The sequence below is a fragment of the Brachyistius frenatus genome, unplaced genomic scaffold (genome assembly GCF_029030835.1).
Source record: "Brachyistius frenatus isolate BFR_SWC_R1_liver_20210118 unplaced genomic scaffold, ASM2903083v1 Contig_5, whole genome shotgun sequence".
In the NCBI taxonomy this organism is placed as follows: Eukaryota; Metazoa; Chordata; class Actinopteri; family Embiotocidae; genus Brachyistius; species Brachyistius frenatus.
This window is the reverse complement of record NW_027210604.1, coordinates 1190088-1433880: the sequence shown is the minus strand read 5'-3', so window position 1 is coordinate 1433880 and position 243793 is coordinate 1190088. Positions and strand designations below refer to the sequence as shown.

Below are 243793 nucleotides of genomic sequence, written 5' to 3'. Positions count from 1 at the left end.
GCCACTGCAGAGACACATTACATTGTGGAAGATGCTTTGGAATAATTGCTAAATACATCATTGGTTATAACCAATATTTAATCTGAAGTAATATCTATACTTCCGAAAAGTGCAGTTTTAGTTTCTTATTTTCAGCTGCTGCTGTCTCGTAAACAGGCATTTGTACATTAGTTGTGGTGCAAACAAGAAGAACAAAGCCGACCTTAATTTGGTTTGCGATCCCTTTCATGCTGCGCGTGTGTTTGTGATATTAAATTCTGTTTATTAATCGGTTTCCTCTACCAGCAGCCGACTTTAACCTCTACTCCTCATTTTATTTCTTGTTTTTTTTTGGGGGGGGGCATTTCTGCCTCGTTTCCGAGTCAATGGAAGAGAGACCGCAAACAGATGGAAAGACCGGAGTGTGACCACAGATATATACGGTATATTAGAAAAATACACAAAATAATATTCTTATTTTGATGCTATAAACGCTATAATGCTCATTTTAAACCTCAGGACTTATTTATTATCCTTCGTTGATGTTTAATGTTCTCAGCTTTTGGAAACCAGCAGTGATGCAAACAAACAAAAACAACTATTAGCCTGACTCGATTTCACTGAAATGTATCCAGAACTCCAAAGGTTCAAGAGGTGAAGCTGTGCCCCTGCAACCATTCAACTAAAGTTAATCTTGAGATGGTGATGAGGACAATTCCAAAAGTGCCAAGCCTGTATTAGAAATTCACCACCTTTTTACGTGATATTACATATACATTTACAGTTTTTATATCAGAATGAGACCCTTCTTTCTATGAATACTTAATACTGCATAACTGAGGCGCAAGCAGTATTCTCAAAAAAAGAGAACAAGATGTCGTTACCCATTCACTCGTTTATTAATTTACAAATATCGCACGATATACACACGCATGTAAAATGTTTTATCCGAGGTCGGGTCTACAGGCTGTGGGTGATGGTTCTGTTCTTCAGGTTCTGGACGTACTCTTTGGCCTGGTCGAAGCTCGTCTTCTGCTCTACTTTGGGCGGCGAGCCCTCCACCAGCTTGACGAAGAAGTGGCAGTAAACTTTGTCCATGATGCCGAACATCCCCTTGCCGTGGTATCGGATCCGCTTCAGGTACTTCCCTTTGCCGGAGTAGGACTCGGCTGCAGGAGCGGAGACGAGAGGGGGACGGTGTGTGTGTGTGATGAAAAGAGAAGATGAGATCGATAAAGGTCAGAGGAACTCATTTCATATACAGCGGTGGCCTTGAGTAAAAACAGGTCAAAATAACAACGATATAGTTTATGCTTATTTGTAATATGAATTGCTCACTCTGCACGGCAGAGATCTACAGCTTTTAAAAAAATAATAATAAATTAAATACAAAAAATACAAAAAAAGGACCTGTCATTACCTGCTTCCCCTTTTACTAAAGGTCATTTTCCCCACTTTTAAAATTCATTTCTTGCAGTGGCTGACAGCATGTGATGACTAATACCAGATTCCCAAGTAGTTTTAAGGAGGCAAAGGTTTTTCATTTACAAGTTTTAAAAGTCGATGAAGAAACTTCTATAGTTTACATATTTAAGTGATTCTGCGACCTTGAATAGCAGAGCTTTGATTTTTAAAGCAGTTATTAACTCCATTTAAAAGGTTTGCCTGCTTTGTTACGTTACCCGCTTTGTGTTGAGACACACATTAAACAAGTCGTTTGTAACCATCCAACTCGAGGCGTTGTTGTGGTCCTAATGTGCAGCTGTTTACATGGTGAAAGGTTTCAGTGCTGCAGACACTCACCGACATACAGGTTGGATTTGTACTCTACATTGTGATTCTTGACCGCCATCTCTTGAGCTTCAAGAAGAACCTGAAACAAACAAGCAAACCAGTTCGTACATCTGCTTCTTGTACAGATTTTTTTTTTTATGTTTATTTTTTTAAGAGGAGGATAAAGATTAAATGAAGCGTGAGCAAAAAAAAAAAAAAAAAAAAAATCAATGAAAAAAAAAACATGAGTAGTGAAAATCTGAAATCTTTTTTTTTTTTTTTTTTTTTTTTTTCCATACAGGGATTTTGATTTACTTTGATTTACTTTCGAGGGGGTAAAACATGCAGCTACAAACCTCTTTCATGATTTTTGCCCCTTTCTTGTCGTTGAACTCCAGCTGTGCGACGGCCTGGTCAACGCTCATCCCCTGGATCTGCGTGGAGAGACACAAAACAAACGAGATGAAACGAGAAAACAAACATCGCAACTGCAGCACCAGACTCAAGTCGGCTTTGAACACGGCGAGTCAGTAAAACGACGACAGGGGAGGAAAAAAAACCCAGCTGCATTCAGCAGATAAGTTTCACATTAATGAGTATTCACAGGTTTGTACTGATAAACAGTTTGTTATTTTTAATAGTAGAAAAACACTGAATGCCATTTTCTGCCATGCTGATCTGAATTATAACACACAGAGAGGAAGACAACAAGGACATACAGATAAAAGATGCTTTCATCAACTGCGAGTGGTGCAAGTTATGGTTGACTGATGCGATGCAGCCGATATCAGATGCGACGTTGATGTAGGTCTCACCATTTTGGCCAGGTACCACATCTTGTCTTTGCTGTATTTAATCTGCCTCCTGCTGTGATAGATCTCCTGCGGAAAGAAAACGACAACGCGTTCCGACATTTTGCAAAAGACAAAGAGTCGACTCCGACGCCGTGACGGGAGTCGCGAGACGATCGATCTCGCTCGGCATTATTAACGGGCACAAAATTTAAAAACAAAAACTCAACTCACCGCCGGTCTGCGAGCCTCGTCGGGAGTCTGAGGCGGATAAACTCGCTTGTTCCTCCTCTCCCAGTGTTTTGATTCCAGTGAAGTGCCGGTGTGGAGACAGGAGAGCTGCTGAGCGCCGCCAGCAGCAACTTGTAACCTGGAGAGACGTAGAGGGAAAGAGAATAGTTAAAAGATGTGCTCAGACATGCAAAAAAAATAAAATAAATAAAAAATAAATCACTGCATAATCAAAAAGCGCGGGTACATATGTGACCAAAGTTCTCGTACACAAAATATGTTTTCAGTTTTTGGACTTTTTAATATGGGATCATTTCAAGTGTAAAATCCACTGCTTGGCCATCTGATGTGTTATTTTATTTATTTATTATTTTAAGGAAAAAAATTAATGTAACGGAGTACTTTTACACGGATGGTTTTTATTTTTGTATTTTTTAAAAAAAATCTGATTTGTTAATATTTGATTTGTTTTGCTGAATATTCTGTTGAAACATTCTTCACTTTAAAATAAAACGGTGACCGAATTGAAAGTTGATTTGTCCTTCTGCAAAAAAAAAAAAATAAAAAATAAAAGACAGCTTACCTGTGATGTAACACCCCTGATATATTCCTGATGAAAGCGATACCTGAAAACAAGTTTAAAAAAAAAAAAGCACAGGTAGCAGACAATGTTAATGTCATAAAATGGGCAAATTTGTGGATAATAAAGCTTCGTTTTTGTCCTCACCGCGTCCTGCCATCGCCACCGCCATGTTGAATGTTTTTTTTTTACGACACTGCTGTGTTTCGCTTTACGGCAGTCACGTACACGTACATTTATTCTGCACATTTTGTCGTCTTCGCCACCCGTACGTCTCATTAGTTTCGTCGTGATTTATACGCGGTCTTAATAGAAATCCTACAATTTGTTGTTATCAAGTTGTGGATTTAAAAAAAAGGGGAAAAAAAAACAACAAAAAAAACTCGGCGCGGTTTTTTTTACCCTTCTGGCTTCCCGTACTCGAAAACCGGCACGACACCACGCTGCCCGTACGGCCGTTAAGTGTTGTCGCTACGACAGTCCGGGTAACATGTGAGAAGTTTGGATTTGGTTTTCTCACTTTAAAATATCTCTATATCTCTATATTTAAACCGACAGAGGCGCCATGCACGAAAGGTCGCTTCCCGCGTCTCCCAACTGGTACTGCTCGCGCTGCAGTGACGTCAGTAGCAGCGGTTTACTGGGAGTCGGAGCCAAATACATCATCTACTTGATTGACGTGTCCGCGTCCTCCTGCAGGGTCGTAGGTGAGTCTGCTGGCACCGCTGGCCATCACACGCACACACACACACACACACACACACAGCCATTCGTCTTTAAGTGCCTGCAGCCCCCCCCCCCCCCCCAAAAAAAAATTGGTTTTAAACGCAGGTAAAAGTCACGTGTGTGGACCAAATCATTTCAGGTGAGATCCAGTTGAAAAAGAAACCCAATATAACAACATCTGGCTGGGTTCATTTCCTCCCTGAAACACGTGGTGATGCTGAGGTGCACCTATTTTCCTTTCTTCTGCACAAATTCGTCCCACTGATCAGAATGAAGCTTCTTCAGATGGGACATTAGGCCTCTTATTCTTTTTTTTTTTTAATAAAATAGTGGCCGAAATCAATGCAGTCCAGTTGAAGATATTTTGACTCCCGGTATGACTGAATCTCCACAAACACCGGATCCTACAAGTCCTACAATGCACTGCACCATTAGTTATCTTTATACTCTGAAAGTTAATTTATTTTTATTTTTTTTTAATGCAAAATTGACTCCTGTGGTACTCATCAATGACCGGTATCTCTACTAGTAACATCAGAGATGTATACCTCTTTGTGTGTGCGTTTCAGGCGAGCTGGTGGGCCATAAGGACCTGGTGTCGGGCTTTTCCTTCTGTCAGCACGCAGGGCAGAGTCACATCTGCGTCAGCTCCTCCGGTGACGGCAGCATTCGCTTCTGGGACTCGGAAAGCAAAATCCTAATACGGGAGCATGCAGCTCATCAGGTGAGTGTCAACTGCCCGCGGGGCCCGTTTCACGAAAGCAGATTTAAGATATCCAGGATAAGAGAGAAAAGCCAGGCTTGACCGAGCCCGGTCCGTTCATCCCCGCTTCGTGTGTTTCACAATTACCAAGTCCGGCTGATCAGGTGCGGCCAGTTTACGCCAGGTGGGATTAATCCGGATAAGTGCGCGTTCACGTCCGTCTTCAAAAGACCACGAGGTCGATCGCAGATTCACTGATGGAGAAATGTGCTCGCAATCACAGCGAGAATCAGCTTTTAATGAAAACGTACGAGGAGGAAAAGGGACAAAATATGTAAATAAAGAAAACACGGCTGCTTTAATGAAGGAGCTCAACAGGTGTGTCAGACGGCAGTGGGCTGACTCGACGTGTTGTTTCCGTAAAAATCAACATTTACCGAGCACAGATCTGAACTAAAACTGTCATACTTGTATAATTCAAGGAGTTATTGGTAAGAAATCCTCCTTAATGTAGCACATACGCCTGTGGGAAGATAACGAAGATGCGAGATTATTGTTTCGAAGCCAAACGGTGCTTCTAACGGAGCGACAGATACTATTCAAAACACCTGCGCAACTCTATTGTCTGTTTCTAATGACCTCAGTAACTGCACTAAAATATGAGTCAAACCCCAAGTAATAATATAAACAGCAGTCTTTATAAAGCGAAACTTCTATTATTATCTATTTAATAGCAAAAAACCTCCCTTTGACGGGGAATAACTGTAAGAAACTGGTTTCAGATCAGAGTAAACAGACTGAAAGGCACCAGGATGAATTCAAACTGGCTGTTAGTCCGGTCTGGACCGGGCTAGTTTCACCAGAATAAATCTCCATGGTAACTTACGTGCTTTTGTGAAACCGAACCGAGGCTTAATTAAACCAGGATACCTGGAAAATCCCGGCTTCGTCCCTGATTTAGGTTTTGTGGAACAGGCCCATGTTCTGTTATCCCGCCGCAACATAAACACAAGGCATCACGCTGACGCCCCCTGCAGGCGGCTGTCAGCTCTGCAGGGGGTAGGAGGAAAGCAGCTTGTCCGTCGGCTGCACTGTCACACATTTTTGTTTTCACAAATCTGTGCTGTCGTGATGAGATTGTGGACCGTTGACCCGGTCTGGAGAGCGAAAGTGAGCCTGACAGGATATATATATATATATTTTTTTATGCTGCAGGAGGACAAACAGCACAACAGATTTCTGCAGCAGCTCAGTGACTCTCTCTCTCTCTCTCTCTCTCTCTCTCTCTCTCTCTCTCTCTCTCTCTCTCTCTCTCTCTCTCTCTCTCTCTCTCTCTCTCTCAGGGAATTTCAGATCATTTTGCCATGTCAGAGGGCGTGCTGCTCGTTTACGCTCCATTATGTGCTTCAAATTATGCCGTCAGGCGATAATTGTTGTGTGGTTTTAAAGTGAAAAATGAAAAGCCGCAGACTGAGAAAGTGATTTGGTTTGAGATTCAAACCAAAATAATGACAGATCTTTTTTTCAAGTTTTTTTATTTTATATAACACAAATAAAGCGCAAAACAATCAGGCATACTTAATGCATTTAGTCACTGTTTCTAATGCGTCATACCCTAATTTAACGATTACAGGTCAAGATACTCACAATCAGGTGTTTAGGATTTTCTGTGAATGTAGAAAAAGCCATGCAAACGGAAAGAAACCAAACCGTTTCGTCCACGCAGAGCCCCGTCTCGGCGGTGCACTGGTCCCCCGTGGACAAAAACCTGGTGGTGTCGGGCGATGAGAAAGGCGTGGTGGTCTGTCACTGGTACCACACGGGAGACACCGCCAGCTTCTTCCCTGAGCCCAGGACCATCTTCTGCCTCAGCTGCTCGCCGCACATCTGGAACTGTGTGGCTGTCGGGTAAGAAACAACAGAGAACACCGCTGTAAATACATTCCAACCTTATTTATCCAATGTAATGCGGTTGATGAATGCTAAGCATTCAATTGGATTTTACTTGGCGCTTGTAATATAAGTCATCTGTGGTATGTATGTGGTTTTATTGATTTATTGTCAAAACATAAAGAATCTGCAGTTATGGCCAGAGCCTGAATATCAATATTAGGGAGTAAAACAATGGAAAATTTAATCACAAATGATTTTTAAAAACAAAGACAATCATTTCAAATTTACCCAATGCATCTTTTTCAGCATTATATTCTGGATAATGTGTTTTCATATCAGCCATATGTCTGTCAGGCTCAAGTTAAAACCACCCAAAGCCAAACTAATGCTTATTTCTACCTACACTTGTTTTTGTTTTTTGTTTTTTTTTATACTAAACTGTATAAATAAATTCACACCCTCCTCTGATGCACTCTTATAGACATTTTTTTTTTTTTTTTTAAATGAAAATTTGTCCAAATCTGGAAAAAGCAGAAGACATTCAGTCCAACTAAAGCTTTACCATCAATACAGAAGTGGCGTACAGATATCGGTAATAGTGACTGCACTGTCGTACTGCAGCTACAAAGACGGGATGATCGTGCTGATCGACGTGAGCAGGAAAGGCGAGGTGATGCACCGTCTCCGTGGACACGACGACGAGATCCACTCGCTGGCGTGGGCGCCGCTGGCCAATGAGGACGCCCTCCACACCAGACCCGAGGACAGCGAAGGTAGCAGCGTTCAGCCGGCGTCCACGGTTCTGTTGCAGGGAATTCCTCAACGCAGCAGCAGCCGGTTTCTTCCTTAAGTGTTGAATTTTGCACGAATTGAACAAAAGTTTCGTCGGGAATATAAGATGTCGCGTTCACTCCTCAGCAACTAACGGAGTGTCGGCTGGAGAGGAGAAGGGCTGCTATCTCGCGTCTGGGAGCAAAGACCAGACGGTGAGGATCTGGAGCACAGCGAAGGGAAAAGGTGAGGGCAGCCCAGCATTAATCATCAAAAAAAAAGATTAAAAAAAGGTCTTCGGAATCGGCCGGCGCCATATTGGTTCTTCCGTTTTGTAAATCCTCCCCGCGTCCCCTCGCAGGTGTGATGACTCTGAAGCTGCCCTACGTCAAGAGAAGAGGCTCCGCCGTCGACCCCGGAGTCAAAGAGAGACTCTGGCTCAACGTGCACTGGCCGAAGGGACGAGCGACGCAGCTCGTGTCCAGCTGCTTCAGGTACGCACACATCGTCTCAATCGGGGAACATGATAGCAGCTGAGCACACGTCAGCAGTGCTGAATCAATTTTTTTTTTTTTTTATGATGGCATCAGATTGTTCTGTAGTTTCAATCATTTTCCAAAACAAATACACGTTGTTGTTTTGTTTTTTTACATTGTTTTCTTGAATAGCAGATGTTTTCTCCACAGAGACGGAAGCTGATGGTGTTTTTCTGTATTTATGACTCATGACATTGTCTCATTGTTTGCAAAGAGAGTCAATGTAAGATTATTATTATTATTATTATTATTTTTATTATAGAGTTGAAGGAGAGACTGTAATTCCTTTTTAGAGCTTTTTTTTTTTTTTAGCTGGACATTTATTTCTCGAGTGTCTCCTGGAAAAATGTCAACAATAAACAAAACTAAATACATAACGTAACAAAGCTATTAAAATGTATGAAGGACATGTTGTCCATCAGCTCACACTTCGGTTAAAGTTATAGTTTAATCTGTCCATCTGTATTTGTTCCGGGAACTTGCGTTGATAATGATAATAAACACACACACACACACACACACACACACACACACACACACACACACACACACACACACACACACACACACACACACACACACACACACACACACACACACACAGAGGTGCAGAACCAGTTTACCTCGATGTGCTTTAATGAGCTGCGTGCTTGTGTTGTATTTTTTTTGTGCGTGTCCTCAGCGGTGAGTTGGTGATGTGGGACCTGAGCCGGGCCGGGAAGCAGAGGTGGACTCTGTTCGGCACCTCTTCAGACAGTCAGAACCACAGTCGGATCGTCTTCAACATGAGTTCCGTTCAGCTGCCGGACGGCAAAGAGCTGCTCGTCAGCACCTCCATGGACCGAGAGGTGGGTCTCCTCTCTCTGTGGGCCGCCCCGTAACGGAGAGGTTCGGTGTTCCGCTCGGCTTGGAATCACCCGCCGCTCGTTCGAGATTTCTGAGGTTCAGTTACCGAAATTAGGAGCCCGGTCATTCACTGTGGGATATATTTCAAACACAGAACGCCTCTGCTTGGTCAAAAAGGGTATTTTGGTTGAATGACCACATTTTGAATTCATGTTTTTAATTGGCGGTCAAACAAAGCAACCCTGTTGGCAACGCTAAACTCTGCAGAGCAAAACCTTTTGGAATTTGTTTTGTAGATGTCCCATCGATTAGGAGCCCAAAGAAATAGTTTGAGGTTCAATATTACACTTTCATGACTTTTCAGGAGATATGAAGCTCCAGCCAGCAGCCGCTTAGCTTAGCTAAAACAAAGATGACAAATGTTTTGATTTATTAATCTGTATAAAAAAAAAAAACAATGAGTAAAGTTTTGCAAAGCAGTTATATGTTGTATTTGTGTGCTCATGTTTCCAGATGAAGTGCTGGGACCTGGCCTCTCTGGAGTGCTGCTGGACTCTGCCCACCCTCGGCGGCTTCGTCTACGCCCTGACCTTCTCCCCCGTGGGCACCGGGTGTCTGGCGCTGGGCGTCGGCGACAGCATGATCCGGGTGTGGAACACGCTGACCACTCAGAACCAGTACGACACCAGGACCTTCTGGCAGGGCATCAAGTCCAAGGTCACAGCGGTGAGAACGTTTTTCACAGCAAAATGAACTAACTTTGATTTGTTTGGTCGTTTTTCCGAGCATTAATGTGTAGTTAAGCTATAGATATCTAACGGTACGTAACCCGCTATATACCTCCAATTAGATGTCTTCCATATTTAAATCTGTGTCTTATGCTCTTAGTGTTTTGTTCTCAGAGCAGTGGGGTAAAAGACAAAACACACACACACACAAAAAGACACTTTTCTGCTTTTTTAAAGACAAACTTTCTTTGGATTATAATTTCAAACAAAACGTATAAAGATTGTATTCATGAAATAATTTCTGCCTAATGTCTGCATTTTAATAAATTCTCCATCTAAGCTAATGATAAGAACACAAACTCTCCCGTTGGTCACTTGCAGCCAAAGCATTCAGGAGACATTTGTGATTTTGCTGTAACCCGGGCTGTAAGTTAGGTTAGGTTTGGTTTGGTTAGGTTAGGTTAGGTAGTTACTTTATTAATCCCCAAGGGGGAAATTTTTCGCTACAGCAGCATACAGGAAGCAATAAGATAATAATAGAATAATAAAAAGCAATAAAATAGCAGTAAAAAAATTAATTAAAAAAAATTAAATATAAAATACACAGTATATACAGTATATCAGTTTCCACATCGATTAAATTTGACTTTAATCTCCAAACTTCTGTCATGTCTGAGTCCGATGAGAGAGGCTGAAACATATCAGGCATTTAGCTTTTACTCCCCCCAGAAAACTCTCAGATGGCACAAAGGAAGCTCTCCAGATAAAACGCACTGAGCAACTTGTCGTTATTTGCAGCTGGCCTGGCACCCGACAAAAGAAGGATCCTTGTCTTTCGGAACAGATGATGGGAAAGTTGGTATCTACGAAGTCTTTTCAAACAAGTAAGTAATGTTAACTGTTCCAGTGGTGCATCGCTCCACCTTCATGTTTTTAACCTACTGCGTATAACAGCATTTTTTTTAAATCTACTACAGTGTACAGATCTGATGCTGTTCTTTTGTTTTGAGGCTGATTAAACAACCTCTAGTCCACATCAGCTTCTATTTGTTGGTGGTGTTGCACATGAAATTCATAAAATTCACACTCCTCTGCTGCTTGTTTCATGCTGATTGACAGTAGCCAACAAAAGCAGTGAGGAAAAAGTATTATATGCAAACGTGAATCGGTAAATACATGCCTGTTCTATTGTTTTATGAAAAAAAAAATGTTAGACTTCAGAAATACACGGAAGTAATCATAACTTGTGTTTATTTACAAGAAAAATCCTCCTTTAAAATAATGTCAAATATCTTTTTTTTTTTTTTTTAAAGCAAAACAGAAATGATTGTTGAGATTTTTCAGTTGCACTTTGACTTTGGGAACTTTACTGAAAGTCATTAAAGCTAACCTTGTTTTTTTTTCCCCGCTGGGAGCTTTGTGGATTCTTCCCATAATCCCTCAAGACTCCCTGAACTGCATTTTCCCCGCCGCTGGCCACGTCACCTGTCCCTGACGGGGCATTTGTTCTGCTTCATCTCCTCTCAGGCCTCCTCACATATCGAGCTCCTATCACCGGAAAACAGTGTACACATTGGCCTGGGGACCCCCAGTTCCCCCGATGTCATTCGGTAAGTTTCCTAATGAACTCTGAGCAAACTGCTGCTGTTTACTCCGAAACGCTCTGACCCAGCAAAAAAAACAACATCGACAAAAAAAAAAACGTCAACGTCGAAAAAGCAGCGAGTTAGCAAAAAAAAAAAAAAAAAAAAAAAAAAAAAAAGCCCAAACATCTCCGCGCGCCCGTTTTATAATCGACTCCGTAATTGAATGAGCCGAGAAAACACTCACCGCTCACCGCCGCTTCACTTTCAGCAGCTCGCGGGGAAATCAAGACGTAGGAAGTTTAATTCTACCAGCTGGCGGCAGATGACATCTTGATTAGCGCATCGCTCACTCCTTTCCGAAGCCGTAAAAACGTAATTGTTGCCGTGCCAACGATCCGCTGATGGTTTCCTAAACGAACAAAAGGAGCCGCTAATTTGTTTCAACTGCAGCCGTGGCGGCGGTCCAAGCTCTGTTCCCGGAGCTCTGATTGGTTCAGATCGTCACGGTGATTTCCAGTCGGTGTGCAGAGTGAATCGGGACCAGCTGCTTCCTCTGCTTCTCATGACCGTCCCCCCCCCCCCCACCCCTTGTTTCTTCTTTACATTTGAGTCCTCGACATACTTGGTGCTCAAAGTAAGCCGAGCGTTTTAGACCAGCAGCTCCTTTTATACATAACACAGAAGGATGTGAACCGCAGTTGTCATAGATACAGCATCTTTTGCAAGGAGAGGTGTCACTGAGGATCTTTAAAATGTTACATGTTAAAGCGTGTGTGTGTGTGTGTGTGTGTGTGTTTTCCGCTGGATGTCCAGAGTACGACGTGTTCCAAAGGTTCAAGTTACAGTTGTCAGTACAAATTTAGAGGAAGCTTAATTGTGCGTAAATACTCATAAAAAAAAAATCCCTGAAGTGTCAAATCTACTGTTACAGAGCTGCATATACACGCCAGTCAAAGTTAACCAGGATGAGCTTTGTGTGTGTGTGTGTGTGTGTGTGTGTGTGTGTGTGTGTGTGTGTGTGTGTGTGTGTGTGTGTGTGTGTGTGTGTGGCGTTCAGGTGCAGCAGGAGGGAAGCCGACCTACAGCCTGTACAGCTGCGCCGGCGAAGGCGTCATCCTGCAGCACGATCCATCGAAGCTGAGCGGAGAGGCGTCGGACATCGACAAGCTCATCAAAGACACCAACAACATCAAGGTGGGAGGAGTCTTCATGTGGTCATGATGATGGTGATGATGATGTAATCGAACAGGTCATTTAACCTGCAGTCTGCATCGCGTCATTGTAAGTTAAATACATGCTTTTTGGTGTGTGTGAACCACACGGCGTGATATTAAAGCAACAGCACAGAGTCTTTAGAAACCCTTTTGAGGAACCAGAGTCGCATGTCGGCGGCGATAAAAGCCGACAAACGCACCCGGGAAATTCACACGGATCGGTTCACAGCTTCATCGGAAATCTTGGTGAGCCGCTGCCGACGGTTTGTTTCCCGCTTGCTGCTGAATGTGAATCGGGCTGATTTGAATGTGTCATGAAGGTGCGCTTTGCTTCCCAACAGCACAAGCTGTCTCCTCACACCGACCTCAGCTGGAAGCCAGATGGGAAAGTGGTTGCCATCGGCAACGAGGACGGGTGAGTGAAGAGTCGGGGCGTGACCCACGTAATAACACACCGTCAGGCTGTGGTAGTCCTGGAGGAAGAGGAGGAGGAGGATGGGGGGGGGGCAACTGTCCACTGACTGTGGAGTCGGCAGATTAATGGATTTGGTTGTGTGTGAACTGTTGCATCATATTCTGTATTATCGAGGATCCCTGCGCTTCTTCTCTCGCTAATGTCCGACCCGTCGCTCTCCGCCGCAGGTGTATCGACGTGTTTCAGGCCCCCAGTCTGAAGCTGCTGTGCAGCATCCAGCAGCACCACAAGATCATCAACACGCTGCGGTGGCACCACGACCACGGCTCCCCCCCCGAGCTGCACTGTCTGCTGGCCTCGGGCTCCTGCAACGCCGTCGTCTACGTGCACGACCTCCGCTCCGTCATAGGTGGGAGGAGTCCTCCGTTTTATCCACCCAGTTTCCCAACAAACATTATTTATGAGAGCTTAAGATTGTAGTTGGTTGTAAGGATTTTTTTTTTTTTTTTTTTTAGCAAGAATGCTTCAAGTTAGAATAACCTCATTTAGGAGCTGAAGTCAAATCAAATTCAAATTCATCTTAATAAATCCAAGGGGCTTTCTTAACCTCAAAGTTGAAATGATACGAGGTAAGGAGCTAGTTTTTATTTTTTTTTTTAATCCAGAAATAGACTCATCATTTCCTTGCTCTTTTTTTTTTTTTGCCACAGCAGAAAGACTCCGGTAGACTGAGAATCTTACAGAATACCGTTTCTATCTAAAAAAAAACCAACAACAACAAAAACAGCCAAGAATTCAAATGTTAGTTTTGTGACTCGCGGCGTCGTTAAGACGGTCAGAAATGTACGTTTGAGCATAAACGGCTTTTAAAACGTATCTGGATTTTAGAACTCATTAAACGCCAGCAGCTACTGACTTTGACAGAAGTCGTGTTTCATCTGACAAGCAGCTGATTCACTTTTACTTCTCCTACACAAAATGTCGCCGCAACGAACGTAAAGAAAAGCAGAGCGTTCTCGCTCAGCGAGAAAAATCACACCACGTCCGCGATCCCCGGCCGTTACTTCGGGGTCGCGTCTCAGACGTGGAACATTTGCTGGGTTTGGTCGGTGTCGGCATCAGTGTCGTGCTTCTGTGCAGAGGCGCCCCCGGACAGCCCCGCCGTGCTGACGGAGCCGTACCGCAGGTTGTGCGGTCACACGGCTAAAATCACCGGCATGGCCTGGAGTCCACACCACAGCGCCCGGCTGGTCACCGCCTCGTACGACGGCACGGCCCAGGTCAGTGCGTCGGGTTTGTTTTTGAGTTTGGGTTTTGTTGGGAGTTCTTCTTTATGGACGGGATTCACCGGGGTGCGTCTGCTCTGGGCCGGGGGGAGGGAGGGGGCCGGGGACGTTGCTGAACCAGTTTCGGTGCGTTTAGGTGTGGGACGTGCTGGAGGAGGCGGCCGTCTCGAACTACCGAGGCCACGCCGGTTACCTGCTGTGCGTGGACTGGTCGCCCGTCGACCCCGACGTGATCTGGACCGGCGGGAAGGACTTCACCGTGCAGGAGTGGAACATCTCCAAACAGGAGTTCACGAAGCCCCCCAAAGGTGATCCGTCTGTCTCTCGAGAGCACCGTGACACTCCTGCCTTCCGGGTGCAGCCGGGCCGGTGTGTAACGCGTGCTCGTCCTCTCAGGGAAGAAGATGGTGGACCTGAGGGAGAAGAAGAAGACCAACCCCAAGCAGAAGAAGGGCAACAAGAAGGCGACGGGAGGCGGAGGGTCCGCGTCGCCGGAGGCGAACGGAGAGCCGGCTACGGGGGGCGCGAAAGCGGCGACGCGACAGGAGCTGTCCGGGGAAGACGAGAGGGAGGGAGTCGTCGGCGCGACGACGAGCGGCCCGGCGACGAGCGGCCCGGCGACGCCGCCGCCAGGTAGCGGAGCGCAAAGCAGCAGATTTCAGAAGGAGATCCGCTTCCCGTGGTTTCAAGCCATAAAATAGATTTTGTGTTGTTTTTTTCAGCCACTTTTGAGATGCAAAGAAAATCCTCCGCTGCTGTAAAGAGTAAAGAAAAGCCAGACTCCACCGTGCTGAAGAAGAAGAAGCCTCGTTCCATGCTGCCCCTCAGCACCTCCATGGACCACCGGCCCAAAGAGGAGCTGCTGCGGGACTGCATCACTCTGGCGTCCGTCAGACACGACGACGGTGAGACCCGCGAGTCGGCTAAATGTGTTTTCATGTGTAACATTCACGCATTCTTCCATCGGGGGAGGGGGGGGGGGTGGTGATGTAACAGAGTGTCGCTGCTAACGTGACAAGGAATTGTTGTAAAATATGAAGGTTAACTTTCTGAGAACGGAGCAAATCACTTCAAGTCAATAATTTAAGCAAAAATATTGACCAACTGGAGATTTTATTTTGACGTTTCCTGTTTGGCTCATTTATGTCTACACCTCATTTACAAGTAAAACGAGGGCTTATAAGAAAGTGTGTGTGTGTGTGTGTGTGTGTGTGTGCGTGCATGTGCGCGTGCGTGTTCCAGCGCCCCCTGCAGGCTGCGTCCCGGGCCGAGGAGACCACATCCATCTGGGCCTGTTCGCTGACAGACAGGCTCTGTACCACATGTTTGAGGCAGAAGGTGTGTAGTTTTTTTTTTTTTTTTTTTTTCTTGAATCAACACTGTGACAGTAGAAATGTTGTTGTTTTTTTTATTATTATTATTTTATCAGTAGTTAGTGTTCAGCTCCTGGAAGGAGCTTCAGCTGGAGGAGTTTCTTCAGGTGTTCTCCGCGGCGCGGTTAACCCCTGCTGTGTCCGCGTTGCCTTTTCAGAGGAGGGCCACGTGGAGGCGGGCCACTACGACTCGGTCGTGTACCTGCGGCTGTGGAGCGGAGACCTGCAGGGGGCGCTGCAGCTCGCCACGGAGCGAGGGGAGCTGAACGACCACCTGCTCTCCGTCGCTCCCATGGGTAAACCACCCGAATGTGGATGCCCGTTGGAATTTAAACCGGGCTCCGGCACGAAACCAGCTCGACCGGAAAGAGACGAATTTAACGCGAACCTCTTCTGGCTCCCTTTGCTCCCTCTCTCAGCCGGGTTCGAGGCGTGGAGCCGGGCGGCGGAGGCCTTCGTCAAGCAGCTCTGTCTGCAGGAGCAGTACCTGAAGGCAGCGTCCCACCTGCTGTCAATCAACAAAGTGTACGAGGCCGTCGACCTGCTGCGCTCTCACAAGCTCTACAGGTGCTCGTCTTTCTTTTTTTTTTTTTTAATAGACACGCGTGGATTTCCTTCTGAAGGACTTTGCAGCATTTTTTGAAAAAAACAAAAAAAATTAAAAAAACTTCCAACATTTATACTTCAAAGACTGAGTACACGACTTGAAATGTCGCTGAGGGCTTCTGTTTCCAGGTGATGTTTGTTCATGCGTTAACAGAACAGTGTGTGTGTGTGTGTGTGTGTGTGTTTTATGTCAGGGAGGCCATAGCTCTGGTCAAAGCCAGGCTGCCAGCGGACGAACCCGCGCTGAAGGAGCTGTACACCTGTTGGGCCGCCATGCTGGAGAAAGACGGACATTTCTCCGCAGCTGCTAAATGGTGAGAACTGACAGGATCCGGGAAATATTCGTACACAGCTCTGCCTTTTTTTTTTTTCTTTTTTTTTGTCTTCTTCCGTTTCCTTTCCCGGCTAAACCAGCTTTCGGTGTCCCGTCGAAATCTTGTTCATTTGACCCCGTCCCCCAGTCACCTCGCTGCCGGCGCCAGCTTCGACGCGGCCAAAGTGATCGCCAGGAAGAACGACGTGCCGTCGCTGAGGGCGGCGGCCGGCCTCGCCAGGATCTCGGGGGAGGCGGCTCTGGCTCAGTCGCTGGCGCTGCGCTGCGCTAAAGACCTGGCGGCCGCTCAGGACTGGGTCGGAGCGGACGAAGTCCTCGACTCGCAGGACCGCCTGCTGGTCAGTGCACGACTGGGTTTTAAACATCGAAACGGTCGCGGTCGTTCACGCGCGGTCAACAACGGCATAAAAAGACTTGAACCCGGCTGCTTCGACTCCCTCCGCAGGTCCACAGGCTGCACCTCTGCGTCGCCGAGCTGCTGGCCGCGATGCTGCAGGACGTCATCCCCCCGGCTCCCTGCGTCTCCGGTCACCCGTGGGCGCCGCCGGGGAGACGTCGCATCCTGGACCACGCGAGAGACGTTTGGGAGGAGCGGTTCGGCGTTTCCCGCGAGTCGGCGGGACACCGCGGCGTCCGGGCGCTCCTGCAGGAGCTGAAGTCCGCCGAGAGCCCGACGCCCAGCGCCAACATTCCCCTCAGACAGGTGCCGATCCAAATGACCTAAACGGAACCGGAGTCTTTTCTTCAGGGACACCGCCTGAAGACGTGTTTTTTTTTTTTTTTTTTTGTCTTTTGACTCTGTCCGTCCGGTTGTCTCTCCATCTCCAGGTCCTGCTGTACTCTTCCCTCCACCTGACCCGCGCCGTGCTCAGCTGGTTGCTGGACGATGACGGACAGCTGACGAAGGAGCTGTGGCAGGCGGCGGCCTGGCCGAGAGACGCCGGACACTTCTGGGTTTCTGCAGAACTCTGCAGGCTGCTGTTCCCTGACGGTACGTCTGCTTTTCTAATGAAACCGGCTCTTCGGTTTTTTTTTCTTTTTTTTTTACCATTTCCATCTTAAATGCAGTCAGAATAAATAATGTAATGAAATATACAGGCAGTATCTAAGTGTCAAGTGTAAAAGAAAAAAATATATATTTAAAGACCTTGAGGATTTCTGTTGGAGTTGATTTGGTGACACCCTGCGGTGATGGCTGGTGTGATAGTTTGTAATCGAGGAGTTATTTAACTGAACTGAACTTTTGGAGGAAACTGCAACTTAAGAACTCGGATGCCGTTTTTCAAGAAATTGGACCAACGTTTTGTTGAATTTTCTGTTTTATATCACTTCAAAGTGAATATCTTTGGGCTCTGTCCCATTTCTCAGACATCACCTAATTTTTTTTTTTACAACTAAACAACTCATTAATAGCAATAAAATAAAAATGAATCAATAAAGACAATCAATATTTGCACCAATAATATTTTCTGAGCTGTAACTACAGTTATTAAAGCTCCACCTGTATTTATTTCTCTTCCTCTCTTCGTCGGGTCAGGTGACGTCAGTGTCTGTTCCACGAAACACCCCAAAACCCTCCACCCCGCCGAAGAAGAAGCCAAAGCCGCCGCCAGCAGTCTGCAGGCGTTCGTCCATTACCACCGCCTGTACGAACGCTGGTGGAGGAGCTCGGCGGGCGGCCAGCCGACCCAGAACGGACCGTCCCCCCCGGCGGCCGAGGACGAGGCGAAGGACCGGGCGCCGAACGGAGGACCGTCGGGGTCGGGAGGGAGCGTCTGCCCGGTGGCCGGCAGGCTCCACGAGCTGGACTTCGACGCGTCGCTCCTGCTGTCCGAGGCTCACGCTGCCTATCAGCTCACCCACAGGTCCGTGAGGGAGATCCAGGAGCGGCTGGCCACCATGGTGCTGCAGCACAGCCGAGTCCAGGGAGGGCAGCCCGAGCCTGGGGAGAAACGGGACGACGGCCCCTCGGCCACTCCCGCCGCCGGGGAGACGTCGGACAAACGAGACTCGGCCGATGCCGGGAAAAGGTGAGGGCGGTTATTGGTTATCGACTTAGTTGTCCAATTTAAAAATGAGTGATGTTCGAGTTCGGATCATACCGGCACGGCTCACGACTTTCCCTTTAGCCTCAGCACGTTTAGCACGGTCACTGTTAGCATTCAGCCAACTGCATTTCTTCCCCCCTCAGCACTGAGGACCAGGAGACTCTGATGTCTTTGTCCGCCAAGATGACCACGTATCAGAAAGAACTGGCTGACCTGCCCAACACCATCAAGGTACAACTCTCCACACGACAACGCATCGCCCCCCCGGGGGGGGCTTCAAATGACCTCGCGTTGAGGAAAATGATTAGAAGCAAGTTATGCTCAAGAGAACAAACAGTTGTAAATGCGTCCTTTCAGGGGAAAAAAAAAGTTATCATCGTTAGCATCCATCACATTTCATTACCCGAAAGAGATCACATCCAGTTTGAACTAGTCAACCAGATATCAAGTCCGATATTTGGAGAGAATATATATATATATATATTTTTTTAAATCTAGACACCATCGTTTTTCAATCCATTCACCCTCTTTACCTGCACGGATTCAGTGACTTCTCTATTTGTATGTTCAACTGAAATAAGACTCGAGCCTCATCTGGTCGAGTCTCGTCAACAGAAGCCATTGGCGCCACCCGACTACTATGGCCTTGTGTGTTTCAGATGTATCCTCACCCGGATGTTGTTGAATGTAGCCTGGTCCTCCTGCACCTCGGCAAGTCCTCGGCGTCTCCCTCCGGTTCCCTCCAACAAGAGGCCAAAGACCTGCTCCACAAATACGGAACCAGCAGCCCCTCCGTCCTGAAAGCCTCCCGGCGACTCCTCTCCTGAATGGTTTTTTTTTTTTTATATATATATATTTTTTTTTGGTAGACTGAAATAATCACTTCGCCTGTACAGCCGTCGGTCGAATAAAAACAAACAAAAAAACAACAAAAAAAACAACTTTAAACTTCAAAGCGATGCGACGTCCGGTGTCAATTTGATTCGATGTCCAAACGTGCCTGAAGGAGGTTCGACTGATTTCCAGCTGGAGTATCTCGCTCAAAGGGAGGTTCGGGTGACATCTACTGATCGGTGATGAAGACGCTGCGTGTGGCAGGTTGGTGCCACAGTAACATCACATCTCATACTGTATGTTAGATCTGACGAGTGCTGCTGTTAAAATGATCGTTCTGTGGAAGAAAATAGCCTTTTTTTTTAAAAGACATTTTTACTAGAAATTTTAGGTGCGAGGGTAAAAAAAAAAAAAAAAAAAACCCAAAGTTGCCGTCATCCTGGTTAAAGTTTCACCGTCTCCTGCTCCAGTTCTGCTTCATTATTTAAATGTAACTCCGCTGCAGGCTGCCCAGCGTGTTCTGTGTATCATCTCTGTAATCTGTGAGAAATGAAGTTTTTGTAGTGGACAATCAAACGGTGTTATTTGTTCTCTTCGAGCTATTTTGTTAAATTGATCATTTCGTATTCTGCTTCCGTCTCCGTGTGATAATTCGCTGCCGTTTTACAACATTTCAGTTTGAATATCTTCGGTACGACGGATTCGAATTTCACCGGCGGCTCTGGACAACATTTTACCGACGAGACAATTATTTGTCCTCAAATTTCTTTTCTTTTGTCCGACCAACATTTCAAAACAGAAACGGTCAAATTGAAATGTTACAAAACGGGGGGGGGGGGGGGAAACAACATTTGTCACATTTGAGAAACTGAAAAAAAAAAAAAGCCCAATTTGTAAAAATTCTTTCTGCTGGAGTTGCACCTCTACATTGATTTCTTTCAAACCGTCCGCTTTACGTTTTGTGGACGGCTTTCCAGCTTTTCCGGTAAACTTTTCCTTTGAAATGCATCTATACGAACAAAAATCTACAGAAACGAACCCTGTCAACCGTAAATTTTGGCTACTTCGCAAAAGAAAAGATCAAATACTTAAAGGTTACATTGAAAATACAAAACAATTTAATGTACAACTGTTTAAAACAATATCGAATGTAAAAACAACATTGTAAACCTGACCGTGGACAGTTTGGTTTGGTGGGTGAATGTACACAATGACAGTAGTTTGCCCATTGAAACATGCATAACCAAGCACAGTTACACACTTTTGACGCCCGCTGTTAAAAGTTTCTGGAAGTGGAAAAAGAGCTAAAACATTTTTATTTTCATCAAAATTATACATTTTAATTTACAGGCCCTTCCAGCATTAACTTAAAAAAAAAAAAAAAAAAAAAAAAAAAAAAAGAAAGAAAGAAAAAAATCCCTGCAACAAGAGGAGTCCTGCTGATCAGAAGGTAGAATCTGAACTGAAGAGTCTGTCAACGTTTGGTCTAAAATCACAGTATGATACAGGAGCTGGTCCCATGCTGTAAAGGGGGGAGGGAGGGGTCACTAACGCTGTAAAAAAAAAGAAAAGAAAAAAAGACTTGTTTTGTTTTTTTTAAAAGTGTTCTGAATACATGGCCATATACTCGGTAAAAAGCGACTTAAAAGGAAACGAGTGAGCGAGTGAAGGGTCCGCTGTCACTGCGAGTTCATTTTACAAGTCACTCAGGAGGGAGGCTTCAAGAAATGTATTGAGTTTTAAGTCTTGTTCAGGGATCGAGTGTTTGAGGCGGGGGCGGGGGCGGGGGGGGGGGTGTCTGCTGGTTGGGGTTTAAAACAAGTGTGTGTTTCACTTGGAGGAGGTTCGAGTTGCTCGGTCAGTGCTTGTTGTTCGTCTCCTCCTGGCCCGAGCTGGAGATGCCGTTCTGCGGTTGGGTGGAGCCCGAGCCCAGGCCGTACAATCTCCCACAATACTTTGCGTCGTCGATGTTGTCTTCGAAGAATAGCTGAACACGCATACAAAAAAATAAAAAATAATATATATATATACATATACATACACACACGTTTCACTGAGATGAGCAGGACTTCAACTTACTTTTTTTAGTAAGAAAAGTGGACTGAAAATGGAGAGGAGTTTTTTTTTTTGCTCATCCCAAACGACGCATTTTAAAAAGATCAGACTGGTGCACACGAGTGTTAACTGTACCTCTTTCATCCTGAAGAAAGCCATGCCAGTGAGCAGCGAGTCTGATCCGGCCTGGTGTTGCCGCCCGATCCTCTTCAGCTCCAGCTGGTCCGCCACTTCCTGGAGCCCTCCCTGCACAGGTCGCACCATTAAGCCTCGATGTAATTCGATTCGACAAAACGTCGTCGCCGTACAATGAAACGCCGAGCATTCAGGCTACGATACCTTGAGGTTCTTGCAGCTCTTCATTAAGTACTTGACGTCGTAGATTGCTGGGAAAAACAAGTTGAGGATCTGAAAGAAGTCGTGCTCCTCCTCGGGAAGCCGCGCGTCCGTCAGGAGCTTCACCAAGTAGCCGAAGTCGTAGCCGCTGAGGAACAAAGATCAGGAGGGTTGGATACCGCTGAGCTTCAGATGAGCAGTAACAACGGCTTGACGTTGAAGCTATGTTTTCCTAAACGAGGATGTGCTGATATTAATTCTGTGGTTTTTTTAATATGTAGCAATGCAAATGTTTATTAAATACTTTTTTCTTGCAAGAAGGAAAACTAAAGAAAAAAAGTTTCCAAACTGAGGAGCGATGCAACAAACGACGGACCTGTGGAAGGAGAGCCACTTGACGTTTTCACACAGCACCAGACCGGACGTCATGAGGAGCTCGGCGAAGTAGAGCGTCTCGATTCCCTCTTCTTCGTGCTTTTTAAACTGGAGGCCGGAGTTCTGGAGCAGGTCTATGGAGTCTTGTGAGTACATGTCTTCTCTGTGAGGGTGGAGGAGGGAGAGGGGGGGGGGGGGGCAGTGCAATCATGAAGCTTGACCGCCGATAACCGTTTTACGATGAACAGTGTAATTCAACAACAAATGGAAAAATAAATGAGGTTTAAAAGTCTTCCGATATCAAAATACCCGTTTCACGATGTAGTAACAACCTTGCGAAAGGAGCTGAAGCGGAGACGCGGCACGCAAACGTTCAGGTACAAAAGGAACGTCGCGGTTTGTGCTTCGGGTCAAGAGTCCACTCACGTTAGGTTGAACTTGAAGTTGAACTGCCACGTCGTCGTGCCGGGCGGATAGTCGCCGTCCTCGTTCATGAACGTGAGGCCGAGCTGGATGATCTTCAGGAGGTCGACGTTGCACCTCAGCAGCTGGTACTGGTAGTCCACGGTGCTGCGAAACTCGCCTATCGGTCGGACGACCACCCCCGGGAATTCTGTGTCCTGAACATTGACGGCAAAAGAAGTCGTTAAGACCACGGTGATCGGCGCTCGCTTAACATCGAGATGCTTCGGGGGGGGGTGTCTCTTACCATAGCAATGTAATTATAGCTTTGAATAATCTGCCGAATCTTCCTCATTTCTTCCTCCACGTTGCTCGCCCAGACCTCACAGATTATCTGACTGGAATCTGTAAGTGCGGCCGGCATGATGGCGGGTCAGGTGGAGAGCTCGAACCCCGACAATCCTGCAGCGCTCGTGATGGGGGGAGGCGGGAGGGGGGGCGATGAGGGGGCAGTGCAATGAAAAACAGGACAACTCTGGACGAGGACGAAAAGTAGACATTAGAGAATGCATCTAAAACTCAGTATTATTGTTATTATTATAATACTTATTAGCCTTTAACTAGTTACTCCTGAAGCTCTCTTGTACTTTGAACTACGGCGCCTTTAAAATGCATATTGCTTATTTTATATTTGAACTCTTTTTGTGTTTAATCTTATGCATTTTTATCCGTTCTCATGCATCTCATTTCTTTTCTATATATATATATTTTTTTTATATATGTTCCTTTATATCTTGTTCTTTATGTGAAACACTGCGTGCACTTATCTTGCCGCGAAGCACTTTGAGCTGCGTTTCTTGTGTTAAAAAGGTGCTACGCCAGTAAAGTTTAATATTATTTTTGAACCAAACAACGAAAAAGGTGAAAACGTAACAAGTGAGAAGAGATGCAGCGACGGCCATAAAAAAAAAAAAAAAAAACAAAGTCTGAACAGCAGGAGTTTAAAGAAAAGTTGCACTACTGTGATTACTGCAAAACAAAAACAGGACTGATAATAAATAATGAATAAAACCACACGTCCATTACGACCTTGCAAGAGCACAAAGGGCTTTACATGCTTTTTAAACACACTTTAAAATATATATATATATATATATATGTATATATATATACAAACACTGCAGTAAGAACAATTTAACATGTAATGTGCACATCTCTGTGCTTCACTCGGTTGCCAGTTTATTAGGTACACTCTGCAATAACAACACATCCCCGAAGACGTTGAAATAATAATAATAATAATTATTATTATTATTATTAGAAGACGTCAAAACTCCCCGTTTGCTTTATCGCCTTGAGAAAAAAAAAAAAAAAAATTATATATATTTTTCTATATCAAATTAAACCAACTCGTGTTGCCATGACACCGCGACGAACTAACGTTAACTTACTTAAGTGGTTGTTTACAGCGTCGCGCGCGTCGATAACAAAAAGCTCCGTCACCAGGTAGGACAAGTGCACCACGCTGGAAGTTAAAAACTTAGAATAGCTCAGTTGTTGTTGTTGTTGTTTTTAGGAAGAACAGTTTGATTTAATATTTAATAGAAAACTTAACGACGCTGCAAAACGAGGAACTAAAAAAAAAAAAAAAAAAAAGCATTGGCGGCACGCTTAGCACGAATGGCTAACGTTTAGAAGCTAACCTTCCAGTTTGGAAAGCTCGCATCAAAAGAGCAAATAGAAAATTAAACCAGCTCCGCTTTTCTCACGTCTGGGGCTCCTCGCTGCGGATACGCGAGCCTTCAAACGGGCCGCAGTGTTTCCTGTGAAAGGAATAATAGTAATAATTTAAAAAAAAAAGAAGACAGGTTTACCTGATAATTTTCTCGACGTAGCCTGTCGAGCTAGTTGATAGCGCCTCTGTCGTCGTCGTCTCTTCTTCTTCGCTTACTTCCTGCTCCCGCTTCTTTTGTCGGCGGATCTTCAAATGTGCTCACCGCCACCTACCGTTGGAGTTTATAATGACTTTTCTTTTTTTTTTTTTTAATTTTAAATATATATTTATTTGACCTAACAATTTCTGCCACTTAAATAATGAGTTGAATTTATTTTACTGCTCAACTAATTGAAAAATGACATACTTAAAAACTACATTAGATCTATTTTATTTTTGAACTGGAGCTCATTTATATGTAATTTCTTAATTGTTCTACTTCACTACATTTCAGAGGCAAATGTGTTATTTAAATGCTGTTTACTACTTTTACTTAAGTATATAATCTGAATATTTCTTCCATCTTTACTGTTACTATTTTTTTTTTTATTATTATTTTTTTTTTAGAAACGATCCCGGTAAATGCAGTTCACACTGGACCAAGAAACAAACTGAAAAATAAATATAATCGGAGTCCAAGCAAATTGCAAGCAGTAGGAGTTGCTCCCCTTCAACTTCAAGTTTGTCACAGTATGTATCCCAACAACCATATACACACTATGTTCATGTGCAATTTTAATTTCTTCTCGATATCTTACTTTAATGTATTTCTATGCCTTTGTAAAGCACTTTAGTTGCCTTGAGTCTGAATGGTTTTATATTCATAAACGTGCCCTTTTTATAAACACACTAAATAGGACTAAGTCTGTAAATTAAACCCAAAACACGCAAATCACACACACGTCTAATAAAGCACATTTATTCGTAAAACATCTCAAATACCTGACGTACGTGTGATGTATTTGCTCTATATTGCTCCAAAAAAGATAACTTTACATGCCCACAGCACACAGCTGTTAGCATTTCATAATCATCGAGGCAGAAGGAAACTTCTGTCAGATATACACCTGAAGTTAAATTTCACTAAAAAGAAGCAGACATTTACAATCTGCATGTTGGTTTACTTCACTCGTGTGACTTTTGTCACTTGTTGGAAAGGATGAAAAGGTCAGAAGTAGAAAAACGGAAAGAAGCAGTTGGTTTGTGGTACACTGCTGTGCATTGCTATTTATTTATTAGATTGGAACAGGGATGCGACAGAGGATTTTTGCGCAAGGTACCAGCTATTCTAGCAGATAAGATAATAAGGAAGCACGGATGAAAATCTGGGCAGAATAGGAAAGACTGCACAACTAAACAGTTCATTAATTTCACTGTGGAAGTCGAGATCTGAGCTATGTGGATGAGCTGGGCTGATTTGAACGATTCTGGCATCACCGTAACTGGTTTTAAACCATCTTTGTTGCACGTTTGAAGTCTCGGTGGTGTCTGTTCATTTCAGGTCGGTGTCTACCGTTTGAACAAACACACACTGAAGCCCCAACTGCTCCAGGATCAGTAATATGTTAAAAGGCATAGTTTAAGAAATGCATAGAAAACCAAATCTGAAGTATTCTGTGTTTCAGGAAAGATGAATTATCAATTCATCTTAGTTTTTTTTTTTTCTTTGACAAATAACCACTAGTGTTTCTACCCTGCGTGACATTATTGACGCAAGTGTTCTTTGAGGCAGATTTGAACCTTTTTGAGTTAAATCTAACGGTGGATACAAAAAAGAAAAGTCGTGTTCTTGTTCCGAGTCGGAAGAATAACTACGTGTTGCTCCCTGTTCATTATAAATCCATTTGTGCTCCTCTTTCGACTACAGCTGGTAGATCCACATCTTCTTCTTCTGTACTTCTACGAGTCCCTTTACTTTTGCTTTTACAGTTAAAAAAAAAAAAAACCCGGCAACGCACAAAAAAACTTGACACTGTTTTGACACCTTTCTTCTCCCGGAAGTCGATTTCTTCTTGAGCTGAAAACCCAGACAGAGTAAAAGCTTGACGCGGGCGGTTCTCAAAGAAAGCTTTGCAGACGTGTCAGTCCTCCGCTGAGTCCCCAGCGTGGCGGCGGGCAGAGGCGACGACGGCCGCTCACTGCTCTGCGGGTTCAGCTCTACTCTGGATGTGAGAGATCTCCAGTATGGGCATGAGGAGCTGGAAAGCGTCCTGGATGTAAGACGCACTGTTGGACGCCTGCGTGGGATTCAGAAAACGCATCAGCACGCAGTTTGTAAGGTCCGCGAATTCACCCCTGTGGGATACCACGTGAAAAACGTACTAGAAACCCGTCACGTCCAGAATAAAACAACTACACATCCGTAACAAGTATTGTGATAAAACCTGGCATGTTGTGAAGCAGCTTTAATCACACAGTGTGTGTGTGTGTGTGTGTGTGTGTGTGTGTGTGTGTGTGTCTGCGGCGATATGAGACAAACCTCTAAGAAGACGCCTGTTATCAGCGGGTTGAGGACTTCTCCCTTCTCGTTTGCCTGCGTATCAGAACATTCGGATCAAATTACAAGCGGCTGTCAGCGTGATGCAACACGCAGCGACATGAAAACGTTGCAAAGACAAACACGTATATTAAAGTCTGACATGATAGGGAGGTGGGAAAATGGTGGATGGAAACAAAGAGAAGGATGAAGTGAGTTCAGGATGATAAAATGCTTGCAATCTAAATTCATTTCAAATGACATCACTATTTGTGATAATATGTTGTCTCTCTCGCTGAGCGCTCAACCGCAGATATCAGCTCTAGTCAGAGTTACATCAACCTGCTTCTTGTGAAAAACTCAAATTTACAAGCTGAGTTGAAAAAAATTCCGTTTTAAAAGGAACAGTTCGGCATTTTGGACGACCTAAAAACGGAAAAATATGCGACGTGGCGTTTAGGTGAACAAGAGCACTGTAAAGTAAAATAAAATGCTACTTTTAATAGTTCAATTTAGAGTTACATAAAGACGCCTGCAAAAATCCCTTCGGCAAAGGTTTCCGAGTGGATAAACATCACGTATTAATGATCTGTTCCGCTTTCACGTTAAAACCAGGTAAAGAAAAAAAAAAAAAAAACATCTCATTTTGAAACCCTGCTGTCACACAGAACTACGTGGGAGTCATCGGACTCACCCCGGCCGTCGCTAAGCAGGAGGTGAACTTCTTGGAGAGCAGCGAGATTTCTTTACACAGGACGACCGTTAACCTGACGACAGACAACGTGAAAACAACAACAACAACAAAAAATTCCAGTCAGAGCATCTGTGAAAGTGCGAGTTTCAAACACAAAACTCGACGCGCCAACTTACTGCGACAGGCCGCCGGCGTCCGCGCTGCCCTGGGAGAAGAGGACCATCTCGGCCAGTTTGTGGAAAAGCTCGATGGATCGCGCCGTCAGCTCGGCGAGGCTGCTGATAGCTGCAGCGTGAACCTCCTGACAAGATTCAACACAAACACACACACACACACACACACACACACACACACACACACACACGTGCAATTTTGCTTTTTTTTTTTTCTACCACACACTGGCAAATTTCTTTTGTAATGTTAAATACTGATTATGGTTAATATCAACGCACCTCCACAGAGTGTGTTTTCTCTGCGGCCTCCTCGCCCTCTTCTTCCGTCTCTGGTCGGGTCATGACCGTGACGTGGCTGCAGGCGCTCTTACAGGCCTGTCGGAGGTTACAGATCACAAGATATTAACAGATAGCTCATTAATTTAAAAAAAAAAAAAAAAAAGTAAGTACACACCTTTTGGCATCAGAAACGAGTCTTTCCGCCTTTAACTGAAATAACTTCTAGTTTTGCATCATCGTTCACCGTCTTCTGACGTAGGCTTGCTGACATTTTTTTTTTTTGGACCGCTTGCGGGCGAAAATTCCCTCAGTTGCAAGATGTTTGCGGGTTTTCTTGCGTGATTCAAATCTGGATTTTGACCAGGCCGTCCCACAACCCTCCATCTTTTTAAATTATCTTTTTTTTAGCCATGTCTTGGTGGATTTGCTGCTGCGCTTATAATCATTATTCTGCTTCCTATTCCGATCAAAGACAGCGAGTTGCTCTGCCATTATTTATTTTTTTTAGCCATGTCTGGAGGCGGCAAAGCAACACCCAAACCAGCGCGTTTCCACCGCCACGCCTCAAAAGTTGCCACCGGGTTTTTTTTTGTCCTCCAGAAAATAACACCTGAACAAAACAAAAAAAAAACGAGCACAGAGACGTGTCACTCGTACCTTGCTGAGTTTCTCAGCTGTCGCCGACACACTGAGACCCTCCATGGCTTCCGTCAACTCCCGTTCAAACTCTGAGCCATCTTCATCTGGGAAGTTAGAAATTGAGAATCGTTTACTTGAGATGAAGTTCATGGCGCGGCGATTACGCTTAAAACACTCGACGTCACCTTTCTTTTCGTCAACTTCCTCGTCGTCAAACTCCACCAGGGAGAAAGAGTCCTTGATGTGTTCCAGCTCCTCTTTGAGCCGAGTTAACTCGTCCCCTGACAGCGTGGTCAGCACCGACTTCACCTACGACGCACACATTCCACTCGCACGGTGAGACGCGAAAAACCAACGTCTCTCGGCGTGTTTTATTTAACTGCAGCGGGTGTGATATTTGAAACGGGAACCTTAGATTCGCTCTCCCGGGACAGAATCTCCAGAGCTTCGAGGTGCGACAGACCCTGAAATTCATCAAACAGCATCCCGTAGTGAGCGACCACTTTCCTCTCCGAATCCGACGACTCCTTCTCTGCCGTCTGCATCTCCTCTCGCTCCTTCGCCTCCCGCAACACCTGAGAGACACGCGGAGCGACACGTGAGACGGTCGGAGCTGCGGCAAAAGAAAACCAGCCTGGGAAGTGTTAATATTGGTATTCCGTCCTCACGCTTCCCTCGGACCCACCAAGATTACCTTCGTTTTAGCTCGTTTCCTTAGTATATTTGCCCACCTGAGACAGAGTGGAGTTCCTGATCATCAGCCCTTTGGTCTTCCTAAAGCCGGGATCACCTTCGGCTATGACGTCCATCGTCTTCTTCCCGATGAACTCCAGGGCATCCAGACCGCCCGTTATCACCGTCTTGCTCTGCGAGGAAGTTTTGTTTCAGGCGGATAATCGACGCTGTATGGGAAGTGTTCAAATGTTGGCTGAAACCGGTTTGGGAATCGAGCCAAAACACCGATCCCAGAATACCGAGCGTTCGTGTACTTTCTGCTCTTGGACTTTTGTCTTACGGTGCTCTGGACGACGCTACTGAGCGATGACAGCATTCCCATCGCACTTCCCACCGCTGATGATCCCCCTGCCTCCGCTTCGTCCGTTTCACTGCTGCCCTCACCTGCGGGTGAAGAATCCAACGACGTACGCACCGTTACAGGTTTTCCTCAAAAGATATAATTTAAAAAAAAAAAAATAAAAAATAAAAAAAACACGTGACGCTCTTCATATTCACAGCACACCACGTGAGGCCTCACCCTGCTGTTTCTGCTCCTCCTCCGCCCGAGCGGACAGTTCGGTCGGACTGGGGATTCCCAGCGACGTCTCAGCCTTCTCTATCACCTGCGTGAGTCCCTGGCCTGGACAGACGCGAGACGAGAAGCACGCCGAGTGAAGACGTTTTGACGGTGATGAAGACAGGAAAAGGTTACGGCGAAGCTTTGAAACACAAAAACCGGGTGACGGCCGGGTGAGGAGGTGGATACTCACCCACGGTGGCCACAGTCGCCGTTGCTGTGGATAAGATGGATTTGCCCCAGCTGCCCCAGTATCCCCAACCACCCTGAGCCACAGCCGACTCACCGGGTGCCTGCGAGGGGAGGACGGGAGGAGGAGGAGGAGGAGGTAAAGACAAAACTTATCACCAGCGTCGACAGAAACGTCACCTTGTTTAAAAACCTGTTGTCACCACATTAACAACTACGCAACGCGGGATAAAAGGCCCTCGTGGAAGGTGGTCGACCAGACAGGTAGTTTGACTTTCCCGCCCACAGAAGAGTGTGCGCCACCGATTGCGAATCTTCTCTGGTGTGAGCCGTCGTTATGTCATGACTACCTTTGCCGGCTGCTGCTGCTGCTGCTGCTGCTCCTCCTCCTCCTCCACTTTCGGCGCGTCTTCCGCTACGGCCGCGGGTTCGGCCTCCGGTCTCCTCCTGGCCTTCCTCGTCGGGGCCACGTCTGTCGAGTTGTCGGGCGTTTCGCCGGGAGAGGCGTCCTCCGGCGCGGCCTCTGAACCCCCGGCCGCTGCGCGAGAAGCTTCGCTGTCTGACATCTTTTGTCAAATGTCTCAGTTCATGCCTGCAAAATGAAGAAAAGGAAAAAAAAAAACAACAACAACAACAAAAGCTACGAATGCTGAAGGGTTCGGGTAGAGATACACATCTGAGTCTATGTGGAATAGATTGAAGACTTTGATGTCACAACTTCCAAGTGCGCATTTCAACAAATCACAGGCCACTTTTTGCAGCCGTGCAGCGAGAGGTTAAAGGAGTTCCCTTGGTTAAAACAAACAAACAAACAAAAACAAACAAAACAGAAAGAACTGAATACATCACTAATAATAAATAGTTGCATGCAGAAAGTCTTGTGTATATATAAAAAAAAAAAAAAAAAAATCCCCAAAACGAACAAACGAAAAGAAGCTGAATAACCTGCAGATACAGATGGGTAGGTCAAATATGCATTTAAATAATTAGTAATCATTCTGTTATTGTAGTTTTAACGTGTCGTGTCGCTGTATGCGACCTATTGTTATTGTTGCTATAGGAACCAACAGTGACACCGCGTCTTTAATAACTATCGGCCCGAAGGACCGACCGCTGTCTTCCTCCACTGAATGCTGTTTTACTAACTGAACTATTTAATCGGGGAAATAAATCAGCGTCGTTTCCTTCTTTGTTACGAACTTACCGTTGCTCAGCTGTCAAAGTCGTGATGCTAGCAGTTAGTGGTCCGCTATCGGTTTCTTTCCCTAAAATTATGGATAACACCGGTCTATTTTTTTTATTTTTTTTAAAATATTAAATATTAAATATATATTTCGGTTCGCGCCTTCGGTGTCGACACGTTGAATGTCACGTAGTTTTCCAGTAAACACTTTTAAGGATTCAGGTTTCCTGGGCTCGTTTTGTCCATGTCGGATTAGCCACGTCATATAACCGTCCGACAGTCAGCGTCACGGAGCAAGTATGACTTCCGGCACGTTTCTTCAGAATAAAAGTCTTCTGAGTTTATTGAGGTTTAAAAAAAAAAAAAACAATTATGTTTAAAAATATGAATGCTTATATCTCGTAATCTGAATAGGGTGTACATATTAAAGCTCCTATGTTTTTGCTTAATCAACCGCACGCTCGTGAAAAGTTAGGTTATTTTGTTCGATATTACTGCAATTTACGTGAGGGAAAAAAAAAACAAAAAAAAGTTTGGTTTAATTTTGAAATGTAACAGTCCTACTACCGGTCTGTCTCTCGCTTCCGTTAGGTAGCTTGATGAAAAAAAAAAGACAGGACTTCCGGATACGTCAAAATAAAATCATAAAACAATTCCCGTAAAAAAAAAAACGTGGACACAACTGTTTCGAAAAATAAAGATCTTTATTTTTGAACTGAATAGTTAAATGCCATTACAATTTATTCACATCAAAATACAAATACAAATTATTAGTTTAATTATTCACAACGACTTAAATCCAATAGCATAACGTTGTTAAATAATCACATGTATTATAGGATCCAAAAAAAAAATGCATTACATTTCGTTTTGTATTTTAACATCACAATATTTGTTCTTATAAATATGTAAAACGATTGCGTGTCTGTCTTACCATTTTTTTTATTTTAAACAAAAGTCTCTATTTTTTTTTATTTTTTTTTTGTTGCTACGGCACTGTCTTTGTTTGGCCGTTGTTTCGCATGAAGTAGCCTAATAAATAAATAAATGAACAGATATTTGTGTATAACTATAGTGAAGTCCCGTACCTGCCACCGAGAATTGACTGCAAGCCACGCCCACTCCATTCACCTGCACCAGGAAGCGAGCGGGTCAAACGGATTGCGGTTTCTTTCCACAAACGTTTGAAGGTAAATGGTTGAAAGGACATTATTTTTTTGTTTTGTTGATTTGTGGTTTCGGTCGCCTCGTCTTCGACGGTGACTCGTCTGTTCGGTGGTTTAATAATCTTCTTGAAATGAAGAAGTATTTCTTCTTCTTCCAGGGTCAGTTCAGTGCACTCAAATCAGCGTCACCGTAAATGTGCCAGCTGGCTTCACTGTTCTGGCTGGACATCGTGCTGTAACTCAAAGAGCAATTATCTCCATTCATTTTACTAAAACAAAAAAACTTACCACTGCTTTTACAGGGCATCACTTCAGCTAAATAGTGTAAGGCAAGTTTATTTGTAGAGCACATTTCAACAACAAGGCAATTCAGAGTGCTTCGCGTAAAACTATTAAAAGCATAAGGGGAAAAGAAAAGGACATTTAAAAACAATTAATAACATTTAAAAGCAGTCCTTAAAACATTAAACAAGCTAAAAAAAAAAATAGAATAAAAGTTGCAGTAAAATGCAGGAAATGATTTCAACATCCTTGATTCTGGTTCAATTGAAGGCAGCAGCGAATAGAAAAGTCTTCAATCTTGATTTGAAGCAGCTGAGAGCGTCAGCAGAGCTGCAGCTTTCCGGGAGTTTGTTCCAGATATGTGGAGCAGAAAAAAAAAAAAAAAACCGAACGCTGCTTCTCCATGTTTAGTTCTGACTCTGGGGACAGAAAGGAGAGACTCGTCCCAGAAGACCTGACAGGGTCTGGATGGTTCATGAGGTCGCAGCAGATCAGAAATGTATTTTGGCCTGAAACCATTCAGTGCTCTATAAACCAACAGCAGGATTTTTTTTTTTTTTGTAAGAGAAACAAATGTATAATGAAGACAAGTCTGTTAAAAGTCCATGCAGTTAATACGTTATATAGTACTAGTGTAGTTTAATATTTATGATAAGGAGGGAAAAGAAAAGCAGATACAACCTTAAATTTCCAAGACTGAAAATCTTGTTTTTATTATTTGTTTAATTTAAACTCAAGATATCTACATTTAACTGTACATGAATGCATAAAACTGCTCTTAGGATTGATGTCTGTGTGAGAGACTGCAGTAGATACCAAATTATTAAATGTGGAAAGGAGTATGTTTTTGAAGACGCACACACGCACACGCAAAGAAAAGGTAAGTGTTTGCAGTGCTGTGTTGTAACCGGAGCGACGACCGTTGACTCTTCCTGTTTTGCAGGTTTGTCTCGTCTGCATGTGAGCTGCAGCTGGATCTCCTTTCAACATGGGTTCGCCTCAGAAGCGCCGCCTGTCGCACCTGCTCGTCGCCGTTCTGCTGCTCGGAGGCCGCGCGGCTCACGGCGGGCCAGAGGCGGCGTCCCCCGCTCGGCCGGCCGGCGTCCCCTCCGGCGGGGACATCGTGGTGAAGGAGGGAACCGGCGTGCTCATCGAGTGCAACGTGACCGGCGGCCTCGGTGACGTCAAGTGGTACAACTCCAAAGGACTGCTGCTGGGGCGGGACGCAGGTAACCAAGTGCCGAGAAGTTTGTTTGTGAGCCGCATGGAGTTTGTTTGTTTTACTGTATGCGAAGGTCGAGGCAACTAAATAATTGAGAGAATCGAAAGAGGGAGAGAAATGGTGTCGGTGGTCACATAACTTTGCTTAATGAGTGTATATCTGAAGTTTACAACAAACAAAAAAAAAACACATGTCAACACAATGTGTTTGTCCCTTATTTAGTTATTCAATTACCATTACATTTAATTTAGTCCAAAAATAAGTTATACTATGGAAATAAGCTCAGTTTTGTCTTTTCAACTGCTGTCGTTCGCCTCGTCATCCATCTTTACTGTCTTTGCGTTAAGGAATAATACGTCTGAGGCTTTATTTAGTCACTCTTAACATATGTCGTGTGTAATTCAATTTCACCGATCACATCATTTCACACACACCGAACTGCAGCACCGCAACCGTGCTTATCGGGGAGTTGAAAACAACACACCACAAGACAAAAAACAACAACAACAACTATCCTTACAACATCAAACTGCTATTTTGCTATTTTATAAATAGTTTGGTCACACAGTACGTACTTGTACAAGTTTAACTTTACAATTCACGCACTCAATGCTTCAAATGACACAAGAATGTAATTTGAAATCAAAAGTTTTGACAGTGTTCAGCTTTTCGGTGTCAAAAAAAAAAGCTGCTGTCCGTCATTTATGTCATCATCTCTCTCTTTTCCCACTGACCATTATCATTAAACTCCGCCGGGATGCCAGTCAACGCAATAACGACGCAAATCAATTCAGTTTTTATTTGTTTAATCTGATGCACAAACCACTTTCATCTCATCAGGTTGAGGTTTGTGCGAGTGTCCACGGAAGAATTCAAATGACATTAAAGCCAAATTGAAATGTGATGAACACTAACCGGGTCTGTTATCTCGTGTAAATGGATTTGAAGCTGCACAACAAACGGGCTGATTGAGGAGTTGCTGAAGGTTTTCTGCTCCAAACGTAAAAAAAAAAAATTAAAAAAAGAAATCTCCTCCCGTCGCTGAAGTTTTTCGGTGAAACTAAAACTCCGTTGTTGCGCGCGCGCGTTTTCCCCGCAGGCGGAAAGTGGCAGGTTCAAGAGAGGGGCGTCCTGAACATCACCGCGGTCTCCTTCGAGGACCGCGGCCGCTACACCTGCGTGGCCTCCGGCGGCGCCGGCGCGGCGGCCGCGAACCACACGGTCACCCTGCGCGTCGCCCACACCGACAGCGGCCTCGGCCTGTACTACGTCATCGTGTGCCTGGTGACCTTCGCCGTCACCATGATCCTCAACGCGGCGCGCCTGTGCATGGTCGGCAGCCACCTCAAGAAGACGGAGCGCGCCATCAACGACTTCTTCCGCACCGAGGGCGCCGAGAAGCTGCAGAAGGCGCTGGAGGTCGCCAAGCGCATCCCCATCGTCACCTCGGCCAAGACGCTGGAGCTCGCCAAGGTCACGCAGTACAAGACCATGGAGTTCGCCCGGCACATGGAGGAGCTGGCGCGCAGCGTGCCTCTGCCGCCGCGCATCCTCACCTGCCGCGCGTTCGGAGAGGAGGCCGCGGAAGGCGGGGGCCCGGCGGCGTCGGGGAACAGGCAGGTCGTCGGCCCGCCCCGCCCCGACGGGGGGGAGGCGGAGGGGGGAGCGTGTCAGGCACTGCTGTCGAGCGAAAAACAAGCGACCGGCGGCGGCGGCGGCGGCGTTGACGTGAAGGTGTCGGTGCACACAGTCCGCGAGAAGACGGACGGCGAGGAGTCGGAGGCGTGCCTCGATGCGCTCGCGCCGGGCTCAAGAACAAGCGTGTCTTACGAAAGCGACATGTAACCGGACTCGGTGCGAGTCCCACCAGCAGCACACTTCGAAACTGAAATGCGTCAAACTGTAAATTAAAGATTGAGAGAATATTGGATCCGTTGTTACGGTGATTTGGCTCATTTCGTCCTGTTCTTTTTGAATTCTTTCTCCAAATCACGTAAAAAAACAAAAAAAAACTACACACAACAACGATCGCTTTATTTAAAGGTGACATGTTATGTTCACGTCGAATTTTCTTTCCCGCTTGAAACATTTTCTCTCACAAGGAGTCCCACACGTGCACTGACTTTTACTTCTCCAGTGATGTTGAAAGGAAGCGCAGCAGGTCCAACTTTACCATCAGGCACAAATCCTTTGATCCCGCAAAGAATCAGATTCCAATTCAAATCAGGGACTTTGCAGTTCTACGAAACGCGTCTCAGATCCGTCGGCCAGCACGCTGTCCCGCAAAACATTGAAAGATAAACCTGCTAACACTGTGCAAGTTCAAATAAGGACTGCTGAGCTCAGAGTTTGATTTCCTTTCGTCTCTGGAAGATACTCTGTTCTTCCTGTTTGCGTGACGGGTTTCCTTTCAACTTCCCATCCTTTTTGAGTTTTTCTGCACGCAGCCGACGCAGCAGCAGATTTATAGTAAGAGCTCATTATCCTCCTTCACGTGTCATTTGTTTCCTTTGACTGTCAGTCAGCTTCCTCAGAACAAAATGCCCCGATGACACATTTTTTTCATCGTGCTGATTGTTTTGCATGCCGGGGCTTCCTGTCAATCACTTGAAACTCACAGGGGGAAGTGGTGGCAATGGAAGTCATCTCTGTCGCACTTGATTGCCGACTCCGTGTTTGTTTATGCGGGTTTTTGTCAATCAGCACAGCAGTTGATTACATGTTAGTTTTTGTTTCAACAAAAGAAGTGAATATATATATATATTTTTTAAATACTATTACTGGGGAATTTGGAAAAAGTTGTGCACTCAACTGCAATCTACCTGCTACTTTTAGCTTGGAGTTTGCAGCGTAAGTGCAATATCAATATGATTACTTTTACATTTGAGCTCCAAAACATGTCGTCCATGATGGGAAAATGTCTGAAACCTTGTGCTCATAAACATGCAGGTATAATCTGTCTCATTTTGGTGTGTTTACGCCAACACTAGTCTGGATCTGATTTTTTTTTTTTTTTTTTTTTTTTTTATCATAAAGTTGATCTTTTGGATTTAAAGGGACATTTAGCATCCAGACAGTCACTTCTAACAGCATGTCTGTTAGAGTCAGTATGGAAGATTAATAGTGACTCATTTAGTGCAAGTCTGCAATTTATTTTGCTCAGAGTTTTATTTATGTTTCACTCTTTTTACGTATGTATAAAAATATGTATAAATATGAGCGCACACGTACCCAACAGCAGATTTGCTAAAAAGCATTAAAATAGAATTGATGTATTTATTTTATTACAATATAAATGGAAACCAGATGTCAGAAATGTTTAATGATTTCTATGAACTTAATATTTTCAGAGTTTTCAGACCCTAAAAATGTGGTTAGAAGCCAAAAGATGTCGAGAAACATGTCTATTGTGTCTCAGAAGAATATTCAAGGAAACGGCTTTATATAAGCTGTGTAAACTGATGTAGTTGTGAAACTTGGAAAAAATATGGTAATTCCGGTACTATTTTGTAGCTTGCTCTTGTATCTGTACTGTGTGCTTTTCCTGAGGGAAATGGGTTCAAAAGTGATGCTGATGGATGGAAAGCAACTGGGTTTTTTCTGGCCACATTAAAGAAAAACAAATCCTATAACTGACAATAAATAAAGAATCAAAATCTTGCATAGGAAAAAAGTCATACTATAGCATTTTGTCCAAAATAAGAACAAAAAAGTCGCATTGTAGCATGTCGTCCAAAACATGAAAAAAGTCGTACTTTTTGTCGAAAATATGAAATATGAAAAATATAATAAATAAAAATAAATAATAAAATACAATATTTTAAATCAAATAAATAAATAAAATATGAAATATGAAACAAATTCAAACTTTTGATATTACTCGGGGTCATAGTCGAGATTCTCCTGAGTCAAAGTTTTTCGCCAGCTATTACGGATTATTTTTAATGAATATTTTAAATGAGGAAATTTTGATGTCAAAATGTGAAAAAAGTGAACTTTGCCTTCGATTTTCTCAGTAACTGTAAGGTATAAACTCTTGATATAAAGTAGGGTCATAGTCAGGAGGGACTTTAACAGGAATCCTCTCAATGTTTAACGCCACCTATTCAAGATTTTGTTTTATTCATGTTCAAATGACAGACAAAACACTTTTTGACAATAAAAACATTAATTTGCCTTTAAATTCCTATCCACTGTAGTATCTCGTCCAAAACATGGGAAAAAAGTCGTACTACAGCATATTGTCCAAAATAAGAACAAAAAAGTTGCATTATAGCATGAAAGAAGTCATGTCGAAAATATGAAAAAAAGTCAAACTTTTGATATTACTCAGGGTCATAGTCGAGATTCTCCTGAACGGGAATCCAGTCAAAGTTTTTTTTTTTTACCAGCTATTACGGATTATTTTTAATGAATATTTTAAATTAGGAAATTTCAATGTCAAAATGTGAAAAAAGTGAACTTTGCCTTCGATTTTCTCAGTAACTGTGTGCCCTGGTATGTATTTCTGCCCCGACAGGTAACAGTGCTCCCGAGCCACACAGTGGAGCTGTTGGGTTAAAGATGTCTGTATTTTAAGCTCCAAATTCACTGCTGCAGTCTCTGCCTGCAACACTCCTGAATGGGGATGTTGTGCATGAACAGATGTCGACGAAGACTTGATATGAACAGGCTGAGATTTACTGCTGAGAGTCAAATGGTCAGAACTCATGGGTGAAGTGAGTCTTTGAGTCCCATATTTCGCTGTCTCGCATATGGTTTGGAAAGATGTTGTACTTGTTGCTCTCTCTGCCAGTTTAAAGGAACTTAAGACACATTTCTGTACATCTGTGGAAAGCTCGAAAATGCACAGTAATATATACAGTCGATTTTCTATCACTGGATTGTCACTTAATCGAAGAATATAAAAACGGAGTGGAAAAGACTTAAATTGATCCGACTGTATTTATTCAATTTCAAATTTACTTAATATGGTGCTTAGTTCAACTTCAAAATGTGTAAATTATTTAGACATTTTGGGGGATTTCCCTGAGAATTTACAAAGAATGAGCAGAATCATGAATGTTTAAAGCATGTATGCACCCCCTTTACTCTGTGACATCATAACGGTCCAAATCCAGCATGCAGTGATATACCAAATTACATATTTTTTCACCCTCCGGTCCAGTTGGTGGCGGTAACGCTCCTCTTAGCTGTTTTGTTAACCACCAATAAACATCGAAGAAGAAGAAGAAGAATCCGGGTACTTGCGATCTCACGGCGTCTCGCGCGCTTAAACGTGAATTCAGAGAAAAACTAACCGTCGTCGGCAAATGTTTGCACCTGCGCTGCAAAATTTTTCACCAAAAAAAACAAAATACGATGGATAAAATAATGCCAGAGATGACAGATATAGTGAAAATGACCCATTTTGCAGTAAGCTGGAGGTGAGTTTGAAAAAAGTTGTATTGTTTGTCTCAAAGAGAGCTAGTGCAAGTTATTTGTACACGGGTGCAGGGAAGAGGGAAACCTATAATTATTAGAAATGTCGTCATTTTTATACATTCTCCGACCTTCCACTGCCATGGAGATGTCCTTTAATTGTACTGTGTTCTGGACTTGAAGGTCTTGTTGAAGTGTCTCGGTCTGTTTGCTCTCATTGGCCATTGTGGGTTTCAGCTCCATAAGCCCTCCCTCCCTTTCCTCAATAATAAAAATGATTGTAATTTATAATTCAAAATTGGAAAGACTCCGATATAGTCATTAAAATAAGGTCATGTCTATAAACCCCGAAGACGAAAAGATCCTTTCGGCACATGATTGGTTCCCAACTCAGAAACGCCCCCACGATTGTGAGGAGTGGCGCATCAGACAAAAAAAAAAAATTGTCCCTATTTTTTTCTCTAGCTTGAGAGCCAGCTTTAGAGCGTCACAGGTGTCTTATTTTAACCTCTGACGTTTAGAGTCTGGTATTTTCTTGGCAGGGGAAGTGCAGCACCATCTTGCCAGTATCTACACAGCTCTTTAGGACCTTAAAAAAAAAAAAAGGTTAAGTCTGACAAAAGATTCCCAAAATATTTCAAATAAAATCCTAAAAAAAAAAAAAAAAATTCATCCACAACTGTTTAAACATTTGCCTTTTTTTTTTTTCTGGGACTGGCTGCCCCAGCAGATCTGGCCAGATGGATCCAGTTTGATGCAAAAAGAAAGAGATTCTGAAAATGTGTCCCGCACAGGAGGTGTACCGAGAAAAAGCCTTTGCTCTCCAAAAAAAAAAAACCAGTAGTGCTACGATTGAGATGTTTGGCCTCAGTAACGGACGGAATTTTACACAAAACAGTGGGTCTGGCTTCTGAGGTAAAGGATGCGCAAACTTTTACCACCAAAGAAAATGACTTCTATTGTTATTGTTGTGAAGTAAATGACTGAAAAACCCCAATTTTCTTGTGTTGTTCAAGTATACTCCCTTTATCTGTCAGTACTTTTTTTTTCCCATGGACAATTTCCATAGGCTGTACTTAATTATTTCACGTCTTTTTTTTTTTTTTTACATATTTACAAATCACCTTGTTCTTGCATTTTCCATCTTTGTGAGCAAATGTGCACTGGGGATTCATCAAGCTCATCCTGTACAATGGTTTTTTTTGTGTATAATATTTTCCTAGCGCTTAATCTCAGGGAATACAGCTTTCAAGTCTGCCCTACCTGTGAAATATCAGGCTGGCGAGCATCCCAGATGACAATAACCTTGGGCCTCTGTGTTGAATAACTCAAAAAAATCCATCCTTCTTCCTTTTCTTGTCCTCTCTGGAGGCGAGCTTATCTAAATAGAATTGATTGGCCCGACCGATCATTCATCATGCTGAGTCAAAGCAGACGTTTAAAGGAGAGGGGGAGGGGGGGGATTTTAAGGATAGTATATTTCCGGCGGGCTCTGGTGTCAGCGAGGTACACTAAATGAATTGATTGGGCTAAAAAGGATGGACGCTTGTTGTTTTTTTTGGTTTTTTTGTGTGTGTTTTTGAGGAAAAGAAAAGGGAGACAGACTGTAGTGTGCATCTGATTATGCATACTTACATGAGTGAATCATGCTGGTGGGTTCAGAACATTTAGACCTCTCAAAGCTGCTTGTGCACTGAGGGGCGAGCAAAGGCTCAACGCTTTATATCTCTGCTTTACTTTTATCCCAGCAGCTTTAGGAGGCTTGCACGTCTAAATCTATCTCTAATAGGCAATTGTGAGGTGGGCCACGAATGCTTAAAAGATAAGGCTGATTACATGAGTACTGAACTGAGGTCAATGTTGTAGTTCATCCAAAAGGTGTTGGATGGTGCTCAGTAGTGAAAGGTCAGGATTTAAACATTTTCAAGAAGTCATGCTAAAAGTAAATCCAATAGTTTATGTGACTATCGTGTTGACTTATTCCCCTTGACACACTGCTACCACCAGAAGGTGGCGGTAATTCACCTAAAAGCTTTTTTGCCAGCACTATTAAACAACAAAGGGAGGAGAACAGCACATTACTACCAGGCTCTGGTTATGCCAAAACCATTTCATGTTGCACCTAAAACAGACTAATTATAAGATTAAGTACAACCAGTCGAACCGTGAGCCTTAATTTACACTCAAAATAACCAGCATAAAATGAGCAAAACGTAAATTCGGACACGCCCCGGATGTACTTTCGACTGTTAGAATAGAGCGTTTATTCTTGTCATTGCCTTTTCTGTTGCATCTTTTTCACGTCTTTTTCTCCTGCGTGAAAAGCATTTTGTAACTATAAGGTTAGTTTTTATTAGTTATTATTTGGTTTGAATATCCTGAAGTTTATTCTTTACAACATTCAGTCAAAGCAACCTATTAACAGTAAAAGTAGGTTTTAAACTCAAATGTCCTTATGTCCAGATAACCTCCAACAAAAATACGCACACGGGGAGGTTTGAGGCGGGGTCAAAACCTGGCGCTGGAGCCCAGCACACGTTCTAACAAAGGAACAGGTAGCTGACCCGGTTCTCTGCAAGGTCTTGCTGCTACAAATGGTCCAGCTGTCAAGGACTAATGGGAAATAATGGCTGTGGCAACATCCCGGCAGCTCATTGGGGACCGAGGTGAAGGTGTCGGGGTCACATCTTCTGACGGCTCCTTGCATCTTTTGACAGATTCATACCGCACAGAGCTAAAACATCTGCAGGGAAAGTGGCGAGTGACGACGTCAGCCAAACGAAGGTCGTACTGAGAGATTGTGCTCTTGAAGAAGTCAGTCGGACTTATTGTGTGTCCATTAAGCTTTGAGGGAGTTGTCGGTCAGTCTAATGTGGGGATTTGCAACCACTGCACCATAAGACTGTTTTACAGGGGAAATCACTGTGAAAACTTCTGGGTTGGTCCGAGTGGTTATTTCCAAAGCAATTTCCTTCTTTGATGTAAAACCTTGTGGACTTAAGGATAGAACTGAAGGACAATTCACCAATGCTTTATTTTAATGGGCTTTAATTTCCTAATTACTTTCTTGGAAGTTTTGTAAAAAGTAAGAAACTAATACTCAAGTAATTAACTCATTATTCATTTTTCAGTGGAAACTTTATTCTCCATTTATGCAGTTTGTTTTTTCTTATACTTTTGGTTTTCTGGCTTCTTTGGTTTGGTTTTTCCCGGGTTTCTTTTTTACCAGTGTTGCAAATAGGGAAGGAGAACGGGAGGTATGGAAACAGAGGAGGCTGATGGTAATTTGGAAACAGGTGAGCGGAGAGGCGGTAAAGCAGTCGGGAAGAGATGACAATGGGTGATAAACCTCAAAGGCAGGAAACTAAAACGCAAAGACAGGGCACAACTTCAAAATAAAACGCAAAAAGCAGACTTAAAAATAAAATAAAGGAGAGACGGAATACCCAAAGTGTGACTTTAATTTGATTCCTTTGGTTCTAACACATTTTCCGATGATTATTAATGTGTTCTGTGGGGTGTGACAGTCTTTCATTTGAAGCCCCAGGTTTAGAATGTCCTATCATTTGTTTTCCACGCTCTCCCGCTGAGCTGTTAGACACTCACATCATGAAGATAGAAACCCAAACTCATAGTCATTTACAAAGTGCCTAATTTGCTGTGGCTCTTTTTTTTTCTCTTGCACATGCCATGTCCTGATACTTTCAAAGACAAACTTCACAGCGCAGTAGATCAGCTAACAACACTCTGCCCTTGTAGTCATTACGCCGGCTGTAACGGCTGTGTGGGCTTCACTTGGCAGGACAGGTAAATTAGCTGACTCGGCCTTCCCCGTGCCGCACGGCTCGACTTTGTGGCTGTTGGGTTAAAGATTGTTTCTGGGCGCAGACTCGGGCAGATTTATTGAGTGGCAGACACACTATAAATATGCAATAATGAAACTTATGAAATATTTATTGACCATCTTCTTCCACCATCTTTTTCCAGACAGGTGGGATTTGCTCCCGTGTGAAATAAGACTCTGGAACCGACTGCATGACATTACTGTAATGACTGCGAGTTACTATTCAAGCCTCCGTTCAAATGGGAGGATTTTAGCTCTGGTTAAATTTACATAAATCAGTCTTAGCCAAGCCTTCAGAGGCAGTCCCAGGCTACAGAGCATAAATTTAAGGCTTGCCAACACGGGCTCCATATGAGCTGCATGGCAATACCATTCCTTCATATTTAGGTCATGGCAACTGGCAAGTCAATTATACAGTCTGTGCTCAATCTTCAAATACACGACACACTGCAAGCATGTTTACCGTGCATGATTGTGTGTGTAGGCAAACAGAAATTTGCGCTTGTGTTGTCCCACGGTTTGAGCAGGCTTTAAGGAGGCCGTGGAGCAATAAAGTCAGTGAAGTTTTAGGAGTGTTATCGCGTTTTATTGTTTGGTCGCTGAACTGCTGCGTATTGGATTTGAAAATAAACGACGGATGTGGGGTTAAAGTGCTGATTTTCACGTTGGATTTCCGGTTGTTCACATCAATAGTGGATAAACCGTTTAGTGCGTCGAGGCTTTTTTCATACACAGTCCCTTAACTGTAGGGCAATACAACTGGGGAATTAACATACAGACAAGGCAAACAGTGGAACTTTCTCGAGTCTAACTGATCATGTGTTTCACAGCTGCAGACCAGGCTGAAGGCGAAGAGATCCTGTAATATTAATAGATATTTATGAAATTGAGATAATCCTGTAGTACAAGTCTGACAGAGCAACAACAGGAAACATACCAAGTGTCTGCCGATGCCTGCGGGTCAAACAATGACCATAGTCAGTCATTGACTGCAAAAGATCTTACGCTAAATATTTAAACTGATAACTCTGACACTGCAGGCAAAACATCTTTTTCACGCACTGGTCAATTTTGCGATTTTGGGCTATTTTACTTCCATAACATGTCTTCTTTGAGACTAATGGAAAGGGAACATCTGAAATACACATTTAAGAGTTCATTTCACTACACCTTTTTTTGCATCTGTAAATTTCTTAAAGTTAGCATGTATGTGACATAAATCAGGCTGACAATTATGTTTTTACCAATCTTTTTGTAAAAATGAAAACGGAAAAGATGGAAAGTTTGTTGTAAGCAAGTGGTACTGCAGTGGACATATCTGGCTCAGAGTATGAGGAAAAAAAAACCTCCATTTTACAGTACAACTTTAAAATAGAGCCCCATGTGTTTGTATGTACTTTTTGATGGTCTTGCTTTGGAAAATGGTTGACAGTGGCGTAAAATACTGAAATACTCAAGCTAACGGACGATAACACAAGTCTTGCTCTTCCCCCATGAAACATCAATTTTCTGCCAAAGTTTGCTCTAAAGAAAAATTCTAAAACTTTTAAAGAAAGGAGTTGGCTGCTTTCTCCTTTCATGGCAGGACTATTTGAGTGGACTCCTGCAGGAAAAATGGCTGCAGATGAGAAGGATATGAAGGTTCAGTTTTAAAACTGATAACTTATAAAAGAGGGTGTCTTCATGTTACTCAGACAGCTAAAAGAAAGCTGTCTTTTCCTCTTCATACCCACGAGACGTCCTATCATTTTAATGCCTCATTTCTCCACCATCTACAGCCTTGGGTTTATTTCTCTGATGTTCTCATTAAGCTTCCCTGAGTGGCTGCTCTTGTATGACATTGACAATTTATGTAACGTCTTATTTCTTGTCAAACTGTATTGGAAACCTGGGAGTTTCTCTGTTAGTGTCAATTAATTTACAAGGCAGTGGCCCGAATTGATTTACAGGAATCATGTTGAAAAGAACTATTCGCTTGTGTAGCTAAAAACATCAGACAATTTTTCTTCCATATTGCATGTTGGATTGGTGACTGCTAGGATATTACTTTTCTTTGAGATTCTAATCTGACTCAGACCTCCATTGCCTTCCTGAATATGAAAAATCGCACCCTCAAATGGATCTTGGCGAGGATGGAGTGACCATCTCATCCGCTGTTAATGGCTTTGTTTTATCGTTTTCAGCCCTGCAGCCGATCAGCGCCGCAGACAAACGCTGTCAGTGTGTGTGTGTGTGTGTGTGTGTGTGTGTGTGTGTGTGTGTGTGTGTGTGTGTGTGTGTGTGTGTGTGTGTGTGTGTGTGTGTGTGTGTGTTGTTTTTCTCATTTGGCAGCACTTTTAACACTGAGTTTTTCAGGAAGCTTTTATACAAGAAGAAACACCACATGGGAGCAGCAGCTTGTGTAAACAAAATCTTAAGCAAAACCACCCACCCGTAAACAGCAGACAGTTTCACACACACACACACACACACACACACACACACACACACACACACACACACACACACACACACACACACACACACACACACACACACACACACACACACACACACACACACAATTCTTTTGACCTCCACCTCCTATGATACTTCACAAGAAACAAAAAAAACTGTGCTGTAGCTCTCTGGTGTCTTCACACCACAGGTTTAAATATCATTAACAGACGACTGAGCTGCTGAGATAGTAAAACCAATTTGGAGTCTGAGTACGCTTCTTTAATGGAGAGACAATACGTGAGGGCTCAAGCTGTGAAGGCCTGTCTGCTCGTGATAGAGGAGTTCAGCAGTTTTAAAAGAAACACCTATCCACGTGATTTTTAGAAGCGTTTTTAAAAACTCAGCCACTATGTAATGTGTACGCGGAAATTCAGATATAATGACTTCAAAGACCATTTTTACTTTCGATGAAAGGATGATTTTGTGAGAAACGACATGAACGCCCCATTTCAGGTGGCAATAGCAGGTATTTTAGAGTTTTAGTTTCCACTCTGACAATATTCTTTTAATGAATACCTCAAGAAACCACGCGCTCGTTGGTTCAACGCCACCTGAACAAGCTGGTTTTGACAGCACTGAATTTCATTTAGGGCTTCATTTGAAGTCCGAATGCAAAACCTGTTCCCACAGGAAGGCACTTTATGTCCAAATATCATGATAACACCACAAGCGCCTTTCTTGTGTTGTTAAAATGAATTTATAAGTTTGTGGCAAGAGGCTATGGTGTAGCTTTAGTGCTCATTTCCACAGTAGTTGAGGTCTTGATCAAAAATTGACCAAACCAGTCCTTTTGTTTACTTTCGTTTTATACTTAAACTACATTTTGCTGCAAACACTGATGAACTCTTACTGAAGTGGGATTTTTTTATTCAGGATTTTTACTTGTGATGAAGTATTTTTACATCATTGTATTGATATTTTTCCTTGTGGAAAGGATCTGAATACTTCTTCCAGCTTTGATAATGGTTCTCGCATGATAATATTCTCCATTCTCCAAGACATCTTACTGCCAACCTTTTTATTCAGTGTGACTGTCGTACTCTCTCGTAAAGTCAGTGAAAGAACATAAACATGGTGATTTCAACAGCTGTGTCCTATTTGGAAATGATCAAATAAAGTAGGCTTCCCTTTATGTCATGAAGTAAACAGACTTAATAATACAAACAGACTCTGTGGAGAATGTAATTAAATCACAATTTCACCTGATTTGGTACAATATTTACATCTGTTGTTGAAGTAATACTTGCTAAACTAGTCATCAAAACCTACTCAAAGCAAACGGAAAGCATGCCTTCTGGCTGTATGAACAGAACAACTCAATTATTGGAAGGCAACAATGAAACTGAGTCAGGTTCATTCAGACTTTTCTGTCTGGTCCTCCCTCTCCTCTGTCCTCCTGCCTCCCACTCCTTCCCATCCATCGAATCACAGCATGCGACCCAGGCTCAGACGCTTTCCCGCATGGAGTTCGTGCCAAAACTAAATAAATCGTGTCATGTCGTGTTCATGTGGTGAAATCTCATCTAGTTGACCGGCTCTGTCTCCCAACATGACGTCAACTGATTGGTTTGTGAACCACAGTTTTGAAACCTCCAGCCTGGCATTTTTTGTGTTGCTAACTTTGGGGTTTTTTTGGAAGTAGATGTGACCATATTTAGACGAGCTGGGGTGGAGCAAGTGGTGGATCTGACTGAAAACCTAAGGACACTATGCCCACCAACGTAAACAGGAAATCTGACTGCACTTCAGGCATGGGCTAATATGTAATTGATGATGTAATTTTATAAAGACCACCAGAACACAGATCAGGAGTTACTTTAGTTAAAGATACCAAAATGGAAGAAATTTTGTGCCTCCATTATGGAAGTTTGTACTTTCTGAAAGGAAAACTATGGAGACACAGAAACACCCACTATTCAGTTTGTTGTGTTTGATTCTTCTCAGCTACAACTTTGAGGATTCAGGAGAGAAAAGCTTAAACAATTATCAGTGATTTATATTTGTGTGAAAATGTATACTTCAAAAACAAAACAAAAAAACTAATATTCCTTTGCACTTTTGTGGTCATTTACCATTTTAAAAAGTATTTTTCCTTGAGGTGTTGTATTAGTTTTCCTATAAACACTGTAGTTTCCTAATTTAGAAACAAATGTCAATTATTGAACCATTGAAGTGACTCATATTTGTTTTGCTGCAAGATTTAAGATACAAGCGCAGAACCTTTAAATTATAAAAGAACGCCGCAGAATCGTATGTACATGGATCTGTTGATGTGATATGGACATACAGCCTGTCTGTTTTCATGCAGTATTGAAGGCCCTTTTGTCTTTCCGCCTCGTGTCAACATGTGCAGCCAAACTTACCAGACCAGCGCTGTGTTTGCTGCACACTGTGTTTAAAGTGATCCTAATACGGCAAACGCGTCCCCTCCCTCTCTCACCGACTCACATACTGATGTGCTTCATATTGATTTCCTGACCGGCCGGGTTTCCTTCTCTTCCCAGTCTGTGGGCATCCTGAGGAGTCAGTTAATGGTGCGTTACTAACTCTGGCCCAGTCATCCTTTACATGCTGCTCTCACAAGAACCCCTTCACCCTGAATATCCATCACTGCCGGACCGTATGGTTGCAGCAGGCCCGCTCATAACATATTTATGAATGCACTTTGAGGGGAGGTTTGTGTTCTGAATACTGATACGATGTTCACATGGCACTTTTTAAAAAAAATTTTTTATTTATTTATTTTTTATCAGTTTATCAATCCTTTCCTTGTCTGCTTTTTTAAAATTTTGTGTTATCCACAGTGGTGACACCTGGATTGAGATGCAGCCATGACATGTCCCACTGACGCACCAATTGCAAGCTAAATAAGTCTGTCTGTTTCTCTAAAAAGTTGACCTCAGGAGCAGAGAAGTGTTGAAACAAAATTACTAGACTAACATTTTTTGTTGATCATTTGATAATTTAGTTATGTTTTTGGCTAAAGGGATCCGAGCTGGATGAAGCGGATTAAACGTTTTTGGGATTTGTTAGTGCTTTTTGAGTGAAAACAGTATCAGCAAATTCCTGTTTCTGTGCCACAAATGTTATTTTCACAGCTTCTAGTTTTTAATTTTCTGCCTTGGCGAAAAATCTTGTGTGAACCGTGTGAATACAACTTTCTGCTGAAGCTGATTTATTTTGTTCCACAGTTGATTTGCCTTGATTTGGCATTTCAGATCTGTTTTTGCAGTCAAATGAGAACACATGTTGTTTTTGATAGATGCTTACAGTCTGTGAAGGTATCGTCGCTGGCACCAGTGGTCATGACAGCTATTACTTAACTATGTAATAACAGCTGTTTGGTGTTAAGCCTTTGTGGATTTTAGAAGTTTGTGCCTACACTAGCTCCTCCTGTCGACCGGCACGAGTTTATCTACTTGCCACAATAAGTACGGCTGACAGCAGTGACTCCCCTGGAAGGGGCTGTATCTCCCACTACGTTCTGTGGAGCCCCATAAGCTTACAAACAATGGAACTTTTTTTTAAATTTATTTTTTTACAAAATTACGTCCTAGTGTGAAATTCAAATTCAGATAAAACAATATCCATTCTGTTTTTTTTAAAAGAGAACAAGGCAATGTTATTTTCCATCACTGAGCAACAGTGTTGTTGTTCCATGAATCATTTTGAAACCAGGCGTGTTGTGCATTTGCTCCCATGTCAAAAACACCGTTTCATTGTTTCTTTTTGAAGGCAATTCTCCTGTCTTAGCCTTGTTTCTGTTTGGCCAGGCCTATAAAAAGAACAGCCAAGATAGCTCATAGTAAACCGCTTTAACTTTGGGAAATGACGCTCAGGACTTGTACACATACAATTTGAAAAAATGAAGGAAAACCACCAATGACAGGACTGGAGAGAACAATTCTCTTCTGTCACTTTAAGACATTCTTTGTTCTAATACTTCCTTCCTCATGAAAATGGATCTATTCATCATTATGTTGGAATTAAGTGGTTCCTCAAGGAGCCCTTACCTTGTCCACTGTTGTCTAGATGTCAACGCTAATAAAAATGGCAGTAATGAGCTTCTGTGCCCTCCATAGATTTTTTTTGTAACTGCAAATATGTAAACTGAAGCTCTTCATAAATCAAGTATAAAGTCCCCAATAGAGCTTGTGTTTCAAAGGGGTGTGTGTAACCGGCTGATGAAAGGATTACAGGTATGTCTTGTGTGGCTCTGACTTAATCAAAGTGGTTGAATTCTCCTTTGATCAGAACGTGTGGCATTTCATTTTAGATCCACAGCAGATGTGTCAATTTAAACAGAAGTTTGGCCGTGGTGAACGGAACCAGACTCTTAACAAGGACAAAATCTTTTGATGTTACAGTTTGCTTTTATTTAAACAGTCATGGACGTGGGAAACATTTGCACGTTGAAAAATGCCTCTGACAGGCTCTCTGTCACGCCTACCTCTTCTTTACAAGGTGAGACAAGTGTTCTCGGTGTAGCCATTATCCTCCTAGAAATATTTAATTTTGCATGAGCTACAATGCACCACAAGCCTCACATAGAAAACCTGTGTCGACCTTCGTAATCATACAATCAACCTGAAAACCTGAGATGCCTCTGTTAGATGAATGAAAAATGATATAATCAAAATTGTCATTACCTCACCTAGGACTGTCATAAACATGACATTGTACTTGACAGTTAATTGCCTTACAAATAATGGAGATGAATTATTTTTTCTGTAAGCCCAATCATATGTTCATAATACACACACCTCATAAAGAATAAGATACATTTATTGGCATTGAACATTGGAACATATAAATTACACCTTCGACTGCCACCTTTTTGCTGCAAATCTGACAATGACAATAATTGCAATTGGCCAAATTGTAGCAAGACGTGTTGTGTTCAATGCAGCTCACAGTTCACACCCTCTCTGTACCTCAGAAGACACGTTGTAATGTTTAGAGCAAGTCTTTGGGTTAAGCCAGCAGAGTGTTATGACGGGTTCTTGTACAAGGAATTGAGAGTCAGGCTAAGTCAGATAAGACTTGATCTTTCTGATGTTGACAGAATGCCAGATGTTGGACGTAACGTTTGTTGGTCATGAATCAGGATGTCGATTTTCTTACGGACTTTGTTGGTGAGAACAAGGAGAGGTCGAACTCGATACAAGTACTGTGCTGAATAGAAGGACTGGTTGGAATCACCAGATTGAGCTGAGATATGTAACAAGACAGGTTGTCCGGGGGACAAATAGAGCGGAGTATCATCAGCATAGCAATGGAGCATAATAGTCTGCTGAATGATTTCTGAGAGGACATGTGCATGGGTAGAGTCAAGGCCATGTTGGGAAAAAAAAAAGAGGGTTGCAGTAGGGCAGATATTGCTCACGCAGCCTTTTGAATTGTAATTATACTTCTCTGGTGTGCCTCCAGGTGAGTATCCAAGGGGCGTTGCTCAGATGCAGTATGTTACCACAGCAGGGTTTTTTGTATTTGCATTTGGTGTGCTTACGTTTTTTTTTTTTTTTTTTTTTTTTTTTTAACATCTGCTGACTGGCGTTAATTCAACCAATCAGCTTGCAGGACACGCAGGTCTGCATTGGAGGTTGTGGAGATTTGTGAGATGTGCAGCTGAGCACCTCTGCAGGCATCTTTGACCTACAGTTACACGTAACATCCTTCTCCCCGTAGGTCCATGGAAATATATGTATCTTTGGAAAAGCCTTATCTCAGGGTTGAATTTAAGTATCCCATCCACTTCAAGTTCAGAATAAATATCAGCAGAACTGAAATGGCATCTGGAGTATCCCAGGCACTTCAACAGTGAGCAGCACCTGCAGGAAGTCATATGACCCCCAAGCTTTTGTTTGCTTCGGCACCATATGTCGAGAAATACACGCCTTCGCTCCTATGTGTCGCCTTTTCCCATTGCACACGAACGCACAATAAATACATCCACTCCTTATCACATGCATCAGCACACATGTTTCATGGCATTTGTAGAAGCAAAGTAGGACCGTTATGTTTTCATCATCAACACCCAAATCAACAGGAGAGTAAAACAAAGCCAGACGAACACATGGCGCTCAGAACAATGATGGATGGTTGAGAGTGCAGTGCGGTGCAGAGGCAAAGAGACTCCAGAGATCAAGATGACAAAGCTGCAGGTTTTTCCCCACACTGCTTTCCTCCAGATGCCGCATCACAGGCAACCTCTGCCTTTTACAGACATGCCTTTCATCATTAATTAAACCATAACCGTCTCAGCTCTGGAAGATCCATCAGGAAGTCACGGAAGTTTCTCATGGCAGATGCCGGTGTTTGCGATGTGTGATGATGTCACTAGAGGAAGGAAAGGTGCTAGAACATAAGGAGAGAATTTAGATTCCCATGAAATTTGTAGGATGAAGTTTGGGATATGAAGACAGGAGTAATTCATCCTTGAACGACTGTATGTGACATTCACTGTCTTCATCTTTGTAAAAAAAAATTATGAAGTTATTTCAACCATTCAAGGCTTCTTTTCAACTTTTCTTTCACAACGCAGATTTAGTCATAACTTAATGGATTGTAGAAGTCAGCGAAGAAATACTTTTGGCAACTCGTCCATTGAATTTCTCGAAATGAGGTAGTAGACAGCATATGAATTCACCCCAATGGAGTATAGACACTTCTGGTGGTTAAAAATAACTATGGAAACGACCTCTGGCGACTAAAGCAGTTTATTGCTGGAGCTGATGATCATCTGAGGACCCAGATGGATTTGACCTGGACCTGATGAGCTCGTTAAGTTGGACCTAGAGCTGTATCACATTCTGAGGGCTGGCTATTGATTAACACAGGAGGTGATGAAGAAGAAAGCTATAATATGATGAATTAGAAACTTTTAAGTTAGGCTGCATTTCCATTATTTTTATATTTTGAATCAGAAAATAAATAAAGGAAAAATTGGCAATTACAAGTTTACAAAACTTTAGTCAATTTCAGAGCACTTGTCCCATTAACAGTCCAAAATTGATACCATTGAATCATTGAAAGTCTGCGAGCAGTGAATATTTGGCATAAAATATTTACATGGTTATCAAAATTGTTGATTTGATTTTTTGTTGACAACCAGCATACTTTGTTCAAATTAGGATTAATTTACGGCACAAAACAGACAAACTGAAGCAAAGACATGGAAACAAATACTGATGTATTTCAAGCTGCTTTATGGAAACACATTTTTTTTGTCCATTGTGGGCCTCACATCTTTTCCATTATTGAATTCCTCATGTTTTTGTTATTAGTATCATCAGTGTTTTGTTAGTGCACTTATTATTTTAAGGCAATAGTTTATTATTTCCCCAAAAAATAGCAACAGCACTTCTCTGCAGGATTTAAACTATACTGAACTGGCATCTACCTGCTGTTCGGATTTACAGCTTATGTTTACAGTACACAGCTTGTCTACTGGAAGATACAGACTTGGACGTCTGGAGATAGAGAGCCAACAAACTGGAGGCTAAGGTCAGGGCGGCCTAACAGCCTCATACCAGGAACATGATGTGTCAGCCTTGAGGGGCCCAGTATTGGGATTGATGTCAGTCCAGTCCAGATTCAGGTTTCATCAGCGTGCACAGAGAGAGACATTTTGTCCTGTAGAGGTCAAGGCTGAAAAGGTGAGAGGTCCTAATTGGTGTTGAAGTGAAGAGCAAAGTGCTGTGACTCATAATAAAGCATGCCAGATTCAATCACCTCAGTTTCACTGCAACAGGCGGACACTTTATTTTACTTGACTGGTTTTGGTTGATCTCCCACCACACACGCACACGCACACGCACACACGCACTACTGTTTGTTCTTTTTCAAATAAAAAAAGAAATGCTATCCTCACATTGTAATATGTAGAATGATACAGCTAGAAGTGAATCAAATCCTGAATACACACGTACCTTCACAAACAGACTCCATTTGTGTAGTTGAGGAGCTCTGTCCAGTTATAGGAAGGAGCTGTTTGTTGCTGCAGTGGAAGGGCATCATGTAGAACAGCTGCTTCAGGCCTCCGAACAAATTATTACCTGGCTGATCTGACCTGCCGGCTGCTTTGTACTTTACGGTGGTGCTGGAGGGAAACAACTGCGCTGTGCTCTACTTTGTACCAGCTACGCCTCGTTAATAAATTCCTAGAAGACAAGCTCTGTGCAGAAACAGCTCTGACATTGAGTGTCGCATTTATGTTGTTTGAAATAATGCTATTATGACAGCATCATGAATCCTACTAATATGTCACCTGCAAATTTCTGGCTCACGACCCGTTTGCATGCAGGCACTCCAGATTTAAGAGCTAATTTCATTTTGGGCCCGCTCACCAGCAAGATAATTGAGGAATGTTAGCTGCAAATGTTAGTTTGTGTAGCTAAAAATTAGCTAAAAATTTCCCCTCGGGGATTAATAAAGTATATACCTACCTACCTACCTACCTAACATTTGCTAAATTGCTTATCCGTCTCACAAAAATACCCCAAAAGTACCTAAGCTCGTCAAGCAGCATAATCCACTTCTCTGCTTGACCATCTGTGTGCCAGTATGTTCCAAAAAAAAAAAAAAATCTGCCTAATAATTTGAGTGAGCTTTGTTTTCCTGTCATCACTCACTTAGATATTATTACCTTTTTCTGTCTGGGGTAGAGGTTGCTGTGTTGTCAGTTACTAATCAGCAGAGATTGATATATCTATCCTGCTAAAATCGTTGTCTGCTGACAGAAAAGACACACTAGTGGTTGCAAGGAAGGTACCCTTATGGAGTTTTGTTGTAAACAACTTTCTAATTACATTTCACATACATTTGTATGTTTTACCAAAATGCATTGTGTGTGTCCTTTCTTCCACGTGAAAAATGTGCAAAGCTAATCAATACGATATTTTGAAACCTACGTTCTTTCCATCTGTTTTTCCCAGCAACCAGATGTTTGCGTCTTCCCTACCTTTTGCATGTTGCTGTGCTTCTCGGCCCCTTCTTGCATAGTGAGAAAAGTATGTTTGTAAATTGTGATCTGTGAATTTTTGAATAGTCATTAAGAGCGAAAAAAAATGGAATAGTTTTTGCGACCATCTTATTTTCTTATTTAGGTTCTTTTTACTGGTGCCTACTAGTAATTGTTTATTATTTCTGCAGGGTGGCGGCAATGCACCAAAAAGCAGTTTGACAACCATCATTGGACGACAAATTCGAGAAGACGAATGTTTTTCAATCAGTCTTCTGTAAACTGTGTGGCGTTGTGAGATTAGATTGAATCACGTCTTTGAGTAATAATCAAGTAGTTCCCAGTGAATATCGAATACTACTTTTGCTTGAAATGTCTTTTGGCAAAATACACAGCATCCATGTGACGTACCATGAGGTCCCGACAGGGATTGTAATTCCGACTAGAGCAGTGACAAACATGCTGTCATGAAGACCACCTTATGAATCATCGTTACTTTGGTCTAGCTGTTGTTCTGATCAATTCATTGATCTGATTTGTAATGGATTTGTAAAGGTTTCTTGGTGCACTTGTTATTCACTTCTAACCATTATATTACCGGTGTGAAAAAGTTTGATCGTTCCACCTTGTAGTTTGAAAACTTGTGTTTTTCACCCTTCCAGCAGTGATGCTGATTACACTCTGAGGTGAACCGTGAGCCTCGCTGCCGATACAACTCATTTAATAGCACACTCTATGCTTTCATGGCCCCATTTAGATGATTGATTCTGGGGATGTAAACCAACTCAGCTATGCATTCGTGATGAATGGCACTGTGATTTAGTATTCTCTTGTGGAGCCACTTGGCAATCAGTTAGTATAGTAAGTAACACAACGCTTGTAGTCTAATGGTCTTTCTGCCAATGAAAAAGAATACTGAATGTCCAAATACACATCATTTTATTCTATGTTCATGAATACTAAAAATCTGTTTTGTTTTTGCTGTTGGCATCAATTTGGTTTTTATTGTAGATAAGCTTCCTACTCTCTTTTGTATTTTATTAATAGAATGTAATATTTATGGAATATGATATTTCTACAAATAGTATGTTATGCAACATTACATTTGATCTTGAGTGGAGATGTATGTCAAGGCTGGTTGTAACATTGAATACATGTAATAAAAAAGCTCCTCCTGTCAGGTGTATGTGGGTTAAGTGGCTGCATGCTTGAAGGAGATTTCTATAATCTCTTTATTTGATACAAATGTGTTGCAGGATGAACCACAAAACCGCCAGGGGACAATGACATGCATTTTATATCACCACAGTGCACACATGTGCAGGTTGTAATCAAACCATCATTGTGTTGCATGGACTGTCAACATTATTTTTCAAACCAAAACACATCATTCCTTTACGTTAATGGTAAAAGATGGTATCCTTTATTCTTTTTCTCTTGCAGAGGGAAACGGAAACTTGATTCTGGCAGTGCTGGCCAGAGCTTAACTTTTTTTGGCTTGTCTGCCAAGGCTTGATTAGAAAAACAAAATATTTCACTTTGAAGTGATTGCACAGAGACCGGCAGGTAATCAAAAGTAAAAGAAAAACATTTGGACACAATTTTTCATTTGTACTTAATGAGATTGAGTGCTCCTTCGTAACTGAACAGTGGCAGTCAAATGGTAGTGTCAGTTTGATTATGTAGTTTGGCTTTGAGCAATCTATAGGACATATTTAATGCAGCTTTGTTCAAAGGCAAAGATACGTAGATATTTTTGATGTTTTCCCTGTTATTTATTATGTCATATTTGATAAATTGTTTATTTGTGTGCACAAATTATTTTTTATAGAACCAACCTCTGTTTCTGCTGTGGTACAGTATGTGCATGTCTTATAGCGTTCTAAACATTTAAACAGCCCTCACTGTTTTAAAATTACCATCCCATTCCCTTTACAAGGTACTAAGGACATTTCTATGCACATCTTTTTACTTAAATTTAGAAAATTTCTGGAACTAATATTGCTGACTCGAATAAAACTAGAATTATGGCCCGGCGGTAGAATGCCTCCAACAACCAGTCAAGTTGCAGATATTACATTCACAAGAATGGCACAGATGTTAAGTCACAGTGACTTTTGGTCACCAAATTCTAACCAGTTGATCTTTGAGTCCAAATTAACGTTTCTGCCAATGTGAAGAAATGTCCTGTCACTGGTGCAGAGGCATAACAAGGTTCTACAGTTGGCTGAGTTGCAAAAGTTTACACGGGGGTAAAAAAGGCAAAAAAAAAAAGATTAAATACATTTCAAATGACCAGAATCTGTTTCAACTTGTCATTTTGAACTCAGTTTCTGACAGCAATGAGGCATCAATGTAGCCCCCTACAAATTCAGGTCAACACAGGACTTGGTGAATCATTGATGAATCCAGTAGTTTTGCTGGATCATCTTTTGTTCATCACCATAAGGCTCAACATTTTCTTTTTCACATTGGGGATATCAAATAATTGGGCAGCTTTTCATGAAATTTACCAAGCATAGTCATGGTTCTAAGAGAATAAACCTTTCCATTTTGGTAAACGTCATTTGCTTTCCACATGAGTTCATTCATACATTACATTAAGTAATTTGTTCCCTCATCCTAAACCTAGAATCCTGTAGTTTTGCTTTAACACCTCGGGCTGTCACCTTTCTGATTGAATGATTTAGGTATTCCAAACCACATAACTCTGGCATTAATAAAGTGATTATCATTATGCTGATCCTGTAATACCTGTGCTGGTACAAAATCAGAAAACATAGTGAGATCACTGATCCTTGTACGACAAAGCGAACAAGGGCATTCTCAAAGTTATGAGCCAGATTTATTGCTGGTAATTAATGTGACTTTTCAAGCAATCTTTGGCAAGAACACGCAAGGCTCTCTCTATTATCCCAGGGCATTTTCGGGAATATATCAGCATATTAAGTGGTTGACATTACAATTTATTATCAACACTGATTAGCGCCTGCATCTCATAATACATTTGGAAGTCACGAGAGATGCCATTTAACTACAATTTGATGAAAGAGGCAGGGGAAAAAAATAACGAGGGAGCATGCAACATTCACGTAGACCTCTACCAGTAAATTACCTCCTATTTTTTTTCTGAAAGCCTTGTTAGTCACATTTGAGCTTCAGATGCAGGCTTTTAGGTAGCTGTGTGGATTCAGATCAGACCCTTGTGCTACTGAAATGCCTCTCGTCTCAGTGGATTTAGTTTACTTGGAAGTGTGTTGTAGGCACACCGAAAACAAACCTGTATATTTCTAACAAGCTACCCTTTTGAAATATTTGTTTGAAGCTTCTCTGAGGCAAACAAATATTCATTAATATTAACCGGTGGGCTAAACAGTGTTCAAAGCCCAAGGTTGAAAAAAACAAAAAAACATGGTTCAAGTCATAATTTTAACCCAAAGCATTATCTTTCCCTAAATCTAACTAGTGGATTTTTACAAAGCGCACCCGTACCAGCGCTCACAAAAAAAATGCGTAACTCGGGTGCTCATTTTTAACAAGTGATGCAATTTGTAACACTTTCTCAGTAGGGTTATACCTTTCTCCTGCTCCGTGCATGTCATGGTGCTGTGCATCGTTCACATGCAAAAGGAGCAATCTTGGAATTTATTGATCCATCCCACGTATGTCTAAACCTAAACAGGGGCGAAAATCTAGGAAACAATACTTGGGTTGTATTCAAGGCTTGGAACAAATTACTTACAGTATATGGTCACATGGTTTGTAAGACTTTGTAAGATGAAGCCCAGATACTCAATCCCATCTAAAAATATGTGCTGTGGATCAGCTGTCAATGCACCAAATACACAGTATGTGGAGTAGTGTATGTCTCAATGTAAAAATCTATATGCAATGTTAGGATGTTTGTATTGCTACAAGTGCATATGTGCCTTTCTTCACAATCTTTGTTGGATATGTATTTCAGTGGGCTGTGAAAAAACTTAAATGACAAAAATATTTTGTCATTTAAGTTTAAAGAACAAAGAGCTGAATTAATAGCTCGGTCATGAAATCCTTCTCCAAATTGTTAATTTTTCAGGAACACGGTTAAAGCCTGTGCCCTAATTATTTGCCTTTTTGACAGTTGTTCTACATGCAGAAATATTTGTAGAAAATTTGGCAGTGGACATCTCCAATACTCAAATTAAAAGGAAAACCACAGTTTGCTGCCTACAGTTGCAGATTTGAATTAATTTGACTCGGTACTCCAGCATTTTAGATAACAAATTAAACATTGAGCTCAAAATGCTGATTTGATGTTTTGGCACAGATTTCAGCCAACAACCACATGTATTAGTCAGCTGTATTCAGAAGAGTGAAGAGTCGCTAGCATTGAGGGAAGGTAACAGAAGGGTTTAGTGATCCTCAACGCTCTTAACAAGTGTTTGGGAATCATTAACAAAATCTCAAAATTCATTTTCATTTTTTTCCCCCCTTGTATGCCAACAGTGTTACACATCATAGTATTTAGAGTGGAGCATCTGCTGCACAGGCTTCTAGCACAATAACAAAGAGAAGTAAACACAAGATGGCAACAAATAGAAAAATGTAGGGAAGAGGGAGTGTCAGAAGGAGCACAGGACACACTGGGAATGTCATTATGGCAAAGACGGTTTGCTGTAAAGCTGCATCTTGCAAATAAATGGACCATCCAAGACTGCAAAGCTGAGGAGACTGTTTACACAATTCGCTTATGCATGGCTAATGTAATAACACGCAGCAAATATGCAGCCTGAATCAACACTATCATTTCTCACGTTGAGAATTTGCTGAGATTAAAGCTCTTTCCGATAACAAATGGTCCCTGCTTCAAATCGTACAGAATCAATAACTTGAGACGTATGCTGATTTTGTTGCTTTTCCATCTAAATTATCAACCGAGTTTGCCATCTGTGTTCCATTATGCACCGTGAAACCACTGTGATTGCAGTATGAAAAAGATGAAAGAAAGTTAAATCAACACGTGGACATGTGATGTGTTGAATAGAAAGCAGTGCTTCTTGTTCACAAGGGCGTGGAAATTGATTGCAATCGCCTTGCAGCCGGTTGCCGAAACAAAGCTGCCAGTTGCTCGGGGGACCCAAAGCACTTTCTAACATCAGTCAGTGATATACATGCAGATCGGCTTTGATCTAGTAACTCCAGCGATGGCACAAGCCCAGCTACAGTGAAACTACAGAGCTTCACAGACTGTCCATCAAAAAAGAAATGGATGTAATGGATGTGTGCAGCTAGAAGGAAGCCCCCTCATGACCTGATTACAACATTAAACCCCGTATGTTTGAGGCCTAGACTTCATTTGAGATTTGAAGATACATGACAGGGTCATCAATGAATTGCCTGGGGGGTCCGAAGAGTTAGAAGCCCAAAAGCCTCAATATGAAGGGTCTTATTATCGTCATTTTTTTAAGCGCACCATCACCCAACAGCAGCGAACCATTGCTATGAGCGAGAGTCCATCGCTGCTGCTGATAGATTTCTTGTGTTCTGATGATAGACTATGTTTAAAATGGGCCTAGATTCTGGGTCTGAAAAATGAGGCCGATGCGGAAGTGCCTAAAGCGGCAATACCACTGAGTGCCCTCACCAAAAAAAAAAAAAAAAAAAAAATCACGTATAAATTCCCATTTTTAGCACCTGCACCCATGTAGTCAGAGTCACAGCTTGCATCTGGCAATTTGTACCGCTCTTTCCCTCCCCCACGTGAACCATCCGTCTGTCTGTCTGTCTATCTGAAAGCAGCATCATGAGCTCCGGCTTTTTCCAAATCCATTGTAAAGGAGCACTTTATGATCCCACACACACTAATGGAGGGAGAGAGAAAGAGATAGACAGCGACCAATTAGTATCTCTGCGCCAGACTGAAACCCCAGAGAGTCTCGGGTCGTCTCAGGGTTTTCATTATGCAGAAGATCTTGCTCCTTTTGGAACTTGCTACAGATAAATTCAAGAAAACTCAAAATTTAGTCAAGCTCAAAAGGAAAAAATTTTTTTTTTATAATCTATTATTATTCTTTTTCAGGTAGGGAAAAAAAAAATCTTAACCTGTCAATCAATGCCAAGTGCCTGCACAAATAAATTATAGCTTCCCTGGAATTCGTTGAAGTGTTTTTCCCACATTAACATGTGCAATTATTGTTAAACATGCACAAAAAAGGCCAATTAATGGTTTCCGCCGTCACATCTGTGAACAGCTGCAGTCTCGGGGGTGTGCACACACTTTTCATGAATGCAAATTATTATAATTGCAAAATCCCAACAATAAGAAGAGCTTCTTTGGAGTGTTTGGTTGGACAACGTGAAGTAATAGATAAAAAGAAAACTGCGTGTGCAACCGTTAATTCAAGAGCAGTACTAAGGAACTGCAGTACTGTACATATAACTTGCCATTCACGCAGAACACAAACTGAACGTCCACTTTACTTTTCTGGCATCCTGCAATGTTGTCACAATCAAAAATTTTGGGTCACTTGGTGACACCCCAGGATCTGTGTAGATGCTCGTGAACTTGTATCTCACACGGACCTTTGCAGACACGAGGACACACAATTGGCCTTTAGTTATACTGCCTTAGATGACACTACAAAAAAAAAACTCGACAATGGCAGCTGCAGGCTTTCTATGTGATGATATTCAAAGAAAAGATTTATTTATTCGGCATTCTTCTCAGAACTGAATTTTGTTCCTCTCAACTCAACAGCATCCATACTTGAAAAAGGAGAGAAATATAGTAAGTAAACAAAGGAAACGAGGGCTGTTAAGGTGAAAACAAATACAATAAGTCTAGCGCCATGGGGAGCTGCTGCAGAGTACTGATGGGAAATGTCCAGCAGGAAGGACAGAGGGATATCAATGAACTCTAATTGTTTGTATTTGGAAACTTGGAACCAGGCAGTGATGCAGTTAATTCAAATGCTTTCGGTTATTCCCCGTCAGGAGATGATGAAGGCCAATCAATTTTTCTTGTCTGCTTCTAAAAGTAACCTTTCATTCAGCCTCAAATAAAAGCAACAGATTTGTGATACATTATGAGAAAACAACGTAAGTTCTACTGTTAAAAATACGTGCCGTGCTAACACCAGAGAAGCACTGGCATGTTTGTTGATTGTTTCCACATGATTGCAGAGAATAATGTCATGAAAAATAGAAAGCGTGGCAGGTAAACCAGCTGAGCCACAGCTGCTGACGCTGTTCAGATAGAATTGTTGAAAAGGTTAGACGGTTGTTTATCACACACCCACAGTGACTGAAAAAAATAACCCACAATCTTTCACTCACTGCATGTCTCAAAAAATAAAAACAAAACAACAAAAAAATCTTATGTGGTTAAATAATTTGGTTACCATCTAACTAAACTTTTAGGTTTATAAATCAATTTGGTCATTGACTCGGATTCACTGAGAGCATGCATTTACTCTGGAAGCATCCTGCATTACGAAAGCATTCTTGAAAGTTTTTACACTTCTGTTAATGGATTTTTTTTTTTTTTTTTGTGGTTCCAGCCTCCAAATGACAGCAGCTCACTGTGTGTGAGCTCTGAATAGGGAAAAAAGTGTGTTAATTAATGTGTGTACGAGAGAACTGTGCAATTTGTGCAATACAAATTTTGTATATTATACATTTTTAACGGTAATAAGGATTCAACAGCAGGTTATGATGTGTCTATTTTATTGATGAGTAAGAATTGGCTTTAATTATTAAACACTGCAGATTTTACAAAACACATGATGATAGACTGATTGATTTTAAACAAGCCACTATTACAGAAGATTAAAAAAAAAAAAAGAAATAAGTATTTATTTAAAAAATGATTTTAGTACGCAGTCACCAATGGAATTATTTTATTTAACAAATTAACTTTAGCTGTGCTCTGTATTGATTGTCATAGTGGCTGGTTTTCCATTACAGCACTGCTTGTTTCACATTCGTTTCCTCTTAGAAAATAAACATTAGCAGTATCTATACACTATATAGAGTAATTACACTGTTTGCAATATCAATATATTGTATGTATACAATATAATAAATGCAAAACAACCTTTTCACTAGAAGCGTTTGTGACAATAACAACTGTTTACCCAATCCCAATTAACATATATTTTTAATGCAGAAGTTAAGTATTTTTGTGACGTTGCTGTAGTACTGTACAATGGAAAAGTAATTAGCAAAAACCTTTGTTTTCCTCATATGATTCTCTTTTAATCAGCAACTACCTCAGAATTCACGATGTAATCATACGTGTGAAGCCGAAGCCTTTCATGCATGGTTCACGGTCGGTGCATTTCACTCTATGAATGCATGGTTGTCTCAATTCACAGAGTTTTCTATCCTCCCCCTCATCTGTTTGCATGACCAGAAATATATTATATTATTTTCACAGCACTATTACAACAGTCAAGAGGGTTAGAGGTCATGGGAGGGTCAAGGAAAAAGATTGCAGCACCCAAAGGTTGCTTTGTTGTACTTGACGTGGAAATCAATGTGTAGTTCGAGCATATTTCCATCTTCATATCATATTATGGTGATATTCTGTTTCTGAAAAATAACCATGATTTAAAACTAAACTGAAAGCAAGTAGATAAGTGTGACAGACTCGCTTCACTTCATCAGTATACAAAAATACAACAACAACCACACAGTTGTGTCAAACCTGTTGAGCTCTGCTGCTTAATTGCACATATATAATTGACAGATGGCATCTGTAACACAATCCAACATCCTTTAGAAAAATAACACCGCCACTGCCTGTTAACGCCGCTCGAGAGCATTTCATCATCCTCTGAGTTTGTTTTCCAGCTGAGAAGACAAGAGTTCAGCACGAAACAATTCGGCAAAAGTGGTGTAAGAGCTACAAATGAAACATAACTGACACGTGAGCATACAGAGAGACAAGATTCACAACGAAGTAAACGGAAATCCAAATGATCAAAATGAAATGTTGTCTGCTGCAGCTGAGCACGTGTTTCCCTCAGTACTTAAATATTCCCTTATCTTCCTCTTAATTTCATTGTCCCCTTTCTAACTTCCCAGCTGTGCTATTAGATCCCACCCATCGCCTTATCGCATTTTTTAATATTTTTTCTGTCTTCCTGTTCATCCTCAGTTTGCTCAGTACATTTGTATTTCCCATCATTGCAAAATAGTCCTTTTGCACTTTTTTTTCTTTTTTTTTATACTATTTACAAATGATATGGTGTCATTTTCTTTATGCTTTTCTTCATGCAATAGTTTGTGTTCAAGATTTGTTTTTAAAAATATTCATTTTAAATGTGTAAATAAGAGAAAAGTTTATATTTTCTCTGACCAGTCAGTTATCCCAAAAGAAAGAATCTGGGTAACCTAAATAACAAGTACACATCGCCCTACTGTTGAGTGCACACTGTGTTAAGTCTCTTCACTTTTTGCACAAGAAAATATGAACTATATGATGATACTGCTGCTGTATGCTGCAAATTTATTTTAGTCTAATCTTCGGGTCTCAGGTTGAGAGGTTCTAATAGCATACCGCATGACTCATTTAAGGACAAGTGTTGCCAAGAGACCCAAGCTAACTGCTGTACTGCCTTAGTGACTGGGAAATGGTACAAACAGTTTTTTTCCCTCCAATTTTGACAGCAAGCCCACATGTAGCTAACAATTTATAATGTACATAATGACACTTTTTAAAGGTCAGCAACCATTTACTTTAAATTTAGTATTTCAAGCCAAGCTAACTTTTTTCCACTCAGAAAGTTGATGTGGCTGTTGACTTCATATATCCACCTTCAAGTAATTTTGAATCAAATAAATGCCATCAGTAAAGGATTTATGAATGAAACCAATCAATTCAGTCATCTACATCCTTTATTAAATCTTTGATTTGGTTTATTTTCACGTGTTGCTCTGGTTAATTCGTTCACCTAAAGCCTTTCCTTAAAACATGGGAACAATTCAGCTGAAACAAGAGCATGAGTTTTATCTCTTGCGCACTTTTTACCATCTCTAAATATCCGTACAATAAATCACAGCATTGAAATATTTATAACTTCCAGGGAACCATCCATTTTGCACGTTTGGACTATTTTTGTGGGGGTATCTCTGCTCCTAGAGCTATTTTTTTTTCTAGTAAAACTTTAAGGAAATGTGCTATAAAACCAAATAAATTAGTGTTAAAAAAAAAAAAAAGAGGCTAAAAACAAATGCATGTTGTCACATTCCACGTTAGGCTAAAAAAGAAATATGTAGATTTGGTGGACTTGGTTAAACTCTTTAAAGAACAAAAGGCTATCTAAAATGCACTTTGTCCACACCATCCAACATTTCCTAAAATGTTTGGTTTTGAAGGAGTTTAAAGGACCAAAAAGTTTCTCCTCATGACTCTATTGAAACTACTTTCATGCATGATGAAAACCTTTTTTTGGCAGGGGGGCTCTCCTTCTTGCTGAAGCATTCTCTCCTTAAAAACAACTCAATTATTTTTATGTTTTCAGGACTCAAAGGTGACTGAGAAGGTCATACAATATTTCCACGGTAGATGACTTGCTTCTCTTACCTCTCCTCCACACCATATAAAGAAGATGTATATGCTCAGCTAGAAAAAGGATGCTCTTTAGTCTATCTTTTCACCTAACGACCCTACTGATTGTATTTTTCCTCTCACTGAACCTACATCCACACTGTGCTGAGCAGAAAGGCTCGTAGCGGTGAACCCGAAGCCCCCTTCCCTCCCACTCTGTAACCAACCCTTTGCTGTTGAGTATGATACATGCTGGATGTGCTCCAGTGCCCTCTATTTCTCTTCTTTCCACCCCCAATCCTCCTCTTTAACTCTCCCTCTCTCTGCCCCCATGTCCCTCCTCTCCATCTGTTAGTCAGATGAAAAATTGGAGAAACATTGTTCTCACCATTTCCATAACCCGAAATAGTCCTGGCCTACTAAAATGGTCCCATCTTCACCTTCTCCTTGGAATCGAGCCAAGGATATCTCCTTGGGAAAAACAAAACAAAAACCTTTTGTTCTCCAGTTGATGACTTTTTGTGTGTTTAACTTATTGTATGAAAGACGGTGTGCTTAAAAATCAAAAATACATTTCTAATTATTTTCTGCCTGCAAGACTTTCCATCCAAGACCTCTCAATCATGGGTAAAGGGAATTTCACAGTCGATAGTCAATTTACTACAGAAGAAAGTATTTTCTCTGTTTACTTCTGCTACTTTTTTTTTTGGGTGAATCTCAGTAATCCTGCTCTGTTTTCTTGTATATAGGTAACCCAGCCTTGAACCCCCCGGAAGTAAATTTGTTATAAATTCTTTAATACTAAATATAAAATTTCCAACACAGTCCCACATCACAAAGTGTAATTGCACAAAACATAGTTTCACAATATTGGCTATAAAACTGTGAGATGCCTAGTTTTTCTTGGTCTTTTCTTTTTCCAGTCCAGTGATTGGACAGTCCATGTCTCCTGACAGGGCGTCAAATACTGTCGTTTTGGCAAAGCCCGCTGTCGTCTCAGACACACGCGTAAATTAACTTAGGTTTAGGTACCAAAACCACCTAGTTAGGTTTCGGAAAATAATACAGATTGGGTTTAAAGAATCCGTTAATTAGATAAGTAACATTAATTACGTAAGTTTTAAATTGATCTTTGCCGCAGTCTAAAGTCCTGCGTTTGATCTATCCAATCATACCTGACCTCTTCTCCACGTGGACTTTGTCACTCTTTATATTCTGTCACCTGATGTACTTATTTAACAACTCGGTCACTTACATCCATGCTTCTAGACATGTCTGCAGACAGGAAATGTCTGAGAATCAGGCGTCTTCCAGCTGATATTTCTCCCTACATTTGACAAAGAAACTTATACCTTCTTTATCTAATCCTCCCAACTTTTTTCCCCACACGAGCAGGTCTTTATTTGGTGGATTATATACTTGGCTGTACCGGATTTCAGAATATTCAGAGTCATCTCAGAGATGCAACTTTGGCCAAAATACAGACCTAAAATGTTATCAATGTTTTCAGTTAACTGTAACCTTACCGTGATCACATTCATAACAGACAGTTGTTGGATTGTTGTTTATTCATAAACTCTCAAAAACTGAGGAAATCCCTATTAAAAGAAAATAATTTAATGAGCCAGCAAAGCAAAAATAAATGAAGAGAAAGTGCTGGGATGATAATGCCAGCAGCAAAACAGAAACCTCACTTCTTATCACTTCAGCAAAAAGTCTTTGAAAGAAATGTTGGATAAAATCCTCGTGTTTTTGAAAATGCTCAATTTATACATTGTATATATTTTAATACACAAAAAGTGCTCTGTTATAAAAGTAAATTCCGAACACGGACACTCATGCTCACTCTGGCCTTGCACTCATACATATTCACCACTTGTAGCCTTTGTATAGATGGAACAGACCTAATCTTTGCCACATACTGTTGCGTGTGACACAGCATGAAAGATGCATGCGCGACATTTTGGAGAGAGGTTACACCCCACACAGAAAGCACTTTTGTTCTGTTTTGCTCAGACTGGCTAGTTGTTCTTTTTTCTTTCTGTTTTTTTAAAGGTGGTAGATTTGTCTCGGCCGGCCTGCAGAGTTTTAATGTGAAGTGAAGGTCGTCCTATGGGTCCACGACTGAGCCTCGTACTGCTTTAAAAGAATTGAGTTCCATCAGATGGGTTTTACTGTCGAAGGAAGGTTATTCTGTGGTTCCTAAAGAGGTTTGCTGAGTAATGAAGGTCATTCTGTATCCTCTCTATGAAAAGGCACAGAGTTTTATCTCTGAATTGCAAATGGGAATTAAGGTCACCCCGTGGGTCCATAGTAATGTGCTGTAATGTTAAAATGAATTGAGTGTTTTCCCCCCGGACCCAGATCTGTTTGGTGGTTAAATTTAATCTCTCCCTTTGATTATTTTAAATAGAAACTTTCTAAATGGTTCCATATATTTTGCGGCGTGTATATTACAGTGCTAATGTCAGCAGATTGCAGAAAGAAAACTTGAGACTAAGCAGATTTTTAGGTTCATATTGAAATTCAGATGGAAAGGTGTTTAGAAAATATATTATGAGAATCACGTTTCAATGTGATGACTCAGTATATTAAGTCTATTAAACTGGACAAGTTGTAACATAAAGCCCTCATGAACAAAAGAGAACTGATTTTACTATGACGATAACAAACTGATATCCAACGTATTGACTCAGAGAAAAAGGAAAAATTGAATTATAGTAAACACAACAACAACAAACAGCTCATTCTGGCATCTTATTATGGATCTACCAATCAGAGGCAAAGCCCACAATGAAATGAGGAAACTGAATACTCAGCAGTACATTGCTTTTGTGTCCATCAGTTGAATAAACCTCTTTACATGGCAGCTTACAGCAGCCACTTAAACACTGCAATCTGATGACTCTAAAAAGATATGTCCATTCCATTATAGTGGTGACCAAACAAAGATACATGCCCACTCATACATCTCTCCATGAGGGTCCAATTACAGTAATGCTTTCTGGCGTAATGTGCTGCCATTGCCATATTGCAAAATGAAACAATAAAACAAAAATAATGTATTTTTTTGTTGTTGTGTGTGTCTGACAAACAAATCTTTTGCTTGGCTCTGAACCGCCACAGCTCAGCCAAGTACTTGTTGACTGCCAGCGAATCTGTGGATCGAAGGCCAATGTAAACATAAAACTCAGAAAAAGTGAACCCACTAGCTTATAACATTTACAGGCCAGTTTTTTCGTTCCAAAAATATGTAATGAATAATAAACTATTGGACAGATGTAGCCCTTGCCTGCCAGAGTTCGGTGAATTTACTACAAGCCTTGCAGAACTGCTGCTGAACTTTTGCCCAAACCTCTGCGGGGATTTCTTTTTTTTCCCAGATGCCATAAAGTTGATTTGGTGACTGATCTAGCAAACATCTCCAACAGTTTACTTTTTTAACTGGACTGGATGGATTTTATTTTTTATTGTTGAAAATCTAAGACTCAGTCTGGACTCAGGTTTATTCCCTCGCAGCTGTTTTCAATATTGGCAAATACTTCGTCCTTGGATTATGATAAAGGGATGTGTAAATGTTGTCACAGAAGTGTTTGCTGGAAGACAAGTAAACAGATGGACCTTCAAACTCAAGTCTCATTGTAGACTAAAAAAAAGAGGAATTTCACACACTGTGTAATACAGAGCAATGTCAGAAAGAATGACAAAGCAGAAGCATGTCGATGAATTCCAGCCCCACTTAGTGTCCTAGTGCAGCATTATGTCCAGATTCTCGTCTTACAAATGCCTTGAACACAACATAAAATAAGATGGAACCAATTTAGATGTTCAATGTCATAAAAACGGTCTGAAAAAGTGCCATTAAGTAATAATATGAGCTCCTTTATAAGGATAAAACGCATAAGGGTAGAACAGAAATCGCAATTCACTGCTACGTTGTACTTCAATATAGAATAAAGGAAGAAATCAGTAGGCTTATAAACCCAAACAATTAACTGTGATTAATCTGCCTGTGCATCCTGCATGCCTTCTACCACCTCTCTCGATGTACAGCACATTTTCAAACTTTTCAAGTGGCCGACCAAACGCTGTGTAAATCTCACACGTGGTCATGTTTTATTTTTGAGTGTGCTGTTGTAACAGTGAGCTGTATCCATGGCAACAAGAGTCCTCATGTCTCCCACCCATAGGGCACTAATGACCTATCTATACCATATTGTATATGTTACAAAAATGCAGGTTGAAGGCTTGAAAGAAAAGAAGCGCCCTTCATTTGCTAACGTCATGGGAGATGTTCGACAAAGCTGAAGTTAAAAGACAAAAGAATTCTAATCAAACCAAAAGGGCGCGAATATTTAAATGCACTACTTGCAGAAATTTGGTGACTTTGTTGACCTCATTATGCTCCGTAGTGCATCTATGTCAAACAGAGAAGAAGAAATAAACAAACTGTGAGGGAACTTCTTGAAAGGATCATCACGTGCATCACGGGCTTTAATGACCCTTAGAGAAAGTCTGAATGTTAAAGTCACTTAGGCATTCGGACAATGAGCTATGGGAAGAATGTTTAAAGCGACATATTATCGCTCGGAAGTTCAATTAAACTCTTGGAACGTTGATAACAACAAACCCACCTGAATGCAGCATTTCGCCAACAGTTTACATTGAAATGTTCGTCGTGCTAGTAGATGCGCACTCCTGACTGAGAGTGCAGCCATCAGTTGCTGCATGTCACTGCAGATCTATTGCAACAGTATTGATCTGAGCTACAACAAAAGCTGGTGAACAAAGAGGATTATGTTAATGTGTGGGGATAATATATAATATAAGCATGTTGCACCTTCCAATTGGCAACCATTGGTTAGTATTACCTGGATAGCAACGGCTACTTCCATGGTAGCGGCTCACTAAAACAAATCACCATATAAGGGACACATAATTTGAATATTTATGCTTTTTTTTTTACATTTTATATTCAAGGTAAATGGTGTTCCATGGCAAAGTTGGAAGCTGTAAGGCTACGATGTCCAAATTTGTCAGGAGACAAGCAAGTTTGCTAACCGAGCAAACATAACATTTTTAAAAGCATTTTTAATAGCTTCAAATTGTTAAGTCAGAGTTAGTAAATCTCGTTAGTTCTGCATTCAGGGACCCGTAATCACACAAAATGAACTCATTTTTTTCAGTGATCTGGTCTAATTTTTTTTCATGTCAGTGTGCTCCGCTCTCAAAATTAATTATGTTGACTCCTCTGCATGTTGCAGCCTTACATGTATCAAATACACATTTGCATAAATCCAGGACTCTGGAGAGAAGCCTGTTATTTACAGCCTCCATATTGATGCATAATTATATACTCTAAATGCAGTTTTGCTGATGCAACACCGTCCCAATCACTGTCTGTCTATTACCCCTACACTTTTACTTCTTTCTCTCTTTAGTGTTTGTAGGCTGCTCCGCTTGTGTCTCTTTTCTCGCTCTGGCGTCTGCTTTTTACTCTCTAATCTTTCTGTCCAGGACATGCCTTGGTTTGGCTCCATATGGCAGAGAATGGAGGTGGCAGCTGGCCCTTTATCACAGCGCACAACCCAGCCAGGTTTACACACATCAGGAAACACACACATGCGGATACTGTACAGAGCAGCAGCACCTGCAGGCCTTGGCCAGAGGATACATAGTGTGACAAACACATGCAGTATAATATGTACATTGAGACTAACATGCAATAGAACAAAACACACAGGTCTAACAGGGCAAAGTGAAGCATCTATGCACACGCACTTTGTCAGAAATCTGGCACTAAAACCCATAAAAGAAGGTAGACGTGTACACAAAACAGACACAATGGAATTTGAAAATAGTTTAACATTTATTAGTAATTGACAAATCTGTAAAGGGAGTCCGAAACAAATCCAACTGTCATCAGGAATCAAGTCAATCTGAGAGAGCGTACCGGAACAGGAAGTAGGTACAGTACACTTTGACACCAAAAAGATTTCATGGTCAGTTTAAAACCTGCCATCCCATCTTTGTGGACTTCTGTCGCTCTCCTACTCCTCCAACGAAGGTTTCTTTTTTTTGTGTGTGTTTTACTGAAGAGGGCACAGCTGTGGAAGTACGAGTGCCTTTTATGGTTGGCCCATCTGTCATTTTGAGCAGCTCCACGTTGTTCAGTCAAAGTAATGCAGTGCTCTCCAAGTCTCGGTTCGAAGTCGCTTCCTTTGTTTCTTTACAGTCCCTTGAAAATTGCTACTTAAAGACACATATTTAAAAATTACAGCTGGTTTGTGATCATGTGACTAATGGCCGCCCTCTCTGAGCATCTTCTATTCTAAAGATAACAAAAATCAGCCGAAAGCGCTTCTAAAAGTCACTAAAGTTTGCCTGGCAACCACCACAGACTCCGGGAAGTTACTGATTATGTTCACTTTGGACGGAGACAGGCTGGCTGGTTCCCCATTTCCTATGTTTGTGCTGAGCTACGGCAACCGGCTGCTTGCTTTGGCCTTATATTTCAAGGAAAGATATGACATGGTATTGTGTTTCTGCAACGTAGAAGTCATTTTTATTTTAAGAAATATGTACAATGAACCTGAATTATTGTCTCCTTTGCTCACACACTTCTTGACAGCAGGAGAAAGAACATCAAAGATGAACTTTCTTCGTATGCACATCCCCGCTCGTAAAATATTATCTCCAAAGTGTTGGCTCGCCTTCGCAATCAATACCCTCGTGAATCTGCCCCGGTGCAGTCTCAACACATCGGCCGCTCTGTTGTAATGGATGGAGGCCAAAGCTGAATCATCTAGCAGTCTAATTTATTATCAATTACTTGATTTCTGCCTGGTCTCGGTCAGATGCCTTGATATACTGTGGACTGACAGTGAAAGCTCCTTTGTCCGGGCTGTCAATACAGCTCAGCAAGAGGCTAAACTGCCATGAGTTAGGACGGAGGACGCACTGTATCAGAGCAGCTCATTAATCAGGTCCAATAATCTACTGTATTATCAATAAGTTGATTGCCGACTGGCTTGAGAAAAAATCTTTCCTGTGTACTGTGTAATGAATTGGGCGAGCATGTGAGGGGAGAACACAAGTCCATAAGGATCCCATTTGTTCAGGTTTCTGGATTTATGTTTAAATGTAATGTGTCCTACTGAACAGAAAGTGTGTTAAGATCATTTAAAGCTGCCTTAAAGGTACGGTATGTAACATTTTTAGTTTGTAATATTTTTGAAAATTAAGTCAAATTATCTACATGATGTGAAGAAATAGCAGCGTTGACATCTATGTATCGTGTTGCAGAGATGTCTCCTGAACTTATCATGCTAAGCAGCTAGCCCCAGTCGATTCCGTCTTGTAATACCACCCTTGGCCTCAAGGGGCGATCGTGAGTCACTGTAGCATCTGGGCTGCCCTTAGTCTAACATGAGAGGAAGAGGAAATGGTGTATTGTAACCTTTTGTTATAATGACTGAAACGGTAAATGCAATGTCAGCTGGAACTCTGAAGCAGAAGCAAAGCAAGAATTTTGGAGACAGCTCTTGATGAGTAAATTAACTTCTAACATTTCCTTTGAACCAGAAAGTAAAAACCTGTTAATGCTGACGGTGGCTATGTAGGGATACCTTATGAAGGCAGCTAATTATATAACGTCAGAGATGTACTGACCATCTGGCGTACGGGAACAAATCCCATGGAGCCACTGTGTCTCTGTGGACCAGTGGCCGTCCAAAAAGTTTCTGCCGACCCGGTCTGTCTCTTTACGGGTCCTCTCTGTGTGCCTGTCATTTAGGCTGGTTATTCTATTGCTAAAAAGCTGAGCTAAGCATTTTATTTATTTTTTCGTCGATCAGCTCCTGGGCTCATACAATTACATTTTACGATCAGTTTTACAAAAAGCCACTTACTTACTAACTAACGGCAGGGCAGGAAAAAAGTAAAACATAAAAACGAAACTCCAAAAGTCGGACTGAGGGCAGACCGGACGCTACAAAGACTCGCTATCGCCTCAGAAACTCTTATTCTCTTCTCGCATTTTCTTATTTTGTCACTCCATGTTTCATCCATCAAATAAGTCGACTTTCTTGTGATTGTTAGTTTGGCTTTCAGTCTTTCACTTTTTGAGAGTAACTTGTTGGTGTCTCTGAGTCCATTAATTTTAGATTTAAGCGCGCATTTCTGTTTTATGAATATTGATAATTGTGTGTCGTCAGACTTATTTCACAAATATAATAATTTTATTCATAACATAGTCCATGATATCTTACCAGTAAAAATGATTGATGTCAGATAAAAGATTCCCTTCCCTTCCCTTCCCTTCCCTTCCCTTCCCTTCCCTTCCCTTCCCTTCCCTTCCCTTCCCTTCCCTTCCCTTCCCTTCCCTTCCCTTCCCTTCCCTTCCCATCCTAAAAAAACTGGATCTTCATTGTTCAAAGCAGTGGTTTCCCTCAAATGTCACAGCGCAGATGGCACCACTGAAGCGAGAAACTCACTTTAATATGCACCCACACAGATGTATATGGATGGGTACACACCCACGTACGTAGATCTTTTGCCACAGTATAAACACATGTATTCAGATTTACGTTTACATCAGAGGTAAATATAGAGGATTACAAATATACAAAGTATTGTGAAAATGCATGCGTTGATAATATCTCTTAGAGCTGCGAGGAGTCCTGAGTCGGTAGAATGAAACTCCTTTTAGCCTGTTCTCCACTCGCACATGAAAGTTGCCGGAATAAGCAGTTAAAGCAGCGATCTGTAAATCGTTCTTTCTCAATCAATACGGAAACGATCACTTTGCTCATCTTTCATGAAGAAAAAAGTCTCAAGGGAAATAAAGGCAGAAAGAGGAAGACTGGAATGGGAGACTTCCCTTATTCATGAATTCATTCTGACCATATCTCTCCACACTTGAGCAGTTCATATCTCTCCTTAATGTGCTCTCGTGCAGACGACGATCTGGAGCCGGTAAATGCAAAAAAAAAGAGAAGAAGCTGAACATCCACAGTGTGAGCGTCGTTCCCAGGCTCAATCAGAAAGAAAAAGAGGATTTAGGAGAATCTGTAAAGATGACGCGTGCATACTTAAATTGTCATTTCTTTACAAACACAGCGATAGTCACTGGAAAACTGAATTGATTGCAGGTTTGAATTGGATAATTCATTATATTTCAATCAAGCATCAGAAAATCACTTTAAGTAAATAAATATGTCAGCTTAAAAAAGTAATACACCAGTTTTATCACGTCAATGAAGCAGGGAGTTGATCGCAGTTCAGTCTCCTATATATCTATTTTCTAAACGTCTCTCTCCGAGCCTGGAAGCTCGTTGCCGTCACTTTCATCCGCCCAGCGAGGGTTCACGTCACGTACACATCCGTCTGTCATTTAAAACCTCCGCTGCCCTATGTCCCAGCTGTTATGTCAAAAAAACCTGACGGCTGTGAAACAAAAGCAGCCACACACACACACACCAAACACCTGCACTGTAAATCAAAGCCGCTCCAGGTTTTAAAATGAAGTTGGACACTTGTGAATTGAAAGTGCAACAATATGAAAATCTCTCCCAAGCAGCAGTAGAAGAAGCCGAGACACCACGTTAAATATTGCAGACTCACTGTGGGGCAGATACTCTATTTGACCTTTGTTAATCCACAGTGATTTCTCCTGGTTTCCTCACCTGCAGCCAGGACAGGTGATGAATAATGGTTTAATAATTCACCAACAGCTCTGCAGCTTCAAGATCTGGTACTGAAGCAAATGTACAGTCTGTATAAACGGAGTAAAAAGCAAAAGCATTTGTTAGTTTGCAAATTAACTGATTAACACCGAATTGCAAGGAGTCTCAAATGTCCAGCAAGTCAGTTTTCTTATTTGGCTGTAGTCAAGAGCACCCAGTTCCCCAACAAGTCCTCATACGATCATTTAAGTGAATTGTTCCGAGCCTCAAATGTGAACCACGGGAGCGTTTCCGAAATTAGCGTCACCTTTTTGGTTTAGTCACAAAAATACTTGTTTAGGGAAAAATAAGGGTTTGGCTAAAAATGATGACTCAAACTATGGTGTGTGTTAAAGTTCCTAAAGTTATGCAACCTTCATCGTCATGGCAACGGCAAGTGCAGTTTAAAAAAAAAAAAAAAAAAAAAAGCTGTAATGATGGGAAACAGGAAGCGAACCCCCCCAGTTTGTCAAATCATCCACTTATCCGGCTTCCTTCTAGGAAAAACTTCCATTATACTGCGTCAATTCTCCCAAGACGCTACATTGCCGTTATTTGTCCAACAGCTAAAGGTCCCTTTAAAGGACCAGTTTGTAGGATTTGGGAAGATCTTTTGGCAGATAAATGAAATATGATATTACTAATTATGTTTTTATTATATAACATGAATCTTTATGTTTTCATTACCTTAAAATGAGCCCTTCATTTCTACATAGAGAGCGGGTCCTCTGCTATGGAGGGCACCATGTTTCCCCACCATGTTTTTACAGTAGCCCAGAAGGGACAAACCAAACACTGGTCACTGAAGATTCCCTTCTACACTTGAAAGGAGACAGTGAGTGTTCAGTCGGTTGCTGCCTGCAACCTCAATGCCAGATGCCTCCAAATCTACACACAGCTCCTTTTAAAATAGAAGAAGTACAAAGACAAAGTGGGCCAGAATGTTATGGATTAACTGTTGAAGATTTATCTCGGGGATTCTGTGCGAAAAATGTGTTACATATGGAGAAAAGATAAACACACCCAACAAATGACTTAATCTCATCCTGATTTCTGACAAATGGCATCATTTCACATTTCTTAACCACAATCCTCTAATAAGAAAAACAACCATTGCATTTATTTGATAGCTTTTATGTGACGTATTTGTCTTATCTTGATCCAAGCTTGAAAATAAAGCAGCAGGAAAGAACTTTTTTTGTTGCAGTAATGCATTTACAACTTTTTGAAAAGTTGGTTTAAGAATTTGCATTACAGATGGCTGAAAACATAACTGCTGTCCCAGCATTTGGCCCTGTGGACATTGTGAGCGTTGGATGAGGTCCTGCATTATTTGACTTTCATGAATAACAGATAGAAGCTCAAGCTGAAAACACTCGATTCTCTTTGACTTGAAATATCTAGTACGTCTATTCAATTACGAAGACAAGGCATTTGTAGGGAGACTAGAGCAAGAAAGCACTGAAGTGTGCTTGTATGATCTTTTTTCTCATCTTTTTTTTTTATCCCCCCAGTCCGTGCTCTCTCCTACATTTAGACTATATGACTCAGAAGGCTCTTTTTTTTTCTTCTTCTTCTTGGTCTTTTTTTCTAGGCATAAAAAAAAAAAAAAAGAAGCCATAAGACTGGTGTTTGCATATTTTAATAGTAGGAATACATTAGCATGTCTTTGGGTAAAACGGCCTCACTCTAAGGAAATGTTTTTACAATGTAGCTGACATCCTAATCTGTGATGATTTATGTAGGCATCCTAAAGGGGAAGAAACTGACCGCTAAAGATTTCACTCAAACAGCATTTGTTCATTTGTGTGGAGTTTGGGGATCAAAGGTGTATAGATAAAACGCAAAAGTATTAATCCGCCTTCAAGGCGCATTACACTGCTAACGACAATTCTTGGGGATCCGTTTTAGCCCGCCTGCGCTGACTGTCACTCACAGCTTCAGTTTTCCTCGCTGTGAACATGAACTTGGCTCGTATTAGCGTTTGCACAGCCACTCTGAAGGGTGGACCAATCAGCGACAGCTGTCGGTGGTTAACTGCATTTGTCCCGCTCCTCTTTCACTGTGATTGGCCGGCTGCTGACAGCGACAAGTGCTGCGTTAATATTTTTAAACTCTCGCTGACCAGAAAAAAAAAATCGCCGAACGTTCAGCGCTCCATGCAGAAAAAAATGCTGAGCAACTTGTCAGGCTGCTGACGTTCATTAAAACAATTTTTAAAAAAAACACGCTGTACTCAGCAAAAAAACGCTGTGGTGGACACAACCCCTGGTAGTTGCGGCGGTGGCAGTGTCGGCCGGGTTCGGCGCATGCTGATTGGTTAAAGTTAACTGAAGGTCTCCACTGAATTGGATGGAAGGACTGCAAACGGCCAGACTTATATTCACAGGGGAAATTGGGTCTTGTTCGCACCAGGCTAGATCTGTTTACCAAAAAGAAAAGAAAATACCTTACTTAACTGATCATCTAGGTCCCATATTTAAAAAGAAACAAAAAAAAAGTCTACGACAAAGTATAGAGAGCATTACTTCTGCAAATGTATGCTCTGTTTTGGGAAAAAGTCACGGCAATTTCTACTCACTGGGATAAATGTTCAAAACAGTCTGGTCCTTTGTCTGAGGCACTTATTGTCTTTGAAGGTCAACTCACTATAAACCATTATAACTGCTTCCATCTCTCCATCATAGGGAAATTTGCAGTCCTCTAGCAGATAAATTGGCAGCACTATCTGCCAAGCTCATTAAGGCCACTGTTTGCTTAGAAGCTGATGAAAGCATTGAGAGACGGCAGTGGGGGAGAAAATAAGTTAGAAAATGAGTGGAAGCGTGGATGGCTTTGTGTACATGAAGAGAAGGAGGCTTTGTGAGGCTTTGTGTGTTTGGAGTGTGAGGAAATAAACATATTCGGCTGGCGGGGTATGATCATCACTCGGAGAGGTGGATGACGCATCGGGCAGACACAAACAGACGAGATGGAGATGGACAAAGAGCGGCAGAGAGATAGACGGACAAACGGAGAAAGATCAAAGCATCCAGGTCGCGGGTTGGATAATACTGCGCGTTTTTTTACATGGTTGTAATTTAGAAAATTACGATTAGTGGCCGAAGGGGGTTCAATGTTTTAGATAACAAACAACAGAGAGAAACATTAGCTGCAAAGTGACCCGAGGCTCGCGTCGTTGGATGCATATACTTTCACTTTTGTTCCTTAATGGAGGAATTTGGAGGAGTTTGATGTGAATGACATCTCACATCAAACTCGAGGTCCAGTGCTGTCAAAGGTCAAAGGTGACACTCGGGGCCCCCCGCAATGGAAGCGATACTTACAGCGGTGCCTTCACTGTGACGTTAAAAGCAGGAAAATCTCTCAGTGTTACTGGGAACATGTAGTTGTGAGGATGTTTCAGTGAAAAGACACCATTGTAAAAGAAGCATCTGCTTGATGGCAGCATTGATGCTCTTATCTCCCAGCCCGTGCATCACTGTGAGGGATGGAGCAGATCCTAAGACAGTATTCAAAGACCGTAGTTATCGCTGGCAGACAAATTCAAACACGGCAAAGGATGTAGGTACGGTTACTGATTTTTGTTTTAGGACCATCATCTTGAGATTACCTAAATGTTGCTAATATTTAGATTTTTATGATGCTCCCAAAATAACATTTTCATTTAATATTTTAATTGATATGTTTTGTGATAACATTTCAATGTTTTTTTTTTTTAAGTTTCTGATATTAGCTATGTGAGCTTTGGGATGCAAGAAGAAAATTATAGTTAAACTTAAATTGAACTATAAATTTAAGTTCATAGGGAAATAAACTTAAATGTATTTAAATAAACTGAAATAGTAATACAAAAATTGTATTCAATTTTGCCAGCATTTTTTTTTTCTGGCCAGAATTCCGTAATTTCCCCTCTATATTGTAGTTGATATTAAAATTATAGTCTCAAGTATGGCTCATAACATACTGTATGGTAATGTGTTCATGTATATGCTCTATATCGCACACACATAAATATGTAAATAGTACATATTGTAAGCGTTGCATTTGCGAGAGCTCAGCCTTTAATATGGTCAGAAGTGATTCCTAATAACACAAGAAAACCGGTTGGTTATGAACTCATGCTGCCAGTAGCAATGCCGACACGATGCAGACACAGATTTCCTTTAACGGGTTCAATCAGATGGAGAATCATAGCCCAGGAGACAGTTGCATAATTAGCTTCTGCTGCCTTGTTTAAGCTTGTTTGCACTTTTCATTTCTGTCAGTCTCTCATCACCTTCTTTACGAGTCTCATTAACTCCCAGGATGGGCTATAAAAACACAGGAGGGGGAAGTAAAATCTCTTCCTTCATCAAGAACGAGGTGTATTTTTATTTGTAGAGACAGAGAAGGAAACAAAAAACAGAGAGGATTTCTAACAAAGACAACCTGCAGGTACATACATGCATGCTGAGCAGGAAATAAGGGAGTTTATTCCCTTTTGCTCTGTTTTAAAAAAATGATAATAATTGTCAGCAGGATGCAGGAGCATCATCATAAAACCTCTTGATTTACCTACTCCAGCTTCTAACTTTTACATTAAAAACCAAGGACAAAACATAATGAGAAAAAAAGGTATCATTTATTATATTTTTTCATTGCATTTTTGTTAGAGTATTCTTTGGAGAGCAAGAGAAAGGGACAAAAAAAAAAGACTTCTAAAATACACACTAAAGGAAACAACAAATCTGCCTGAGCTTGGCAATTTTGCATCATTAAACAAACAGAGAAACTCATTAAAAATGGCTTGGGGGGGCAAAAGTGACACACTAGAGAGCAACATGAAACCAATAAGGGGCAACAGCAGTTGGTGAAATGGTTACGGTAGACGGTCCACTAGGATAATGGGGCCTATCTATTGTCCCATTGCTGGGATTTTGTCCTTGACGAGCTGCCAGGCGACAACAGAAGTCATTTTGGAAATGTGACCTCCAAGCACGAGCTGTGATACCTCCAAGGAAGGAAGAAGCAGTGAGGGTAAATAAACAGATACAGAGAGAGTTAATGTAATGTAAGAGATAGAAGTTCTGTGAGACCAGAGAAGACAGATTCAAAGAAGACATTGGTACAAGAGCAGCCCTGGGAATGTAGAAAACAAATCTTTCTTCTCTGCCAGTTACACCATTAGTCTGAGGGGATACTTATAGTGCACAATATTTTTTTTTTACATATAGTGCACAGACTCCATTATTGTCAACACGAAAGGATTCCTGCATGGTAACTGTTTGGTTTGGCTTTTTCAAAATGTTATCCGCCAGGCAACTGGACTTTCTCAGGTTCCCTATACCTAGACAGCACTTCATCATCCATCAGCCATCAGCAGGCACCATACATTTTCTGTTAGAAAAATATGAGGAGAACAGTAACACCAACCCATGTTCTTTACATTTCAGTAATAATGCTCTGAGCCACCAGCATTGACAATTCCCCTGCATCGACCTTCAGCAAGATGTCACTGATAACTCTCACGAGGGCGGCCTTTGTTCTGTATTGCTGTTGGAAAGCTGATTGAAATCTCTCCATATTGTTTGTGGTCAAGACTTCCAGTAATTGTTCTGAAACATGTCTTCCTCTGTGGGATGAATCTTCTTCCTACACCTTCCTGAGCTTGCCCACATGATAGATTGCCGCACTGTACAGATTTAGCCAGAAAATCTGAGCAATTATATAGAAAGCATCCGATGAGAATGGTAAAATGGAACCATAAAACAATTCCGCTTCAGTTCCACTCTTCCACTCAGCATACTGGTTATGGCTGATATAATTTTTCTCAGTCTTGCCGTGTGCAACTGTAATTTCTCCTGTGAATTATCACTTCTTGACCTTTCATGGCATTAAGAAAGGGCACTTTCACACATAAATTGTGGATGTAGTGTTCCTTCCAGCTTCTTTATCACGAGTAGAAAGAAAGCAATAGCAGCGTGCGAGTTTCATTATGCCAGATGTTTTTCTAGCCGTATGCGCAATATTAGTGATTAGTGCCTTCTTTTTCTTTCCTTTGAATATGCTTCCCACCAGCAGTTGTATGACATTTCCAATAGAGTCACTGACAGTCATTAAACACGACAGTGTGTGCCGTAAGACATACAAAGATCCAGTAATTATCAACCTGTAGAGCATTCTGCTGACTTGTTTTTTTTAATTTATTTATTTTTTTTTTTTTTTATTAAAAACTCCAAAACTGTTATTTTTTCTCATTCTCACCATATTTGTTTGGCCAGTTTTTACATCATACTTATCATTTGAAAACGATGGATTAGCCAGAAATGCAAAACATTGCATTGCACATTTTTTTTGGAATTAGTTTCCAGGTTAAAAAAAAAATACAAAAAAGGAAAACGAATCGCTACAAACGCCTGACGTGGTGCAGTTGTTGTTTTTTTTTTCTCTCATCAATGTTGAAAACCCAAAGACATTCGAAATGCAGTAGTAAGCCATTGCATAAAACAAGGAAATGCTTCACAAATGAGAAGCTGTGGAACGTTTGGCACCTTTGCTTGAAAACAAACTAACAATTAAATGATTATAGTTGCTGTTCTGTTCAGTCTTGGATCGGGCTCAATATCCTTCTGGAAAGTTTCGCCACCTGTTCCTTTTATTCTTCTGTGAATGTTGTTCTTAAGTTTTGATTTGTTTGTGTAATCTATCCTCCTTATCTATGTCGTTGTGGTAGCGGGGATGACATAGTGTGGCTCAGAAATTTTTTATCCAAAAACACGACACATAAACAGGCAAATACTGTATATGGAACCTCAAAGTTTCTCACAAAGTACACAAACGAGGCTGGAAGATGAGGTAGAAAGATGAGGTAGGCAGGGTCAACGGAGCCGAATAAGAGACAGTGTTTGGATTGCTAGAAAACTTTGGCGAAGTACTCAAAGAAAATCTGACAAATGGTGAGTGGTGAGCCGCTGGTATAGACAGTAAGCAGGGGAACTAATTTGGGAAGTGGCAGGTCAGAAATGACTGCAACACTGTTGAGTAGAACAGACTGGACCCAAAAGGACAACTCAAACAGCGAATAAAAGCAGTAAATCTTTACTGAGGGCACTTCTGTACGAGTACAAACAAAGCAGGCAAGCAAATCCACAGTAGCAGGCTGAGACAAAAATCACAAAGCAGACCAGAGAACATCTGCGCTTAGCACTGATTACAAAAAGCTACTGGCACAGAGGGCAAGGAACATGCATAAGGGGAGGAGAGAGATTTAGACAAAGGGGGAACTAATCAGGGCAGGGCAGGTGATCACAGCGGGATAACACACAAAGGGAGGAAGTCAAGGCAAGAGATGTGAGTTACAAAAATAAAACAAGAAGTGATTGGACTGAAAAATGTCAAAACAAGGAAAACATAACCTTGCAACGTGAGCAGGTTGCGACAATAACCAAAACGTTATCTCATGAATGACTGATATCAGAGTGAATGAATAACTTGATGGGAAACCGTGTCAGTTTTCGTGCCACCCATAGGTGCTTCGATGTCTTTTGAGGATCCATATCCTTTACCCGATACCCGATCCTTCTAATCTGACATATCAGATTGTAACTTTACTATCGTTTTCCTATACCGACGCTTTTCACACACCATCCATTTCATGTCTGTCGTTCTTTCCTGGAAGTACTTTCATGTAATCATCATTGTTCCCATATTAATTTGTGTTTGGCTAAACTGTGTAGACAACCTGGACATACTGTAGAATATCAGGTGAGAAGTAGACATTGTTTTTGTTTTTTTTTTAAGGGTCAAAAGCCAGAAAGGTCATGACCCACAGGTTTTACATAATCAATCAAGCTATTTATCTCAGTCTAAGTAAACTTTGTTTCGAATAGCTGTCTACAGCATAGGTTTTCAGGCTGGACGCTGGGGTGGGTAATCAGATGACTCACCACCTGGAAAAGCAGTTTTTGAGTCCCTTGTATTGATCAACACCGTTATCAAATCCCCACAGATAGCATGCACCGCAGTCTTTTTATTTTACAAGCGGTAGAGAAAGATAGAGAGGGAGAGAAATAATCTTCCTTAATTTCTCCCCAGGTAGAATTTCAGTTTCTCACTTACATAAAAGGTGAGATGGTTTGCTATAGCTGCTGGAGCTGAAATAATTGCCCACATTTATCTGTTTTTGTCTCCTGGAGAACAACGTCTGCAGTAATGCTCAGCTAATCACAGTTTAGCTCGAGTAAAGACAGCGTTGTCACTTCGAAAGCCAGAAACACAACATTGTTTGTGCGTGGCACAAGAGGCAATTTCCATCATTTGAAACAGTGTGTTTTAGAAGGTGTTACACACGCAGCTATTGTAGGAAACTGGCTGTATTGGCACGTTATGACCATGTAAACAGTTTTTGTGTTTTGTATTTTTGCAGTGGCCAGACCACAAAATAATTATTGATTTCTTCCAATGGTCATACACGCCATTGGGAGAGGAGCTTCTGCACACTAATTACACTGTAACACATGTCATACCAATGATTAGCCCCAATGTAATGGATGTTGATATTACCTGATCAGTGATTTTAATCCAGGCCACAGCTCATATTTTTTTTATCACCTCCCCAGTAACAATTTGCCTGCTGATTTTCAGATAACTCGCTTGTTCTCTTGTAATTTAAATCCCATCCGGAGTGAAACTCTGAGTTTTCTTTTTCCACACAAGAAGGTCTTCTTTCCTTCTGCATTTCACTAGCTCAGTGTGAAATTTGGCTTTTGTGTGAAAACGGATGAAGTGGGAAATGCTTTTTGCCAGTGTGATAGACGGAAACACGTTAACACCAAAATACAAGCCTATTTGGGAACCAATATGACAACGGAAGAAAACGCGAAAAAGGATGAGGCATTCGCGTTCATCTCCTCCGGTGCCTTGTTGTCTTCCTGTTCATGGAGGATGATTCATAACTGAATCAAATAAAAAATGACGAGCATGAGAAGTTGCGCAATTTTCCTGTGGAAAGTCTTTTGACAGACCACAGAATTTTGTTAAGTTTGAACTTACATGCAGATGAACAAGTTACATTTCTGGGGCCGACAGGGAAGATTTTATTCCAACCTCCTTCCCCTTAAAGTTAACTTGTTCCTAATGGGGCTTAAGAATCAAACGTCACATTCTCCAACCTCGGAAAAGTTAACTTTATTTTAAAGTACTCTTAAAGTCGTACTCCAATTTCTTTCAGTTTGAGTCCACCTGAAGACAGAAGCACTCTGTTGTTTACTATCCAACTCTTTTTTTTTTTTTTTTTTTTTTTTAAATGGAGGGAATGCAAATTCTCTGCACAAGCTTCTCCACTTTTCTCGGGTGACCTTTGAACGAACTACAGCGGCTTGGATAATAAAAACAATGCATACAAACTGTCAGAAAGTAAACTACTTCATGGTTGCGGATGTAAATAATGGCTCACCACAAGAATAACTGCGAGCTCAAGGTCACGACAGTCAAGAGACCATTTGCGTCCTTGTATCTGCATGTGTGAATACATCAAAAGGTAATGTGTCAAAAATGCTGATGTTTGCGCTGGAAATTGATGGCTTAACTATCAACGGCACAACCAGCGCAGTGCTCACAAGATATCAGGGGACAATGTGTTAATCTTCGGGCATCTTCTATTGTGCTCAGATCTTTTCACTCAGCCTTGAGAGTAGCAATTCAACAACATGTCGGGAAAGGTAATGGTTTGTAATAAGTTCTACATACCACGTTCCCAACTTGTGTATAACACATAACAGACTCTATCTTTATTTGTTTTTATGGACATTTTTCAATGCTTCATCAGCAAATAGGGTATTATTTCCATCCATGACTTAGGCCTAATAAATGTTGCTTTTTGGTCAAAGGTTACCAAGGAAGAAGGCCTGCTGGGAAATGTTAATTTTGTTTGTCCAATGACCTTGCCTCCTGTCATTTCTGATGACTTGCGCTGATGTTGTGACATCTATTTTTTTTTTTTTTTGCAAGACGCTCCTCAGCCAACGGAGAGTTAGCAGCATAGGCTAAATATGCGTATATTTGCGAGTATGCATTTGTGTTTGGTTGTTTTGGGCCAGGGTTGGTGCCCAACAAAAATAATGGCACTGTGGCCAATTACAGCTTTGTTGCTCTGCAGTTTGGGATATTTTTTGCTTTGTTTTGTACTCACATGTAATTGTCCTACAGGCACCAAAGCCTCTCAGTGAGATGAGTGGGCGAACAAACACTGTACGGCCATCAGGTCTAATTCTGTTTACTTGCCAAGTTCAAAAGTGAGTGGCAGTTTTTTGCTTTTTGATTGACATATATTCACTTTTCCAAGTGTAGTTTCAGCCATTTGGCTTCATAGACTGGCTGTCAACTTAGACCAAAGAAAATTGAGACCACCTCTTGACCTCAAGGCTTCCCAATGATACGTTATTGTTTCGAATGGCAGCTGATTTGCCTCTTTCCTTTAACTTCTGACACACACGATGAAGAAAAATCCTCATTTCTAAACCAGTGAAGCATCACTCTAATCTCCTCTAACCCCTCAAATTTGACAGGCATGCATATACAGCGTGGAAAGAGTGAGTGGGGGTTAACTGAAGATTAGCCACATTGTTAAACAGAGTGGACTTGAACCCAAGATGTGTTGGAGTCTTTGGCCCCTGCTAATCCCGCTCTTTCTATTCCTGCTCCGAAAAGGAGAATAGCTCATTCCTCCCTCGTTCTCTCCATCTGTACCAGCCAGAGTTGTGACAATTCAATCTGTTCTGCGTCTTCCTGTATGAATTATGGATGAACCTTGCAACCTCAGAATGTGGTGAGGATTTAGGCTTTATAACCCCTCCTGCTCGTGTCACAGTCTCAGTGTGGATTTTAAAGAGGTTGGAAAAAAATCAAGGTAATTCGGAGAGCATCAAAGCAGAGGAAATGCCAGTATTATTATCCCCTGATGGCAGGTCACTGATTGACTCTTCCTGGCTGAAAGCCATTAGCAGAGCCCATTCAGAGAGGGCTGGGCCATGACTTTCCTGATAAGCAATTACTGGAGCGTCATTCTGTCAATGAACTGAGCTGTGAAATCTGCTGCAACAGGTCAAATAAACAGAAAGATTTCATCAAGACTCTTTCTGGAGGAGCTAAAAAGATAAAATAAGAAAACATATTTTGTAAGACACATTTTAAAGTGCGGATATATGGGAGTTTGAGCATAACCTGTTAATACATTTACATAAATGCACACAATGAATTACAAAAGTTCATTTGAAAAGATCACCTGTATGTACAATGAGTAATAAAAGAAACAATTTTCAGCACTAAAAAAAACAATACTAGGCACTAAACATGGGGGAAATACTGTTTAAATCGCAGCAGTGATCATTGTGGTCCACAACGAAGTACCATGCAGCAATATTATATATTTGTATTCACTTTCTGTAAAATTGCAACAGAAAATTAGGATATATTCAATAAATACGTTTTAAATAGTTTCTTTTATCTTCCATTGCTTTGTTCAATCACCATCTGCAATCTTGCAAAACTTGAATGTAAAAATCAATCTCTGTGTTCAATGTAGAATCATACATTTCCCATGTTGTATATTGTGTGCAAATTATTCAGTTAACATTGCACTTGGCAGTTGACTTCATGGATAAAATGATGCCCAAAATAGACCAAATGTTGTCAGGAACTAAAAAAATGCAGATTCCTTTAAACGCAATCCACGACTATAGAAAGCACGAGATATGCTCCTGACTGTGCTTGTGTATCCTGAAGTGCCTCGTAATTACTTTAAAAACGCTAATCTACCCTCAAGTGAACAGCAGTGCCATCGTGGTGGGCGGAGGGAACGATCTGTCCAGTAAGAAGCCTGTAATTAAATTTTAGTTTACAGCAAACGTAGCAATTTTGTTATTAGGAATTAATACTTTTAGCCGAGTAGTTAAATGTATCGTACCGACACCCCTTGGGGGCCCTTCACATCTGATGGGGCCAAACGACAAAAAAATAATTTCTGAGAAAAGAGGATTTGATATGCCGGTATATCACGTTGAGCAGACCAAAACACGTGGTCATGCAGGTTAATTGTTAAAGAAAGGCCAGAAGAGCATGCTTCGTCCCGGTGGACGTGATCAACGATGAAGTTACTTGCTCAAGGGTGCTGCCGCGGGGCTGCGAGTAATTTGTAATTCAGTGTTAGTCAGACACCTGCTCAGCCTTCTGCCCGCTTTTCAGCTGGATATATCTCTGGTGAAATCTCTCATTATGAGTCCAGACTTCATCGTCAGTAGTGTTAATTAAGTATAAAGTGAGGAGAAAGTGACAATGCATCAGTAATTATATTGTCTGTCTTTGTGTGCAACTGTGGCCTTGAGAATGAAAACAAATCTTTAGAGAGAGAGCGGAAAGAAGGAAGGAGAGGAAGGTTGGCAGGAAATGTAACAGAATTTTCCACATGGAAACATCAATAATTATCTTAGTTACTGTTCAGTTGCATCTTTGCTTTCTGTTGAGGCACATAAGGAAGAAAGTAATACAAAGAGACACTGGGATGAGGAAAGTGAGACCTATTGGAAAGCAGCGTTCAGTAGAAACAAACCCTCTTGTCACTTTTGGTCTGTGGTTTCCCTTACCTTAACAGAAGTCTGGAAGGCTGTGTTTACTGTATGTTTGACCTCACTGCTGGGTTTCTTCAAAATTGTGCTCTGTTGCACCTTTAACCACAAAAAGCAGTCATGTAACAGCCCTGCAATGCACCTGTACATCACAGGTGCACCTGTAGAGGTCAGCAAAATCAAGATTTGTAGCTGTTAAGTTGCACTTTTTTGTTTGTTTTAAGGTGGGAGGTGCTCTGATATAAGAGCAAGTATTGTCACACGTGATCCACTGGATTAACCCACTGATTTGCGTTTTATAAACTGCATCAAGCTTGACAGAGGATCAGGAAACCACAGGAAGATAGCTAATTTAGCCTTTCAAAACAAAAGCCCCAATCCTACCGTAATGGAATCATGACAGTGTTGGAGTGATGCTGAAGGAGTAGAATACTAAACTGGTCAAACTGTAGTACAATACATTTCCTAGTGTCAATCCCTTATGGCCAGAATAATGTTATATAAAAAAAAAAAAAAACTGACAAACAAATAGAAAGATAATATTTAAACACTTTTCAATTCCATAGTGGAGCCAAAGAAGTGGAGATTTAAAAAGATTGAAAGCTTTGCAGAATAAACTAAAAGGTAATTTGGGTTCTTCCAAATTGCAAGGTAGAATTTTTCTGTGTGACTTCCCACAGTGTAAATCCACACTGAGATCACGTTGTGTAATTTGACTGACTTTGCCATCAGCCCAGCCCAACAGTTATCCGTCAACTTCAGATTTAAATATACCTTCTTTCAGTGGTAGACAATTATTCAGATCATTTTCTATAAATAAAAGCATCACTTCAGCAATGTAAAGATTTTCCATTCCAATTATAGTTCTGCATGACAAGTCGTACACCAGTTGTTCAAGTATTCAAGTAACAGTACTGGTTTGACTGGTATTAAACGTCATACGATTATTAATCCTTAAAAGTCTGTGTGTTAGCAGCATGTTACTGTTGTAGCTGCCAAAGGTGGAGCTAGGTTGAACTACTTCATTTACAGTTTTATAGATTTGATGGGTCGTCAGATGATTACTGGGAAATAAAAGAAAGAAATCAAGTTCTGATACAGTCTGTTTTCAGTATTTGGACTTTGGAAATTGGATTATTTGTTGATACAAAAGTTGAGAGTGAATAATTACTATTTGTTGGAGCTGTTAACAACTCAAGACATCTGAAATGTGATCCTGACTACACACCTTAACAATGTGTTGCATTTTGAAAGCTTGTTATGTTATCTATCGGGTCAAATTTTAATCTGGAAAATAACTAAAGCTGTCAAATATGTGTAGTGGAGAAGAAAGTACGATTTTTCCATCTGAAATGTTGTGGAGTGGAAGTGTAAAGTAGCATCAAATGAAAACATTTAAGGAAAGTACAAGTTCCTCAAAATTATACTTGAGTAAATGTACTTTACACCGTTGGCATTTTGAGGCAAGAGATTTTATCTCAACCTGCCAACTTTTATTTTGTATCCTCTTTTATTGTGCAGTGTGCACATTTATGATATCTTCCGAAAGTCAGCATGAATTTAGCTCTGCTTATTGTACCACAATTAAACAAAAAAATACATATTTGAATGCTTAAATTTGCATTGATAATAGCTATTACCATAAACATATCACTGGGAAATCTGAAAAAAAAAAAAAATGATGCTACATTCAGAGAGTCTGCTTTTCCAGAGGACATACAAAATATGTCGTGACTTATTATCAACTTTGATCGACAAAAGTCAAAGCGACCGGCAACGCCTGTGCTTTTATTCTGAAAATCACAACCGGATGTTTCGTCTGTTACGGTACTCCAACCAGCTTTAAAAGCGTCCGTTCTCCCTTCAGTCAGTGAAAGTTGTCTCCGCTTGGAGAAGCAACGCCTCGGCACTCGCCAGTTTAGCACCGCCGCTGCTTCGCTCGCTTTCCTGCCGGAGAGATGAGGCGGAAGGAGAAGAGGCTGCTGCAGTTCGCCGGGCTGCTCATAGCGGCTCTTCTTTTCCTCCCCAACGTCGGACTGTGGTCTTTGTACAGGGACCGAGTGTTCGACAACTCGCCCGACACGGTGGACGGACCGGGCGGCATCCCCCCGATACAGGTAAGGGAGGAAGCGCGGTTACGATGCGCGTAATTAGTCAGACGGTATTGAGAAAAAAAAAAAAAAAAAAAAATTCCTGAGTCTTTATTTTTTTCAATTTAATGTTGAAATATGGCTTTAAGGCTCTTCTTAAAAACGGATGATCTCAAACAAAGAGCACGCTCATATATGGTACTTCAGAAGTGACAGTAATCATCAAAGGAATCACTTTAAATCGGTTGAGAATGTCTGAGAGGCAACATTTTCCACCAGCCGACTGTGTCTAAAGGGTGTAGAATCAGCACCATGGACAGTGCCAAGACTTCAGGACACTACAATGAAGGCAGAAGAGACTTTTAATACAAAAAAAAAAGCTGCGGCGAAAAAAAAAACATGAACATTTTCAATAAGGCGACGCCGTATGACACTCTCATGCTTTATTGAATGTAGGATAGCATTCTGTAGACAATTAAATCAGCGAAAGTGAAATTTCCAGCAGACCCTAATAGATGTCAAGAACTTCGATCATGTCCAGTAAAATCATTTGTAAAGTCACGTGCTGTCCGGTTATTGACTCCCCTCTGATTTGCTGCTGTTGCATTGCACTGCATTCAGTACATGGAATTCAATTATGTTTTTTTTTTCCCCCTCTGTGATAAGCAACAGCTTCATTTAGGGATCTGGCTTCCATTGAAATTACACATCCTTCAGCATGTGGTCTGTGGCTGTTTCTTGCCATGGGGAACAACTCGGGCCGCCACTGGTTATTTATATCGCTGATTCATGTTAGGATGAACTGATCTGTTAGTACATGACATATCAAGAATGATAAAGAACAGCCACCACCAGGGGCTGTTAGATCATAGAGGGCCGCCTACAAACACAGTTTAAGGAAAGCAGCAAATCTTCACATTGCTGACAATCGTTCGGTACTCCAATCAACGCATTGTATTTGCTGAGACGAGTTCATTTTCTGTTGAACGCTAATACCTCAATAGATACAGATTTACGCAGTAAAATCCATTGTTTTCAGCGGTATTTACGCTCGATGTCTTGCTGCAACCGTAAAATACTAAAGAAAAAAAAGCCTGTCCGTTTCAAGTTTAATTTACAATTAAAGCCTGAAACGGTTGTTTTCCCTCCCAAAATGAACTCCAACTGATGAAGGCGTGTTGTTTCACTGTCTCTGAGGCATTAAGATTCAACAGCCCGAAATGAATCCACCACTTTCAGCATGATTTATGTGCAAATTCATGCATTACCAGCCAGTATTAATGTATATGATGTTATTCCATTCACCGGCGTCAGCCTTCCCCATCCTGACTTTTCCTCTTATTGATTCCCGCATCGATTTCTTAGCTCCATTCCCACTGTTTCAACAGAGAAGATGAGAGCGAGTGATTAACATTGATCATCTACTGACTGACGGACTTACTGCCTGCTGTTTTACTCAATGGAGAAGGGTAGATCTTTTTTTTAAAACATTTTTTATGCTTATCTGTTTGTCTCCGCTTCATTATATTGAAAAAAAAAAAAAAAAATCTGGAATGAAATTGTTAGATAGTTTGTTATCCCTAAAGAAATGTGATAGGAAGCGACAGGAAGTTATTCCCATCTACAAGCTGTGAATATCAGTACTGCCGTGACTTTATTTTAGCCTTTCATTTTTATGCGTGTCCTCAGGCGTTTAGAATCCCTTTATGACAGAGGTTCGTAATATTCAAATCGGCTGACTCTGTAAAGGAGCCGTCAGACATTTTGTCACTCTTAATCATCCTGGGAGAACATTTTGCATTTCTTCGCATCAAATCTGTCAATTTACCCACTTCTGTTGCGTTCTTGTCATGTGGGATTGAAGGGACAGATGGAAAAGCAGAAGCGTTTACATCATCAGACGACTCAAGATGGTTGTAGGGTTGCTTGTTGTGCGAGAGGTAAGAAATACTTTGGAGGGTCGGTGCAGTGCAATGTGTGTTAATTGTGCATTTAATTACCGTTGAACTGGGGGTTTGGCTGATGGGAGGCATCTGCTCGTTTTCCCTGCTGTTATAAAGACGTAAAGTTCTATGTATCGGAGGTAGGAAAACCTTTTGAGCCGCGGGACTTGGGCGGTGTGAATTAGGAAGCCAGTTCACTCCTACTCGGCGTTGAAGGGCCATTATTTCGGCATCTTCGGTGCTAAGGGCGCTCGCTGAGTGGAAAGCAGGGAAACACACTGGCTGGGCTGGCAGTCTATCATTAGCCACCGCTAACATTTGTCTTGTTGCAGCCGCTAATAACACAGCGCCTCCTCTACGCTGTTACAAACTGCCTGTGAGCATTCGTCCTTTCATCTGTTCCTTTCCTGTAAACTTTTAATGGCAAAAGACAAGTGGAACAAAAGACGAATGAGGGGAACAGGAAGGAACAATATGTGTGTGTTTTGAGAGCTCCCCGTGGGCCGTTATGGCTTCACTGAAGTAGATAAAAATCAATACCCTAATCCCATTCAGCCTTTTCCCACATAAGTCTTGTTAGAGACATTTGTAACTGATATTTCCTTCCCCCTTGTTGGTTTCTGTCCGCTTCACTTGTAGACAACACAGTGCTTAAACCATCAGAATAAGATCAGAGCGGATTAAATACAGACAGGATGAGCTGCAATCTCGTTCGTGCACAATATCTACCGCTGATGTATCAAATAAAACGGAATATAAATGAACAACACGCATACACATAGTTTTTTTTTACTTTTTTTTTTAATAAAGATTTATTTACCCAGGGAGGAGGACAAGAAAGATTTTCTTCTGCAGTGTCCTCGTTCGGATTCATTTGGTTGCACTTTTTCATATCCTGATAACAGCAGTTTGGCCTGAAGCATAGCAGCTCGAGGAATTTGCAATTGTTTCTCACTCTTACGTGGAGCGCCGGCTGTCGCTCACAGCTTCAGTTTTCTTCGCTGCGAGTGCAGTCTGGCAACTCGGCCTGTATCAGCGTTTGCACAGCCAATCGGCGACCTGTGTTGGCGGTTGGCCGCGTTTGTCCCGCCCCTGCTTCACTGTGATTGGACGGCTGGTGACAGTGACGAGCGTTGTTATTTTTCAACTCTCGGTGATCGAACGTTCAGCGTTCAGCGCAGAATAAACGCTCAGCATCTCGTCTGGCTGCTGGCGTTCATTAAAACAATTTCAAAAATATGCGGTACTCAAGAAAAAAAAACACTTTGCTGGACACGGGCTGGAGGTCGTTGCGACGGTGGCAGAGTGTCGGCCTGTTTCGGCGCATGCTGATTGGTTAAAATGTACCCGAGGTCTGCGCCTGGTAGGATGGAAAGACTGTAAACAACTCTCTATGGAGGGCGAACAGACTCGTATCCACGGAGGGAAATCGGGTCTGGTTGGCACCAGGCTCATACGGAGCTGCAGTTAGTTTGGATTTATAGCAAGTACGCTGCACGGCTCCAAGTTATGCCAACCAAAAAGTAGACGAGCATGAACTGAAACAGCTCTTTTTACTGTCCAATCCGATCCGACCAATCACTAAACAGATTGACAAGGGGTGTTGCCTTCTGGGGGGGGGGGAGAACAACTTTTTTTTGTTTTTGTTTAAAACACACGTGTTGCTGTTAAAAAGTGCCAAAGCAAAAAAAGTGCTTTCGCTCCCTCGTATTGGGAAAAAAATAAAAAGGCCTTGAGAATAGCACTCACTGGTGTGGCTAACTGCCTCTCAGCAGCTCATCGATGGCTCTTTTTGTTAAGCCGATGGATGTGCTCTTCTTAACCCTACTGAGCATTGATCGCTGTAGTGGAGGGAAGGAGCGTACTGCTTCTAGCTCAACAAAACCACAGCGGGACTCAGCAGAGCAGGCTAGAGTCTGCTTCAGATGGCATCGATGTACAGTACGAAGGGATGCTGGGAGGACGATGAGGTGTCTGTCCATTTTAGTGTGGTGGCCCCGTGTTGAAAAGAGCCGAGTTTTAAAAACAACAAACGGAGAGAAGTCACGCATCAATAGTCAAGGATCTGCTGACAAAAGGACATTCACGCAGCGAGAGGGAGACTGCTGCTGCTATTGCTGCTGCTGGTCATGTGACTTAGAGCTTCATCTGTAGCTCTTAAAGACAAAAAGACGACGTGCTGAGGCCTTTATCGCTGAAAGAGGGCACAAAACCTGCGCAACTCTGCATCATATGACGTCAAGCGTCGAGTCCTCGCACCCGAACACGCAATTGTCCAGCTTAAAAACTCATAATTATTCCCAAAACCAAAACAACTCTGACAGGAAAATAGAGGTTTCCCTGCCCTTCAGAAAAACACACAGCAGGAAAAAAAAAAATGACTGTTAAATTTAGGAAGAAAAAACCCCAAATTGGTCAAATTTAGAGAAAGATTATGGTTTGGGAAAACGTATTACTTGATTAAGGGTCAGGTACTGCATTGACCTCCGTTGACTATCCGTATGAAACGGGAAACAGTGGGATGTTTTGTCGACCCGTCCATAAACCTGACCTCCTCCTTCCGTGGACTTTGTGATCCATTGAGCTGGCAGCACAGCGTCTCAGTCAGCGGCCACCGTACAGTATTCCCGTGCCGTTCTTCCCTTTCCCTCCTCTCCCTCAGACGTTCTAATAATAATGGAGCTTATTTGAACAGCTCGTGTGGGTTTGGACCGGAGCCAGCGGAAGCTGCGATCCCAGCAGTGCCAACACAGCTGTAAATGACCATTGTTTTTCTTTTGTGCTGTTTGAAATGGACGCCTTCAAATTAAACCCGGTACAATGAAACCGAGTGGAATTTTATTTGAATTATTGATCGAATTTAATGTAAAGGTCCACAGTGTCGTACTTGTTTTTCTGCAGGGACAATTTATTTGGCCGAATTTTAGTACCGATGACGCCCGTCGGTGGTAAATAGGCAGGAAACTAATCTCGTAAAGTGGATGTGGGTATGGGTTTTTCACGGTTATGATAACCATCTCAGAAATGTATCACGGTATGACGGTACCACTGTATATGATATTTCGCTACTATTATGATGATGATGATTTTTTATTATCAGTTACATTGTTTTAAGTGCTGTCAGAAGCGCTCTAAATCATTATCGTGTGTATTATTAGGTGTGTGACGGCTTGGCCGCAGCCCTCTTTACATTCCACTCACAGACAAAGACGTCAGAAACCCGGAAAAGATGGAGTCGGGAGCCGGGATGTGAGGATTCTTGAAGATGTTTGATGTGTTTCCTCCTTTGGAGACTCTCTGCGTCCACATTATTTAGAAAATGGATATCCGTCCTCGAGGACAACTCCATTTATGTTCATTTATGACGTGTATTAAGTCGTCCAGCTTTGTTTTTAAATCCCTTTTTTTCGGGTGTGGAGACGAAGGTACGATCGGTTTCGTATTCTCTGATGCACGTGCGTGTGTGGTGCCCGTCGCCGAGTCTGACAGGCAGTCGAGGAGAAAAAGGAGAGTCACAACGCAGAGGTGAGCATCTCCGCTCATTGCATTTTTGCACACGTGCACAGTACGATAACCATCCATTTTAATACCACGGTATACCGCTGAGACACGACACACCAGGGTCTCATGTGGCTCCATCGGATAGACTTTGATGGATTAATTTATGGTGGTAAAAGGAGGAGTGCATCTAGAGCCTCATATTAAAGAGGGAGGAAGTTATCTGTGAATGTACCTTCAGAGTTTTTGCTAAAACACCTTGACCTCGCTTAGAGTTTCATGGTGAGTACAGCGGGAGGGATGAGAGCTTTGAAGTCGGTTCTTGAAAACAAAGCAAGCTGTTTTAGCCGGAGCGCGCGCGCACATCAACGTGTTCAGTAGCATTAATAGCGGTTGCAGTTCAGATTTCTCAGTTGTTTGCCAGCTGTATCTGCCAACAGTTCTTCAATAATAATATCCTTTAAGCTGTTTGGGAGACGCTGCACTCGGCTGCTCGTAGGTGATAGCAGAACTGCTTTTAGCTGTTTGTCTGCAGTTGCTTCATGTTTGTTAAGTGTATCCTTTCTTTTTTTTTTTATTTGTGCAAGAGCACAAGTGAGGGGAATATCTGTCATCTTAGTGGATACCCTCTAGGGTACACCTGCCTCTTAGTTTTTTTTTTTTTTTTATTTTTTTATGCTGTTGTTGTTTGTTTACTATATGTGTGTACATGCAAATCAGAGCGGATGCAAAACCTGCGCACTGGAAACATGTCTGTGGTAATTGAAGGTCTGATTCAGAAAGCTTCAGGATTTCACCAGATTTAAGACACCTGGCTGCAGGAATTTGTGTCTGTTTAGTCACACGAGTATCAGAGTACATTCTCTGGACAATTTAACCCTCCTGTTGTCCTCGGGTCAAAATGACCCGCAGCTGTGTTCAACCAAGTTCTATTTTATTTCTATATTTTTATATTTTTTTGGGATCATTGGTCATCATTCTTTAAAGAAACCCTCACAGCCTCCTTGTCACCAATGATCCCCAAAAAATATGGAAATAAAATAGAACTTGGTTGAACACAGCTGCGGGTCATTTTGACCCAGGGACAACAGGAGGGTTAAGCTTTCTGTGGAGCAGCAGAGCCGGAAAGTGAAGCACCTTTTTTTTTTTTTTTTTTTTTTTTTAAAGAAAGCAGTTACATTAAGAGCTCACCGTGATGGCCTTTCATTGCTTTTCATGCAACTGGAAAAACATCAACAAAAATGAGGCATGTAAACATGCATATTTGTCAAATTCATCCCACAATTTTCTTCTTCATCTTTGATCTCTACTTTGAAATGAAAATGAAGCGGGAGCCTTGATCTGTATCCACCTTCTTTTGTCTCATAGAAATGGCGGGCAGCCCGAACATATTGTAAGACCGTATTGTAAGACCAGCGTTCAGATCATAATCCATCAATATCTGAGCAGGAAGTCTGAGAGGCGGAGGACTCGAGTCCGGGTCTCTCTCTGGTCCTCTGCCTGCTCTCTCAGTCTCAGCATGACTCTGGATAATGACTCCTTTTGGGAGATAATGGACTGAGCGGCGGCCTAGCTGAGCGTCCCTCATTGAGGGGTGTTTGGAGTGCCTCGCTGCAAGGGGCCTCTGCCTGGAGGTCCTCCGCCTCAAGCTCGTGTCTAGCTCGGATGAGACTGAGCAGACGCCTGGAGGGATTTGCATGTTTGTCACAACAGGGTTTCTCCAGCCGGAGCAGAGTCTGCCCCCCCCACCCCCACCCCCTTGAAATAGTAGGAAGTTAAAACAGATTTTTTTTTCTGGTTTTCGACAATGTCTCCAATGACTCATGCAGGATTACGATGTTGCTGGACGTGTTAGCAGGAACTTATTTGCGAACATGTTAGCTGGAACTTAAGAATAGGAGGATATGATATGTCAGGGCTGTGTGCTTGTCGTTTTTGTCAGTGAAAACATATATTTTATATACGGTGACACAGCATTTTAGTCAATCTTGTGAATGGGCAGTCACTGGACTTTTTAGTGTTCCTCTAACCTGGCCTTCCACTAAACTGGGGTAGGAGTAGGTCAGTTAGTGCACACAAAAGTTTTGTGTTCCACAAGAGGGAACAGGGGGGATTCTGAGCCTCCAGCAATGACTGACTTGTCTGTGAAGTGGCTGAAGATGGGGAAGGAGGAGCAGGAGGTGAGGTGAAACAGAAAAGGCAGGTAATTATGTCTCTCGGGGGTCTCTGATCTGACAAAACAGGAAGGAGAAAAAAAAAAAAACCAAAAAACTTTCTCTTCTTACTTCAAGCTTCTGTCGACTTTCAGCGGGAGGAGAGGAAACAGACAAGGGAGGAATTGACCCAACGTGGTCTGATTGGTCCTCCTCAGAGAATGAATGGCCGGCTTTGTTCTTATCAGACTGACTGCTCTGCTGGTAGTAGCAGCTTTTTCTCTGCACGCCACACAAAGGCAGCCCGATAGCAGTCGTTCCTCATTCAGTCTTCTTCTTAGTTTAAAACTGAGTTGTTGCTTAACAAAATACCAACAATGGTGGTGGTGATGGTGACTTCAAGCCATCTGCCATTAAAAGGCATCATAAAGCTTAGTAGTGTTTCATATGATTGAATATGAAATCCAAATCTAACAGCTTTGAGACTATTGTGTTTGTTATTGTTAGTTATTTATCACTCCCTTGTGAAAAAAAAGAAAGACGCGTATCTCCTGAGGGTGGTGCCGCTGGAGACGGCATGCTGCTCCTAAAATCAAAAGTTTGACTTCAGTTGAACATAAACATGCTCAGAAAATGTCATGGAAGTATTCCTGAGTTTATTTGCAGAGGACAACATGTTTTGCACAGATAGGATTTCTGGATTCCCTACAGGTACAATGCACCTGGGAATCTCACAGTTAGTCAGGTATGATATTACAGCAAATTGCATGATAACTGCAGAGTCACATCAGTTGTTATTCTCTGTATTGCAAGACTACCTTCCATATAATGTACAGTACCTGTCAAATGGCCAGATGCTATTGAAAAACCTGCTCTTTTCATGCGATAATTTGTTTTTACCTTCCAATTCTAGTGTTTGAGAAAGATGGCCAGAAATCAAAATTTAAAGCTTTAAAACTGAAATCCAGTTCCAATTTTCCAATATAAGTTGTGAAAATGTGTCATGAACTGATGTGATGGACAGGTAGATTATTGATTATCAGAGAAGTGTCCGCACCAAATTTAAATTGAATCAATCCAATAAATGTGAATATATTTTCACTCTGACCAAAATGATATGTGCTTCGACAGATGATATGTGGCAACCCACAAGTGTGAATTGTCTGAACACATAAAATTATGGCTCATATCAAGCTTTAATAATGCTATTTCTCACACATACAAGACAAATGTTTGTAGAGCTGAGCTGCTCAGATGGAAGCTCATTCTCGACAGTTCTCTGCCTAGAAGCTAACAGTTGCTTATATTGTAAACACCAGCAGACGTGTGCTAGTTCCACGCTTTTGTAAATTCAAATAAACAATTATAAGTGTTATAATTAATGTTAATTTCTGCCAAGAAACCCTCTTGTCGCCAATTTAAATATTCATAATACATTTTTGACAGCTTGGTTTTACTCCTAGGAGTGCTGCTCACTGCAGTCATACAACATAACAGCCTGAAATACATATTGATAAAGTAATTGTCATACTAAGAGCAAACCATGCTCAAGTGGGATTTATTCAGAAAAGATCCACAAGGTTGCTTCCAAAGAGGACAGAAAGCGTTCGGAGGTTGTACAGCAAGAACTATCATCATTGATGATAACCTTGACATTGTAACCTTTTGCAAATGTTTTAAGTTTTGCTCCTGTGTTTTAACATAAAGTTTAGAAAGTCCAAGCGAAACCTCAGAGGGTCACTGGCATTTTGTTCTGATTTTGCTGTCACTTATTCTGTCTCCCTTGTACCATAATACATCAACTGAGGAAGAAAAACGACCAGCACAATGAATGATGAGTCTTTGCAGAAAAAGTGACACTTAAGAGGTTAGCATTGCATTTCCATTTCTTTGTGATATGAGTTTTTTTTTCAACCGTTTAAGACCTTTTAGGTCTGGTCACGTGAGACATGTCGGACATTTTCAGACAGCACTGGCAGAAAGCACCAAATGTTTAGAATAATAAATACATGATAAAAGGTAGAATTTCTTGTCATTTTCGACATACCATGTTCATTATATTGTACCAAAGTGGAACAATAAAAGGAAATAATCGAGGCAACATTAAGTCCAAAGTAGAGAACAGTTGAAAAAGACGCAGTCCATTGTATCTTCCATCTGCCTGTGAAACCAAGTGTTCCCTCAGCAATGCCTTCTGTAGTTACTGTTGCGACACCAAGTTTCCATTTTAGAGCTAGCATACATCTAGTTTATGAGTGAGAGACTTACCACTTCAAAGCCTCTGTCTTTGTTGTCACATTGGTCTTCAATTTGACAGAGTAAATAAAAGCCTACTTTCCACTGCACATGGAAGTCAAGGAAGTCAATTCTGGACTGGAAGTGGATATTTTTGTCTGTCTAGACTATCAGTCCTCGGTCTGTCTCTGTCCGTGGTGCTGATTGAGCCAGTCAACCCCAGTTTCTTGTTTGTGTCTTGGTAACTGTGTCTCTGTCCGTGGTGCTGATTGAGCCAGTCAACCCCAGTTTCTTGTTTGTGTCTTGGTAACTGTGTCTCTGTCCGTGGTGCTGATTGAATCACTCAAACCCAGGTCCTTGTTTGAACCTTGGTAACTGTGTCTCTGTCCGTGGTGCTGAGTTTCTTGTTTCGTGTCTTGGCAATCTGTCTCACACAGACACACACGCACACACATGTGCACACCATAAAAACACTTCAAAGCGGTGTTGTTTATCCCTGCCCAGGGACAGATACTTTGTTAGCAGCAAACATTAGAAGAATAAATTAATATACCATTAAAAGGCTACATTAGTGTTTAGAGATCAGTCATGCAGGTGAAATTGGTCACTTCTATCTCTCCCGCTTTCTCTTCCTCTCTCCACTGTAAGATGAATGTTTTGCGTGATAAAATATGAATTTACGTTTTGGTCTTGCACTTATCAGACACAGTGCTTTGTAATTAGTTAATGATCAGTTGACAGAAATAATCCACTGGCTGCATTGCTTTTGGTGTAACTCTTGTGACTCCGTTTGCTTCTTCATGCTGTACCTTGAATGATGATGTGATATAATGTGTGTGTGTGTGTGTGTGTGAAGCCTGATCCCCGTGATAATGACCATTAGAAATGGAAGCAGCAGCGCACACAGCAGGGAGGCAGAGAAAACACACAGAGCAGAATAACGATGGCTGTGTTTACTGTGTTTTGCTTTTCTGTACAATGCTACTTATACCAGCTTTTATGAGGTCGGTGTTGGTGACGTGTTTGACAATATATATATAAAAAAAAAGGGTGCCCAGCAGTGTACATTCACTGTTATTTTAAATCCAATCCCAGCTGCCTTTTCAGCTGAACTTCATCTTTTTCAAGCATTGAAGTGGATGATAAAGGGTCAGGCAACTCTGGAGGTTGCGTTTAGAGACTTAGCAGCAGGTGAGGCATCGTGTGACGTGAGAGAATTCATTGTTCGATTTTTTTTTTTTTCCTGTCTTTTGACCATCTTGAATCTCTTCATGTTTTGATTTAAATTCTGGGTGTTGTGTACAAACTAAAGATCTCTTTTTTGGGGTGGGGCTGTTGTTTGGTGGGGGAGGGGGTGGGGGGGGTGCATGGCGCCACTGGTATCATTTAGGGAGACAGTGAATTTAAACTGAACAGAACTGAATTCGACTGAAGTGAAATGAATTGAATGAAAATGAAAGCGCCTCTACAGTGAGAAGGAAATGGATGTTCCACTTGAGCGCTGGGTTAATGTGGTGTCCGGTTACATTTCCTGCATATTAGTGTTGAGTGATTACGACAGCTTTTCTGGGAGTTAAATTCCCTTGGCTGTTTGTTCTATGCAAGATCCTCTACATCTGCTGCTTGTGTGTGTGTGTGTGTGTGTGTGTGTTGAGAAAGTCAGAGGGATGGAGCTGGAAGAAAAAGACTAAACATTTTTTTTTTTTCTTTCCCATGCCTTTCTGTCTTCTTTTCTCGGCAGCATTCGGCGTATCTCAATCTGTTTCTCACCCACATCTCTCGTTTGCTGTTTTTCCTCAGCCCGTGCCCAGACACACAAACACCTGCCAGATAGCACCTAAGGAAAGTCACACCAAAATACTCCCCGACACTGAGAATGCAATAGTTTTTCGTTCTCCTTGTCTTGTTTTTCAAGGTCTAGTTAGAGCAGACAGCCCCAGTGGAATATCACTGTGACGTGTGCTGAAATTTTAATCAAAAGGAAATGGGGCAGCACCGTGTCGCTTCCTTTTAGTTAGAAAGACACAGATGGACTCTTACTCAAGTCCTGGTGTGACACACTTAGAGGAAATATGAACCAAAGGGAAAAAAAAAAAAAAAAGAAGAAGAATGAAGTGAAATGTTAGATAATTGAGAGTAATGTCTTGCTCTGCAGACCCAAATCAATGCTGGATAAACGCCTGTGATGTGCTCCATCTTTCACTTCGGCTTGCAGGATGGCGGAGTTGGCCGCTTACGACCTCCTCATAATATAAATTACCCATAAATAACAACAACACAAATAGCATCAATCAGAATAATTAGAGGTCAGTTATTTCAAAAAGGATGCTGGTTCACAGCAAGTAGATGGTTGTGGTGTTTTGACTCCTGTCAGAAGAGTCTGTCCCAAACTTTTCATTGTTTGTTTTTCTTTGTTTTTTTTTGTTTGTTTTGCCTGTAACTTTATTTTCATCATACTTTATCGAACTGTAATGAAAAATAGAGTTACATGCAAGAAAAAAAAAAATCAAAGGAAGGTCCGCAAGCGAGGCAAAAGTCGGAACATAAAAACTCACAATTCTGGAGGGAAAACTCCAGAAGGACGAGCCAGGATGCAACGAGAACACGGCGATGATCTGACACGGGAGGAAGGGAGATTATTAGACACAAGCGGGACAACTAAAACGAGACACGTCGTGAGTACCAAAATAACCGACGTGAAAACTTTTAAGGACGAAACCAAATGAGGGGAAACAAGAAATCCAACAAAACAACGAGAACAGACTGAAATGGACAGATAAGACAAAGAGACAAAACCGAACAACGAGGATGAACTGTGACAACCGAGGGCATGAAATGTTTCTCTCTTTATCGTTGCGGGAGTTTTTTTTTTTTTTTAACCCAAAGCCATCGTCAGAACAAATTATCCGCGGTGATTACACGCTTGTTGTTCTCGCTTTGTGAAACTGAATTGTCGCTTGCGTTCGCTTGACATCCAGCAGCTTGTAATGACGCGTTCGTCGGAAATGTATCTAACGTAGTGACGCGGGGATTTATTGTTGTTTTGTACAGTATCTTTACCACCGCGGCTGATTGGCCTGGCTGTCTCTGTCGAAGTCGGGCAGACGTGGAAGTAAACAGACAAAAGACAACAACAATCCAACTATGGAGAACAGCTGGTTTCCGCTCACATGAAGACACGCGCGCCCGTCGCTCGTCATGGCGGTTGGTTTGACTTCGCCGCGGTATCAGCTAACAGCCTGGTTAATAGCATCCCATGCAGTCAGACGTGTCGTTTGTATTAACAACATTTCACTAATTGCATCCTCCCATGGAGCTAATTAATTTACCATTGTGCTGTGATCCTATAATATCTTGAGACACTGAAAGTCATTTTCTAAAGCGGAGAGAATTTCTAAATGGCTTTCTTTTGCATTATAATGCTGAGGAGAGAATAATAGCTTATGGTGATGAGGGTGTGTGTGTGTGTGTGTGTGTGTGTGTGTGTGTGTGTGTGTGTGTGTGTGTGTGTGTGTGTGTGTGTGTGTGTGTGTGTGTGTGTGTGTGTGTGTGTGTAATGGCTATGAAACTGAGTGCTATTTTCTACGTGTCATACAAATAAAAAGCAGACTTTTTTTTCTCTCTCTCTGTGTAAACGCCTCAGCTGTCAGCAGCACATTTCAGGAAGAAAGATAAAACTCATGCTGCTTTTGGCTGAAAGCCAGGAGAAAGATGGAAGTTTGATTTCTTCCTACAAATGTGTGTGTTTGGGGGGAAAAAAAGAACGAATTGCAGCTTGTATTCAAGCACATTACTGCACCGGTTTTTTTTTTTTTTTTTTTTTTTTTTTTACTGCTAAATGCCAAAGATAAAGATGATCCTGTCGTTGTTCCTTTTTTTTTCTCTTGAAATCCGACCGTATTTAGATGAAAGAATTCGTTTTTTATGGAAAAATGTCAAGATAACTCATCACACATTTGAAAGCATAGCGTCCTCCACGGTCTTTAGCAGCATATGCTTCCCATATCGATCGTATTTTCTTTGAATGCATTTAAAGATGAAGAATTTTTTTTGGGAGTGAAGTGACTAAGCTTTTGTCGAACATTGTGTTATTAAAAAAAAATGACGAATGGCTAAATTCAGATCAGCAGGAAGGACGTGACGGGAGTCTTTAACGTCATCTATATTTTCTGTGCTCCTGCAGGGGTTGAACCACATGCGTAAGGTCGCTCAGGTGGGACCCGACGGTGTGCGGCGAACAGACTGGCACGACTACGCGGCGATGAGGAGAGATGCCACTCGCATCGGTAGGTCCTAACTTTTTGCTGATGCTGCCGTTTTTGTTCGGGCATGTTTGCTGAGAACATCTGCTCTCTTTTCCCTCGAGGCCACACACGTACACACACTCCAGCGCTACAATTCAATTGTCTTTTTCTTTTTTTTTTTCTTTTTCTTAATTCCCTCCAAATGGATTTCTCTCTCTCTTTTTCAGAAACCCGTTCGAATCAATGCTGCGGGTACTGTTCTGAGTTCATAATTAAACACGGTTAATCTTCTACAATAAGCATCGATTCTTCCTCAGGCCGTGAGCAGGACGCTGCTTTTTCTTTCGGTTAAAGATGTAACGGCTGGAATTGGCTTTTATGTGGTATTAGGACAAACCTAGCTGGTAAATGACCTGCATTTGTATGAGAGTACCAAGTGATTTGAGACTTTAAACGATCATACAGTTGTGGACACAATCAATAGTTTGGGGTTTGTTCAAGCATCATGCAGAGAAACGTATGGAGAGACCATGAAGCTGCGAAGTGAAGGGGAGCTGTTTCAGGCACACCTGGTTCCAGGAGTAAATGCGCCATTCATTTTCTCCATAGACGCTGATAGGTGTCTCACAGTTGATGTACTTCCACAGCTTGCAGGGGAACAAACTCCTGGCAGATACAAAGCCAAAAGAAAGTAAAAGTATAAGCCTGTGTGCATTAAAAAGTAACACGTTTAATTCAACAGCAAATCACAACACAGGTTATTTAAAAACACAGAAACTACACGAGGAGGGGAGTCAACAAAACAGTAAGCACAAACTATGGGAGAAAGAAAGCATTCAGTTACTCTCAAGGTGCATTTGGTTAACAAACATCCATTCTCTAAGGTTAGAATTCAGTCACATGCACCACTAATGGTGAATGAATATAACTATTTTGCTGCTGAGAAAGCTGATAGTAAATTCCAAAGCTGAAATGAGTCAAAAACACATTTTCATCATCATGTGATTGAAAAGTGAAACACGTGGAAGTGAGATGAGTTAAAAGGGTCTTCCTCAAGAAAAGCACAGCATCACATTGCTAAGTGCGGGTGATGTCATTGAGCTGCCTTAAATCTGAAAAAAAAAGTGTTTACGGACAAAAAAAAGGATAAATCATCTTTTATGTACCCATAAAGACCAAAATGGCGGCACGTTCAAGGGATGACGGATCACTTCTCTGTATTATCTGTTAAATATGCACCGCGCGTGGTGTCAAACTGTGAATCATAATCACGTGAAACATGTGCTGAGCGAGCAAAAAAAAAAAAGAAGTGTGCACCGCCCGGCGAAAACACGAGCGAGACCTGTGAGCGTCTAAACTTTGAGATTTTATTTCTCTGGCTTCAGATTTGCTCGAGGAGGGCTTGAAATCTTAATTTCACTGATCTATGTCAAAAGTTTGTTATGCAGGGACAAGTACGGCGGTTAAGGAGAAGAGTTTATCTCCAAAATGAGCCATTAAAGTGAGGAGTTATTTTCCCCAGTTATTACCTTCAGGAATGTGGACAGATCATTTCTGCCTAATGGGACAAGGCAGCTCACTTTAATTTGATGCTCTCTTCTGACTGTAGAGCCTCCGTGTGTGTGTGTGTGCGTGTGCGTGTGTGTGTGTGTGTGTGGAGTGCATTGATGAGTGGCTAATGAAACACGCAGCACAATGTAATTTGATGCACTCTCCTGAGATGAGCTTAAGCTTCACGATGTTTGTGTGTTAGAAATGGTTGCGAGAACGTGATTAGGTACACACGCATGTGTGCCTTTCAATCATCTGAGCAAAGTGCCGAATATATATATATATATATAGTATATATCTGCTGTATATTGTGTTTTATATTGAGCGTCTCAGTCTAGAGCTGAAACGATTTGCTCATTAATTACTCAATCAACTGAAAAGTCATTAGTGTCAGTCAAGCGACAGCTTGATAAACTTCCTCAAATTCACCGTTTAGTTTTTTTTTAAATATGATTTTAAATATCTTGGCCTTAGGACTGTTCGTCAGAATAAACTAGCTTGGCTACTTACTGCTTGTCATGTCCAGGGGTGACACACACGAACAGGAATAATGAACCAAAAACAGTAAAAAATAAAATAAATAACAACAACAACAAAAAGGATAAACTTATGGAACAATTACATAAGTTCGAGTCTCGTTTTGCCTTCAAGACCCAAATCAATACTGAATAAATGTCTGCGATGTGCTCCATCATTCATTTCAGCTTGCGGGCCGGGGCTTTAAGTTCAATGGCCTCAAATTTAAATGATCCACGATCGACCACAGCGCCAACACCATAAATCAGAATAACCAGCGTCCAGTTATTTAAAAAAAAATCCGAATGCTGATTCTCCACAATTAATTACACTTAAATGTCTGTGGTATATTAAAGCTTTGTGCATCAAATCCTTTCATTCCAGACAGTCTGTGAAACTACTCGCAAGCTTAGTGCATTTGAAGTGCATGAAGAATTCTATTTTTGTGACCATACGCAGTATTCATCACATTTACATAGGAATTGTTTTGATTTGTTGTGTTTGCACGGGTGTTCTTACTTAAATTAGTAAAATTGTTCTTATTTAGATCATTTTTTCCAGCTTTTTTCCAGCTGCTTTGAATGTGTTATACTTATCGTTTAACTCTTACTCTTGTTTGGTTTTGTTTCGTCCAGTAAATTAAATACCTCCGAACAAAAAAAAGGTGGACAAATTCTTGTAAATCTAACATAACCATAATACTGTAATTTATTTGCCAAAATCCCCACACCTGTCTCCTGCAGTCGAGAGGTCTTAAAGGTAGAAAGGTTGATTTCAGCTCTACTGTTTACGTGTGTGTGTGTGTGTGTGTGTGTGTGTGTGTGTGTGTGTGTGTGTGTGTGTGTGTGTGTGTGTGTGTGTGTGTGTGAGTGTACGCACACCGTGGTGAGCAAATTGTGTATGTTTGTTTGATAGGTAACGGTGAACAGGGGAAACCGTTCCCTCTCACGGAAACCGACCAGGTCGACCAGGCCTACAGGGAAAACGGCTTCAACATCTACGTCAGCGACCGGATCTCCCTCAACCGCTCGCTTCCCGACATCCGGCATGAAAAGTGAGTCCTGCGTGTGAGTTGCGTTGGTGTGTGTGTGTGTGTGTGTGTGTGTGTGTGTGTGTGTGTGTGTGTGTGTGTGTGTGTGTGTGTGTGTGTATGTGTTTTTGAGCTTCTGGCTAAATGAATGCGCTCCAAAGCAAAATAACTAATTTTCTGTGCACAGTTAATATTGAATGTTTTAGTTTACTGCTGAAGTCTCATCCTCTCCATTCAAATTTAGTTTTGTCATTTTCTAGTCCTTGGGAAAAAAAAAAAAAAAAAAAAAAAAAGCGAGCGAGCCAGCAGGATTTTAATGTGTGCACTACTCACAATGATGAACCAACAGGTGCACTCGTGCAGCAGTTTTTGGGCTTCTTCCATCAGTTCTGTAATAAAGCTTATGAGAATTCGAAACCGAGACGAGGAAAACATTTTTTTAAATACTCGTAGCAGTAACACCAGTGAACTGTTTGTTTGTAATCTTTAGAAAGCCTTTGCATCCGAAAGGGCTCGGCAATTAAGTCTGTTATATTAGCGTTCATGCTTAGCATTGATTATGACAGGTGTAATATCTAGGCATTGACGGCTCACCTGCTTCGTACGTCACCGGCCCATCAGACGGCTGTTATCTGCTGTCATTGGGACCGTTGACACGGCGGCGTGCAGAGCCGTTCTACTCGGCTAAACCAAATACAGTAGATAACTGTCGGAGAGCACCAGAGACAGGCGTACGGCACCTTCATCGTCACGGTAACAACAATAAACACGTGGTTGACGTTTAGTTTAAAATAAGTACGCGACGATATGTGAAATATGTCAACGTTTTACTTGATACTTTGCAGTTACTTGCAAAGTTACTCCCTCCCCGAACTACTTCCTACGTGGACCTTCTCACGCTTTATACCACCTCATCCACAGACTGAAGATAAAAATGGTATAGTATTCTCCGGGTCTGAAAAAAAAACCAACTGAAAGTCTCTGGAGGTTTCCTCCACTGAGACTCGCATTCAAGAAGCGTCAGCTTCTCTTATGAGTTCATGAATAATTTCCAAAAGTCATTATGGTGTCATTAACTATTTCCTTTCCAAAAATAATCATGTAATTATTGAGATGTTAGGCCTCGAAGAGCTGTACATTTGGGGCGATGCCTGGTTTGATTCACTCAGTTGCTCCTCCCCATCTCGTCCAAATATGGTCACTTCTGGCTCCAAAAAAACAACAACCCAAAATGGCGACGGACAAAATGCCAGAGTCGATGCAACACTCTGGGTTGCCACTTAACCTGAACTAACTTCCTCCTTTGCTCCCTTCATAATTACTACGGCCACTAAAGGTCATATAGTAGGTGTAGTTTGCTGAAGCTTAATTATGGGAGTAATGACAACTTATAACAGCCATTTAACTGGCTGATGACATCAGAATCAGGTGGTGCGCTTTATTCTCAACATGTTGATATCATTCGGTAAACCTTCCACAAGTACCTCGAATTGATTCATCTCTATGGGAACAGCAGGTCTTGGAGAGGATGTTTGTGTAGCATTTGTCAAGGATTACTGTGCTGCATCAGGAAATAATGAAAAAAGAAAAAAAAAAAATCTAATTTCTCCTCAAGGAACTCGAACCTGTCCAGACTCCTGTGAACTGTGTGCTCCTTTCAATCTCAGATTTCATTGTGAAAAGCCCTTTAATCAGAGCTTTTCTTTTGCTGGAGGAGAACTTTCCACTGACACTTGACCTGCCCTCCTCTTTCATGTGGAAAACAGCTCTGAACGCTTCCTTTCTGTCGATTTCCACCTCGGAGGACTGGTTCTTTTTTTTTTTTTTTATCTGTGTTTATAAAAGCAGGGCTTCCTTCACCTAACACATCTCTTGCAATGACCTGTCTGTGTGGGTACTAAGAACACCGGCAACATCTCTAAACATTCAGCCACATGGAGCGAGTTTCTTATATATATCAGCAGTGTAGTTCTCAGGCAGCTTTGTGGTGTGACTAAGTGGAAGGAAAGGTGGTGTTTTAATTGATGGTGCTTATAAATGCATGTGACAGCTGTTTCTGAAGTCCAATGCTGACACACTTCCCTACATTCTCTACACTAAAAAAATAAATAATGCTCTTCCATGTTAGGACTCTTACTTGTGTGTTGATAATGTAGTGTTGTTTCAAATCGCACACTGCTGTTCTGGTGAACGCACCACCCGCCAAAATATCTGCAGCTTTAATTATTTTACCCAGAAATTTTTTTGTGCCCTTTAACACACTCAATAAACACACTGATTCTTCTGTCCAGCAGTTCAGGAACATCTGCAGCATTCCTTGGACGCCTTTAATTAGAATATTCTTTATGTCGGTGGCCCCGCCCCCATTCCTGTAGGTAGACAAGATGGTGATCGTTTAGGGTGGAAAGTGTGGCAGACCAGTTTCAGACCTGTTCTCCTGTCTTGTTTTGAGAGCATCATCCTGGTACTTGTAGTGCTCTGCATGTCTCTGTACTGGACAGTGGTGAATGAATGCACTCAAAATAGTGAGTGTTAGTACACGAGTACAACATCTGGAACACAGTGTCAAGACCTTTCGACTGAGTCTCTGAATACTGTGCAGCAAAGCAAAACCTGCCCGGCAAAGGAGAAAAAAAAGTTGTTTTTCCAAAAATTCCAGGATTTTAAGCGGGTAAACACTCAAGTCTTGTACGTTTTAGTTCATCGTGGGCAAGACTTGTCCCTGCGCACACTGGGAGTGAGTCAGCGAACACCTCAGACAGATGGATGACTAGTCTGAAATCAGGGTGAACGGGTTTAGAAATGACATCGACTCACACTCGCGTTCAGTTTTCTTCTTATTTGCCGTGTTTCAGGTCCGGTTAAGGTTGAGGACAACAGAAAAAACAACGTAAACGTCAAGTGCTTACAAAAACACAATCTTGTTTTAACGTGGTTGTAATGAAATGATCAGCATATAAATGTTCTTAAAGAAGGAAGGCTGTTGAGGACTGATGTTGCCCCCCCCCCTGAATGCCATCAATGCATCACTCATCACTCATCACTCCCCTGCGTCCAATCCGATCCCCCCCCCCCACCCACCCTCCCCACCTCCACCTGGTCTGCGTCTGCCTCTCAGGTGATTGGCAGGTCGTCGGTTGCCTCCGAGGCAGCCGGTCTCAGAACCTGCGACTGACACATTCGATTTCTGCACGCTGACAAGATTTAATTGAAGCACACGCTCACTTACTCACCTCCAACCCCCACCCCCACCCCCACCCCCACCCCACAAGGTTTGTTAAGATTCACCGGCTGGGCCGCCTGTCTATCACTCCGCCCGCCTGTCTTCCAGTGTTCATATTTGAATGAGTAACACGCAGGCCGATGTTCAACACGGACATTGATCGACTGACACAGTTCACTACACACTTTTTCCTACCCTTCGAGAGCAGGACCGTTAACTCTCCCCCGGCGATTAGCGCCTCAGGAGGGGTCCCGGCCGCTCGCCGTGATGGTAATTTACGAGGTGATCGCTGCGACCCGTCACCGGAGCGCATGTTGGCAGCTGATAACCGCTGCATGTGCTGCAAATAATGAAATTATAGAGCTCGCCTCTGAGGCGGGAGGAACTCGTCGGCACGTCTGAAGGTCTTCGCATCGTAAAAGGTCAAACTGTCGTTGTCATAGACCCAATTTAATCACTGCAGATACTTTGTCAGGTCATTTGTGTGCCTTTTTATTCATTTCACTGAGTAACTAGAGACTAATTTATTAATCCAAAGACAAATACTATCTGTTGTGAGACTCCTGCAGCTTTTTCTTTTTAAATTGTAAGTATATGGATTTAGGCCTCTGACATGCAAAGATGAACCACTGAAAGCTGTTTAATCTCTGTGTCCAAAATCAATCTCTGGATTTCATGTGTCCAGTAACAAGACTTTGGGGAACTTCTTTCTTCCCAGATTTCTAGCCAGGAACACAGATTGCTTTTAGGGATTGCTTTTTTTGACAGATGATTGTTCTCATGCAGTCTTACACTTTACCGTTAAGTAGAAAATGTCATTTTTCTGAAACATATGATCACTACAATATTCTTATATATTATATTGAGGAACAGGTCAGGAGACAATGTGCTCTAAACCTCTGTATATAGGCCATATAAGAAATGAAAAACAGTCCTTGGAATTTGTCCTCTCTCTACGATTGTCACTGGATTGAATCTTCAGAAGCTTCAGAGAAGATTGCACCTGCATTTCGCCGAACTGAGTAGAGCTGCTGTCCACTAGCCGCTCTCAAACACATCCATTGAAGCGCTGAATCTGTGTATCACCTCAGTGACCGCAGTGAACAGTTCACGTCTTGGATCTCTCTGCTGTCCTTTTCCCTCTCTGCTCTCCGCTCAACCCCGACCTGTCGAGGCAAATGCTCCGCCCACCTCTGAGCCTGGTTCTGCTGTAAGGACTTTAATGTTAAGTGCCATGAAATAACCTGTGTTGTGATGTGGCGCTATAGAAATACAATTGAATTGAATTGAATTGAATTAAATTGACCTTAGATCTGCTGAAGAGGCAGGTGGGCGACAGAAGAACAGCTGCTCGCTGAATGAGGGGTGTGAATGAGATGGTCCTGTCCTTCCTGGAGAAGGAACAAACAAAAAAAACAAAGACAGAAAAAAACAGAACTATATGAAGTGCTGTTTTTAAAAAATATATATATTTATTTTGTTTGCGCGTGTGTGTAGATGTAAACAGAAGCTGTATGCAGAGAAGCTGCCCAACACCAGCATCATCATCCCGTTCCACAACGAGGGCTGGTCGTCGCTGCTGAGGACGGTCCACAGCGTGCTCAACCGCTCTCCTCCACAGCTCATCGCCGAGGTCATCCTGGTCGACGACTTCAGCGACAAAGGTACGGTGAGATTATAACACGGGAAACATCCACAAAAGAGCAGCCCAACTTGCTGGAAACCTGATCAATCAGGGGACTGTTGGGCTGGAGAGACAGAATCTCTGCTGAAAGTGTACATTTTTGCGCCGTAGAGCCCAAAATAAACCGTGTACGTCGTTACCACAGCAACCCACGCAGAGAGCCTGGTGATGCCCAAACGCACTAAATCCGATCTATTCACTCACAAATAACAGCGTGGACAGTGTGTCCTAAAGATCCGATTGGAGAAAAAAAAAAAAAATCAGATTTTCCTGCCTCTGCAAACTCCCAAAGCTTGGAAAACATGGTTTATACTGAAGATTATGAATGTCGGATGGAAGGTTAAGTATAAGAGGACATTATTCTGCAACCATGCAACAATACTAAGGACGTGTTTGCTCCAAACAGCTGCCGAGGACCCACATGTGTTGAAGAGAGTGGTACACGTTGCCAAGTGTCCTCTACGGAGACACTAACATGAGCTGTTTTTAAGGCTGGATTGCTCTTTGCGAGAGTTAATATTGCCAAAATGTTCCACTAAAACAAGTTTTTGAAGAGATATCCGACATAATAAACACACTGAGGACATGTAGGTTTGTGTACGCGTGTGTGCGTGTGTGTGTGTGTGTGTGCGTGCGTGCACGCGTGTGCGTGTGTTATTGCATCTCTCACTCTCCCTTCATCAGGCCTCTTAAGAAAGTGTTTAACTCCTTGTTAATTAGTGCACTCTGTCACGGTCCCTCGTTGAAGGATGTGTTTACCTCTCGTCTCCACGGTAATGAGACGTTCCGCTGCCTCAGACTCATTTAGAGGTTTAACACCCATCACAGCTCCGGGACAAGACCCTCCCGCTGCTGCTGCCAAGCCGAGCGGAAACCAAAACTGCCAAAACTTGTGCTGGAGTCATCGAAATTTTAAAAGCTACTGGACGCTTAATTAAAAGCCTTGTTACTTTAAAAAAAAAAAAAAATATGTGCGCATGTTAAGTAGTTTGTGGAGCCTTTGAGGTTACAACAGATGGCACGAAACTCAACATTCAAAATCACATCGTTTTTGTTTGGAGATTTGTTTGGCAGCAATGTAGTTTTTCGTGTGTATTATTTCCAAAATAAAAAAAAAAACAACGACGTTCTCATAAATAATGCAACACACATTTTTTTTGTGGTTGCAACCGTGGCAGCAGTTATCCACAGAGCAGAGTTGGGTTGCAGCATAAGAAACCAGAGGAGCTGAATAATCAAAGTAAAAAAAAAATATATATATATATATATAAAAAGTATTCTAAAGTTTTAAAGTTGTCATTACCAAGTGCACATGGAAGCACATTAGAAATGAGCACAATGTTTCTGTTGCATGAACAGATTACAAGTTATGTTCGCATGAAAACAACATCTTAGCAGTTGAACACAACTTTCACAATCTTTCCCAAAACGTTAAGGCTCTGAACAACCACATTGGTGTTTTCAATTACTTGGTTAATTAGACCTGTGTTCCCTAATTCATTCTGTTTAATTAAATGCTTGAGCGCTTTTAATTTGAAGTAATACAGGAAGTGTTTAGTTTGTGTTGACGCGTGATGCAGTAACTTTGAAAGCACTAATGGTCACTGATCATAATGAGGCTTCAAATTGATTTTGTGAATCAATTATTAGGTCCTAAATGTAATTATGTCAAATTGGACCATCCCATTTGTTGCTCTTGGCTCTCTTGAATGACGCATTTGCTTCGGATCTTCAAACTCGCAAATATGAATTCTAACTGGATCCAGAAAACTGAAAACTTTATTTCCTCACTTGGAGAAAAAAACGTTGCTTTCCTGACAGATGTGTACAGAAAATATATATATATATATACTCAACACACATATGTATATACACATACATACATACACACACATTTATATGTGTATATACACATACATACGTACATATATATGTATGTGTATATACATATATATATATATGTGTGTTGAGTAGAATGTCTTTTTCCTTTGTTTAGCAAATGCAAAACAATCATATTCGAATGTATTTGTCTGTTATACAGTAAAAAAATATTCCTCAGATAATTTTTCCACAAAGGGATTTAAAAAAAAAAAAAAGTTATGTACCACTCAGCCCAATTAAAAAAACAAACAAAAATACCTCCCAATCATGTGACTTCCTCTTGTAAGTCCTTGTTTGGCTCTTCACCGCTCCGTGACAAACTTCCAATAAAGTAAACTTTTGCATCAGGATTCAGACAAAGAAAACTGGAAACTTCGGTGCTCCCGTCTCCTCACAACCTCCCTACGGGTGGGAAGTGACGGACAAGTGTGTTGTGCGAAAATAGGCAGGAACCTGGGATGGGTCTGGGCCCCCCTGTTGTCAGGATTGATGGGAAAACATTAGCCAGCCGCGGGGAGGGGATTTAACCTCTGCAGATCGTCTGCTCTGACGCTCCCTCTAACCGCCGCTGTCATTTGATAAGAAATGACTCCGGCTGTAATTAAGGCTTTAAGAGACACACAGACGAAGTGCACTTCAATCAGTTCTGGTCTCTGGTCGAGCGACTCGTGTTACGAAGTCGGAGAGAATGGTCCCGCACAGTTCCTGCGCAGAGTACCACAGATTGATGCTCGGCTTTGAACATGATGAATGAGGGAGCGAGTGCATAATGGAGGAGGAGAGAAAAACCTGATTCAGTGTGAAGTGTGGTTCAGACTCGCAGGCCGCTGCTTAATTTCAGGCTCACGTATTCACTTACCGAGCTGAGGAATAATTTTCTGCAAGAATGTGTGAGGGAGGAAGATGAATGGATGATGTGCGTAAATAAGTCGCGTCCCCGCTTTCAAACATGATGATGAGATTTACTCCTTTGAGAATGTTTTTCGAAGTCAGTGTTGGGGGTGGGGGGTGGGGTGGGGGGTTCAGGGTGTTAACGCAGTCTTTTCAAAATAAGGAAAATTGATTTTTATGCACTTGATGCACATGGAGACGAGAAATCTGCAAAACACACGACAAATACAAACTCAAAAGACGAACCACCCGTTTTTGTTTTTTGTTAGGAAATGCAACACACGCGCGCACACACATAAAACAGAGGCTTGCTTGATTGATTAGACCTTTTCTCACGTGTGTGCACAGATTGTTTGATTGACATCTCCTTAACGACTCCCTTTCTAGCTTTTTTTTTGGGCCTTTTTAGTGGTAAAAATTGCACTCATGATTATAATTAGCACACAAAAAAAAAAAATCTGTTAGCATCACACTACCCAGCATATCATTGGCCAGGTTCGCCGTTCAAAGAAGTGCAATCAGCCCAAATAAATGAAAACACTTGTGGGAGCGGTTGGGCCCGGTCTCATATCCGTTTTGGTTCTATCTCCCAGGTTCAGTGCATCTCAAGTTCAGTTTAGTATTCAGTTCATTAAAATGTTAACGTTTTTTTTTTACCAAATCACCTGGGAAAGATCATCCAACCTGGGTGATTTAAAAAAATAAATAATAAACAGGTGGATAGCCATGTTCATGTTTTAATATTTGCATCACTGAGTCAGAGGTCAGCTTTGATAATAAAATTACAGTTTGAGTATTTATGCTTCGGTAATTGTTTGAGTGGGAGCAACGGACGTTGACCTCATTCTCACATGGAATAAAGTTGGATGAGTAAAACAGTTGAACTCTGAACAGTGGTGCAATTTTGATATTTAGACAAAATTAAAATCCAGTTTAACAATTTAACTCAAAATGCATCAAAATACGGACCTCAAAAATCAAAATTGTAAGTTAGCATGTTACCAGCTGCGCCTCGCTTATTAAAACAGCTTAATAAAGCCAATTTAGCTAATTGTTGAATTAACCACAAGCATGACTTAAAGACATGAATACAGACATGAAGGCACACATCCTCTTTTTTGCAGCTTTGAGAGCGCCTCCTTTTTATTTACAGCTCAAATAACGACGACGATTATTACATGAGCAGCTCGGGATCTAATTGTCATTCACAAAACAGAAACAATCTGCGTGAGTCATTGACAGCCCAACACACCCTGACAAAAGGTAGAACACACACACACACACACACACACACACACACACACACACACACACACACACACACACACACACACACACACACACACACACACACACACACACACACACACGCGCGCTAAGAAACCCTCTCAATCGGTTCTTTTGCCTCTCTGCTGAGCAGCAGTTCCAGTCTTCAGTCATACTAATGCCCTGTTCCATTTCCAACACTTCATTATTTCATTATGCAGCAGAGCTGCTTGTAACCGTCATCCTGAGGCAAATTAAATCATGTGGAAACTGATTTTTTTTTTTTTTTTTTTTTTTTTAAATGCTGTGAAATTTGCCTGTGAGGTGAGTGAGATTACACTTCTTGGAAGGTAGATATGTAGAAATGACCTCCAGTTTTTTTATTAATGCAGGACCTTCAGCGGCTATTTCAAATCTAAATGTCAGAGATGTGTAGCGTCCATCATGAAATTTAATAATTGGAGATTTAGGGAGAACCATATGCGCCTTTTATTATTTCACAACATATCCACCGCAGTGCATGAAACTGGGCCTGACAGAACCCACTGATTTAGCGATTAAATAGCTAACAGAATGATACTAATTACCAATTTGCATTTAGTAAAAGTAAATGCAAGTAATTTCACAAGCATAAGCCTGTTTCCAGCTCGTCAAATGGGAGAATTTGCTGCTTTTGTCTGTTTTATATAATGGTAAACGAAATATGTTTGGTATTTCAACTATTAGTCAGTTTTGAGATGTTACATTGCCAAAAACAATCGACAATGGAAATTAAAGCTTGGTTGGCTGATGTTATTGGGCATTATCTGATATTAGCTGATTGGCGATTTATTGTTATCATTTTATACAGAATGTCAGCTGACAAAATAACAATAAACTGAAGTACAGGAGAGATTTTTGAAACAACATCACCACAGTTTCTACACCAGAGAGTAGATACAGCTTTATATGTCAACTGTAAAACAGCCTTTTGAGTACATTTCTATGGATTGTATTGAACATATATTATCAGCCAATATATAATCAATGGATGTCATTTGTCTCTCTCTGAACCCCTCCACAGTCGCTCTGTTTGTAACAGCTAATCCAGATATTCTTAACAATAACACCTTTTAAAGAAATCAAATTTAATACACGTGTCTATAATGCCGACATTAAAGGCCATATTTTGTTGTCACCAGTTTAATCCCTAAACATACCGCTGTACACAACATCCCAATGGCCCCTGGTCTGTTGACATAATCACTCAACAGTCTGTCACCATCCTCCAATTAACAGATTCCTAAAGAATAAAATCAAACCCCGCGAGCAGCCCTCAGGAGTTGTGTACTAACTCCAGGGTTGGCTGCCATCTGTTTCACAGCCAGCTGCAGGTGATGAATACTCTTTGTCAGGTGCCACTGATGTTGGAGAGCTACCATAGCAACAAGAGCTCCAGAGGTGCGGCGGGGAAATTGGCTGTGGGGGTAAATCACTTGCCCTCTCATTCGTCAAACCATCCATATATTCACACCTGTGACTCGTTCCCGGTTGGAAAAAGAGTGGAAGTCTATTTTGTCATAGACACCTTTTGAATTTTCTCCCCACCACCGACCCGACATTCATTCGTAAATATCGTGGGCAATGCTAATGACGCTCGATAAGCATGATGGAGGTTTATGGTTTAGTTCAGCGCAGAAAGCAGCAAATTAAACAGTTTGTACAGATAATCATGTTTGACTTGTATCCTTTTCTTCTCCTATCTGATAGATAGATAGATAGATAGATAGATAGATAGATAGATAGATAGATAGATAGATAGATAGATAGATAGATAGATAGATAGATAGATAGATAGATAGATAGATAGATAGATAGATAGATAGATAGATAGATAGATAGATAGATAGATACTTTATTAATCCCACAAGGGCAAATCTTTTAGGTGACATTTCCTTTCTTTGGTACTTAAGGTTCTCAGGCAACTTTTTTTAAGTAAAAAAAAAAAAGTAGGACCGGACATTATTTTGTGCTATCAGAATTGGAAAGGTGAAGGAAAGTACCATTTCACTCTTTCAAATTTCCCAAACTTAACTGCCTTCGGCTGAAAGAAAGGTTTCAGTGAAATAACCCCCCGCTGTCAAATGGCAGAGGAAACATCACGAGGCAGCTTTTTTTATTCTCTCTTTATTCTCTTAATTTTCACCCTATGGCAGATTTTGCACTAAAGCACACGTCCTCCTCCTACTGTATGCCGCGGTGCTTTAGCCTTGATACGGAGTAAATCATCACTCAGTTTTCTTTCCTTGAGGGTTTTACATTTTCTTTTTTTTTTCTTTTTTTTAAGATTTGAGTTGAGGCCAGTTCACAATGTCAGGGGAGAGTGACTCCCACTCTTTCACTGGCTGCCCCTGGGTTTATCCCTGCCTCTCTCTCCCTCACACCGTTACCACATCTGACCAGCAGTCAGCTCAGATTTACTGCCGGCAGCTCAACTGTGACACTCGGCTGCAGACAGTGAGCATGTTTTTGCGAACAAAGCTGACAACGACGCTCTTATATTCTCCTCGTTTGGACTCTCGTCTTCCCCATCATTTCTTTGCCTTACTACTTTACAGATACACTACTAAGCTCTAAGCAGTGGTATAATTTTAGATGTAAATCCACTTCATGTTAAATATATTAATATAGCATTATTGGATGTGATGTTATTGTGGTGTGATGGCTGTGGAAAAATGCAAAACAAATGGTGTGAATTTTCAAAAAAATAGATGGATTCCATTATGCTGTGAAGACTCATGGTGAAACATAAGGTTACCACTAACTGATGCGTTCATGAGCAACTGGAAAGTGGGAAAGTTACAGCCTCCTAGTGGGAAAGTACACTGGAATACCTGTCACACTGGGAATATCCCTGGGAGATGTTTTTGTTTTTTTTCTATTATTTTTTAAAGGAAGAAATGTACTTGCTCCGAAAACATGGAAAACTAGCCAGACTGGGTCAGCCTAGCTTACCTTTTAACTAGTTCATTAAATGCTGTGTACAAATAATATTGACCTCCTGAGCTGCATTGTGTTTGTGTATATGGATGACGATGAGTTTTTTTCAGTCACTTTTCTGTGTTTTGACTGCAGAGATAGATCACAATTTCTTGCGGCTGTTTTGTTTGTCAGTTCTTGAACGCTCTCAACTCGGACGTTGGGTGTTCCTAGATGAGAACTTGTCCAATTCCCAGCTGTCTGAATGCCTTCTTCAGACTTGGGTCCTTCTTGTGTTGATGGTTTTTGTTCTTTTTGACCATCAGCTAGTACAACCATCATACATGGTTAGACTTTTAAAAAGGTTAACCTCGGCCGTAACCACAAACCTAATAACATCAGACTATAAGCTGAGATCCTGAGTCAGAATTGCTATATGATTATTTCAACATTGTCCATCTCCGCTGCATTGATTACAAAATAGAGATTCCCACAGTTTCCCCTATGCTGTGTAAAGATGGTCACACTAAGTAAATGGTTGAATATGTCTGCTGCAGCTTAGCGTTTGCGGTCGAGCATGAGCGATGAACGCTGCTGGCGGAGCCCAAGTCATTTCACGGATTTATGGCCAGACAGGGCAGCGAAAGTAGCTGTAACTTGCCACATGCCGAAACAGAAAAAGAACAGAAAGTTGCCTCCGTCTTCACCACCTCAGGGAAAACAGGAGAAAACTATGGGAGGCGAGGAGCGGGGATGCTGCACGTACTGGATTTAAGCTGTATATACGGTGTGCCTGTTGGAGCATCAAGTGTCAGCTTCTCCTGGATCAGATCAACAAATCTCTTAAATCTGACTCGCATAGTTCCACCAACATTGACTGTAGTGGGACTCAGCGCTCATATTGTCAAACCTCACCTCTGCTCCTGATCCCCACTGCCCTTGACTTTTTGTTTGTTCAATGATTTAAAGGATTCTTCCACCAAAATTCCGTCATTTCAGACAGTAAAACCAAAGCCCTTTTTGAATACATTGCGCTGCCAGAATCTTGGTTTGTATGCCCATAACGCCGTTGAAGAGCCACAGAATTAGGGTTAATTTCTATCTTCAGAGTAACTAATTTCACAGAGAGTTTGTGTCATCAACAAATACTGAGTGTAAAAAATGTTGGCTTGAATTGGACTTCAAATTGGGTAAATTAACACATTTGTAAGACATAATGTATACTGTAGTGCGATAGACCTGTCAAATATAACTGCTGAATTATAAATTCCATCTAAAATGCATAGATTCAAAACCATGAACTAAACATTAAAGATTAGAGAGGCATTGAAACACACTCAGAAAGGAGGTTTACATCTGAGATGAATTAACAAAGCTTGCAATTAGAGAACATAACCAGCTCTTTGAACAACAAAGACAAGAATAGACTTTAATATTCCAGCAACTTGATCTGACCAATTAGTGGTAATTGAGTGCGGCTGATTGTAGCGCTGCGTCTAAACTGTCCAACACGTGACAATGAAATAGTTGTATTCAGCAATACTGCAGCTGGAGGAAGAATCATGGTTTTAGTAGTCATACATTAAGAGTAGAGAAACATTGTTGTCCTGGCTAAATATTATCAACATGAGTAAATAGCCTTAAAAATATTCAATCAAAACCAAATTCTTTTCATAACCAGAATAGCAGAATGTGAAAAAAAATAACAGAAATTACGTTTAATTGTTTTGGTGAAATTATGTTTCTATCTTGGGAGATCTTGTAGCATTTCATTGCACTGATAAGTTATTTCTTTCTTGGACAAATCCTCACCACATTATCATATCCAAGGTTTTGTCTCCCACGATTACTCACTTGGATAGTTTTGTGCTTATTTAGAAAAACAAAAAACTGAGAGAAGCCATTGTTGGGAGGCGTAGCAGTGGGTGAGATCTGTCTACCTTCACACCTTTACACCTGGCAGCCGGCCAGTGTGACCACCCCCCGGAGTCTGCTGGCACATAAACAGCACCAGTAGAGTAAGTTGTGGCTGGAAAAAACTTTGTTCAGGATTCTGACAGGATTTAATGATGCAGTGAAAGGTATTATTCATTCATCTCCGTTGGCCATTTCACAGCGGGGATTCAAAGGGGAAAGCTGAGTTGCCAAGTAGTCAGTTTGCTGTTGTGTTGAATCAAGTCACGACTTTTCCCTGAAAACTATGGAGCTGCAGAGTGTTCGGTGTGAAAAACGAAGCCTGTGTCGTAAGTCTTTGTTGTTTTGTTTCGCTTTCTCCCACTCAGAAAAACTCTCACATCTGAATATTAATAATAAAGCTAGTTAACAGAAATTTTGTTCCATGCAAAAAGTACGTTTTTAAAGTAATTTTTTCACACTGAATCTGAATATGCATGTCACTCATAAGATCCTTGTTTTAGCATACTGACATGGAAAATTGGTTATAAGCAAAGTGCAACCCGTCTGTACAGACTACTGCTGGAGAGATCAGTTGATGTTCTTGAGTCCAAACATAAATTTGAATCATACACTTGAGCATTTTAGAAATAAGCTTGTACATGTTTTAAGTATACCGAGATCCCTATTTGTAAATGAGTAATATATATATATATCTGCCATCTAAAAACCATGCCAGATAGAAAAAAAGAAAAAAAAATGGATTGAAATTCAGAGTAAAAAGTCATATATGCTCCAAAAAAAAAGCTCAAATTGAGTTGCCCATTGTAATCAGAAAACAGATTTGTCAGAATAAAAATCCCATATATAGACACCATTTTAAAACTATTAATATTCTGTCAGTACTTTGTGTATGCTTACCTACTTCAGTAAATGTAACAAGTTTATCTTGGAAGACACTTTCTCTAGTACTGTTTTGTCATTCATGTATCCCCCCCCCCCTAACTATTTTAAACTACTCAAACTTTGGGGAAGGTTTTCATACAAGATGTGTTTAAAAAGTTAACAGACTCCACCTATAACAACTTCATTTAAATCTACCCACAATCCCTTTCAAAGTAGTCGCCTTGTGCAGCAAAGTCAAGCACTGGACTGCAAGTGGTCGTCCCACTCTGTAAGCGTGTCACGCACCGTCCGGGATTTACGCCGGATGTTCCTCCGCGGTGTAGACCCAGCAACCCGTCAGCTTCAACTTGCATTATGGGCAACGCAAAGAAGTTGCAGGGAGTTAAGATTAGCAAGTAGTTGTGGTGAGGAGCGACGATTGTGTTGTTGCAGGTGCATAACCTGTGCGTTTTCAACACGTTGTAAGCAATCACGTCATGTTGGAGAGCCCTGTTGCCATGGCGCCGCAGTTCAGGCTATTTGCATCGAATGTTTTTTTTCCTGAGACGACTCAGAACGTCAGAGTAGAACTTGACAGTCTGACCCTGGGGGACGAATTCATGGTGCAAAACCCTGCGAACGTCATAGAAAACCCACCTGGTTGCTTCTGACCTGATGTGCTTTCTTCAGTCTTGGACAGTGACGTTCGGCCCCTCTTGAAACAACACCTCGCTTTGCCTCATTGCCGTGGACTTCCTGAAGGATTTCGAGGGTCGGCACCACAAGTCTGACACAAAAAATATCATGCTTTTAGTGAAATCACAGTGTGCTGCTGATGTTGATCAAGTGACGCAACTTGGAATGACTGCTTTCGAAGGTTATTGCTTCTCACTGTTCCATGAACACGTCTTCCCACCACGAGAACCTTGTTTTACACTGGAAGCCATTTTGGTTTGAAGGACTCTTAGCACGTGCTGAGGGAATCTTCCCTTTTTTTTTTTTTTTTTTTTAACTTCAACTGTACTATGCTCTGATCAAAGAGTTGCTTCATTGTAGTGTAGCAGCAGAACTATTAGCAGTGCCAAATGTTCAATACTGATTCCCTGACCATGATGGAATGTGTGGATGAAAGTACTTGTTTGTTTACCCACTACAGAGACTGTAAACAGACCTACTTGTTCTGTTATTTTGTTCCGCTCACATGTAAATACTTTTGTCGCATTTGTCAATAGCATTGATTTTTATTCGGGATGAAAAAGACTCGTGTTATGTAATCACAGGCTGTATTTATTCAGCCGAGCCGCACTAGCGTGCTGCACCACCAGCTACACTCTGATGGAAACCTGCCATTCGCAGATTGATCGTCCAATTATTTTCCCACTTTCTGCTCCCTGATGGGATCAGTTGAGCAAATGGCTGCGATGCTTCATTTCCAATAAGAAGTGGCCTGCGTACTGCTCTTATGCGGAGCGACTTTTGTGGTCACACAGCAGGACTCTCAGCAGGACTCTCAGCAGGACTCTCAGCAGGTTTCAGTAGAGCCTCCAACCTGCAGCCATCGTCGAGCCGACCACAAGGGTGCTGTTTTTAATTGTGCTGAAATACACCAGAGACAGATGTTCCTACTATTCTGAAGGAAAATGACCCTCTGCCAGAGAACAGTTCTGCCAATTTCATATGCTCGTGCAATGAAGCTACAAACATGTTTGTTTGTTTTTTTTTTGCACCTGACCATATTTGCTCTTCTGGTAAAGGCTAAAGCAGTAAACAAAACAAAAAAAACACTGTCTTTCTTTTGGAATGACTACATCAAGACAGACACTGATGCTGTTTAATGCTGTTTTTTTTTTTTTTTTTTATACCACAGTGTGAATCCAACATAAGAGGGGGAAAAAATGACAGTAATGGAGTCTGAGTGCTGAGGTGTTTTTGTCAGATTTGTCAGACAATTTTTCCTGTGAGTGTCTGTATTTATCTTTGTTTTAGGATTTAAGGGGCATCAAAATTGAGTTTCTTGTGTTGTGTCCATGTGGATTTAGTTTTAAAAATATATTATTTTATAACCCTATTCTTTTAGTAGTAGTTCCCTCTATTTTATTTTTATTTCGACTGTATTTGGAGGCTCTCTGGTGACGTCCTTCTTTAGCATTTTTTTTTTTCTAGATTTTCCATTCATATTGCAAGCTATTAAACAGTACACAGAACAACAAACAAGCCCATCTCAGGCTCAAAGCCTCTTCAGATTTATTTTTTTTAAATACTAAAAATCACTATCGAGCTATGCTCCTCTTCAAGGCCAAAATGATCATATTTCTGAGAGCCTCAGAGAAACTCTTATGTCCCGTCTGAAATCAAAGGGTCCATCCTTCGTGCATCATGGATGTGTTCAATCAATCTCACTGAAGTATTCCTATTAGATTATGAGACAATTGACAGTTTAACTCAAGTTACATGCTAAAGGAGCGCTCATACTGTCTAAAATGTTCAGAATTCATCCTTTGGGGAGCCTGAAAATGCTAATTTCGTTTCATAGTAATACATATAGTAAATTTTTTAAATTGTATATGAACAGGCTTGATGGTGACTCTTAAGGAAATCTGATGAAGGCATCAAAAACATCAGGATTGAGCCTCTGGAGATAGTTTCTGTCATCACATTTTGTTGAATGATCAAAGAGAAAGAGAAGTCACCCTCTGTGGGCTGAGATTATTCACAGTAGATTTCATAATAATCCGGACAGTACTTGTCAAGATAGAAAATCCTGCTGCGGAGTGTTTGTGATAGACTGACAGACCGACTGACCCGTCTGACCTGTGTTTCAATTTTGGGGACACTTTCATGATTGATTTAGTTGCTTTGGGCTGCCTGAGAAAGCCGCTGACAGCAGTGTAGAGCTGCTCTTATCAACACTAGCAGCCCCACCATCTGCATGATGGAGCAGTGGGGAGAGGAAGCGGCGGTGATGAGGCGATAGGAGATGATTCGTGGGACAGGCAAGTATGACGGGAGAGAGAGAGGCGGCAATGCAGAAAGACTCGACAAAGTTCGGCATGTTTATTCATTCAAGTCAGCGGTGTGTGTGTGTGTGTGTGTGTGTGTTGTGTGTGTGTGTTTGTGTATGTGGCTGAGGGTGTATGGAGATAATGAGGTAATGGTGCTCAGTGAAGTGTGACGAAGAGATGAGGGAGCGAGTGATATGAAGAGGGAGACTGAGAGGGAGACAGACGACAGAGGACAAAAGCAACTAATTGAGTGTTGCCATTTAGAGATGTAGAGCCATCAGTGGGAGCTGATCGATTCAAACGTCTTTCTGAAGAGGAGAGGACCAGATGAGTCATGTTTACTGTGCGAGGACAAAATAAATGGCCTCCACTGTAGCTTTGGTGATGTATTTATTGGCCCTTTGCATTAAGTCATAACCGAGGAAAACGAGTCTCGAGCTTCATTTAAAAACCACTTAGCGTATTCACTTCTCTGAGCCGACATTCATCGTCTCACAGCTCCCTATACCTTTGCTGCTGTGCTATATTATGTGCTGTCCACTTTATGAAAGTATAGCTAAAATCCAAAATGTGAGCAATACGTTCACATTTTTTTTTCCTGTAAATAAAGTGTCGTTTTTATTGAAATCAATTTAAAAAGCAGCTGAATGTTTCATAAACAAGTTTGGTAAGATTAGAATTCGTGTTGTTTCCTTCATTATCCAACATCTACATTTCTGTGTAGTGATAGTCAGGAATTATATTTGCTTTATAATATCATGATTATTTACATTTTTCGAAAAGTTGGTGTTGTTGAAGTTGAAAGACGCTTCTAAAAAACAGATGCTGGAAAACTTGAAGTAAGAAAAGGTCTTCAGACAGGTTTTGTTAAAATAATCCAGTCAGGAGGCAGGTTACCTTTAAGAAGCTCCGAAACAAAAAGGACAATCGTTTTGGACATTTCCATTACATGGTGTCCAGGTGTTGAAATAGTCTATTTCCAAAATGTAAACAGATAAAAGTAAAAGTACTTTAATCAGATAAAAGTCACACAGATTGCTGGTTCAATGCCTCACTGCCATAGTTTGAGTGTGTACTTACGGTATGTTGACGCGATATATATTACGATGCGACATTTGTTCATTTTCAGAATCTGTTGAATTTAAGCTGTTGTGATACAAAATGCGCGTGAAGAATATCAATTTGTCATCGTTCACATAAGATAACACTTATTCAGCTAGTTTGGGTGGAGCTTAGCTATGTGAATAAATCGTACTAAACACGAGTAGCTCTCGGACACTTTCATTTTGTCAAAGTAGCTCTCAGAGGAAAAAAAGTTGGAGACCCCTAAACAAAAGGATTTATTTCGCATTTGTGTTCTTTTCCCCCAGTTTTGCTCGTGCATATTTATTCAAAGAATTGTTTGTTGTTGTTTTTTTGTGTGTGAAAATCAGCAAACATGGATTCAATTCTCTCCGCTGGTCTCAACCAACGCGCACTCAACCTCACCCCAGCTAAAAACTAGCTCTATAATGGAGCTTCAGCTCAAAGCAGGGCTACAATTCAGAGATTATTAAGGTCAGCAACTTCAATATTATGGAGTGTGACACTTCCCATGTAGGTCTCACAGTACAGTTGTTCAGCAGATGTTCGAAGAAATCAGTGGAAACCTCTTAGAGGTGGAGAATACAGTCTGACTGCTTGCTCCCTCAGGCCATTAGGGCCTCAAGCTTAGCAAGCCTTCACACATGCAATCCTATTTTTGTCTTTTTTGTTTTGTTTTGCATGATTTATTTTCTCTGGACTTGTCTTTCATTTCCCTCCACATTTACACTTCACAGTGCGATCATATGGGTCTTGGACACACTCCATAGGGGAATCCCTGCCACACCTCAGGTTCATTTTAACCAATCAGCATGCGATCAAACCGGCCACCACTGCAACTTCTTAGGGTTCGTGTCCACCAACGCATTTTTTCTTGAGCACAGCATCTTTTTTAAGAAGTTTTTAATGGGAGCGGCACGTTTTTTTTGGGGGGGGGGCGGGGCATTAGAGCAAACACTAATACAAGCAGCACATCTAGACAACAATTAGAGCAGGACACTGAACCAGTGACGGATAGTCTGGCAGAACCTGGCTACTCGGCCCCATATCCGTTCAGAGATTTTCTTTAAATATGGCGCAACAGTTCCCTTGTTCCCGAGGATGAACTGATACAATTTTGGTGGTCAAAGGTCACTGTGACCGCACGAAGCACATTAGTGGCGGTTACTCTTAATTATGCCAAAATCTCACACAAATGTCAAAAATGATCAAATATGATGTGATTACATTTTATATCAAAAAAGGTCAACTTCACTGTGACATTGAAATGTTCGGCTAAAACACTCTTCTGGCCATTATTCAGTTATAACTCGGAACAAGCTCGGTATTTTCCAACACAACATCCCCCCCAGATTTGTTTTTCTTCTCATTTTCAAACTTATAGTCTTCAGCCCCGACCGAATGCTGACTCAAGTGAAATCACTTAAGGCAATTTATCAGACTATACTCTGGCTCTCAGAAAGAAAACAAAAACAGTGGCTTGTTTTCTTTGGGTTGGGAATAGGCCGCTGAATAAAACAGAATACGAGATTACAGACAGATCAGTCAAACCCTGGCAGCGATGCCATCCTTTGTTTGTCATGTATGTCGCTAACCCTACCCGTGTTTCCTGTTCCTAACGGCACGGCAAACACTGACCTGCAATATGCTCAGTCACTCCCCGGAGAATCATTTATTTAATGATGGCAGCAAAAATTCAAGCATGCGCAGGGAGAAAATTGACAGAGTGTAATGGAGTTCACAAGGCCGTTGGAATATTTTGCTGAGGGAATAAATAAGCAGCTCCAGTCTTTGGTGGTGTGCCAGAGCATCTGGGGATTAATCCACCACCCTGAAAACAGGACTCAATGCGCCTCGTTGGATCCACTGTGATTCAACACTAATTGATTTTTTTTTTTTTTTTTTTAAATCCATTAGGGAGGATGTTATTTGTGGTATAAACACGTGTGCGCACACATTGTGCGAGTTTGAGTTTACCTCATGCCGGAAATTCACTTTTAAACCAGAATAGTTCTCATCCCCTCAGAGAGTTAATGTAGTTTAAAGCATTTTATACATTTTTTTTTTTAGACCTGTTCTGTAACTCCTGGACATAAAATTTGCAAAATTACAACATTATATAATGGAAGTTTATTTGTGTTCTTATGTCCACAAAACTCAGGAGCTTTTTGAGCTTCTGTTTTCAGCCCAGAATATTTAGTTACATATTAGATTAAACCATAAATTTGACTTGTTTATGGTTAGTCCTTGTATTTAAAACACGTGAATTAGTGAGAAACAATTGAAAAAATATTTGGACCCCAATAAATACAGCAAAACCGGCAAAAAAACGAATCCTTGATATGATACGATACGATATGTTCCGATATTATATTATATTACACTATATTAGCTCTACTCCTTTACAGCCCAACTAAAGCATTTAAGGTGGAGGTCAGAGTTGATAACTGTTGTACACCTGACAACAAGATTTTCATGCCATCTTTAACTAGCAGTTTGCGTTGGATTATTTTAAACCATGGAGGTGATCTTTCTCTTACTTTCCCCAAACCTTACCCACAGATCAGAAAACTATCGTAAATAAAATCTGGGGAAATCGTGAGTGGACCTGTCATAAGTTTCCTGAACAAAATTAGTCTTTATAGCAAACAAATACAGTCCAATTCAGTACCTATATGATATATTTTTGTTTTTATTTACCAGCTAATATTTGATTTGACGTATGTCACAACTTTTTGAACATTAATAACAACTAATATATATGGAAGGGCATTTTGCTGTTGAGATGCTTGTAATGCAGACCTAAAGTGACTTAATTCCAGTCACTTCGTGTGGTAAGCTACAATCTCATGAGCATTTCACCAATGACATTTTAAATGCACCATGACACCGTAAAAAGAGCATCAGGCCGAGTGCCGTTCCTTTTTTAAACTGCTAACGACAAGCTCACGTTTGATTATGAGGAGACGAAAGAAGGTCGGGCAGCTCGGGGACTGCCAACGCGAGATTCGAGTGAGTGACGGACTCGTGGGTGGTGGACAAACGGAAAGGGATGGATGGGACCGCAGGGGTCCGGGTGGCGTCCAGTCGGCTCTGAATAAATAGCCCTGATTCCGACCACCAACCGTGTGTGACGAGCGACTCATCCCTGGTAAATGACCCCAACATCCACGCCGCCTCAGCCCCGCAGTCTCCCCCGCTTCACGTCCTAATAAAGACTAATGTGTTTGCCGACATCAGCTCGTTCTCATTAGAGTGATTAATTGCCTCCATGCTTTCGGTAAACAGTATGAGCTATATTCCAATATATTCGGGGGAAAATTATCCAATCATAATTAAATGCTACGATCTCTCTCCCTCACCTCTCCCCATACGAGCTCTCTTCACACGAGGGGCGAATGTTCTTTGATTAATTTTGCCTGGCTTCCTGTCATTACGCGGATGATGTCAGCGTCACTTTGTGGCGAGGCGAGTGTTCATAAAGCCGCCACAGTCGGCCCCGGCATGGTCGGTTTTTGACGGCGTAATTTATCGCGGGAGCACGCGATGAGGACGGTGTGCTTTTTCCTCACAGTTTCACGCTGACCTTGCGGAGCCCTCCCGCCCTTGCCTCAATGTCACGTTTCACGGCGTGCGGGTCCGGATGGTGTGCGACACAATAGACGCAGCAGCTGAAAATAAAGACGGCTGACTTTCGCAGGGTTCAGGCGTAATCTGGAAAAGGCCAAACAAAGACACACTATCTTGCACAAATTCAGCGAAGGCGTTGAAGGAGGGGTTTGTTTTGGGATTAGTTTGTGATGGAGTGATCAGAAAAATATTTTGAAAAAGGATTGGTGGCTTTAAAAAGCATCATAAACACTCAGGTTGGAGGGACTAAGCTGAGGTGATTGGTGGTTATTTGCAGAACTGAATGATAGATTGAGGTCGTGTTTCAGTGTCCAACACTAAACCCGCATCCTCATGCCGCACAGTGGACACTAACAACGGGGTTTTGTAACTCTGCTGAGTCAAACATCTGAACTAAATGAGAAAGAAATCCGGTAGCTTTATACACTCTGCATGTCCTCACAAATCAGCCTTGTTTATGCATTTTTGCACAATTGAATCAAGCCAGAATGCAAATCTCCCACAAATTCAGCAATACATCCAGCTTTAAAGCAGTTTTTCTTTTGATGTACCTTCAGGATAAACTTTCATAAAGCTGTTTAGAACTCTATAAAAAAAAAGTACTAATCAAATTTAGACTTCAGCATTAAAGGTAATCAAGTTAGTAGTTCTCTAAAGAGGATTTTTTTTTTTTTTTTTTTTTAGTAGTGAATGCAGCTTTGACACTTAAAGTTGCAGAATAGCCAAAGTATTAGAACAATACGGGACGTCGGCGAGGTATAAAGTGATTAAAATCCAATTTGACCTCCTGTTTGTGTCATCCAAAGCATGAAGGGAACACAGTGGTGCAGTGAGATGCGGATATACGGATGGATGGATGGATGGATGGGGGCAAATATTGGCGTACGTGTTGGTGTGCATGTTCAAACCAACATGCTACACCTCTGATCAACCACCTTGAAAATGTAATATCTAGTGGAAGGCATGTAGGCACCGCCAAACCGCAGAAGAGAAAACGCCACATATGATCTGAGAAAAAAAAAAAAAGTTTTCATAAAAAGAACAAAAAACAAAAAAAACTTGCAAGTTGTCTTATAAGCTGTAGCAGTCGAGAGAAATATTGAGGTCAAAATGAATGATAACTGTCACATCGTCCCTGGTGTACTTATAAATGTGATTCTGCTTTGTTCCTAAAGGCGCTCTATGTCTCCTTGAGACACACACACAAAAAAAAAAAATTCAGTTTTATTCCTACTGCTTTATGAGAGAAAGAAGAAACAGAAACAACGAAGGGTAGAAAGGATATTAAGGAGAATGAATAACTACCTTTCATCACTTTATCTTGTAATTTTTTTACCATTGTTAAGCAGGTCTTTCGACTCTCCCTTCCCTTCCCCACAAAATCAAAAAGTAAAACCAATTACCGTTACTTTTTTCTCCTGCTGCAGCAGATGTGCATTAAAACACAGCCTTTCGGAGCTGTCAAAGTCAGCTCAGTTAGATCTGCAGTTTGGCGTGAAAGTAAACAACATTTTCAAAGGATGAAGTGGAAAGGTCAACATTTCAGCATCTCTTATAGTCTCTATCGCTCCGCTCCTGTAGACGGGGCATTGTAGCTGTTTGTAAAGAAGCTGTCAAAATCATATGTCATGTTTTGACTGCTTCAAGAGTGTTTTTTGTTTTTCCATTCAAACCGCTGAGAGCACTCAGGTCTTGTGCTCTTATCTTTCAAGAAAATGTGTTTAACGGGAAAAAAATAACTAATCCCTAATCTTTCACATCCCGTTCCAAGAAAAAAATAACGTGGAGAGAGGCTGCAACAGAGACAAAGTAGGTGTGCACTGATTTCACAAGGACATCCACGTTAGATGCACAGCAATACTGTCAAAAAAACACAACTTTTGATTCGTGACTTGGTGGAATTGATGATAATTTTCGGAGAGCGAGGTCAATTATCGAGGATTTTATTCCTTTTTGTTCATCTAAATTTGTAGTGGTGTAGTTATTTGTTGTATCTAATGTCATGCAAAGAAAAGTGCCCATGCAACCTACAAAGACAAATAAAAAAATGGCATTGTTAGACATTTTAAGCTGCATTTGTTTTTTTTTTATTAAGATTTATAGGCTTTTAATCAGCAGTAAAATATGACATGGAAAATTCTTCAATCACATTTAAAATCAGATAACTTTGCTCTTCAGGGAGATTTTGAAACCAACCAGTTTCTATGAATACTGGTACTTAAATGTGCGGCGATAGATGCAAACTGTTCAAAGCGGCCCTTAGTTTTCCTTTATTATATTGTGGTCCAACTTTTTTGTGTGTGCTTGTTACAGTTTGGCTAGAATGAGGTGCGCTGCATTCATTGCAGATGACCAGTTTACTGTGATAATTTCAGACTGAAGAGTATTATTCTACAAGAGCTGGTAATTGTTGTAAAGATGATCAGATATCTGTAACACACAGAAGCAGACAAACTGTTCCAAAAGAAGACGCAGCCATGAGACTCAAGCTTCTTTCTATTGACTTTGATTCACTCTTCCCCCGGCAGAAATTTCACTCATATTTGCAGACGTTTGTCCTCCATAAGTAAAACAAGACATGCCTGCAGTTTGTCAGTCTGATTCATTGCTCCTGTGGTTTTAATGTCTGCATTGAAAATGTCAAAATCCCAGAGGCAGAAAACTGAAGCAGAGAACAGACCGTTTTTTTGTGTGGTTTTTTTGTTTGTTTTTTTACTCCTTTAAATTTTTGACAGCGGTTTGCGAAGTACACGGAGTGAGAGAACTTCACAATTTTAGTTGTTTAAAAAACTTTTCTATCCTTAAACTGTCCTTCGCAGCTCCTGCAGAAACCAACCCGCCAACAAACCATCCACCGTTTAAACTGCTTATCTTGTGTGGGATTGCGGAGCGCTGGATTCTGTCCCAGTTGCCAGCATGAACGGGCAAGAGTCGAGGATACGGGTTGGCAGTCTATGACACGGTGCTGCAGTGACAGCAGTAATTTAACCTCCAACAGATGCGGCAAATACAACTGGATTTCAAATGTCCCTCTCAAGCTCAAACACAGATAAAGTTCCTTGAATTGTGGATAAAGGCAGTTGTTTCCTAGTTTCTTATTACGTGGGATAACTTCAAAGGGTTCACTTATTTCTCTTTAAAAAAAAAAAAAAAAAATCAAAGATATACAGATGAAATACTGTTTGCAAAAAAGAGGATTTTTTTTTTTTTTTTTTTTATCTTGAAAGAGACTGAAACTTTTGAAAATTCCCTCTTAATATGACTCAGTCAAACTAAGTCAAATCCTCATTTTTGCTTCAGAGTATGGACTATTTTTTTTTTTTTTTACACAAAAAAAGGACTGGTGATTTTGTCCAACATCATTTATATTGATTTTGATTTGGTTCTGGATCAAAATGAGAAAAGGTATTCTAGGAAACAAAGAAAATGGCATTATAGGTTATGACAGCATTAAACATGGGGAAAACGATCTCACTCTATTCCTGCATTTCCTCCTCAAACCCTCCTTGTCCCTCTGTGCAGATCACTTGAAGGTGGCGCTGGAGGAGTACATGACGCGGATGCCCAAAGTTCGCATCCTGAGGACGAAGAAGAGGGAGGGGCTTATCAGGACTCGTCTGCTGGGAGCCGCCGCGGCCAAGGGAGAAGTTATCACCTTCCTGGACTCCCACTGTGAGGCCAACGTCAACTGGCTGCCTCCTCTGCTGGGTGAGGAACACAAAACACACACACACACAGGCTACTGAACATCGTAAAGAAAATGTCCTCGGATGCCAAAAAGGAGTCCACAAATGACACTTTTCAAAATATCTCTAATTTAGGAAAAAAAAAAAAAATCCTATTTTTCCCATAAAGTCTCAATTTATTTCTAAAATGTTTTCACTTTGAAAATTGTCTTTGAGAACTTTTTTTTTTTCTTTTTCACTCAAGGTTACACTGATGCACACAAAAGTCTTGACACTCCTGCCAAATTGCTTTCTCTAACCAGTCACTCTCAAACATTGAATCACACACACACACACACACACACACACACACACACACACACACACACACACACACACACACACACACACACACACACACACACACACACACACACACACACACACACACACACACACACACACACACACGCCACCCCTGCTGTGAGACTGAGTGCCTCATCCTCTGGCTGATGGACTTGCTCACCAACAGAATCTCACTTTCTCAATTACCCTTTTTTCCATTAAGGGCTCCGTGTTCAGCTCTGTTTCGCAGCACGCCGCCGTCCCACTCGCAACCATTCCACAGCGAACCTTATGACCCGTGTTGCCTTTCTGTCAAGCTGTTTACACATTGTGTGGGAACAGGACGTGTATCCGTCGGTGCATAACATAAACAAGGAGTCATGTTTATTACAGCCCCACTGCGAAGCCTTGAATATTAATAATGGGGAAAGAAGGTACGGAGGCTGTGAAAAAAATAACGAGCTTGGTTCGAAACTTAACTGGGGGCAAGTTTGCACGTTCTCCCCGTGCCTGCGGGGAGGTCTTTCCGGGTACTCCGGCTTCCTCCCACCGTCCAAAACAAAACATGCATGTTAGGTTCATTGGTGATTGTAAAATGCACCGTCGTCTGTTTTTGTCTGTCTACTGCGTTGGCCCTGTGATGTACCGGCAACCTCTCCACGGTGTAACCCGCTTTCGGCCAAAGTCAGCTGGGCCGTGACCCTGTTCGGGATAAAGCACATCTATCCACTAATGCACTGTTGTACATTGGTCTCTCATTTGTCCTTCTTGTTCTTCATGCTGTGTTTTTATTTTCGTATCGTGCGTTTGTGAGTGTGGTTGCTGTGTGACGACTGTTTCAAATGACAAATGACAATAAAGTTTGAATTCAATGGAATATAGATCACGGATGGGTAAAAGAGGAGGAGAATCACTTGTATGAACCTGATGAATGTTGATATGGTCACACCAAACTTGCGGTTATTTGCTGTAAAAATACAAAATACAAAAAGAATAATAATTAGTAAAGCTTTAGCCGAGCTTTGCCCACCAATTGCTCACAGATTCAGTTTTTGCTGTGATTATTGTTCTGGAAACTTTGAACGACTCTATGGTCTTGTGTTTGTGGTATTAAGGCAGAAATTGGTGCAGCAGTTCTCTGAAATATCCCGATACCACTTTGAAGAGCTACTGTGAGCAGTGGAGATGACAGCAGGACCTGTTACATCAGCTCATCCCTCTTTAGCCTTTTTTTCACATCATGACCCGCGTCAACAAACCAGCAACTTTCTTTTACTGATGGACAATCGGAGTCTGACACATCGAGAGCTCAGTGGAAAAACATACAGACAAACACACACACACACACACACATTTGTATTTTCATTCATCCTGGACACGCACGTACAATACACAAACACAAGAATAAGTCCTCTAACAATGAAATGTTTTTGCTGTGATTTTTTTCATTGAAAAGCTGTAGATTTTAAAGTTTTTTTTTTTTTACCCAACCTCTTTGTCTCTCAGACCGAATCGCCCAGAACAGGAAAACCATCGTTTGTCCGATGATCGACGTCATCGACCACGACAACTTCGGCTACGACACACAGGCGGGCGACGCCATGCGGGGGGCCTTCGACTGGGAGATGTACTACAAACGGATCCCCATCCCCCCGGAGATGCAGAGGGACAATCCCAGTGAACCTTTCGAGTGAGTAACAACACACTTCGCTGAGTGTCTAAACAATGAAGTGAAACTCAACATTCACGCGGCTTCTTTCCATTGTCAAGTTTGGCTGGTTTAAATTTGACAGGGCAGTAGCAGCATTGTTGTTGTTTTTGTTGGTTTTAGCAGAAGAAAATGACCGATTTTAAAGTCCATTTGAGTTTCTTTTCTCCAGCAGGCTTTTATTTCGCAATATCTCCTTCAGTCAAGCTGATCTTTTAAAAGCTTCTGTCCAATGACATCACACATTGCACTTTGTCTTGATGGTAATGTTTATTTGTTTCTCTTGTCAAAATGCTCCATTAACCAAATTAAAAAAGTGTTTAATTATTCTGTCCGTTCAGGACAACTTTTGGTTGATGCTCGTTTGTGAGGCTAAATACCAAGAGCAACATGCACATTTCATCCTTTTTAATGAAGTAAACAAAATGTTCCAGCGGGCATCGCTCCTTGTGTGCCTCATGTCCAGTGTGTTAAGGGAGGAGGGATGTTTGTTTGTCTTGTGATTCTTCTGGACGACAAAGTATTCAAATCTGATTTCCTCCATACGCAATAGACAAAAACATAATTTGAGGGTAATCGAGGCTGCACAAAGTTCTGTATTTCGTCAGTGCAAGAAGAGCTTTTATAATTAACCAAACGTACAAAAGCTGAAATTTTTCAAGCTTCATCTATTTCTGTGATTCACTTTGTCTCAGCGGTAATTAAGTCCCTTTCCCTGCAGTGTTTCAAACTCATCCTTTGAGCTCCGATTTACACTGATACAGATTTGGACCAATTCTTCAGAGCAATGGGTTATTGTTCCAGGCAACATGTTGTCTAATCTGACTGCAGCTGTTTTTTTGCCAAAAACACTCTGTCCGCCTTCTCTGATCAAACAGATTTGATTAAACTCTAATTGATACAACCGTCCACGCCAGCTGAATCATGTTTCATTTATTTTGGACAAAAAGCACGTTTTTAGGCTTCAAGTTTATGTTCTTTAAATGAACTATATGTAAAACAATGATTATGTATTAGGCTTTAAGTGTGTTCATAAAATGTATGCTCTAATAATGGCATAGAAATTCAATTCAGTTTTATATACAGTATTCCTTTGATTTCTTCACTAAATAGCACAATCTAGCTCCTTTGTCTTGTGCAGCATGTTTCATTCTAATTGACTTTCAGAGTTTGAAATATTGAACTCTAGTTGCCCACCAGGTTGCCAGTGTAATATTTTAAATACGAGAACAGAAAGTCAATGCATCCATAATTCATTGAAGTGTGTCACAGAGAATTAAAAACAGCACAAATCATAACATTTGTCATCTCAGAGCATTTTTCATAGTAGTGTCAAGATTTTACTTTATTGCAGAGAGAAACCCAACAATTCTGGGACGAAGTGGAATTCCTACTGCAAGCCAGGCATCATTACCCAACATTAGTAGGAGCAGGTTTTCAAAATCTGGTTGAAAGCCCAAAACTCGGAGAGTCGATGCTGTAATGCCCAAAGATTCGGAATCAAGTGCTGTGCCTCTCTATAGTTACGTACTAACACTCACTATTTTGAGTGCATAAGTGCGTTCACGCTGTCAAGTATGGAAACATTGCAGTGTATTGTAAGTACCCAGGTGGCGTACTTAAAACGTCCCATGAATTGAGTTCGAAAGACTGGACACTTTTTGAGCATTAGCGGTTGCTGTTAGAGCTACGTAGCGGAGACGGAGGAATTTCTGGGTAAAATGATGAAAGCAAGCAGATATGATGGCGGGTGATGCAATTCAAATGTTACGATTATTTCTGGGAAGTGCAGAACGGCAGTGTGCAATTTCAGACTCTTGTTAAATGTAAGCGTCACCGTACTAAGTAAGTGTACTAACATGTGAGAGTACTGCATGTGAGTGTACTAAGGGAAGTACGCTTTTTTTGAGACACAGCTCAAGGACATGTTAAACAGTTACATACAGTTTAGGTGCAATCGTCAAATATTCTCATAATTTTGTGCATTATTATCTCATGTGTGGCCATGATGAATGATTCACTGAAATTATTCTTAAATTGTGGCTTCAAGTGTGCAACTATTTCCCACATTTTTACTGTGGTGAGCATCTCTCCAACACTGCAGCGCGTTCCTCCTCTTCCCCCATCCTGAGCATTTTTCTCTTATCGCCAGATATGGACGACAGAACATCAGTATCATTGAGACAATAAATTGGAAATTATGTTAATTTCATGTAGCCGCAAACAGCCAAAAAGCCACTCCATCACGAGTGCATATTGTGCAGCTGTGAGTGGTGATTTTGAGTTCCATCAGATAGCGTTGCTCTACAGAGGGCACGGCAAAATCAAATGTTTTCATCTCTGCAAATTGTTTATATCTTAATTGTGAAAAATGAAGTCGTGTAAACGACCTTTGTGAGTGTTAAACACAAACACCACACGGTGCGTCCAGAGTAATTGTGCTAAAAGTGTTAAAAGACATGAGCTAAAAGAGTGTTGCAGAGAAGTTCAGAGGTTTTATGTAATCGCTGCGAGAGTCATTTAATTGTTTTCACCCTTTGGAAGAAGAAAAGTGCAGAAACCTGGCTGTTTCCCACTGCGGGACTCATGTCTGTGCTCACTGCTCAGGAGGCGTGGGAAGCCCTGGAGTGTTGCTCACTGCTGACAGTACAGTAGCTGCCCCTGTTTGCCTTTAATTGATCCTCCCCAGGGACAACTTTGGCGAGAGCGGACTACCTGCTGGCTCCCTGCCTGTGATTCTGTACCTGATGAAAAGATCGTAACTATGACAACCCGCTCTACGTTGCCAGTGTGTGTGTGTGTGTGTGTGTGTGTGTGTGTGTGTGTGTGTGTGTGTGTGTGTGTGTGTGTGTGTGTGTGTGTGTGTGTGTGTGTGTGTGTTGTGATATTTCTGCTCCGAAGAGGACCACATTGCATCCCGGGGATAGAAAGATGAAAAAAAAAAAAAAAAAATAGAGATCTGCTGCAGGGTTGATTGATCGTCAAGATCAGTGCTGCAATAATGGGGATTCAGTTAAAGGCTTGCAGCGGAGAGACCCGGGGGTTAGGGATCGGATCTAGTTGGTGAAGTATCTCACAAGGAAACCTGACAAAACCTTGTGTTTATGTGTCTGCACCTGCTGCCCCAATTTCTCTGCCTCGGGTTTGCAGCAGCAACAATCAAGTACAGCAGCCGCACAGCAGCTAACAAGCCCTGCACTCAGCAGCATGGAGCTTGTCACAGCAGACACAAGCCACACTGCTCTGTAGTGGGTTAATTGCTTCTGCTCTGAGCAGAGCATCTTCATTATCTGGTGAGAAATGCCACCACCAGAAATACATGCACTCTGACTTCTTGCTGTCTGCATTCCTCTGGATTGTTTTCTTCCTCTGATATTTTGAGTTTTTAACACGTCTTGTGGGCTTTAAAAAGTGTGTTTGTCCTTCGTGGAGGACGGAAGCGGATTCCAAGCGGGGTCCAAAAAAGCATTTATCACACTAGCCATTCTAAACATCATTTATTTTAAAAGAAATATAGGCTCTCTTGTCAAGAAAAATATTCCAGAAAAATAAGCTTGCTTGAATTTATATGAAAAAAAAAAAAAAAAAAAAAGATACACAGTGGAAAATGAAGACAAAAAGGTGTTTGAATACCAAATAGTGGCTTTACTAAAGGTTTCAGCTACAGTTTTTTTTATACTTAGTTTGTCATCTTTGGCTTACAGAACTGCTTGAACAATATCTGAGCATGGAGTCAAACAGTTCATTTAATAGCTATGCTGAAAGTTTTTTCCATGTTTCAGCCGTCAAAGCGTTCCGTTCATCTACAATGGAGCAGTTGTTTTCTCCTTTATATCACGCAGGCGCTCTGTAGCAGTGTCTCCCAGCCTTGTTCCTGTGGACCCGCTGCCCTGCATGTTCTTAATGTCTCCCCGCTCCAGCACACTTGATTTAAATGTTTGGGTCGTTATCAGCCTCTTCAGAGTTTCATGATGAGCCATTCACTTGAAACACATCACCTAGACCATTAGAAAAGTAATGCTGCTGCTCCTTATGTACAGTATATATGTAACAGTTTTGAGTAAAGATGTTGCACAAAATGCACTGCAAGCAAGTGAATGTGCGTTGCATTGTGTCTTCCAGGTCACCGGTGATGGCAGGTGGGCTGTTTGCTGTGGACAGGAAGTGGTTCTGGGAACTGGGAGGATATGACACCGGTCTAGAGATCTGGGGAGGAGAACAGTATGAGATCTCATTCAAGGTAAAAATGCCTATATATGTTGTTGTTTTTTGTGTGCAATTTTAGTCAATAATCAAAGTGTTCAAAGGCACATGAGATTTCTGGCTTATACTCTGTTGTACTCATGGTTCTGTAACCAGCCAGTCTGCCACCTTTGGAATTACCTCATGATAGCACACGTGAGCATAATGAAAAATGTTCTCTTGGAAATGAAGGTTGTTGCCAAGAAATTATGTAATCCTCCTTTCATTTGGGTTCAGGGACACCTCTAATGAAAGCTCTGTGTCTGACTTTATATGTTTCCCCCCCAAAAAAAAGAAGAGGGAAGTGTTTTTGTTCTGTCTTTGAGAGCCCAGATTTTATTCGAATCTCCCTCTTCAGCCACATCTTAACAAGCTCAGACAGCATTAAAAACTGAGGTAAGACTTATTTAATTCTAGCTATTGTTCAGTGTCAGGGTTGTTGACCAAGTGGGAGTTTTTTCCATTTCACTTTTAGACATTTCTGTGTTCACAGTGGAGGAAGTAGAGAAATATGGACACAAAAACACAAACACTCCTGATTAAGATTTAGCTCAAGCAAGCACTTGTAGCCTCCCTGTGTTAGTGACATGAGAGTAGTTCAATCAGGAGAGACTCAATTTCAGTAAACAGATACAACATTTTATTGACATCCACGAGAAGCATGAGGGATGTGAGAGTATTTGGTGATTAGACCCCGCTGTGACGTCATGATATTGAAAGGGGATGAGGTAGAGTGTAGTACAGAAACCCCTCCCGGCCCCTTGGGGTCTAGATACTGGTGGTGGTGTTGGTAATGGAATTAAATAAAATTAAAAAATTGTGTACATTATAGAGGAAAAAAACTAAACAATTACCAATTCCCACATGACCAAGCTGGAAGAAAAACACCCTTTTAAACAGGAATAAAAACCTCCAGCAGGAAAAAAAAAAAAAAAACTCCCTTTTACAGGAAGAGAAACCTCAAACAGTGGGAAGAAAAAAACTCCATTTTACAGGAAGAAACCTTGACTGAAGCAGGCTCAGGTGTGGGCGGCCATCTGCCTCAACTGGTTGGGGTGAGATTTAACAGATTTAAACTTTGACAGCAAAGGAACGATTGGCTGATTGAGATTGCAGTGAAGTTGGATTGGTTTACTCCGAAACGCCCATGGTCATGTGATTAGAGAAGTGGGAGGGAGTAAATTGAGGACGTATGAGATGTAAATGTAGTCTTCCTGACTGAACCTTTAGCGCATTTAGCTCCATAACTTTTCCTCATGGCCATCTTGAAAGATAAAAACTGCAAAATCTGATCCTGAAGGACTGATTGTTTCCTGATTACACCAGCGTTATCTACATCTGGTCCACTGTATAACCCCACTTTAGCTCTAAAATGTGAAGGATCGTCGTGAGCAGCGTTTCTAAACTCCGAGCTAAGGGTGAGGATTTCTTACACTTAAAGCTAAGAGTATGAAATGAAGGATAGGCCTTGACTAAAGCCATCCACAACCCGGGGCTGAACCTGGCGAGAAAAGCTCTTATGTTTCAAGACTGTTTTGAAGCTTTTCATCTTATTTAAGTAATTACTGAGATAATATCCCACGCCAAGGTTATTATTTTGGTCAAGATTATCATATTATTAAAATGTTGCTATCAGCACATGCCTTGCTGTGCCTCTTTAAATCGACTTTATACCCTCAGATATTCAATTTGGTTTCCTTTTTATTAAGATCCCCATTAGCTGATATAGAGCAGACAGCCGGTCTCCTGAGGTGAGAAGATTAACAGGCTCTCATACTAATCCGTACAACCAAACTGCTGCTCCCACAGACAGCCAGAGCCCCGCTCGCATGCAGAACACAATTACTTTATTCACTGGCACAGTTAATCTAAAGCTCCATCCTGGTGGCGCTGTTATGGGAACACGGAGCATTTCCAGCTCACACAGTGCGATAATGTCAGAACATACAAGGCTCACGGAGCACAGGAGCAACATGACCCGACACGCAGGGCGGGGAGGAGAGAGGATACGTGTCGGGTATAAAACTGCCGGAGACACGGAAAACTAAAAGCACCAACAGTCAGAGTTTCAGTTATGCAAACATTTCACAGAGACCCTAGCCCTGGAGGCAGAAATCATTAAACCTCCATAGATGCAGCCGAAATATTTATTCAGAGTAAAAGTTGTCAAACAGTTGGCAGAGTAAAACTCTTCTAAAAGCATACATTAAAACATAAATGACATCATCTTTTTTTATTCATGGCCGTAGCAGTCAGAATTTCTAGATGCGTAGTAGGCGACTAACACGAACGTTCCTATAACGGCCTGCGGTGTGGTTGATAAAATCCGAGTGCACGTGTTTGTTTCCATGGCAACACCATGCTAACTATTTTTGTTTTCCCCTTGCTTAATACAAACTTTCTGTATTGCCCTCTGGTCCAGGTGTCGACCCAAGTAGAGCGTAAACCCTGTGGTAGAAAAGAACCTCCGGGTCAGTCCGCTCTGATCAGTGTGGGGACTCGCTATTCTTGAAGCATTAACTTCCTGATTTGTCCTGACTTTACATGCATTGCTACGAGCCTTTAGTTCATCATTATTCATGTGGTGGACGCAAACCACATGACCGGGGCCACTGAAAGGCAGCGGCAAATCAGACTCTATGCAAGTATGTTTTATTTATTATAGTACACCGACAGAGACTGCTTGAGTTTTTGTTGCACTTTAAGTCAATGCTGGATTTTTTTTTTTTTTTTTTTTTTTGTCTCGCAGCAACATGTTTTATTTATGCAGCCGGAGTGAGTTCTGTGGTTCTGCAGTTTCTCCCCACCAGCTGAGCTGTTGATCTCGGCTGGTGGTGGAGCGTCTTCGTCTGCAGCGGGACGGAGAGACTCGAGTTGCACTGCAGTGACGATGATGTCAACACGGGGTCGTGACGACAATTTTGGTCATGCTTTGATGTTTTAACAGTCGAATGTCAGCTGAAAATCTTCACATGTGGCACACAGCTTTTTTAACAGTTTACAAAACTCAATCCAAGTGAGTCCATTCAAATGCAAGAGAAGAGTAATTAACTAGAGTTTTGACAGCTGATACGTTTTAACGAGTTTATGTGTTGGCATCCTTTTTGTAGAGGTGACAAATAAACATTTTATTTCAAACGTTTCAATCTTTGATTTCTTCACTAAATAGCACAATCTAGCTCCTTTGTCTTGTGCAGCACAATTCATTCTAAATGACTGTCAGAGTTTGAAATATTGCCCACCAGGTTGCCAGTGTAATATTTTAAATACGAGAACAGAAAGTCAATGCATCCATAATTCATTGAAGTGTCACAGAGAATTCAAAACAGCACAAAACAGCTAATACACGGATAACAGCCCCTCCAATATTAAATGTAATTAAATATTAAACAATATTACATTGTTGAATGGAAAAGCATTTTCACATAATTTAAATGACTCCAAATGGGTTCATCCTCTTGGGAGCAGGGATGTGCTTGTACTCTCAAGTTCGGCATTTTGGATGTCGCCACCTTGGCCTAATATCTAATTAATGACGGGATTATTTTCAGATGGACCACCAGAAAACTAATGAGAGGGAGTGACATTCGATAACAACACCATTATGACGTGTGAAAAAAATGAATTGACTTTGTAGTTCAGGATTGAAGTTGAATGCGAGTCTATGGAGCCAGAGCCTTTCTGGAGCCAACCCCTAGTGGCACTCAGAGGTATTGCAGTTTAGGTCACGTCTGCACTTACTTTTCAGACCTGGAAGCTGTGTCCACTTCTATATACAGTCTATGATCTAGTTTCATATCACAATATCGATATAATACCAATATATTGCCCACCCCTACTTCATTCTCCCTCAAATTACCCACAAATCCAGGTTTGTGGTGCATCTGCCTCCTTCTTTTTTGATATATATATATATATGTATATATATATATATATTCTCCAATGTTGTTCACTTCTTTGGTTAGAGGACCCCAAATACACGTCTCAGAAATTCACTGTGAAATACCTCATGCATCGTAACTGTAATCCCGAGACTCCACTGCACTCAGCCTGAAGTCAGGTCATAGCAGGTGGACAGAGGCCCCTGGTGAAGTCTGCGTTGTATGTGCATATGACCTGATATGTAAAACATTTATATTTGATGATCTATTACTCCTGTCTGTGTTCACAAACTCCCAGCAGCTTCAGCGGGCCTCTAACCTTCAAACGGCATACATAATATTTACAACAGGCTCTTCTCTGCAGGAACAGAAGCCCTGCACGTCTTTCGCTCTTCATACTTCCCTTGTTTGTTTTCAGGTTTTAATCCAGCTTTTCATTTCCACCCTTTTCATTTTGCTATTGTCTCAAAAAACAAAACCCCCTTTTCCATTTTGCCTGCCGTCTTTAAGTCTTCCTTTCTTTCTTCCTCATCCTCTTCACAGCCTCCCTTTCTTTCTCATGGTTTATTTTCAACACGCAAGCCAAGTATAGAATAATGACAGCTGTCTTTATTGTAGTGAGGATTAATGCTATAAAGATGTTCAAGAAGGTTTGTTGCTTAAGACAAACACATCAGTGTCTTTAAAACATTCAAATAACTGAATCATTTTAAAGTTGTTGTTTTTTTGTTTTTTGTTTTTTTAAACAAGGCATTCTGTTTGCTTCGTTTTCCTAAAAAGCAATTGCAGTCTGCATTTTCATGTTTTTCTAATACCAATGAAGTTTCAACACTGTCATAACATAAATAATGTACAGCACAGCAAATTCTAGTCTTTGGAATAAACTCTGAGTTCAAATCACAGTGTACATGTGAGACCATCGACTACACGCTTCTAGAAGTTGATCTTTTAACCCATTTCAGGTGTTAACCTTAACTCTAGTGGGAGTTAAAACACTACTCCTATGAAGAATACAATTCAACTTTTACATTAAGTTGGTTTTTAATGTGAACTCTTTCATAGTGTCACCGGTCAGCATTTAAAAGTATGTATTATTTGACACTCGAAATGTTCTAAAACGATCTGTTTTAACAAAAGTAAATATAATTTTGGCCCATCACTTGGATTTAATTTGGTTGCTTTATTATCAAAAGCTACGTTGAAATAACTAAGGCATGCTGGGAAATGGCAACAAAGCTGCACAGTAAACACCGGGAGAAGTGTTGAATCATGATCCTCATCACCCAGCGAATGAACACCAAAAAATGACTCCTCTAAATAGTATCCCTGAACACAAGCTGTAGTTCAAGTTAGAAAATATACTCCTAACTCTTCCATGTTTTTTTATTTTTTTATTTCAGGATGTTTCACTCCAGAAAGTTGCTGTGAACTCAGCACTTCAGTCGTTTTCTCATCTGACCCTCCTGCTCAGCTGAAGTCGCCATCTTGTCATAATGTGGTTTTGCTGTCTCCTCTTCTTGCTCCAAGCTGCCATCTCATCTTTATTACCACCCCTCTCTCCTCTTAATCCCCCAGGATTCATAAGCCTGTCATACTCTCACTCCTCATCTCTTTCATCATCCCCTTCCTTCACCTTCCTTTTCCTCCTCACAACTCTTTGTCTTTGAATCTTAAAAATGGACAAAGCTTCTGAACGCAACACAGATTCGTCTGATGAAAGTTCCCTGTCTGTCTCTCTTTGTGTTTCTCTGAAGGTGTGGATGTGTGGTGGTCGGATGGAGGACATCCCTTGCTCCAGGGTAGGACACATCTATAGGAAGTACGTCCCCTACAAGGTCCCCGGTGGGATCAGCTTGGCGAAGGTAATTCTTCTCGCTGTGTGCCCTCCACGGTTCATGTCAAAATGCAATGCAGCAGATCAGTCACAGATTTTGTTATATACTGTATGAGTATAATACAAAGGTTCAGTGTCAGCACACTGCTGTCAAACACTTCTGTAACAGAACCAAGTCTGAGGCACAATAAAATAATGGATTGCATTTTATTGTGAGTGGAACTAATCTGAAAGATTGATAGTCTGGCTCCCCAAAACATGCTGGATATGTGTGTCCGTATCCATTCAGATCTAATGTTTTATGTAAGCCAAAACATTGAGGTTACATTAAAAAAAAAAAAAAAAAAAGGGTTTAGGTCCTTGCTCTAAAACACTGCATCGTAAAATTCAATAATACATCACAATATTGTGTTTTTTGTTCATTAAAGATTCAGAGCAAAAAGTTAAATCCAGACAAGAGTGTTGTCAAATGATTTAGAGGTATTAGATGACTAATGCAGCGTACAGACATCAAAGCTCCTTTATAAACTGTAGTCTCGTGTGTATAATAGTTAATTTATAATAGTATTTTCTCTTTATTTCACCTTTTAGTTTCCAGGTCTGTTATCTGTAAGGTTTCTTGATTAAACGTTAAATGAAATGAAATATGCTTAAAATTTCTAATTTAAAATATCTTTTTCAGCAAAATTGTTGTTAACTTTTTACCCACAGGGCTATTCAGCATTAAAGTTACAGTTTACAAAAACAGCACATTTGGCTCTGTGCAGCAATAAAATGGACTTTGATATGAAACCAAATCTATTTTTAACTCTGGAAATATTAAGACGTTATGGTGGTAAAGGGTGGAAAACGTCTTTGTCCCCAAAATGCACTGAACAGTGAAACTAAATGCATCGGCTCCCGAGAGTGAATAAATCTTTGCCTCATTAAGCTTAAGTACACAAAATAAACATACATGTCCCCTGTACACATGGGAACACATACGCTGTACAATTACACACTTGACTTTAAGTGGTGCGGGATAACAAATGGCAGTGTTTTTTGTTCACTGTGTCCTCTAAGTGCTCTTTTTTTCTGAATGCACACAGTACTTTACAGTTGGCTCAGCGTTCACCAACAAAAGACCACCAGACAAGAAGCAGCAGTATACACTGCATCCACTATCTGCCACTTATAGCCTTTGCAGGTTCTGCTGTGAAGAATGGGCTTAAGTCTCTTTGTTCCTTGTTTTCTACCAAGTACCTACACAGAATGGGAAATTGTCTAAAAGTGCTAAATCATTTGAGGTGTTGCCCAACACCATTCATTATGTATGCCTCTGCAGCAGCCTGGAACTTGGCTCAGTTTGTCTAAGTATGCAACTGAAAGTTACTGTCTTTTTTATTTATTTATTTTTATTTTGACCAACAGTCGTTAAACTGGGTGTCAGCAGAATGCTGATGGCTCTGAATTGGCCTGGCCCTGCAGATGAAGGAGAATACTTACATAAAGTTACTTACAATGAACTCAGTGGTGTTCCTGCACAAAATCAAATTACCGTTTCATTCTCAGGGCTGTTCGTCTTCATGTTTAACATTCTTGGAAGTTTTTTTATTTTTATTTTTATTGAAGGAATACTAACTGAAACTGAATGAAAGTCAACTTCAGGTCAGGTATCTCCAACTGGATTTCATTGGTGAATAGTTTCTACAACTGTAGTAACGTTCTGTTGTTGTGTTCAGTAAATTCAGGACAGAGTAAAGACATCAATGCCCTCGTCTGCATGTTCGTTGAGACCACTCTACAGTTCTACTGGCAGACAATCTGAACATGTTCACAAAACAGTGAAATGTGGTTTCATAAAATTAAGAGGAAGAGCAAGAATCATCGATTAACAACAGATTAAAACCAATGTGCTCAAAACTCCCCTGATGTGGTTGTATAAGTAAATTAACTGCATCGGGATCTTTGAGTGTGCATAGTTTACTTTCTGATAATTTATCAAATGGTTTACGGTGTCATGTGTAAATTGTAAATATCCCTTGCTTGGCTGCGTTGCACTTAGACCTGGTTTCAGCTGGTGGAGTCGCAAGTGTGATTTCACCTCAAAAATGGCACCAAAATTTTAGTACATGAACGTATCTTTACTGACACATCCCTTGTTGTGTCGTTCCGCCCATCTCGGTTCATGTTGAAATAGCGACTTGAAGCAAACTTGGAAAAAAAACACTGTTTCAAAATGCAAATACGCTTGGATTCCTGCTGAAGCCAGTTTTGCTCTGGTACGAAATGAGGGCCCTTTGTGCTTATCTGCAAGAGACCCATAAACAATCCAGGCCTGCTCAGAGTTGCAGGTTGTTTTGCAATTGAATCTATCCAACTGAGTCTGATTTTTTTTTGATTGGCCTTCAGAATTTAAAGCGCGTGGCCGAGGTTTGGATGGACGAATACGGCGAATACGTCTACCAGCGGCGACCCGAGTACCGCCACCTGTCGGCGGGAGACATGACGTTGCAGAAGGAGCTCAGGAACCGACTCAACTGCAAGAGCTTCAAGTGGTTCATGAGCGAGGTGGCCTGGGATCTGCCCAAACACTACCCACCGGTGGAGCCTCCTGCTGCTGCATGGGGAGAGGTAAGAGCTGGATTAAGTTTTGAAACTACTGTGGGGAATGATGAACTAGTCTGACTCACCAGATGTAGAGTGTTGGTATTATCCTGCGATTGGCTGACTATTGTCAGGCAACATTCTCCTCTTTTTCCACAAACTGTGTTATCCTGTCGTATCAACCTCCAAGCTGCAACCAACACGGTGAAAATGACAAGTTTTGACAAAGATTTAGATCATGCAATAAGTCAGGCCTGGTTGCTCCTTTTCTGTCTTTTGTGGGGATTTCGCCGTTTTAATGCCAGGGCTGCACCCATGCACATGTTTAACCAAAAACAATTTCCCCCCTCGACACCATTTTGCACAGTCACCCAAGACAATTGTTATTGGTTTGAAGAAATTTAAACAAGCCAGAGCATTTTGCCCTCCATACCAGAATGATATACGGGTGCAGCAGGCCATCCTCCAACTCCGGCACAGCGTGGTGGAGATAGATCTGGTTACGGAGACTAATAATAAACGAACAGAGCACAATTTGCCCTCTTTAGAATATGCAACAAAAAAAGCTCTCTTTGAAGATTGAAGAATCCTTAAAAACTCGCGCATTTGTAATTATTGAACACACATGTAAATCAAATTATATTTTCACATCACATTTCATAATTTCAGAGATGAACTGTATATCCTCTAATGAACACCTTACTGACGGATACGTGGGAGAGTGAGGTTGTCCAATGATAAGATGAGGAACACCCACCACGTGTCAGCACTCAAACATTTATTTAAAGTTTGATCAGTCCTCAACCTCCACTATTCATAGTCCAGAAATTAAGACAAAAATCTGAGATATAAAAGAGGATTAAAATATAAAGGAAGGGGGAAATGAGTACAAAAAAAATGTAAAAAGTCTGTTCCTCAGCTAAAACCAGTTAAAAAAAAAAAGTAAAAACAGTGTCTTTTTTTAAGCCTTTGTTTGAAATGTCAGCGGTTTTCTAATTCCCTACATATTCTCTGGGAAACTTTTTTAAAGCCCTAAAGGCTCTGTCGCCAACTCTAGTTCCCGAAACAACAGGTTAAAATGAGTGCATCCACCATGACCAAAATCTCTGAGCACATCATCATTAATGTACGCAAACTCAGGTCATTGAAATGCAGATATTGCACATTTTCCGTGGCTTAATGCCAGAATCTATACTGCTTTTATGTAATTTCAGAAAAAAATTTCATGTCGAAAAAAATGTACTCCACCTGGCTACAAATGACTACGCAGAACACTTCTGAATCATTTATTTGTGTGTTGATTAACATGTGCCCCTACTAAGAGAAAATACATAATAGGATTATTTTGTGCAGAACAATCCCCGTCTTCCTGACACAATGTCCGTGGGTTTCTACGTGTGTATTTTTGTTGTCTAGATACGGAACATGGGTAGCGGCATGTGCATGGAGATCAAACATTTTGTGTCGGGGAGCCCCATCCGCCTGGAAAACTGTGTGAAAGGGAGGGGCGAGGTGGGCTGGAGTCACGGGCAGGTGAGGGTCATTCATTACACTTTCTTAAGCTTCGAGCTGCTCTCCTTACCTTCAGGCTGTATTTGCATGAACAGACTCGGATCTATTGCCAAGTACGTTTTTACATACAAAGAAATTTGTCTTGGTGTTAGTGGTGCATATCAGCCAAAAACCAAAAAAAAGCACTATACTAAGTGAGAAAAATTATGATTAATAAGATTTCAGAATAAAAAATGGACGCAAAAATACGCAAATGACCTTTAGTATAAACAGTATGTGTGATATGTAATAATACAAAGAATACTCATAATTGCGTTAATGTGACAAAGACGTGTTTGATGTCACAAGTTCACAGATGTCCTACTTAAAATGATAGATTTCACGTCGATGTCATGTGTCGTGTCTATGAATGGGATAGAGTTTATGTCAGTTTGAGTCTTGGACCTTGTTGATGAGGTTTGCTGCAGTTGGGAAGAGACTTTTCTTGTGGCGTGAGGTTTTGGCCAAAATAGGCCGCAGCCTTTTGCCGTAGTGGAGTGCTCTGCTGTTCTTTTCTCTCTCTGCTCTCCCTTCACCCCAACCAGTAGAAGCAGAAGGTCGTCCACCTCTAAGCCTGGTTCTGTCGGAGGTTTCTTCCTGTTAAAACAGAGTTTTTCCTTCCTACTGTCGGAGGTTTCTTCCTGTTAAAAGGGAGCTTTTCCTTCCCATTAAAAGGGAGTTTTTCCTTCCCACTGTCAGAGGTTTCTTCCTGTTTTTCTTCTCCGACCCACCAAATTTACATCGTCATATGCGCATGCTACGCATTAAATGATAAGTTTGGTTGAGTCAGGATCACGTTTGCGTCATCGCCTTTACTGTCTGTACAACATACAAACCACATTATTGTCATTAGCGTCATTCTAATGAGACAAACATGGCAAAGAATCCCTTTAACAGAAAAAAAAAAAAAATTAATTCACCGCAGCGGAGGAGAAAAACAATCCAATGTTGGTTATCGCTGAGATCTACTATCTGCAGGTGCTAACATTTGGTTGGAGGGAGGATATTCGAGTAGGTGACCCCATACACACGAGGAAGGTCTGCTTTGATGCGGTCTCCCACAGCAGCCCCGTCACCCTGTACGACTGTCACGGCATGAAAGGGAACCAGCTGTGGCGCTACAGAAAGGTATGAGGGAGGAAAATGGAGGCTGCTTGTAGAGAGCGGTGGTATTCATTAATGCGTCCTATTTTTCAGCCTTGCAGCCGTGCTGCCCATATGATTTCTTTGGTGAGCTGAGCATTTCAGATCCATTAGGAAATTGTTTTTAGCATTGTTGTGGTCATCTGTTAATGTCTATAGGAGGCATAAACAGCAGACGTTACTCTTCTTCTCTCCTTGTAGCCACTACATACATGTAGAATTTTCTTAATAGGATTCTAATCTTCCAACTTATTAATACAACGATTTTATTTGTACAAAAATGTGACAGTCCTGGTATAAATTGATACAGTGTGTGTGTGTCACATTCATCCCATTCAGCTCAAGGTCTTCAAGTCAGATCTGTGGGACAGAAGTATGCCACAGTGTCTCCTTTGACTCTACAACTGTGGGGGCTAAAGTCATACATTTTCACAAATCAGCCAGTGGCTTCAAAGGTGCTCTTTCTGCTCAGCGTTTTCTTTGACTCAAAGCTATCAGCAAGGTTGCACTAAGCATCGTTATAAATAATGCACAAAAAAAAAAGAAAAAGTTTACTAAGGCCTTGATTGAAAACAGAAAACATATCCTTGGATACACTTCATTTTATTTACGATATGTCGATGAAGCAGTGTTCAAATGTGCTACATGTTTGTTATCAAATCAAACAGAAGAAAACATCCAGGACCTGTTTATGCAAGGACTCCATGTCCCTGCCAACATCGGGTTCCTTTTGGATCAGAATGAGAAAAGAAAAAATGAATACACTTTATTACCACGCAAAAAAAAACAAAAAAACAGCAAATAGATTTTGCTCCTTCAATATTAATCAAGTCCGAGAGTCAAGGAGGAATTTTTAAATAGATTGTTGGCACAAATGAATCTTGACCTCATGACTTTGCCCCTGAAGGCATTCATTTCAAATTCAAAATGTCATAAAAATATCAGAAAATTCTGCACCCTGTATGCTTCTCCAAAAACATCATTGTGACTTTTAAACTTTTATTAGTAGTAGGAAAATGTGGCACTCTGCAGCCAGCAATATATTAATGGGCTGATCCCTCACAAACTATATTACTGCATGAAAAGCTTTAATTTATCTCACTAGTGCAGTTAAATTTGTAATGATTTGTGAGAAAATAATGAAAAGTGTATTTTATTTTTCGGCAAAAATGCCCCCCTAAATTAAGTCAAGAAGGAAATATACTGTATATGAGCATGACTGCTCTCCATATCACTCTCTTCATCCTCCAGGATAAGAGTCTGTATCACCCCGTCAGTAACAGCTGCATCGACAGCAGTCCGAGCGAGCGGCGGGTCTTCATGAACTCGTGTGACCCGTCCTCTCTCAGCCAGCAGTGGCTGTTCGAGAGAACCAACGCCACCGTGCTGGAGCACTTCAACCGGGGCACCAACTGAGGTCAATAAACAGTGAGATGAAGCGTCTTCCGAAGAAAAGATCATGAAACAATGATAACCTTTGTTCATGTGAGTCATACGATCCTTTTTTTTGTTACGTGTCTTTGTTAGGAAAAGAAAATGCACTGATTCTTTGCTAAATTAAGTTTGTTTGTGATTCATCTTTAAAGGTCCCATATTTTACACTTTTCCAGTATTTTATTTGCAGTCTTTATATCTATAAGAAGACATCTTTGTGGGTTTTTTTTTAGCGCCTAAAACCATCTCAATATAGTTTTACATCTCCGCAACCAAGAACAGGCTTTTTTGTGTCTGTAAGGTGCACTGGTATCAGTGATCCTCTCTTCTGATTGGCCGACTCTTTTCTGAGTGAGACACCACCAGGCCAACCACAGGTCTTATTTGCTCTTGTAGCTTGCTAGCTCTGCAACAGATTGACAGCTCAATGTTGTTGTTTTTTTACATAAAAGATTGGGCAGTTGGTCAAGCTGAAGACAGACATATGACATGAGCGTGAGTTTGTGACATCACAAACTTGTAGATGTTCAAACAGGACAGTTTCTGATTACAGGCCGTGCATTTCTCTGTGGACTGAGCGTTTTGACACTTTCACAGTATTTACATGGACTTGCTTTATATTCAAATAAGATATGTAAATCAAAATTACAATATGGGATCTTCAGATAATTTAGATAATTACATCTGCAGCTGGAACCACTGGACTTGACAGGGAATTGAACATGAATAACACTGAACACTGAATAATCCATTGTTTGCTTTGGCCTTTTTTAAGGGGATTTCTTTACAATGTGAAAAATAGAACAACGCGAGCTTCATTCTTTAAACTTTCTTAACGATCACCCTGTTGGTTTGTCTAACGAAGCAAAACACTGAGTTACTGCAAGCTGTTAGTTGTGCTTCTGTTTCTCTGTTGTCCAGATAAGAATGGAAGCTCCAAGTCAATAACGGGCAGCTTCGCAAACTTTCCCCGTGGTACAGCACTGATCCAGTACGCTGGCTGAGAGCTGGAGAGCTGAAGAGCTGAAGAGCTGGTCGGACCACATGCAACAAAACCCAGAATCCAATAATACAGCACAGGCTTGTGATGAGGGAAGAGGTAAAAGATCATCACGCTGAAATGCTCTCTTAAAAATACTGCTAAAAATTGTTGTTTTCCTTTTAAACGTTTGATTTACTGATTGTATTCTGTCCATCTGCAGGTTTGGGAGAACCACAGTGATACCTGATTGCCCAGTGGAAACCCAGAAACAAACTGAAGTTTGAACCTCCAAAATTTACAAGAGGCACAAGTTTGCAAAGATGCACCTTTCTTTCACTGCCAGTATAAATCTTTCAAAGGCCGACTGCTGGATTTAATGGACGATATGAGGCCTTTTCAATCTTCTCTTTTTGTGATTGTTGCCATGTTTTCATTCATGGTTGCATGGCGACAGACACTTTTTGAAAGCTATGAAAAGGAGGGAAATTAAAAAAAAAAAAAAAAAAAAAAGGACAGAACTATTTTGAACATTTATTGCTGCACAATAGATGAATTGCAAGAACACATTTTTTGCAAAAACTCATATTGAGAGTGGAAGTATTTTTTGTACTACATAATAAAGCAACAAAATGACTTCAGTTTTGTCCGACTTCATTTAAAGATGTATTTTGTGGTATCTTCTTATTTTCAGGTAACATGAAATTCTTCGAAGCCTGAATTAAATATCCAGAACATTTTCACGAAATCAGAGAATGTTCTGAGGGAATAAACCTTGAGCAAACTGAAAAAAACAAAGCCGTTTTTACGCCTGTGCATTAAAAAGTGTAACTTTTACTCAAGTACACTACATGTTTTGCTCTGCTCTTTGCATTGCTTTATTGTCGGTGAAAGACTTGAAATATCTCAACAACTTTTAGGTATGTGATATTTCATGGTGCCTGGATAACACATTGAAATATACTCTATATGGATGCTGAACCACACAGAATAGTAAAGGCAAAAAGGAGAATCTGTCTCAAAACAGCTGATGAAATTAAACGTCTATTTGCCGTAATCCCGGCAACCATACGTTCATCATCAAAAAGGAATGAACATCAGTCGCAGGTGTCAACAACTGGAATGTAAATCAAGAAGAACACATGACACAATGAACATCTATTTAACTGAATGTAAAAAAAAAAAAAAACAGGGAGGTGTGGGAAGCGGGGCACCAAAACATTTTGTTCGAGTTCTCTGACAAATCACTGCATGCAATCTTTGACATTTTGGATTTCCCCTCGTAGCCTTCATTTCTTTCTCCTTTTAGACGTTTTTAGGCAGCGACAATATGAAACAAAGATTTCTTTATTGACACATACAAAAAGACACATCCAGTTAAAATGATATTTTACAAATGACCATAACAGTATATTCGCTGTGTGGCTGCTACAGCTGCACGTGTTTGACCACTCGGGCGCTTGTTTCATCACCTGTACAATATGTGAGTGCAGAGCTTATTGGAAATCTGATAAAACCGAGATCACACAAACTCATCATCTCTGCTCGGTCCGGGGATGAAACCTGCCCAGCAAGCTAACATTTCCCCACAAAGGACAGCAGATGCCGAAGCCCAAAGTTAATTTGCCACTTTCACTTTTTTATTGACAGAGTGAGTCATCAACCTCAGTGGCAAATCCAATTCCCTCGTATGGCTCCAGAGAACTTATTGGTTGTTTAATGCCACCAAGGTCGAACAAACAAACAGTAGAAGTTGCTGCAGAAATTGCTCTAACCTTCGTCTTTTTGCATGTAATAAGGGTGGAAAAATATGGGTCATAAAACAGAAGTAGGGAAATTACTTTGGAAGAATTGCTGAACAAACATAAACATGGCTCCATACAATGACTGGTAAAAGTTTCAGGACAAACTTTAATAAAATAACATACCAGTAGAGTAACATTAGTTTGTTAAACATACTGTTTGAAATGTATTTTTCTGTGGTCTGATTTTTATAGTGAACAGTTTTAATAATTATACAAACATACCCTACCAAGCAAAAGAGGGTTTTTTTTTTAAAGATTAAACGGTTCATAGTAAAACTTTGTTGGACATTATTGTGCAACGACAATCCAAAACTCGAGCACATTTAGTCTGTATCATGTTATATTTTGTCACTTTCACAATGTGAATACAGACTTAAAACACGAGTCGGCAATATAGATTTAAATATACAGAAAACATCCATGTTTTTCCTAGTTTTGGTCTTTTTGTTTTCCAGTTATTTAATTTAGTGTCTCTCCATGGCCGGTCTCCTGCCTGCCACCCCCACCTCACCTGTCACGCCCACCTCACCTACCACGCCCACCTCACCTGCCTCCACTCCCCCAATCTGCCCCACCTGCAGCCACTCTGTAATCAGCCCGCTCCACATATCTACTCCCAGTCTGCCACAGTATCTGGTTGCTGCATCTCAAGTTTTCGGGGTTTGTGGGGAAGCCTTTGTTGTTTTAGGAGTTCTGCGTCTTTTTGTTTTCTGTTCACTTCAACCTGACTCAGTTTTGTGCATTTGGGTCCTCCTTCCTCTGTTGAGCTATAATATGTTTACTGACCACATCTCAGCCGGCATGTGATGGCAGAATTTCAAGCTACAGAACTAAACAAATATCCTCGATTGAGTTGACTTGTGAAAAAAAAAAAAAAGAGAAAATACATATTTAGGGAAATGCCATCTGAATAAGTTCTCTGTCTTGCGTTATACGTCAGAGTGACTGCATGTGTTTTAATAATAACTGAAATTCACAACAGTCGCTTTTTCCGCACAGTTAATTCCAGCTTTACAAAATGACGGCAGATATGCTCGTTGATCGTGCCGCTCTCAAGTGAAATTGGTTGAACCGAGAGGTTGGCGCGCATTTTTGATTTCATTCAGTTTATCATCTATATGAATGTCGATTTGAAGAAAAGAAAATTGAGCGATTGAAACTTTGACATCTCGAGCTCTAAATAGATATAGAAAAACTCAAAGTGAATGGCAGGTAATCTTCACAATTACTGACTTGGGGAGCTGCGTGTGTAATGCACTGTGTCGAGTCAATTTTACAAAAAGGAAGAGCCCCGGCGTCATCTAAATTCTATTTCTAACACATCCAGCTCCTCCTTCGCCGACATCATATTATGACCCTGCAAATTGCCCCCACTCTCTTTTGATGATGTGAGATATGAATATCACACAGCATGAAATGAAAAGATGCGAGCTGGAGACAAAAACCTGTAACAAAAAAATTCTAATTGAATCCTGCCCCGACTGAAGAATAAAATAATTTTCGCTTCTTTAGTGTCTTTCATATCTGGATAATATGTTTGCAGAAATAGGTCAGGATGAAAAGCATTTTATTACATTTGTATTAAACAGGCTAATGGAAGTATTAATCGCTTAAAGAGTCTTTGAATGAAACTTGCAATAACCTCTGGAAAAAGTGCAGTATTTCTCTCTGGGGAGACGCTTCCTCACAGCGTGACTAATATCCAAACTCTCCTCCTTTGCTTCTTGATTTGCTCGGTCCTGGGAGCCGGGAGAAGCGTGACAGACCTGCCCCGCTCATAGATGAATAATTACAGCTAACCTTCTTCCCCACGGGGCTTTTGCAGATATAAATGGCCCCCGTTGTCACACGTAAACGGAAAATCGGGGCCTGAGAGTGTCGCAATGGCTGGCGCAGGTCACCGGGAAACGGGTGGAAGTTTTCAGGTCAAATCCTTTAACACGCCTGGCTGATTTAAAAAGTTAGATTGGGTCTATTCTCTAAGGAGATTTTTAGATTATGTAAAACGTCATATTGCTGCCAAATTAAAGCAAATTGCTTGGAAATTACACATATTCAGTTTAATATTACAAGTGACACTAACTGACAGCCAGACAGCAGATGCTAACTCCGAACTCAAGCTTATGTTAGCTTTTTAAAAACCTATTAGCTTTTTAACCTAATGCGTCCTTCTTTTACATATGCATAGTGTCTCGCATTGTTTTAATGCTGAATCCATGTTCATCTATCCAAGGAACAGTCATCAGTACTAGCATTTGAAGTTTGATTTTGACATTATATGGTCAAGTTAAGAGTGTTATATTTCCACCTAATCCTTCCATCTTGCATATTTGTATCATCATCCTTCTGGCGGGTAAGGAAGTGTGATTTAAAATTTCAAACTTTTTTTAAAGCTCCACTCAGTCTTTCTGAGGCTCAGTCACTTAGTCAAATGCCTGTGGTCGTATTTACATAAACCCATTCAGCCTGCTGGGCAAGTAAATCACAACCTGGTGAACTGCAGAATAAGTTGCAGCATTTTGACAGCGACGAGCAGAAATTACACTTCATTGTGCTGCAGTCAGTTACTTGCCAGTTGTTGGTGACACATGCTGCCGCTGTCACCTCCGTCTTTGAACAGATTTAGACAGTATGCTCGGTTCCCGTTCAGGTCGCCTGCGCCAGGCACACGTCCAACACCAGCTCTCTCGCAAACGAACCGAACTGCTCTTCAATGACTCTTCAGCTGAGAGAGCGTCATAAAAATGTGACGAAAATCTGAGTTTAGAGTTTACTTTACATAAAAGGTTCATACTGGTGTTTTTTCACAACCAGTCTTATTTACTACAAATAAACTTATTTCAGACTACGTCCACACCAAACAGGAAGTTCTTGTTCCTAGGGCGTCTGAATACTGCTGTTCAGTCACAGCCGTTGGTATCAAAGAGAGACGCACAAGATGCACTTTGATGTCTACGACATACGTATAGGGCACCTTATGTGTTATGCACCATGACAAGTTGGGTCAAAAAAGGTAATGCGACAAAGTACAAAGGGGGTGAAGTCCGTGGAGAGAGGAAGTCATGGGTGGCTGGAAGAAACAAACGCAGGACTTTCAGCTGGGACACCGCTGATCAAGGGAAAGTCTACGTGGATTTCTTTTAAGTTACCCGAACCATGATCCTTTCTGAATCCTAACCAAGTAGTTTTTGTGCCTAGCCGTAACCAAACAGTGAATGTGACACATTTAACCTAAACTATCTAGTTTTGGTTCCCTACACGTAACGCACATTGTTGTAGAAGACCTTGTGCATCCACGAGACGCCGAGGGGCCAAGGCGCATGGCACCTTGTACGCCTATTTGAGACACAAACGGCTTTGATAAAACATCAGTACTTGACACCCTGGTAACTGAATTATTTGGCGCATCGGGAATTAGAACGCATTACATGAAACAAGCTAAGTCTGAAAACACTGGAGAATAGACAGACACTGCTATTTTGCTGAGTCTCGACCCGTTTTAAAATTCCAGGCTGTCGTCCACCTGCTCTTTTTGATCGCGAGCATTTAATACTGATGTAAAGTACTTGCACAGCACAACCATGCGATTTTGCAGAAAAGCAAAGGTGGCATGGTGTCCACTGTGATGGATTATCTGTCGCAAGTTAGTTTCAAGTTGCTGCAAGTTGATTTTCTTAGTGAACAGAAGTGAAGTGTCACCCCAGATTTCACAGAGGGACAGAGAGATCGTCAGCAGTGATGACAGCAGAAAGATTTGTAGTAAATGGACTGAAATATGCAGCAACAAGCACAACGGATGATTTATTCAAGTTGCAACTTAATAATTCAGAGCTGTAATATTGATAATAACAATAATCTTTCCTGAAAGATTTATTTTGTTGTTCCTTCTGGCCGGTATCTACAAAACATTCTGTAGGTATTTTCAGTGCGGCAAAAAATAACGCAGTTGTTTTATGTTCTGTTTTTCATTCTCCACTTATGAGCCAAAAGAACCACTTTGACCAGTGACAAACAACAAATGCTGCCACGTTATACAGCTTCGTCCTTTGGTAAGCAGGAGTCTGGGTAGATTCAGCGTTGATTCGGTTGGTTGGTTTGTGCCATGGCACACAACAAATTACACACTGCACTTGGTCAAAAATCCTTGAAATAGTGTCCTCTGTTGTTCTGGCAGATTGCAGGATGGACAATTTTAGAAGGAAGCTACTAATGCTGGCATTTTTACATGATTGGAATTTGGAAACACACATCTCTGAAGCTGAACTGCTGTTTTTATTCACAGAGATGTTTGTCTATTACATGTCTGATTGACAATGGACAAAACATGTCCAGCATTCATGTGACAAATCAAAGCAGATAAAGGCCAGAGCTCTTTGGCAGTGGTAACCCCCCCCCCCCCTACTTTGTTCTGTAAACAAACCTGCAAGATACAATTAAAGTATATATACAGTTCTAAGGAATTGACTATTGTTTCTATCACATTACTGAGTTGACATTTTAATCATCATGCGTTTAATCTGACTTCATCCAGGGAAAAACAATTGTCTGTAGGCTAAAACAAGTCGGCAACTGGCACCGCTGCCGTGCAAGAGAGAATCAGGGAGCTCGCAGAAGAGATCCAGCGTGAAAGCATCTGCCTGATAGTGGAGAATCAAAGCCTGTTTCCATTTTCAGTTCCTCTGCAGAGTGGCACAATATGCACAAAGACAAGAGAACAAATGGGATAAGAGGGTGACAACATCCCATCTGTAGGAGCAGAGAGCCTTTAGGATACTTAATGACACTGGGGCAGGTAAGCAGCTTCACACTCGCAGAAGACAAAAGAGAGTGACCTGTGTGTGCTATTTTCAGGATCTACATGTTCCAGCAAGTTGTCATAAAATATGCATTTATCAAGTCTTAAACCTGCAGCACATAACTTTTGTCAGTAAGGGTATGATTATAGAAAGTAGCCTCCTCCATCACTACTACGTTTGTGGCTGTAAAACAGTGTCTCAGTTGTTCATAAATGGTGGATAAATTAAATAAAAGGCATCTAAAAACCCAGCAGTCAGAATTTGATTTATTTGATAACTTGCGGAAAGTCGAGAAGAGTCAGAGGATTGAATTATTTTATCTCCGTTCAATTTAGCATTGGACTAAACTGGAAGCTGGCTCGGTCAATGGATGTCTCTGATGTGCATGCCAGCTGGCATTTATCCACCAAAATCGGGTATATCACCCCACACAACAGATGTAAAAAACCCATATGTTGTGAACTTCAGTTTTCCCGCCATGTGTTTCGTTACCCTTTCAGCCGTTCGTGGATTTAGCTCTGCCTCTGTGCCTTTCAGTTGTCAGATTGCTGGTTTGTTTCCTCGTGGTTTACTTTTGCCTCTTCCTGGGTTTTTACTTGTTCCGTTTGCTGGTTTATCTGTAGTTGTTGAGTAAAGCTCACTTTTGCTTTGACTACCGTGTTGTGCACATCATTGATAAAATCATCGTCCCGGAGGACGAAGCTTCATGTTTTGAATGACTTCCTAAAGCACCACCTTCAAGACCATAAGAAATATTGTTCTGTCTAATATTGTGAGATGCAAATACCATTGCAGTCTCGAGGCTATTCTTGTTTAGCAATAACTACAAACATTAGTATTTAGTTCATATAATGTTATTGCTTTAAATATAAAGCAGGATACATTAAACTCTTGCACTACTGAAGGGGGTAGATTGAGAATAACTTTTGACTCTGGGCTCTGAATCCTCTCAGCACAGTGTGCAATGACATCTGCAAAATTAGGCCAATCCACAAAGAGAAAAAAGCAAAAAAAAAGCAGCAGAATTCTTCCCTGAACTGACATATACGCACAGTGGAGCTGAGACGGATGTGAAGGCTGGGTTTCTAAGATCATACAGAAGTGCTCACTTGAAAGCCAGAAGGCTGAAAAGGAAACACTTTTCTTTTTGCACTCCCGAGATGGCCTATCATTTTAATTCCATTTCATCTTGCTTAAAGTCCCACCTCGTGGCATGCGGTGTGCTCAATCCTAAATTTGAGTCATTTATCTGAATGCTCGAGGGGTTCGTCTGATAGGATGATGACAACTGACAAAAAATTCACCATCCCTCCCTGTTATATATCTCCACTCTGATGTTCACTGCACTCCAGGAGGTATTTTTGTGATCAAGTGGTGTAATGTACTGTGTGTGTACCCGTTGACGCTCAAATCCATCTTGTCAACTTAAGTTGGAAATTTCTTGCATTTCCCAAATTGACAGTCCCCATACAATTACGATGATGATGCTTTTAGTAGCACACATAGCCACAGGAATTGGAGAGAATAAGCAATCTGTTGTTGTTTTTTCAACTGTGTCCATGCTTTTTCTAAAATATGTTTTTTTTAACAGTGATTCATTCTTTTTTTCTTCATCAAAATGTGACGTTGTGTCCTCTGCTTATAACGCTCTCCATTCAGCCTTGGCACACTTCCTCCCAGTTCATTTAGAAATTCATCTTGAAATTCCCGATATATTTTTATTGATCCCTGAATCTCCTTGGTGACATTTTTACATTCTGTGACCGCGGCAGCACCGGGTCGATTGTGATCTACCCACACATTGATTTTCTCAAACCTCAGTTGCTCAATAACCTCCTCTCGGCCACTCTGCAGACACTGACTCTCGTGCTCGGCCCACGTCCTCATCCATCGACCGGCGGTAATTACTTATTTCATATCAGGTCCTCAAAGCGCAGAGGTTCTCATTCCTCTAACAATGGAATAAATCACAGAAAAATGAAAGAATATCCCAAAGTATGGTAATTCCTCCTTTCAGAAAAAAGACCATACAGACAATCTATAAAGGACGGATCTGAGAAATGCCAAGAGATCACAGAACAGATTTATTGTCTTAATTTTCTTTTGATATATGCTTTGGGACATGATGAATTGGGCAGGGCACTTAAAGCCAAATTGTAGCAATTAATTTTACATGAAACACTTGCAGTCTGGGAACAATATAGAAACAAAAGACCAGAGTCCAAGTCAAATACGGCAATTCTTAATACACCCTACAAAAGAGCAAACTTTTGGTATAGAATGTCCCCAAAATTGACTCAATAAAAGGCAGTGGCAAGCAGAAAAGTTGTATGCCTTTGTTGTTGCCCGAGTTGTTGTTTTGACCCTGAGGCAGTAAAGTCGTCCTGTCTCAGTCCACCTGAAAGGCCTGTTTGGCCCTGGCACCATTCAGTGCTTTATAAACCAGCAAGATTTTATTTGTATTTTATTTTTTTTTGGTGGGAGGGGGGCAATCATGCCTCACAATATCAAATGGATTTGGGCGAGGATGGACTGACCGATTGATCTTCTGTAATGGCTTCTTTATATTGTCTGGCCCTTAAAACAATAACACAGAAGAGAATACATTCAGCGTGTTGCTTTATTCAGAAACCCATTCACAAGGAACGCCCCGTGAGCAGAGGTGTTTTCAGAGAACTCATCCGCTGGGCTCTTATCCAAGAGAAATCTCCACGAGGGAAAACAAATGTCAACAAACAAAAGCTTTTCTTCAGCACACGCTCTTCATTCTGACGCCGCACCTCAAAAAACCTCTGACATGTAGAAAGTGAGCAAACAATCCAAATATATTACGTTAGAAAATGATGATCGATGTTGATGTCTTATCTCTGTCATTGACAACAGGAGAGAAAGAAAAAAAGAATAAAGACAGAAAGGATGTTGAATAGTACATGTGGTCTTAGGTTTGATTTAACTATACAAATCAGAATTTCATCAACTGCTGAGAAAAAAACTCACTATTTAACTGCAAAACGCTACCCTTCATTAGCTATCTAGTTGCTAACTCATATCCCTGGCGGAGGTAATCAAAAAGCTCCTCGGTGGCAAGACACCGGGGGTGGATGAGATCTGAAGGCGCTGGACCTTGCTGGGCTGTCTTGGCTGACACGCCTCTTCAATGTAGCATAGGGTCGGTACCCATGGACTGGCAGATCGGGGTGGTGGTTCCCATTTTCAAAAAGGGGGACCGGAGAGTGTGCTTCAACTATCGGGGTAACACACTACTCAGCCTCCAGGGCAAAGCTTATGCCAGAGTGCTGGAAAGGAGGCTCCGACCGTTTGTCGAACCTCGGATTCAAGACGAGCAGTGCGGATTCCGTCCTGGTCGTGGAAACGTGGACCAGCTCTTCACCCTCGCAAGACTACTGGAGGGGTGCCGGGAGTTTTCCCATCCAGTCTACATGTGCTTTGTGGACTTGGAGAAAGCTTTCGACCGGGTCCCTCGGGGTTTTTTGTGGGGGGTGCTGCGGGAGTACGGAGTGCCGGAGCCGTTCCAGTGGGCGATTCAGTCTCTATGCAACTGCAGTAGGATCTGTGTTCGTATTCTCTGCATTGTCAGACTTGTTTCTGGTGGGTGTTGGCCTCCGCCAGGGCTGTCCTTTGTTACCGATCCTGTTTGTGACCTTCATGGACGGGATATCTAGGCACAACCGGGGGGAGGAGAACGTAAACCAATAGTTTGGTGGTCTCTGGATCACTTCTCTGCTGTTTGCAGATGATGTGGTCCTGTTGGCCTCTTCAGACTATGACCTCCAGCATTCACTGGGGCGGTTTGCAGACGAGTGTGAAGCAGCGGGGATGAGGGTTAGCACCTCCAAATCTGGGGCCATGGTGCTCTGCCGGAAACCGGTGGATTACTCTCTCCAGGTGGGGGCGGAGTGCCTGCCCCAAGCGAAGGAGTTTAAGTATCTCTGGGTCTTGTTCACGAGTGAGGGTAGGATGGAGCGGGAGATTGACAGGCAGATCGGTGCGGCTGCAGCAGTACAACAGGCGCTACACCGGACCGTGTTGGTGAAAAGGGAGCTGAGCCAAAAGACGTAGCTTTCCATTTACCGGTCCATCTACGTTCCGACCCTCATTGATGGTCACCAGCTCTGGGTCGTGACTGAAAGAACGAAATTGCGGCAACAAGTGGCTGAAATGAGTTTCCTCCATAGGGTGGCCGGGCTCAGCTTTAAAGATCGGGTAAGGAGCTCGGACATCAGGAGGGAACTCGGAGTAGAGCCGCTACTCCTCCGCGTTGAAAGGAGTCAGCTGAGGTGGTTCGGGCATCTGATCAGGATGCCTCCTGGGCGCCTCACACTGGAGGTTTTCCGGGCACGCCCAACTGGCAGGAAACCCCGGGGAAGACCCAGAACACGCTGGAGGGTTTATATATCCCATCTGGCCTGGGAACGCCTCGGGGTCCCCCAGGATCAGCTGGAAACTGTTGGAGAGGAGAGGGAGGTCCTGGCCAACTTGCTTGGCCTGCTGCCACCGTGACCCGATCCCAGATAAGCGGAAGAAAATGGATGGATGGAGCAGTTTGTGTAGCAGACATCATACCAAATACTAAAAAACCACACACACACACACACACACACACACACACACACACACACACACACACACACACACACACACACACACACACACACACACACACACAGTAACCTTGAGAAACTCTGTGCTCAGCAGCATGAATCTGTCACATAAAGGAGCATGGCGAGTGAAAAGCCTCTCTGAAACGCCTGCCTCGCCTCTGTTCAGTGTCCCAAAAACCATCCGACTTGTCAGAGTAATTTCCTTCACTTGAAATTAGCTGCTTCTAATAAAAATTTAATTCAGTTATTACAAGCACAGTAACGCCTCAAGTGCTGCCCCTAAGCCCTGTCGGGCTTATGGAAATGTATCCGCCAGATGCACTTAAGTCTCATGCAAATGAATTTTAATTTGGTGGAAATTGGGTCTGTTCATTAGCGCGACATTACCCGGGCCACAAATGGAATTTGACCGTTTGTGACCACACGCTGACATCAAGTTTGGTTTGGCCGAGCTCTGCCGGACGACTGGGGTCGCTCCACTTGACAATACTCATGGGGTCCTATGGTGTCAATAACTGCATTTACATCAAATGACTTTCTGCAAAAAAAGTTGGTGCAATTTCCTCTGTTCCACTTGCTGCAGTAATGGACTGAAATCTATTTCAGGAAGGAGAGAAACTGTGGCTGATGAAAGTTAAATTTCCCAAGAGAAACCGCAACAACACGTGAAGGGAACTTGTTTTTTTTGGGTTGTATCTAATGCATTGTTGTAGAGAAAAATTGTACATTTTGGAGTGTTTGGTGAGCCACTCTGTGATGAAAAATAGATGCCCTAATAGGTGCAAGTAGATACCTCATGACAGCCTGACAGCTTTTTAATAATCTGTCACATCGAGGCTTTTCTTTCCATAAACTGTACAGTAAGTGTTTACAAATAAACAAACAGCTCGCAGCCCAAGCTGTCTTCTGTTTTTACACTCTGAAATATTAAATATTAGCTGTAGTCCTCATGAATTTCAGATGGATTCTCACATCAGTGTTGCTTCTCCAAAAGCTGTCAGGACGCTGAGTGAGGAATCAGCCCGGCGAGAGATCATTACTGTAACTTGATTCTATTCGAGTGTTCTTGAGCAAGGCAGGAATCTCAAGACATTATTCACTATTAAAGTCACTTTGTAAATCAAAGTGTTGTCGGGTCTCTCTTGTAAACATGATCAATCTTTATTTGTGTCAGTGTTTGTCACACACCTAAGAATCGCTAGAAAGAATGTGCGTGATTACAAAGCACTACAAAGTAAGAGCATGAAATCAGTGAGGTTTCTTTTTTCCTCAGAGAAAGAATGTCATCATTGTTTTATGATACACAGCCACAAAATACAATGCTATTATAATAAAGTTTTTACCAAACAGTTCATTAGTTTCTGCCCTTTTAACTCAACTAATTATTTTGCACAATAATACTGACAGCACCATGAATATATGTTTGTCAGGTGGTTGTTGGCTTTTTTTTTCTGAGACAGGCATGATGCACCCCCTGACAGAAAAAAAACCTCCTGAGTTTCCCATGTTTTCTACATGCGACACGTGGTCGCATGTATGACTCGTGGATAATGTGGAAAAGTTTTCACATGCAATCTACATGCATTACACAATGAAAATGTTCCCAAAACCACATTTCCCATTTGTGTCCTAACTCCAACCATGTAGTTTTGTCACGAACCGCAACCATGTTTTAGCAAAACAAATAATTTTCCTGTAAATCACATGGCTCTCGGCATGCAGTAGGTTTCATTTTTGTCCACTACAGGAAAACGTGTAACTTTCACACCTAGTCATGCCAAAGTGTGGCTATCTCACGTTTTGCTTTGGTCGAAAAGAGTGTCTATTTTACGCCTTTTGCACATGCGAAATTCATCAAATGCTCCCTACAATGACAAGTCAAAATGTCTGCCATGAAAAAGGTCTACCGTCCCAGGGCCCAAAGTTTTTACAACACTACGGCTTAAAATAGGACCAAATATGTATCACTCAGTTTTCAGGCCAATGACGATTGATAGTATACTTAGATATGATTAATACATACGAAGAAAATAGGGTGAAGCATGCTAAAAAACGAATAGAAAAAAAACAACAACAAAAAACCTTTGTTCAGTTTCTGGAGGAGAACTGCCATCACACCGCCAGTTTTTATTTTACACCTCTGCAGGTGCCGTCCCCCTCCTGTCTGTCGGCTTTCTCTGTTCTGTCAAGCAATGCAGAAGCACAGATGGAGGAAACCGCTGCTGAGTTTCAGTTAAAAAAGAATACCTTAAGACCGACGCGGTGGTCTTAATAGAAGGGAAGACTTTGAAGAGGAACATCCACGAGCTTCTAATGTTTCTGTCTGAATTCAGTCATGTCTGCACTTGTCAGATGTGACACGGGCCTTAAAATTCTAATTCTTTCAGTCTGTTTATTATTATGCTTCTTTTGCAAAAGTGTAATTTCTTCCACACTATTAAATTTTAATTCTCTGAAGAAAAAAAAAATCTTAATATCTCGCGCTCTCTCCTTCTCTCTTTCTCAGAAATGAAGGGCTTGACGTCTTTATTTGAATTTTTGGGCAGGGTTAATATCATTTGAAATCTTGACATTATGCCTACCAAGATTCATTGTCGTCCAACACTTTATTGAGAGGGAATAGCCTCAAGTTATTTGAGTAACCCTCAGATTACTCAGGTTAATGTGATTTTTGTGTAAAGGCTGATGGATTAAGTGGTGACCATATGGTTCACAATATGGTGGATTCAGAGATAAACCATGGAGTTCATTATTATTAATAAGTGCCTCCTTTTCAGGCAGTAGCACTGGATTTGCCGATATAGTTTCTCAGATTTTATGGTCCAAAAGCGAGTCAGAAGAAACAAGTACATCATGACGACGCTCTCAGTCACACAAATAATACAGTGCACACCGGGAAACATCAGTTATGATGGATTGGACAGAAAGGATGTGAGTGGCCTTTAGTTGGCAAGCAGTTGACTTTGATGTGTCACAGTTAACGTCAGTTTATGTGCTGCTGACAACCCACATAAAAATAAAACTTGCTCCTTTCACTTGCACCTGGATAACGACAAGACCCGCAGTACACAACACACAGCTAAAATTGTAATTGTGTTTATGTGGCTGAGGAACTGGCATTTTTTTTAACATGTTGGAAAACCGACTTGCCATTGAGCCACAGTCCAGGTTGTTTGCCCCGAATGTTTTCCCGTAGACCTCTCAGAACATCGCAGTAGAACTCAGTGTTGACAGTCTGACCCTGGGAGACGAGTTCATGGTGTAAAACCACGTGTTTGTCCAAAGAAAACCCACCCGTTTGTGTTCCTGACCCGACGTGACCTCTTCAGGTTTGGACAGTGACGTTCTGCCCTTCTTGAAACACGAATGCCACTCAAATCACCTCGCCTGCCTCAACTTTGTTGTTGTAGTCTCTTTGAAGCATTTCCACGGTCTCCATTGCAGATTTCCAGAGTTTGGCAAAGTATTTGATGTGTAATCTCTGCTCGAGGTTTAGGTGCATGATGAAATCGCAAATGCATGCGTACCCGTGGACACAAACAGGCATGTAGCCCAGGTGCTGATGTTGATCAAGCGACATAACTCGGTGTACTTATTCACAATAGTCATTGCTTTTCCCTTCCTCTATGCTGTGCTCTGTGTGCATAACAGGAACAGTCTCTGAACGTCAAATCAAAAAAGTGAAACCCTCTTTACAGTTCTTGGGTTGTTTTGTTTTAAATAACTTGTTGTTGCCCAAAGAGGTCTAAGTCATTTAGTGATTAATTTATTCACATGAAATGAGGAAAAGAAAAAACTTACAGGAAAAACTACATTTTTTTAAAAAAAATTCAATTTCGAAGAGCATCAGTTGTAAAAATATTATTTCTGCATCAATCTCTGCATAATAACTCTGATCATAATACTTTTTTTAGTTTTTGTGATTTCAGGACTTTTTCCTCGTTGAACAGTTCTTTACACGTTACTGCCAGTGAAACAGTCAAACACTGGAACCTCTCACTGGACTTAAATCTGGGCTTTAATGAATAAACCTCCTTTATTTAAAGCAGGAGGTGGTGTGACATTCTCATATAAACTGTATGTCTCTCTGCCTAGAACAATATTCTTTTGAATATAATGTCTGTGGCTGAATGAGGCCAAACACACAACACACACACACACATGAATGCGTAAAATGTGGTTTGAGATCTGAACCGTAGACGTACACATTCAGGCTCTTATACGGCTCGTTACAGTCCCGGCCTATTGTATTGTTTTGACAGTCCCCACCCCCTTAGACTCACTCACTCATGCACGCTGACGATTATCTTGCATAAATAATAGACTGGAGCTGAACGTAAGCACAGCCTGCCAGTTTTTACTAAACTTGAAAAGAAGCTACGGGCTCAGATAGAGTGAATAAATAATATATGAGGAAAAGCTCCTTGTTTTTCAGGTCGAGTTATTTGGATCCCTCACATTCTGGTGGATCCGGATCCAGAAATATGACATCAAATCTGGGAGTACTGAAATACTGTAACACGTGGACAAACACCATAAAATGAAATATCACGTGTATGCTCATTTTTTTCCCCCTTGTTTAAAATAATATCATGCAACTAATTTCATTTGAATCACAATTTGAACACAGAAAACCAAGCAACCTTACATCAATGACATTTAACAGTCAAAGGCAATAAACTGTGAGACAGTGCTGTCAATCATCCTTTCTTTTTAAATACCACCTCTTCCCTGGAAATCTGGACTGCTAGTAAAAATATGCATTTGTTACCATGGAAACCTTCAGCAATACTTGGATAAGAATTGATGGTTCTTAACCCACAGCACTGAACACGGATTAGATATAGACATCTTTTTTATTGCTAGGTACAATGTAGGCCTGAAAGGTGTCTCTGTTTGGACCTTGGACACAAAGAGTAACTTTGAAAAAGGATAAGAATATCAATAAACTGGATTCACGAGGCAGTAATTAGCCGTTAAACCTTTACGCACGTTACAAAGTTGACTTTGGTGACAAACAACAAATACAATTGGTTAACCAAAGCTTTCAAACCAAGGCTTTCAAACCAAAGCTTTGGCATAATGCCTTCAATGGATTCCTCTTTTTCTTTGTGTCTCCATCCAAGCCGACCATCATGAAAAGATGTGTTAACACATTGTTCAGTGATCTGTCAGATAAACACAAAACAGAATAGCTCATACTAACAAGGACAGTATGTGTAGTGGAAGAAAAAAGTACAGTATATATAAATATATATATTGCTTGAGACCAAAAGGCTTCTGCTTGTCTTCCCCAGCAAAGAAATGAGTACAGAAGAAAGTAAGTTCTCTCTTTTTTTTTTTTTTTTATGACAGTCAGAAAGCCCTGCAGCAGCAGCAGCAGATTATGACTGAGTAGAAAACCCCAAAGACTCTGCAGCAGAACATGCCTTCAGGGATAATGATGCAACCTCATATCCTCTTGCTCCTTGCTCTGCACTGTATGCAGCATTCTGTAGTAAAAGTGGATGCTGTGCAGTGTGTGTGTGTGTGTGTGTGTGTGTGTGTGTGGCCCTGAAGGCCATGCAAAGAAGGAGAGGTCAAAAATGTTATAGGAGTCGCACGTGACTGTGGATGAGATCCAGCTGGGGTTATTTCTGTGTGCATACACAGTTGTGTCCAACAAAATATGCAATCACCCTGCAGCCAATTAACATCAATTATTCTCCATGGCTGCGATGTAGAATCAGCATCATGCCGTGTTAGCATAGAATATGTAACATTCAGATGAATAAATAACTATGTTACTCCAAAATTTATTTTACAAAATATATTGGTATCCATGGCTGGGTCCTGGTGGCAGCAGGTTACCGAAGTTACTCCAGACATCCGCCTCAAGAGCAATAATTTCTCTCTCCTCCTGAGGCGTTCCCAGGCCAAAAGAGAAATACGGGGTCTGATTAAAAAAAAAAAAAAAAAAAAAATTCAGAGACTGTCTTCCTGTTGCGATCAAATGAAGCGCAACACAGTAATGCATGAATAAATCACTGTGACCTCTTTGGGCCTCAAAAATGTATTTAAATGAAACCACCAAAGAAGTTTTAAAGAGGAAATCACTTTTGGGATTTGAGTTTCAGAGAGTGTTCCTGTCACGCACAAAAGGAGCGCAGCACGGTGATCCACATGGAGCAAGGGGAAGTTGTAACTTTTCTAACTTTTCTAAGTTAAGTCACTTGATCAGCATCAACGTCTTAGCTGCATGCGTTTCTGTGATCACTGGTACGTGAACATACGTGATTTCACCATGGACCGGAAACTTGAGCAGAGAGCACACATCAAAGTTTTGGGGAAAGTCACAGAGAGCCAAATCGACCAAGCAGGGGTCATGAGAAGCGCCGATTGTGTTGTTCCAAGCAAGAAACTCTTGCTTTTTCAACGTGCTGGGAGCGGGCACATTGTTGTGTCGGAAAACCCAGTCGTTCCACGGTTCAGGTCGATTTCCCTGAATGTTTTCTCTCAGACGCCTCAGAACGTGACAGTGGAACTCTGTGTTGACAATCTGACCCTGGAGGACAAACTCATGGTGCACAACCCTACGAATGTCAGCAACCCACCTGCTTGTGCTCCCACCCTAATACGCCTTCTTCGGTCTTGGACAGTGACATTCTGCCACTCTTGAAACACGAATGACGCTCAAAACGACTCACCTGGCTAACTGCTTCATCGCCGTAGACTTTCCAAAGTATTTTTGGGGTCCCCGTTGACAATGTCCGACTTTGACACGCACTTTTTAGCTGCCCAAGAACTTTTTGATCAACCATCGCATAGTCTATAGTTCTGATATGTTTAGGGTTGACCCAGAGTTCTTTTACCAGAACGACGTGCCTGGAATACCTCCAAAAGAAGGTACCCAAGAGACATCCCGATCAGATGCCCAAACCACCTTTACTGGCTCCGCAGCATCTCGCCAAGACGAAGAAGTTCCCCAATAATTGTTTGGTTCCTAGGATTCCTGTAGCTTTTATCTTCAGGCTGCAGGCTGCCCCTTGAGTGTCTCTTGTTTGCAGGTGAATATGACATAAACTCACCCTGTGATCGTTGATCTGGAAATGTCTTTTTATGCAATGAGATTCCAACGTTTGACCCTGGAAGGTCATCAGGTGACCCGTCGCAGACAGAGATAAATGCAAGATTCATCCACAGTGCTTTCCCACTGTCACAGCTTTTGCGGCTCATTACACTGACCCAGCTCTCCACCCACGCAACATCACAGCTCAGAGGCTGTCTGACAGATGCCCGCTGTGTTGACTCTATTAGAGACGGACAACAGTTAGAGTCCTGACGTGAGGTCACAGAACAACAGTGTGGGGGCAGTTGATGTCCTTCTTGCATACAGAGATGTGAATCAGAAGGACAGCTTGTCACCCACTCGATTAAATATTCGAGGGAAGTCAATCTCAGGGAAATATGACATACATGATTTTAACTAATCTAAGTAATTCAACTAAACGAAAACATCGCCATAATAAATCCCCTTCTCCTCTAAATTAATCTAAAAATGTATTTTTAAACTTTTTTATTTTAATTAGTTATGTCCAAATAGTTCACATACTATTTATTCATATCCCAAAAGTAACTTTTCTTTTTCCCTGTGAGGTGCAGTTATCAAGAAAATTAGGAAATGTTTCTTCCTCTATTGTGCGAGGAAACCTGTCATCCCACTTGTTCCATCACCCTGCCTCATTTCACAAGCTTTGATTGAGTGAATGGGGAATTGAAACTCGTCCCGTTCCCATCATCTGTTTGCTCTAAAAACTCAAAGCCATTTACTAACATTTTCTCCAAGAGCACGGGGAACTTTTATTAAACTTTGATCAATTAACTTTGAATAATTGAAAGAAAAATGAATGGATGGATGGGGAAATTTAATTGGATGAGAAACTATGAAGACACACACACACACACACACACACACACACACACACACACACACACACACACACACACACACACACACACACACACACACACACACACACACACACACACACACACACACACACACACACACAGTGCCTGGCTAAATTATGATGTACTAAAGACACCCGACACAAGCTTGAAATTCAAAACCTGTGTCAAATGTTCTGTTCAGCAGTGGCTGCAAAATTAGACAGAGAGCAACTGAAATCTGCATTTAATTAATCAAATCGCCGGCTTACCATTAAGACAGGAGCCCCTCTGCTGATTGATTTGGTGTGTCGCTCCCTTTTAAAGCTGCTGAGGCTTTCAAATCCGGCACAAAAATTGAAATAAAGCCTGTGCTAGGCTTTTTGACTTGACTTTTGTCTTCACCAGTGTAACTCACTATGAAGTCTTGTGACAGGCTTGATCAGTCAACATTATTTCACTGCTGAAAATGCCCTTATGTATATTTAGGATTGTCAGTAGACTTCATATTAAACAAGCTACAAGTCCTAGCCCGTCAAAACTCTCCTTTAAGGCCAGTGAGAAGGAAAAACTCCCTTTTTGCAGAAAGAAATCACTGGGTGAATATTCCTTTCTGCCACCTGCTGCTTCACATGCTAGGTCTTGTCATGTAATCCATAAATTGCTTCACCTAGATTAAACAAAACACACTCCCTTTTCTCTGGAGTTTTAAGAAAACTTTCAAACTTTTAGTTTTTTTTTTTTTTATCAATTTGTTTCCCATAACAAGGGCCAGTACTGAAACATCAGTCCTTTGCATTAAACATTTACTCCACTTTTAGCTGTAGTTTAGTAAAACAAAACAAAAAAAAGTGTAGGGAAACGTCTGGCCTTTAAGCAGCTTCATGGTCTACTTTCTTGAGCCACAAACTTTGCAGTCCATGCTGTAAGCAACTACCTGCCACATACTGAGTCTAGAGCTCAGAAGAAGCAAAATAAGCTTTTGATTCTTTGTTGGTTCATCATAACAAATTTCACATTTGTTAATGCAGGTTAATCGCATTCAGGTACCAAAAAAATATATTAGCATTATGTCACCAACTTTCAAAATATTTGTAAAAGAGCAGAGCTTGCAAAGCTTCCATAATGTTTTGTAACTTGATCTCTGATGTATTCAATTTTCTCAAGCTGCTGTGTGCAATCTATCATTAAAACAATGGGGCCTATATAAAGTGCATTCATTCATCGTGCAGTAGGAATAATGTTACAGAGGAAATCTGATTGTCTCATCAGAATTCTCAGTGAATACCCACTCTGAAAAGAAGGGCCACATTAATCAAGCACCAGTGCCTAAATGAGATGTACAAAGCCCTCCGCCCCTGTAGTCCCTCCACGTCTCTCCACATAAGGCCTCTTCGCTCAGGCTCTCTTTCAACCCAAATCTGCATAAGGACATTTTAAAGAGTGTGAATGTGGCATTAAAATCCCACCTGACCAGTTCAACAGGGCATAAAAATAACATTTGCATCGATGATTGCGTCCATTTATTACCTAGGTTCATCTTTGGGGTGGCATCAGAACAGAACGAGGATATCACATGTTGATTTTCCTCTGCAGTCCTGTCCCTGTAGCTTCTCCTGATGGACTCAGATCATAGACTGTGTATAAAAATAGACATAGACTCCAGGTCTGAAAAGTGAAGCCAATGCAGAAGTGCCCTAAAGTGAAATACCACCGAGGGCCACTTGGGGCTGACTCCAAAAAAACTTTGGCTCCAATAGACTCCCATTCAAAAAGGGTCAACTTCTCATTAATTGTTGTGTAAATATTTTTTTTCCACAAGTCGATATGGTGTCATTGGCTAAATTCATTCCTTCTAATCAGTGTTGTGGTGGTCTATTCAAATATATCCCCATCATAAATTATATATAAGGCCTCAAACAGACATATGTTTGGGGGCGTGCCTGGTTTGATTGACACGTCTGAGGTGCAGTCAGGTTGCTGGTATAGGTGGGCGGGCACAGAGTCTTTGGGTTCCCAGTTCAGTCCACCCCTGCTCCTTCCCAGCTCATCCACATATGGTCACCAATGCCCAACAAATGGGTGACATCACAACAGGTTGCCCCTTGACCAAGATGCATGCATGTGTGTTGGAAAACAACTTTGCACTCGGGTTACATCTTTTATCTTTCAGCTTTGCACTTGAGAGACCAGGGGTACAGCCTTACTAGTTACCCAAACGTTCCCCCGTTGGTTCTTCCCACATCAGAAAAAAAGCGGCTTTGATTTCCTTCCTCCTTTCAAGCAGAAAAAGCTCTAATCGCTATGGCGTAGCTCTTGACCAATTACAAAGCTCGCACATATTTATATATGTCATTTGGATGCCCCAGTGGGGGATTTTTGGCTACTTCTGTTTCTGGACCAACATACAACGTAAGCCTCTCTTTCAGTATTTTACTGAAAAACTGTGGTGAAATTTGTAGAGTGTTATGAAGTACAAGGACGCAAGCAGATGGACGGAGAGACGAGCAAGCAGTTTTCCTCTTGGATTTGTTGAGTGTGAACATGGATGGAGCTGACAGGAAGATTATCATCCCACAATAACACACATACACCATCATTTACTCGCTGTCTGGCTCTGAGGATATACATCTGTGAGTCCATCTGTCCATCAGCATAGAGAAAAGGGGGGGGGGGAAATGCTGCTATCAAATTAGATGCAATCATTTATAGATCGCATGACAAAAGGTGAAGCAGAGAGGGAAACGACGGAGGAGTTGTGAGGTCTGTTACATAAACCCAGCCATCTCCACCATGTGTGGGCCTCAGCTCGTGATAACCCCTGGTTGCAGTACAGAGCTTTGACCCAGAAGTACTATGTTTTTACCAGGCAGTAAAGGGACATTTTCAATTTAGGTCTGAGCTCAAGTAAAAGTTGCTGAAAAAATATATGTAAAATATATATAAAATATATGTTATACAAACCAAAAAAACTGTGGTTCTGACCTGGTTCAACCTCAGAACCCACATCTTTACCTATTAAGTCGCAACACTAATTTTTGAGTAGTTTTGATGGAAGCACTGGAGTATCTTTTTGTTTGACGGACAGCTTGGCCGACAGCAAGGGACAGCTGTCCAAATTCAAGCATCCTCCTTCTAATGTAATGACTCCATCACAAGCTGAAGCTCTCCTTCTCCTTCTTTAGAAAGAGACTTCCACTCTCTCTCTCTCTCTATATATATATATATATATATATATATATATATATATATATATAAAAAAAGATGCCGAAAAACAGATGGATGGGGATGATGACTCTTCACCTCTTCACCAATCGGTTTTAAATTTATAATAGCTGCTTTAACTTCCAGCAGTGATAAACAGACATACCGTCTTTTTAAACTGAGATTTTAGCTCACTTTGTCAAAACTTTTTTAAATGTTGGTTACAGTGACAGCACCAATGCTGAATTCAGAGCTATGCTTCTCTTCACTACTTTAATTGGATGTGTGCCAGAACATAACAGAGTTAACAGTCAGTTAGTTGACAGTTCTGTTGAAACACCCTGATTAACTAACTAAAATAACCACCACTTCCCACACTGTCAGAAGACTTACTATTATTACGACTATTACTTTTGTATTGTTTTGTTTTTATCGCTGACTTATTTTTTAACATTTAGCTTTTTTTTCCTCGATTATAACAGAACAGAATGTTGTGCCGACGAAACTTGACAGCAACTATATTGTCACATTTATATAGCTTTCATTAACAATTACGATGATGTAGGGAAGGCAGGGAGTGCACTCATTAACAAGCAAGACACCTGTCCAGACAATAGATAGTTTGAAGTCATTATTTGGTAGTAAACCATGCGTGGGTCTCACTTCCGCAGAGTTTGCTTGGTTGTATGTTTCTTTCTCTTTTCACTGGAATTAAATCCTCATAACAAACACGTCACAAATCGATTATTCAGAATTGAAGTTTTTCTCCCTGCTTTCTGCAGTTTTTAGGGCTTGAAATTCCTCGCATCTTATTTTCATCCTATCCCTTCAACCAACACAACATCACCAGCCTATTTTCAAATACGGTTGCTTACAGTTGTTTTCAAGAACACTTCATAAAGATGCAAATGGAGAGAGCTTCATTATTTATTTATTTTTGTCCTTATATTTCCCCTGCAGCTGTACATACACATAATGAAACCAAAATGATCACTGTAAAACTGTGAGCCTGAAATTGTTCGTCAAAAATGTGCTGTAACATGTTGATGATTTGCATGCACTAAATTGCTGCCATTATGCTTCACTCTTCCCCTGATTGACATTACATGTGTCTCTAAGAGCTGCTGCGGATCAACACATTTGTAGAAATAGAAAATTCTGTGAGACGCATTGATGGCCGACATCTAAAACAATCTAGAAAGGCTTTCAAAATGCTTCTGGTGTGGATTGCCTCCAATTCTGATTTAATGATAGCGAGAGGAAGATGACGGGCTAATGACCGCTGGTGTCCGAGGCGTGCAAGGACCAGCTCCTACTTTTAGATGCAGGTCACACCGTCCAGTCAGTGTGAACAGACACACCGTGTTCATCTTGTACAGGTGAGAGGGTAAACGGGTCAGCGGCCTTAATTGGAGGTAAACTGCAGAGCAGCATGCCAGGACTTGTAATAAAACACGTCAGGTTCAATCAGTTCAGCCACACCGTAGCCGGAGGACACCTTGTTTTGTCTTGGCTGCCTTCTATCAGGTTATCGATCCCCCTCCGTCCTCCGACAGTACCCTATGATGCCCATTAACCCCGGGGATTTAGACACACTGAAACGAGTGACGCTCAGACTTCCAGAGGCACAAAGCACTCGGCTGCTCTCTATAAGTCGGAGCAGGGTGAAGAGACGAGGAGGGTGAGCAGTAACAAAGGCTTCTGTTTCTCCACCTTTCCATTCATTCTAATATTGAGACTGGAGACTTGTTTGAGAAGGATTATCTTGCACATGATTAGGACAATGGATCCCAATGCATAGTAGCTATGACATTTCCAACAGAAATGCCACCAAAGCTAAATAACTTCCTCCGCGGTCGCTGTAATTCTTGACCTGGGAGAACATTTGAAAAACACAATAAATCCCATCAAAGAAAATACATTTTACTGAATGCAGAATAGGTAGACTCATCCAGAATCGACAACCTCTACAATTATGACAAATGAGTTGCCTGTAATATTTAGAGTAAATTAAGGTTATTTCTTTCAGCGCTGCCAAATATTGGAGTCTTGAGCATCATCGATTCACTTTTAAGTCTTAAAACATTAACTGAGTTCCCAGGTAGTGATGACAAACAGTGTAAATTAAAAACATGTTATTATAATTTTAATAATTCCAGTTGTGCCTTCACTTCAGGCATTATGGTGTATTGGTCTGTTTATCATGTTTCCATGAAAATCAATCTAAACTAAAACAACTTCTTTTATGGAGCACCTTGTGTACTAGGTTAGTGCGATTCAAAGTGCTTCTCAGGTGACTGACAGGCAGATAATAAAGACAGTTAATATGTAAACAGTACAAGACCATTTGAAATGAATGCACACAATAAATAAATGTGTAAAAGTAATCATAAAACCAATGAAAACTGTATGAACGCTAACTTGTAAAGTGCTGCCCAGTGAATTAGGTGTTAAAATGTCATCATGAATTGAAGAGAAAATTGTAAATAGATATTAAAGACTTTGTGTAGAGTGTATATTGATTACATTTCATGAGAACATGGTAAACAAAGCCAACTTCAGGACACCATAACATCTTGAAAGTGAAAGGAAAATTCGTCCTTTCTGTGTACCTTACTTCCCTCTTTGCAAAGCAGCATAATGTAAAAACATTGTTTTATTTATGACTATTTTAAAATGGAATAACATTGTGCTCTTTGATGTCACACATTTTATTTTCATCCTGTTTAAAAAAAGAAGTTTTATCTCTGGTGTATGCCCATGTGTGGATGCGAGAGTAAAGTAGGTAGACTAACAGTACGGATAAAAGGCGTAACAAAAATAAAACACAAAAATAGGTTCACTAGCAGTTTGTTGTATTGTCACTTGGCAGTTCCATGTTGTGACTGGATCATTGTGAAACTGGGAATTGTAGAAAGAGAGCAGCATAATCGGCAAACTGTCTCCACACAGGGTGCCTCCTTCCCCACATCGTGGTGGTTTATACGAAGTGCAGTCCAGTGATCCAGCAGCACTGCTGTTTTATATTAAGGCATAAAAGTGACATTTGACCGTGATGTCTCTCCTCATCGCGCTGATTTATTCTTTGCCTTGACAAGTATCTTGCTGTTGCTGGGCAACGTGGCACAGCTGTTAGTCACTCGTGTGTCAGTGAACAAAACTTTGAACAGCAACTCTGCTCAGGCTCACAAGACCACAGTAATAACAGACAATGAAATCTAGAAAGCATACCTGAAACTGCCGAGTGTCACAGAAATTTGCCTCCAGGAAGCCACGGTAATATCCGTCTGTGAGGTCAGATTTCTTTGGACTGTCAGACAACAGCTACTCTTAAACACAGAAGAACCGCGTTCACCGTTAAATGTCGTGATAACGTTTCTTTCTGTAAGAATTTATACTGTGGAGCAGAAACATTAAATTCAGGTTAAAATACTGACAACTAATCTGTCTATTTTCGGTAAAATAACAGGATAATTTGAGCAGTTTGCCTATATCGTCATAGAAACGCAAAGAAACTGGATCATCCTTTAATTCCGGAGCGTTCCAATGCTACGAAGTACAATCTTTGAGAACAAACACCATTTAAATTTGCATTTAAAATGGTTTCACGGTGGGCTGTATCAACATGCACATCAGTGTTACACATTATCACCGGCTGTCTTTGACTATTGATTCATGCATACTGAGTGCGAACACCCTTAAGTGATGTGAAGTGAAAGACAGGAAGTCTTTTTCAAAGGCCCCGCGTACATCTCCAGAGGTTCTCCACCTGAGCTCACTCCAAATGAACCTGCTCATCTCCAACATCTTACACACAATGCACCGTATGTATATTAGAACCCAGTGGAACTCCTGTTGAGGAATATAATTAAATATTCCATTTATAGGACGAGGCAGCTTCAGGATCTGGCTGATCAAATTAAATTCCTTGCACATTGTCTTCTGCTTTGTAGTTTGCCAATACCTCCAGATAAAAGGAAATCCCTGGAAAACTGTATTAACACCAAAGGTACTCCGAACATAGCTCAACTCATGTCCGTTGAGATTTTTACATCATATCTGATAAGAAAAGAAACTTTCTCGGTTTCTGTGTAGTGAACCCAAAGGTACGCTGACATAAACAGATGTTTCTTTCTGACTAAAATCGTTTAAATTTTCACAAGAAATGTTTCTTGTTCCTCTGCATTGCAGTCAGCAATGTGTGCTGGGAAATCTACAATCTGGAAATATTTTCAAGTGGGAAAACTGCAGGTTTAGTGACAGTCCAACAAAGTTTGGTTTTATTCCCTCACCAGCATCGCAGTGTTGGTCTGTCACTCACTTCGTTGGCATGAGCCCAGAGTCATAATATCTCGTCACAAACCAGCCAGATTTCCATTACATTTGGTGTTGATATTCACAGGTTGAATCCTGATCCAAGTTTATCTTATCACACAAGTTTTAATTTACACACTAGGATTTTTTTTTTCTCTTATTAAAATACAGATTCTTTCAGGTGTGATCAAAGAGCTTAGAGACTGCGCCGATAACAACCAAAGTACAGATTTAAATCTGGCCCCAGTCCCCTTCAGAAGTTGTCCCCTTGTGTAGTGCTTGGAATGGTCACTAGAAGTCCTTCTCTATAAGTACATTAAACACTGTTTGGGGTTCGCACTGGATCTCCTCCACAGTATCGAAACAGTGACCCTTCAGTTTGAACTTAATTTTGTGAAACAGAAAGAAGTTAAAAGGAAGTTAAATTTGGTGAGTAACAGGGATGGGAAGTTCAATTTTTTGTCATTACAAATGAGAAACACGCTGCTATCAGGCATGTTGTCATGTTGGAGAACCCAAGTGCCATTGCACCACAGTTCAGGTCATTTGCACCGAAAGTTTTCCCCTCAGATACATCAGAACGTCACACTAGAACTCAGTGTTGACAGTCTGACCCTGTGGGATGAATTTATGGTACACGACCTGCGAATGTCAAAGGAAACTCACCTGGTTGCACTCTTGATCTGAGGCGTATTCTTTGGTCTTGGACAATGATGTTCTGCCAATCTTGAAATGCGATTGTCGCTCAAAACACCTCACCCGGCTCATTGCGTCATTGCCGTAGTCTTTCTGTAGCATTTCAAGGATCTCCTTTGACAATTTGCTGACATAGACACGACATTTGATTTGCGCTCACTTGCACAAGTCCATGGTGAAAACACAAATGCAGACATACCAATGGTCACTGAAGTGCATGTTTCACAGATGCTGACATTGTTCAAGGCACTCGGAACATTTACTCATTAAAGTTATTGATTACCTCCGCACCTTTACCATTTCTGTGTGCTGTCCTCCATTTGCGCCCCACGGGAACAGTCTCTGAGCTTTTTGATCACACCTCGTACTGACCACTTTCCCACATCCAGCACCACTTATAGTGCAAGTAAAAACTGTAATGAAACCACCAGAGTAATTGTTCATCTCAGCTTTAACAGTGTCTCCATGCAGGAGTATAGAGAGAACCAGATACATTTGAATGAGCTTTTTTATAGACTCTTATATGTGTGAGGATTTGCTGCTTTATATTATGGAGGTTTTAAACTGTTGGTCAGCAGATAAAATTGTAATAGGGCCCACTGGGCTCCAAGCAATTCAAAGTGGGTCATTTTTTACCACTTCATCCATGTATCATGGACTACATCTTTAAGAAATACAGCAAAAAACAAAGCAATAATCATTAAACGAGGCCCTCATTAACAGCTTCTCTGGATAAGATTGTAAACCCCACACCTTTTAAATGATTGTAGTGCAGGTGGATTTTTCCCTCCTACACACTTTTTGGTTGTTAGAAATACAAAAAAAGCTACGACCCACATTTTCCCCCAGTGTTTTTCCTACATGGGTGAGTTGAGGTGACACTGCCTGTAGGTCCCTAATTTTAGTTAATTTTATTCCGTGCTGGAAGCTGCAGACATTTATTATGAAGATGGCTGGCAGGGGTTCAGTGTAGTCAGCTGATGTATCATATCCCAGGGTTCCAGGGGTCAGGCCTAAAAACAGAAACCCTCCGGCTAGCTCACAGATGTTACCTCATTATATCCAAAAGGGGGGTCTCTGCAGGTCACGACCCTCCGGTGCCTTCACCTGTTAAACTGTGATTAAAGGAAAGTAAATCACACCTGCTGCTGAGCTGTGACTGAGTACCGTAATTTGCAGGAAATATGTTTTACATTTAAAGTAGAAACTCCACTTCAAAGAAGAAAAAAAAAAAGGACAAGAGGCAAACTTGCAGTCGATAAAATGTGCAATCACAAGTGCAGAGCTTTTCCTTTCAAACAAACACAAACAAGTTGCTCTCACTGATGAGCACAGCTTCTTCCAGGGATGAAGATGCTAATTTGTAAAATTTTCAGAGTGCTCCGTTGAATGAAATGACAACCTGCATACTCTTGACCCTCTCTTGACTTAGTGCATGCAGTCATTAAATAAACATAAATGTAAATTTTCCCATCTGGCTCGGTGTGCTCTGGTGAGACATATCCCACTGATTGGGAAAAATTATTTCCTTCTCTTCAGTGAAACTCGATACTCCTGCTCGTTTGTCCTTGATGGCTTCGTCTTAAGCACCATTCAGGGATTTTTATTCCTCTTTTTGGTTTCTTCTTTTTTAGTCTCATGCTTTAGATTTGAGGTGTATAATACAGTGGAAATACAACTTTTATGAGTGGAGGTACGTAGGTCCAAATTTGCTTTGCTGGTTTTAGCATATTTAGCTGAATCTTTGGCAAAATACTGACTGCAGCATACTGGGCAAACAGATGGACTCCGGGGAATTGTTTTATGATGCAACAGTGATGTTATAAACAGTATTTATTTAAGAATTTATTTACTGGTGCAAGAACTTGTACCTTATTATGAATCCAGGCATGACCGCAGCTGCTTTTTTTTTTTTTTTCCACAAATGGAAATTATACTTTGAATATTCTACTCAGGCTGAATAATCATGTTTCTTAATTTTTTTGGGGGGGGGGGGTTTATACAGTTTATTCTTCTGATGAAGAAACATGCTAAGAAACAGACATTTTCTGACTACCTAAAAATGCAGGTTTTTAGATTAGTTTTGCAGATGTTTTATGTTTTACAAGGAAGACATTTTGTTTGCGTACTTGCCAAAACTCTGTTTAACCTGCTAATTGCTGAAAAAAACAATGTTTTTCTTCAGGATGTTTCCTGAGTTTCAAACTCAAAAGGCTTTTTACGAGAGTAGTCGAGTATTGCTAAATTGTATCTCCATGCTATTGGAATCCTCTGTAATTTCAATTGAATTTGCTGCCTAAATTATGCATATTTTCTTAACATACACTGGCCAGTGTGTCAGTTTCAACTAAATGGATCAGGCAGCTTTTCCAACGTTTCTGTTAATGAGAAGTTTAACCCTGTACAAAAATCTGGAGTTGGAGGAACATGGACTTCCATTCTGGAGGTACAGAGAGAAAATAATATTGAAAGCAGATGTGCTTTTTCTTGACTGAGTGGAAATGACAGAATTAAATTGCTAAACCATATTCACTGATGGTAATTTCACAGTCTGGGGATTTCTGAGAGCTTGTTCTATTTGGCACGTTGGACATGGTCGAGATCCACTGGCCAGCAGCTGCCAGCTTTACAGTTCTTTTAACCTTTATCTACCCCCGGGTTTTAGAAGAGTATTATGTATGGTGTATTTCAGCAAAGCCCTGCTCCAAGTTGCTATATTCACACCTGGTACCTGCTTAGACAAGGAGTCTCCTTCAGCACAGATCATCTACATCTGAGCAAGTAGGAGTTTACAACCACAGTCTGTAGTAGGGAATCACAATCTCATTTCTTTTTCCAGCCTACTCTGATTCTGATACCTCAGCTCACTGGATGGCTTATTATATCTGTACCTCCCCCACTGGTTGCTGATTGATCCCCCTTCAGAGCGAATGAGTTAATTCGAACAGGAGTTCTGGAGTATAATGGCTGCAAAGACTGAAGCTGTGAGCAGCAGTCGGCAGAGGCAGGCCAGCACTCCAGTTAACAAGTAGACAACCTAAAAATGGATCACTGCCACAGATGCTAAGAAATACCTGGAGACTTATGCGTAACAAAGGCTATGTTCAGACTGTCGTTACCGCAGCAACCTATGCAGATAGGTTGGTGACGTCTGGACACACCAAATCCAATCTGTTTACTTGCAAAGACCAGTGGGGACAATCTGTCCTAAAGATCTGATTTGAGAAAACAATCCAGTTTTCCTGCAGTCTGAACGTAGTCAAAGTGTGTGACATGTCTGACATTAGTGATGCAGTAAAGATGCCGGACACAGAGCAGTGTCTTTTCAAACTTTTCCTGCTGCAGTTCCTCTTTAACAATTGTTTGTAGGTCATATTTTTTTGGTCCAGATTTTTGAACTGATTTATGTAAATGTATTCAAAATCAGAGATAGTGACATCCACATCAAGTGTTAATCACAACAAATCCAACAAAATGACTGTGGGCTCAGATTTTTTTTTTTTTATGCAAATTGCAAAATGAAATCAGAGGGCCAAACTGCGGGAAAGTGTGTTTGAGAACACCCAGCATGCTCTTGCCCTTTCCACCTCGCACAGTATCTCCGCTTGACATCTCTACCTCTGTATTAAATAAATAAGTAAATAAATAAATCTTCTTGTTCATTTTATAAAAACTCCCAGAGTGAAGGTGCCAAGAGGAAACATTCCAATTTTACCTGCTGCTAAACAGATTACGCATCATGCATTCCCAGTCGCTTCTCGTCTGTGGAGACGCACTCTGTAAAAATCTCCATATTACACAGAGCTAAATAGAGAAAAGGCACCACAGAAATGTTCTCTGCATTCTGAATATCCGTCTCTTTCTCTGTCCTAAACCATACATTTTACACATTAGGGAGTTGCATAGAAATGTTTAAGAGTCCTCCTCATCTAGTATGAAGGTTAAAGCTTCTGGTGCCCATTGGTGAGATGTTAAAAATGCACGCAGCTTAATGACATTGCTGTAAAAGCACTTGGGATACCGAACATCCACCAGAGAGTGTTTGGAATGTGCTCTGTGTCCAATTTTATACAGACTGCATTTCCACTGGGTTTTTGAGCCGGTGCGTTTCTTCCGGCTCACACCTCACGTCTCCCGTCCTCATGTTGTTTTTGTCAGAATGAAATCCCCCTGTGGCTAACGAGCAGCTGTTTGCATGGATAAGATATGAGCGAGGTGCTACAGTCAGCATCGCTTAAGGAATCATTTCACGTACATCTCATTCGAAAAGACAGCCAGAGGACGGCCGCGGCCCACGTGCCAACCGACGAGCTCCGCGAGACCCTGCAGCAAACCTGCAGTCCCCAAGATAGGACATGACAGCTACGTAAATACGTGCTGATCTGGCCACTACAGAAAGCTGAAGAACACAAAAAACACACACTTTACACATTCTGACTCCAATAGAAACCAGGTTCTAGTTTATCTTCACTTCTTTTGATTTAAACGTACATGTCAAAGTTCACCTTAGTTTTAGATTTCCTTTATTTTTTGTTTGTTTCTTTTTTACTTGCGGAGATTTTGCTGCAACCTACTGTTGTCGTATTTACTGCTTTTTGACAGCTAAACCTTGTAAAACCTCTTCTAATAAGCTCTTCAGGCCACTCATGTCTGTCTTTGTTAAAATAGTTTTTGCATGACATAAAACTGTTAAAAGTGTGACCTACAAACTGCAAATTTTAAACAACAGAAAACAAACTCGAAGGAGAAACTGCAAGAAATAAAGGACTTTGGTCCTTATTTTTTTCAATGATTGTTTGTGTTGTCAATTTAAGGTTTAAAATTAAAATGGGATTACATTGCCGAGAAGAGCACTTCGAAATAGTTTTTATATAAACAAAACAAATCACCAATTGATCGAGGAGAACTTTAGTAGCGCTTAAAATGGCACTTACTTTTAGCACTTTGTAGTTTGGCTTTCTTGAAGAAATTGTATTTTCTTGATTCTTGTTGTTCTGTGTTTTGTACCCTGATGGTTGAAATGCACTTATTGTAAGTCGCTTTGGATAAAAGCGTCAGCTAAATAAAATGTAATGTAATGATCGAATAATATAAGGCAGGCGAACAAGTTCAGGTGGAAAACTTCAGTTTGCTATATGCTGAATAAATAGTTGGGTGGATAGATTTCTTTCATATTTCTTCAACATATCACAAGGTCTGTTTGCTTGCTTTTCAGGAGCTTTATCAGCATCTCACACACTTGCTGACTGCACATGAATTTTGTAACTTTAAATGCTGCTTAGAAAAACCTGCAGTAAGAGGAGATGATCACAGGTCACCTGGGAGTTTACCAAGGATGTGTTTGATGCAAGTCATTACCCAAATGATAAGATGACTAGGTTTTCAGTTGCTTCCAAAATGACCCAATGTGACTGTTCCAAGCTGGGCTCCTGTGAATGCTTTCCAAGCTGTCAAGTCTGAGATTTAGGTCTGTTGATTTTTAGGCACCAAAACTCCTCGGTTTGATAAAGGTGTGGGGGGGGGCATTTTAATGTCATAGTTAGTCATAGCACTGTTGGTAGGAGAAAGACATATTTTTTCATATCCTAAACTGTGTTTCCAACGTAAAGAAAGAGACATATTGGCAGGCAAGCAGACACGGAAGAGAAACTCTAGCAGAGATTCAGGTCGACTACACCTGCGAGCTTTACCTCTCTAAGAGCTGCTAAAGGACATTAAATAAAACAACATAATGAGCAGCCCCATTAGGTTGATATGGCAAGTAATGAATAAAATAATGAAGATGTAAAATGAACAAAAAAAAAAAAGTACATTAAATTAACAGGGAGCCTAATTATACAGAATGAGCAAAACACAATTAGCCAGACATGTGTATATGCTAATTGTAGAAATGCAGGTTACTACAAGTCATTTGGATAAGTAGCAGCAGCAGCACCTGTTACAGTATATATGCAAAATAGTGAAAACAGATTTTATAGTTCAGAGATGTTTTAGATATGTGTTTTGACTCCATTTATCAACATTTTACAAAAACTTTGAAAAAGACAGTTTTTCCGTCAGGAGTTGCTCACAAGCCTGCATAAATATTGGTTCCCATTACTAATGCAGCATACATGCATGAAGGGGTACATTTGCCAACACTTCACGGTCTCCGGAGCCCCTGACAGGCTGGCCTCAAATTTTGATTGAGCACCAAATTACCAGATCGCTGTTCCATGAGCAGCTGACAAATGTCTTTACAGCCAGACAAGCGCGTGCTTGATGTGAAAGATAGTTTTTAATTTTCTGTGTTCCAAACTTTTCATTCACCTTCTTTGGAAAAATACTGCAGAGCCGCTGCTGAAATTGCTTTCAGTCTTCCTCGCTCTCTCCGAAAATGGTATCTCTGTCTGGGGAGTCCACCGGTGATGCCATAATGTTGGGTGTTGTGATGGGGTAGCATTGAGAGAGTGACACACTGTGCAGGTCAGGAGATGAAATCCAAGAAAAACAGTGTTGGAGAGGTCCTAGAGGACAGAATTTCACAACTTCATTTGCTTCTAATGTTGCACAAACACTGTTTAGTTGCCAGTTGTTGTTTTTTTTATCCTTAACTTGTTATCTACATTAATTATTAAAATAGCACCTTCCTTAAAGAAAGAACATTTCCGTGTGTTATAGGAAAACAGTATGTCGAGTTGAAACATAGGTTGTGAGTCCCGAATGAAAGGGAGGGGGTTACTAATATACAACAAAATACGGGTGGGATACACAAACAAAAAAAATCAAAGAATATAGCAGCTCAGTATCACGGCAAAGCGTGAAATAGACACGCCCGTCCACTAACGCAAAACGTGAGATAGCTATGCTTTTTAGCCGTGAGAATAACACACGTAAATATAGGCACATCACAAAGGTCATGTGACCGTTGTTCTGTCATGAACATCTTAAGGCCAAGTATAGAGGGATATTTTAAGTCATATGTTCGAATCCAGCAGGTGACAAAGTGTTTTTGTCTTTTTTATTCCTAACCCTAACCACATGTTTGAGACCACGCACTCGGTTTTGTTTTCCTACAAAGAGTTGAATGTAATAGACACGCCCGCAAAATGTGCGGTAGCTATGCCTGGGATTGTCTCGGTGTGAGAATAACACGTTTTGCTTTAGTGGACAGGCGTGTCTATTACATTTCATATTACTATTTCTTTGTATTCATATTTTTTTTAAATGTGCTCCTCTTTTTTCCGTAAAGCCCTTTCTAATTGTAACCGCCTACAAAGTTGAAAAAATAAGAGGGCAATGAGCTAACATGAGCTTTAAAAAAAAAAAAAAAAAAAAGGATTTATACCTGAGTTAGAAAGAACTAATTTCAGGAGATGGAAATTTTGGAGTGCAATTTTTTTTCAATGAATAAATCAAATTAATTTGCCGCCACCGCAACTATTTTTGCGCTAAATCTAATTTTATTTTCCTTTTCCGAAATAAGTCAAAATTGACAATGAATGGTTACGCGAAAGTGCAGAAAAGCTGTAGAAAGTTAAAAAAAAAGTTTTTCTCCCTCTGCTCTGTGAGCTTCTTTCAGCAGAAAGCTGTGATATTTGTGTCATTGAGGTTCCATATTCCTGTGTACAGATAACTCATTGAACCCACGCAATGAGCTCATTGAAACTGCTGACAGAGAGCGACTAAAAGCTCGCTGTGCTTCCTCCCGCATCAGCCCGAGCGGGCAAAGTTTTCTCTGTCTCTGTTAAAGTGTTGAATACAGACGACACCGTTCACTTCTTCACAAACTTCCCCACAGGAGCAGAACAGTTTCAAGTGGGATTTCACTAACAACAGTCAGAAGTTGAAAGTTTAGGGAGCATAAAAAAAAAAAAAAAAGAAAAGAAAAGTGCTCTCAGAATGGCAGTATTATGCACTGTAAGCGCTGCCTGCTGCAGAACCGAAGGTGGACAGACTGAGGCTGACTGCTGCACCTTGCAGCGTGAGCACGTCTGCTTCAGTCGCTGCTAATGAGGAAGGCTGCTTGACAGGCCGTGCTGATTCTGCACACACACACACACACACACACACACACACACACACACACACACACACACACACACACACACACACACACACACACACACACACACACACTGCCCTACAACTGTATATATTCAACAACCTCTATTCATTTGTATAGCATTAACCCCACTCTCACCCTCTGCCTGACAACACAGAGAAACATGCAGAGTGTTTGTGGGGAAGGTTAAAGGAATTGTTTGCCTTAAGGGAAGAGGGGGTGGGCGTGCAGATACTGCACATACTGTACAAGACAATATTCATGCGCTTCTGCTTGAACATTGTTTTTTGGGTTCTTTATTTATTTGTTTTTCTCATGTTAATTCAATCAGAAATTATTGAAGGACAAAACCTCAACCTTGCGGATAGTGGCCCGATGACTAATTTATATCAGTTTTTAAAAAGTCATGTGTTCTTTTTCTTATCTAAAGAAAAATAATAATAGAAATTTGCAGATATAAATACTGTATTAAAATCCTAATTTTGCAAAAACCCTCTGCTCTTGTTTGATCTTTTAGAGTATCTATTGCACTGTAAAACGTGTAATTCGAGCATTTGAGACATTATATTATTGAACATTTTGACCAACTCAATAATGCTGATTATGATTGATTATTTCTCTGTATTTACCATGCATACATTTTTAATGTAACATACACTGTTAGAAAACATTACAGAGTGGATGACTTTAGATCTAATAGCCAGGTTGTTTAGATCTCTTTGAATGCTCTGCGAGCCGATGATGGAGAAGCTTTCAGAGCAGCAGACAGAAAGTAATAAAGGGGAGGCTGATATTTTCTGCTGTGCCGTCTGACACGACTAAACCCTAGAGACAATCTCTTCGTTGCTCCCCTGCTCTCTGTCTGACTGGCTGGATACCGACTACAGGGCCGAGCTGACAGCTGATTTCAGTCACCAATAAGGACCTCGTTGATGGTGTTCAGCTCAGTACAATTCAAGCACACTTTACAATACGGGCACTATTTTTCATCATTTTCTGCATCTATTTGTTGGCTTCCATTGCACCTCTGAAATGTACTTTGTGTTCAGTCTGAACAGCTTCAAGCATATATTTCATATACTGCAGACTATTGTGCTTCTTCAACCGAGCTTTACCTAAAACTTTGTGGATTGTGTTCTCCAAATGAACTTCGTCGTGATGTTCTCCACCTGGATCGTGTTTTCTTCTCTGAGCTGCAGCAGATTGATTCTTATTACCAGGACAAAAAAATAACAGACATAAGCCCACACACCAGTGCCTTAATTAAAATATCACTGTAGCTAACTCCTGCTGAGGTTTGAATATATAGTCTTGCTGAGAAAAGTACATCAAAAACATCAGTAATCTGAGAGCAACACAACAGGAACCCGCATCAATGTGTTGTTATCATCCTTAAAGCGAAAGGCACAATGAACATATTCAATGTCTATATTTTTGTAGCATCTGAATGGACTCTGGAGAGAATTAGAGCTTTTATAAAAGAGTGTTTATCCCATTCACTGAGTCATTATCTGCAGTCATTGAGTAGATGCTGTGCGCCCTGATGTTCCACTGTTAAACTCTCGTCTCCTCCTCCTTTTATATTCTTTTCCTCTGTCTGTTGACCCTTGTGTCCCTCCTCGAGGGAGAGGAATCATGTTTTCTATTTCATTTCTTATTCCCTGTTGTAACCTCCCTCTGGATCAATATCTAATTCTGCTTTCTTTCATCTGAAGAAATATTCCTTAACTGTCCTCCTTCCATAACCCCTGATTTAATAGTTTAGGTATCCTTTGATGCCGCGGTCCCATCACACCTGGACCAGCATTGTTTAAATCATGCTTAATGTCTTCAACAAGACCCTCGATCATCTCTGGTGTGTGTGAAATCACACACTGTCGGCAGGCCTGTTGGCTTTTATGTCGGGTTTTATAGTTCCCAGTCACATACATGAGGATTATCGGCCAATTCTTCAGGAGTCGCTCCGGCTTTCTCACATTTTTTTCTGATCAGTTACATTATTAATGATGAAATGTAATTACCTGAAGCATTTTCTGTAAACTGTAAAGTGATTCGTATCTCCTTTGTGTGGGAAGCATAATTTCTGTGTGCATTCATATATTTGTTTTCTAAGTATAAAGAAGTGATGCTATGTTTCTTACCATCTGAATTATGTTTTTAAACCATATTAGGATAGATGATGAACTCCTTCCTTACATCTTACAGCATGTGTGTTTCCAAAGACTACATAGTGACCTGATGATTAATGAGACAGGGAGACACAATGATGAATGAAAATTCCTTCACAATAACTTTTTTCTGTCAATTCTCAAAAATATTTGCATCTTATGATCCTACTTTCAGGGCCGACATTTAAAATGCTGGTCTTAACTATTTATTGGCTTTGAACCCACTTCACGATAAGTAGTTATACCACAAACAAACAAAGATATTAAAACAATGTGTGTCAGAACTTAGTTTTTTTTCTTTCTTTTTGCCCCACTAATCCTCTGAAAACCCCTCAGATGTGTCCCTGTATATAAGACTCCATATGAAGTGGTTCAAATGACCTCCACCCGATACAACAGTAACCTGCTGCTCACACACTGATGTTTCAGTATTAGCAATCTAATGATGCCATAGATAATACAATATCAGTCAGGGGGACCAAACCTGTATTTCATAAACTAACTTTTGCTGCTGATGGTTATTTATTTTTTCATGCCGGACTCTTACTTGTAATAATATTTTTACATTGCTGTATTAATACTTTTACTCAAGAATACTTCTTCCACCACTATGAGCAGATCTTCTCCCGCGGGGGATGCTCGGTTGTTAGTGATTCCGTTCGTTGTCCAATGGCCTTTTTTTTTTTTTTATTGTTGCAGATAAGTGCAGGCAGGACTCTGGGGATGTAGTGAAGTGCTGTGGAGAGGTTTGGTTTCTATGATTGCAGCTTTCTGAACACGCTGCAAGTTTTACAGCTGGAAATTAGCAGAATGAAGCTTTTTTCTTTTCTGATGATTTATTTAAACTCTTTACACAGAGAATGGGTGGTTTAAAATGATGTTAGTGAGAGGCTATTTCCCATGGTTTTTCTTTTCTTCTTCTTTCATCATTTCACCCTATGCACAGATGCATTTTTTTGTGTCATGTTGAAAATTATTAAGAAGGGCTGAGTACTTTCTTGTCAGTGAAGCAGCTGTAATTCCAAGTCTGGACTTTATGATAGTTTGGCATTCTGGATTGTCTACTACCTCTGTCTGTATGACATGCCTGATGTGAGCTGCATACATCGGTGGATATGAATCAAAATTATCTGACATTCTATGGTGCAGTCAGTTTGTGTTGCATTTGTCTACAGTCAGGCTTTATTTAGCACACTGTGATTCTGTATTCAGGCACAGTGGGACTTTGCGTTGAATGCAAATGGAAGCTTTCCTACATTCTTAGAATGACAATGCTAAGAGGCTGATGTGCAGCAGGTATGTTTGCATGCAAATGTTTGATGATTAACAGATGGTAATGTTACTGGAATAAGTTCACATAGTGATAAACTTGAGCGTTGGACAAATTGAAACTTTGACTGATAGTGACACCAGACCAACGTTATTACTGAAGTTATTGAATCCATCCTGTTGGGAAATATGAATGCGTGTACCAAATTATGGCAGTCCTTTCAAGACAGCTGCTCTGAATAAAAACGTTGGTGCCATCAGTAAGAAGATCACCAAAATCTTTAGAAATGAATTATCTGGTGCCAGAACAGATTCACAGTAATGTCAAAATATTGCAATTTGGACCAAAGTATTTTCAATAAATCCCCTATATAATGTTTTGCTGCCAGAAATATTCACTGGAGTAACGTGGGCATATAAAGCCCTAAAAATATTAGCAGAAAAAGCTGACTAGCAGTTTACTAATAAAATTTCTATGAGCTCCAATCAAGTATCAAGTACCACTTCCCTGCTCCATCCTACTGAAAGACAGTGACAACAAAACAAGCCATTCTCAAGGCCTCATTTTGGCTCCAATGGAAACCAATTGGTAACGTCATCACCTGTGACGTTAGTCTTTGTACGCAGTCTATGGTAGGGAAGTTGGAAAGTGTCAGACAGGCTAACAATTTTGTTGAAAAATGTAGTCTTGTCATTTGATTGGTTGACATAAAAAAATTTTAAAAAAATAAAGCCAACCTTTAAACAGTGTTTCTAGAAACCACTAAAACTTCTACAGTCTCAGCATCTTTACAGTTTTTTTTTTTTTAGACATGTTCTACTCGTGAATGAGAAACCACCTACAATGAAATATACAACATATTTTATTGCATGCAGCAGCATCCAGCACATCACCACTGCAGGCATCTGTAAAGATGCCAACACTTGGATAAAAAAGGAGAAAAAGAGTAGACAAAAGGCTTAAGATTATGTTACCTGGCTTTGTGTGGAAGGAGGATTTTTCATACAAAGTTGTGCGTGCACACACACACACACACACACACAAATGCACTAACATATATACCATCAGAGCACTCAGCCCTGCAGGCATCCAGACTGGTGAATGTGCATGTATACCCCTTGGCTTTGATGAATAAAAGATGAAAGCTCGAGTTTATACTGCCTTCTATTTGGCTTGAAATATTTATACCTTTTCCTATTGTAAAGGCAAGCAGGTACCACTGGAGAGCCAGGTCAAGGAGACCCAGGAGTCTAATCTATATGATCTCCCAGTCTTCTTTTTTTTCCCCTCCTTTATTCCCCTCTGCCCCTTTTCTCTCTATCTCTTTCTGCCCGGCATAATTAATCACTTCAGACTGATGTTTACATAGTCTGATAGCCGGAGGAAAAGTCTCAGAGGGGAAACTCAGAATCCCTGCCTCAGCACAAACAGAAAAGAGCATGAGAGATGAGAAGTAAGAGTTTAACTCACGGCTGCAAGGGAATAGTTCATTCCTGCATTATTATTTTTTTTCATCCACATTCAAACCATTCAGAAATTTGACATCACCCAATAGGCTGAGATTATTCCAGATATGCTGGAAGTGAAAAACAAACACACTGACCTCAGGAAGCGATGCTTCTCCTGGGATTAATGTTTAGTATGATTTCAAATTGAAAACGTAGCACGGGGTAAAATCTCCTGGAAGTTTGAATCCTTTATTATGTTTGTAGGTACACTAACTCTCTATGTCAAATAAATATGGCTGCAATTGCGCGTGAAGCTTAATACCTTCGTCATCGGTATCAATAATTCAACTCAACACAGATCAATAAAGTTGAACTTATGGAGGCACAACACAGTGCAGTGTCGACCATATAGTGCTCAATATAAAAGATTGGTTACAACTCTGTCTCATACAATACATTTAACTACCAACATGGAACTCTAGATTGAATAATAACTCCAACCAATATTAACATATCAGTAGCGGAGGTTGGCAGCATTGTTCTGCCTTTGTATAGTCCGTGTGTGCATGAACATGCGTTAGGCCAGGAACAAAAGAAAGCTTGCTTTCAAGGAATTTTAAAAGAATAAAACACATTAATTGAATCTAGCATAATGACTGAAAATACAATAAAAATGTATCATTATTGTCTGTCCAAAGGGGAGAGCTTGACCAAAATTGCCATAAGGCTTTTTATAAAAAGCACAATAGTGTTTTGTCTTCTTTTTTTTTGTCTGACCTCATAGCTATACCTTTTTGCTGAACATGTGTAAATCTGTGATTGACAGGATTGTTAGTTTTAAGTGCAGGGAGTGACTAATCCACAAGTTAGAGCATGTGTTCATCACCACTGGATTTTGTGAGTCGGAGTTAGAGAGGGGGCTAAACCTGATGAGAACCAGAAAAGCGGCAGAGCGGCGGGAAGTCCTCTGGCTGAAATCACTCTGTGTCTGATTGCCACCGCTGAGAGCGATCCCGCCGAAGGATCACAGGCTCAGCATGGGGCCGCTCGCTCTCTGCTACCACTGACGAACAGAGGGTGCCACTTACCTGCTCCTATCTGACCAGTTTTGCTGTCAGCCTCGAGAACACATTGTCTTTTGGACTGTCAAACTGGAAAGAAAAAGCTCTCCCCAGGCTCGCTCCAGTACAGTAACTGGAAGAGATAAAGCAATGAATGATGGACGGGAGGGTGGTTTGGATGGACAGAGATTACGCCGCAGGATGGACGGGTTGGTTGGCAGGGAGAGTGGTGGATGTTTACCTGTGTGGATGATTGGATGAGTTACAGACTGAGGTGATGGGAAGGTAGACAGGTAGAGTCTACCATGGAAGTTTAGGTTTTAACGTGCAGCTCATGAGGAAACACAAAACGTATCGCTAGAAATGTACAGGTCAAATCTGAAATATGGAAATCCAGGAATGGGAAAAATGGGACATTTTATTCCCAAGTTTATTTGTTAGGAGGAACTGTGTGTCTGGCAACACCAATTCTGTCCAAAATCATTATATTAGAAAATATGATCTACTATAATAGCGTATAAATTGTCACAACTCGTCTTCTTGGTTCAGTTGGTTTTCTGTGTTTTTTTTTCAGTTTTCATGTCTGCTTCCTTTTTCATCTTGAAACTCTCATTTCAACTCTTTTCAGTTCCTCTTGTCCTCCCACTGTGTTGATTGTCTTCCCTGATTGTTTCTACCTGTGTTCAATTATCTTCCCGCCCTCAAGTGTCTAAAGTCTGTGTCTCCTTTAACTCGTGCCAGATCGTTGTTGTCCTTCGTGCCACCTCGGTCCAGCGTTTTGTACTTTGACTTTGTTTTTTGACTCTGGGGTCCTGATATTCCCATGTTCTTGTTTGCCTGTACATAATGTGTAATCTTCATTAAAGATGTTAAACTTTTACTGAGTTGTGCATTTGGCTCCAAACCTTGAACTGTCACAGACATAAAGGAGCAAATGAAGGAGAAAAAATAACAGCGGTGAGAATTTAATCCCAATAAAACAACAAAATGTCCCTTAGCAATGGCATCCATGACTTGATGGCAACACTTCTGCTTCATTAAGCTATTCTCTAATTTTGTAATATAAGTTTTGGTTAGATTTCGGCACTGAAACATCAATGCAGCATTTGATTTTGTTTTCCTAAAACAGACAAGGTTTTTAATTCGTCCGACTTTAGTTATCAAAATCCCATTCTTTCACATGTTGCTACCAGCAGGCCTTGACAACTCCTTGTATAACTACCAATCAACTCTGCAGGAGGACAGTAAAGTTATCAACCCAAAAGCAGAAGTTGCAGGAATTTAAAATGAAAATAAAATGCACTTTCTACGGGAGAAAACTGAGGGCCCACAGACTCGCCCGAGGTTCTGCATATAAACACTGCTCATTAAACTGAACACCCACACACGCAGACAGCCAGCGGCAATCAACGCTGCATGGTTTTTTTTGTTTTCCTACCACACAAATAAGGGCACATGCTTTATCCAGTATTATTAGAGAATATTTTGCAGGCAGACAACCTCCTCTCTCCATTCATTATGGGTGATACCTCACTACATTCCAAACTTTAGGGCACATATACTGTATACGACACTGCACAATTTACAATATTCAATTAAATGAGGATATAGCAGCATGATGGACATGCTCTATATCAAGATTGACCAATAAACGACACTTGCACATTAGTAGCTTTTTTGAAAAGAGTGTGTTGCTGGGCAAAAGCATCAATGTGGTTATTTACATTAAAGTGTGTTATAGCTTTAAAAACCCTTAACATTCCAGTAATAATCACCTAAAGTGCCTCTTCAAGGTATTACCAAAAGTAAACTGAATGGTGAAGAGCCATTTCGAGACTTTGGATAGCCTACATAACAAGTGGTATGGTGAAACATGTTTATATCTAAGAGAACACATCAAACTATTTACAACAACATTGATAAATCCCATTAATGTTCATCATGCATCGTTATGATAAAACTCACAAAAAACTGAAAACCAAATTCATATCTGCCTTTATGCGCTACGCAAAAGGCTCTGGCTGGCAGGTAGTTCTCTTTATGCTGATGTTCTTTGTTTCCTCTAAAAACCCACCCACTGAAACTCATTATCAGAATCTAATTGGCTACACGAAGCGTCAATCATCAGCAACGTCACTTCCGGTTGGTGGATCTGTTAACCACAGAAAGGGGCATGCTCCTCAGTTCAACACAGACTTTGGTTGGCCACCCTCGGCTGTCGACAGGATGTAGAAGCTCCTATTAGCTACAGGTGAGGTGTCAATCAAGCAGATGTCAATCAAACAGGAAGTGTCCAGAGTTTATACCTCACATAGCTAACACATGCTCACTCAAGTTGGTTATGACGTGGAAAATTATAAACGCCTGCTGGGTAATTTGAAACAATGCAACAGCGGATCATGTGTATTATGGAGAAAATAATGTGTTTTGGACTAAATACTTCACTGGGTTGGATCTACTGAACCTGTGCCGACTGAACCAGACCGGTTTTTGTTGGACTTTTCGAGATCTTTGCTGGACTATGAGTCTTTGTGGGTGAGTTACCAATACTGTAATCCTTTGTTTGTTCTGTGGTGGTCTGATAAAGGTGTTTACTGTTCCTGCTGTGATAATCATATCTCGACATGGTTCATATCAATCGTATCACAAGAATCAACGCTTTCCATAGATAGCTCACTGAGATCTCTGAGTGCAGACATGCATCGCAGCGCTGGACAGCAGATATAAAGATGTAGTTCTTTGCATTTTCTCTCCAGTACCTTGTTTTGTGTGTCTGCAGAGTTTGTCAAGAATTACTGAACTGATTTTTCTACATTTTGATACCATCATGTGACCAGTTCATTTGAAATTGTAATCATTAATACCTATATCTCCGTCGATGTGCAGATTAAAAAAGAAAGAAAGAAAAAAAAAAGTAATATTACGTTTAAATAATAGTGGGGCCCTAATGGAGACGTGAAGTACAATTCAATTGCTTTAATTGAAGTTTGCTCGGGGGGGGGGGTTATGGATGCAGCAAGGAAAAGTATTTCCTCAGAGAACATGTTTTCTTTCTGTGGAAAAGACATGTTAAAGTACTTTGAACATAGCAGTATTAAATAGAGTGACATGTGGATTGATTGAAGGTGGTTATAATTAAAACAAAAATTGCTCCTACCTTGCAACTGTGGTGCATGCGTCTATCCAGCCTAAAAAAAAAGTGTTGTGTAAAAATATTTTGCATCTTCATCTCACTATGGTGGCAATTAAGGTAAAGCACTTACAGTTAAAAAAAAAAATATTTTAAAAAAATCAGTAATTCTAACCCCTTTTGCATGTGATCTATACAGGGATTATACAGGGTTCTGGTTGAAGTGCACGGTGAGTGCTGTGTGGAGCGCTTCCTTTCCCATAAGAGTTGGAGAGACTTAAGCCTTTCAACTGAACTTTGCTCGTCATAATCTAATAACTGTAATTTCTAAAACCCTTCCCGGCTTTACTCTGCTCCAGTGCAAGTGTGTAATTGGAAAGAAAACTCTGGCTTTGCATTCAAATGAGCTGATTTAAGAAGAGAATCGCTGCGATGCTGTGTCGTGAGTGCGATGTGTGTGTGTGTGTGTGTGTGTGTGTGTGTGTGTGTGTGTGTGTGTCTGTGTTGCAATATTTTAAGTATCCATGCTTGAATTATCAAATGACTCTGTCTGTGAGTGTGTGAGCAAGAATATGTTAATCTAGACTGATGAGAGCTAAAATAGTGGATAAGCACAGATGCTAATAAAAACGACAGGCTCATGACTCAAATTAGATGCTTTCAATTAAGAATTTCTGAAACAAGTGATAGTTTCTACATCCTGAGTGAATAGAGTTTAAATACTTCATTGGCATGGATTCTACCAAAAAATGGTGCTGTTAAGCTGCCGGACACTCACTTTCTTTTTCCAGTTAGTGACAAAACGAGCATGACAGTTGATGCCAGGCAGGTATTGTAAAATATTTTTCACCACTAATAACTCCCTTTATGCTGTCTACTATCATCAAAAACTTAAAACAAATTGACCATAGAAGTTGGAAAAGCTCATTCTTGGTGTGTTACGATGTGGGCTTCTTCTTTTTTTTGCCTTCACTGTCAGCTTTGATGCTAAGATTGTACTCGCCAGTAATTGTTTGGGTTTGGGAGCACGGCAACATCACTGCAGCAAAATGCAATGAAAGAGAAAAACACAGGTCAATTCTGTCTAAACTATTAAATTTGAAGGTGAAACCAAAAATGAATCCTCACTGACTGCACAAAGAGGGAGCATTGAAGTTCCTGGTGCTTGAAATCTTTCTGTTTGTGGGCTTCTTTTGTTTGTTTTTGTAGCAGCATACTAAATATACTTAGACATGAAAAATACAAGATGAGCAGCACTCTGCATCTTTTTTCTGGACCTGTGGGCAGAACAGAAACTACCAGACGGATGTGGACATTTCTTTTTCGGTGTCTGTCTCTGAGCTGGAGGTCACCGTCCTCTTAAGCTGTGCAGGGATACTCATGGATGGCAATTGCACTCATCATGAGCACCTATTAACCGTAGACGCTTGCACACCTGCAGCCAGCCATACAGAGACCATCCAAGAATGTCCATGGAGCAGGCAGGCACTCCTGCGGCAAGATTTCTCCCGGCAACTAGGCCAGCGAGAGGCACTGAAGTGCCTGTGAGCTTGGCTGTGATGTAGCCTGGAGCAAGCCCTTGAACCAGGCTTATAGGGAATACCTGGACAAGCTCCCAGCCAAAGACAAAATCCATGTTCTTACACGAGGCCCATGCATTTTAATTATTTTTTTTCCAGCCAGCATAAATACAGCAAACAACACAAAACTTGGAGAAGACAATAGCAAATACGCAGCGTTTAAAGTCTGAAAGCAATGATTCATTCCAGCAAGTCTCTGCAATTTCTTCTGTGTCACTTTAATGGCCCTTCAAGAGGCCGACCAGCTCTGTGCCTGACGCCAATTTCACCCTGTCTGCTTCCTGTTGTCGCCTTCTCTAACTTTACACGCATTTATACATTTGTCAAAAACCCAACGCACACACATGCAGTCATATCCAGTCACGCAACAATCTACGGTGGTTATTAAATCAGACTCACATGAACACTGTGCCTCCAAAAACACACACTTTATTCTTTTTTTCTAGCTTTTATCTGAATCCTCATTAGTTGGTGGCCAAGCATGCACTTTTCCTTCAAGGCTTCCACATAACAAGAACGTAACAATCACAGTACACAGTGATGATCAGATGCAACTGCTTTTAATTAAGGTGTGGCTATTTCTATTCCAACTTTGAGCAAAAGTTTAAAAATTTGTTTTTCAAGAAACTGGACTTAATGAAGAGTGAAAACCACTTTAAAGTTCCTGTCTCGACATGGCTTCCCCAAGGCTTCCTTCTTTTTTTCTGCTTATTATAATCACATTGACTATTAGGTAGCAAACAATGTAATTGTTTCTTACATTATCAACATTGGTGTTCAAATCAATGGCAGCAGTTGTGTGTTGCTTCCATGCCTTCAAGGCTCATTAAAAGATAAGTCACTTGACTGCTGCCATTATGTTTTTTTTTTTTTTTTTTTGGTTCACACGCTGAGCATGGCAGGCTTTCAGATTTCACTCAGTCGGTCGCTGCTTGTTAGTTTGTTTTGAAGTCAGGGTTAATGGGCGATCTCTTCTGTCTCACACCATGTCTTTGATATCCTCCACTGACCAAAGATGGGGATAACAAGACTCTGGAGGAGAAAGACCGACATATGGAGACAGAAATCGGGAGAGACCAGCTTTATCGAACCACAGCGATCACACTTCCGTCTTTTTAATATGGGTCTGATATTGATATTGACACTGCGAGCTTGTTTTGTTTGACACACCAAGGGGAATTCTTTAGTGGCTTTCAGCTTGTTGTATTTCATTGTTGTGTTTCCCCACCAGCTTTTAGATTTCACAAATCAAAGTTAAATCAGAGTGAATATTAAACTTATAGTATATTGTAGTGATTATATACTACCACCAGAAGGTGGCGGTAATGCACCAAAAAGCTGTAGGCCAACCGCCATTAAAGGGCAAAATTAGAAGAAGAACGCGTTACTACATGGCTTCGGTAAAACGTGTCGAGCTGTGTGATTGGATGCTACAGCAGAAACGTACAAAGACTACGACAACCGTCAAAAAGTTCTGTGTGGAATGAAACAAAAATGAGGTGCAATGAAAACTCCACCGGGCAAAGCCAGCATATCGTAAGTCTTCCATAGCTGTGCACACCGAGCATATAGTCTATCAATGCAATGCAATCAATGGCTGGCTTTGTCACCCGTAGAAGTACGTTTTGATGTTAACCGTGCAGAGCAAACGCCCTCATCTCAAAGACGATAGCCAAAGACGAGCTTTGTCAAAAGTTAGAGTTTTCAATGTTTAATAGTGTCAGTGACTTTCTCTTTCTGTGCAACGACGGCAGCGTGTTTGAAGAATAAATGTTTCCAGCGACTATCGCATTGTATTTTTGCTTAAAATGCCCATCCTAGTACATTTATGTTACACAGGTGTATAATTCTAAAAGTATGCTTGTGTTGCTCTGTGAAGCCTGGACATGGATGCAGTGGTATGCTAACATGTTCAAAGGCCTTCCATTTTCCAGGAAAAGAAAAATAATTCAGGACCAGCAATAGTTCACATGCAGAAACTAGTAGGACTGTAGCCTCGATGCTATGCACCAACCACGACGTGTGAGTTTCATGGAAGTCATTAATTCCCAAGAGGGTAAACATCAAACTTGTGAGGACTTCCAGTGGCAGGTTCTGCTGTACGATACTTAAAAGAAAACAGTTGCTGACTCACGTCTGGCTGCAGTGCCAACAGATCGTGTGCAGAAGCTGCTCTGTATGCCTGTCAGGGATCTGCTGCCCCAGTTCAGTGCAGGGGACAGGTGCAGCAGACAGCCCCTGGCTATGGGGCGAGGAGTCAGGCTGCTAATTATAACCACATGGGGTACAGGATCCTTTTTTTTATTTATTTTTTTTACATTCAGCTTATTAAGATTTAAAGCTTGACGGTGCGTCGCTGAATGTAAAAATCTGACAATAAAGTTACAATAAATGTCAATTGTTCCAGAGTACATTATGTTAAATGTAACGGAATATTCCCTGGAAATGATTCCCTGGAAGAGATGATTTATATTGTTCAGGGTGGAGGATGTTTTATTAAATCCACTATAACCAATTTGTATGTGATTTATGCAATAGCTGTGTAAAAGGCATAATTACAGCAGCTTAAAATGTAGCTCACAGCAGTAACAGTTGCACATGGTCTAAAACATCTATCAATTATCTGTACCTGCTTTTATCCTGTATAGGGTCACATGGGGTGGGGGGTGGTGGGCCCCCCACAGAGGCACAGCGAGAACATGCAAATTCACCACAGGAAGGCCCCCGGACGACAAACAGCTTTTAACCAAGAATCGTCTCGCCGTGAGGCGACAGCGCGAACGGAATTGTTTCGGGAGTATCGAGCATCGAAAATGCCTTTTCGATACCAACACATAGCAACACATTTTCATTTTAAAACACGACAGTTTCGTTCCGTTTTCGCTTGAGTAAATATCATCGATGTCAGTGAGCAAAAGCCGTACTGCCCGGGCGTAGATAAAATCACTCATTTTCAACCGCAGTTTAAATGTTACATTCAGCACCGCATTTCACTTTTTTTCTCCACACTAATTCAGTAACAGGAGGCTTCTCAGTATGGAGCCAGCAAGCTGGCGTCAACTAACAAGATGCGAGGTGTTTACTGCACATCAGTAAATTATAATGTAAAGCCATTGCTTTTGAGGCATTTACGGAACATTGGTAAATTGTAACCTCTAGCAAAAACTTGCATGTGAGGCGTTTAGGGGATCTGTTAATTGTAACTACAGAAAACAACATGGGTTATACTTTCTCCCTTTAAAATCCATGAAAACAAAATATTTGCAATTTATTTTTCTAAGATACCCAGCTATAGCGCGTTCATGGTCTAAAACATTTGTGAAAAATCAAGTGATTTGGGCAGGTTGTTTTATTTAAACTGTTGACTTCACAATGATATCTAATATTATTCTATTAAGCTATCATCCGTAATTAAAGGAAAGCAACCTATCACTTTTCCTAAATTTTTGCCTCCATGTTCAAGAGAACCTGGGAAGTAGCTGTCATTAAGGGACAAGATATGACGTCTACTTCTTCATGTTCCAGCTGTTCCCATCCAGAAAACTTCCTGACAGGAGCTCACTTTCTTAAAGCACTTATAAGCTTCTCGCATCCCATTTTTCTTCACACCAGCAGTGAACACATGGAGCCACAGGATGACAGGGCTGCTTATCTGTCAGATTGGACTCCAGCTATGATGGGACAGTAAGCTGCGCTTTGAGCTGGCAGCACCATGCCTCAGCACTCCGTGTGCCGTCACACAGTTCACACTTTGCTGTTCTTTCCACACCTGCTTCTTTCACAGAAATGGGGCTAAGTTTATAAGAAATCCCCCCCCCCCCCATTTTAAAATTATACATATATTGTTATGACATCATTTGACTAGATGCTTGAACTCACAACTGAAGTTCAGTGCATCTTTTAAGTAGGACAGCTTTTCACATAAAGTGTTTATTCTTGCCATTCAAGGACAGTCTCATGTCATCAGCATTAAAACAACGACATTTCAACAATGTTTGGGAAAATGGGCCAAAAATGTGTTACTGCTTTGAGGGTCCTGGCAAATGCTCTGAGAAAACTTTCAAACATCGCAATGAACCAAGTTGGCTGCACACATGTTGTATGTGTGTCTTCGTATCCTTCATGTTGGAATGGTTTGGTTCATTGGCAGGTCTTGTCTTTCTCCACACTTCTAGCTCTGCATCACTTTGGTAAAGATTAAATCTGGTCTCGTCTGTCTAAAAGCTTTTTGGTTTCTCTTTGCATTTTTGGCCGAATTCCTGTCTAGCCTTTTGATTCTTGCTGCGTATATGAGGTTTGCCTCTGGCAAGTGTGACCGGTGTGAGTCTGTGGATTGTGACACGTTCACACTTGCGCTGTGGAGACTGCCGTTGATGTCACTTGTTCTTCACACCTCTATGGATTTTTCTGTGAGCAGCTCCAGGTGTTTATTTTTGAAGTCCACCGGTAGTTTCTTTTTTCTTTGGAACTTTTCATCCTGACACTCATCTTTTCCTTTGAAATCTAAAGCATCTCAAGTTCATGCCAACTATTGTTCACTTCGGTTTGAAACTTGTTGTTTAAAAAGAAGGTAATCTATAATAATAATCTATATGAATACAACCCTTTCCCAATATTTGGGGTCATTATACAGCAAGGCCTTACTTCATATAAACAGTACTTTGTGTCTATGTGCTTCCATTTCTCATAGTGAATTCATGGCCAACGCTCTTCTCTTTTCATACTCTGTCTGGAAATAACACCTTTGCCCTCCCACCAAACAAAGAAAATCCAATAACACCACTCCTGATCCCTTTTCTTCTCTCTCTGTCTCCCCTGCCTCTATTCAGGAGATCTCACGGAGCAACTCAATTCACTGAGCAATCCATACCTATCACTGAAAACATTAATTACGGGGAGCCTACCAACACCTTTTTTCTGCACAAAGGGTCTGCGTGAAGCTGACAGGTTTAGTCTCTGTTGACTCGTCAGTTGTCTGAACGTGATCCAGACATTTCTCAGTTGTGGTTAAGGCTGCATTCAGAGACGTGACTTGATGGTAATAAGTTTTTTTTTTTTTTTTTTTTTTTTTTTTTAAACAAACATGTATTTTCCATTTAAATGTTATTGTCATCCAGAAATAATGTGGCACCAATAGTGACGATCAATCCTCAGACCGGCATCTCCGCCTCTGAGTGTATATTTACCATAGATTGATTTAATTCCTCATTTCCTGGGCAGATGATGAGTTCTCGTCAGTGAATGTACCTGACACTTAAAATTTTATTTGGGCAAACAAGGAGAGTCTCCAGGGTTTCAATTAGTGCTTAGTGTGTGTTACAGTTGTTTTTTGTCATTGAAACAGGGGTCTGTTTTCAGTGCAACGTTTAAGTCATTATGAGTCTTCGCTGAAAAATACACTGCTTTTGTGTCCTGCTAATGTTTGTACTTGGTAAATACATTCATGGGTGGATCAGCAAGGTCAGAGACGGTTCCTGTTGCGCGGGAACGATTCGCAGCACTGTGATGTGAACAGAGCAGGTGGAGGCTTTAACACTAATGATCAAAATCAGCACCCGAGTTACAAATGCTTTGGTGTGCAGTGGTCCGGGTGCCTCTGCAATTTTTGACACATCTGGAAATTGAGCAAAGAGGCCAAGTTTGTGACAAATTATTGGGGAGCAGAAAAATGGAGCAGGCAAGTACGGGTATTGGGAAGCAATGACTGTAATTGTGTGGGCGAGGAACCTGTGCGTTTTCAATGCTGAGAGGGCGCATTGTCATGTTGGAGCATCCAAGGGCCATCGCACCACAGTGCAGGTCATTTGCACTGATTTGCCCTCGTAAAGTATGAAATGCCGTCACAACTCTTAAGTTTATCTTCGCGTTACAAAAGTCATAATATTGTCAAAATCAGAGTCTTTCAGTTGACCTTCACTAAAGGTTCAGAGAGCGTATTTTATGGAGGAAAGTAGTGTCCCTCATACTTGAAGCCTGGCTTTGGAAAAAATAGGGATTCACAGTTTTTCAAAGAATATTCTATAAGGGCTAAATTATGTAATAATATAGGAATACAGAATAACCAATAGAAAAGAAAAGAAAAAAAGATACGTGTAACCAACTGTCAATAATACATTTCAGCTTCAATGGGCTTTGATTTTTTTTTTCAATTAACTGCATAAAACATCATCATAAATGTCAGGTTTTGGTGTCAGACCTTCGCAATAACAGAAAAAAGAGCTTTTGTCAATAGCCATTATTTTGCTCCCCATGTTTCACAATCATACAAAATTCATCAGAAAAGTACTTTCAGAATACTTTGGATGTGATTCCATAGATTTCACTTTTGTGAGCCAGTATGTTCTGCACTTATAGAGCACCTATTTACCTTAGCAGCCTCAAAGTGCTTCACAACTTGCTTCCACACACACACACACACACACACACACACACACACACACACACACACACACACACACACACACACACACACACACACACACACACACACACACACACACACACACACACACACACACACACACACAGCGCAGTGAAGACAACTTATTTTACCCAGATATTTCACATGAAAGTAGTATTATGGATTTGAGTTTCAATTCAATCCATTTTTCTGGTTTTCAGCCAAAGTCTTGTTCTCACAATTTATTTTTCCTTTTGAATGGCCGAATGTGCACTGCTGAGAGTTGCAAGTTTACACAAAGAAAATACTCTTCTACTTCATGCACGAGAAGAATATAAATGATATATATAATATATAAATTCTGCAATAATGTGAGGAGGCTTGTAGACATGCTTGCAGGTATTTCCCATGTCATCTTCATTTTGAGCCACGAAACAGATAAGGGCGCATGGAGTCATTTACTTTGACAAAATGTTTCGCGCTGTAGAAGTGAGCCTTAGCAGCTCTACAGTAACTCAGCACAATTGAGAAATAATTACCTCAGATGTAAGAGGATGCAATTAGTGGAATCTAAGAGATTGAAATCTGATTAAATTCTTAATCTCTCAGAGTGGAACAATATAAATATAAATGGCAGGAATAATTGCTTTCCATCTGTTAGTTATTAATTAAGTTGTTGACTGATGCAACTAAGACAAAGCTAGCAGCCACATAGACACAGTGTTTGTTCATGAAATTGTGAGCAGGTATAGGCACGTATGCACATACATACTGTACATTTGTAAAACATATACTATATATATACAGTTTACATGTGCAGCTTGTATAGTGAATGTGAATAGAGAGAAAACGGGATTCTCTAAGTCTTTAAAAAAAACTTAAAATGTACAGCCTAAAATACTCTTTATTACAGTTAAATAAAAAAGGCATGCCTATATTAAATAAGTCTTACAAACAGACCCCTGTTGCTCTTCTGAGAAATTAAACACTTACACAGCCCAGTGGGTTGATTGCTTTTTAATTCTTAAATTTTTCTGGTGATTAAAATAAGCTTGCTTTTCATTCTTATTTGCAGTGAAATCTTCTGAAATTGTTTTTAAAAGTCAAAACTTTTAAGTTCATAGCACTTATTGGCACTCTGCGGAAATTGATAACTAAAGGAGAGGCCCAATGAAGAAATATGCGGTAAATGAAGTGGAATAAAAAGTTCTCTTCATATCCTCTTCACAAAGTGCCTGTTGGTAAGTGCTGGACATCACAGACTGAATATTTAACACCGTAAAAATTCATAATGCTTGGATGCTTTTTTTGTTCTATGTAAAGACATCCCTCAAGCCATTTAGAGCAACTTCCAAGTATATTGACAATAATTGATCTCCTCGTCGCTAACAGGTTGCCGTTCAGTGACAAAATGACAAATATGTACTGCCAATAAATAACGTTTAATCGGTTTTCCTCTAAACCTTGCAGCATGCGGAACGTGGCTTGGTATCTCGGATATAATCACATCCATGGTCTGCTGCTCCAGTGAGGACCGAGCCACCACGGTGGCACAGAAATCATTTCCACCCTCTTAATATTCAAGGAACAGCTGCAGTCCAGTGAGGAATCGAAGGAGCTACACTATGCAATGAGCCACACAACCTATTTCATCTCCATCAGCCAACTGCTCACTAACTGACATCTCAGCAGAGGAAATGCAGCTTAAAAAAAAAAAAAAAAGCTATAAACTCATGAAAACAAAGCAGCTGATCGAGCCAGTAGCAGATTGAAGGGCTGGGGTTCAGCCAATTGTATCTGAAATTATGTATCCTTAATCAACTTTTATATCTAAATGATAAACTTAACTCATGAGGGCTGCTGTCTGTGCATCCTAATGTTTTTATCCACTATTTTTTTTCCAATTCTAAAATGAAGAGTGAAGATAAGCCCCCTTGAAGGTCACTTGAGGCAACAGTTGAAAACTCTAGGTGTGTTGGACCAGTGCCTGTGCTAAAGCTTTTTGAATATGGATGAAAAACTGCTCCTGAAACTTTGGAATTAGGAAAACTACTATCCAGTGTTCTTGGGCCAAACTCTGAACCCCTAATTGCTCCCAATGGCAAAATGTTGCCATTGAAGTGTGTGTGTGTGTGTGTGTGTGTGTGTGTGTGTGTGTGTGTGTGTGTGTGTGTGTGTGTGTGTGTGTGTGTGTGTGTGTGTGTGTGTGTGTGTGTGTGTGTGTGTGTGTGTGTGTGTGTGTGTGTGTGTGTGTGCATAATCACACCAGGAAAAATGACAGCAGTTGGGTTTCTTAGTAGCTATAGCTTTGTACAGTGTTACCAGTATTACAAGGAAGAAATATAGCTCTCATGAAGTCGGTGTCTTAAGTATTGATTCAGTCGTGCAGCTTGATGTACCTAATAAACTGGTGAACCCAAGTTCTTTATATGGCACTTAAAACAAATCACCACTCAGGAAAAATAAAAAAAAAATTTTCTTAATCCCCCAATAAAACTTACACTTGAACTTATATACAGTATTTTCTGTGGCTATACAGCAGTTTTACAACATTAAAATATATTTTAGTCCATTACAAGCAAAGCATACGTGGGAGGATGTATGCTATATAAGATAAGCCTATACCTACACCAAAAAAAAATAAAACCTTGATGTCCGCTGTTTCCCTGGCTTGCAGTACATGAATTTTGCATGAACTTTGCTCATTAATTTTGTATGTACAGTATCCCCACTATCTTGTATACTCTGCTGCACTGTAGGTCTACTGATAAAAGTAGTTTAGTGGATTTTTTTTCCCCTCTTAAACATTTTAACAACAAGAACCTGACTATTGTAAGTGGAAGTATAATACCATTAAAATCAGTCTTGATTAAATCTGGCAAGGTATTACAGCCCATACAATAGAGGTAGTCTTATTAATGTACAGTATATGGAGTAGGAGTGGTTTGCTGAAGATATAGCTGACAAAAACTTAGAAAAAATGTACAAGACTGTCAATGACTAAAATAAAATGTAAACAAATCAAAGTAAGCTAAAACAGGCAAGAAAAAAAACCCTGTAAGAGCAGCTGAGATAAATAATAAAGAATCCCATTCAACCACAACACTATCCATCTTCTATGTTTTTGGAGCCTGAAGCTCCTCTGTGATTACTTCTGCTTCCCTCAGGGCAGACAGTAAAACATGACATGGAGGGAAAGGAATCAGTTGCCGAAGGCTTCCTACTAGGTTGTATTTCTTTCTGAAAAGGAAGAAGTTGAGTGGGTGGAAACTTGAGAAGGTCATGTACTTTCATAAAACGTTGAGCTAATAAGCATGACCTTTGTGATGCAGCTTAAGTGCAGTGAACATGAATTTTATTAACATTGTTTCACCACTGTGCAAAGACTTCGACACAACAGCACAAATCTTATGGTTAGAACTATGAAATGTTACTTTTTGTTTGTGAGACAACAATGTCCAAATGGAAGAAATACTCAAAGAAGTAAACTCGCAGTAACAACTAGATACGAAAATGACTTTGAGCATCTCTTAGCTCGTTCAACTACTTTCACTGCTTTGACTTCACAAACTATTTATGACATAAATTCCAGTAGCAGCAAACATCCACTTTTAATTTTAAATTCTAACAAATTAGCTCAAAGGCCGGTACCAAAACCAGATAAATGCACAGTAAAACCAAAACAAGATCAAATAGGCTCAAAAAGTTGTTTATGAACAACTACTCCATATTTATTTTTATAATCCATGTATCACACTTCGTATAATCATCAGAAACTCTATGCTCTTCAAAGTCTTTGCGAAAAAAACACGTTCTTGTCTCCTTCCTGGAGGAAAATACTTAATCAATAATCATATTATTAATAGCTGATTAATAATCAAAAGAAACATTGAGATGTGCAAACTACTAGAAGCTAGTATCTTTGCACAGTGCTGCAAAAGACACATAAGAAAGAATAATGCAAAACGGCTCCTATGTGTATTGGTATTCTCAGACAGGAAGCTTAATCAGTTTGAACCATGGACTCAATGCATGAACCCTTGCCTAATAAATCAGGGGACAAATGCAATGCAATTGCTGGGATTCAGGTGGAGGGGAATAGGAAATCACTGTTTGATGCATAATTTTTCTGTTCACATTTCCATTTCCCAACCTGTTAAATAATGTACTAAAAGTATATGGAGGGGAGGGGAAGCAAAAGAAATGGAACCATATAATATATATATATATATATATATATATATATTTTTATTATTATTTTTTTATTTTTTATTTTTTAATATGGTTCCATTTCTTTATTTATATATATATATATATGTGTGTGTGTGTGTGTGTGTGTGTGTGTGTGTGTGTGTGTGTGTGTGTGTGTGTGTGTGTGTGTGTGTGTGTGTGTGTGTGTATGCCACTCTGTGCCTCAACAGCCAATCACTCCTGTAGGCTCCAGAGTTTATTGTCCGTGTGTATATCTTTCTGAAACGGTATGCTCGAATTGCTTCCACCAGCAGGTTTTGGGGGCTTTGGAACAAGTATGCTGGGAGGAAAGGCCATGGTAGTCATGAACAACAGTGGATTGGATAAAAATGTCCCAAAAATGTTTGAATAAAAATAACACGGTCAGCTTTAAAATAAGCCTTTCATATGGTTCTAAGTAGCTATCTTTAAAAAAAAAAAAAAAAAAATAGACAATGCAGAGTGTCTCCATAAAAGATTGGGAGCTCTTCAAATCATCAAACAAGAAAAACAAAAGCAGCTCTCGAGAAACATGATCAGTCCACACTTAACAGTAAATGGCAACAAATGAATAAAAACAGAAATACAACACTAAAAGTACTAAAAGTACTGGCATGTGTGCCCCAAATACACATATTAAAATCCTGTTCATCTACCCGATGAATTCTTATAAGAAAAATAAATTGTTTTTAAAATACAATGTGTCCATTATAGCATCTTAAGGTGGTGGATGAATTCCCAGATGCCTTGGCACAACACCAAAAACTGAAGCTGCTAATTTATTCCTTCCAACAAAATACTCTGCTGCCCTTGTGAACTCCATCACATCATCCCAATCTCCCAGCGCTCGGTTAGCAAGATTTAAAGCTGCTTTTCTGCAGCACAATTATTAAAGAGGCCGAGGAAGGTTATTCTGAAATGGATGATTTAGAGAGAGGGGGGGGGGGGATTTGTGAAGTTTAATTTAAACCCCTCCTCTTCTTCTATCTGAAAATGATGAGTTTACAAAATACAGAGGAAAACTATACCGTTTCTAATTATATTTGCAGGATACAACAACTAATAATTTACATTCTCCTTTTAGTCATGTTTAATCTCCAAAAAGTAGGCTCACCGAAAAAAGTTGCATTAATTATACATTTGCAATTATCGAAACGAGTGAGTATTAATGCAAAGTTATAACATATTTTCATTGTTGTCAGCCTCCTTCTGGATGTCGTTGAGCATTTCGTGTGACAATTTAACCAACTTTTAGGGCTGCCCTCAAATAGTTGACTGAATGTAAATCAACCAGGAACATCTCGAACTGCGTCTTGTGAGAAACGTTATAAATACTGTAACTCACGGAAACATTTCTTATTCCCCTTGAGGAAGGTGCCTTGTGGATGACTAGCCATGACGTACGTCCAATATGGGTCCTGCTTGTGAAGTGCATGCCGACAGCAGTGATGAAGTTTCCATAATCAGCCATTAAATGTCTAGATTAGCCCAAGTTTCATTATGAGAGGAATCAAAATGTTGTGTTGCGTGTTCGCTGCCCCAGAAAAGGAAATAGACCCAGTTCATGCAACAGTGTTTCTGCCTCCTCTCATCACTGCAGAGTCGGTCTGAAGATACAATATTCTGTGTTTAAATAAAATAACAAACTGTTTAGTCTCCTTGCTGATGGTTCCGATGCATTCAGAATTGTTACCACTTTTGCCGTTAGCATTGTCGTTAAACATGCAGATTGCTTTGTGTGCGAGGTTGTAAAAGTTATATTTGAAATGCTAATTTGTACTTCTCTGTAATGCAGATCAATGTAAAAAAAAAAAAAAAAAAAACTGTACTTATTTGAATCTTTATCAGCCTGGAACTTAAACCATTTTGTAAAGCTCCAAAAAGTGTATATCGACTGTTGGCTTTAAACTAACGAATATTAGTCGACTAGGAGAATCTTAAATTGGGGTTAGACTTACAGGTTTTATGGATATGGTGGAGGCCAAATGTCTCTCTTGTTTTTCAGTTAGCATTTGCTTCTGGATTATTTAATTTGCCTTAATTTAAAGATAATTCAAACCCTGACCTCACAGTAAAAATGCAGATGATGGGAACTAGAAACAAACTACAAGGTTACTGAAAGCTACAGAGAATTGATACCACACAGATAGATATTGGCTGACTTCCACCACCACACATATTTTGTAGTGTCTATAACTAGGAAAAGGAACATACATAATGCATGGGTAAATACTGGTGGCACAGGACGACTGGTTCGGCATTTTGCCCCCACAATTCCGCGTACACAACACTTAATGAGACATCTGCACAGGAACTCAGGAAAAAATATTAAATTTGGATTCATTTTGGAGATGCAGGCAGGCAGGATGGTAAACTCGGCAGACAGCTGGAGGAAGCAGAACTTCATCAAATTAAGATGAACTTCATCTGAGCTGTCAATCTGCTTTGAAACCTGATAAAAACATAAATATGCTGCCATGTAATTCTCCCTAGATATTCCTTAAATCAAGTCATGTTTCGCCACCGGAACTGTTAGCAAGTTGCAGAGCTCTATAAGTTAAACATTTCTAAAAATCGATGTCATTTATGGTCTGAGGCTTTCTCCTTGTGGCCATTGCCTGAGCGAGTTTTGACAAAATTTAGCTTGGAAAAGGACTCATGTTGCATGCACTGATCGAATTTAGAAGCTTCTCTGTGGTGCTCAGTCCAGCTCAGATAATCAAATCTCTATTGTTTTCTCATTTTTACAAATATAATTTCTTACTAACAGAAGAAAAAAAAAAATCTATGAATTATGCATACGCTTTAAAGTGAGATAAGGCGGTGTGTTTAGAGGAGGAACGGAAAAGAGTCGTGGGAGGGAAAGAAATATATTACCCTCCAGAATTATTGGTGTAGATGAGCCAAAAAGCTGTACAAGTAATGAGGTAATCTTTACCAAGGCCACCAATAATTCTAGAGGGCACAGTAAAATCACGGTAACATGCTGAATTGAAGCTGCACTGTCATGGATATTATTCATTTGTTCAGCATGGAGTCAATTTCAGCCCTGGCAGGCGCACAAGAAAACGACAGACAGCAACAGGGTGAGAACATTTATGTGAAAGAAAGAAAAGACAGAAAACGTGCCTGTTTTCATTATTAACAGTATCTTAAACACTGTGACTCGCTTGGACACGTCAAATGTGAGGCCAGTAAAAGCAGCTGAAATGAACTGGGACAACACAAAGAGTAGGAGAGGGTTGAGAGCAAGCAGTGAATGAAGTATAAAGGATTGTTTTGCTGAAGGCAGCTCCAGGTGTTTTAGGAGCTTTTGAGATGTTGCAGAGCCTCAGGCCGCGATCAAACTGGCGAACCCGAGCAGAGAAACAAGTCCACCGTTTTTCAGTGGATTTAAAGCCCTCAACAGCAGGCCTCATGGGTGTCAGGGGTGTTGTGGCACATAAACACAGAGCGAAATTTCAAACCATATCCAGTGTTTAATGAGGTATTTTTCTCAACTGTGACTTCACATTTCAAACTTTTTCTTTTCATGATATGCGCAGTGTTTCTAAATATGATAAACTGTCTGCTTTGAGTCTAAAGCAGTCACAGCAGTTTTAAAATATTTGACGTACACTAGCCTGTCTTCCATTTTCAATTCCTTTTTGATGTTACAGTTGCATATTTTTCAGGTGACATTTAATAAGTACTCATAAATCAATATTTTGTTATTACCTTTGAATAGGCGACTCAGTGGATGTGATTCACAGTGATTAAAAGGCTCTTCTTTTTTTTTTTAGCTTGCCGCAGCAGTCAGCCTGAATTAATGGCAGTTAAGTGGATTTCATCTCTGAGACCCAATGGTCATATCAGAGCATCTGAAAATGAAGAATCTACAGGCGTGCTGACACGAGAGGGGACAGAGAGTCAGCAAAGATGATAGAAATAGAAGATAACACAGAGTGATAATGTGCTGTATAGTAAGTCTTCCTCTTTTAATGCAATGTGTCAATATTTAATGGCGGGTCCTGAATTTTTCAGTACCAATTTTAAATCCATTTTAAGACAAAGAAAATGACATCACACATTATGGTACAGATTAGTTTTCATGCCGTTTATAATGGGAGATTATTACTAGGTTATTGTCTGTAGCTACAATTAACAGATGTCCCCTAAACGCCTCACAAGCAAGTTATCACTGGACGATACACTTTACCGATGTTCGCGAAACACTTCATGTGCTACAATTTACAGATGTTCCCTAAATGCCTCATATGCTGTCAGTTGACGCTACATTGCTGACTGCACACAGAGAAGCAACTCACGACTGTGTGGGCCAAAGATTTATTCGAAAAGAGTTAAATAAGACATCCTAATGTAAGATTTACCCAAGTGGAAACGCAGTGATTTTTTTTTTTGTCCAAGGACATGCCATCCAGGTGTAGCTTTATGTTTTCAGAAATGCTGTGGCTCATTGACGCTGATGAAACTTACTATACCAAGCAAAGGTATTGTGTTTCAAAAAACAAAATCGTATCAGTATGGATGCAGCCTTGGTGTTGAAATGTAATACAGATTGAAAAGGAATGTGTTGATGCTTAATTAATGCCGAAGCAGTTCAGTCTGGCCATGAACTCATCGACATTCAAGCCAACATGCAGAAGATATAACAGGGTGCTAATGTGTTCTCAGCTGGGTAACCCACCACTTTACTAATATGCTATACACACACTACGTACGCTTCTTTAAAGGATTACTTCTTTTTTTTTTAAATCAGGACTCAACTCATGTTCTTCCCTGTTTCGTTTTGTCCTTTTTTTTTTTTCTCTCTCCTCACTTTTGCTGCACACCTTTCCTCCTTTCATTAGCTGAACAGGAAATGGGCCCTTGACTCCCCAGGGATAGCTATTAAAACATAATAATGTGCCTTTACTCACCCCTCTCTTCTTTCTCGCTTAAGATGTCTCGGTCCGTCCAACCCTTCTTTATTCTCCCCCTTTTCACAGGTGATAAATGATTAGCCAAGAAAAGAGGATGAGGATGTTAATAATGCGAGTGCTAACAATGACCTCACAGAGACGATGAGAAGAGTCAACATTTAGTTTTACTATTACAGATGCTAATGAAGCCGTGTTCCTCTGGGAACAGCGCTGTCTTGGAAATAAAGTCCAATTAAAGAGACATGATAATAATTACCACTTTATGTGCAAGAAACAATCCAAAGAAACGCCTCATTTCTGTGAGGCGTTTGCGTGCTCCATCATTAAAAAAAAATAAAAAATAAAAAAAATGGCAAGTAACAATTTGTAAAGGCAGGCCTCTCTTAAAGAGTAATTAGAAAAAGTGCATGGAGGGAGCACGCTGCAGTAGCCTCGACTCATTTTTCTCTGTCGCAGTGGCTACAGATGGCATGCATGCATATATAAACAGCACCTCGTACCCTGCAGCCCCATAAACACATAAACACAACTCTACTAAGAAACACAAAAGGTAATGAGTTAGCAGACGGCGTGCGAACCACCTGGAGACAAATCAAGGTGGAGGTAATGATGCTGAACGCTCAGCCTGCCTCCCCGCAATAATTAATGTAGATATGAAAATGAACACGACGCAGGGGCACGTGCATGCGCCACGGTGCGGAAGTTGACTTCTCCCGTCTGTTTCAAGTGCAAGAGTGTGTTTTTGAAGCATTGTTGACATTCTTCTGAGATTCATGTTGAGTTTGACCACGTTGTTTAGCCGTCAGGTGGGCAACTTATGGACGTAAGAAACACAACTGTTTTTCACACCACTCTCGTAGTGGCATCTTTAGCCACAGCTTCCGAACATGACAACGACAAGCTTCAGGAACGCTTGTCGTTATGGCTCATAATATGGTTAGTATGATAAAGGTTGGATGACAACAACACTTGGTTTAGTCAACGATCATGATTCCAGTGAATAAAGGTCACTGGGAGGAAACATTTGCACTGGAAATATTGTGCACTGCAGACTTGCCCTTTGTGTACGCATGCTTGTATGCTTCGCTTTTGCCATAATGACGCACTTGGCATTCAAGCAGAGGGGACGCCTAAACTATTCCTGTTTATCAGTTTTAGTTGGACTGTGAGCATATATAGTATAGATGGGCGATTAACACGATCAAATTAACAGTGGCTTTCATTGATTGTGAATGAGTACAAGTTGGAGTGAAAAAGTTGAACGTTAGTATATCAGACATGCAAATCTATAACAACTAATGGAGTATTAGAAGAAAAAAAAGAATATTTTTTTTACATTTTGCTTTTGGGGAAAAAGTTGAGAAGAAAGAGAAAGAATTTCCTTAATTACAAAAAAAAAAAACGATTCAAAATTACAATTACATGGGTTCAAACTTTCATATTAAAATTTAGACTTTTCTTTCAAAATAGTATTACAGTATTTTTAAACTTGGATTCATTTTGAAACTATTGGAGCAGCCTTTAACCAACCGGCATTGACCACCAAATGATGTATGTTGTGCATCAAAACTCAGCAAGTCGTAGACAACAAAGCTCGTCGTGCAGTGTAAGAGAGTGCAACGCCATGTAGTTAAATGACCACTGTAGACTTTGTGAAGTATAATAATTAAACAGCGAGCATTGCTCTTGCTTTGCTTCAATTCCTTGGTAGTTTCTTGTTCGTATCACTTTGGTTTACCACTGCTGCCATGGTTCCAAACTAGGTTGACTTCAGAGTGGCTCTAACCAGTGGGGTTTGGTTCTTCCACATGCAATTGGGTACACCAGTTCACGATAAAACAGGAAAGGGCCCTCGACAAACTGCTGACACAAAATTGGAAGCACCCCAAACCATTAAAAGGAGATGGGACAGAAGTGGTCCTGTTTTATTGGGGTTTTTTGCTACAGAACCTCCAGCAACAGAGAAGGTTGAACGGTTGATGTGATATGACCTTTTCAATATTTGTAGTGGCAGTGAAGGGTGACTCTCTCTCTCACACATGTCTTCTTCCTTTCATTTCCACCCCACCTCTTTCCTCGCTCACCTTCCTTCACCTGACTAATCATTAGCTGTGGCCAGCCAGACATCAGATAAGGCAGGTTTCATTAAGATTGGCGCTTACCCTCTTTCCGTCCTTCCCCCTCAAAGCCACTCTACCCCCTCTCTGTCTCCCTCACCTAACTAAGCCTCATCATTAGCTGCAGCCTGCCAGGCATCAGACAGAGCCGGCTTCGTTAAGACTGGTGTTTGGCATTTGCTGTCCATAGGGCATCTCTCTTTTTTTCTTTTTTTTTTCTGTTTCCGTCTCATACTATTTCATTTTTTTTTTAATTTTTTTTATCTAGAGGCAGCTAAACCTCAGCCCACAACATCCACTGATGAATGGATTCTGCCCAAAACATGGTAGCATACAGCTGTAGCCATTATAATCACAGTTTTCACTGTTTTTCACCGAACTGCTGCTGCGTCACGGCTGCAAAGGACATCGCTCCACAACAGTCGGGTTTTGCCTCTTTAGCTGTCGTGATTGTAGGTAGATTAAAGAAGACAAACTTGTGTACCGCGATGTTGCACTCATTATTTAAACACAATTAGCCTGCAGTGATTTGGCAGCCAATTCTTCCTGAAATTTAGCAACTGAAACCTTGCTTAATAAACTGTTGTTTGCAGTCTGGTGGCCCTGTTGGGGATTGGCTTGGTTTAAAATTGATGGTAAGATTTTATGATGAACCTATGAATGGTGATACAAGTAACTGCTTTTATTTTAAATGAAATGGGGATTAACAAAATAAAGACCTGAATCAACTGCTCCACTCTTTCAAAACTTCCTAAAAAGTTTCAGCTTGTTGTTTTGCAGTTTTGACTCACTTTAACCCTTCTCATTGCAGCTTTTTTTCAGCCAAAAAAAAACCCAAAACAAAACCACTGTAGACCAAATAACAAGCTTAAACCTGCACAGATGTATCCTTGTGGCACTAAAAATAAAGAAAATCAGTTATTGCAAGTTTAATGTTTTTATTATGATCCAATAAATATCATAATTTCTGGAAAATATATGTAAAAGCCTTTGCAAATGTACTCAGAGAAGTGTGTTATGGATCATTACCTCCAGATTAGCAAGCTTTGCAGATCTCAACAACAGGATATGTTTACCAGCTGATAGACAAGTTTGAAACAAAAAAGACACACAAAAAAAAGCCTTGATGTTATTCACCTTGTACAAATAGGCATTAAAGAAACAGCCATGCAACGTCCCAAAACCAAACCCATGTATGTGCTTATAGCCTGGAGAAGCATTTTTTTTTTTTTAGCCTGTACAATAACCTAAGCATCTTCGATTGCATTCACACCTATCTGCCTTTTTCTGCCCATCTTTCTGTTCCTACGTCTCACAAATGTAGCCCAGCAGCTTGATATTGACTATGTGTGAGTTGTACTGATTCTCAAACTCAGGGAAACAGCTGTCAAAAAGTATGACCCTCAGCCTGTTTGAATTGCTGAAGGCATGATGTTGGTGTTTATTCAGAGGTCTGGAACTGGACTAAACACTGACAAAAAAAATTCTCCAGCCAGCTGCTTTTGGTTTACATTCACGTTACTTTGAACAAAAGTAATGCCAGATAAATGTAATGTTACTGCAACTGAATGACTGACTGACTGCAATGCCTACACCTATATGGATAATTGATGTGGAATAAATCCATAAAAGGAGAAGGATTCTACTGCGGCTACTCCTGTACAGCTGATTTGCTGTGTTTCTGCGTTGCTCTCCGACACCTCTTCATTCTCTCTGATCCTTGGGCTTCTTTTTGAACTTTCATATTTCTGGATTTCTGTGTGTGTACACATTCCTAGCTTTTCCAGCAAACTGTTTTCTATCTTCTCATCACTGCATCTTCCATCCCCCCCCCCGCCCTCCACCTTTCCTTGCCTCCATCACGTGTCACGCAGATGGCTGCCGGTGGTGATAACGCTGTTCAAAGAAGCTTTGTCCTGCTGACTGCAGCCTTCCATCAGAAAGAAAAGAAAGAAAATTAAAAATTAATAAAAATGTCCTGAAACCAAAGGTACGAGGCACAACATTTTAAATAATAATAGATAAGTTGGACATATTAAGCTTTGTCATTGTGTCAGTGGGTTTTTGCCAATTCAGCTTCTTGCCTGTTGATGTGCTGGACATTTTTGTAGAGGACAGTGCAGGGTGAGAACTTACTGGGTGGTATTTACAGGGTGGGTGGCCGGTGCACATTCAAGCAATTAGAGGGGGGGAGAGTGTGACTGATCTATTTTTATTTTTTTACTGTTCCCATAATTTACAGATGTCCCCTAATTACCTGACACGTTGACTGACAGCTGCTATAATTTTTCAGGTTCCCCAAATTCCTCATTTGCAGGCTATTGGTAGACGTGAGCGAGGCGGCTGCAAACAGAGATGCTGTTAGTCCCCACTCAGTCACTGCAGTGCACGCAACTCGCGTGTGGCCAAAATAGTTAGAAAAAAGTGAAATAAGGCATTCTAATATGATATTTACTTAAGTTAAAACCCAGTGTTTACAATGGAAACCTCCGGCTTACTGAAAAGTAACATAGGACAGGGTCAAAACCTTGACTATGGCTGGACCGTGTAAAAACGCTAGAGGGCTTTTCATTTAAAATAAGGGCTTTTAATTTGGAACAGTTACAGGAAGTTGTGGCATTTGACCGACACTGTTAAAAAAATAAGTTTCTGTGATTTTTGTTGTTATTTATTATTATATTATATGTATTACACAACACAGTAGCCTTGCACTGTACGGTGCAGTATCTGCCCCGAACTGTAGAAAAGTAAACACATACTGTATTCATTCAACAGCTGAACAGGAATGTAATCAACCCTGCCGAGAATTTTTTTTACATTTATTGTGAAAATGCAGTCTAGAAAAATACTGAAAAATAACCCTCGGAGATGTTGTTACCGCAACTTGTGGCCTGAGGTTGTTTGGAAGTACAGAGCTCATCAAGATGGATTACAAATCGTGGAGTGGGAACATGGTCAGCTGAGGAGGGCAGAAGGAGCAATTAAGCTTCAAGGAAAGAGTTTCATGCTGTAGCCACTACTGGGTTTTTAAAGAGATTATTACAGTTTTGGCCATGGTTAGCTTAAAAATAACTCTCTTGGTGTCAACACTATCTAATGTAAACTCACTGAAGATGTGCTGTACGAATTGCAATTAGATGCAGACACATCCTCAAGAAGATCAAGGGGGTCACTAACTGCGGTAAACAGTAGTTTCAAGTTCAGTCAGGTCAATTTATTTGTACAGAGCATTTCAAAATAACACTGACCAAAGTGGATTACAGAGAGATTAATATCTGATTGACTTTGGAAAACTCAACACATACAAAACTCAGAGTAATAAGCCAGAAAGCACTTCTGTACTCACACTCCTTAATGTGGTTTACATGGGGAAATATAGTTATCAAATAAACTTTAAAAAAAAAAAAAAATCTCTGACAAGATCAAATTTTCTCTTGGAACCGTGAAAAACAAAATGCGTTGGAGATACCATCTGTATAAAATGTAGAGCCCATTGCAGGTGGAAGGGGAGGTCGAGGTTATCAGATTTCCATGCAGGAGACTGGCACTCGCATCCATCATTGACCAGTAAGGTTCACCATTTCATCAACCATAATCCACAACTTTATTCCCTTGAATCACTATTATCTTGTATACCAACAGTTTTGCGGAGCATTATAATAATAGTCCTGTGTGTTTTTTGGTGAAAAAAACTGTCAACTCTGCAGTTTGACCAAAAAAAAAAAAAATGCTCAAGGCCCACTTACATTCTCCAGAGCTTCCGGAGATTTGACAGTTTGAACAAACATCATGTGATAAGAGGAAGTTACCTGTTGCGTTTCATACGCATGTCACATGATGAGAACTGAGCTAATCATACAGAGCGTGAGATACAGTTGAAAGCTCCTGAAACAAAGGCTCGTGAGTGGACCAGGATTTTTACATCATCGTGCCACCGATCATCCGTCCCAATCTCGTAAACCAGATATCTTGGGAACGCCTTTGATGGAATTTCTTCAAAAGTTCACTTGGGACTCATACTCTAATGAACTGATTAGATTGAAGGTCAAAGGTCACTGGGACCGTTAAAAAAACACATCTCTCTCCCTAACTCAAGAAAGAATTTGCTAATTATGACAACAATTCACATAAAAGTCCTAAATAGGATAGAATGAAGAAATAATAACATTTTAAATCCAAAAGGTCAAAGGTCAACCTCACTGCGACATCATAATATTCTAAAAAAAAATAAAAAAAATAAAAAAAATAAAAAAAAAACATTTTTCTGGCCATAATTCAACACCATAACTCAGTAACAGAAGAGGCGGTTGTGACCATATCTCACATTTGGTCGGACACTGAATTGGTGGCACTAATCTTGGGTGTTCACCTCGAAGCTGTGCTGACTGCGCCGTCGGGTAGAAGATGTGTGTGAAGCACCCACTTTTCAGAATTTGTTGATTCTTTGCAGCAACATCCACATTTGAGGCTTTGTCTGCTGTCATGGCAACAACTCTGTGTTCAGTCAGAATCAGCTTTATTGTCCAAATTCCTTCAAAGTCTCCCCGACACATAATTCTCGACAGACAAATGTACAAACACACCTAAAAAAAAAAAAAAAGAAATTTGAAAAATCCCTTTGTTTAAAAAGAGAAGTAATGAACAAACTGTCCACCGTGACACGGTTTATAATTTATAATTAAAGATGCAGATTATTCAAATCAAACCAATATAATGATTAAAATGTTTCTCAATGTAATCCATTTTAGAGTAATAACTTTATTTTTTTGCCTTAATTAAGAATTTAAAAGAGTCAGAGGAGTGTGTGAGAATCATCAGGACAAGCAGACGGACTTGTTCTTCAGATTTCGTTCCAGCAGAAAGCGGACGTAGAGCAGAGGACAGGCTGTGTGGGCTTTTGTTTACACAATTAAACCTTGACAGGATGCGTGTGAGGGAGAGGCTAGTCGATTTAGCACAAAGTGTCTAATTTGCTGCAGGGTGAAAATAAGCAGCTTAAAAGCATATGTAGTTGCACTCTGTCGGATGGCTCCGTGTTATTTGTCAGCAGGCTGTAATTACTCTGTCTGGACTTTATTGCACCGCGCGTTCAGAGATGAAAGGGGGAAGCAAGAGGAGTGGAGGCAGAGTGCAGATGGAGTCAAAGGACAAATGGAGCCGGAGCGAGAGAAATATTACGTTCTATGCTGCTATTTACAGCAGCGGGGCCTGAAGTGTATGCGAAGTGAATCATGTCCTTATTAGTAGTAAAATATGGTTGTCAGGATGAAAATGGCAACATGAAAAGGGCTCAAATAAATATGAACAAATTACAAGAAATTGGAGAGAAAGTAAGTGTGCAACATTAGGGCTTAAATGTACACACTGATACCTTTCTTATGCCACAGCAGTACCAATGAATTCTGAATTCTTTGTATTTTGAACAAGTCTACAGTCTGTGTTCTGCTGTGAGTGATCAAAGTCCAAACAGCAGATGCTTCTTTTCAATGCAAGTACCTATGTTTGTCAGACTATCCCTGGAAGGTGTGAGAATAATTTTACTGTCACCTTGCAGGAAATCTGGATTGTGATAGTCTTATGTGTTTATTAATAAATAAAATATGACTTCTATGCAAATCAACCTAATGCCGAAGCCAGAAATAAGGACTCAAAAATGGCAACAATCGTGCATGTGATGCTGTAGAAAGTTTCTCATAAATTATTGAAGAAAAAAAATCTTAATCTTTCTATTTAATAGTAACATGGCACTCAATAAAGTAATTACTGTGCAACACAATTACACCAAATAATTCTGATGGAACATCAAACAGAGGCAGTCAGGCTATTAGACAGCTTGTAAACAAACAAACAAGCAAGTACAAATATTTGTTGTGTTGCTGTGATGACTTTTTGGAAAATCGATGGTGATGGGGGTTGAATATAGGAATATTTTGCTCCCTTAGTGTGGCCACCTACTGTTGGTTATTTCCACCCCGATGAAGTCAAAGTTGCTGAAACAATCTGGTGGAGACAGCATGGTTTTAGACAAGACAACACAATTTTCTAGTTACAAGGCAATTTTGCTTCATTTTTCCTGCTGTGTTACCTGCTTTATTTTGTTGTCACATCAGGTTTTATTAATTTGCAGTCAATTTAATAATAATAATGTATTACCTGTTAACTGTTGCAGCCTTGTGTGCTTTACGTCCTCCCTTTGTGTCATGCTGTGTCTCAATTCACGTACTTCCGTTTGGACAGTCGTTGAACACTTACATGTTGTTGTTGTGTAGTGTTGTCTCCAATCTACTGCATGCCATGCGATTTACAGGAAAATGAAACTTTTAGGAAAAACACGTGGTTGGGGCTAGGAAATCACCAAATATTAACCAAGTAAACTTGTAAATGCTAGTGTTGATACATGTTCAATTACAAAGGAAAGGCTGTTGGGTTTTGATTGTAAAATCTGACTTAAAAAAAAAAGAAAAAGGATATTGTTCATTTTGAGGGTTTGTTGTTGATTTTGCTTTCATCAGCCCAAACGATATTCAACATTGACATAAAATCAGCAGTGAAAAGGAGCTCGAACAGGTTTGCAACTCCTTATACTGTACCTCTAGACCCGAGTATAACAAGACAGCTCGTCTGTTTTTTCTCTGCTGAACCTCCACCCTCTCTTCAGAGGGCCTTCTGTCCATGGGAGGCTTTTCTTTAAAGTGATTCTGTATACATTCTGCTTCGGCTTTTATCTTTCTTCTCAGCAGAAAGGATGGGCTGTTTTTGAGCTCCTAGTGTTTTTTCTGAGCTTAACGTGTTTACCAAAGTGCTACACCCTGAATATTTGTTCACCTTTTAACAAGATTGCCACCCTTCAGACGGATCACAAATCGCTGAGCGAAAACATTGGTGGTTTTCAGTGCATCCAGCTAAACCAACAGGTCTGGCAGGTGAAAAGGAAGGAGACGTAAAGCTAAACATACAGATTAGGCTTTAAGTCGCTCTTCCCCAGATAGTTTCTTGTATGCAACTGAATGAGGATTCAATGAGGACTCGGTCGCAAAATGTAAACTGATCATTTTCCCACATTTTTTTAAGAATGAGTTTCCACATTTGCTGTGAATTGAGCTCAAAATGGCAAAAAAAAAATCAGAGCCTTTCTTCTATTTTGTTGCGTCACACAACATAATACAGTATTTCTTAAATGCAGTACATGAAGTCAGGGGAAGGCAGGTCTTTAACTCCTCTCTCTTCACGTTTATGTGCATATTTACAGGATGTTTATTTGCATTCATAGAGGAGAGTGACAGCTGATCACAAGTCACTCGAGGCAGATGTGAAGATGCAATCTAATGCCGTGTGAGGAACTGATGTAATTAAAGGTGTCCGCTTGGGATTACATCACCAAGACACTTGTTAACACCAGGTGTGAACAGAGCCTAATTGGAAGAGAAGACAATGTGTTGCTGATTGTACTGGATCAGACAAAAAAAAAAAAAAAAAGATTGTGTAAAGAACAGCTCTTTACATTTATTGTAAACCAGTAAAAACTTCTTAAAATAAAAAAAATAAAAAAGATTCCTCTTTGATATACAACTAAAAATCACCCATTGCATAGTATTTATACATATATTTCAATGCATTTGTTACAAGTGCATGAAATCCCCTGGAAAGTTTCCTCACATCCTTCGTTTGGAGACACAAAGAGCAAAATCAATCCTGAAAGCATGCAAGGACAATTGAGACTCACGCAACGTCGCCATCATCACCTGTTGTCACGTTGTCCTCGTCCCTCAGCAGCAGAGCAGCCCCTCCTCTGCGTCCTGATCCATTCGGTTCCTTTCATTCAGCACCGTTTCAGGGAGGATCGCCCACTGCACCCTGAGCTGAAGACCATTATGTAGCTTGGCCCTGCGGAGGTTGTGACACCAGTCAGAGCCCACAATGGTGCAAATGGGTCTAATTGGTTCTTGGCCTTGCAGAGCACATTCAGGCTTTGAAAAAAAAAAAAAAAAAAAAAAACATGATCCAGAATGCAGCAAGACTCTCACACACATCATTTTATTAAAATGAGACTCCATTTTCTTTATTAAAGAGATGGCTTTTGAATAAAATATCCCAAACATTAGTATATCAACCGCACTGATAAAATAAAATGCCTTAAATATCCAGGGTATGGCATGATCATCCATTCGCGTCTCATCCTCCTCTCCGGTACTTTACTTTACATAAAAAGCCGAGACGCCTCGCAGCGAATCTGTGTTAAAAGTTATAGCTGCATCTCACATCCAGCTAATGAACTTGATCCAAAAAGTCCAGATAATTGACCAACTTCTCCCTTCCATTTCCTCCTCTTATACGCTGCATTCGAACATGGAAACTCTATAGAAAGTTACTTCCCTGGTAGCAAGAGAGGTCATCCCCACTTCACATCCAGCTAATCAGCTTGATTTAAAGTCTAGACAGGAGATAAGACTGGATTCGGGGGAATTGGAAGCCCAAAATGTTTAATGCTCGTTTTCAGTTTCTCCCCAAAGCAGCTCGCTGCTGCTTTAAGCTTGAAGTAAGCAAAGAGAAAAGTCTGAAATGAATAGAACATGAATGAGAAAGAATTATGATTTATTTTACATTACAAGATTCAACAGAGACAAAAGCCAAAGGGGCAGATTAATATTAACTCATTCCGACATTTCGGTCTGATGATTCTAACTGAAATGTAAATTTCTACTGACCTTTTTCAGATAAATGACTTTGTTCATATTCTCTCTTTTTGAGACATATGTTTACAATTCCCTTTATTTCTCTGTCCCTTTAGAATCCATTGCTTATTAAAGCTCAGTTGCGATTGTGTCACAGTATAAGTCAAAATCATTTAAACTGAAAAAACTGAAATGTGAAAGAAGTTCAAAACAAAATGAAATTCCACTTTCAAACCTCGCAAACTAAACCTAAAACATAAGTGAACACAATCCAAACGACCCAAAACAGAAATAACTTACAGTGACATTGCAATGCAAGTGAGTGCTTAATGCGGTGCAGCGTGCCACCATGTCTTTGCGGTAAAGGTGCAGTTTTTGTTGAGATAAAATAATGAAAGGCTTTCAGAATAATATCTGTGGCGCGGACCGTAAACTTCCAATTCTACAAACAGCCAGGCGCTGCAGTCAGCAAGCTCAAACAGTGTGGTGGAGAGGAGAACGAACAGAGCGAAATGCCCGGCATGCAGACGAGGAGCGAGAGAAGGGTTGGCATCATACTTAGCGAGATGGGATGAAGGGCAGAGATTGACATGCAATGAGCGATGAAGGGCGTCACCGTGGGGAGGGAGGAATGATTGTTTCGCTGTGCGGAGGAGTAGGAGTGCAAAGTGTTCTTTCTCCTTGTGAAACAATGATTGTCCTCGTGTCCTTTTGCCCGAGTAAAAGTCAAATTGCAGAGTATTAAACCTGCCTGACACTAGAGAGTGGCTAAAACGTATGATAACATAGTAAAAGCGTGACGTTCTTTACAGTATTTTAGGTTTAAGTGTTATAGACCATCAGGCTGGAAATGAATATGGAGTCAAAATGGACAACCTGCCTTCGTTTTTGTCTGTAATTCAAATTACTTCTCACTTTTCGTGCTCGCCTGTTTTCCACCTACTTCCATCTTTTCTGCTTCTCCAACTCTTCAGTCCACCTTGATCTTCCCCACCCGTCTGTCCACCCGTTTCCACTCTCCTCATTAATATACCCGCCTGATTTCCCACCTTCAATACTTGCCTGTCTTTGGACTCTGATCTGTACTGCAGCCGGTCAGCAGCTTGGAACGCTTCCTCACGAAGGTTACAGCTTCTCCCCGCTCATCTGTACATCGTACAGCAAGAGCAGTCTCCGGATTTATTTTTTTTTTTTTTTTTATTTTTTTTTATCCACGTTCGCATTTACACACATGCACAATCCACTTTTACAGTTACAGCTACAGTTTCTCACTCAGTCGCGCGCATTTTGAACATTAACAGGCGCCGTCTCCCTCCTCTATGCTTTTCGTCCATTTTGTGACCCGGGCTGAACTGTCGCCCGGCGCTGACTCTGTTTCTGTGTGCAACAGTGACAGAGAAGGATTGCTCAGAACAGTGTGCCTGAATGTTTGCGTATGTGCCTCACACCTTTCCCTGCCAATACAATGCCTCAAGTTGTAATGTATATTTCATGCTTTGTTGGCGCTCGCTGCAAGTCGAGACTCAGCAGCCGTCAAACATTCATACGGCAGAATCACATTTACATATCAAGGCACCCCGCTCGGCTAAATCTAGCTGGAGCTAGTACCTCTCCTTCTCTGTCCTGTTATCGCTCGCTCCGTATGTTTCATGTCTTAGTCTGGCTTTTCAGCTGCCTGCCACTCCCCCGCCACCACCATCACCCTCCCCGCACACATACACACATGCTTTAGCTCTAATCCTCTTTTGTTAAAAGCCTCTTTGTCTTTCCATTTTGTGTTCATTTCTCATTCGACTCTCTGATTACTGTAAAACTTTTTGGGGAGGAGCATAGAAAAGAACTGCGCACGTACGCGGCCTTCTGCATAGGCAGGAGGAACCCGGTGGCGAAATTTGCTCCGTGCAGGTGAAGCTGAAATTACCGAATGCATGTGGAGACGTTAGAGTAGACCTCTGCACACCAGCAAGTACTGTGAATATAGTGTTTCCCCAAAGCAGGCAGCCTGGGAACGATTTCGCAGGGGCGGGTAGGGGGGTTGCTACGCTACCTGTCGTGTTGTGCAGCTCCAGGACTGCTGGTTTGATAGCATTAACCATAAGCATCCTTTCAATACACACAAGTAGGCTGCATTTTTTTTCTTTTTTTTAATTTTAAATGCTGATATTCTGGTCTAGTTTTCAGCAGTTTGAGGTCGAGGTTTGTCCATTGATAGCTACGTTGCAGGCTTTTATTGCACTTTTTTTTTTTCAGTCACGTAACGAATGCAGTTGTCATCAATTAGAGTAACATTCACCTGTGTCCACCTTCTGTTCTGGTGCGCTGCATGTCTGTTTCAGCGACACACAGCCCCGTCCTTCATGAAACAGACACGCAGCAGAGAAACAGAAAACTTTGTGCGACTTTCAACTGACAGAGAAATGCTTGAGCGACTCTCTGACCTGAAATGAAACGTAAGCGCAGGAACTAAGTATGTAAATAGTAGTTATTGGACGTAACTGCAGTTCTATGAGTACATTCGTATTTCTTTTCTTTCGGGTTGGGGTGGGAGTTTCCATTGTCTCAAGACAATGGTATGGGAAACACTGACAGAAGTATATTGTCTCTCTAAAAATATTCTTGGAGCTTGAAGTTCTGCTCACTTTATTGTGTTTGAGTAGCGTTTGCAGGGTTTAGCATTTGGGTTTTCATCAGCTGGACCATCAGAAGATGATTATAAAGGTTTAAATGAGTAGTTTGAATAATAATCCTGGTTGTTACACATGCTTGTCTATTGAAGTGTCTGGGAGGAGCAGTCCAGGACCAAAAAACAGGTCCTCCATTTCTGGAGATTCAATGCTGTACTATCTTTCTCCCTCCGCGTCTCGGTATTTTTTTCCCGTTCCCAGCCTTTTACACCTTGTCACCAACTTGTAGATTCAAATTACAGGCATGACAGACACAAATGATACGCTGTTCTTAGCACATCTGTCCACGTTGCAGTACATCTCACGGGGTCTCTCTGCAGGTGTGGATGTCTTGTGGTTGGATGGAGGACATCACTTGCTTTAGGGTAGGACACATCGACAGGAAGTGTGTTCTCTACAAGCTCCCCTGTGGCGTCAGACTGTGAAGGGCATTTGGGTCTCAGCATACTATAAAAAAAACAAAAAACACCAGCAAAACATCCTCCAATCACAAGACATCACTGATGAAAACATATATTTATCTTATAATGTGAAACATACACAATATGCTAAATCATTTACCTCATTCCTTTGTAATAGAAAGAGGTGTTGCAATTCTACCTGTGCTTTAGTTTCTGGACAACTTTTTTGTATCTCTAACTGACCTAATACTAGCTGAATTTCAAAATAAAAGTTTGCTCAGGCTCCCATTTTCTAACATAAATAAATAAGCATAAGCTTTCAAAGTCCGTATGAATGGAAGCTAAATGTAATCACAAGTTCTATCCTTCTAAAAGAAAGTGCTGTAAACGCACAGTAGAAGTTCGCTTTAAGTTTTCTAATACTCTTCTTGTGGGTTTGGTTTGGTCTCTCACAGTATTATTATTTTATTTTTTTATCTCTGGCCGTTGAGAGCAGCCTGCTCCACTGCAGCTTCTTCTGGTACGAGGTCAACCTGTTCTTCGCAGCTCAGCCTTTGACGCACTTCACACTTTAACACGTAGGTGTAAAGGTTCCCGGTGAACATGTCGCTCGCACGCCAGTAAGTTCTTATTCCTCACTTGTAAAATTGAACCCATTAGGGCACATTTTATCCATTTGAACAACCATGTTGCTTTCTGCCAAGTTTTTTGATACAAATTGTCTGGTGACCTAAATATATAATCTCAGGTGTATTACTGCATATGCATGTCTGTTTCTGGTTGATATCCGGTGAATGGATGTGAGTTCCTCACTGTCATTGGTTGGGCAGATGCTCTCACCTCCGTTTTGATAAACCTACATTTGATTACCTGTAAATTGTGTGACGTAAACCCACTTTCAACCTGCTTTTTTTGCAACAGAAAAACAACAAATGAGACTAATTTGTTTTTTTGTTGTTTTTTTTGTCAACATTTGCATTTTTATTCCTTCATGTGACACATTTAGCATTAAATTCTTAGGGGACATTCTTTCTTTGTCAATCTTTGTCAGAAGTTTAAGGTAGAAATCCTAATTTGGGCAAAGAGGCTGAGGTGACTGACATCTGTTGACTGACACTTGTCTGTCAACAAACAACATGAAAACAAAATATAAACAATAGTCTACACAAAGAAATTGTACATGCATAGTGCAGCCGTATTGTTTCCTGTAATTCTTGAAATGTTTATGACTGACCTGGACGTGCGCTGATTACATAAATCACTATCAGTTCTTCTGGTTGTAACTATCTTGAAGAATGTGAAATCAAAAACATACTTTAATCATTCCTGCTTCATACCATGTTTCTTCTTTTCCGTGTTCTTAATAATCATTAACACATTTTTTTAATTCTAGGGCAGATTCCAAGCACATTAAATCCTGCGTGTTATGATGATGTCAAGGTATTTCGAATATATTTCCATTTGGAGGCATGTTAATAAGGAGTCATGGGTATGAATCCAAAAGAGACTGAGTGTTCCTGGGAGAGGAAGCGGGTGCTTAAGTGTAAAAATATGTATTGCTTCTCAGTGTAAACATCATTTAGATTTAATAAAGACTTGGATGCTTTCTGACAGTGAGGAACAGCCTTAAACTTGCTAAAGGGTAAATGAAAGAGGAGACGTTTTAGGGGCTTGAACTGCAACTAAATCCACGTTTCCTCTCTCACTGCACATTCTCCTTCACATTTCAACATTTGCTGCACTTCTCAACATGCAGTGCTCTTCTTTTTGTGCCCATTCTTTGGCCTTGGGGACCCATAGGTATGTGACCGATTGTGCCGTTTCAGATTTTCTTTATGATCAGGATGTGCTGAGTGAACATAGAATAGGCGGTGGAAAACTGGAGAAAAATGCCTGAGGCAGAAAGATTTTCTCCTTGGTGCTTGCCCTTCCTCGGGCCATCCGAAGGCCGGACAACACTTAAAGGGTGTGTGTGTGTGTGTGAAGGGAACTGAGAGGAAACGCATGAAAGTAAAATACTCTGAAACTTTTACCGGTGAGTAGTTGAGGCGGGGGAAAAAAAGGACTCTAGAGCCTCTTCAGCATGTGCCTGACCCAGGCAGTCATGACACACCAGCAGTGAGTAGCTACGCGGGTTAAAAGGTATCCGCATTCAGAACACAACATTTAGTCTGCGGCAAACATGATATTGACCGACGACCTAAAAACAGGTGTAGCTCCAGTGTTAGATGAGCACGAAGGGCTTGACAAACAACGGCAGGCTGTATAACCAACAGGGAGAGTGACATGCTTTGTACTGCAGGGGCACCAACTCAACAGTGTAGAGCTGCAGGGTCCCAGTCGCTGCTTGTCAAGGCCAAATAGAGGTGGAAAAAAATAATTATTCAGTGTTGCTGTCTGAATACCACTCATGGCGTGGTGAGAGCTGAGCTCTAAAGGAAGCAGAAGAAAAAGGTCTATTGGTGTGACTGCCGTGTACAGGCATTTCCTTACATGTAGGAAATAATTAAGATGAGCTTTGATTTTCTGTTATATCTGATATTCAAACCACCTGTCATGCACAGAAACACTGAAAACAGATCTGATGCATGTTTCCAGAAATCTTAAATACACGGTTGGGGAAACAAAAGCTGCAAAGCGGTGCTGATTCTGACACTTCCTTGGAGTATAAAGTAGGGAGGGCAGGTTGAATACCAGTTTTATAGACACGCTGGGGTTGTTTTCCCCACACTACACATGCAGAGCCAAGGTTCGATCAACCTCAGACTCCTCAAGGACTCAAAAGTCCTAGTTCAGCTGCATAACAGTTGGATTTATTTAGTCTGATTATATACCAAAAATCTTACTTTGTACAACTACATTATCACTTGAGACAGGTTATAGTGAAACAGTCCTCCAATTAAAACAATCTAACATCCTGTATTACATGATGGCCAAAGAAGTTATGACGGGAGAAAAGGAGGAAATCACGTGACATCGTCGTGCCACAAAGTCTGTGTAGGGAGGAGTTTGGGGTCAGTAGATGGTTGGCAGAACATTGCAGTCACCGTTACGTCAAATCCTCAAAAATATTTTGTAGCTTTTGCGAGGGTTGCTTAAGTTTGCAGGAGTAGTTCAAGTGACATCTGCTAAGCTCCTATCCCAATGCAAGCCAGACCACCTCCACATACATTTTTAAGTTGGTCAATCTGATCACAATGCATTTTGTGTACATTTACACCTTACAGTAACATGTTTTTTTCTTTTACGCGGACAGATTATCCCGATAGAGGTCAGGTTTTAATGCTTAAAAGAAAAATAAACCGATAAAGACATTTGCTTTTACATCAACAGTATTTATTGAGTCCTCACAGAATAGGAAGAAACAAGTGGCTTATACATGCGCTACATTGGAAAAGTTTATTGAGGTAAAGTTTCAGCAACTTCAGCCTGTGAAATATTTAGCAGATGGGTTATTCCCTCAAGTGTCTGTCACAGAAAACCTGGTCTAAACCTGTCTTCTTTCTGCTCAATTCTCCAGCTGCTCTAGAGCTTTTCTTCCCCACCCCACCCCACCTCATACATTTTCCACACTCCCTCTCCTGTATCTGTGTACTAATCCTGCATATCAACACTTAAGGCAGCATGCATGAGTGGTTGTGTGTCAGAGTCAATATCGCATCCCACTTTGGGCTCACTGAGGAGGACTTGAAGTGAGTGCTGAGTGTGTGTGTGTGTGTGTGTGTGTGTGTTCAGTTGCTGTGGGAGGAATGAGAACGGCTTCACGTGGTCAGCAGGTTTTAACCTCGGGCACATTGAAATCACAAACCTGTGTTTGAATACCTTTTTGTTGACAAGAAATTATGGCATTCTTTCGGTATCACCTGTCAGATAGGAGAAATATTGATAGAGATCGTACTGTAGTTACTGTATCTGATTCACAATGGTGTCAGATCTTTTTCACTCAACGACTGTCTGCAGACATCAGCAGCCATATTTCCTGAGGATGCTCTGTACTGCAGCCAGCTTCACTTCCTGCTTCTGCTGAGTTATTTTTTTGCCTTCAGTCTGTTGTTGAGCTCATGGATTTTTATAGTTTGTCATTTATAAACATTATAGGCAGCATTGTGTTGCTGTCAGAAAGCACAAGTCTGGTAAAGCTACAGCCCCCTGTTGGGCGTCCTCAAGGATGCATTTGAGGACCTTTTTTTTTTTTTGTCCCAATACTGCACACGCTTTTGCATATTATTATTGTATACTCTTACATAATGTTGAGAACCTATGTGTTTTGACTGTGGTCGTAATATTATTTTTTTTTTTTGTGCATGTGTGGCTATGTCTGTGGCAAACAAATGTCCGGGAAAATATGCAGAAGAAAAATTAGTTTTTTTGTGCAAAAGGTTGTATTCAGTCACATTTATAAGTTACCATGCAATTTATGAAGCTATTTTACTGACGTCAAAGGTGCTATGACATGTATAAGAAAGATGTTAAGGATTAATGTCCTGTATCATTAAAGTTAAACTGTGGAATTGCACCTAAGAACATATTCAAAAAAGTGAGAGACTTTTATTCATCCAGTTCTAGTTACACTTTTTCAATTAGATGCATTAAATTAATATTCTAACTTGGCTCATGTGTATAATTATATTTCAGTCGCATTACTAATAACACAATTAATTGTATGTCACCTTTATAATGTAAAATATTAACATCTTCACACAATTAATTACCTCGACAGTTCCCATGCAAACTCTCCATGCAATGAAAAGGCTTGGAATAATTCAATATTTGCTAAGATCTTGTACTTACATTGGAATGGCCAGTTACTCTTTCCATATACATTCAGAAATGACTGTTGCTTTAAGACAGACTTGAAAATATCCCTGTCCTTTAAATAATGTTCAGTTGATGACAACATTTATTTTTCAACTGGGGGTCTGACGTGAGACTACTAATTTTTGTTTGAGTTGGTTGTGTTGAAACCTGAGCCTCGTAACTTGTATCCTTTCATAACCTGTATGATGTTTGTAAAGCTGAGTGAGGAGGAGGCAGATGTCCACAGCTAGGGACCAATGTTTAAAACAATCCAGTATTTACGGCAAAGCGTGAAATAGACACGCCCGCCCACTACACCGCTAGACACCGCTAGACACCGCTCTGGACTGTCGAGCCTTGAAAGTTACACATGGTATAAGTCACAGACTTACAGGACAATAAGGTTTGAATTCAGGAGGTGAAAACGTTTTTGTTGAGTTGTTGTTTTTTTGTTTCCAAACCCCAACCATGTTTTCTTTCCAAACCCCAAACGTGCTTATTTATTAACCCCAAATCAGGTGTTTTAGCGAGAAGTTTTATTTTCCCCTAAATCACATGGCTCAAGGCATGCAGTAGGTTCCATTTTCGCCAACCACAGGAATATGTGTAACTTTTACGCTTAGGCAGTGCAAAACGTGGCTATTTCACGCTTTGCCGTAGTAGAACGGCGTGTCTATTTCACATCTTGCCATGATGCTGGGTTATTTAAAAAGGTTTTGATATGCTTGATAATAACTGGTTTCTATGATGTAATGTTTGACTTCTCATCTCTATTCCTCCCTCTGTCCAGGAGCTTGTGGGGGGCAGTGTCTGGAACAGGGACACGTTTCAACTGTAGAAAAATGAAGGTAACAAAATGCTCTGAATTCAAATTAACAGGCCTGTCTAGAGGTTGAGCCTATTCGTCTGACAACTTCACCTCCTTGTTAGAATAAGAGCGTATATATATCTGGACTGCTTCTTTTCTTGGTATTTGCATTCTGCCCTTTGAATTTCACTTGGAAAAAGGAAACCCTGATTTAAGTCTCATATTAATGCAGACCCATGTTCTGTCTGTGTTTGTATCCCACACCACACTCGTTATCTATCTGTTGCTCTACTGGAGCTTATCTTCTCCTGCAGTCATCCTAAAGAACAGAACTAATACAGCTTTGACAAATCACTTTGTTTCCACAGATGATTACAGGTTTGGGCACTGACACTTCAACTGCTGGAATATAAAGAAGTACCATAAATAAATCTTGTGCTTATAATTTGCATTCACAGCTGGGAAAAACTACTTTAGCACAGATATAGACCTTTGGTGGTTATCAGCATCAAAGAGCTTTTCATTTAATAGCAGAGAAGATTTCAACTGCTACTTTGCTTCCAAGAGCTCAGTGAAAAAGCTATTTAAGGGTATTAACTGATTTGTATTGCTCTATTTTAAAAAGCTCAGGCTCTACTATATTAAATAACCTGAATTGTCTCATGGTACAAAATTAAATATTCAGTCTTCAGCAGGATAGATCTGGGTAAAGCCCAACATTCATCTGCTCCTTTTGTTAGCAATATGGAATATTTTGCCCCTGAGCTTAACTATTTCACCTCTGTTCTGGGGAATTAAAAATGTTTTGTCAGCTAGTTAATGTGAATTGATTTAAACCAGATTTCTACAAAATGTTCCATTTGCACAGCATGCAGCTATTTATTTTTAGCTTGGAAGTTTCTGACCAAAATATGCCTTGGGAGTTGCAGTACCTTTTTTTTTTCTTTTTTTATATTTCTTATTAAAGAACCAGGTATTTTGTCCTTTCAAGTGCAGTCAAGTACATCTAAGTCAGTCAGCTAAAGTTGTTATTGACATGAAACATGTTTATTTCTGGAACCCTGGATGAAATACCTGCTTTCCAGATGGTAGCGGCAAACATTACAAACAACAATCAATCAAAAGGTTGGAGTTAAAACATTAGATATTACACCAATAAAGATACCACACGAAAGAAAACATGGACTAAAAGGCACATAAAGCAAATGCTTCCACATGAAAACAGTTTTTGAAATAAAATACGATTTTTAGAGGAGGTCTAAAAGCAGGCAGCGCCCTTGGAACACACTGCAAAGGGTCAGTCACCATTGGTGAAGTACTGTAAAGCTTCCTGTCTTCTCTAAAAGTTTACATTTGTTCACACAAGTGGAACAGAACACACAAGATATATAATATATATTGTAGCTGATAACCTCCTTAAACTTGTTTTATAATGATGTAATCTTAGAATAAATTACGAGATAAGTTTCCCGTTTTTTTTTGTGGGTGCAATGTGCCTCGACACCATTTCATAGATGTTTCTTTTATTTATTTATTTTACTGTTTTACTCCAACTGCTTTTCCTTCCATGTGTGATGCAGAAGTCTGTGCTGCCACGCCTTATCTTTGAAATATGTTCCTCAGAACGTGCCGAAGCTCTACGACACACTCCGTATTTGCTTCATGTATCTGGTACTATCTCCCAGTTTCAAAGAAGTCAGTCTTTGAGGCTGCACAATGACAACAAGAGTTGCTGCGGTAACAAGCAGAACAGGGGCCTTTTGCCCCAACTCATTTATTGCATTACCCTCACTCCCCTTAGTGTAATGAGTCAGGCTGGTGGGGAGACATCCATTTCGTTGTTTTTTTTCAGCAGGTCAACAGTGACTAAATTTCCACAGTTATGACGCTAATCTGCTTAGAAAATCAATTAGAACTCATGTTCAAACTTCAGACTAATAAAGTGGTATTTTTGATGTTTGTTGTTTAAGTAGTGTTTGACAGCTTTTCCTGTCTCTTATACAAATGCCTGCTAATTAACGTTCCTGACATTTATGGAAATAATCAAATCAAAAATACTACTACCAAAGAGTATTTTGCTTTTCCTATTTGATGCCATGCTGCAACTGTAACAGCTTGACAGATTGAGGGGGAACGTGCATTATTAAGGCAAAGCAATGCTAATTTGATTACACATACGTATACAAACAGTCTGTCATGGTGAAAGTCAGTATAATCAGTGCTGAAGTGGTGCATGTTGGATGTGTGCTGTGGCGTTGCTGCAAAGTGTGAACACAAAAAGCATACCTGCAAATAAAAAGAGGAGGCAGGAGAGAGAGCAAGAGAAGAAACAGTCCATTTCTAGTTTCACATTAACTGCTTGATGTTGTTTATTTTGTCTTTTGAGATTACTGATTTGTTTTTATTCTGGCTATCTAATTGCAACATCAGTTAAAAGCAGTTTTGTTTTAAATGGCTTCACTTGACAGTTTCTCGCTGAGTTTTAATACTAAGAAACATAAAGTAAATCAATATTTGAGATCGACTGGTCTCTTCCTGTGTTTAACAGAAAGTTGAAGCTGCCAGATTCGATTGTTTTACTTAATTCACACACCACAATCTTGTCATTGCAATCACGGTGGCATGGTCATTTGTTCGATTTTGCTTTTGATTGGTGTCACTTCCTTGAGGAGGATGTGGGATGATGATCATGGTACCTCTCCGGGTAGAAAGTCAATTCTCTGTTGTTTGTAATTTCACTGTTTAAAACCTTCCGTTTCTCTTTTGATCTGTAAAACAAACATCAGTGTCAAATGTTGGACATGCGGTATTGAAGTTACTTCTCTATAACAGACAAATACAACATGTGTCCTTGTTGTAAAGGCTCAGATAACTATAGCCTACTGCAATTACTTTTTTTCACCTTCAGGCAGTGGTTGGAAATGTTTGAGATACTTTGCGTGAGTACTTCTACTTGATGCTACTTTATACAGCCTCTCCACTACTTTTCAGAGGGAAATATTGTACTACGACATCTATTTGACAGCTTTAGTTACTTTAAGTTATGGATTTGACACAATAAATAAAATAACAAGCTTTTGAAATACCACACATTGTTAAAGATTTAACGAGTAGTTTCCAACCTGTTTAGCTTTTGACGTCTTGCGAAAATGAGTGTCGTCGGGGTCACACTTCAGATGTCCAAGTTGTTTACAGCTCCAACAACTAATCCACCAAATCCTTTTCAATGTCCTTTTCATACAGGAATTTAACTTGTGTCGGAGAATTTTTTTTTCATGGCCAGTTTGGTACCTCTACTTAAGTACAGGATCTAAATACGTCTTTAGTAGTAGGTAGTGTCTTGAAAGATTAATGTTTTCTGCTTCCACACCAAGTCATTTGAAAATAGTGAGTGAGAGAGTAAAGCACGTTTTAACAGAAAATAAAGCAGAGTTTACTTTAATCTCCAATTTTGAATGCAGAGCCCATCCTCCTATTCATATATGTCCTGTTGATGTAATTTAGCTGAGGACCCAAAATCAGTCATTACCCCATATGAGGCAAGTGTCATTTTCCCAGTTTCTGTGACCATCTGTGCAGAGGAATAATCCCTGAAACGTTGCCATCCAAGTGATCTTTACTGTCAGCTGTGGAACAAATTCTGTGACCGTCACATGCCGTGCCCTGACATCCTCAGGATCTCCAGGACCTGGTTGTGCAGCTTCCAGTCACAGTCAGTCAGAGTCTCTCCAGCAGGTCATCTCTGAGAAAGTTAGACATGTTTTGGCAGCTCTGCAGGCTCTCTTTACCGTGCTGTCATTCAGACAGAAGAGTGTCACTCCGATAGATCGTATGTGGAAATGGGACGTTCTTGACGGACGGTGACAGCGTCTGACAACAGCAGTCCTATCTGAAACCACAGATGAAACTGGAAATTGACCTCTGAAATGTCACTGGTGAAAAAACTGCAGTGCAGCCAAACTTTTTACAAACTAAAAGATGCTTATTTGAAATTCACATGCAGATCCAGAAATTCCCAAAGTGACTTTATGTTACTTCAATGAGAATTTTGGAATAGACTGATACTGACTATCCATACAGTATGCAACTCTGATTTCTTGGTACCCCCTAGTCAATCCGGCCTGTGGAGAGACAAGCCGGCAACAGTTTCTCTTTGAATAATATTCAGTGATCAGCACCAACAGGGCAGAACAGTATACACCCAACTTTATTCTCTACTCGCAGCAGACTGTCCACTCTCCACTACTCTGCTGCTGCACATGTTACATTTACAGCTTTCCTCCTGCAAACATTGTCAAGTTAGGAACCAAATTTAATCTAAGGGATTTAACCAGTATTTAATCAATAAGCAATTTAAATGTTACACATTAAAATAACATAAAGTGATAAAGTGCTGTTAACTGATAAAGAAATACTGATTTTACATAATTAAACTAAAATCTGCAAACTCCTAAAATATTATTTCACAGTTTCATAAAACAAATAACAAAAATTACTATGGTAAAAGAAAGTAAAATAAAAAAAATTAAAAAATTCCCCAAAATGTGTGCAACAACTCAGGTTACATAGTATGATACCATCAAAACAAGACTAAAAGGACACAGTGGCTTGGATTTGTAATTCCATGCAAGATGTTTTTACATTTATCTTGTCTGTGTGAAATATTCATATTCACTGTCTGAAAAATCCATCTTAGTTTTTTTTTTACATACATTTCTAAAAGCAAAAAAAGTTTGTGTCTCTATTATTTATAAACTCTGTGAATTCTTTCCAATTCTCTTCTTCATTTATGAATAGGACACATGGAGAAAGACAATCAGAGCCAGAAACTAAATGGATCAAATACTTTATTTGACTTCTTTTTCCGAAAAGATGTAGCTGAAATAAACAAGAATAAAAGTTCAGGCTACCATCGTGACAACATTGGACGAATAGAAGCACTAAAAGGTGCAAAGGCCATAAAACAAGTTTTAATGTTCTCTTGATGGCGTGAGTTCAAATCTGTACTGATTACAACCAAAGCCGTGGGAAGTAGAGGTGTGAGGGGTGGTGATAGAAGAAGTATTTAGGTTCTTTACTTCACTAAAAGTACTAATACCACTGCATAAAAATATGTAAACAAGTAAAAGTATTGCATACAGTAACCACTGTTTCTATGGTAGCAATTAAATCATGTGTATTTCCATAATAATTTAATATACAGTCAACAATAAAAGCCTTTTTTAAGAAATGAAGGTTTTTTTCACATGAAAAACTAGAGGGCTTTTAATTTATAATAATACAGGAAGTGTTGCGTTTGTATAACTGAATAATGCAGTAACCTTGACAGCGCAAATGGAAGATGATCATTACCAAGCTTAAGGCTGATTTCAATTAATATACTTTAAATGTAATCATGACAAATTTGACCACTCCATTTGTTTTTATTAGCTCTTTTACATGACATGTGCTTTGGATATTCAAACACTCAAAACAGCATGAATTTTAAAGGGAAGAAAAACACTGTGAACATTATATTTCCTCACTTGAAGAAAAAAGGGTCGGAGCTTCGTTCCGGTGCGCCCTGGCAGCACTGCATCTATGATATGAAGTTTTAGGATTCATATTAATGAATGCATTTGACTGCAGAAGATTTTTTATTTAAGATTGTGCTCATTTGAACTACTTCCTACACGATAAATGTCCTCCCCTTTAACTCTCACACACACACCATCTCCCAACTCCAACATATTGCATCATGCCCACAGCACCCCCTAACTAAAACATATTCCCACGGTTATGACTCCACCTGCTAAATCCATTTCATCCCTCAGAGGTTAATGAACCTGAGATGGCAGAAAGTCCCTCCAGAAATAAAAGCTTGTTAAAATATGCCTTTTTTTTTTTTCTTATCTTTTTTTTTTTTTTTTTTTTTTTTTTTTTACACTCAAACGTATCAGAATACAAGTGAAACGGAAGCCTCTGTTTCTCTGACGAGCTGCTTGCTGTTGGTGTGACTCATATCTATGGAGGCAAACGCTCCTGCTGGATTGCGATTCTCCCAGTTCGGGGAGCCAGGAGAGGTGTGACAGGCCTGTTCTGCTCGTAACCTATCAGCTGAATAATTACCGCTAACATGCTTCTCCACAGGGCTTTGCTGCTATAAACGGCCCCTCTGTCTCACGCTAATGGAAAATTACGGCCGCAGCGGTGTCGCAGCAGCAGGTTCGGGCCACAGGGGACCGGGATGGACGTATTCAGGTCAGTTGCTGTCTGGAGAAGAAGAGTGAGGCTCTCGAGTAAAGAACGGTGGGTGCAAACACAATGAGATTTTTTTTTTTTTCCCGTTGCTCTTGCATTGCCCCGTTTAGCGGAACTGTCCTGTTTCCACGAAAGATTTGTCTCAAGATTTGGACCCAGAATATACGCTTCTCTCTTATCGTGGATGGTGTTTGGTAATTTGTCCTTTGGTGCTTGCCATACTATCTTACCTCCACACTAAGGCCTTGCACACGACGTAGCACAGCACAACACGCTTCAACTGCAAGATGGATGTCGACGATAGTTCAGTTGTGCGAGTTAGTTGTTTCAGGAAAGCAAACAACAGGAAAAAAGGAGATTGTGGGACCGCAACAAAGCAACAACCTTATCAAGACAAATTTTGGAGCCAGGGAACATTTGAATAATTTGTACACAAAAGCCTGCCGTAATCTGCAGTGTGTTGGTTTTAATAATACATCCTGAGGTTAGTATGTAGGTTCAGGGCTAGTTTTTAGGTTTACACTCTATGCAGATGACATGTTTACATTTATGTGTAATGCCAAGAGGTTTGAGAGTTTTTTTTCAGACTTTTGGCCAGCTTTGATTAGACATGTTGTAACTTTTAGACCACAAGAGTGCAAACAAAATTTGGTAGCACATAAACACATCTGGTGAGCCCTGAATTACTTGTCTATTCTTTAGTGTACAGATGGTAGTTTTGGGATGTACTGGAGCAGCATACTTGAGTCCGGTTGAGTGAAATATTCAGTTTTTTTTGTACTGAATGATCTCAGCAGCATGCATACAAAGTGCTTGCAGCGGCAACAGCAAAGCCTGAGAAGAAAACCTTTATCAGTCACCATCTGCACTGCTTATCACAGGTCGGTCTTTGTCCCACTCTGCCGAGGTGAATCTGTAGTGCTGTGTAAATGTGAAAGGCTTTCATTTGATCAATGTTCGGGTATGTAATAGACGAAAAGACGTGAGAACTTTGTTCGTGTTGGTACATAACCAGTGTCTGAATGTCACATTGTTATCCCCACTGACCCACTTGGCCAGTAGGTCAGACTTTCACTGGCCACTTTCATGTTGTCACTGTCCCGGCAGCCAAAAAATGAAAACCCTTTTTTTTTACATCATTTTGGTGGTTTGTTATTCACAACACACACAACGGTGAAGTTTTCTTTGGATTTTGTTGATTATGATATAAGAACAGATAAGAACATTTCAGTGAGTAAGGATGAACGCTGTGAGAAAAGTGTTTCCCCTTTGTTGAAAATGTGCTTGTGATCGTGATCGGTGCAGCTTGTGGTCGATGCACATGCAGAGAATCATGCATTAGAGGGGGAGAGTGGAACGCAGGTTATTTTCTGTAGCTACAATTTACAGATCCCTTCTGCAAATTGTCCTTCAAGTGGCTTCAAAAATTTGGGTTGCAACTTTATGCAACAAACAGATCCTCGGGCTAGACCTGTTGAGAACCACTGCAACTCCAGCACAACTCAGACAAGTACGTGGCCAAAAATGTTGTTTCAAACGAGTAAAATAAGGTGTTCCAATGTAATATTTACGGAAAAATTTTTGATTGTATCTACCTGGGCGGGATGCTGAAGCGCAGCTTTACCGGTGTGCTTACACTGAAGTTGTTCCTTTAGTCCATTTTGATACAATCCATAGCACTGAAGCCTGATCTAGCAGGGAATCACCAGCAAACTTGAAGTAGAATGCCTCTATTTCTCTCCACAGCCTCATATGTTTCCTTGCCAACACTTTTATTGAGTACCTGTATTAGACTGAGAGCGCATCTCATAAAACACAATTTTTTTTCCCATTTGTGTTACAACATTTTACCTTATGCAGTAGGTCAGTAGTTCCCCTTTTACAATCCTTTTTTTTTTTTTCCTATAATTGCTGTAAAATAGAATTCAACATTTGTTTATCTTGTGCAGCTACTGTTTTAAACCTTCCCAACATGCTTTCTTTGTTCATTTAACATTTTTACTGTTCTATCTACTCAAAACTCCACTGATGTTACAGATTTACCTACTTTTATTAATTTTAGATCTTGTTAGATATATTTTTAATTAAGAATCATGTGGTTCTCTCATGTGGTTCTCTCCTCTTTGTCCTTCCTTTGAGCCAGGCTGTAAAAAACAATCAGGACACGTGCTTTAAGAGGAGTTCAGGTATCAAAGTGTGTCTGCATGTTGAAGTTTTCTTTGTTATACTTCAGTTTCTATTAAAGAAATATTTCAGAGAAAGTTGGAGGCCTCGTAGATCTTTGTTAACCGTGTAAAATCCATCAAAGGGTAATTTACAGAGTTAATGAGCTGATATGCCCCGGCTGTTATCTGTTGTACTTAGTATCTTCGGATGTTCTCAAAGACAAATTTCACAGCACAGTAGATAAGCTAACAAGATTGTGCCTTTGTTGTTGTTTCACTCATGGCCAGAGCTCTGTAATCCTCACTCGGGGAGACAGCAAGCTGGCAGCGTCGCTCTCTTCCTGCACGTGTCATGTTTTATCTGGAAGGTGTGACACAGTTTTGTACCGAAATCGTTATGCGAGTATGAACACTCTATATTTCTCTATGTTCCACTCAAACGACCCCCAATACTGTGTAAATGCACAGTTTCTAACTTAATCCTTGTGCATGACTCTAGCAAGCTTGTTAATCATTTTTTTCTGTGAATTATTTTGTCAAGATTTTAAATATGATACGATTTTAAAATTTGACTTTCAAAAAAATGAGAAACCCCTCCGGTACGATCTTTGAACCATCAACTATCCTTCTCAGCTTCTGTTTTACCGTCCAACTTTTTTTTGAGTGGACGCTGAAGGTAATGTCACCGTCAGATAATTTGCATTCCAGACTTTGTTCTCATTTCACAAAGTGCTCTGTGGTAAATTATAACAACAGAGGCAGGTGTGGGAGGAAACGTCACCCCGAGAAGTTCAAATTGATTTTGGCAAGGACACAGCGATCGCTGCATCTGTCACAGCTGCTTTGTTTAGTCATTTAGTTTGTGAGCTGAAGACGCACATCCACTCTGTAACTCACTCGGGTTACACAATGACACCTTATGCGAACCAATACCTGCTTAAAACACAATCCTTCAGCACAAATATGGCCGCAAAACCTTGACATTTCTTCACTATTTCATTTCACTTATTTCACATATATGCTTGTCTGCTGTCTTACTGGAGGTCTACATCAGTTTAATATCTGTGTATCCAGTACAGGCAGCTCTGGATCATGTATCCTTCACAGAGAGACTCGAGGAGCACGTATCTGGATTGAAAGCTCAGTTCTGCTGAAACATTACCATCATTTTCTGCTACTAGTCTGTTTCCCTCAGGCAATTTCTAGATGTTTTGATAGTTCGTTATTAATGTATCAGCATCAGTCGAGAGGAAAGCTTCGTCCCTTGTTGATGCCATCCATACATTTAATGCCATCAGTCATCAGTTCAGAGTCCAAACATAGAACAAAAGCATGAAACAGCAGTGTTCCACCCAAGATTCTCCACTTTATGATCAGTTGAAATCGCTCCAGAATCTGTCCAAAGATATTATTTCAAAAATCCCATGTTTGCATTTAAGAGCAGGAAGTGGGGTGATATTTTTATAGCCATTACCTTATATGACGTGTAGGAAATATTGTGTATCTCAACAAAGATCATATGACACAGTTGTACCACTACAAAAAGTAACGTGGAAGAGCTTGTAGTGTGCAGTTAGGTCTCATCCTGTCCTCCACTTACATCACTTACATCAAGTTAAAGTATACAGTATATGATTAATTTCAGTAATGGTTGAAACAATGTCAATTACTTTTGTTGTTGTTGTTAGTTGTTTATTAAGCAGGACAGCACCCTCTCATGGAATATTATGGAACAATGCAGTCTGGAATGACTTGCAGCAGGCTTCATGGCTCATAGTGGGCTGTAATTTATACAGTGCGCACACACCCGTTTCACAAGACCATTAAAGCATGAAGTTATTTGGATGTATGACACGTTTTTGACAGCTTTTTCAGCTCACAGGAGCAAAC

The 243793-nt window shown here is 40.8% G+C and overlaps 6 protein-coding genes across 9 annotated transcripts; 3 read left to right on the top strand and 3 right to left on the bottom strand.

Annotated features, from left to right (window-relative positions):
• Window positions 1–863: 863 nt before the first annotated feature.
• On the bottom strand, window positions 864–3558 carry mrpl22 (mitochondrial ribosomal protein L22). 2 transcript variants are annotated; one of them, XM_069716384.1, is made up of 7 exons: window positions 3502–3558; window positions 3358–3400; window positions 2778–2913; window positions 2568–2633; window positions 2109–2186; window positions 1783–1852; window positions 864–1148 (listed from the first exon to the last, which is right to left on the bottom strand). In XM_069716384.1, the coding sequence occupies exons 1-7, from the start codon at window positions 3524–3526 to the stop codon at window positions 940–942; spliced, it is 627 nt and encodes a 208-aa protein (XP_069572485.1). In that variant the 5' UTR covers window positions 3527–3558; the 3' UTR covers window positions 864–939. The 2 variants fall into 2 exon arrangements, with proteins under 2 accessions (XP_069572485.1, XP_069572477.1); XM_069716376.1 differs by lacking the exon at window positions 3502–3558 and having other exon boundaries at window positions 3358–3455.
• Window positions 3559–3823: 265 nt separating this feature from the next.
• On the top strand, window positions 3824–19246 carry gemin5 (gem (nuclear organelle) associated protein 5). The gene is made up of 27 exons (XM_069722005.1): window positions 3824–4061; window positions 4650–4804; window positions 6510–6691; window positions 7298–7449; window positions 7595–7693; window positions 7809–7941; window positions 8666–8831; window positions 9343–9555; window positions 10356–10441; window positions 11085–11167; window positions 12201–12337; window positions 12699–12772; window positions 13000–13181; window positions 13913–14052; window positions 14195–14366; window positions 14455–14691; window positions 14781–14963; window positions 15301–15396; window positions 15590–15727; window positions 15851–15998; window positions 16232–16351; window positions 16499–16709; window positions 16817–17074; window positions 17200–17362; window positions 17909–18401; window positions 18563–18650; window positions 19079–19246. The coding sequence occupies exons 1-27, from the start codon at window positions 3920–3922 to the stop codon at window positions 19244–19246; spliced, it is 4419 nt and encodes a 1472-aa protein (XP_069578106.1). The 5' UTR covers window positions 3824–3919.
• Window positions 19247–20348: 1102 nt separating this feature from the next.
• Window positions 20349–24446, bottom strand: cnot8 (CCR4-NOT transcription complex, subunit 8). The gene is made up of 7 exons (XM_069716355.1): window positions 24296–24446; window positions 22729–22956; window positions 22446–22639; window positions 22021–22182; window positions 21648–21792; window positions 21444–21554; window positions 20349–21240 (listed from the first exon to the last, which is right to left on the bottom strand). The coding sequence occupies exons 2-7, from the start codon at window positions 22843–22845 to the stop codon at window positions 21112–21114; spliced, it is 858 nt and encodes a 285-aa protein (XP_069572456.1). The 5' UTR covers window positions 22846–22956; window positions 24296–24446; the 3' UTR covers window positions 20349–21111.
• A 316-nt stretch (window positions 24447–24762) lies between these two features.
• On the top strand, window positions 24763–37465 carry LOC138631399 (microfibrillar-associated protein 3-like). The gene is made up of 4 exons (XM_069716316.1): window positions 24763–24885; window positions 32198–32312; window positions 33514–33799; window positions 34892–37465. The coding sequence occupies exons 3-4, from the start codon at window positions 33559–33561 to the stop codon at window positions 35635–35637; spliced, it is 987 nt and encodes a 328-aa protein (XP_069572417.1). The 5' UTR covers window positions 24763–24885; window positions 32198–32312; window positions 33514–33558; the 3' UTR covers window positions 35638–37465.
• fam114a2 (family with sequence similarity 114 member A2) lies at window positions 25396–31406 on the bottom strand. The gene is made up of 14 exons (XM_069716202.1): window positions 31144–31406; window positions 30290–30531; window positions 29944–30043; window positions 29712–29813; window positions 29472–29575; window positions 29188–29322; window positions 28867–29031; window positions 28642–28765; window positions 28475–28560; window positions 27818–27913; window positions 27542–27666; window positions 27366–27438; window positions 26675–26728; window positions 25396–26432 (listed from the first exon to the last, which is right to left on the bottom strand). The coding sequence occupies exons 2-14, from the start codon at window positions 30503–30505 to the stop codon at window positions 26331–26333; spliced, it is 1482 nt and encodes a 493-aa protein (XP_069572303.1). The 5' UTR covers window positions 30506–30531; window positions 31144–31406; the 3' UTR covers window positions 25396–26330.
• LOC138631294 (polypeptide N-acetylgalactosaminyltransferase 10-like) lies at window positions 33737–153039 on the top strand. 3 transcript variants are annotated; one of them, XM_069716151.1, is made up of 14 exons: window positions 33737–33799; window positions 103482–103584; window positions 106525–106663; window positions 111360–111526; window positions 132558–132743; window positions 134552–134735; window positions 138876–138993; window positions 144631–144738; window positions 147102–147323; window positions 148713–148829; window positions 149826–149975; window positions 151242–151475; window positions 152346–152523; window positions 152627–153039. In XM_069716151.1, exons 2-12 carry the CDS (start codon window positions 103494–103496, stop codon window positions 151404–151406), a joined length of 1647 nt encoding a protein of 548 aa, XP_069572252.1. In that variant the 5' UTR covers window positions 33737–33799; window positions 103482–103493; the 3' UTR covers window positions 151407–151475; window positions 152346–152523; window positions 152627–153039. The 3 variants fall into 3 exon arrangements, with proteins under 3 accessions (XP_069572252.1, XP_069572239.1, XP_069572245.1); XM_069716138.1 differs by lacking the exon at window positions 33737–33799 and adding an exon at window positions 89278–89496; XM_069716144.1 differs by lacking the exons at window positions 33737–33799; window positions 149826–149975 and adding an exon at window positions 89278–89496.
• The last annotated feature ends 90754 nt before the right edge of the window (window positions 153040–243793 follow it).

Excerpts from the sequence above, each read along its gene's own strand:
- mrpl22 (XM_069716376.1), bottom strand. The coding sequence starts at position 3,455 with ATGACATTAACATTGTCTGCTACCTGTGCTTTTTTTTTTTTAAACTTG. Across the intron at positions 2,914-3,357 it reads TCAGGGGTGTTACATCACAG|GTTACAAGTTGCTGCTGGCG; the intron begins GTAAGCTGTCTT and ends ACGTCTCTCCAG. Across the intron at positions 1,149-1,782 it reads CAAATCCAACCTGTATGTCG|CCGAGTCCTACTCCGGCAAA; the intron begins GTGAGTGTCTGC and ends CCGCTCCTGCAG.
- LOC138631294 (XM_069716138.1), top strand. The coding sequence starts at position 89,338 with ATGAGGCGGAAGGAGAAGAGGCTGCTGCAGTTCGCCGGGCTGCTCATA. Across the intron at positions 89,497-103,481 it reads GCGGCATCCCCCCGATACAG|GGGTTGAACCACATGCGTAA; the intron begins GTAAGGGAGGAA and ends GTGCTCCTGCAG. Across the intron at positions 111,527-132,557 it reads CGACGACTTCAGCGACAAAG|ATCACTTGAAGGTGGCGCTG; the intron begins GTACGGTGAGAT and ends CCCTCTGTGCAG.
- fam114a2 (XM_069716202.1), bottom strand. The coding sequence starts at position 30,505 with ATGTCAGACAGCGAAGCTTCTCGCGCAGCGGCCGGGGGTTCAGAGGCC. Across the intron at positions 29,814-29,943 it reads GGCGACTGTGGCCACCGTGG|GCCAGGGACTCACGCAGGTG; the intron begins GTGAGTATCCAC and ends GCGTCTGTCCAG. Across the intron at positions 27,914-28,474 it reads CAGCTGAGAAACTCAGCAAG|GCCTGTAAGAGCGCCTGCAG; the intron begins GTACGAGTGACA and ends AACCTCCGACAG.
- gemin5 (XM_069722005.1), top strand. The coding sequence starts at position 3,920 with ATGCACGAAAGGTCGCTTCCCGCGTCTCCCAACTGGTACTGCTCGCGC. Across the intron at positions 4,062-4,649 it reads GTCCTCCTGCAGGGTCGTAG|GCGAGCTGGTGGGCCATAAG; the intron begins GTGAGTCTGCTG and ends TGTGCGTTTCAG. Across the intron at positions 13,182-13,912 it reads CGACCTCCGCTCCGTCATAG|AGGCGCCCCCGGACAGCCCC; the intron begins GTGGGAGGAGTC and ends GCTTCTGTGCAG.
- cnot8 (XM_069716355.1), bottom strand. The coding sequence starts at position 22,845 with ATGCCGGCCGCACTTACAGATTCCAGTCAGATAATCTGTGAGGTCTGG. Across the intron at positions 22,640-22,728 it reads GCTATAATTACATTGCTATG|GACACAGAATTCCCGGGGGT; the intron begins GTAAGAGACACC and ends GTCAATGTTCAG. Across the intron at positions 22,183-22,445 it reads AACTTCAAGTTCAACCTAAC|AGAAGACATGTACTCACAAG; the intron begins GTGAGTGGACTC and ends CCACCCTCACAG.
- LOC138631399 (XM_069716316.1), top strand. The coding sequence starts at position 33,559 with ATGGGTTCGCCTCAGAAGCGCCGCCTGTCGCACCTGCTCGTCGCCGTT. Across the intron at positions 33,800-34,891 it reads GCTGCTGGGGCGGGACGCAG|GCGGAAAGTGGCAGGTTCAA; the intron begins GTAACCAAGTGC and ends TTTTCCCCGCAG.